Here is a 246,122-nt window from a genome sequence, read left to right as displayed (position 1 = left end):
GCTTAGAAGAGGGCAAGGATCACCTCTCTTGGCTTGGTGACAACACTTCTCCTAATGCAGCCCAGGACAGCATTGGCCTTCTTTACCACAAGTGCACATTGTTGGCTCACGTTCAGCTTTGTGTCCACCAGGATGCCCTCAGGTCCTCTTTTGCCAAGCTGCTTTCCAGCTTGTCAGCCCCCAGCATATACTAGTGCATGGCATTGTTCCTCCCCAGATGCAGGATTTTGAGCATCCTTTTGTTGAACTGCATGAGGAATCATATACTACAGTCTGAGGGAAGAAAACAAGAACTATGGAGTGAAGCAAATCAGAAAAGCGGAAGGAGGAACAGAACAGGAAGAGACAAAGACTGAGCAGTTTACTCCTTATAGAGCCAGGCAGCCTTGAAATAAACTTGCTTGAACTCATCACAGCTCAGATCCAACTAACAGAAGTGCCAGTTCACTTTGAAGCTGCCTGGCGCCTCTCAGGAGCTGAGAGAGGGAGAGGAGGTTGTTTTGGCATCTTCATCCCCCACAAGGTCAGTACAGCACTCGATATCTGAGCACACAGGATCCTTCTCCAAGACTAGTGTGACAGTACTGGTCAGCACCAGGCATGCACAGCAGGTGAGACTGGGGAATTGCAAGTACTGAGATTTTAAAGGCCACAAACAGCAGAGAAAAAATTTCAGTAGCATCAAAGTACATCTTTTAAAATCTTATCTGCATTTCCATGCTGCCCCCTTGCCATTTCAAAAGCCACCTTGAGCACAGGAAGAGTGCTGAATGGAGACTTTGCCCCTTGCTTTAGACATGGCCAGGGATACACGCTCAGCTTGCTTTATATTCCACAAACACAAGTTACACAAAGTCAAATCACTACCACGTTTCCTGTCTCTCCTTGTTAAATACCCTGGTGTATGCCAATCCTCCCCAGCCCCTGCCAGCCTGGCCTTTGCCTGTGTCTCCAGCTCACTGAGCGTGGCTTTAAACAACTTCATAACCAGTTTACTTCACTTCTCTTTTTTCTTTGACTGAAGAAGAATAACAAAAAGCAACTGAGACAGTCTCCAAGCTTTAAACCTGCAAACAAGACAGAAAAGAAAAAAAAAAAAAGCAGTCTGGATTCAACAGAAAATAAATCAAGTGACACTTCTCTGAACCACCTCTTCTACTCACACCATTGCATGCTCTGTCTGACTGTTCTTACCCACAGCAGAATGCACACCGTGAATGAAGGTACGAGTTATTTCAGTAGAAGGTTTGACTTTTGTGTTATTGGACAAAAGAGCTCATTTAAACATACTCCAGGGGAATGAGGAAGGCTATGAAATGGTAACCTGTTCTGCCTTCTATCGTGCTTAGCTGTCCAAGGAAAACCAAAGGAGGAGCGACACATTATAGACTAATGTGCAGACAAGGAAACACAGCACAGGTGAAAGAAGCGTCAGAGAGGAGGAGAAAAGCCCAAGCAGCAGAGCACCCTTTCACCGAGGGCTGGATTCGGCCTCCATTCGGAGGGAAGCTCTCGGGAGGCAGAGCAGCTTTGCCCCAGCCACCAGATGCTTTGTGAATGGTGCAGCCGGCAGCCGGAGCCCCCGCTCCGCTGGTATGGCCACCTGCGGCACCAGCGCGGGGGCAAGCAGAAAGCCATGCCCTCCTTGCAGCCACCCTCCTGCATATCCAGGGAGGCAAAACAACCAGATGAGCAGGTGGCAGCTCGTCCCTCTGCTCAGGAGGCACCTTCGCTCTGACAGGTCTGAGCCGCTGCGGCGTTCAGGCTCGGTCGCACTTACGAAGTGCGCTTTGAAAATAAAAGCCAGTCTATCTGAAGGCAAGAAATCGCGTCGCATGCAAACGGGGGATTCTGGAAACGTACAGGAGAAACAAGAGGCAATTTGCAAATCGTCCGAGCCGTCCCTCCCAGGCCACTCGCGCCGAAGGAGAGCCGCTGCACTGTCAGGCTTCGGGTCGCGCCCGCTCAGCAGGAACAGGAGGCCCCAGCCCCGCAGCGGGGCACGCCTGGGCCAGCCGGGGCCGGCGGCGAGGCCGCAGCCGCAGGACCCCGCCGGGGGCCGGGCGGGCCGGCGGCTGGTTCCCGGGCGGGCGGTTCCCCCTGGCGGCCCCGGCAGCGCGGCCGGCCCGCCCGCCCGCCCGGCCGCCTGCCCGCCCGGCCGCCTGCGCCAGGCCTCACGGCAGCGGCCCCGCCGGGCCCCGTAGGGTCAGAGCGCTCCCCCGCTCGCAGCCCTTCCCCACGGGCAGGCAGGGGCCGCGCACCCCCGCCGAGGGTCCCCCCCGCACGCTTGGCTGCCTGCCCCCCGGCTTGAGCAGCTTTCCTCCCGCACAGCCCCCGGCTCGCCCGCAGGGTCAGCTCCTGCGCAGCGTGGGCCCGCCTGGCTGACCAGCCCCACTCGTGGCGGTGCCCAGCACGGCGCACGGCGCACCTAGCACAGCTCCGTAGGCGTCTCCGCGGGCCCGGGCGGTGCGGTTGCACCTTTGGGTGGGGGTTAGCGCCTTGGGCCTTGGCACGAAGGGCCCGACGAGTCGGGGAACCGCTAGCGTGGGATCCCTCCCCTTCCCGGCAAGGTTGTCAGACCCCGTCTGTCTACTTGGGCTCCGCTTCACTAGGGCGTAATGACCAACGTCCAGCGACGTAGAGGCTTACTGCAGCTAGGTACACAGGCACATGCACGAAGAAGAGTTTCAGCGGAAGGTTGATTAACGTGCGCAGCAACAAAAGGGATCGTTACTAGGACGATAACCCGAGAGGAGCCACCCAGCAGGTTGAAGACTGTAGGTGGGAGCAGGGTGCAGAGCTGCGATACAGCTTTCCTCTAGGTTAATACCGCCGCAGCGTGAGGATCCTGCGACAGCCAGCCGCCAGGCACAAAGTGGGTTTCCTAGGAAGGAGAAGGGGCGTGATATTTGCTCCGTCTCATTGCTGCTTCAAGATTGACATAGTTTACTTCTCTCTAACCTTTTGTTAGCTGAATGAGACTCTAGGGCATTTCAGTTAAAGTTGATGGGCCTAGAGAGTTCAGCGATGTTGGTGAGACCTCCCAAGCAAAGCTCAGGAAGGACTGTCATTTGAAACAGTGTGCAGAAACACCTATGCAGTTTGAAAATGTACACAGGGAAAAAAAATTACAAATCACCAGAGATCATCTCCCCTGGTAACGTCTAATAGTACAGGCCTCAGCGACAGGGTAAAAGTTTATAGAGAAGCTGTTTCTTTTGTGGTATGTTACTGGTTTTATTTCAGGATTAAATTATAAAGAGTCCTGAGCAATACCAAGCATGTAGGGAATAGCAGCTCACGTCTCCATTTAAAGGAATGACGTTAATTATAATAACTATTTTTGATTTGGACTTAATTTGTGGTTACCAGACTAGAGGTTTCGTTCACCGTTGCTCTTCATCTCCTTTTGCTATTGCACAGTACTGTATAAAGCGGCCAAAACTTCCTCATTTCTAAAAGCCGTAACCCTGCTTATGCTGCACTGGTGTAAAGGACAAAGCCAGGCACAGGGCAGTGGAGAATTTTGCTCTGAAACTAAAGACTGGTACTGACTGCAATTTCATTCTAGGAAAGAAAAACTATTCACACTTCAACATATTTTAAGTCTTACTGTCTTCACATATTTTCTGTTAAATTCTACCAACAGGCTCCCTGGATCTGGTGGCATACTGAGCAGCAGGTTACAAATCATCAAGGTTTGTAGGGCAGTGGCCATGTAAGAAAGACAAACACATTCGCAAGAGCAGCAGCCCACGAATTTGAGTGCTCGTCTTCCCTCTTTGCTGGACTGCATCTGGACTACCCGGTTCTGAGCTGACTGCAGCAGTGGATGTACGATTACAGCCTATGAGGTGTACTCCATCAATAAGCACTGCCTAACTGCCTGAAACTCAGACAGCCACACACTCATGACGTAGTTTTTGGCCTTTTATGACTGGTCTCAACAGAGAGGCAGATGGAGAAGGAGGACACTAACGTAGAGAAGAAATCTATTAAAATACAGTAATGATGTAGAGGTGGGAAGGAGGAAGTGTGAAATTAATAGATGTCTTTGCTATGTTCCTGTCACAAGATCACACTATGGATGGGCAGAGAAAATGGGCTGAAGAGTTTTTCACATGACAAAGCCAAGTACTTGCAGGAAGTCCTAGTTCATGATCCCCTAGCCAGCTTTGAAAAAAAAAGAGGATTATAACAATAAAAAAAAAAATCTTTGGGAGCATCTGAGGTGTGATTCGGATGTAATATCGATGCAAATTGCAGGTACTAAGTAGAGAAGCTTTAAAGTCCCAGCTGAGACTGGAAAAAGTAGAAAAACAAACATGTATAAGCCACACAAATATGTGCACATAAACATAGAAAGGAAGTGTGACAAAGGAGCTTTTCTAGAGTTTGAAATTAACACATACAAGGGATATGTGATGGAGATCTTTTCTGAGCAAGAGGAGAACTCAGGAGCTGAAAGAACTCTTTCTAATTCCCCTGGTATTTTTCATGCTAAGGAGTTTTCTCTTTTGCATTGCCTAATCTTTGACTTATACACAAGTGCTTCAGTAGGTCCCTGTCAACTGTCCAATTCCATTCCTGTTACTGGGAAGGTGAATCTAGAACTGTAGCTTCATTTTTTTATTTTTTTTTTTTTTTTAATATAGGCAGTGCAAGAGCCACTTGAGCTACTTTGTGAAGTGGAAAGGAAAATTATGACACAGTTTCTGACTCCAGTGCTTCTGTCAACATCTCTTCTCCTTTTTTCTCTCCCATATGTTCTCTTTCACTGTCATACACTCAAAAAAGTCACCAAACCTGGAAATTTATTTTCTTTTCCAAGTTTTGTTGAATTCTAAAGGGCAGTAAAAAAAACAAACAACAACAACAAAAAAAAAAAACACCAAAAAAAAACCCCAAAACCCAAAGATTACTCCAAATCTTTCATAAGAAGTGTGAGGCCAGTTAGTGATATCTATGCTGCATTTCCAAGGAAATACACATTGGCAGTATGATCCCATTTCATTCCCTTCTGCTGTGGGATATATTGCTGTAAAGGAAATAGGACTTGGGTAATTACAAATATTTAAACACCCCAAAGTTTTAAATAATGGAGGGCTTAAGGTTCTTTAAGGAGTTGTACAAGCAATAGCACCACATTCAGCATGGTCATAACATGGTGCAAACCACATCCTCCTACTCAATAGCCGGGGAAAGCGTGGGTAGAATTTTTTTGGCCAGATAATACTCTTGACAATATTTAACATTCATTTGATGCAGAAATAACACAGGGACTCTTTCTACCTGCAGCATTTCACCATATATTCAGCAAATATGAAGTAAACTCCTTCTCTTGTTTCCCTATACCAACGTGTTTCTTTCTGTCACAATATGACATACCCAGAGAAATATCCTAGCACGGGAGGTCTCTTTGCTCAAACACATTTCCTGGAGTTTCATTGCTGCAAGACGCAAGAAGTTCAAGCGATATCATCAGCATTGCAGGAGATCACGGACATAAAATGAACTAGCTTACTTCCCTCATTTCAGAAGGTATCTGTCGAAGGCCCTAAGGTAAAATGGCACGCGTTAATGATCTAAAACAGGTAAGGACAGCAGCTTCCCCGGGCCCTGGGAAAGGAAATGAAGACTCATGGTGAGCCAGGCTGCAGAATGTGGCTTGAAGCACAGCCAAAAGCAGTAAAATCCACAACCCAGCACCTAGGGAGAGCAGCACCTTGCCAACAGGCCTCTCTCTGTTCAGCTGAGCTGGTATCTGGTGCTGCCTGCAACTGCAGGAGGACAACGCTGTCTCACAGGGACCTGCTGCCTCATAGGTCCGCAGGCAGGGAAAGGCCAGCCCTCACACACAGCCAAGGAAGCTGCAGGGCCGTATCCCTGCAGTACCTCCACTTATATACCTCCTGTATAGGCTGCTGTCATTAAGCTATGTTAAAGGTCTGGGCACTTTGAGACTTTTACGGGCCTTTTTTTAATGCAAGGAAATCCCCTGCTGACCAATTAGTACAGCTTGCCATTTGCTTCGCGTCATGCTGTGGGAAAAACGCAGAGGAGACCAGCATGAATATGGGCCCGTTGACTCTGGTCTTTGTTGACGGGAAGAGGCATGATAAGTATCCCTTCCCTCAGCAAAGCATTTTCTGGTCTGGATGTTTATACATTTAGTTGCTAAGTTACCTGAAATGTAAATACAAAATAATCTTTTACTAATACAGCAAGAGACTGTAAATTCTGCTACTGTTTCTCCCCTGCTCTCTTAGAGGTGTATTTCTACACAATCCAGCCTTGAACATCGGGAGCCTCGGAGGTTTTTTTCTACTTCTGTTGAACTGTCGTATTTAACACAATCCCCCTTCCTGTTTTGTCTGAGCTCTTCATTGTCTTTATAGTGATTAAAATAATTCATCTCCAAGAGAAACAAGAAAGTGCTGTTGTTCGCAGTTAGAGATGAATAATCAAAGCAGAGAGAAAAACTACTTGTCTGAGACCATGAAAGAAAAGAGCAGCAAAGAATTAAACCCAAGTATCCTCTCTTACTATGACGTTATCTTATTCTGTTCTTAGTCTTCATTGTAGCAATTTTAAAAGTCTGTAAAATGACAGAGTGAGAAAACAAGCAAGGGACCTCCTTTGACATAAAAGTGCAGGGTCTAAAGTAGAGATTTTCTGAAAGAATATACAGGTATTTATTATTTTTAGCTAGTCTCATTATTTTTAACCCCTACTGTTCAGAAGCTAAGGCTTCAGAAAATAGTACTTTTCAGAAAATAGAATCCTTTTAATTAATCCTTTAATTGGTAGGTGTGGTGTCCAGGTCCCCTGAGTTTTTCAACCATTTTAAGACCCAGGAACATCAGATTTCTTCTGTAGTCACAGAGTAAACCAAACAAAAACTGGGACTCAAACAGCTGGGATTTTAAGGTAAAACAAAACACACAAAAAACAGAGGCTGTAGTCAGCTTGTGTTGTCAGAGATATTGGAAACTGAAAAATGACTCACAGGAGGGAATTTTGTACAGAGTCAGGAGGAAAAATGTTGACCTTGTCTCTATGGAAGTCTAGAATCAGATTTCCACTCCGTCTGTTCAATGTTAGGCTAAGATAACTGCCCAGACTACCACTTGGTATCCCAAGGAAGGGGTGTGATCTTTCAGCCATGGTTAACTCACCGGCAAGGCCAGCTGCATGTGGATCTTACCCCCCCCCCCCCCCAACCCTGCACACATACTTTTTCTACTTACAGACCACTGATTGTGCATGATGCGAAACACAAGCCCCACGGGTTCCCCTGGCTCTCCCAAACCATGGGGATGTGATGAGAGCTTCAGAGCTGAGAGATGTTGTCACCACAGCTGTTCTTGCACACAACCTGGGAGCCACTGCTTAGCATTTGAAAGTATTTTGCAAGACCAGCCTTAGCACAGCTGCTGAAAATTCCCACTTTCTCCCTGAGCTTCTTGATCTTTAAGATGGGTCTTTGTGCTGGGTAGCCATTTTTCCATGTCATTGGACTCTGTGTGTTCCTACTGCCGTTCAAGAGCTGGCTGGAGCTACCGTTTCCTTTGGTTCAGAAAAGAAGTCCCCAACAGCTTTAACCTAAATAAATTCCAGTCTTCATTTAAAGTGAAACCTTGACCTTCTTAGTCCATTCTTCACCGTTTAGTTCCCTCCAGTTCTGCATGGTTTTCCGTTTCTAAACTAAGTCACAGACCCACATTCCAGGTCACATCAACTAAATCAACCTCACTTACTCAAGGTTTTTTCTACAACCATCTCCTTTAAGTTGTTAATGTTTTAGAGCTATCACCTGCTATTTGTCCATTGACTGCTCTGTTAGAAAGATATTTTTATTGTCACACCTGTGGCCTATGATTGCTAATGGTTTTCAGTCTCAATGACAGAGAAATTGAAATCTCCTGTGACACAAATCTCGGGAGTATTTCTCTCTGATAGCATTAAATAACTCTTTGTTTATATCCACATTCAACTCCCCAGACTAGCCCAGAAGGGCCTCCTATGACATCGTTTCCTACAATGACTTTGGTCATAACAAATCTACTTTATCCACATTATCACTCTTTTTTTATAATTTCTTAACATCTTTAAAATATTATTCTACTCCTCCACTACCTTTAACTATTATTTCTATCATTTCCATAGTGTATTTCCAACATGATTGCTCCTTGTCAGGTAATAATCACTGCTGCTATTCCACCTCGATGCAGTCAACATCATATTCAGTTTCATGCTCTGCACATCACCTGCAATACGCTTGCCTGGTGTGAGTACACAAGTGTGTCTGTTGTCTCCTATTGACCACATACTTTCTAGCCATGTAAAAGTAAATAATTTGACTATTGATAGTGCCAACCTCACTGCATCTGGTAGTGGTATTACTCTTTTTTTGCCCTTCTCCTTTTATTATAAAAACGACGGTAAGGATTTCACTAGTCTCCCAAACCCTTTTCCTCATTTCTTAGTTTAAAGCTCTTCTCATAAGCCTTGTTAAGTGGCATCCCAGGAAGGTATGTCCTCAGCATTTTCCATCATCAGATGAGTCCCCTTTGCATGGCTTTGCCTTTGAACCACAGTCCTTGTACCCACCAACTGTACTAATCTGCAGTAATTTTTCTGGCTTTCACACTTCCATTCAAGGACTGAAAATATTTTACCAAAGCTCACCTGAACATACTCTTCTTTGAGTATCATTCTGGCACAGTTTTTATTTGCTCCAGGTACTGACGTTTGTCATTCTTAACAGGGAAAAATCCACTGCTGATCCTTCTTATGACCTTCAGGATCTTTTTCAACCTTAACACCCTCTCTCGGGTCCTTTCTCCGCGCCACACTCCGTGAACCTCCCACTCACTAGTGACAACCTAACCAGTTTTTCCTCAACAAGGGTTCTTCACACTCCCAGATGTGCTCTTTTGGGGGCAGGTGAGAACCTCTGCGGTCTTCTCCCTGCTGTCCTTCAGCCTGGGCACATGTTGGTACAGCATCTCCTTTGGATCAGTTTGTCTGGGTACTTTTAGCCAGGCAAAAAGAGTAACACATACATAACTCTAAAGTGTAAAGAAATTATTTATCAGCTGAAATACATAAAAGACAGCTAGGGTCTTTTTTAACAGTTAGGCATAGCACTACTGTGCTCATGACACTGGTAAGGCATCCAAGGGCTTTTGCTGGCCAAGGAGAGGCAGGCAGCAGGGGCAGCATCATCCCCCACACCTCCATGGGACATATCCGCAGTGCTGCTGGGGTGTCCTCTGCCACCAGCTCTGTTGGCACTGGTGGCATTGACAACCTCACCAGTGTTTTCTGGCTGTCCAACTAGCCTGACCTATTTTGGTTTGTTTTGCTTTTTCCTTCAGGACTTGATACTTCTCCACGTTGATGTTCTCCCTCTTGAAACCTTGACCTACTACCTCTCTTTTACAGGAGCGAGCTGCTTTCCTCACATTTTCCAGTTATTTCTGCTTCTCTTCCTGCATGTCAAGTTGTTTTTTTTTTTTGCAAGGGAACATTCTTCAGCTCCACCACAGTAATCCCTCCCCGCCTCAGCACCTAATTACCAGATGCTGTGATGAAGGACCGTGTAGCCTCTTTTCCACCATATCATTGCTTCTCCACTGGCATTTTATAACACTGCCCCTACCTCCACGCATAGCCCACAGGGTTTCTGTCCCACTGCTCATAGTGGAAACACTTCATACATAAAACCCGTCCAGTACATGTGTCCTATACCTTCTGCCTCCGGTTTTTAATATCTCTGGGAGCCTGTTCATTTCCTTCAGTGCTCACTGAGCTGAACTTACTGTCCTCCATTCTGCAGCCTCCAGAAAAAATTCTTAAGGAAAAAAATGGCCGCAGCACAAACCCCACCACCCTATTCACCTTTTTATTGCTTTGCTTTCATGTCAGGTCACAGCTTCTTCAGGAGGCACATATGTAAATTAGTCACAGCTTCTTCAGGAGGCACATATGTAAATTACCAAGAAGTGGGTTTCAATCACCAGCATAAATTTTTTTTCACAGACCATAATTAAATTAGTGGGACTCATTGCTGCAGTTTATTTTGGACATTAAAACAAAAAATAGGTTAAGAGATTGGAGTCATCATGCAAGGCAGGTATATCGATGGCTATTAAAAGATGATTCAAATGCAACCTCCATCTCACAGAGTCCTACATCCTTGACTGTAAAAAGGTATGCAGGATTTTCAAAGTGCAAGAAAGCTGTACTTTTCTTTGTTTTTTCTCTTCGCTGCTGCTGGCCACTGTTCAAGATGGGATACAGCATTGAAGTTAAACCTTCTTTGAGCAGAGGTTTGGCACAGGTGACGTCCAGAAGGCCTCTTCAACACAATTTCTAGACTTTATTTATATTTTCTCTAACTTAATGTGGATGTTTGAGTTTTTTCTTACCATGAAGCAATAGCCTCCTAAGTAACTGAGAAATAAATTATTTTTGATCAAAGTAGCTACTTGTGAATGCTGAGCTATGAGGATCTAGCCTACTTAGTACAAACAATCTCAAGCTCCCTCCGTAAACCACAAACTGCAACTATAGCAGATGATATGAAATACAGCTGAAAAGAATCACTAAGCTACAGATGGTTTACTCTTGTCAGAGATGAAACCGAAATGAGCAAACCTAAATAGTACCTCAGAATGGTAACTTTCTGCCACTCTTAGCAAGACATGGGGACAGGGGTTGTTTGCTCTTATGTTTCACATGGCAGATAACATACATATACCAAAAATTAAACTAAACCAGAAGCTTTTATGCCTCTCCACCTATTGGCTTTTAGACTGCAACAAACAAGTAACATTTTTTTTATCAAAACAAAAATGCGGGAATCATGAAAAGGGGCTTGATCAACAGCCCTGTGGACAGAAACTGTCCTATGTATTGCCGAGATGAAAAGGACAGGTGAGTTTCCTCTTTGAAATAAAAATGTTGTTGTCTAGCATTGCAATTCTGAATCACCCTGTAAAATTTCATACAAAGGTAGAACAGTCCAGAGCCATCTCCAGGATGTCACTTCTCCTGTATTCCTAAACGAGAAACGAATTTCACAATGTCTGGGCCAGCTTGTTTCACAGCTGACTCCTTATTCGAACTACAAGGCAGTATAGGGGCATTCAAGTATCGGTTCAGAGCAACTGTAGTCAAATTCCACCAGGGCTGAAGGATAAAAGGGAAAAAAAAATCTGAAGACCCAGAAGGTAGTGTCTGTATATAAAAGGTGTCCTGAGTGTGAACTCCAGAGCTGGGACTGGTCTTGACATTGTATATAGTACATCTATTCTAAGAATTAGAATTTTTACTTTTTTTTTGAAAATATGCTAATTCTCATTTTCACTTAACCACAATGGTTTTCTAAGTACAAGCTGTTGTGCACTAACAGCAGAAATAGTGTGCCTTTTTTATATGTAACTACTGAAAAAGTCAAATGGGAGCCATGCATTTGCAAATAATTGTACAGATTAACATTACTTCATTGTCTGTGGTATTTCAGCATTTGTGAAGAAAACATGAAGCTTAGCTGGCAACAATGGCTCCTGTGTTTTGTTGCTGAGCAATCCAAGGTTAGTAGGTCACCAGAAAAATCGGTCTGTGATGCTTTTTCCTAGACAGAAAGAGACATAGGAGAAGCAGAGCTGATATTTGGTCCCATCTTTTCCATGCACTTTGTTTCTGGAATAATCAAGACAGCTCTTCAATACACGAGCACTGCAAATCGGCATTTTTTCAGTGCCTTCTTGGAGGTAATGCTCAAGTTATTTCTTGCATATAAAATAGATTTTAAAAAATCACACCGCAGGAAGAGCTTGTTTAATAAAAGCTGTGTTTATCTCATCAGCTGTGTAGCTCAGCAGGAGTGGTTTGAGAGAACCATGGGTTGGGAGATTTTATTTTGGGCTAATCACACTTTGATCCTGTGAACTGAATGCCCATTAGCAGCTGGAGAGCATTAGGTGCTTTAGCACTATCAGAAAAGACCTAGTATTTTCTGTATGCTGCTTGGCAACATGAACCCAGCAGAGTAAGCACAGACCATCGGGTGTTTCTTTTCAAAAGCACATTCCTGACCCAGGCTAACACTATGTGAATGCATGTGCCAGAAGATAACAGCTACAGAGGAACTGCAAGGATAGAACGTGTACGTCAGGTTTAGTGTTTAGTGGTTCGTACATACAGAGCTCAGGTCATATTTTTGCTTATTTGACAACCCATATTTGAAATGGGATTTTCTAAGAATAGAGGGACAACGACAGCTGCAGCTGAGCGCTAAAGGGTGTTTTGTGTTTAGCAAAACATATCTCCGTGCCTTAGCGTCTTCTTATTCTTTCTTCTTCCCTCCTCTCTACTGTACCCTAAGCTTTTTCCTGCATCACAGTTAACTCCAGTGAAGGCAACAATATCAATAGTTCCAACTAACAGCTGCAGCTGGGCAGTAATGAGCACCAGGGATTAAATTTTTTTGCCTTACACCAGACTAATATCAGGACAAGAGATCGGATTAAAATACTCAAAGGAACAAAAAAAATTCCAATGGTCTGAGATGCACTTTACAGTCATAGTCATATGTGATTTCCATTTCTGTAGCAGCAATTCAGATTCCTTTTCCTTAAGAAAGAAATTATGTGCAAACAGTATTCTAATAGAACACAACGATTCTGAGTAACACAAAAGGAAGACTTATTTCAGGTTATGGTTTCCACAGCAACTTTTAATTTTATCCCTCGTGTCTCTGTCTAATAAGGTCTTTCACAACATTTACACGTAAGGAGATGTTCTGTTGATGGGAAATTATTAAGAAAGTAATTTCTCAAAAAAATCCCATAACTTTTTCTGTATATAATCATAACTTCATACACAAAGAAATGTACATATGCATAAAGTTTTTGCACATATGTGTAAGGTTTTAGTTTTGCTAAATACAGCACCACGAAATAGGCGACCAGTGTTGATTACACAAAAATGACAATGATAAATGATGTCATAGTAGGTGCAGCTGGTAGAGGTTCAGAGCTGAAGGCAGACAGTGCTCATGAAGGTATCCTAGCTCTGCAGGCACTAACTTGCCTTATTAAGGAGGCAATTCTAACAATACTGCTGCTATGTAATTCTAATCTTCCTGATTTCAATATTTCAAGCACGTTGAAAATAAAGACAAGCAGCCAGGCCAGAGCTTTTCAGTACTTGGCTCACTTTTTTTTTTTTGCACAGAGCACTCCTCTCTTACACAAGAGATTAAGTCAGTGAAAGCAAGACATTTATCTACGAAACACATTGTTCTGCTTGTGGCCGCTTATTTCACACAGAAGCTGGGGGTGCATAGTCCAGAGATGATAACTAAAATATAGAAGGGATTTCAGTGGTTTTGTCCCGGGTTTCTCTTTCATATGCACAAATGGAAATCCAAAATATAAGCACAGCTAGGTAGAAGCACTATACTAATGCATATAACTCTTTGGGACTGTGGGAGCAGTCAGACAATAATCAGTCCAAATGCCCTTACCTTTGCTTCCTCATCAATACTTCTTGTCAGCTAAGAGAATAGAATGGGTGGAAAGAAAACTTTGAGAGCTCAGTACAGAGTGAGGAGAATGTCACTCTAGATGTCAGAATATCTGGAGATGTATCATCAGCACAGAATGCTTTAATAATGTAGGGTCTATGTTTACGGCATCATATTTCGTATTGTATCTGTGATAGTGAATCAGCCTTATGTGGTGCGTTGACCTTGGCTGGCCACCAGGTGTCCACCTAGGCGGTCTGTCACTCCCTCAACAGAAGGGGAGAAGATACACTGGAAAAGCTTGTGGGTCAAGGTAAGGACAGGGAGATCGCTCACCACTTACTGGCACGGGCAAAACAGACCTGACTTGAGGAAATTAATTTATTGCCAATTAATAACAGAGCAGGATAGTGAGAAATAAAAACAAAATTTAAAACACACTTCCCCATCCCCTCTTCTTCCCAGAGCTACCTCGTCCTCCCTATCTCCATCAGTGCAGGGATATGGGGAACAGGGTTCAGGGCGGGTTCATAACATTTTGCCTCTGCCACTCCTGCCTCAGACTGTTCCCCTGCTCCAGCATAGGTCCTTCCCGTGGGCTACAGTACCTGATGAACTCCTCCAGAACACGTCTCTGTTCTTCAGTGGTCCTTTCCACGAGGTGCAGTCCATCAGGAAAAGACTGCTCCAGTGTGGCTGCCCCACAGTGTCACATGTCCTGCCAGAAAACCTAGTTCTGCATGGGCTGTTCTCCGTAGCCAGAGCTCCTACCAGGAGCCTGCTCCAGCACAGGGTCCTCCACAGACTGCAGTGTGGATATGTATTCTGGCATGGTCCTCTGTGGACTGCAGGGATCCGACCTACTTCATCATGGTCCTCTGCATAGGTTGCTGGAGAATGTCTGCTCCAGCTCCTGGAGCACATCCCCTCCCTCCTTCTCCACTGATCTTGGTATCTACAGTGTTGTTTATGTCACATTTTTCTCGCTCCTCTTCCTCAGTGCTGCTCTACAGCGTTTCCTATCCTTTCTTAAATATTTGTCACAGAGGCTCTAGCGGTGTCACTGATGGCTCAACTTTGGCCATCCTGGAGCCAGCTGGAACTGACTCTGTCCAACATGGAGCACAGACCCTGTTTTTTTCTATCAGAAGCTATCTCTGCAGCCCCCCCCACTACCAAAACCTTGCCAGATAAATGCAAGACAACTAATTTGTTCCTTTAAATTTTTTTTCTTTTTAAAAGTTTCAGTAGTAAGAAAAAGTTGTAGTTTCTTTGATGTCCAAATATCCTCCTATTCTTACCTGAAAAATAAGATGGAAGTCCTGCTCAGCTGAGTCATACTCAGCTAAAGCAGGGACCATTTGTGTGGTGACTTGCGGCAGAGGATCCACAGGGGACATCACACACAGACAATGTGATCAAGTGAAGCCCATTTACTACAACTTTTAGCACAGTTATATATACCTTATGTGCTTGTGCACGCGCCTTATACAATACTCTAATTGGTCCAATACCCCAGTTTACGCGACACTATCTTATCCTCTATTGGCTGTGCAAGCTTCTTCATGAGGTGTCCAGCAGTTACTTATCTCATTCTTCGGCATCCAGGAGTTGTTTGTCAGGATCTTCTTATCTTCCTTTTCCCAGCGTACAAGGACACAGTGTCCTTTTCCGCTTCAGCACTTTGTAAACTTACGCTTCATTCCCAGCTAAAGGCTGGATTGCTCACACGCCCTCGCTCAGCCAAGAAATCCTCAACAGTGACTTAACATAGTTTGAAAAAATGCTCAGCTACAAGAAAAAAACCCTGATGGTGATTGGGAGGACACTGCACAACCCTAAACTTGCAGACACTGATTGCTAATCCTATCCTGCAGTGTATGCCATAACACCCAGGAATGCACCAGAGCAGCATGCACCTGTGTGCAACACTGAGCAGGCAAAGACAAAGCACTCTGGAAACAGGAGAGTCCTTACTTCAGAAGTCAGTGTTCAAGCAAAGGGCCACTGGCTTCCCAAGAGGAGTTGTGCACTCAGACAATGCCTCTGAAGGTGCTGAATCTTGCTTGTAAGGCGTAACAGTCTCTTACAATATTCCTCTCTGGTGTCCAAAGCACCAAAACTAAGACCTGGCAACAATGTGCTGGAATGAACCCTTAGTTTTGGATCTAGAAACTCTGGCACAGAGTCACAGAATAGCTGAAGCTTGGAGGCACCTCTTGAGACCATCTAGTCCTACCCCTTGGCCAGGCAGATAAAGCCCGTTGCTGACAGTTGTGTCCAGTCTGGTTTTGCGTATGTACATAGATACAGTCGCCATGACACCCTGTAGGAAGCTACAGGTGGTCCAACAGAAATGAAAGTCCACAATCTGTGTCATCTGTTGACACAAAACATTTCAGAACAAAACTGTCCTTCCCAGGCCATCCCGAACATACACTCATGTCCTTTGTCACAGGTAATCTGCTGTCCCTCTCTGTGTTCCACAGCAAGCCTATTTCAGCAGAACATGTTGCTGGACTTTTTATAGTAACCGAGTTGCCAGAATTGGGCCAGTATTGAGTATTTCCTGAAGCATCATTTGCAAAGTGACAAAATTATAACCTAGAAAAGCAAAGAGTGATTGCTTGACAGTCTACATTTGTGTTTTCCTTGTTGTGCTAAGATGCAGACAGTAGGATCTTCTTGGCAGAATGTTTTGTAGCACTTAAGTCTAAGAAAAAATTTCGAAAATATTACTCCTGATATAACATCAATCTAAACCCACAGAAACAAGGAACAAGAGCAGAAACTCCAAATACCCCATGGAGGTAAGCCAAAATCCCACTGAGAAGAAATACCTGAAAATTTCCATTGGAGCACAGGAGTCATATGGACATATGTGGGTTACATCAGAGAAGACAGATACTACCATGACTGTACCAGCCTAGGATTTGCTGCAAATTCCCAAATTCAATCTAGGCTGGTAGTTCTAGATAACTCAGGAGGAGGACGTCAGCCAACTTTTGAAGATTCATGAAGATACACTCCAACTCGAGCTAGTCCTGTGACTGTTCTGTAGCACTACAAACTCATCTAGGCAGTCCCTAAATTCTTGTCTTTACCTGCAAGAAAGATGCTTTTGTTTTGAGAGACAGACTGGTTCCCATTTCTTTTTCAAAGAGAACACAGAAGTATGGGAAGTTTTGTCTGAAGGAATACAGATGATAACAGACTTGAAAAGTTCTTGCAGAAGCTTGCTGGAACAAGATGCACAGGTCTGGGTACAACGTCTACGACTGTGAGGCAAATTACCAGTCAGGCGTCCGTGAAAGCTGCTCAGGCTTTTGAAGACTTTTTTTCACCAAGGATACAGAATGCAGGCAGTGAGACTTGGGTCAGATATCCCAAGCAGATCCCAATGAAAGGAATAATGTATTGCATTCCTTCTCATGCAGCAAAAGATTATTCCTTATCTCAGGCTATTCCAGAGTTCTCTACACAAGTCATCAGATGAAATACACTCAAGGCATAGGAGCCTGGATCAGTGCTAGAAAACAACACAAGCCTTCACAGAAAAATAAGAGAGCAGGAATCAGGAGTCAAAACAGAGGCCAATCAGACTAGCCCTTTCTGAACAAATAAGTCTATGCGGCTTCTCTGACTACTGTGTGCTAAACTCCAAACTGATTTGATAATATAGTCAAAATCACTAGAAAATACACAGAAAACCCAGCAGCAGATGTAGTGACAGATTCATACTGAGAAGAGACACAATCTGGATGAAGTGCAGTAAAAAGCCTCCATACGCTCTTTGTTTTGCAAAACCACGAGGAGTACGTGGTTACCTTCTTTCTGTGAAAATATTATTCCTTATAGGATTGATCAGGTAAAATGCCATCTACTTTCTACAGTGGAGCTAAGTCCACCATTTCTTGGTTATATACAATGTTATTAACAGTGTACAGCTAAGACATAGGCATGTAAAAAACAGGCAGGCCAGAGGCAATCCAATTTAGGCATGTAGAGATAATGGAAGCTTTAGACATTGATCTCTGCAAGTCCCACTCCTGTAAGTCAAATTGTCCTGAATGCCATAGAAGAGCATATCAGGAAATTAATCATTCTAACTTCAGAGCAGTGTTTGACTACTTTGCAACAAAGAAGGTATAAGCTGCTAGGCATCCGAGCTGTAAGAGTTACCAGAAGAAATGTAGCAGCACGTGTGTCCTTTGGTCCGCCATCCCCATTCGTTTCAGGGATCAGGCCCCAAGGTATGTGCTTCATGTTCACTATTTGCAAAGAGTTTTGCACCACGTCTGGGAGCAGTCTGCAGTGCACGCATTTGGCTTGGCTGCTGCCATAGTTTCTCCCGAGCAATGGTCTTCTCCTGGGAATTCCTCAAGTCCCTCCACTGGAAATTAAGTTACAGAACACAGAAAGACTTTGAATGCCCTGGGAGGAAGAAAAATCATATCAGAAGACTCATGAGGTTGATATTGTGAAAGCTGTTCATTCTCAGGAACTCAAAAGTTTTTCGGGGACCAGAGACGTTGTGTTGTTGCTCTGTTCTTAGTCATCTTCCTTAACTATCTGCAACTGGTCGATGCAAATGCTGCTGTGGTAATGGATTGTTGGTTTGACTTTATAGCCTCCTGGTATTTTATCTTTTGTGAAAGATAACTCTGCCCCTCAAAACACATACATGAAGCCCTGTACTAGCACAAGAAAAGATTATTAGCAACTGGAGGAGCTGTAACTCCAGCTTCTCAGGCTCCCCATTTGTCTTATACTTGTTTGAATCAGTGGAAACCACAGATGCTTTGTAGGTCTGAAATTCAACACAAACAGTTCATGAGCTAGTTTCATTCAGTTCCAAATATGCAAAAGTCTAAAGCTTTATTATATACTGGGAAATAGAGGGTAAACGGCTTTCTGAAAGAACGAGAAGTAGCTTCATAGAAGGAGCTCTCAAACCAGTTCAGAATAAGTTATACTACAACTGAAAATTTCAGCATTTGCCTAAAGATAAATAGCTTTGAAGGTTCCTCCACAGCAGTGCACATGTTTGTGGTGTATGCCTGTAGACTTCATCTAGGTATTAATACTTAGAATAGTACTACTATTAATGTCACAACAGAGCGGGGGTTTTTCCCAGGAAAAAAAAACCACCATACAGCAGGTGAGTATTTTTTCCAGCTTTTTTTAATCTTTAGTAGGTGTAGTTGAACAAAATAAGTGGGCATCTCCTCTCTTCTCAGAACTATTTAGCTTGTCAACACCATCGCATTTAGAGACCAGCTTAGTCCCGTGAAGTTATTACATGACCTAAATTGCATAACTGACATCTGTAGCTACCTCGCAGCCAGCCTCTTCAGAAATCACTGTAACAAAGTGTTGGGAATGGAGAGTAGGAGCAAAGGATGAAGGAGAACACCACCGCTGGCCGTAGCCTGTTCTTTTCCTTACAGAAAGAAATAATAAATTTGCTTGTCTACTGTATGTGAAAAAACTAGCCCAGGTACCTAACAGCTTGGCCTTGCTAGGTAAAAACCATCTGTGGCTCTCACCAATGCCAGCAGTCATATGGGGAGAATCACTGCTGATCATGAAGCCTTTAAAGCCTGAGAATTCCACGTCAGAATACCCAGGGGCAATTATATTGCAACTTGCAGAAACTAAGGAAAAGGATTTCTTTTTTAACTGTGATTAATTGTTTCCCTAACTGCACAGCTAGTGGGCCACCATGGCCATGCTCAGCAGCTTCTGCTTCTGGCCCCACAGAATCCCACTACACTTGTGGGTCAGTAAACTCAGGGGCTTCTCACTCACTCAATCTCAATACTGCAGTAACAAAATCTACCTGCAACAAAGATGCTTGTGACCGTAACTACTATAATGCCTACCTCGTGTACATACTGCACCTTGCTGTTTCCCAGGAAGAACCTCAGAACCAACAACCCGCAAACTCAATTACTGCCTTTACAGCTGTGCGTAATACAAGAAAAAGTGTTCCACACAGTACTCAAACGTGAACAGGAAAGAGCTAGTTTATGTGTGGACACTTAATTCAAAAACACTTCAGTAAGAATCGGTATGTGTCTCAGAACCACCTTTTTTCTTTTCTCATGAAAGCTTCCTGCCCGTATTTCAGCTGGAGGTATTAGCTTCCCACTCTGCAGCGAAATGTGAGGGAACTGCAGCACACATCCCGAACTGCATGTAAAAGAATGCTGGAAAGCTCAGATAATTCCCACTTTAAAGAGAACAGAAATACCAGAAGAACTAGTTTCTAGCAGAAATAAAATCGCAGATTTTTTCCTCCCTCACTCTTGACTCAACCCTACATGGTTTAGACAGTGCCAAGCAGGGGTAGAGATATAGGACTACCAGGCCTCTCTCTCCTTCAGCTGTTCGCTGCTTCTCTTTCACACCCAAAGGAACATAAGGTTTTCTGAAAACTACAGCTTCCTCCTCCCATGCTCAATCCACGGGAGTACGATACCAGGGGAAGTCTACGGAATGTCCTTATTCAGGTTTGTGCTGCCCGAATTGCCTGCCCTTTTTGTAGACCGGTGGTCTGCAGGCGGAAAATGTGACATGAAGTCAGATCAGCTATCACAAAAATTGATGCTGTAATGGCATTACGATCGTTGCTGGCAACACGTCTGCATTTTCTCATCTTCTCACGGGGGAAGTTCCCGAGGATAGGGTGGCACAGGAATGCATGCTGCAGGCTAGAAGATCATGCACATCAGGACTTCTGGCTCCTTATTCACTGTCCTAAGGTGCTGTGTGAAAAGTTGAGACAATGCCTTACAAAAGAAGCGAGACAAAGGGAAATAAGATCAGAACAGTCAACTAGCAGGAATTCTCCGGAATCAGAAAGCCTCCGGACAGCCTCCCACAAGGCCTTTGCTGCAGGTATTCACACCACAGACCGCAGCCTTTTTCACACCCCTTGCGCTCAGGCCTGCACAGACATGGACGAACTTAAATTACATCTAAAATATCTTAATTTGGTAAAAGAATCTGTGCTGTGGCAATGTGCGCACGCTGCTACATATAAAATTCAATACGTAAACATGCAATATCATGCGCAAACTTTTAGAGTGAAAAAGTAGCTATGGATGGTCAGCTTCACTAATGCTTCGCTGACGATATGCCATTTTCATGTAACCCTCTTAATAAAGTGGACCCTTTCAGTAGGGCATCTGCCAGGGTGCCACTCCCAAAAACTCCAGTTTGTGCAGGCAGATACAGCTATAGAGTCTTCCCACAAGCCGTTTTGAACAGGATGATTTTCCTTAGTGTGGCCATATATCACGTATAATGCTGCAGGCATCTTACCTGGGAGTCCCTGCAACAGAACAACGAAGAATGCATTCAAAGTCCAGATTCAATACATTGCAGTCCAGCAGCTCTGCTCAGCCAGGCCTCTGTACGTGTGCTACAAAACTTCTCCAAACTAGCTTTAGTGCAGTTAATAATGGCATAACGTACAGTGATCTCACTATGGATATAAGGGATCCTGGCTGAATGCATACTTCGCTGCTTAGCTTGAAAATCAGTTTTCACTCAAAAAAAGGCATTTCAATCCAGAAGTTTTGCACTAGAGTCTGTATTTCTTTAAATGTTCTAGAAATATGTATTTCACCACCTACTGAAATTTGTCTTTTTCTTGACCGTAAAGGGCAGCTCTGACATGGCTACCACAAAAACTTTTGGTCTTTCCTCTGAAATAGGAAAATGGCATTGACCTGGCAAAGAGCAAGAAACGGGCACTATCAGTTACTGAGCAGGTCCTCGGGAAAAACGCATCTGTGGCTACAATATAGTCAAAGTCAGGGAGACGTCATCCCTCTGTTGTGAAAGAGGTTTTTTCATTTGGGAAAATTAACATTTCTTATTATGGAAAGGCACCTACCTCACAGAATGCCTACAGTCTTTACTCCGTAACAGAATGTATGTATACTTTAGAGACTGAAGTTTCTCTGTGTTCATGTTGCAGTTAGCACGGGTATACACTCATGCTCCCTCTCTCAATATAAAATATCTGATTTCTTATTACTTACAGTCCTGCGGCATCTTCTAGCGCCCAGCAAAAATAAAAACATCATTGTCCTTAATCACTTTTCAGCTGTTCCTTACACTTGCCAGGAGGTGGAAACATAGCTACAGCAATCTACAACGGAAGCATCGTGTTGATATGTAATTGTACAGCATGCTGCCTGCTGAAGAATAGTGCTAAAAATAACTCCAGTCTCAATTCGTGCACTGGAGCCCAAAACATATGATCCTATAATGCTCTTCCTGGCACCTGCATCAAATTATTTGGCTAGCACAGGCAAGAAGAGCCTGGCCCCCAGCAAATTGTCTCAGGCTATTTTAACAAATGTACAGAACAGCCTATTGGCACCTCTTTTTCAAAGATAAAAAAATCAATTCTTGTTCCTGTATTTGTACTCTGAGTACGAGAACTTTGATGTGCAAGTCAACAAAAAAACCACAGAAATTCTGGGGGAAAAAATGTTTACCACAACATTGCCTGTTTCAGACTAGTGTTAAGAGGCAGGAGAGCTTCTTTACCTCTGAATATAGATTTTCCTTTTCCCTGGAAAAACACAGCTGTCTTTTAGAAATATCTCTAAGTACCCGACCAGCAAGTGGAGCTTGGCATGCTGCTGGGAAGGAGAAAACCAAGAGTGCTTCGCTTGCCATCCATTTTCCAAACAGCTAGGTGCCTTGAAAGATCCTTTTGTTTCGTTTGCTTGGGATTTATTACTTTCCCCATCACTTAATACCTTAGAAGAAGATATGGAAGAAAACCATGGCAGGATTTCTGGTTGTTACACATTGTCCACTGCTTGGGTATGCTGTGGTCTTCTTGTTGGTGGGGAGGACAGAAAAAATTGTGAGAGTGAAAATAGCAATTAGAGATTTATCTGCACTTTTCTACACTGCAAGGAAACTCCTGTGTAGTCTGTACTTGCAAGAAGTTGGAGTTGGTTGTATGTCTGTTTGCTTTCTGTGTTATTTCAAATGTAACATCTACTCTTCATTTTTTGTTATCTTTCAGCTCCTTGTGGGCTTTCTAGAAAGTTCCTCATACACTTTCTGGTGCCAACCTTTCAGTTATGGATCACATACCCAGGACCAGGAGATTTTATTGGCTTTTACCAGCTAAGGCCAGCTTAGCTAAAATTTCCTCTCTTAGATGACCCAGTAATTTTCAGACAGTTAAAAGACTCAGAAGAGGTTTCATTTTCAGAGTGTTCACAAAACCCCCCATTAATTCAGTTGGTCATTTAGCAGCATAGCAGTTAATGTAAGGGGAATAATCACAGCTGCAAACTCACAGCCTCTGCCACTCATTAAAGCAATCAAAATCTTTGCTATTAGCACAACGTAGTTCAGTGTCCCAGACACCTTTACAGAAAATGTATCCTCTCCTAGCCGCAAAGCCATTAGTTTCCACAGTATCCTATGTATTTCCTGCTTTAGGAACCTACCTACTCAGGAAAGAAAAAAGCTTTCAGCTCTTGTCTGTTTATACTATATCAAAAGATAAAACCTGTGACAGATTTTTAACTATTGAAATCCTGATATTTTCATCCTACTTTGTTTAACTAAAAAAAAAGGAAACATGGCAGAAATACAGAGCATAAAAAAGTGTCGTGAGGCTGCTTTGAGCAATCACTTTCACTTATACATATGCATGATAATGAAAGAAACATTTCAAATAAAGAAAATTCCAGGATTTCTCTTAGTGGTATGCAAATCATATTCAGAAGGCAGGAGAAAAAGTGAAGTTCAGTTTCACCGAAATAATCTGTTACACATGAAAAAGGCTATATTCATAAGGAAAAACATATAGAGAAAATAAGCAAGGCAGATTAATGGAGTTCACAGCAAGATAAAAACATATTCTGTATTTGCAACACAGGTTCCAAAATTTCAGAGTACCTACCAAGTTTTCCCAGAACCAAATCAGCTTTGTAAATGAGATGCTGGGAAAGCCAGTTCCTCATCAAATCTGTGAAAACGGATATATCCTTTAGGTTGTCTGGAAGTGGTCCTTCACCACTTTGGACAGAAGTGCAGCAGGACACAGGTGTGCACCAGGTGCACTGGATTTCTGATAGTCCTGCTCGTAATGCCTACTAGATTCTTGTCTTTCCCCTGATCATATGGCAGGACTGCATTTTTGGATGCAGTGATCCATGATGACCAAAAGACACCCTTTTACCGTCCCACTCTAACTGACTTTAAGACCTAGTTTGCTGAGTTCCCTTTTGTAGAATAGCACTTCAATGAGTATACATTATACATTGGCTTCTATAAATGAAAAATGGCATGTCATTTTTACTTTCTTATAGCTAGAAAAAAAAATTAAAAAAATTAAAACGGAGGAGTTCTATACTGAATTAAAACATAAGGCTTTTTTCGATATAGTGATCACTATTTTTATTAATTATGCTGTGAAGCAATTTAGAACTAAATCTGAGAGAACACAAAGACCTTACTAGTTTTGTACCTCAAGATAGACATATTCTGTTACTGTAGAGAGAATAGGTCCAGGTACCAGGTAGTGAAAAGATGTACCTTCTTTTTTTTCATTTTTTAAAAATCAAAATACTAACATGAATAACGTCACTCAAATAAGGAAAAAGCAAGAAAACCTTGAGAAATCAACACTCCACTCTTATCTAAGCTGATTAAATATGTAACTTTACAGTATCACAGTGAATCAACAGACTAACATAGTCAAGTGATGAACAAACAGATTATCACCACTCACAAAGTTAACCCTAGGAGAATTTAAGACAATGACAACATCCTTCAGCTTCAGTTACCTTATTTAATATACATGACTACCTGATTTAAGTGGTCATTATCCACTTTTTCCTTACATCTTACTGTAACTAAACAGAATTAGAGAGGGTTCTTATTCTATCATCATCTTCTTCAAAAAGACACAGTGGGCTTTAAAGAAGGTGCGGCAGTTAAATCACAGAGCAGCAGATTAAAATACAACCATTAACACAAGAGAAGCTGACTCAGTGACAAGTTGTGGTTTAAGTTTGCAAAATCATTAATGGACTCTGTTAGGAATCTGTCACGTACACAGACAAATGAAGTACAAGAGACAAAAGTACTATGCTCCCCCACAAAGGCAAAACAACAAGCACAAGAAAGTAGAATAAACTACTTCTGGTTAACTTCTTCGGATCTTATCACTGGCTCTATTGACTCAAATATTGTGGAGCTCACTGCCACACAGACTTATTCCATTCAGGCTTATCCTGGCTTCTCCAATGGCATAAATCTTTAAATTCTTCCTCCTCTGGATGGCCTGCCCAAGGAAATACCTTAATGTACCTTCAGCCGTGTTTGTGGATAACAAAATTTTTCTTTTCCCTTCTCTGGTCTTCTTGAGAACACATCCTGCTTGCTCCAGCTCTGAACGCATTTCAGGATCACTTAGTTTTTTAGGCCCAGGTATAGTCATGTCACTCACGAGCTTCAAGACAGGCAATAAGCTAAAATGTAGGTGGGTATTTCCTAGAAACTTTGACTGGCATTGTCCAGCTGAAATCAGACACACAAGCTCTGCTGTCACTAAAACCAGCTTTACAATTACAATCAAGCAGATTTTTATGGAGATTTATTTTGTCCTTAGTACTTAGGTATGGTTTTCTGGTAGAGTCTGTTCCTTGTTTGGGATAAATATAAGCTCATAAGCAGCTCTACTGGCTTTTACACAGTATTAAAATAATTTCTTTTCATACCGATTTTTTTTCTCATATTAAAGTGTTCTTGGGTTCAGGTAGCATCTAGATTTATATTCCTCCCAAATCTTATAACAATGGTGTTCAGTAGTTACATAGGAAAATGGCTGCATGCTGCAGTGCCAAGGATAGCAGTAGCTATTTCCTTTTTGTGATGACAGATAACAAGACTTTCAAAGTGACAAGAAGTAATAAAAAGCAGGCATTATTCCTCCCCCCGTTTCTAGTAAGAGTTCTATAATCATCATGTAAGCATCATCAGAGCAGAACAGAATAGTTCCCCAACACAAAAGCAAATATAAAGTGACCAAGAAGCCTTCAGGACTTTCCATTATGATGACTGATTTCAGAAACAGAGGTAAATGAATGCCATTCCAATTTAAATCTGCTGCAAGAAGCAACAAGAGTAGATGTACCCAGTAAGAAATTTTAAGCAAAAGTTAGGTCCTTGGCATACAGGCAAGGACTCAAAATAATTCTGAAACATCATTTATATTTACTGAGGCTAATGCACCTTACCCGTCCAGACAACAGTTCAGTATCTTTAGTATCTTTACTGATAAAGTGAAATTAAATACTCAGTAATGTAGATGTTAATACAGCAATCGGGGACATTTCCTGGATAGATTACAGACTTGGAGGGGTGGGATGAGATGGGCCACAGGCAGCAGGAAGAGGAATGGAAGATGGGAAGAGATGCAGATTCATGCTTGCTGTCATCAAAGCCTTGGTACCGGATACTTCTGTCTCACAGAGCTGTATTTTTTGAGGAAGAGTACATGTTTTCTGTAGTGATTGTATAAGAATCTCTTCCTCATGCACCTGAAGAAAATAGTGAAGTAGACCTACTAATAATTATTTATACATTTCAAAAGCTTAAAAGAAAGGGAACACTGTCTACTGTCAAATTCAGAGATTCATCTCCAGATGGTAAAAGATGTTCATGCAACTAAGATCTAACTGGCAAGGTTCTTTCATAGATCAGAAAAAAACCAGTTTTATAAATTACATACACAAGGAAAAAGAAAGCTTCACCTGCTGAATGGAAAAAGCCAGACTACTAGATTTATAACTACTTTTTATGACTCGGCATCTTGCACGTCCAAAGAATATTGAATGATACAGGAAATAAAAGGCAGAACAAAAGAAATCCATGTGCAGAAAATGCCCGACAGAAGGAGCTGGAAAGAAAAGTCTTCCCTCATGTTATGAGTGCCAGTGGGAATACAAGAATTCCAAAGGCATTGCCATTTCAGCAGCATTAATCAAACCAAGTTCAGTTGCTGTTATCCAAACAGTCTTGAATACAGCCTGATTGCTATGCGTGCATGTGAATATATGTACACATGCATACAGCCATTTGCTATGAACAAATACGTAGGTCCACCAAAAAGTCTACTTAAGTAACATAATTCCTTATTTTTAAGACCTTTGAAATTTTGCTTCAACAAAAATTTCCAGTTTTTAACATTGATTTCAGCCTAACATGACAGCAAAAGGATCTGCAGAGACAACCCTCACAGTTAACTCAGTAAAAAAAAATTCACGATCAATAGAGAATATTTGTTGAATAGCTAAACAAGAAACATTGTTTATAGTATATATTCTCCAGTAAAAAGGTCACTAGGGAAGACAATTCAATATTTAAAGTACAAAGATCAAAGCCTGGGAGAAGAAGACTGCTACTGTAATTCTTTAGTTGACAGCTCCAGAGGATAATAGAATACCTTTCTTTGCTGCAAACACAGGTACAGCAAACAGAATATTTCCCCACGCGCTGTGCTGGTTTTGGCTGGGATAGAGTTAATTCTCTTCATAACAGCTAGTATGGGGGTATGTTTTGGATCTGTGTTGAAAACAGTGTTGATAACGCCAAGATGTTTTCGTCACTGCTGAGCAGTGCTTACACAGAGCCAAGGCCTTTTCTGCCTCTCACCCCACCCCACCAGCGAGGAGGCTGGGGGGGCACAAGGAGTTGGGAGGGGACAGAGCCGGGACAGCTGACCCCGACTGACCCAAGGGATATTCCAGACCATAGGACGTCATGCTCAGCATACAAAGCTGGGGGAAGAAGAAAGAAGTGGGGCTGTTCGGACTGATGGTGTTTTGTCTTCCCAAGTCACCGTTACACGTGATGAAGCCCTGCTTTCCTGGAGATGGCTGAACACCTGCCTGCCCATGGGAAGTGCTGAATGAATTCCTTCTTTTGCTTTGCTTGTGCACGCGGCTTTTGCTTTACCTATTAAACTGACTGTATCTCAACCCATGAGTTCTCTCAGTTTTACCCTTCTGATTCTCACCCCCATCCCACTGTGAGAGACGTGAGTGAGCAGCTGCATGGGGCTCACACCAGCTGGGGTTAAAGCATGACATCCCATTTTTTAGGAAGAGATAAGCCCAAAATGCTAGAAGGACGGTATTCCCTTCTTCTGCAAGTCTACAAACCAGCAGGATTCCAATGTTATTCCTCTTTGCATCCCCTTTTTCCCCTGACTCTCTTTGCCATATCAGGAGCGTGTGGTCACCAGAAGAGAAAGAAAAAATTACCACTTGGCTATGTGCAGGATGACTGATGAACATTCATTTGGTAGCTCAAAATGGACTTTGCCTCATGATTGAGGAGGACTTCAGTGAACCAAATATTCGTATTACCAAATCACGTGGTGCTTTATATAATACTTACCAATCTAAAGAGGAAAAACTGTCACTGGTGAAATAAGGGGCAAAGGGAAAGGGCTGTACTGATCTTGAACAGCTTAAATACAAGAACAAATAAAATATGCCTTCTAAAATATGAAGGACACCTTAAAACACACCAAAGCTGTGATTCACAATCCCTGTCAGACTTAGCTGCGGAATGAGAGGCTTAGCTGAAGCGGCCACTCCCTCCCTCGGATGGGAACAACAGATTCTTCAGGGAGCATATCTTTACCTGACAAAGGTTGCGAATCACAGCTTTCAGCCATCGCAGTTAGCCTGGCATATCAATATAAATTGAAAGTGATGTTTCCTGTTGTTAATACTGTGGGTCGCGGTGGCTTAGATAAGGTGTACCACCTTTCCATAACTCAGCTGCAAGGGCATCATTTTACGCAGGGAGTAAGGGATCGCTTTACAATTGTCCCAGCTAGAGTCAGCAGATGACACAAATAAGTCTGTATTCTGCCAATGTGCTGCATTTGAAAATGAATTTTCATGAACTAGTTTGTTACGAATCCAAGAAAAGGATGGCACTGCAAGGAGACTGGTGAGCTTGTGGTCAGCAAGTATGCAGCAAGCAATGTAGGTCTTTTACACTATTTAGCACTATTTAGATCAATCATTAGTTCAATTTTTAAGGAATGTACATGCTCCTAGGCGAGAAAGTTCAGCTGTGGTCACTATAGTCACTGTCATAAAGATTTAAGAGAGGGACTATTTTTACAGAAAAATATCTCTATAAACCTTTTGTCAATAGAACAATGCTGGCACTGATACATATCATTTGAGCACAACTTTATATTCAGAACCAAACATAGGAGCTGTACTCATTAAAATTTAAGGTTGGACTTCTTGTACAATTGTGTTAATAACAAAAGGCACCTTTTAATTAGCTGACCTCTGTAACTTTACAGTAGTAATATAAACATTAAAGATCTACTTCACCAATCTTTCATTAACAGCTGTTTTCCACTCCTCTCATTGAGTGGAACAGCCATGAAAGCGATTTCTTCACCGTCTCTTAACACAACCTTGGTGATTCACAATTTAAAAAACAAAAAACACTTAAACTTAGAAGTGATCCACAGGCTAGGTATATCTTTTTTTTTTCTCTCTCTCTTTTTTTTTTAAATCTCAGACATAAATCTGTATAAACTCTTCAGATGTGAGTGATTAAGTTAAATAAGGGCCATCATCCTGGCACCCATGGGCACAAACCCCTCTTATGGTTGTGTCCAAAACAGGGCCAGGAAGTGATATGGGCCACATACTTCCTGGCAAAGAGGGAGACTTTAGTAAATACCACTTACTGAACCTACACCCTGACACAATACCAACTGCGCCAGGTTTGGCTCTCTCCACTCTTCAGCACTGTGCCAGCACTGTGAGACTCTGGAACAAGCCATGTGTATCCCCCAGCTTCAGGCTACTAGAATGTGTGTGGCACACCTCATGTTATTTCTAGTGCTGAGTAGGAGAAATACCATACACCCTCTCCATTGCCACTTGCCAGCACAGCAATTCACACTTCCTTGAATTTAGGCAGCTCTTCAGCTTGTTATGAAGGCTGTGTGGATAAGGATGCTAAGGCACATTCTGTTATGTGCTCAAGTCAAGTTCTTTGAAAGCATTCCAGAAGATCAAAAGAAGGTGCCTCAGAAAGACAATACCAAAACATGTCTAGAGTCGGTGTTAAATTCCAGGTGACCTGCTGGAAGCACTAGGAAGTGAGAAGTTTTTGCTTTGGGGGAAGGAGGCTAGGACTTGCCAAAACATGTGAATTAACTAAAGGCAGAGATCCTAGCAAGTACCAAAGTTAAGAACACAGGTGCTTCTCTCCATTTACCAACAAGCTGAGGAAGCCGTGTGATCACTTACAACCACCAGAAAATGGTTATTTCTGATAATTTTTTGGTAACATGGGTGATAGGACATATTGAAAGCTGCCTTTGATGTATTCTTAATCAGTTTTCATTGCAAAGACAATCCCACAAATGGGCTTTCCTTTTCCCAAGGCAGAGCAACCCACACCACCTTTCCCAGGCACTTACCTATATGTACTGCAGGGATCTCATCTCCTCCCACAGTACGTAGGGTCTTTGTTTGGGCAGAACCAGGACAGTTAATAGAGCATCTGGTGTTAACCAGCCAAATGACTTCTATTAACCTTACATCCCACTGCTTCCATTCTCCAGCGCCCTATGCTCTCAGAATAGTCCTTAACAATCCATTGTATTGCTCAATCTTTCCAGAGGCTTGTGGATGATAGGGTACATGATGCGCCAAATCAATGCTATGTTTCTTGGCCAGGAGTGTATGAGGTTATTTCAGAAATGAGTTGTACTGACTCAATTCTTTCTGGAGTATCATGACACAGAACTTGACATTCAAGGCTCAGGATGGCATTTCAAGCACTGCCATGGTTTACAGGGTATGTCTCCACTCACCCAGTAGATGCTTCCACCATGGCAAACGCATAGCGCTTGCCTTGACAGGTTTAGAGCCGTGGTCCAGTATAGCCAATTTGCCAGGCCTCACCATATTGATACCCCAGCCACCTACCTCCAGGGAGACTTCACTCACATGGGTGTCCTGCTTTCAGCAGGGATAGAGTTAATTGTCTTCCTAGTAGCTGGTACAGTGCTATGTTTTGGGTTCAGTATGAGAAGAATGTTGATAACACTGATGTTTTCAGTTGTTGCTCAGTAGTGTTTAGTCTAAAGTCAAGGATTTTTCAGCTTCTGATGCCCAGCCAGCGAGAAAGCTGGAGGGGCACAAGAAGTTGGCACGGGACACAGCCAGGGCAGCTGACCCAAACTGGCCAACGGTGTATTCCATACCATGGGACGTCACATCTAGGATATAAACTGGGGGGGAGTGGGGGCAGGGGGAGTCACTGCTCAGGGACTAACTGGGTGTTGGTTGGTGGGTGCTGAGCAATTACATTGTGTATCACTTGTAACCAATCCTTTTATTATTACTATTGTCATTTTATTAGTGTTCTCATTATTAGTTTCTTCTTTTCTATTCTATTAAACCGTTCTTATCTCAACCCACGAGTTTTACTTCTTTTCCTGATTCTCTCCACCATCCCACTGGGTGGGAAGTGAGTGAGCGAGCGGCTGCGTGGTGCTTAGTTGCTGACTGGGGTTAAACCACGACAATAGGTCACTTGATTGCAATGTATGTTTCACACGTATGATAACCTCAACAGTCAGGGCCACCCCTCAACAACAAGCCCATTTTTTTATTGTATCTCTCCCAGTTACTGTTATCTTGAATTCTTCAAGTTTTTCATCCTATTTTCTCTCCCTGTCCTCTGGAGTAGGGAAGTAAAAGCAGCGCAGTGGGCATCTAGCTACTAGCTAATGTTAACCCATCACAGTCCCTTTTTTTGGCATCCAGCATGGGCTGCACAGATTTGAACCTCTTGATCTGCAGTCAAATGCTGCTGGCCCAGGTCAATCCACAATCCAAATGTGCTGCCTTTAAAACATTTCTTGCAGCTGGAGAAGGCTGTTGCCCAGAGCAAAGATCAGGCTTGCCTCCGATGACTTGCTTGACTAAATTTTTGAGTATAATTATCAGTAGAACAAAATTCAAAGCTGCTGAGAAATGCATGTGATTAGCATTTATGCAGGCCAGGACAAGACAGCCTATCAAGGTGTTGAACATATTCAGTGAAACTTGGTTAAATAAATCATCTTTTAAATCAACCTTTGCCCAAGCAAAGTCCAGTCTTACTTATAGGTACAGCCACAGGAGGGGCAGCAAAAGACAATTCCTGTGCAGGCTGCTCCACACAAACACAGGTAAGAAATTCCTTTTTTGCTAATCCTCTTCCCTCAGAAAATGCCTTTTTATGATCCCATTAATTTTGCATGTAAAACTTTCATGGATTAAGAAGAGTAGTATGCAGTGTACTGTAACCTTCCCTCCATTTCTAAATAAAGCCTACTGTTTCTTCAGTTTTGTGTGCCACTGGTTTTGCATGTTAATGTCAGGAAGTACCACTGATTCCCAGTGTTTGTCAAGAAAAACTGCTTTAAGTTGTAGTTGTGATCAATACAGTCTGATGTGTTCCAAACAATGTCCAAAAAAATAGGGCAGTCCATCCCTATATGGAGTTAGTACCAGTGCAACTAGACAGAGACTCAAAAAAGCACAAGGCACCTGACAAAGTGAAGCATGATCTGCAGGCTTCCTACACCTGCATGCTGAAATTCCCCATATTTTCCAGCTTCAGTGACATCTGTGCCAAACCCCCACCACACATCCATACTGTTCTATATGCTGCCCAGCTAACCTCACCAACGCACTTTTAGCTTCAATAGCAAATGGTCTGTAGCATGGGTAGCCATAGAGGCTATTGAACAGTAGCCTGCTGTCATGGAAGAATTTGACTCCCAGCTACTTCTAAAAAAAGGGAAAAGGAAAAAGGCCAGCTCCCACATACATTAGTCACACAGGTGATATAAAGAGAACTAAAACACAAAGTTGCAAAGAATTCTTTACACAGAAACAGATTAATTTTCTTAGGATTTATTAGGCTGTGATTAGTGGCTAATCTCTACAACACAGCTTCGATCTTTTGACAGACTGTTAAAGAATTCTCAATCATGGGTTTCTCTAGGCTTGCTTTACTAACAACTCAGAGTTGGGCCACCACCGCAGTGAATGGCAACCCTCCAAAAATTTCTCAGTCTTGTGTATCTTTTTACCACCCATTATCCCAGTCCAAAGTCTTTGTAATTTTCCAGTTGATCTCAGTTCCCATGTCGATGTCCTTCATCAGCATCTTGTCTCATCAATTCTTCTCTTGTTCCATCCGGTCATCATCCTGTGGGTTTCAAAGTCCGTCTTGGGTCAGTCATCTTCTCATCCCCTTTACCTTGAAGTCTCATACCTACACAATTCTGAGAAAACCTCTCTGGTTGTTCCATTAACTATTTCACACTTATCTTTGTAAGTTCTATGTATTTTAATCACTCCCCAGCTAAGCACCTGTATCTTGCCGATTCTTCATCTTTTGTTCGATCTGTCTCTACTGATTAGCTTGGCTGGGTTTTAATCTGGTCCTGGATTGGGGCTATACCAGGGAGCAGACTGAGAACACTGTTCATGGCCTGTTGAGCAGCTCTGTTGCCATTAATAACCTTAACCCATTCTATATTCATTTCTAACAGTCTTAATAGTTCTCAATTTTCTAAAATCTTCTACAGTTCCCCCCTTTTATTTTTATTCTACTCAATTGCATACCTGCAATTGTAATAACTACAATGGTTCCAGGCAGTATCTCTAATCTTATTCATCATGCTCGTATAACAAGCGATACAACCTTGTACTAAAACTAATCCACACACAAAAATCACAATAATGACAATCAGTATCACAATCCCCCTTTTCAACCATGTTGCTATGCTTGGAAACCATGACATGAGCCAAGAAAAGATTTCTGCAAATCCCCATGATGTATCATCTTTCGCTATTTGTTGCATACTTGAACATATTTCCCATATTTTATGCACGTTGGTCAGCAATTCTCCAGTATGGTCTACATACATACAACAACTAACATTTAACACCATACATACTCCTCCTAGTGATGCCAAAAGAATATCTAATGCCATATGGTTTTGAAGAGTCAACTTAGGTAACTCATGAAACTATTTTTGTAAAGTTAATAACCCATGAGCAGCATAATTGACTAACTTCTCAATTTCACCAGAAACATTCAAAATCACCTTTTCCAATTCACTTACACCTAGTCTTGGCATGAACCAATGGATAAAAGACTGAAATTTAGTGGATCTGTCTATTTCTGGTTTGTCAAGTACATGATAAAAATGTTCTATGCCAAACAGGCCTTCAGGTTTTTTTGGCCATATTTCTAAATCCGTGGACAACAGTCCCAATGTACAAGAGCTTCGTATGCCCTCTGTCCACACAACCAAAAGACCCCCAAAGAAGTTGCTGCAACCCAACTCAATTCAGTTGCTGACTTAATCATTATAATAGTGTTACATTTAGTCTAATTACTTACAAACGTATGATTTTTTTACATAAATTCTTCTTATTAATGTCAGGTGGATAACACCTCTGGATATATTGTGTAGGGAGAGAATCAGCACCTGTAGGTAAACTAATATCCCATACATGTTCCTCATGAGCATCAGCGAAGGTGGTATTTTGCCAGTATTTTTCCCAATTTTTATTTCTTGGGATAGGTACCCTTACCAACCGAGTTCTGTGACCTACTGAGTTTGGTAAGGTAACACAAAGCCAGCAATCAGACAGATTTACATTATGTGAGATCGATTGCATTATAGACACATGTATTGTCTTTTCAATGATTTTCCCAATTTATGTCTGGCAGGCTCCTAGGTTTTCCTAGTTTTCATTCAAAATTTGGTATTGATCAATATTCAAAAGATCTTTTCAAAACTCAATCATAAATTTCCTGCTTGTTAGGTTCACCTTGTACACCTAATATCAAAACCTGATATTCAATCAAAAAGGCATGATTCAGAGATAAATCATAACACCACCAATCATTGTTCATCTAACCCGTTTCCTTATGTTGTCCATGTCCAATCATCCATAGGTCATGACTGATACACCAGGTTCTTTTCCCTGTTCTTGGCTCACGTATTTGTAAAAGATAAGCACAAGAAATTCATCATTTTGGTTCACAACAAGGTTTGAAATTCCAAGGACCTTCAAGATTAGAGCAAACCATTACAAAAAAATTTGCAGTTTGCATTATATTTTCAGGAACTTCACATCTAATTTTGTGTTCCTGGAAACAACAACACTTCTATTATTTCTAATTTGAGTTCCCTTAACTCTACCAAAGTTTTGGTATATGGGATTTCCATAACTTCTCACAGTTCGTTCAGTTTCAAGTTCTCGGTAATGCAATATAAAATTAGACCACAAGATGTCAGTAAAAAAACAAAAATTGAGTCAATACCAAGATTGCTGTCGAGATGTTAATTTTTCCGAAGTATCTTTACATGTGAATGATGGATCCAGGCTTCTTTTCCTTGTATCTTTATGGCATTAAAAAAAGGTTAATATTATAAGATAAGGTCCTTCTCAATTTGGTTCAAACCTGTTCTTCCTTTTAAATTTTTTAATATAAACCACATCTCCAGGTTGAATGTCATGCACCTATACTTCTGGAGAAAATCCTCGGTACCTCAGTATGCATGATTTCTCAACTTAGTAAATGAATGTTGTAAGTATAGTAAATGTTGGGTCACTTGTTCACCTCCATCCAATAAGCTTGTCTTAGCTGGGACTTAGCTGCTATTATCCTCCCAAATAGAATTTCAGCAGGTGAAACTCCTATTGGTTGCCTTGGTGTATTCCTAATATCCCAAAGAACTAAATGTAAAGCTTCTGGCCATTTCAATCCTGTTTATACACTTTCACAATTTTTTCTTTTATTGTCCTGTTCATCCTTCCTATCTGCCCTGAGGATTCCAGGTGATAGGGTGTACGAAATTGAGCTTTAGTGTTTAAAAAAAATTATATATCTGCAAAAGAATTTGCAGCTGAGGAATGTGCTCCTCGATCTGAATCAATCACTTCTGGTACCCCATATCTTGGTATGATTTCTTTAATCAAAGTTTTCACTACTGCTTTTGAATCACTTTCCCTTGTCAGGAAGGCTTCTACCCATCCAGACAGCTGATCAACTATCACCAGGATAGAGGTAAAACTTAATGCCTTGGGCATTTTAGCATAGTCTATTTGTAATTTCTGAAAAGGGTATGTATCCAAAGGTCTTTTCCCAGATGGGGTTTTAATTCAGAGAGTTGCATATTCTTTACACAACCAGCAACTTTGACAAATCCTTTTACTTGCTGCATAAACTCCTGGTGCTGCCCACAATCTCTGAATCTTCAAGGCAATACTGGTCCCCCATGCATCTTATTGTGGTACCATTCCGTGATCAGTAATAAATGCCTTTTGGGAAGTAACGGTTTACCTCCTAATGTCCAGATTCCTTCGCTTTGATCTCCTTCAAGTTTTTCCCATAGTTTTTTCTTATCTTCTGGGAGATCATCATATAATTTTCCCATCTCAAGGAGTTCACCTTCTGAGTACTCCAACTTCAATGCCATCAATAATAAGATCTGTTTTGCTGCTGCCTTAGCTGCTTGATCTGCTAGGGCATTTCCCTTTGTGATTCTGTCTGTCTTGTTTGTGTGGGTCTTTATATATATCACGGCTATTTTAGAAGGTAACTTGATCGCTTCCAACAATGCTTTAATTTCTGCCCCGTGTGCAACGTTTTTTCCTGCGGAGGTGAGAAATCCTCCTTCTTTCCATAGAACACCTGTTGCACAACAGACTCTAAAAGCATATTTAGAATCAGTGTAAAGATTTACACACATTCCGACTGCATACCTTGCTGCTCCAGTAAGGGTGATAATTTCTACTCCTTGAGTACCTAGAGAAGGTGATAAAGGTTCAGCCAATAATACCTGTGTTTCTGTGGTAACAGCATATCCAGTTCGCTTCAATCCACCCTCATAATATGATGCTCTATCTGTAAATAAGTTCAGATCTGGGTTATCTAAAGGTTCATCTCTCAAGTCGTTCCACGGTTTGCTGGTTGAGTATATAATGTGAGTACAGTTATGTACATCCTTTTCACCATCTGTTGGCAGTGGCATTAAAGTAGTTGGATTCAAAGTATTACATCTCTCTATTTTCAGGTTATCAGTAAGTAACAAAATCAATTCATAACGATGTGCCCTTTGTGGAGATGGTGCCTTTTCTGCATATTGTTTTAACAGAAGTTCAACTTCATGGGGTACGCAGACAGTGAGTGGGTGTCTCAGAATCAGGTTTCAAGTTCGCTCCACTAACGCAGCTGCTGCTGCCACCGCTCTTATACAGAATGGTGTGCCTCTTATCACAGGAACTAAAATATGAGAGTAATAGGCTACTGGTCTTTCATGTGGTCCTAAAGTTTGTACTACAACAGCATTTGTAATTCCCTTCATTTCAACACAATACAATTTAAATGGTTTAGTGTGATCTGGTATCCCTGAGGCTGGTGCCTTTAATAAGGCCCCTTTTGAAATCCTAAAAGCTTTCTCCCTTTCAGGTCCCCATTTTATAGGTTCCACTTCTTCATTTCTAGTAGCTTCATGTAGGGGTTTTAGTAGTTCACTATAACCCAGAATCCAAGATCTACAAAATCCCACTTGTCCTAAAAATCCCTTTAATTGTTTTTTTTTTTTTTCAATTGGTCCCGGCAGCTCTTGTATTACTCTTATCCGATTTGGGTCCACTTCTCCTTCCCTAGGTTTCAATATGAATCCCGAGTACTTTACCTGCTGTAGACAAAGCTGTAGTTTGGATAGAGATGCTCGGTGTCTCTTCCTTCCTAGTTGAATATAGAGATATTCTGTGTCTTTCATGCACTCCTGCTGTGTGTGACTAGCCCAACATATTGGACCAATACTGAATTGCTTGGAAAACTTAAATCTCTCAGATCTTTTTTCAATATTTGAGAAAAAATTGTTGGAGAACTAGTAAACCCTTGCGGTAGCCGCATCCAAGTTAACTGTTTCCCTTGCCATGTAAAAGCAAATATTAGCTGACTTTCTTCTGTAATAGGAATACTAAAAAATGCTCCTGTTAGATCTAAAACAGTATAATACTGTGCCCGTGCAGGTATCTGAGTAAGTATTAACTTTGGATCAGGAACAATATGGTGCAATGATACTACATGCTCATTTACAGCTCGGAGATCTTGTACAAATCTATACTCTGCATCTCCATCTTTATCTAATCGATGCTTATTTACAGGCAAGATAGGGGTATTGTATGGGCCTTCATATTCTTTCAAGATACCCTTTTTCAAAAAAGAATCAATTTGTTTTGAAATACTAGGTATAGTTTCATTAGCAATTGGGTATTGTCTCATAGAAGGGGGTAACCCTCCCTTTGTTTTTATTACTACAGGTTCTGCAGAAAGGAACAATCCCACATCTTCCCCTGAGGGGCTACAGAGTGTTTGGGGTACCATCTCAAGTCCTCGTGGAATATTTTCGGTCAATTCTTTTTCATTTGAAATATGTGCAATTTCAGATCCAATAAAATATAATTTCATTCCACTAGGAGCTAGAGATATCCGAGTACCAAATTCCTGCAAAAGGTCACGTCCCAGTAATGAAACAGGTGAACTGGGAGATATTATAAGTCTTCCCCGTGCCAATTTTCTGGCCAAAATGACGACAAGTAAAGGGACAGAGAGGTACTTCAGTTCTTCTCCCACAACTCCTTTAATTATCACTTTTTCCCCAGAAATCTGAGGAATATTGTCATTTAATAATGCCAATGTAGCTCCCGTATCCACCAAAAAGGTAAAAAAAATTCCATTTACCTTTGCAGTAATCTGTCCATACTCCATTCCATCAAGAGGGTCAGTCATCCCAATCACCTTGGATTCCTCAATATCATTGAGAATGTGGTTGTGGTGGCTGTGCTGGAACAGATCGTTGTCCTGCTGCCACAGGTTGCAGTGGACAATCTTGCTGTGTGTGCCCTATATTTCCGCAATAAAAACACATTGAAGCATTTATGTTCATACCTTGAAGTTGTGCAGCAGGAGGAGGTAGTCGTCCCTGACCACCTCGTCCTGCTCTAAAATTCCCATGGGGGGAATCCCTGTCCTCTTCCCCTGGGGTTATAATTTTGAGTAATTGCAGCTGCCAGCAAACTGATTCCCCATTCTTTCTCCTTCCATTCTTATTTGCTTTCTTCCTTCTGCTTTTCTTCTTCTCTCTTTTGCCTTTCCTCATCTCTACCATCGTAAACAAAAGTTGCAATGCTAAGAATTTTTGGTAGGGTTTCCCCCTGCCAACCAGGCATGTGCTTCTTAAAATATTTATTGATATTCAGAGCTGATTGTTCCACAGATAAACTGATTGGTAATGGCTCTTGAAAATTATCTTCTGTCATTCCCCCATATTTTAAGAGCACCGCCTTTAATCATGCCCAATCATCACTAGGATGTTCATCCGATTTTTTCCTGCATTCCATAACTTTTGTCCAATTAGTCACTTTTTCTCCACACTGTCGTACAGCTTCTATAAGTTGCTGCACAGCAGTCTGGTAAATTCTCAATCCTTCTGTAGTGGTCAGATTACAATTTGGGTCCTGGTCTGGCCAAGGGATTAACCCTTGTCCTCTTTGGGCTCTCCCTCTTTCTTTTAGGAATATTTTTTCTCTTTCTTCAGGCTGAAATAGTTCTCACAATAAAGTTTTCATATCGTTCCAATTATGCCTATAATCTGTTACTATGCCAGATAACAACTGTGCACATTTTTCTGCAGCATGTCTCAGCCTGGGCATGTTACTCTTCCAGGAAACTAGATCTCCTTGTTTCCAAGATTCACGTCTCTACTGCAGTAACTGCAGGGACATCAGGAGGAGCTCCTGGTCCAGTTCTTGGATTCAGAATGTATTCAACCCTCATTAGATACATTCCTGCAGAGACAAGGTCAGTTTCCTAGCTATCGGAGCAGAGGGATGTGAGCTTGCCCTCCTTTTTAATAATTTTGGTCTTCGTTGTGCCCGGTTGTACCATATATACCAGTAGTCAATAGCCTGACTATCCATATCTTCCAGAATCATTTAGGAACTTTTGTTTATGAGGCTTAAAAGTTCCTTTTGTAGGCCACACATCTGCTGGTCCTCTTCCTCTATCATAAGTCAGGGGTGGCCATCCCTCCTGGCACAAAGTAATCAGCTTTCGCTTTTGCAGTATTTGTGCCAGGGGTATCTTTTTCCAATTTTCTAGTACCTCAGCAAGGGATGCCCCCCTTTGAATGCTGGGTACATTTCCCATTTTCTCCTATGACCAAGTTTAAACACAAAAGTACTCCCAGTATATCTGGAATCACCTGTTCCCAAGTGTCAATAGGTGAACTCACCTGATACTTTTGCTGGCTTTTGAGTATTGGTTACAGGTCTGCCCAAAGAGAGTCCTGGTCTCCTTCCTCTTGTGTTCTAGAGTCCCATTTGGGGTGCCAATTCTGTTCAAGAATTCTCAATCATGGGTTTCTCTAGGCTTGCTTTACTAACAACTCAGAGTTGGGCCACCACCGCAGTGAATGGCAACCCTCCAAAAATTTCTCAGTCTTGTGTACCTTTTTACCACCCATTATCCCAGTCCAAAGTCTTTGTAATTTTCCAGTTGATCTCAGTTCCCATGTCGATGTCCTTCATCAGCATCTTGTCTCATCAATTTTTCTCTTGTTCCATCCGGTCATCATCCTGTGGGTTTCAAAGTCCGTCTTGGGTCAGTCATCTTCTCATCCCCTTTACCTTGAAGTCTCATACCTACACAATTCTGAGAAAACCTCTCTGGTTGTTCCATTAACTATTTCACACTTATCTTTGTAAGTTCTATGTATTTTAATCACTCCCCAGCTAAGCACCTGTATCTTGCCGATTCTTCATCTTTTGTTTGATCTGTCTCTACTGATTAGCTTGGCTGGGTTTTAATCTGGTCCTGGATAGGGGCTATACCAGGGAGCAGACTGAGAACACTGTTCATGGCCTGTTGAGCAGCTCTGTTGCCATTAATAACCTTAACCCATTCTATAGTCCTAAATTTTCTAAAATCTTCTACACAGACTTCTGTCTGTAGAGAGAAGCAGAAAAAAATCTTTCCAGTAAAACGCAAATCAAGTTTGCCAATTACTTGGACTTTCCAACTGGGGGAAGTTGCCTTCACTCATCTTGTTCCTCTATGATCATGGATCTTTGGTAGGAGTTCCTAAGACAACTATCTTCCCTGGTCACAACTACTGCTTACTTTCATTATGTAGAATTCCTGCTAATGATATGCATCACCCAAACCAGAGTTTCATTACATAATAAAAGCATAGAAGAGTTTAGGTTGGAAGAGTCTTCTGGAGGTCGCCTGGTCCAATGCCCCATACAAAACAGGGCCAGCTTAGATCAGGTTGCTCAGGGCCCCATCCAGCTATGTATCTCCAAGGATAGAGATTCCACAGCCTCTGTGGGCACTTGTTCTAGTATCTGACAGCCCCAAGATGAAAAGCTGTCCGTATGGCTGTCCAATTGGAATTTTCCTTGCTGCAGCTTGTGTCTGTTGCCTCTCATCCTACCGCTGTTAACTTCCACGAAGAGTCTGGCTCTGTGTTCTCTACACAATCCAGTTAGGCAGTTGAAGACATAAGATCTTCCCCTTACTTTCTCTTCCCAAGACTGAACAGACCCAGCTCTCTCTGCCGCCTTAAACATTATGATGTGCTCCAAAACCTAAATCACCTCAGTGGACTAGCTCCAATATGTCAATTATTTGGGGAGCTCAAAACTGGAGACAGGTCTCACAAGTGCCAAAGAGAGGGGAATAATCCCTTCTATTGACCTGCTGGCTACATTCTGATACCACCCAGTATACAGTTGACTTTCTTCACTGCAAAGGTGCACCACTGATTCACGTTCAGCTTGGGCACTTGAGTGCTGTCCAGCAACACTGCCTTCTGGCCAGCCAGCAGTCAGCCTGTATTGTTGTGCATGCCCTAGATACAGATATTTTTTTTTTTTTTTTTTTTTTTTTTTTTTTTGGTGAACTTCATGATGTTCCTGCCAGCCCATTTCTCCAGCCTGCTGAGGTCCCACTAAATAGCAACCCTAACCTCCAGCCTATTGACTGCTCCCCCTCAGTTTAGTATCACCTACCAGCTTGTTGAGGACGTATTCTGTCTCACTGTCTGTATCATAAAGATGTTAAACAGTATCTGCCCAGTACCAACTCTAAAGAATGCCACTAATAACCAGCCAACGACTGGATTATATACTACTGATCAAACCCCTCTGAATCTAGTGGCCCAGCCAATTTTCTGCATTATCTAGTAGTCTGCTTATGCAGTACATTTGTCACCAAATTGGCTACACTAACTGTACTAGAGACTGTGTCAAAGTTATTGCAAAAGTTAAAGTGAACAGCATCCACTGCTCTAAATTAAATTACCTCTCCTGCAAGTGATGACCTGATGGCACATTCACATTTTCAGTAGGTGTATGCCTGAATACTCCACGCTTTTGTTAGACCTCATAATACCTGCATTCATATCTTACCCAAGTCTCACATACAATGATATACAAAAGTGAAATAGTTCTGTTAGCTCCTTTTCATAACAGATTCAGATTGTTTAATTAGGATTCAGAGGCAGAGGACAACATGGACAGCTCCAAGAACTTTGACTCTACTAGTAACTTCTAAAGGACACAGAAATAAAGCAAGGGCACCATTTTGTATGACAACTGAGATATAAAGATAACAAAACCAGCTAGAAGAAAAAAAGCTTTTTAAGTGGAGACAAGGGTCTTCCTAGTTCCTTTGTAGTCCTTGCTTTCCACCCTCCAATGCAAACCCTGCACTCATTAACAATAACACTCCAGTTACAATGTCTTTTCCTGAAACTTAATTTTTTTTTTTTTTGCTAAAATAACTAAGAACAGAAAAGCCTGGTTAGGACAATGAGGTCCTTCCTTGATCCCACCTGCTCGTCCATCTGCACAGGTTGCCCAGAAAAGTTGTAAAATCTCCATCCTTGGAGATATTAAAAAGGCTGAGAGTTGCACTGTTCAGCCCGGAGAAGCTAAGGCTTAGGGGAAACTTACCAACATATAAAAATATCTGAAGGGAGTGTGCAAAGAAGATGGAACCAGGCTCTTTTCAGTGGTGCCCAGTAAAAGGACAAGAGGCAACAGGCACAAACTGAAGCACAGGAGATTCCTTCTGAACATCAGGAGGCATTTAGTTACTGTGAGGGTGACCAAGCAGTGGCACAGGTTGCCCAGAGGTGTAAAGGAGCCTCCCTCCTTGGAGATATTCAAAAGCCATCTGGACTTGTTCCTGGGGAACCGGCTCTAGGTGGCCCTGCTTGAGCTGGGAGGTTGGACCACATGCCCTCCAGAAGTCCCTTCCAACCTTGACCATTCTGCGATTCTGTGAAATCCCATTTTGTCACGTAACTTTCCTGTAGTGTTCCAGTATTTTTGTGCTGCCATTGCTTTTCCTCTGTAAGACTTGATTTTGGTATTAAATCCTCACCTCAATTTTCACTATGTTATCCCAGGCAGACAACTTCTTTCTTCCAGTTCTGCATCTTGCTTAACTTCATTTGAGATAGGGAGACAAGAAAAGCAAGGATGGAGAGGGAAAAGGGATTGGTGTCTTCTCCCTAGTTTTGTTAACTAGCTTCAACTTTGCACAGCTGGATTTCCCGGGAAACAAAAACCCAATAATTTTGGAGCAAACTGTCTCAATATGTATTTAGAGGGAACATATCTAGGTAACCTTAGTGTTTTTACTCACACATATGTTTTCCATCCTGTCTGATACAGATGACTTCTGTTCTCCAGCCCCGAGAATGTACAGTGACCAAAAAGCCCCAAAAGAGCTATGGATTCTACCTGCGTATTGAGAAAGACACAGCAGGGCATCTCATCCGGAATGTGGAAAAGAACAGTCCAGCTGAAAAGGCTGGCTTGAAGGATGGAGACAGAGTCCTCAGGGTTAATGGTGTGTTTGTAGACAAGGAGGAACATGCACAGGTACATTTCTCTTTAGTCTGGGATCCACATCACTCCCCATCACCTAGACCGACTGCCACTATGTGAAGCTTTCTCTTCCAGTTTTTATGGCATCTTCAGCTAGGAAATCCAAGAGTTAACTGCTCTGAGTGTCTCCCTGCATCATTTATTACCCACCATGGGCACGAAATGTCTTTGAGGTGCCTCCATAGTGCATAAGCAGAGGGATGAGACAACAAAAACAATAGACAGTGCAACCCTTCCTGGGGAGAGCTTTTAGGTCAATTGCTCTAGGACCTGCTTGCCATTTCACCTTGTCCACTACAGGTGGTGGAGATTGTAAAAAACAGCGGGAATTCTGTTGTACTTCTTGTTCTGGATGACGCATCCTATCAGAAGGCAGAAAAGGAGGGAGTGAACTTGGAAGAGCTGGGCCAAAATGTGTCAACAGGACAGCAGCAGGAGCAGCAGTCCCCACTGCCCATGGCCAATGGAGCAACCACTGCAGTTCCACAACCCCGGCTCTGCTACCTAGTGAAGGACGAGAAAGGCTATGGCTTCTCCCTGAAAACCACAGAAGGTGAGAGCCTGGGGAGAATCGATACTCTGTGAGTGTATGTGTGTATCTATCTATCTATCTATCTATATCTATGGCAGCAGGGACAGAGGCAACCACTGTTAACATGTGGAGCCAATGGGGACACACAAACTGCTCTTGCTGACATAAAGAGAGAAGCAGCAAGATGAGTTCAGATCCATCTCTAGTCCATTTCTGTACAGCATATGCAGTGCACTCTTTTCTGAGGACCACTTTTCTTATGGGGTGAAGATTAAAAAAAAAAAAAAAAAGACAGACATAAAAAGAATAAGTTATTTTCTGCTAGTTATTTAAGCCCACTTACCAAAACCAAATTTGCAGTCCCTGCTCAAATACCAGATATACACTCAAGGTGCTACATTAAGTCCTGTTCCATACCTCCAAGTCACCTCAGGAATCAGCACACAAAGTTCGACAGCTGTAATAAACACTTTTCCTGATTTGTGAGTTATTTCATTTAGAAACCAAGGCATTTTGAACCTCCTCCACACATGCCTTTCTTCCAAGGCCAGTCAACACAATAGGGAAGTCTTCTGGAAAGGATCACCTCTAAAGAGGGTATTTTGGAATGCAATATAACTGAAAGACCAAACATGGAAGCCTTCTAAACACAGGAAATGATGAAATGTAGAAAACAACAATAAAAGCAGGTCATCACTTCAAACTGGGAGGGAAGGGGGGTGGGAGTCAAATCCCTTTCAGCTATCTTAATCAGCCCCCTTGGCATTCTTGGTAGAGACATAAAAGACTGTTTGAGCTGCAGATAGTGAACAAATGCCTTCCTCCCCCACAGAAGTGATTTTTCCAGAATAAGAGATAGAGGTGTGTCTATGTGGAAGGCTTGTGGTGCCACTGTAATCTGCACATAAGCAGAGACCAAGAGTCTGTAAGGACATCAGTGCCAAGTTTCCTTAACCATTAAATTCAGGCATATTTCAGTGACTTACACTGTGTAACGTAATGAGTTTTCATTTATTTTAGGACAGAAGGGGTTGTTCATAGTAGAGCTTTCATCACGAGGAGCAGCTGCAAAGGCTGGTGTCCAAAATAATGATCGCCTGATTGAAATCAATGGAAAAAATGTGGAAAATGACACACATGAGGAAGTGGTAGAAAAGGTATTTGTTTGTATACTGATTCATCTTCTGTTCTGGCCCACTTTCACAGCAACCTATCAATCAGGGTTACTGAGGAGACAGGTCTGGCTGATTTGAATGCTTCACAGTAAATCTTTGAAGCTAGTGCTCATGTATCATCAACATGGCAGAGTACCCCTCTGCTTTCGCTCTGTTGTCAAGCAGCCTCTTGAACCGACTCTGAATACTGCAATCAAGACAGGCCAAAGAATTTTAAATAACAGAAGTATACTGCTGCCAGGAACCCGATTAAATAAATCATGCTCTGTTCCTAGAAGTCCTGGAAATACTCCCAATGGTAAAAGGGCAAGTCATCAAATGTGGTTTTCAGGGCAGGAAGAGGGGGAACTCTCCAATGATACAGTTAGCGTAGAACAGGGAAAATTCATTATTTTAGACAGTAGTTCCTTTCTTCCGTTAAGAAGTCCAAAACTAATGAAAATTACTGTGCAAGTAATTTCACTACCTGGCCTCAGCTGCATAGAACACTGCTAATGAGGCTTCCAGCTTTCCGCTATTGGCACTGCTAAAACACAGCTGGAGTTGAAGAGATTTCAGAGAGCTATGAGACAGGCAGTACATACTCTGGCATTCCAGCACCACAATTCAGTGCATGCTACTAAACATGGAATGGTGCAACACTTGTGTTTTGTTGAGCTGCTGTAACAGCAGCAGAGTGACATTGGTTAAGATGAGTAAAGAGGGCACCCATTAGACTGGAAAAGAGTAAAAGAAGTATGGACTTGGAGAAGTTGAACAGACAAAAAACCTCCCACAACCTCAGAATCAGTGATACAGGGAGATGGAAGAGGACCAAGAGTGACAGAAGCTTGACGCTTGTCACTGTAATCTAAAATAGTGGTATAGATGGCATAGTATGTCTATATTGTAGAGTTCCACATCTAGATAAGGCAAGCACTACCTACTGAGGCTCACAGGATTCTACTGGCACTGTACGCCACCCTCATGGCACACTACAGCTAATTCCCTAGAGGTCAGGAATACAGTGTAAAATACAGAAAATTTCCTCAGATATATGCTGGATCTTACATGCCCAAGATCTTGTCACGGTCCAAATTTCTGACTGGAGTGGTCAAGGGGAGAAATCCACTTACAGCAGCACAGCCTACACTTTACGGCTCATTCATCAGCAGCACCCACACACCACTGTGTCAGTACACCAGTTCCCAAAGTATCTACAATTCCCACATGTTGTTGAAGGGGTGACATCTAAGACTGTACATGTACTATCACAGGTGAAGAAGTCTGAAAATCATGTTATGTTTCTACTTTCAAATGAAGAAACAGACCACTATTACACAAGCCAGAAGATGGTACTTAGCAAAGAGAGCGCCAGCCTAAGATTGCTTCCCCTCAAACCACGACTTATTGAGATCCAGAAGGGGAAAGATGGTTATGGCTTTTATCTACGGATGGAACAAAATACTGGTGGTAAGAACCAAGTTAACACACAGCCCATGACATTTGCTATACAGTTTATTCCTGTACAAGGTTTGCAGACCTCATTCTCTTTGACTTCTTACTGGTCATCTAGAAGTCTACATCTACAGATGTGTTGTAAACAGGTCTACATTAGGAAAATGGTCTCAACCTGAAGTGCAATTCTGACAATTGGCCTTTGCCATGCATTTTGATGTCTTTAAACTTACCAAGCATATGCCTTCACATCAATCTTTTTTCCCTCCTGATCTTAGATCATGTAATCAAGGATGTTGATTCTGGAAGCCCAGCAGCTGAGGCAGGTCTCAAAGACAATGATATCTTAGTAGCTGTCAATGGCGAGCAAGTGGATGGTCTGGATCATGAAAGCGTAGTGGGAAAAATTAAGCAGTCTGAGGCAAAAACCACACTGTTGGTAGTGGATAAGGAGACTGATGCCATGTATAAACTGGTAAGAAAATGCAAACTACTGCTAAGAACTGATAATTTATCATTATTAAGAGACAAATGCAGCAATGAAACAGTTAGTCTGTTCTGACAGACACTTCTTCAACTTGCAAGAAATGTCTAAAATACACCCGTATTTCAGCAACTCTCCTTTCACTTATACAGCAAGTCACTAAACACCCAAATTTTTGGCCTCTTCCAGATTTTTATAGGCACTGTTGCAACAATTCTAAGTTTAAACACACCACAAGAAAGGTTAGAAGTTTAAGACAGCAAATTCCAAGCTACGCAGCTGCATAACCAATTATGAACAAAACAAGTAACAAAATTCCCTTCTCACATAGATCAACACTGTAGTTTTCCACTCAGCCAGAAATTAATAGTAAAGAGTTCTTCATTGCAGCTCAAGTCTGAGTCATTAAAAAGGTTTCAAACAAAACATGCTGAGCATGAAAGCCTAATACAGATTTCAGAACAGAAGTTTTTATGTTAACAACGTTTTATTTGTCACTTTTTCAGGCTCAAATTTCCCCCTTCTCATACTACTACAAAGCACAAGATCCAGCTCCAGCTAAAACAGAGGAAAGAGTGGAGTTGCACACTGAGCAGAAAATGAACCACAAGCCAAGAATCTGCAAGATGGTGAAAGGGCCTAGTGGATTTGGCTTCAGTTTAAACATGATCAAGAACAAGCCTGGACTGTTCATCAGTGAGGTACTAATGTAGAATGAGGAACAAGGAAAAGCTCAAGTAGTCTGTTGGACAGCTTCCTCCCTTCCATCCTACAAATACATTCAAGAAAAGCCACAAAAGACAAGTCTTCTCCAGCACCCTCAGATAAGAGCTGTAATTGTTAAAGTCAGACTGACATTGTAGGACCAAGATAAAAAAATAAGCACCAGAAAACATTCCTCATTCTGTTACACATCTAAAGGGAAGGGGAATCCAGCTTTTGCATAATTTTTACTTTTATTCATGAGGCTGGCAAGCTAAAAATGGTATTTTAAATAGATTTTTTTGACTGTAGAACATCCTAAATGTAAGAGAGACACGTTTGCCCCACTCTACCCCCCTTCTCTGAATTCTACAGCTAGCAAAAGTCAAACCTCTACTGTCTCAAATTACATCTGTGCCTTTAGCTTTCTGGAGAGGAGAGGTTCCACTCATTACTAAGGAATCTGTGAAAAGTAGTAAGTTAAAGTTAATGGACAGGGACCTGCAAATAAGAAAATTAGTTTTCCACCTTTCTTCATGATTCTACCATGCCATATTTCTCTAATGAAAGTCTACCAAAACCAAGATGCTCCTTAAATCTCAAACTGATGGGTTCCATGTTTATTACATCCAGGCCTACTGCCTCTCCCAATTAATTTCTGCCCCACAAATCTCCCCTTCTCCATGCTTATTTTGCTGTCTTGTAAGGAAAGCAGTAACACAATAGTCTAGCTACCTATCAGTTACCACAGTTTGAACTTGCCTTTGCAGGTACAAAACCATGGGCCAGCTGACACAGCAGGTGTAGAAAATAACAACTTTTTGGTGGAAGTGAATGGTGTGAATGTGATCAATGAATCCTATGACAAAGTGGTGGCAAGAATCCAAGATAGTGGTGACAGCCTGACACTACTGGTGTGCAGCAAAGATGCTTACAAATACTTCCAGGGCCAGAACATTCCCATCACAGTCTCTATGGCAGATCCAGCCCATGACACTTCTGAACCTCCTGCTTATATAGAAAGCAATCCGTCAAAGCCAGAGAGACACTCACTTGAACCAAGGGAAAGGGTGAGTAATACTGTATTAAATAGATGCTGAGGGATCATCTAGGGGATAGAAAAAGAACTTTTTTCAGCTAGTATGTATTTCTGAGCTAGGATTATTAACTTGAGCCTGGATTTTTACAAGTCATTCCAGGTTATTAAAAAGGAAGCCATGGTCTGATTATCATAAACAACTCTTCCTTTCCCCACACATAATACAGGTGAGTATCTTTAATGCAAGATTAAATCACAGAAAGGATGCACATACAAGCGATTTTATGGAACAAGATAATCCAAATATGGTAATCCTTAACGAAGATGGGAAACGGGCAACACAATCCTGAAAGTGCAGGGAAAAAAAGTGCTTAAATACAACAAAAAGTATAAACCATTTCTGGGGAAATCAGGTGAATATTTCAAAACAGATCATTTTGTAGAAAAAAGAGCAACTGATAGGTTATGATGACATTTTCTAGGAAATGTGCAGATTTGAAATCATTTTACTTACTTCATGCCATTAGAAATAATCTGAAGCATGACAGAAGTCAGAAAAGCAGGAAGGTATTTCGTCTTGAAACAGTGATTTTGAACCCTCTGTGTGGTCAGCCTTAAATATTAAAATGCTTCTTTTCTGATCATACAAAAGAGACAGCAAGGAAGAATAAGACCAACACTGTCTCCTATTCATTTTTCATTAGCCTTGCCTGCAAACGTCCAGCTGCAAGTTTTTTCAAAAGTTTCTTAATCACCAAGCTGCATTTCCCAGATGCAAAGTTAGCACCACTTTTGTGTGCAAATTCAGCAGCTATGGGAACTAAACAATAGGAAACCTCTATTGAACAAATTTCTCTCTAAATGTATTTAACCAAAAAGTGCTTCAACAACAGAAGTCACATTTGTTGGTTCATTCTGCCATTCAAACAAGTACGTAATTAGTGCAGATGAAAATAGGAATCCTTCATAACACTGCAGACTATCAAGCATGTTTACAAACTAAAAGTAATCAGAACATTTTTGTTACTCCTCTGCAGGCAAGCTCATCCTCCTCTTCACAATCAGCTGCCTCTACAAGAGCAGACAGTGACAACAACGATGACACAAAGTTGTGAGGAGACAAACTATGCCAAGAACAAAAAAGAAACCTTCCAAATCCTCTTTCGTCATTCATTCTTTGCTACTACACCTCCCAGAACTTTACTATTCCTAGTGAGTGCCATACTTGTAAAGGACTGCAATCTCTTGCTGAAATGCAGCTGCCCGAAATAAACACTTCAGTGTAACTTGCATTCATTTAACACGCTGCAATTGTACTTCATTGGCTTTCCACCTGGTAAAGCAGGCAGTTAGTCACTGCTGTAAAGGCTTAAATAACTAGAAGTATATAATTAAGTATAGTGCAGCAGAAGGCAGAAACATTTTATAGATTCATAAACATCTTAGCCTTTTAAGGATAAGCTCTTAATGAAGAGCAACTGATTTCTCCTCATCTCCCAGAAGAGGCAGTTCTCCCCCTAATCCCAGTCCATCAATTCAATCTCTGTGGCAACTCTTCTATGCTATACTAACAGCAGTACAACTGCTGTGAAACAGCATAAGCCAACATACCCTGTGCATTACATGCCTTTCTCCTGCTAACATTGCAGAAATTTCTTTCAAACATTAAGCTAACTTTGTAATTCATAACTCAAGACGTTTAAGCACTACTGTTCTCTCCTGAATACAGTTGTGGATCATGGTATTTAGAATGGTGTACATAATTTGGTTATGCAGGTTTGTCTAACTCCAAGTCAACACCACACTGTCTTGAATGTGAGATATATGGCTCTGTAATACTGCTGTTGCATACTTTGCCTCCTTGCACGCTGAAGACAACACAAAAATAAATTGTTTAAAGTGGCTATTTTTTCCCCACCCAGGTCTTACTCTTACCATCTATGATTCATGTTCCAGAACAATTTTAAAACAAAGCCTAGGAGAGGCTATGGGAAGCTACAAGTTTAAGTCACATGAATGAAATTTATGCCTTGAATTACATCAAGAAGGGGAAATGGGCTACTGTAGAAGAATACACAGGTTGTGGGGAACACCAAATTTACAGCATATAAGGTAAACAAATTTGTAACATATAAGGCAAACAATGCATAGCTGTGGTCTTTGACTTCACAATGAACTCTAGCAGAGAGGAATCCAAAACCTCAGTTCCGTTTATGCAGGGAGAGAAAAAAAAAAGTTGAGACTCAGCAACAGAAAGTTAATCTCCAGCTCCTAAGGACAGTAAGTACTAGTGATACACACTAGCATACACTCCATACAGAAATGGAGTGAAATTCTCTCCACTTCACTTCTGCCAGGCAGCATATCCTAGCCGCTTTCTAGCTTGCTTCCAGCCAAATCTTTGGGGCTGACAAAAAAACAACTGTGATGCTTGCATGGAACATTACAAAAGCTTATTTAATTCCACAGACTCAAACATTCAACTCCAGAATTACCATCTTCTGAATCCCAGTTATGAGGTGATTTTCAACAGACAAATCACATTTTCTTGGTGCCTTCTCTTCTAAAAGTAAGACATCTTACCTCAGACAGCCTACTACTCAAGTTCCAATGCCCCTACGTATTGGTGTGCCAAGGAGTGACCTTATAACTTGGCAATAAACTATCTCACATTCAATATGTGCATCGCCTTTCCTTCAAGCTGTGGCACCTTAACAAAATAAGCTGCAGAGCTTGATAATGACATGTGTGGAAGTTCAAAGAGCCAGTTACACTGCTGGAACAGACAGAATAGTCCTGGCTGTCTTTGTGTTTTGCAGTCCACAGGAGTTGCAGCAGTGCAGTTGAAAGGACAGAGAGCAGTGTGTGACTGTAGTCCATCCTTATAGTGCCATATGCTTTTCTGGGGCTTGTTTGTGTGCTAAATAGAGAAAAAGGATACTGGACAGTGCACTAACTAGGAATATCACATCAAACCAACGATGATAGAAGTTGAACTGGAGCTCTCCCAGGACTTCTGTAATAATAGTGCGGTACTCTAGAGGCATACTCATACGGATCAGGAGCACTGATGACACAAAGTACATACCCTGTAAATTAAAAAAGAGAAAGTAGTTAATGTTTCACAACTGGCTAGGTGGCTAACGTGGGTCAGCATACAAAGATTTTATTTGTGTACATGTATACATACACAAATATGTATGCATGCATAAATGTATATAGGTGTGCCCATGGTTCTACATACTCACCATTATCTGTGCTAAAAGCAGAACAATAACATTGGAGGACTTGCTGCTGGAAATGGCATAGAAGAACTGGGGGGGGAAAAAAAGCACTGGAAATAAGCAGTCAGATAAGTCTGATGTGCCTTAGGACAGCACAAAAGGTACATACCATTCAATGCTTCTTCATTGAAAAAAACAATAAAAAGCACACTTTCTGGAGGGGTGTCTGCACCCTACTTTCAGAAACCTGCAGTCTTAGTCTTAAACATGAAGCTCCCTAAGCCAGTGGCACCACATGGTAAAAGTCATATAACGATATATATTGAAGTTTAAGCTTAGATACCAAAAGCCAGGTCAAGACAATGAGTCACATGTCTCTTCAGTTAATGCCTTTCGAGTCCTACCAACAGCTCAAATTAAGCAATCTAAATTCTTTTAATCACCATCTCATCAACCTTACTAATAAGCCCTAGCTACAGCATCATTTTGAACCCTTGCTTACATTTAACATCTCATTTAGCATCTATATCTCTTCCCCACAGTAAGAACAATAGAGACTGAGTGGGGAAATAAACTGCAGAAGGTATTTTTCCTTTCTCCCTCCCTCTGCAAGTATTTATACTCAGATATTTAAAACACAAATGCATATTGAGAGTTCATACAGTATTTGTCCCATCTAAAGTTAAAGATCTGATAATAGCTTTCCTGGTTCAAAACCACATTAGGAGTCCTGACTCTTACCTTTGTAAGTGTGATTAACAATCCTCTGATAGAGGTAACAATGATTATTCCAACAAGAATAAAGGAAATGTGCTGAGACCAGAATTTCACCTGTATCAACAAGAAGAATACAGTTAAATCTCTAACGTTAACTCCATTTACACTACATTGTATAGCTGCCAATTCTTCAGGGTCTTTGTATTTCCTAATTGTACACATATCCATTGTGGACAGGCTTATATAACAGACATTTTCACAAATAAATTAGCAGTTGTTTACTCCAAACACATGAGAAATCACAAAGAACCCCGTATTCACAGGGATATATTTAAAAAGTGTAAATGACAAAACACCTATGTGCACATGCAAACATAATTACTCTGTAGATAAATGTATTAATCTAAGCAAGTTGACTAAGGTGTTTTCATTTGCCCCAAATAAACAAGCAACTCGCTACCTCTCTGGCAAGACCACATTACCATCCCAGCATAAAATCAACGCAAAAGCAAAGTTCATGGTGCGTTTTCCCTTCCTACTCAATAAGTCAGAAGTCAAAGACACATTCTCATAGCTTTATCACCCTCTCCCATTCAGCAGTAGGATTTTATTTTTATAAGACTGGAATTGCTGAAAAGGCTATAAGAATTAATAAAGTCTCACATCAAACTGGATTCCCAGATAATTTACAGTGATCTCAATTCCTCTTGTGACTGGATCAGTCTTCCCCACACGGTCAAATACAATATTGATGGTTGCCTGCAAGAGGGAGATGGATTTACTTTCAAAGAAGAAAACAAAAGCATACTTCATTGTCACATGTGAGACGCATGCATGACTCTTACTTTGTATCACCTAGGAAAGGGGCAGGGGCAGTCAGATTGTCTAAGAAGGTGCAAAATGCACACATATAAGAATTGCTTGTCTAATGCTTTAAACAAAAAGACAGATCCAGAGCTTTATTTCAACCAAGGACCAGTTTCTTTCAGAATTTCCAGAAGCGGGATTTTAAGGAAACTGAAGCATTAATTGATGAACTGCACGTGTAGCATAATCTATGCAGGGTGTGACAATTGCTTATGTCCACATAAAACACAATAAAACATTTACATACCATGAAGATTTTCCAGACACAATAGATGGAGAAAAAATAACCCAAAAAATTAAAGTATTTTCCCTGGAAAGTTTTTGAGTACTCTATTCTCTCCTGGAAATACAAAAGGAGGGATGGGGAACAGAACACACAAAAAAATATATCATTTCCACAATCATCCACAACACATAATTTTAATGGAGCACCAGTAGTAGTAAACACAGCTTTATCCCTCTACACCTCTTAATTCAAAAGTTTCTGAACTCAAACGTTTTAATTCAAAAGTTTCTGAATGGCTTTAGAGACATGGGGCATAGTCCAGTATGTCTCTGAACTGGAAGGAAACTGCCATCTAGAACCCAAATTAAAGAAGCAGATCCTCACTCCACCACATTGCAACATTTCCACATTTACCTGCTGAACAGCTTTCAATTTCTTATAACATACATTCTCTTTCAAACTACTCTGGCCTCCCAACACCCACCTGGGCAGTTACTTTGCTATGTACCTTTGTTGCATGCAAGTCAGCAGTCTCCAGAAAAAGCTGCCGACTCAGCTCTTCTAGGGCATCCACTTCTTGCTGGATAAGGGACAGGTCTGGCAAACCAGCATAGTCAAGGCTAGATTACATCACTAATTCTTAATTAAAACCAAAACATTCTCCACCTTCAGCTCAAGGGCCACATCTAACAGTTTGATCACTTTTTTGACCCAGATCAGTTTTTTGATTCAGTCTTAATGCTCCTTGTTAATACTGCACCAAAAAAAATCTCAAGGATACACATACTGCACACTACTCCATTTTAAGAAGGCAGGCAGTACACAGTATTTAGGCAGTCATGCAACAAGCTCTTTATTCCTCTGTCTGAAGAACACATTGCAGAATAGAACCAGAGCTCTGGAAGACTGCTGCTTCACTTTGATCAGTGTCCCTTGTCACTGAAGTGCATCTCTCAATATGACACTCTCACATCATCTTCATAAACAAAACTGCTGAGTAAGATTAGTGATTATTATGAAGAGATTAGTGATTATTATGAAGAGTCTTGTCAAATAGCCAAATTCTGATTTTAACAGCTAGTGGGAAAGGAGAAGAAGAGCCCTCAGCCTTAAATATGCAAAATGTACACTTTAGGTAGTCTAGCAGAAATTGTTGGTAGGCAACTGTAGAGAAATACAGACCCTTGTAATTCCCAACCGATTCCTTCTACCCCTTTCACGTGGGCAGAACAACTTCTGTTCAACTGTTCCTATCCATCTTTTTTGTCACATTGCTATAGCATCAGTGGCCAGCCTATATATATATATATATATATATATATATATATATTTATTTATTTCACGAGAACAATTTATTTGGTCAACTAGTTGCTTCCTGCCCTTCTTTTTCTCCCAGCTTTCCAACATGGCCAGAAAGTCAACTATAGGCTAGGTAAATTGTTCCAGCACCTCAGCCAACCCCATTGTTTTGCTCAAGTACGTCACAGGCTCTCCATCCCAGAAGAGCACAGTTCAAGTTACGAGAAAAATACACATGCAGGTCAGTCATATGAGCAGAGGATACATCAGAATAGAAAGATGCCTCCCATGTCAGTGATGTGATGATGGGGTAGACATCTGCAGTGCGACACCATAAGTGTGCACATCTGTCCTGCAATCTGCTGTACACCTCAACCATGCTGATGCAACAGCACATTTATAGGGCAGGACAGCAGCATGCAACTCCCCACTGTGTCATAGTAAAACTATGTGTCCAACCCCTGGGCAAAAGGTCAGACAGTACTGTGCTACAGAGCAAACTTCCCAGGAGACACTAAGCCTTTTGCTCAGACTGCTGAAACATGTTGAAACACAAATGCTTTGTAACTGGCCCAGCTAACTAACACTCTTTCTTTCAAAACAGAAGAAAGCTGGAGCCACCTCCTGAGGCAGATGCCAGCATGCAGATGAAGGATACTTTCACTGCCTGCAACAGATGTTGTAACACTTTTTATCATTCCCCAGAAGCCCGTGGGTTTGTTATGCACTTCTCCTCTCTGGAACATTGTCCGATGAGCCACTGCTATCCTGAAAGAACAGGAAACAAGTCCTTAAGACTAAAGTATTTTTACTAAAAAATCAAATTTAAAAAAAACCAAAGTACCTTAGAAGTCACTGTTAAACAAAACTTGCTGCAAACAGATTCCTCTTTCCCCCCCTCCCCCCGCAAGCACCAATCTTGTTTCATAACATTATCTTGATTAGCTCCAGAGTAGAGCCCAGATCTAATCAAGCAAGATTCAATAAGACACTTCCCAAAACTTCCATTCAGGATCCTATTTCAAACCTTAAAGGGATTTAAACTCAATTAAAAATAAAAATTCAAATTCAAATGGATTTCTAAGCCGTATCATTAGTCACTTTCCCTTCCCCAAACACAAGACTGCTATCTCAGGTTCAGGAATCAAAAGACTTCTCATGCTCCTCTCTCCCCTTGAACACCTCTCCTTTATCACTGCACGTCTGCCTCTTCCACAGAACTGTGAGCACTGGATGGTGTACAGCAGATTCTCTGATATGCTGTCATTCACTACTGGGCTGCATGACAAGCTGTTATGAAGCAGAAACACATAAATCCATTATTGGACTGAACCACCGGACGCTTCAGGTGATCTGAACATGACTCCTAAAGCTAATACCAACACTACAGCAGCAGCTGCATATTGTCCCTCACACTCCCATGTGCACCACAGCATAATCCCCATGAGCAGTGCCAGCTTCTGGCCTCATTCCCCTACATTTCTCCCCATTCAAATTTGTGAGCCAGTTATCCACTCCTAAGCTGAAAACTATTCATAGGATTGTCAAGGCAACCCATGAATTGACAGTGTTTAGGCCCTTTCTTGTAGCTGCAGCCAGTATTGCTACGTTTGGCACTGAGCCCTCTTCAAGGTTGTTGATAAGCAGTGTAACGAAAAAAAAAATCACTCCTCCTTCACATCCAGCAAAAGAAACACTCTTGGGGCACCACACATAACACACATAAAAGCACATCTGGCCACAGACTACAAATAACAGAGATCTTAGAACGATTCAATACATCCTGATAGCTGGCAAATAAAAGAACTGCATTTTCAACCCTTGCTTTCTTCCCAGTACCCAATTCACACATTCCATCCCAAACAATCCACAGCATTGCAGCAAGAATGCAGCTATGTCAAGGTGAAGCGCGAGGCTGTAAGTATACAAAGGCAAATCTTTTCTTCTGAGAGCTGACAGGGATCTCTGTACCCACACAGAAGTGAGGAGTTCTGGAGACCTCATAGAAAGGATCCACAGGCAAAAACCACACACTTTGCCTGTGTAGATATGTGATATACCTACATCAGATAGGCTGATGTGACCCTAACATGAACCAAAACGAAGCAATAGTGTCACAGAATCTAGGCATTTCAAACCTGAGGCTTAGTTATGTCATACCTGCAAGGATGAATATGAAGAACCTGCCAATCTTAGAGGCAAATTTCCATAAGGAATACACTCAGGAAGGAGAAAACAATAATTCCTGTGCAAAAAGCATCAGGGAAAACAACCTTCAACAACCATCTCCTACTGACAAGGGAGCCAGTGTGAATAAGGGTTGTATGAGAAGAAATGCCAAGATCAGCAAAGAAAACAAAGAAGCTTTATGTTCTATTGCCTTATAACCCTTGTGATAAGTTCTGAGTTATCAGTAGTACTGAAAAGGTGGCCAGCAAGTAACTGACAATTTATGGAATTATAGCGTTTACCCTACACTGTAAAATACTGATATTCCCGCTATTCTGCCAAGTGATTTGGATTGCATTTAGACTGATACAAATCTAACTTTTTAAGCTCTGCTTTACATGAGCAAATAGTCCAATTATGCAAGCCACTGCTCCCTGTCAAAGCAAAAAGAGAACAAAATCTACAGAACTTGAGCTTCTGCTATTTCTTGCACATTTCTGAGACTACGTAGGGGTTTTTTGGGTTTTGGCGGGGCGGGGGGGGTGTTAAAAACACGAATACATGAACTTCAGTATAATTCCCAAGTGATTATCTCACTTTACGTGGCTCTTAATGGCTAGAAAGTTGCTATATTAAGATTTCCTGGCCATAGGAAGGCAAGAAACTGTTAGTCAGTTACAAGTCCCAAGCATCCTTACTTTTACCCCAACATCACTCTCCCTGGACCACAGGACCAGAAATGCTATACAAAACAAAAGAGCACAGAGTCAGAAGCAGCACTACACAGTTTCTTTTAACTCCAAAGCCAGTATTTTAGTATGCTTCTACTCAATTAAATCAATTAAACCTGAGTACTCACCACTCACCATCTCACACGACCACAAATATGGAGTTAACGTTTGTTCACCACTTAACATTTTCAAAGGGGAAGAAAAAAGTTATGCTTTAACTACACTTTCATATGCTAATACTTATTAGCAGATACACACACTGGTGACTAATTCAGCAAGGTTAGACTACCTAAAAGCTCCCTTGTCATACATTAAAAGGTTCCATTAAAACATTAGCGCACCAAAAGTAAAGTTTGGGGTACTGCTGTGAGAATTCAGTGTCAGACAGCCAAACCTTTCAAGTGACTATGGTAATTGTATTTATTCTGCACAATTAGTAAGGCATGCAATATGTAATTTGTAACAGCAGACAAAAATCTTTCCAGTGTAAATGAAATTACATTGTTTCCAAAAGTAGGTTTTTTGCTTAGGGTACCTGGAATAAACTAAACCAACAAAAGCAGAGTTCTGACACATGCTTGTGCACTACACTGCATTCACATTAGCAATGTTTTGCAATTCTGCAAAACTTAGCTAACGTAAACCTTGCCATTTGCAAGAATATAGCGGTGTCCACACCAGCTCACTAGCCTGCTTCAGCTTTGACCAGGAAACAGCAGATCCACAAAGCAGGAGAGTGCTCGATATGTATGAACCAATTTCTGTACTGACACCACCAGTAAGAGAGCCAGCTGCAGTGGCGTAAGGGTCACTTATCAGGAGAGAAAGGTGCCCATCTTACAGACTAGTCAAGGCGCCATCAGACAGTATCAATTTGTCTTGGAAGCGTAACCTGTGCCACTGCAGTAAGAAAGGGTACTATTTAGAGCATATGTCTGGGAAAAAAACAAAGTTGTGTATCAGGCCAGAATGAAACACCACACAGCTCAACCCAATTCAGCCGCCTGTTTCACTGGAACATGTAGCCCTGAGAAGACTAATAATTCTGGTAATTTCAAGAACCATCTTGCACCATATCAACTGAAAATCCTTTAAATAAATCATTTCATGCTACTGCTGCCTTCTCACCGTTTTTTCTTGCTAACGATCATGTCCATAGTCTGAAGGAGTCGTCGCTCCAAAGCCAGAATATCTGCATCTGTCACATTCCTGCAAAATGAAGACACCCAGTTAGGCCTACTATCCTGTTTCGGTGGAAATATGTACATGCCCATGGAACAAAGAAAAGAGAAGCCTGCATAAGGAGAATACGCTTCAGCAATGGAAATTGTTCTAGCATCTAGACATGGCAATAGCTAGATTCAGAAAAAAGTTATGAAAAAACTTGAATCAATGCCACAGGAAAAGCAGAATAATCTCAAAAATTTAGACAAAATATTTCACAAGGCTGCAGTTACCTTAGAAAGTAGGACATGTAAGTGTATGGACAGTTGACAGCCCCAAATCCTGACAGCAAAGCCATGAGTGTCACCCCAATCACACCCACGCGGCTGATGAGCTGTTCTATAGACAGGATTCCTGAGAGAGGAAAAACACAGCATTAGTAACCTTCCTCTTTTCACTTCGGTCCACACTTGGTGCTTTCACAACATAACACACATACAGAGCTGCTTTATGGATCCAACTCCCTTCCTACTGCAATGACCAGAGGTAATATGAAGTACAGACAGGGACTATGAAAAGAAAGAGGTAGGAAGTCTCCCTCAGAAAGCATGCTACCATGCTTAGAAACAGGGATGGGAAACTCTAGCTACGAAGAAGCTTAAGACAGACCTGGAGAGGACAAAGAGTTAATATTTTGGTTCTAAATTAATAAAGCATTAGTGATTGCACTTTGCTAAGGTGGGAACACAGATCATCCACCAGACACTATAAAGGAGGCATCTTCCACAAAGCCACTTCTGCAATAACCAGGATTGGAGTTACCAAACCAGTTAGTCCTGGAAAACTGGCCCAAAAACATCTGAACCATAGAGAGGAAGCCCTATCCTGTCAACTGTTATTAGAAGTGACCCTTCCAGATCAGACGCAATTTGTGCTTGTAGGACAGCAGAATTGCGACAGCATGGGAAGCTTATGCTGCTCTTGGTTGTTCAGTATTCATCTTGTGGAAGCACACACGTTGTTGAGGTGACCACCAACCAGGCATTCCACCTGAGCACCAAGTAGACTCTAAAACATATATTCATGTAATACAGCATGAACATCAAGCCTGTGCTGTAACCAACACCAAGCACTGAAGTTGCTTTTATTCCTCCCAGTCATTAACCACAGACCTCAACCTGCCTTCTCAGGATACAGTGCCATGTGCTACTAGCATCAGTCGCTTTTTAGGGAGCTAGTTATAGAGCAGCTGCCACACACAGCACATTTGGAGCTTACATGATCGCAAAGCTGAGATGGCCAAGCGCCAAGCCACATTTCACACTTCAGAGAAGGGGAATAAATGATGAAAACAAGGCAAAAAGACTTCACAAAGGGAGACCGAGACACCCAGTCATGTGCAGCTGCACAGAGATTTACACGAGCTACAGAATGTGCTACAATACACTGGCCTTTTGCCCCACACACTGTCAGACAGCAGCAGTTAAAACAGAGGTGCCTTCAAAATGACATGACATTCCACTGGTTAAAGCAATGCTTCCCCATAACACACACAGCAACCCTACTCTTGTGATCAGGTCAGATAAAATGAATGTTTTATCATCTCAGATGAAGTTAAGTTTTACTAGAATACTAGTACACAATTGAGTAAAGCATAACTTTCCTTCTACTATGAGCTCCCAAACTCAGGTCTATCAAACAAGCTGCAGACCAGCCAGGGCTCCTGACTTGGAGCCCTTAATTGATGGTGCATTTCCCAGCTGCAGCACACTGCCATCACCATCTCCAGGCAAGGCACCCCCTGACACAGGATGCCAGTGTAGGTACTTAAAGAGGCCCCACTGGTCAGCACAATTCCCCGTCTGCAGCACACCACTTGTACATGCAGGTGAGCAGGGTGGGGCACACTGAGAAAGACACTACAGGTAATGTACTGCAGCATGAGGGGCTCATTAAGCATGGTCTCCTGCCACATATCCCTCCACAACAGGGTCCCACCTCTCTGAATTAGGCCACCACCACACGACAAAGCCCTGCAGCAGCTTTGTCCGTACATGCAGGGCAGCAGCACCCCAGTAGTACTGCAGGGGAAAAAAAACCCTAGAATCCTTTGCTCTAACTTTATATCTACAGCTGGTAGGATAAGGCACTGTGGAGGTATCATCCTGTGAAGCAGAAGTTAAATAGAGAAAACACCCCACTACCAGTTCTGGAAATCTGCAGTTGTTATGCAACTTCACATAACCTTTTCAGTGATCTGAAGAGGATTACCTAAACCCCATAGCTAAGTTCCCATTGGGTTATTATATTCTGCCTTCTCAAGCACCTTCTGCAACTCAAAGTGGATACATGTTTCTCTTGGCAATGAAACACTAGGCAGAGGGATCTGCACTATATACTAGCTGCTGTATTTCAGTGAAGTTTTAGGATCACAGATGAAAGGATGAGCAGACCCTACAGCAGTTGGTATCCTTCAGTTTTTCTCTTACAGATTAGTACAAAGTAGCTTCCTAGAGCACAGAAAGATTAAGCTGACCGTTATCTATGCAGACAGACATATTCACCAATTTGAGCGAAACCAACTGAATTTCACCTGTTGAGAACAACATACATACAAACAATTTTCCAGTGCAGAGGATAAGGGCAACATAACTTACACGGGAAACCGAGGTGACGAATAGTCTGGTTCTATAGTGTTATTATCCTTTGGTACACTTAAGTGCCTGAAGGATTCAGTACAGTTAGGCACATGCTAACACGTGGACCCAAAGTAGCCCAAGTGCACACAGTATCTTCACACTTCACTCTCAGTTCCATGACTCCGGTGCAGAGATACCCAAGCTAATTCTGCACATAAATAGCTCTGGCATCCAGCAGGACTTAGCAACTCACGTTCTAGTACCATGGAACTGTACTGCCTCTGGGCTCAGGCGGTGTACAAATCTGTACTGAAGCTAGCTAGACATGTTGCTGGCTACAGTCTATATTGCTCTAGTGTTTAGGCACCCTGCCATGTTTTGTCAACTGGACAGCCACCTATGCTAAAGTGATTTGATTTCAGTCACAAGAAACAATAATCTGACTGAAAAAAGTCAGATGAAGGATCGGTTGTTGATTTTCTTCTTAAATAAATTAGCTTTAGTCTCCACAAGAAAATAAACAAGTGAATAAAAATTGTGATCAACTATTTGCAGAGATGAAGTTTTTTGTGTCCTCAAAAAGTACACTGTGTTCTTACTTAGTCTAGGTTCAGTTAGGACTCATTCACTTCCCTAAAGTTTTCCTGTGGTACTGCAAGAAAACTAATGCAAATAATTCAGATGTATCCACCCATTTCTGTCAGTCTGACAACCTTCAGATTGCAGATTTCAAATCAGAGTGGCAAGAACTACTTTCTAGAGACCCAACTGCAGAGCTGAGACAACATAATAGTAGCTCCAAGATAAAAGTGAGATAACAAAGCCTATTTTCAGGAGGGAATTAATCAGCAAGAATATGAAACTCACCGTGTTTTGGGCTGAGGATAGGAAATGGATCCCCCAGCTTCCAGAAGAAATACATGAATGTCAACCAGAGAACACACGCAAAAAGCAGTTTCTGCCTGTGCACTAATGGAGAGGAAAAAAACAAGTATTTTAAAGACATTCTTCCTCTAGGGCTTCTTCAAGCTTGCAAAATTGCTACCTTGGTCCAAAGGCTGCTTTGAGCACAGGTGGCCAAAACAGGTGTCAACTAACAGAGCTACAGCTAGCAGTATGCACCCCTTCACTTCCTACTGAACCAGCTATTTGAGAGACATAGCAAGAGCTAATGCAGCAATATACTACTTTGGCTTTTCCCCACAGATGTATGACGAGGGCTGCACTATGAACAGGGGAAAACTTAGCTGCACCTTTCTTGTGTGACCCTGAACATGAAACTTGAAAACCTCATTTTCATGCCAAAACTACACATTTTTTACTTCCAACCTACATGTCTAAGCTTAATACAAAAGAGCGATGAATATCAATAGCTCAAGGGTACGTGGCCATTAGCACATGGAAGAGGCCTCATTCCGACAGTAGTAAGCAAAAAAAGCAAGAGTAATTTATTGAGCTTCTCTGCCGCATTTCTTTTACCCTCTAGCAGAACAACACAGCCTTGCCAAGGGTTCCAGGGTTTGGCTGCAAGCTTAAAATTGTAAAGGAACAAATTCCAGTAACATTACTCTAAAGTGCGCAACTTTGTTGAAACCCATGAAGAAAACCTGCATTTGTTGGGGTCAGGTAAAGCATCTCCTAACTGCTCAATAAACAGTTCATGCTGAAGTTCCAAAGAGAAGTTATCTAGCCAGAACAAAGCCTGTGGAAGGAGGGAGCTACAGGGATAGTGACCAACACCTCTCTCTCTCAGAAAAGGTATTTCTCATTCCTATGCATAATCTCAAGTTAGCAGCCCCACTGCCATAAACCAAATACTCACATAATCTGATATTGCTCACAACAAAGTAACCAATGTAGAAGGGTACCATAAAGACTAGGATGAGCAAAATGACACACAGGTTCAGCTTCCAGTGAAAATATCGAGAGCTGAAATAAAGCCAAATACTGATTAGCACGCTATCATAATATAACAAACTTCTCAAAGACAATCACATGTCAATGCAATCCTTTCAACTACATCAAGCACTGGATAATATTGGCCTAGCATATAGAATACTCTGAATTTCGTTTGGTGTTTGGGTAGGGGAGGGGGGGTTGTTTGGTTTGGGTTTTTGTTTTGTTTTTTACTACAGAACTCAAGAATGTGCACTTCAAAATCAACAACTATCTGGGCTACTTTATCAAATACTGTATTTCTACAGTGACAAATGCCAGCTGCAGCATCATTCATTTGACTTACTGCTCATCTAGTTGAACAGTAAATCAAAACTAAGTATAAGCAGTAATTAATTTTGTGATGAGTGGCTGGGTCAAAAAAAGGGCTCATTCAAATTGAAAAGATTAAAAATATTAACATTCAGAATTCAACATGTTTCACTTCAAAGTGAGTTGTCTCATTTGCAAGATGTCGCAAAGCAAGAATTTAAAAATACACATATATACCAAAATCATCAATCCTCCTCTGACCAAAGGAGATTAGACCAATGCAGATGAGATTCATCTTGGCTGAACTGACTCTTCATTTAGCTTGAATAGAAAAATACAAGTCCTGTTCCCAATATTTACTTATATCTTCTTTATGCCTTGGGGAATGAGAAATTACTAGGATCCTTGTCACTTTTTTCCTAGCTAATTCAGAGGCAAACATTTTCATCTATATTGATGTCCAGCCCTTTATTGACACTTATAAAAGCATTCTCCTCAGTGATCTCTCTGGCTGCAAGCTCTACAGATTAATAACATACAATCAGAACTAACATTACCTTTTATCAGTTTTGTACTTCTTGCCTTTCAACTCCTTTGACTGCTCTCTTATACAAGTATGACGAGAGAGAATAAACAGGAAACCCAGCTAGCCTCTACAGGTTACTGCTCTACCTTCTCTTTCCTAGTGACTTCTGAAGTAGACAGTTTTTAACATCCTCTTTATGTAGAAGTCCTCACCCTATGTCAAGGGAGGATGCGCCTTTGATTCACAAATACCGTATTATTACAGAAGTAGTTTTCACTCCACAATCAGCTTCACATCTTATTCACTGCTCTGACCACCACAGAAAAGCTAGCACTTATAGTTTCTATAGTCTTTAACATCTGAAAAGTGCTCTTCAGCACACTCTGAAGCTTCACAATACTCCCATAAAAGAAATCGTTTCTTTTAACTTCACAAATGGAGAAAGTCAAAGACTAATGCCTTGCCCCAAGGACCTAGACCACACTAATAGCAATTGCATGGAAAATTGGGAGCTTATGGCTTCTAGTCTCATGTTCTGTTAAATAAACAAATGTTGCTGCTCAAACACCTCCATTGAGTTGACAATATTCTCACACAACTTCCCCAATCCAAGACTAATCCATTAATTTAGAAGTTGGATCGAAGATGCTGCAGAACACAAGGCAGGCTAGTCCTTGAGTGAGGTCCCAGACTCACCTGCTGTTCAGCACTCCCAAAATCTCAAAGATGATGAGTTCAAACATGGTACAAGAGAAGGCAAAAGTCACAGAGAAGATCACCTGGACCACATACTGTCGCACCTGCAATGGAGAAAATGAACCAGAGACATCAGGCATTTCCATTCCTAAAATGGCAACCTGATATCCCTCAGGTAATAAAAACAAATCACAAGGTATGATGGCACACAACTGGGTGTCTTGCTTCAAGGCACCTTACCCTTTATCTAAACAGGAAGAAACCAAAAGCCTGTTAGAAACCAGAGGGCGAACTCCTACATTGCTCGGTATTACACTGATTGCAGCTATTCGCACATTTAACAGAGATGCCTTACACAGAAGGCATGTCAAGCATGCAGTGCTCTGCATCAACTTCACTAATGATAGGCCCTTGCTAACAGAGCTCTTTGATCTTAACCTTAGATTTAAAAGTAAGATCCACATCAGAAAAATTTCTGGGGTCTGAATTTGGCTCACACTTAAGCCATCTGTGACCTAGACTGTATTCTCTCATATCTCTAGGGATAAGAGAATGCAGCAGTTTTATCCCATCCAATCCTCACAAACAATTCAGCCACAGTGAACACACCTCACTGAGTTTAAAGTTAACCACTGAATTTGATTTTGCCTCAAAAATTTTACAATTACATAAGGCAGGCTTACTCAAGCAAAAGGCAAAACAGTTTCCTATTACCCCTGCACCTCCTCCATGTTGGGGTTTTTTTTTTATTTATTTAACCGTAGCCAATATGGAAACTTTCACTGGCCCCAGAGAACCCATTTCCTCAGCCATCTAGGGGTCTTTCAAGTTGAAGCACAAGAGGAAATTAGAAAGTAACTGTAGAGACAATTAAAAACAAGATAAAAGGGCTTAAAGAGAAGAAAACAGCCAAATGCAGTTTTTAAAATATTTCTATAATTGGGAGTAGTTTTTAAGAAATAGACCTGTAATGAAAAGTCCCTTCTTACCTCATAATCCTTGAAGAGCTTACGCATGAAGAATAGCCACCCAAATCCAAAGAACAGCACCTGCAGAAAAGATGAAGCACTTAACATTTGTATCCAGCAGCTTGCAAAATACAAAGCTACCTCACTACTGATTGTAGATGAAACGAATGGAAGGAAAAGAGCTGGGCCAAAGTGCCCAAGATCCACAAAAGGTTAAAACTTGCTGCAGTACCACGAAGAGAAGAATATTTTAAATATTGAAGTGTAGCAGACACAGAAGGCTATGACCTTACAGAAGATCCAGTCAAGACAGCTCAGTTCTGTATCCCCAAGTTCTCAGAATTCCTTGGTTCCTAGCCTGCCAGAATCCTTTGCATTGTTGTTTCTTGTTTCACTCTTCTAATCTACAGAATTAAAGTTTATAGTTTTTACAGAAAACACAGTAATGGAGGCAAGGTAAACACCTGAATGTCTGCAACATATACATCTTCTAGAAATTAGTAAATTTTATTAAAATATCTGCTGTTTCTTTAAGACTGGAAATGCATTTGATTTTTCTGAAGCGGTCTTTACACTGAATCTGGTTACACACTAACACAAGGATGAAAGGTGTTAAAAGCACCTCTAAGGTAAGGGAAATGGCAGTGCTGAATGCCCCAAACCACAATCTGGAGTTGCAGAAAGCCACATGGGCAAGGCAGGTGAAGCAGGACAAGCCAATAATGCTTTGCATTTCAATTGCTCTCAGAGCACTTTACAAAATTTAGTTAAGTTTCAACACACACCTGAAGAGACAAACTTAATATCACAGCTATTTTGCAGATAACTTAAATGAAATAAATAATTAAGCAACGTGGTCAAAAGTGTAACTACCCATCTTCAGGCAGTAAAAGGAGACCGTGTTGTCAGGCCTTCCATGGGTAGCCCTGTCTATTCCTCAGAAGACTAAAACAAGTGCAATGATTTAATAGAACCCAAGCAAAAAAGAGAATTCAGAAGATACTTAGTATTTTTTTATAAAGGTAGCTATGACCAAAGCAAAGAGAAAAATCAGTATATGTCAGAAACCATGGGACAAAGATAGTATTTCTTCTCAGAGCACATGGAAAAAGCTAGAGCATTCTGTCCCCCCTGTGGAGATGTGAAACCTTCAAAGACAAAAATGCAGGAATCATTGTGGATGATTCCACTGTGCATCAGGAGTAACTGGATCCCAGCAGTGACAAAGGTAACAGACTAACATGATTTACAGGCAAGGAATACCTGGAACGCTGGGCAAGGAAGATCAAACATATTTGCCTTGAAAGGAGAACCACAATAGGAACGAGGTCTAGTGATTGGTAACAGCTGGCAACACTTGTTTGAGGAGGACTTCAGACTTTAAAGTAATTGATAGCAAAAAAAAAAAAAAAAAAAGGTAAGACATTCCATAAGCCTCCTATCTACAGGTAATAAGTTAAAGAAGTGTGATAAGCAAGTGATATTTACATAAAGTAATTTCACATTTAACAGTGGGAAGGAGGAAAAAGGTAGAGACAAACTCTTCAAAAGAAATAAGTAAATAAAGAGATGAGGAGATAAGTACAATAATAACAGAGGAAATTATATATGAAGACTAGAATTCCCATGTGTTAGGGACTCTACAAAAGCACAGAAAAACATTACGTTAACAGTTCACACTCTAAGGTACCGCAGGTGAATGTGACATGTTAAGTCAGAGAATTCTTGAGCATTTGACAATTACCTGCAGCAACTTAAGATAAAATTGATACTTTTGATGATGAGAAGATGCAAAGCTGCCATCACAAATGAAAGAAAAGCAATTAGATTAGTTAGATCTTAGAATGCAAAGCAAATAATGGGAAAGTTTTTGTTCTGGGTGAATTGTTAACAGTGAAGAAGCATGTTAGGAGCAAGAATCAAAGCATTATCAAGTAGGAGGACATTGTACTTCTAAGAAACAGCCAAAAGCTGTCCTGAAAACTACAGAGTTGTGCATTAAAGTCTATATAAGACAACCAACTGCTGCTGAGAGGGGAAAGGTTCTCTTTCCTCAGCTCATCCCGCCTCACTACATAACAAAAATTTCACACCAGCTCAGAAGCTTATCAGATCCCTCTGGGATCCAATTAAACTCATTTAACCAAATACTGAAGAGAGCACAAATAAGAGAGTAGGACTATGTAGCAAAGTGGAAGTGAAGAGGGAGCAAAACCTTCCCCTTCTGGCAGAAACAAACAGCTGGACCACCTCAGTTGCCAGAGAGGCAGACAGGAAGAAAGGGTATTTAAATGCTTACTGAGGAGGGAGCAGGGTAGCAAGCAGGAAAGGAAGGTCAAAGAGAACACAATGACACAATAAATTACTAGCAAAGGAGGCTAATGAAGAAGGAGGCAGTATTTCCTCCCACAAAACAATAGGACAGTTTCACATATGTTAAGACCACAACCCACTTCATAATGATGAAGATGGGATGACACGAAAAGGTTTAAAGGGCTCCTAGGTGAATTCAGCTGGTGTAAAACAAAGACTAATTGAAAGATGACTTCGATGGCAGCAGAAAGAAAAAGCTGAAGGAAGTGCTGAATCTGACGGATCAATGGAGAAGGAAGCATTCAAGATAAAACAGTGGCGTCTTTTTAAATTCCTTAAAGCAGATAATAAAAAAAATCTTCCAAAGTTGTAAACAAGCAAACTCCTCGGGGCAAACCAGGGGTAGAAGACACAAATAGAATAGCACAGATTAGAATATTTCAGTTGGAATGGACCTACAACAATCACCTGGTCCAGCTGCCTGTGACCAGCCTTCCTGAAGAATATCAGAAACAAAGTAAGTACGAAATAGAGAATAGCAAGATGAAGTTCTCTGTTTCAACTGAAGAAAATTTAAATTTATAGAAGTGAGGCAGCATTACAAGAAAAGCACCATTCCCTCCAACCTTATTTACTGAACCTTTTTACGCATAATACTCTAACTTGACAATTGCACGAGAGCAACGGTCACCGTGACGTGTAAGGAAGCAGTCTAAATTCGCATGCAGCTTATCTTCTCCTGCAATGGGAGGGTAGGGTACAGAAAAGGGCGGGCAGCCATCAGGTGACAAACCGGCGGCCTAACACCCCTACGCTCGCAGCGACGAGGGGGTTTTTTCCACCTTCGCTGCCGAGCGGCGGGCGGCGTCGGACGCGTCCAGGCACGGAGCCGTTCCCCCCGCTCGGCAGGCGAGGACGAGGGGGCCCGAGCAGCGGGGCGAGTACCGCGGGAGGCAGCTGGGCGGCGCGGCACGGCAGGGCAGGCCGTTGCCGTTGCCGTTGCCGTTGCCGCCGCCGCTCCGGGACCGCCCCTCCGCAGCCCGCCCCGGGGCTGCACGCGCCTCGCGCGCCGGGAGGTGCGCATGCGCGCGCCCCCAGGCACCGCCCGCCCAGGCACTCCCAACGGCCGCTTCCGGGGCGGACGGCGGGTTGAGCCAGGCTGCGGCGAGACCCACCTCGCCCCCTCCCCACCCCCACCCCCACCCCTCCGGGGCGGCGCCGCGCCGCGCAGTAGCGGGGTACCTGGGAGGTGACCATAATGCTGGAGTCGATGAGGAAGCTCATGGCGGCCGCCGCCGCTCGCCCCACTTCCGGCTCCGCGCGCGCCCCGGCGGCTGCAACACGCAGGCGCGCGGTCGCCTTCCTCAGCCCGGCTCACCTCCCTCCCCGCGGCGGGGCGGGGCCGGCGCGAGGGGCGGGGCGGGGCGGGGGGGAGAAGCCCCGCCCCGGGGCGGGGCCAGCCGCGGCAGGAGGCGGGGGGGGGGGGCGCGCTGCCCCCAGTGCCCCCTTCCCGCTGCCGCGAGGGACGGGGTCTCGCCCCAGCGGGAGAACCGCGGGTGGGCCCGGTGGCTGGGATTTGCCGCCGCTCCGCTGGCAGCCTGCTGAGCGGGCGGCTCTGGGGGAAACCCGGCCCCTTTTCCCGAGCCCTCTCGAAAGTCTGACCGCAGAGGGAGGCCGAGGGAAGGGGACCCGCTGCCGGCCGGGGAAGGCGGTGGCCGGCTGGAGGTGCAAGCGCCGTTCCGCCATCTTACCTCCGCTCTGACTCCCGTGCGAGAGTCGAGCGGCAGCGGAGCGTGGCGCGCCACGACTGCGCCAGGCCCGTCTTCCCACCTCGGGGGAGATGGGTCTCCCGCGTGGGGCCCTCTCCGTCCTCCCTCGGCGGCGGGAGCCGGGCTGGGGATGCGGGTCAGGCCTGGCAATTATAATGTATCGAGGAGCCGGGCCAGAGGGGAAGTAATAGTTCAAACAGGGAATTTCCTGATGCCTGTCGGTGTGAGGTCCGATCCTTCATGTCACAGTCATGTCCCCGCTTGAACTTAATGGTGTCGGTATCTTTTTTTTTTTCCTCCTAAAAACACACCTAACCCTTGCCGCTCAAAACTCTGTATTTGGAATAACATACGGGAAGAGAAAGAATCAAGCGGGGCTAGCTGGGAGTTTGACAAAGCACAGAGCCCCTGCTGATTGAAAATCAGGAACCTTTATTCATTACAACTCATTTCACTAGGAAAACAAATCTATGTTTGGTTGCGCCGAGTCACCGGATTAGTCCCACAGTCTCTTTGATTGTTTGGCTTTCTGTCTTGCTGTCAGTCACCTTGGTTTGAAATTTGTCTCTTTGTCTACAGCATTGCAAAGAGAAAGAGACATTTCAGCTTTCACAGGGAAATGAACTGAGGGAGCAGATTATCATGTCTGACCTGAGGCCTCTTTTTTTACAGCTTCTGGTCTTGCTGCCAATTAATGCAGAGCTGAGATCAGGACTTCCCTGTTCTTCCTTTCTGTATCTGTTACTTAGAAACTGATCTTTCCTAAAGCGGTGAGATTCCCGAGTTTGGAGGGGTTTGTGGTTGTCTTGTTCTGTATTGGTAGGTTGTGGGGCAAGATTAGTTGTGGGTTGCTTTTTAAAGACAGAAGTTAACCGGAAATCCTTTAAAAAATAAATTATACAAAGCCAAATTCTGCTCTTGTTTACACCTTGGCAACTCCACTCACTTCAACACAAGGTTAAAAAACAAGGCAGAGTTTGGGCATAAAGCTCTTTAAAATTTCTTCTTTGCATGTGTTTATAAATAGGCTTGAAACATGCCTCTGCTTAGCTGTAAATTACTGATTCCTGAGCCTGGGGAGAAACACACAGGGAAGAAGGTAATTCCTACTGGAAAAACTCAGATCCACCCCCTAGTCCCAGGACTTCTCCTTCAGGGAAGACAAAAAGTGTAAAAAGAAAATGGGAAATTTATTCCGTGTTGTTCCTCCTTAGATAGCTGCTGATGTGCATGTGTGGGGAGAAGGATCCGTGGCACTCCACAGGTACAAAGACAACTTCTCAGTTGTGAGAGGCGGGTAGTTTCATTAAACAGAATATAGGTGGAGGTGGCCAGAGAGGAGAGGCAGCACACAAGGAAGAAGGGCTGGTCAGTACGTTGGCAGGTTTCCGCTCAGTTCCATATTTCATTCTTCCCCACATTAAAGTGTGAATGTGGCTATTTTATGTTCAGTTTGTAGAGGGAACTGAAGTCAAGCCTTTCAAGTAAAGTGGAAAGGTGAAGCATATTGAATTAAGGCAGTTTGTTGGCCAAGGGTATATTTAGAAATAGCACAGGGTTCCAGAAAGTGCTACAGGACACTTTCATGACGAATAGGCTTAGCTGGCAGCTAGCCATCCATTATCTTTTCTCTCCAAAGGTTTTCATGAACAGGAGCTCTGAAGCTGGGAGTAATCCGACATCATTCTGATGAGTTCAGATGATGATGTTCACTGGCAATAGATGAATTCCTTTATGGAGTTGTCTATGACTTTTCTTTGAACTAACATATATGTATTGAGAAACTTACCTGACCATTTTTGTCCCAGTAATTCTTCATATGCTTAGGTAGAAGGATTTGGGGAAAAAAGCTTTACCCATGCTATTTCTGGTTCTCAATTCTACCCAGTAAATAGAGGAACCAGTGCATAAAAGTTCAATTAAATTACTTTAAAGTTGCTGACCTTCTTAAAATCCAGAAATACCAGATTTGGTAACAGGCTGGGTTTAATTCACGTCTCATGTTGGCTTGCCTTATCCTTACTATGAGGTACTCGGCCCATGAGATTGCAGGCTTCTTTGCTTCGGCCTTTGCCTGCAGCCTGCCTATAATCCAGGATTTTTTGGTATGCTCATTTGTAACTGTGTTTCCTTATCCCAATCATCCTTCAATCCAGCTCTCCCCTGAGCTTCAGGGAAACACCATAGGAGCCAACTTTTCTGTTTAATGTTTCCCCACAAATTTGTTGCTGTGTTGACTTAAAAAGTTTTTCAGTAGGCTGCTCCATGACTTTTCCAAGCAATACAGACTTTCCTCCTTGGAAACCAATAAATGGCCTGTTTTGCTTTTACTGTGTCAGGCTGGATCTAGCAAGGCGAAGGCCAACAGCCTTTGGGTTTTTTTGAAAAATGTTCTGTCAGTAGCTCTGTAATCACCATTTCTATTCAGTTCTGCTTCATCCCAGATCAGCAAGCTTTAAAATACCCAGGTTTTTGTTGGCAGAACATTAAAATGCCATCCTCTGCACTTTCAGATGGATTTAAAGGCACACTTGACACTGAAATTAAAGGGAGCTGGAAAGACCTAAGCCCCTTATATTTCCATGATTTTCTCTGTTGACAAGCATACTCTTTTTAATTTTATTTTGTTTGTAATCTTCTTTCCAAACCAGTTACACAACACATAGTTCTGGCCTCAAGCAGCTTTTCTAGCTTCCAAACATCAGTTGACTGTGTTTGTGCATCGGCCTCTGCTGCAATGCCCACTTAGTTGGTGTTGTCTGCTGGGACAGCCTAAGCAAATTCTACCAGAGCACCCCAGAGAGGCAGAAAGTGCCCCACACCCATTGTTCCACATGCAGTGGCTGCACTGCGTTTTCAACTTCCCATGGGATAGATAGTTCAGGTTGGAAGGAACGAGCTGGTCCAGCCTTCAGCTCAATGCAGGGCCAACATCAAAGTCAGACCTGGGTGCTCAATGCTTTTCCCAGTCAGGCTTCATCCTCCAAGGATGGAGATCCTACCACGTCTCTGGGCACCTGTTTTAGTGCTGAACCACTCTCCAGTTGAACAATTTTTTTCCTAGTCAGAATTTTTTAGTCAAAATTTTCCTTGCTGTTTTTTGTGATCATTGCTCCTGATCCTTTGCTGTGCACCTCTGTCAAGAGTCTGGCTCCATCTTCCCTGTAACTCCCCATTAAGTACCTGAAGACAGCAGTTAGACTTCCCCACCCCCTTAGCCACCTTCTCTCTAGGTTGGACAAATCTTCAGTGTCTCTTTGTACATCAAGCTGCTGAGAGAAAAACTTGAATTGTTGACAGAGACATGAGTCTTGCTCGTTCTACTGAAATAGGTGCATGCCAAGCTAGTTGCAAGTAAAGGACTGTGTGCCAGGCTACATCTTGGCAAGTCAATACACATTTATTTGCCAGGGTTACTACTCAACTGTATAAGCACATTTGGTGTTGGCAAAAACCCTTTCCCGAGCCATGTTAAAAGGCGTAGCATACACAGAGCCTAAGAAATGGTAGCATCATTCTGTTGGGGAAAAAAAATTATTCCAATACTTAGACAAGTCCCCTGATTTTGGTATGTTTATCCAACCCTGGCCCTTGGGAAATCTGGCATCACATACCATTTTATCACAACTGCCTCAGGCTTATAGGAAGGCTTTAGTCTAGCTCTCGTAGCTGTTCCTGTCTTTACTAAACAAAACTATGCCTAGGCTAGGATTACTTTCAGTTGTCAGCCTGAAAAGCCATTTTCTATACAAAACAGCAAACTGCCACTTTTTTTCGGCATTGTGTGACATGGCCACTCTTTAAATGTAAAACTGCACAGTCAGTGAGTTACTGAGTGGCAGGAGAGACTGGGCTTTCCTCCCTCAGTAAGTAGACTTCATGCCCACACAGACCTAGAGAGCAGAGATTCCCCCGAAATGTCTCCACTCCTACAGGAGGAGGAATCTGTACTTCATTGTGTTTCAGCACTCAGGGATCGTTGGTATCTATCGCACTTAGAGGAAAGAATCAGTATAACATGATAATTTGTGGGTTTACATTCACGAAGAGGGGCTTTTTTTCTGCGTGCTATAAGCAATTGTAAACTCTTTCATGGAGACTCTGGAAAATTTACTTGGAGTTTGCACTGAGTGGTTTAAAACAGAAGCCCAGCAATATTGTGCATTATACAACCCTCTCCCACATGCCTTGCAAAGCCCTTAAAATTGTTAGAGCTCCACCAACCTGCACCCCCCTCCAGCAAATGTCTTATTTAAGCATAAATGCTGCCCCAGAATGGATGCTGGGGATGGAGAAGGGGGGTCCATGTAACCACACTGTCACTGCTGCTTCATACGGCCAGGCCAAGGCTAAGGTGGGAGGGAGAGGTGAGGGATCAATGGAGTCTTTCTTACTCATGGCAAATCCACATCTGCGTTGATGTTGTCAGTGCAATGCAGTGTTCACATTTTCAAACTAATGCCCGCCTGGTCGAGGAGTTACGTATTACCCAAGTTAGCCATTCTGCCAGGAAAGAACAAGGATACCATGCATTTCAGCAGTGCTTTTCATCAGATCATTCCTACTTACTTTACAAACAGAATTAAAGAAGCCTCACAACATCCCTGTGAGGTAGGTGGAAATTCTTACACCCATTTTACAGGTGGAGAAAACAGGCACTGAGAGGTAAAGTGATTATCACAGCAAGTCAGAAGCAGAGCTGGAAGTAAATCTAAGATTATTATCCTAGGTCCACTGCTCTAGACACTAGAGAACACCAACTCCCACATGCTATTGTAAGCTAAGACACTACCTTTCTCTTCTACTTTTACCTCCTTTGGTGATTTTGACACTTGCATCTTAATGCTCCTTGCAGAGAGCCAGTTATTTATTTGCACAGAGAGCCAAGGGGGTACACACACCTTTAAATGATCCAGGCATGGCTCTAATTGTTCAATGACTTCCCCCTTCCCAAGAAAATAATTTTCCCTGTTCTTTATGGTTTGCGTACTTATTTTTCAAGTAGAATCATATACTGAATCCACAGCTCTGAGGCTGTTACGCAACTTCACTGGCAATTTCTTGAATAAATGCTTAAATTTGTCTCATTGAGAAGGAATAAAACACATTCATATGATATCACATCCAGAAATAGCAATAATCCTTTGCTCATCTGTAGGGCCTTCCATCCAAGGACCTCCCATTCTATTACTAACACAATGTATCGAGCCTCACATCATCTTTGTGAGGTAGAGAATTATTCCCAATTGTACAAGAAGGAAGAATGACTTGCTGACAGTCCCACAGTGATTTCATTGCAGAGATGAGGCTGAATGCCAGAAGGCCAGACTGTTAGTTCCCTGCTCAGTTTGCCGAGGAGGGCTGTCTTGATGCCGTGGCTCATACTTGGTGCTGATTTTCTAGCAGTCTGGCAGGGTACTTGAAAAGCAGCTTGAAAAAAAAAATCAACAAGCAGGTGACTGGATACAGGAGGAAAATGCTGGTTTGTTTCATTGTGCTGTTATGACCCGGAGGAAGAAACCACCTTTCCTGTGGCAGCTGTGAAAGAACTACAGGGTGTCCATTGAGTTCACTGCATATAGTGCATTTTACTGAAGCACTCCAGTGAAAAAGAATGACATACTCAACATCTGATGATTAAAGACTGGACCGCCCAGCAGCCATAGTGTGGACCATATACCTGTGATGAATAAGTACTCATCTGAATTAGTCCAGAGACCTAATGAATGTATGCATGTCAGAGATCAGGAACAGGGATGGTTATTAAAATACTTTGTATGTAAAAGGACTTGTCAAGTAATTAGAATTAAACAAGTGTGGGGGTGATTCATCGAGTCTGTTGGTATCTGGAAGGATCAGGTGCTCTGAAGATAGAAGATATCTCATACTGAACAGTTACAGATATATTTATTTTTTTTTTACCTATAGGCAAGTGCGTTTCCTACCCCTTTTGACGAGTGGGCTGGTTTATGCTTAGAACCATTAAAAACTCTCTTCTACCTTTCTGTGAAGAAAATAAAAAGTAATAGATCCCATCTCATATAAGTGTAGTGATTTTGCTGTTCATCTGAATTTTTGCCCTTGCTTGAATTCTGGTAGAATACTGGGCACAGTGGGCCCTTTTCTTGCTGAAAAACATTCTCTTTCCTCAGTTGCCTTTCATTTGTGTTAACTGTTCTCCTGTTTCCACGTCAAGAGAGTAGATAAATGGTAGCCTCCAGATTCTCTCTCTGCATGTTCCTTCGCATGTGTTGCTTTGTCATATTCCTTCCCAAAACTGAGGAGGTACCTTCCAGTCTTCCTTCACAAGGGAGGACAACCTAACAGCCTTTGGCCAGGGAGCAAAGATTTTGACCTCAGGTGGCAAACCTTGGGAAAATATGCAAGCCCAAGAGGAGCAAAAGGATTAATATTAAAAAAATAATAATAAAAAAAAAAAATACGTGGCACCGCTGTGATGCTGAAGAATCCCAATGCACCCTACAAACTTTCTACATATGTATAGCTTATTCCACTTAGCAGTGAAGTCTAGCCACCTTTGCACTCATACAGGGCAGCTGCATAACAAGGCAGGGGAACTCCACCAAACAGGTTAGATCAGCAAATGACAGAACTGACTGTACTGGTGGCTGCATGGGCTGGGATGCAGCAGGACTGGAGGTATGAGCCCAAGCCTACCCAGAGCTCTTTCAGACACCCATTTGACTTCAATGGGCTTGGAGTCAGCCCTACTACAATGGGAGACCACAGAGGGTCTTTTCTAGCTAATGGCGGGATGAGTTTTATGCATTATGCCAAAGACTTTTTTTTTCCTGACCTGGATTAGAGCCTGCCCTGGGAACAATGGGATGGGCTGCAGCCCAGCAGAAAGAATTTGCTGAGCTGGCAGGGTCTGAGGTTTGCAGAGCAGAGCAGATGAGAGTGCATACCTGCACTTTTCTGGCATGAGGCTCAGTTTTGGGGGGACACAGCTGTTAACCTGAAGTTTTTTGAATGCATTGCTGCACTGTCTCAGCCGAAAGATGCTGCTGTAGTCCTAAAATTAGAAATCCACGGGGATTTAAACATTTGCAAGCACATGCTTTTCTGCCTTTTGTAACAAAAAAAGATTTTGCTGAGGCTCTGGGAGTTCTCTACAGACCTGTTGGCACAAAAGGTCTAAATCATATTTTTGAAGGCCTTGTTTTACTCGAGACTTTGGCATTTAATAGAGATGTAAACCACTGGATGGCTCCCATCTGTCAAATTAAAAACAAAGGATGTCAAAAGACTATTATGATATCAGACTTTTCAAACTTGAACAACAGTTTTGTATTTAGAGGTTTAAATAGTCACGTAGTTACCTAGACCCCAGGTTTAGGTACACAGGTGCCTTCAGGACTCTGTACCTGAGATTTGCTGAGTGCCTGTAAGTTTGGGAGCTCCAGGAACTGAGCACATGTCAGGATCATGCCATGAAGGCTTGTGTTTGGTTTCATGCTCTGGCTGCTGTAGCTGTTTCCTCCTTTCACAGAAGCCTTCCCACGCTTGCTTTGCTAAATTGAGTTGCAGATCTTTAAATCACAAGACTACAAGTAAAAAATAGCACTTGAATTTATTCTTTCCAGTGCTCTGAAATAGGCTCGGGGCTGGATGACCCTCTTGGGAACAAATAATCCATCTGTGGGCATCTGCTAAATCCTAGTAGAGAGCTACTGTTAACCTTGCCCACTGTCAATGTCACTTGAAGAGCAGAAATATTTTTGACATAAAGGAAAATATTTTTACCTAACTCAGATTTGCATTCACAGAGAAACTGGGGACATTTTGACCCTTATTTTCTGAATAGAGAGGGGAAATAGTGCTTACTATTTTAGTCTGTTGATGCTAAGCACAGAATTCACTTTGTGAATTAAATAACTGCAATTCCGTGCCAACAGCAAAGGGGAGATCTGCTCAGCATGCCATAGGTGGAAACAGAAAAAGAAATACTAGATACAGTTGTTGATCAGTCATCCCCCTTGCTGGCTGCAGAGACAGATCGTCCCCATGTTCCTAGAGAAATGTGGAACACAAAGCTTCCAGTAAATACGTTCACAGTGGTGACATTTGGGTTTCACTGCCACGTTAGGTTTGAAAAGACATCAGTTATGTGTACAATGTAGCTATTACTGTAAGGAGTTAGCTGGCATGTGGAAACAGGGAAAATGTTCCTTTTTAAATGGACATACAGGGCAAATAAGGCACAGTTACCATGATAGTACCTTTCCAGTTGAGAATCTCAAGAGGAAATAATATTCAAATGGCCATTTTAGCACTTTGCTTAAAAATATCTTTTGATTTCTTTCTCTATCTCTCCTTTTCTCTTCAACCTTTTCCTTCTCATGTGCTCCCCATATCCTGCACCTTCATACAGTCAAATCATCTGACCTGGCCCGGCTACTGGCTTTACTTAGCCTGCTGAGGGGTCTCATATCAGTGGTGAGTTCAGCAGGTGCTGAAGGCCCTTCCACTTCATCGCTCACCACCTCCTCCACTGCTTTCTTCACCCCTGGCTCTCCCTGAGGTCCCAGCTGCTCCTCTTCTTGTTCCGCCTCTGCTCTTACCTTCTCCTCTTCCGGTTCCTTCGCTTGTGCATACGATGGTAGCCTCTCATCAAATGCCCTAGAGAGATCTTCCAATGGTCCCATCCCAATCTTCTCCTCAAACTCATTGAAGGCTGATGGAAGGGGACTGGGCTCAACCCCTACTTCTGCGAGAGGGAAATAGTGGGACACTGGCTTCTCTTCTTCCAGCAACTTGTAGCCTTTGGTCTTTGGGATGGAGGGGACTGTGATGGCATGGAGAGGCTTCTCTGGGACCTCCCCCAGCTGTTCCTCCACCGGTCTTCTCAGAGCCCTCCGGATCCTTTTGAGGATCAAGTGACTGATCTCCACCAGGTTGAGGAAGAGGGACACGGACGCCACCACCAGCATGAACATAATAAAGATGGTCTTCTCCGTGGGTCTGGAGACAAAACAGTCCACAAGATTGGGACAGGGCCACCGCCCACAGCGGTAAAGGGGGAGAATTCGGAAGCCGTAAAGGAAGTACTGACCTACTATGAATCCCACCTCAAAGAGGGTTTTGAAAATGATGTGGAAGATATAGGTTCTCAGGAGGGTGCCCTCCAGGCGAAACTTCTTGGTCCCGTCAGGGTTGTTGCCTTTGTTTTGATTTGGAGCCAGGGGCAGCTTCTCTTCATCCACCTCAGCTTGCTGACGCCTCTCAGCTTCCTCCCTCTCCCTCCTCTTCTCCTCCATGCGGACATGGTGCACGGCATGCCCAAAGTACATGAGTGAAGGTGTGGATACAAAGATGATCTGCAGGACCCAGAGCCGGATGTGGGAGATGGGGAAGGCCTCATCATAGCAGACATTCTCGCAACCAGGTTGCTGGGTGTTGCACACAAAGTCTGACTGTTCATCTCCCCATACTAGCTCGGCAGCTGTTCCCAGGATCAGGATGCGGAAAATGAAGAGCACTGTGAGCCAAACTCTCCCGATGACAGTGGATTGCTCGTTCACCTGCTCTAAAATGTTCCCCAAGAAACTCCAGTCACCCATTTCTTACTGTCTAAGGAAAGAAAAAAGAAAGAGAATGACCACAAATTATGCTAAATTTAAAAGATTTCAGGTTTTCCCACTGATGTCTTTTGTTGCTTTCAACCAGTAAGTATTTCCCTAATATGCTTTGAGAACAGAAAAAAGGTTGCTTGCTTGCTTATTTGCCTGATCACAATGATTTATTAGCAAGAGAAGGGCTGGAAAGCCAGAGCAAACTGCTTGCTAAATTCTTTCTTCCCTGGCTCTAAATGGGCAATTACTTTGCAGCCGGGGAGGGGGGATTTATTTAACTCCTTGTCCAGCTGAGAGTCTTCTGTGGTGCCTTGTAGGCTCAGTTGCATGAGTCTGCTTAAATTTTGTACACGTACAAACACTCACCAGCAGTACAGTAGAACAGATTTATCAGCGTGCAGCTGCAGTGGTTAGAAAAGGGAGTGAAGCTTTCAAGCACCCAAGCTCTTCTGCACACATGGGTCAAAAAGATCTTGAATTGGTGCCCATCTTGCACCTATACAAACCTGAATGCTCTCTAAGGTTGCATATATTAATTCTACATTAGAAATCACTCTGTTAGGTAAGAATAGCAATTACAACACCATTATTACTTCAGTAATACTGTATAAGCTTAATAACTACCATATATACTAGTTTTGCTATATAGTATGCATGATATACAGTATAATGATTTGGTGTTCTTTGGGCTATTCTTTGTATCCTCTTCTGAAGTCAGTTGCCACACTGACTTTGGAACCAACCTGGAGAAAAACACAAAGCTCTATAACTGGGACCTAAAATACTGTTTTCTCTCTCTAAAATGTCAGTGCTATATCAGGCTAACACAGAACTGGAAGCCAGCTGCAGGAAAGCTAAGAAAGTAGTACATTTTCAAGTAATGTAAGTCAAACTTCACATCTGTCATTGTTTTTGCATGATAAGAAATTATTCCTAGGCCAGGACTTCATCCTGCGTATCCTCAACTTCCTACTATATAATTTTAGGCAAGGGAATATCTATGAATGAGGGAAATAAAGAGCAAACTTGTTTGGATGGGCTGATTTAACATGCCACAGCAGTCTGAAGTCTTTGAGGAATGCAGAATATTACAGTGATCCAGAAAGACCAACTTGTGGACCATGACAAGTGAAGCAGGGAATAGCTGGTCACAGGGATCTAGAAGATCATCTCTTAGATACTACCTCCATCTATAGTTTCCTAAATGCAGACATACATAGACAAGTGCTGGGAAAAAGAATGTACAATCAACTGCATGGAAAACTGAGTATCTAAACTTCCCTCCTCCTTCAGATGCCACTGGGATATATTTGTAATGCCATATATTACAACACACCATTGCATACCAGGCAGTTTCAACTACTGTGTGTACGTATTCACACATAGAAAACCACACAAAATATTGAGATTTCTATGGCCCCGGGGAGTTACACAAATTTTCAACAACAGCAAAAAAATCCTTCTGATGTCATTTTTCTAAACCAAGATGGACTAATTTTCCTTGCCTTCAAACCTTGTAAAATTTTAACTCCAGACACCCATGTTAGAAACCGAAGAACAGAACACAGTCCTTCAGCTTGCACAAACACCTTGCATGCATAAGCGGCAAACGTAATTTAATTGCTACTTTCTCAGTCATTAAAGTTGTGTAAAAGAGTGTGTTAATGTCAGCACTTACATTAACAAATCTAGCAGAAGATTATGCTGTTTACATACATTATCTAAACTGATTTAAACATTCTCTTTCTGCAAATTCACAGAGCAAAGTACACCCAACAGTTACCAGTCATGTGCAACTCTGTAAAAAACATGACTACACACAATATAAACTTCATTGTCCCCCAGGCACCGTGGTTAACTCCATCCTTTTCTTTCATTGTGAGCTACGCTGATAGCCACAGCTACCATTTGAACATTTCCACTGCAGCATGCAAGAGCGGCATTCAAGATGTTATAAACCTTATCACACGGAAAACTCACTGTACAAGAGAAGGAAAAATGTTTCCTGTCTAACTCCATCAAATGTCTCGCTTCAGCTTGCTACATTTGGCTAAACTTTTCCTGAGATCACTTCCGAACTAGTCATGTTTTTCAAAACTCTGCCACGACCATCCTATTTTCTCCATGTGAAGTGGTTCAAGATTGCTCAGTCAGTTCAACTGCAAGGAACAGTTTTGGGTGGACTGAAGATAAGTGGTACAACCAGTTCAAATGTTTAGGATTCCACCTGCAAGCAGTCACCCCTCAAGTCTCAAGAAAGGTGCAAGCGATGAATTTAGGCAGTCACCTTTTCCGTTAAATTGCCTGTCATAAAGAAAGAGCAGAAGACTGCCTAAGCCCACTCAGAGTCAACAGACTCGTGTTCTTAACTCGCTTGTTGCAAACCCCCAACCCACACTTCCAGACATTGCAACCTGAGCACACTACCAGCAAAAAAGACTGTATAGGTTAAGGACGTTGAGCAAGCAACTTGCCGCTGTGAAAGGCTCCACCGAAGAAATGTGTCCCCCTCCTCTCTTGGCACTCTGCAGGGAAGAGTGAACTTTTGTCTCTCTTCTTCCCTACCCTAAAAGTCCCAATCTTGTCGCACGACTGAGCAGATATGACTGAATTGGCTCTGATGGTGGGTTTTAGTTGCCCTGCAATATTTAAGCTCTGAGCCAGACGGCTTTATGAAGTGAGTGACAGTTAGTGACATGGGGAACAATAGGGAGAAAAAAATAGAGAAAGAGAGGCAGAGACACAGAGAGGAGAATCCACTGAACATGAAAAGCAGAGGGGGGAGAGGAACAGGCGACAGGCAGTGAAAAACCTAATACATGCATAAATGGGAGTTTGCACAGTTAAGCAGGGACTAAAGCATCTCTGCAATTCTGCTATGGTTCAGCACAGCTCTGTGTGCGTCCCCACTTGCTAGTCTTTAGGTGTTGTCGTGTGACAGGTGACAAGGGAGTGCCAACATCTCTGATAGTGGCAGAATTAATTGAATTAATTTGTTACCCTACGCCCAGCTCTGACAGCCAAGTCGCATTGCTGATTTCCAGCACAGGCGTCACTGAGGTACAGGGTCTGTATTTGGCATCGTCAGATACTTTGGACTGCTCTTTAACATCTTTTACCTGGAAAAAGAAGCAGTATGGGAAAATGAGATCAACAGTCAATATTAATCAAGGCTGAGAAATACCAATTTTACAACCTCGCCTTTCAGTTTCTTAGTTCTGCTTAGCTTTTCTTCCAAATGCATCTTGCACATGCATCAAAAATGTCTAAACCAAACTGTTTTGTTAAGGAGTGTAGCTGAATTCCAGCAGCCCAGCAAACAGGAATGTTACCCCAGGGGCACTCACCTACCCCCAGCCATCTGCAAAAATGCTGGAGAGCCCACAGAAGAGAAAAATCACAGGCTCAATAATGCATCCACAAGTACAACTAACTGCCCTGTGAGTTTTGATTATAAGCCAAAGGATATAACTTTATTCTGAGATGTTATTTTTGTAGTCTTTCCATATGAATTGCTCAGAATGTGCTCTTGGTGCTCAGCTCTGAAGAAAAAGAGGATTACTGGAAGCAAGATCTGCTAAGCAATGATACACCAGGCTCATAAAGTGATGAAGCAGCAAGTAGCTCTCCTCTCTCTTTATGCATACTCAACACTGAATTTAATTCCCCAGAATGGCATTGGGAGACGCTCTGTCTCTAGAAATGCTGTTGTTTGAATGAGATGATATAATAAGAGGGCCACAAAATTTTGTACCTTCAAAAGATGCCTCTCTTCGGTGTTTCTGGGCATTTGTGCCCATGTAAGTTCCGAGCCTCATTTCAGCAGTTGTCTTCGCAAACAGCTTTTAAGCTGAGTTGCATAGCCCCAAAGGACAAAGCACAACTAGAGAGAGATATGAAGTTTTTCAAACTGGATTTCAGAAGAGCTAAAGGATAAGTGAGAGTTGGAAAAGAATCATATTTTTCGAGAGTGATCAGTTCGGAGACGCAAAAGAAAAACATTCTCTATGCAGGCAGTTGGAATGAAGGTCACATTCTGAACACCTTAATAAATCACTCTCTTAATAGAGAAGTAGTAGAGGTCTATACATGACATTTTTTCAGCCTGTGCTACATAGTCTTCCTGGAGAGAGGACACACAGGGGAGACGGCACAAGTTCCAAGAATGTGAAGTGAGTAAGACAAGGCACAATTTGATCAAAAAGAGGAATAAGGACAGTAGGAAAGAGTAAGGAATACTTTTGTTGCTTTGTTTTGCTATATGCTACTGAGATAAACTAGGATTAATACATGAGTGACTGGTCATCACTGCCATCCTCATCCTTTCTCTGGGAAACAGTAAGAGAGGGAGAAATAAATGATACCACCAGCAGCTAACACCTTTAAAGAGTGCCTGCAAGCTGGTGCATCACAGAAGCCAGATAGTTCAGATGTTAAACCACCCATCCCTTTTCAGACTGAAACTGTCTTTTTGGAAAACTCAGCTCTGGCTGAATGTGCATATCCTTTTCTGGGCCTTATCTCTCTAATATAATGAGCCAAACCCCAAATCTGGTATGTAACTACATGGCTGTAGTCCATCTCTAAATTACATCCAGCTACTGTCAGAGACATTTCCCATTAACCTTCTATCGGCCATTTGCAAACACTATCCAAATATCAAACACTGTCTGGCAAGTTGCAGAACGGCTTGCAAGATGTAGCTGATGCAGAAATTATATTCAAGTCACTGATCATTTGGTATATGTTACCTTAATCTGAATGATCAGGGTGACTTTCTTTGCTATCACTAGGGTGCAGAGCCTTTAACATGGGGCACACTGACTTTGCTGGACATTTTGGGTTTGGGGAAAACCACACAGTCCCTTCAACTGGATGCCTTTTTAAAAGGCACCACTGAGCTCTGGGACAGATTCTCCAGCTCACTAGGGCCTTCTCTCCCCAAAGAAAATGGCTGCAGAAAATGGCCTAAATGAAGTTGAAGATGGCCAGTGAGGAATTCCTCTTGTACTGGGCTACCCAGGGAAGTGGTTGTTTGAGATGGGGATGAAGAGGAGAGGGCAGAGCACGAGAAGAGCAAGAAGGGGACTTGATTCTCTCAGGCGTCAGAGTAACGCTGGAAGTCAGGGCTGCCTTTGTAATATGAAAGCAATGGCTGTGAAAGAAAGGAGACCATAAAGCCAAAGCTCTAGAAGACTGGACCTCACACGCAGCATGCTTCATTCGCCGAGTCTGCAAAAGAACTGCAACACTGACAGTGCCAGACTGGAAATGGTGAACACTTCTAACCTGTGTACCTGGCCCAGCATTTATGCTCTCATTAGGCAACCTGTAGAAGTGCTGAGTACTTCCATCTCCAAAAACCAGCGCTAGAAACAGTAGCAGCTAATGAGAGTAACACTGTTACTCAGAATGACTTTTTCTTGCCTTCAGGACTTTTCTTGCCTTCAAAGAAACATAGACATTTCCTGCACTTTTAAAATGTTATTTTCTTTGGAAAGAAGTTTGCTTCATTGCTGACTTCTCATCCTCTAGCTGCTTTGAGGCTGGTGACTGAGCTCCTGTCTCTGGCACCACTGAAACTGTGAAGTCTCCACTGCAACTCAGCCTTTTGCTCAAAGACTGCAAGGTCACTTGGGGAATGTGGGATTTTTCATTCCAGATGGATTTCCAACACAGACATGATGTCAGGACAAGGCAGGGCCATGCTATTGAACAGCTCTGTTCATGCATGATAGCAGATTGTGCAATTATATAGTGCACAACCCTGGATAACGATACCTCTCCCTCAAACAAAGTTATCTTCTCCTGATCTGCTTAGCTAGAAAGTGGCACATGCTTCCTGTTCTTCTGCTGAACACACAAACCTTTTGCTCATGGCTGAAGCTGAACACTAAATATATTCAACCTGCCTACAAGAAGGTGGGAGCTTTACCCGACACTCCTGTTCGCTAGACGCTACCCAACTTAGCAGACACCTGCTTTCTAATAACACGTGTCTGTCCATCCTAGAGCCAAAGCGATCTATTGGTCTGACCACTAGGACCAGTGTCCCAGATTTCATCTTCTCTCTGCCACCTACTGGTCTCAGAAATCATTTAAATGTAGCTAGCCCTGGGCAAATCTTTAGGCAGAACTTGCTATGTCCCTACAAGACTGGTAAATGTCACTGTCCACATTTTAAGGGCACAGCTCTGAGATTTTTCCAGGACTCTCTTCAGAGCCCTCCAGGCACTGGGGGATATAAATTGTTGGGGAATATATTTTGCTGGGAAAGGGCAAACAAACGATAAAGAAAAGAGAGGAAGGAACATATAAAGCATCAAGAAGGAGGGAAATTGGAGAAGTATGTAAGTAACAGGAAGGTTTGGGCAAGAACACAGGAGAAAAGGTGAAGGCAGGGTTGGATTGTGCTGAGCCTCAAGTGGAGGATAAATACTTATGGGAAACATGTTTTTAATTTAAGGGATAGAACAAAACTAGACAATGAATAAAGATAAGCAGGGCAAAAGTGGAATGTCTTTCAATATCTATTTAAGTTAAACGCACTTCTTCTCTGACAATTACTGTTAGAAGAGGATCTGGGGAATTACAGGCCAGTCAGCCTAACTGTGATACCTAGAAAGATACTGGAACCAATTATGAAACAATCAATTTATAAGTAGCTGAAAGACAATAAGGTGATAAGAAACAACCAGCAGGGAATTTTGAAGAACAAATCCTGTCAAACGAGGCTAATTTCCCTCTTTGACTAACGGGTCTGGTAGATGAGGAGGAAACGGTAGTTGTAAAATACCTTGACTTTAGTGAGCATTTAGAAAATGTCTAGATTGCAGGTTCCCGGAGCAGCAAACAAAGTCACCATGCAGAGGCTACACAGGTTGAAGTACCATAATCAAAGGTAATTATCAGGGCTTCACTTTTCCAGCTGGGAGGATCATATCCCTGAAGTTCTGCCTCCAGGACTGTTCAGTATTTCCTTGTGTGTTTTGGTCAACAGACTAGAGGAGAAAACCAAAAGGATGACAGATGGGGCAGGGGGGGCAGCAGTCCTTCCTGAAGGCAGGGGGGGCTGGGGTGATCAGAATTTGAGAGGAATGTGAGACACTGGAAAGCAGGGCTTCCCTCTGCAAAGGTGACTGTACCAAGATACAATTCCGGAAAGGTGACTGCACAGACACCAAATACGCTGATCCAAACTAGATCGTAACCATTTCAGCAGCAGTGCAGCAAAGAAAGAGCTGGGGTGGGACTGACTATGAGTCTGTTAAGTGACATTCCCATAGAAAAAGACAAATCTCATTCTGAGATTCTTTAAGGGGAGTTTTGTGTGTAAGGCAAAGAAAGCAATTATTATGTGCATTTACTTGATACTGCTGAGCTCTCAGCAGGAACAGTGTGTCCGGTTCCAGGCACTACATTTTACAGGAGATGTAGACAATTTGGAGAGAGTCCAAAAAAGAACAACAAAATGATAAGACATGCAAAAAAACATGACTTATAAGGAATGAATAAAATAACTGAGTTTGTTTTCTCTAGGAAAAGAACAACAGGAGGGGAGGCATGATAACAGTCTTCCAGCACATAAACATTTGTTATAATGGGTGGAGAGACTAAGCAGTTGTCCTCTACATTCACCAGAAGTTAAAGAAGAAATAATCAGCTTAATGTGCAATAAAAATGATATAGCTAAACATTAGAAAAACACTTTGCAATGGTAAGAATAGCAAAGCACTACACCACACTGCTTGGGGAGGCTCACAGGAGGTTTTTATGAAGAGGTAAACAAACATCTGTTAAGGATGATCTTACCTCATAAGCAGGAAAACAATCTGGGGGGAGAGGGAAGCTTCCTGAGGTCTTTGGCTGTACAGGTTTATGTAGGGCCACAGACCTAGAGAAATCTCAGAGAAATATTTTCAGTTTGGTTTCGGGTTTTTTTTAAAGTATCTTGCTACCAATGCTGAAAACTCAGCCTGGACATCCCAGGTTATCTACACCACTCGGTGCAATGCTGAGCTGGGGAGATACCAGCTCAGGTTTGGGAGCAGGTTGGCTGTGTCAGCAAAGCATTCCACCTGAATTAATTCTCTCTTCTGGAGTGGGGCTAATTAGCTGGGGCAGCGTGAAGAACAGTGGTGCTATGCTGCTTCCCATGCTGGTGCTAGGTCACCCCAGGCTACCAGAGGTATCTCCACACGGCCCTGCAAGGAAGGCTGTCCTCGGGGAAGCTTCGGGAGGGTCACTGCTCTGTTCTTTAACTTCACCGATGGCTCTGAATGTGGTGCGGATTTAGAGGTGTTTGCTCACCGTAACCGCATTTCAACCAATTTGCTCTCTTTACTGTGGTAACCGTAAGATTTAATGCCATAGCTTATTTAGAGTGTTTCATCTGGACGTTGAGGCTAAACATGAAAAAGGGTGCGAGCGACCCATGGCACTTCCAGTAAGAACCTCTGTTCTCGCTCAGTTCAGCGCTGACCTTTTCCAGAGGTGCTGGTTTTATCTGAGGGCAGGAGGAATAAAACCCACCCACCTTGTCCCAGTACAGTTGCCGGAGGACATCAGCAAAGCAGAAACAAGGAGCAGCCTCTGCAAAGCGGTCCCTCGGGCTCCTGCAGCCTAAACCACTAGCGGGCGGTGTTCTCTCATTCATGCACCGTACAGCACCGGGGGGGCCGAGGGATGCTATGAACGAGAAAAGAGAAGGCACAGTGTGTCTGGCATTACCTTTCTCTTCCCTCATCCTTCCTTTCTTAAACTTCTTCTGCAGATACAAAACCAAGGCAAAGCAAACACAGGAAAGTTGCGGTGATGCAGTAATACCTATTGTGAATACGATTTTTTTATAGTGCTTTTATAATGGTTAAATAGATGGCGTTAAACTGACGTGAAGATCACTTTTATGTCACTGATTGTACTTATAGAATCAGTGTAAACTTTGTTGACAAAGCACTCTTTTTGCTAATATAATCTGTATTTTCAGTTGACTCTGCATCCCTTTTCCAGCAAATATTTCTCACGTATACCAGCTGACCTGCACGATTCTCCTTTTAATAACGGCATGGTTAATAATAAAAACTGCACTAAACTTACAAAGCATGTGTAAAGCAAAGGAGATGAACTCTCACACGGCAAAGGTAGGTGCTATGGTACCGCAGCAGCAGCACAAACAGGGCTAGGAAAAGAATACTGGTTTAGACACATGATTTCGTGGATCAGCATGATTTCACTTAAAACTTAACCAGGCTATCTCTAGAAATGCAGACCTTTACAACAGTGTCCTGGTTAGAAATTCTAAGTTCTCATGCCAGTGCAGGTGCTATTTCTGAAAAAGTGCACTGGGAAAGGGCCCAGAGCTTGTAGGAAAGGTGTAGCACATGCATTATGGAGCTATCATACACAAAATGCCTTTCCTAGGTCCCCATAGAGCCTCGTCTTACCTGGCCCTTTCTCTGCCCCCTGCCTAGAACCTACTGCCTGGTCAGATGTGGAGGTGGAGCACATCAGCTGAAGGACATCACTGAGAAGATCTAAGACTATACGCATGCTGCATACTTAGGTGGTCCATAGACACAAATTTCTTTCTGCATATGGTCTAGATCATGGCCCTTCCACCACTATTGAGATCCTCCTCAGAGAAATGGATTAACTGCTATCAGGAGTTGTGAGGTATCAGACCAGTTAGGGAACATGTTGCTTACAGCCAATCTAGACTATGTAAAGTGGATCCAGGGAAAGCAGTGACAAGCACCTGGTAATACTTCTGGTAATAATTAATTGCTCCAGGCCTGCCAGTAACAGAGGGTCTAATAATATTTCCCAGTCTCTTGAGGGCATCTCCATATGTTTGTTTTATCAAGACTTTTTATGCAATCTCTTAACATCCTTAGGCACGAGGAGCTGGAAAGAACAAAGCTTCTGAAAGACCCGAACAAGTGGGTATGTCTGGAAATGTCCTGTGTTACCTCACTGTGCATCAGGATTGTTGCCTTCCAGTTTCTGATGCGGGCTCATTCCCCACTCCTTTCTCCTTTCTTCTGGGCTCTTCTAACACCACCAAGGCCTGCCTTGCTGAGTGGTAGGCTCAGGGCTCTCAGGAGCATTGTCACCACCCACTCTCCACCTTTATCTCCCTGCCTTCATTTCCACACCGTGGAATGATGCGGTGGAGGTGTGCTGTGCACATGAGATGTGGAGGCGGCCTGGGAGAGCTCATAAGCAGGACAGGGGAGCGATGGGCATGGCAAAACAGGCCATTATCTCTTCCTCCAGTCCCGAGAGATGTGCATACCTGCCGTGCACTTTGGCTGACCTCAGCTTCCCATTTCCCGCAGCAGAGCATGTTCCCAGCCTCTCTGGGGAGGACATCCGTGGGGACGGTTCCTGTTTCCCTGCCCTTTCAGTCATTTGCCTTCCTGAGCCTGATATGATTGTTTCTTTGGGCACAGTGTAAAAGATGCCAGCAAGGAACGGAAGCCTCTCATGCCTCAGCGATTTATCAAGAAGAAAAGGAGGTTATTGAACTTGGAAGCTGTTGAGCCAGTCGTTCTCTTTTCCTGATCAAGGAGATAACCCGTCTATAGATAAATCATCCATCCAAAGATCTTCAGCATTCCCTAAGACAACCTGGCCTCAAACTAATAAACAGCTGGGTGGAAGGAGGCAGGGATTATCTGTGTACAGACCTGCCAGAAAACATAGGTGGTAGGGCTGAAGGGCTTCCAGTTTGGAGAGACCTGTTGGGGTTTTTTCTTCATTATTTCCAGCAAACTTCAATCCCTTGAAGTCCTGTTACTGCTCAGTTAATATGATATTCTTAACAGCAATATGGTTTAAAGCATTATCAGGATCTTTGTAAGAGAAGCATTAAGACACTTTGGGGGTCCCCTATCCTGTGTCCTGGCAAAACTTTCAGCAGCTACTTCTGTGGCAAGTCCCACCTTGGCATAGCAACTGTTGATTACTCTTCCACATGTCCTGCCCTACGAGGCCCCATTCTTTTCTGACTGATAAACACCATCATAATGAATGCAGCTATTACTACAGATAGTTCCTCCGCAAAATACAGGCGTGTATTTTAATGGCCTGTGTCTCTCCAGTCCATGAAGCTCTGAAGTGAGGACATGAACTCTAATATTTCTGTTGGCCGCCCTGCTTGGGCCCACGGTGCAGAAGGTTTGGTGGGTTTCTAATCCCTCTGCTGCATATCAGCTCCACTGAGCAGTGCTGGGTGTATTCAGCTGCAGCCCTTGCTCTTCCTTTCAGAAACATGCCCTCCTTTACAGAAGCATGATACAGAAGTTAAGTCCATTCCAATGCATCCTCTTTAGCTGTATACAGTTGTGGCATCCCTTTCCATTTTATATTCATCAAGGCTTTGCCTGCCCAGGAGACCACAACTATAACACATTGGAAAAGATGCTGGGATGCTTTGTACAACTGAATGTTAAAATCAATGGCTGTAGCCCTAAGAAACACTGAGTGGGCAGAAGTGGGGTAAAAAGAAAACGTTTTACCTGCTCGCTTGTTTGTGATTTTGAATCGTAATTTCCTAGTTAACAATATTCAATATTTGTGACTCAATGTTCTAGTAGATGGATTGATGATTTAGTTCTGCAAATAGCTAAGCAACACTGGAATATGGGAGCACTGGTTATTCAAGCACTAATCAAAGAAAAAACAAACATAAGTTATTGTTTAGTTTAACACATGCTGATATTGCTGACTCAAAAACAGCCTTAGGGGTTTTTAAATGTTCTAAACAGCTTCCTCATTTTGTAAATCTTAAATCCAAAATGAACAAAACCTGTATTTCACCTTATCCAGATGGGTAAAGTGATGGTAGAAATGAGACGGTGGTAGCAGGTTTACTGATCCCCAGTTAACTGCACTGTTATAAGAAAGCAGACCAAGGTCCACAGTGGTAATGCAAAGCTTTAAAAGACATGATGCTTAAAAAGTCCTGTTTCCCAGCCCTGAGTATAATTCTGTGCTAAATCAACACAAAGAAAGGATTTACATAAGAAAATATAAATAATCATTGGGAACTGCTTAAAATTTTATTACTAGGCACCAAAAATACACAAGTCCCCAGTAAAGAAAGAATAGTGTAATTGAAAAAACACAACCAGATTTAAAATGGAAATGCGGGTGGCTTTAAGTAAGTAAAGCACATATAACAGTAAGAGAGGAGAAGCTGAATATAAATTAGACGATAGGACTTATAAAAATGTGATGATGGAAGTGAAAGAAAAAAAAAGACTTACAAAGCTATTTTTTTAAAAAGTAAATTAAGAACAAAATGAGTCCTAATCATGGTATTGATCTGTTATCAGATGGAAATGTTAGATTATTCAATAATAATGCAGACAAGAAAAATTAAATCAATACATACTTCTATCCTGCTGCTGGGAAAAAAGAAAGTAGATGATGAAGACATTGTTGATGACATGTCTATTATCATCATATCCCAGAGGAATTAAACACCACCTACTAAAATCAGGTATTTTAAATCAGCAGGAGTGGATACCTTGCACTGAAACTTACTTTTTTTTTTTTTTTTTTTTTTAATAAGCTGCATAGGATGTCTCTGCACTATTTCTGTTGATTTTCTGTACTTCTTGGTGCAATGGGTAAGTCCTGGAGAAGAAGAAAACCCATATTCTGGCATTTTGTAAAGACTATGTAGAAGGGCATATCCCGTAACTGTAACTACTCACAGGTAACTACAGCCTGTGGTAGGATCTCAGGCCTGAACTAAATAATGAAGTGGCTAACACAGAACAAAGGGAATAAAAGGTGGGAAATATAACTAGGGGCAATCAAGATTGTTTTATAGAAAATTCACCCCACTGAACTGTGTTAATACTTTTCTCTGAGGAAATTGCACATACCATTGTTAAATATAACAAAGCTGGTACAACATACTTAAGATCCTGGAAGGCAGTTTCTCTTCTATCACTTGGCAATTTGAGTAAAGAACTTGCTTGACGGAAAAACAAGATAGCAGTCGTTAAACGGACTATAAATGACCTATCAGACTGGTCCCAAAATACAATCGAGAACTAGAAGTGATTGTTTTGTTTATAGCTTGTTTGTACCAAGATCCTGGAGGGGTTTTGGCCTCATGATATTTTTAGTCAATAACCTGGAAGTAAACAGCAAACATTTTGCAAATGTCAGTAAGTCCAGGAGAGGGACAAATCATGAAAAAGGGGACTGCTGATCTAGATCACCCCTGATGGCACAGTGAGCTGGGCAAACACAGAAAGGGTTTGCTTTAGCACAAGGAAGGTCATGTCTTGGACATCCACAAGGAGATCAGCTGTAGCTCTGCTATGGGGAACTTCGTCCCGGGAAGCAGTGCCTCTGCGGAATACTCTTGAGCTAAGGGTAGCTGCACTGCATACAAGCTCGCAGTGCAACTTTGTGCTTGATAGGGCTACGTGATCCTTGGATGTACACATAGAGGCAAGGCGTGTACATATATCACCTCAGTCCTGCCTGGTTTATTATGCAATTTTCGTGACAGTCCTCTGCTGTCAAAATCTCCCCATTATGTGTTCTCCATGACCCCTAATTCAGCAAATTAGAAAAAGAGTACTTATTTTCTGATTCAAAAGTCAGCTTGCTTTAATGACTACCTGCCAGCCTGAATGAAGAAGGTAACCCTCAGGACTGCCTTCTCACCTTGTACTGATCATATGAGATCTTAGACCTATACACAGGCTGCTAATATGTAATTTTTAGGGCTTAAATCTGCTCATCTCTAGTCCAGCTCCCAAAAATAATTTATGATCTGTAGCCCAGAAAGCAGTGTCAGAAAGTTCCTGTCCATGTACAGCATCATCCTGAGGATTCTTGCTCATGCATTTCAGAAGCTAGTCCCATCTATAAGCAATGTCTCATCTCTCAGTCCTGGAAAGATAGTGCCTGTCTTTGCTATCCATATAAGGGAAGCAGTTTGAAGGACACAGGCAAGACCATGTGAGAAGCGAATGTGAAGCAAGAAGACTAGAATTACTGCAAAGCAGAATGAGAATAGCAAAGAACACTCAGCAGAAAACAAAGCAATAAAGACATTGCCAATCCACATGTGCCAAAGGACAGCTCACAGACAACTTGAACGTAGAGCCTGCCTCCTTCGAGCTTAATACAGATGATGCCCCACAAAGCACCTAAGTGCATTTGTATCAAAGGGTATCACGCATCAGCACTTGAGCTGCCCATAGCAGACTCATATCTGTCCAGCATGAAGGTGCCAGCAACCTCCTGTTTGTTACTGTACTGTTTCAAGTCTATTTATTGGAGTACAAATGCCAATCCTGGCAAGCTGTCAGTAAACCTACAAAGACTTATGAACAACCAGGCACCAATCATGTACCCAGAACAGACCCCCAAAAATACAGAGACTCCTGCAAATTCTCTTGGATGCTATTTGCTGTATACATTGTCATACCTGTCGAAAGCCATATGACTGTCCTAAGAGTAGATTTTAATTTAGCTGGAAGTTGACATTTGCATTAACAGGTCTCCCTGATGCCAAAGGCTTTAGTCACTCATGAACCTCAGGTGTCAAAGGTTGGAACCACTTCATTTCCTGCAAACTAGTCCAGTGCTGTTACACTCTTTGAATGTATTGCCTATCCTGCCAAATCATGGAAAACCTGGAACTGTCCTAGAAAACATCTGTCCTGGGAAAAGCAAAGGCTGCCAAGAAATTAAGGAAAGGATATTGATTTCTTCTTTTCAAGAAAGGATGCCTGGGCTTGCCTGGGCAAAAAGGCAAGCAAGGGGCAATAAAAGTCTTATTCATGGAACAATACAACAAAATAAATAATGTAAGCTTTCTGCTAGTGCAGGGAAGAGGGCAGGCTCAGGCTGGGACTTCTAGCAGCAGCATTTAATCTAGCTTGTGTCCCTTAGAGAAAAGATAAAACTTCTGTAGACTGCCATGGAGGGAGATCTGTGAAAATGCTAAGTGCTTCTGATGATCCAGGCCTGACTCTCCCTTTTAGGCAAGATATTTAACAGTGACAAAAGTAAAGGTGACTGTACACAGACCACACATCCCTGACCCATGGAAACCGCTGCCACAGACTGGTTCTGAGCCCCAAAGGACTACGTTTGTCCAAGGACTGCATTTATCCAAGAGTACTCATGGTTTCGGCAGCTATGTATTTGTTACAGAAAGGGGAATGGGCTTCTTGGGAAGGATTTCTATCCGAGCAGTAAAGTCTTCATGCAGCTGGGACTTTTTGAGTCATTAACTAACTCAGCTGTTTTGCACAGCAATAAACCCTAGATAAGGAAACAGCCAAGAGCAGCACAGATTGCCAGAGAGGGGTGGGGTAGAGGAGAGGTCCTGATTCAGTTCCTGACAAAACCCTTCACTTTTACTCCCCACAACTACATCCCCACTTCAGTAGCACAGCTCATCCATGAGCAGAGGCAGTCCTGGTACCACTGGAAAGAAACCCAGGGAAGAGGGTCATGGCGTGTTTCTGGCAAAAGCCATCAAAGCTAAAAGCTATAAGAACTGGAGAAAGTCTCCTGGGGCCTGACTGTGAGAGCACAGCCGTCCTGGCCATGTGCTGGCTTGCAGTGATAACATTGTGCGCTGAGGTTGGCACATAATCCAGGTGCAGTCACAAGAGGAAAAGCTTCCCACCCGGCGCAGCCTCAGTGGTCACATCCACAGCTCCTTGCCTGCTTACCGCCCCTTGCCACACTCCACCCAGCTAGCCCTCCTGCGCCGCAGGGGACACACTGCCCTGCCTGGCTTTCTTCTACTGTGTTGGGATAGGGCTGGCTCATAAGTGGCCATTGTGTTTCCCAGAAAGTCCTGTTACAGCAAGTATCTACTCACACCAGCTGTGCGCTAAGGCTCAGAGCCCCTGCCGGCCCCTATTAATATTGCCCCTACCTCCACCCGCGTCAGTGCTCATCTTTCTAGTGCTGTTCTCTGAAGTTTCTAATGGTATGTTGCAACACTGACCATTCCACATGCACGCTCTTGGCCTCTGCCAAAGTTTAAGTCTGTGGGGAATAAGTTAAGAAATGAAGCAAAACCCTGGCATCATGGGAATATAGTTTTTCCACAAAAAAATTAAAATGCCCATTGAGGAAGGAGAGGGAAAAAACTCATTCTTGTTTGCCTCAGAAATATAGGAGAATAACTGTTCAAGGTTTAAAGTTTGAAATATATTCAAAGCCATAGATGATGGTATGCAAAGGAACGCCTTGGCTTGGCTGGAGGAGAATTAAAGCAACACTGATAAATGACGATTAATACCTCATCACTGAGCACCTCAGTGGACACTAATGAAGCCTCATTTGCTTTAGGATATCACTGCAGCATAATCCAATAAAAAGGTGAAGCAAACACTCTGAGTTCAGGCGAGCGGCCTGCATCTAGCTCATGCCCTTTTCTCCCAGTGAAGACAGTGCCTGGTTGCTCCCGCTGAGGACTCGGGCTTCTCCCACCTTGTACAGCCAGACCCATGGGTGCCACCATGGGCAGTTGAACAGTGCTCTGGGATGAAGGGCTGGTGACAGGGTAGAGGTGGTGGCAGCTTCTCTTTGAAATGTTGGAGCCCACCTCCACCACCCTCAGTGGTCTTTCAGTGGTGGAGGTGGCTGCCGATGTCATGGAGTGGGAACAGAGTAGATGGTTACATAGGAAACAGGAATGAAGGGGGAGCAATGCTGCTTACTGGAGCAATAGCATGCATTCAAAACTTAAAGAGGAAGAGTGATGTGGTTTGGCTGTTTGCACAGGTCAGGGTGAAAAGGAGTAATGCCTTGGGTTGAGAGGAGATGCCTTCTGTTCTTGCCCTGAGGTCTCAACTGTCAAACCCATAGCTGCCAACAGTGAGCCAACCTCTGACTGTAATTTCAGAATGATCGTCTAGACCCACACCTTCAAAAACTTGGGTCAGAAGACTTGGTAGAAATCCTTTCCATCTGCAAGGGCCTACTTTCTGACAAGAATCCAGTCACAATGTAAAAGCCTCCTTGTGGAGGATACTCCACAACCCTCAGTGAGTTAGTTTTCTAATGGTTAATTACAGACAATGTTAAAAAAATAGTGCTTTTTCTCATATGACTTCCCCCCACCCCAGTTTCAAATTCTGGGGTTTGGATCTTATTACACTTTAGTCTGCTAAATTTGTTCCCCATGTAAGTATATATAGACACTGAAAAAAGTTAGCCTTCAGCTTTCTGTTTTTCCTTTAACTTCTTTCACTGGAAGGCATACTTCCAATTCTTTTACACCCTCAGGCATTGTCCCTGAAACCTCTCCCATCCAGGAACCACCAACAAAAGCACTAAATAGAGTACATGGGAAGTGACTGTGTTAGTGCTAAATGACACATGCTCAGCCTCTCCTAGAGCTATTAACCTTGAAGTTAGTTACGGAAAGCTGCATGAGTTCCCCCAGCTACAGCATCATCCTGGAATTTTGTTGTCAGCCAGTGAGCTGCACCAGCCCCCACTTCTTCCCTGTCACTGCTTCCCAAGACAAACTTGCCAGCTGATAAGCATAGCCTGTATTCCTTATTCTTTGACATGTGACTTACAGCAGCTAATGTTATGCTTGGCCCCATCTTTCTGAGTGATCCAGACTACTGCAGTAATGTATTATTTTTTTTGCTAGCTTACTGATTTTTGAGTCATTCCTACTGACCTATTACTATTTTGCTGTCTTTCAGATGATTGATAGCAGAGTTCAATAGTATACAGCCACAAATTACTAACTTTACAACGCTTATTACCCCTTACAATTATACACCTCTATCCATTTGGAGGACCAGCAAGTTTCCTGTGAAGTTCTAATGTCTGCATTGCACCAAACAGCAACAACAAAACTTTTTAAAAGCACTATACCAGCACTATCTATTCCTGGCTCAGTCTACCTTGTGTAATTTGATTTGAAGTGCTTTAAGGTAAAGTTACCATTTGATACGTGTTTCAGTAGGGCCTAACACAAGTGGGCCCCAATGAAGAAACAGTAGTCTTCCTCTCTGGCTGGGACAAAAGCAAGCTTACGCACATGCTTAACTTCATGCTGTGTCAGAGGAGCTAGTCTCAATGCACACTAAAATACAGGCTTTCTGTTTTTGCAGGACTGGGCACCAAGAAGATGCATAGCATGCAACAGGGAAGGTGAAAGTTAGATAGTCAAAGCTTTTCTTTATACTGTTGTAAATACAAACCTTTTCTCACATCTTCTTTTCAGTTGTTAAATACAAAAATATGGGATCGCATTCCCATGTCTGGTTGCCTCAGGGGCAGTACACAAATTACACAAGTTGCAAATAAGCAAATGTATGGATTCCCTGACTTCCAAGGGATTTCTGAAGATTAACTACTTAACCCCTAATTATACTGTGTCATGGTTCAACCCCAGCCAGCAACTAAGTACCATGCAGCCGCTCACTCACTCCCCCCCCCATCCAGTGGGACAGGGGAAAAAATCAGGAAAAAGAAGTAAAACTCGTGGGTTGAGATAAGAACGGTTTAATAGAACAGAAAAGAAGAAACTAATAATTATAATGATAACACTAATAAAATGACAACAGTAGTAATAGAAGGATTGGAATGTACAAATGATGCGCAGGGCAATTGCTCACCACCCGCTGACTGACACCCCGCCAGTCCTCAAGCGGTGATTCCCTGCCCCCCCACTTCCCAGTTCCTATACTAGATGGGACGTCCCATGGTATGGAATACACCGTTGGCCAGTTTGGGTCAGGTGTCCTGGCTGTGTCCTGTGCCAACTTCTTGTGCCCTGGCTGGGCATGAGAAGCTGAAAAAATCCTTGACTTTAGACTAAACACTACTGAGCAACAATTGAAAACATCAGTGTGTTATCAACATTCTTTGCATACTGAACTCAAAACATAGCACTGTACCAGCTACTAGGCAGACAGTTAACTCTATCCCAGCTGAAACCAGGACATACTGACACTGGCTGGCTAATGAATGATGTGAGACAACACCGTTGGCTGCTAAGATTCATGATGAAAAAGGTAGGTTATTCCATCCCAGTGTGGAGAAGGGCTCATGGGTCTGGCATCTTACTGTGCACATTTCCCATCCGGGACAGAGCCCCAGTACTCTGTATTTACAGGAATGTCTGATCTTTCCCATTTTATTGTAGGATCACTGTATGAGAAGGTATGAAATCCAATGGCTTTGGTCAGTGTAAACAAAGGGTCCAAGTGACACAGATCCTTCCTGGAGAGGCACTTTCCCCCACTGTCATACCTGACTAATGTGAGAACAACCAACATCCTAGAAGATTTCACTTTAGTTATGAGGGACGCTTTGGTTTCTTCCATCATCCAAGCGGTTTGTGCATCCATGTCAGACCACACACCAGAGACGAAGCTAGCACACTCCAGGCTGCTCAGGTTTGGTGTTTCTGACTAGGAGCAGAGGTGTGGTTATAGGGTGAAACAGTAGTCATTGCTGTTAGGAAACACCAACGCATGCAACATGCTACTGGATATTAAACTTCTAGTAACCATCACTTTAATCTCTTGACTAGGACCAGGAAATACAGAGCAGTGTTGTACAAGCACTTCCAAGCATCAACACCCTGCATACTCTGCACCCCAAGGTATAGCTGTGGCCTATGGTGACAGACCCATGAAGATTTTTAATGCAAAGAGCCTACGTGCCAAGAACAGCTTCAGAGACCCAAGCTGTGGTACCATTGCATTCAAGCTAGCAGGAGCGGTGGGGATAAACAGAGCATCCACAACTACTGCATATGGCACTTGCCCTGTGTGCCGCAAAGTAAAATAGCAAATACATTCCTTTGGTCATATCTTCCTTCACATTACTTTTGGGAATACAGGTGATCCAGACCTGCTAGAGCCACAGCCCCCCGAGATGAATTCAGGATCATTATCTAGGGCATAAATTCTGTTTTCATTGAATTTGGAGAGAGCAGCAGGACTTGGGGACCCATCAGTTGTGTACTTGCCTCCACAGAGGCCCTTAGACTAGCGAGCCAAAAAAAATGCAGTATTTATGGAGTGTATTCAATAGTTGGGACACTTCTCCATTGTACAAAACACTGCCAATACTTCCCCTCCCCCCCCCCTTCCCTAATTATTTTCTTCCTCTTTTCATCTTTCTTTCTGTTTTTGACTCCTTCCCTTTTCTGTCTCCCTCTGCTTCAGCTTGACTGGGCTTTCATTTATTCTTTACCCCATGACTCTATCTTCGATACCGTCTTGAATGATCCACACCAGTAGCACTGGGCACTCCTGTCCCGCCTGACTGATGGGCTTCATCCCCCTCACAAAAGCATATCCCAGTAGTATTAGGCCTGTATGGAAAAGCAGACATCTTCTGATTACGGTTAGATCCTTATTGCTTCATATAGGAAGAGCCTGTTTATAGCTTGGAGCCTGCAAAGGCTTGTGGAATTTGAAATGCTTTCTCCTTCCATTTTGAGGGCAAGCAGCTGAAGAGACCAGGAATCCTGCCTCCCCTTACAAATATCTTGGCTTTCCAGATACTGACCTTACCTTTAGATCCCATAGCTCAGCAAATGTGCTATCATATATCCCAATGTTTATCCAGCCTATGCAATCTGATAGGCCACCTATATTGAAGGGGGTGATTAACGTCTAAGAATGGATGGGAGGTGACTTTCCACCCAGCCATGATATATTTTTGGAAGGGCAAGGCAAAGTCAGAAGGGCTTACTAAACTCTTTGATCATTTAAGCTTCTGGTTACCAAATAACCACCAGTATCCTTTCTATAAACCCATTTATTCTTAGCCACATGAATCCCCATCCCCATTTCTGCAACATTAGCATCTACTCCTAAGCTACATCTTTCCTCCCAGCTACACCATCATCCCTCAGCAGTTCCAGTAACCCATTCCCCAAGCGCTCTCCTCTTCCTGACTGAAGACACATCATGCATCTTGCTTGCTGCACCTTTCTCTCACCCTCCATAGCGTTATAATCACTTGACAGGAGCAACCAGTAGGCCACAGTTTGAAAACTGCTAGTTCTAAGCCCCCCACAAAACAACAGTAAGAAAGTCTACTTAATTCATGCATTTCTCATAGCTTCTCTCATTCCTCTATTAGTTGTTACAGTCACATCTGCTATGACTAACTAGCCTCATTTTTAGCAAAGCACAGCAGAAGCTAGAGAAATCTAAGTCTGGTAGAATTACAATACCAGAAGCACTCCCCCACTTTCATTACCTCCACGTCCTGCTTTTTATTTTCTCTATTCCCTTTTTCTTCTCCTCCTTTCTCTTTTGCTGGCATGGTTAACTATTACACTAGGTCTGCAGCAAATGTGAGCTGGTTAGTGCTGAGTGCAGGAGCAGCTCAGCTAGAAGTTCACATCCCCTTACTGCTGCACACTGAACAAAGAGTGGAGGTGGCTGGCGCTGGGTGCCTCAGAAGAGCACCAGCAAATACCAGCACCCTTAAGGGACACCACATAGGATGTCCATGGGAAAACACTGACCAAGGGCACGGCTTCAGGAAGACATGGATATCTCACACCTATCTGTAGAGGGGGTGTCCATCTCAAAACAGGACTCACCACCTTGCTGCCTTCCCCAGTCTAAGTACACAATACAAGGGTTTTTTGTCAAAAAGCACTCCAGAAAAAAAAAAAAAAGAAGAAAAAAAAAAGATAGTAAGCCAGGCTGGTGGTGACATGGCCCAGTAAGCCACTAATTAGGACATTTTACTAGAATATAGAAAAAAAAAAAAGAAGTCAAGTTCAACACTTTCTCCATTTTGCCTCAAGTGTTCTGAGCAAGTGGCTCTGCCCATCAGGCTGGAGCACATTCTAGGATGAAATTCATTCAAATCTGATAAGGAAGGTCCTTAAAATTTCAAAGAACAATAACCAGATGGCTAGATAAAGTGCAAATGTAAGTCTTGGTCTTACATGGGCAGATTACCAGAGGGACATAAAGGAAGCACAGTCCCACTTTTTCCCACCATGACAGCTTAGCCTAACATTACATACACTTCATTTCATATGCTCTGCTGATCCACCAAGCAAACTTCAACATCATAGCTGCCTCCATCTCTACAGATAGCGGATTTCAGAGGTGAGGAGGCTAGGTGCTGTTTCCCATCCTCCAAGAAGGAAGTTAAATCTGGTCATTTACCTCCTGGTCTCAGACACTGGCCACAACACTTACCTTCTCCACCAGCTCTTCGTTGTGCACCAATTGATCTGGTATGCCTTCTGGGAAAACCTGTACGAGATCAGGCCCTGACAGAGAGATAGGCAGAGGGACAGCTTGCTTATGGATCCCAGTGAACTGAAGCAAGAACTAGATACCAAGTTCCTCAGGCTGTTACCAAATGCAGACTATGGGGACACTACTGACAGGTACCACAGACTTCCAGGGTGAGGTGGCATCAGCAGTGTAGGGAATTTAAGTAGGGGTCTCAAGAGCTAACAGTGGGTGCCAGGTGGCACACTGGTACAGAAATACCTTAAAAATATCCAGCTGCCTAACTCCTAGGTGGGCAGATAATCAGTATTCATTTCAAGAGGAATCAGGTATTTACTATCTTCAAGGTGTTTTGCTCCTGATTGTGCCTAGTACGGACAGGGTCAAGGGAAAAAACCCAAAACATTGAAGTGCAGAAAAAGAAATTTTGAAGGCTTGGAAAGAGGCATAAAGGTGAGCAAATGATGCAGAAAGAGTCAGTAAGTGGTTAAACATCACTCAGGAAGATGGCGAGTGTGAGGGGATAGCAGGCAACCATGAAATGGGTACATACAGAGTCTACGTGTAGAGGCTGAAACCTGATGGAGAAGCCACAGAAGGAATATGAAGCTGAGGAAAAACAAGGGTAAGGCAGCAGGACCTGGGAGGCAGGAGGCTGGGGACTGCAAGCAGCACTGCAGTAACTGAGGACAAATAAGCTCATCGCTTAGACAGTGGAGGCAAAAAGTCAGAGTTTAGAGGAAAAGCTGGTGAGACTTGACAGGCCCATATGGAAGACAGCTTGGATACAGTAAAATGTGCAGTAACGTGGATGTCACTGTTGGGGAGAACAGCGGAAGTGCTGGGGCTGATGAAGAGAGGTGGTGTTGGGAAAAGGCCTGGGTTTCCCACACATAGAGTTCCAGATGTTGGTAGGGGATGATGGAAGACTGGAGAAATGGGGAGACGCTGAAACAAAGAGATGGTAGTACAAGATGTTGGACAGAAACAAGAGAAAGAGAGCAAAGGGGGAGAACAGTTCAAAAGCACAGGAAAGATCAAAGCTGGTGGGAAAAAAATAAGAGACTCCTAAAAGTGGCTGGGACAGCACTAGATGTTCCTGTGAGAACAACTTTGGGATTATGATATTGAAAATAAACTTCAAGGTATCCAAGCAAGAATTGGAGAGGAAGAACTTGGCAAAGATAATGTGCATACAGGGAATGTGGAAGGAGTTTGTTCCATTCTGCAAGTTTGCAGCATGTGGAAGTGATTACAGGGACAATTACAAGAATAGTGCTATATAAGAGATACAGGATAATAACATTCAATGAATAACATAGTACGGAGTAGAGCTGTAGCCCAAGAAGAAAAAAAATGTGCTGAGAGCTGCATAAAGCTATTTTCTGAATAAGGTGGAAAAGTAAAACAGCAAGTCAAACTGAAACTTTTCATTGATTTCACTGGAAGTTTCTGTTGTTAATGATAATTCCTCACTCTAAAGCAGCCCCTTGTTTCACCTTTCATCGGTTAAAATAGTTGGATCTGTGAAGCTGAAATCAAATTTTCAGCCATGAAAAAAGTGAAGGACTTTGGCCCCAAGTTCTCTGATAAAACCTTCAAAAGTTTTTCTCCAGCAAGGAATTTTAGCATCATGACTTTTCTCTCCAATTCAGGAAGAAGGACACTGTGTCTAGGATCCTTTCTTTAAAACAAACAAACAAAAAAGCATTCTTAAACATCCAAATTTCTCACTCAGAAGGAAAATTCTTTTTTTCCAGCCAGTTCCATGACAGGTTTCATTGTTCTCCTTCAGTGGCAAGATACTGTAAAAGAGTTTGGCACCAGTTATAGGTTCCAAAAATGACATACCTGCTCAGTAGTTGTGTATCATTTTATATTCAGGGGTCCTTAGTTCAAACCCATAAAGAGGACTCTCTGAAATGTATCACTGCAAGTTGCTTGCCTGTAAAAAAAAATAAAATTAAAAGTAGCTTAAAAAACTGCTATGAGCCTACAGGTAGCAGTTATGGGTTGAAAAATGATGCCTTCTTTTAGCGATAATTAAGATTTGTACAAGAACTACTTAGGCACTTAATAACCCAAGAGAGAGAAATAAGTTATTTCTGGGAAAAAAAGAAAGACAACAAAAAACCCTGTGCATTCCTTCCCATTATCATAACTCTGTTGTTTATAGCTCTGGGTACTAACATACTGCAGTCACTTCAGAGAGCTTACATTTCCAACTCCACTAGGTACTGAAAAGTAGCAGCTATCCCAGCTTCTGCAAACCCCACTCTAACACAAAATTCATGTGCTGCTGTGTCAGTCACATTGGCACACCTGGTGCTCCGTAAACCTAGGAGATTATTCCACCCTCGCCTTGTCCCAGGTTAGGGCCATTTCTTTGTTACCTTGCTCTGGACAAGAGTCCCATGCTGGTTGCTGGCTGCAGGCAGTTCAGCCTCCCATACTCTGCAACGTTTTCTGCAGAGCTGCTCAGGAGATTACACCGGCGATGGCATTTTATCAGTGCTGCTATGAGGTGAGCGCGGACACGATAAGGAAGTGTTAAAAGTCAACGAGGTGCCATTGACAAGGATTGAAGCTGGGCTCGCGCTTCCCCACCGATCATGTGTGCGCTGATGCTGTGCAGTCCAGTCGCCTTCTCACCAGCTGCTGCTTTGGCAGGCGGCACCTTTCACCCTCTCTTTTCGGTACGCAGCCTCCTATCTAGCCACCCAGCTCGTCTCTGCTGGAAGCTGTCGCAGCATCAGGCCTGCAGGGAACAAATCTTTTCTTATTAAATCCCCACGGGTTCCCTAGTGAAGCATTAAAAAGATTTTTCATTGCTCAAACATGCTGATGGAGGGGTAGTCTGGTTGCTTCAGGTCCTCCCCACCATTCCTTCCCAGAGAGGAAAGCTCTGCTCTCTGAAATGACTGCTTTCCCAGGCAAGCATTCGCACATGCTGCCTGGAGCAGAGCAGAGCCCCCAGCAGCATGGCTGGCATGAGCCCCACAGAGATTAGCCGCCTGCAGAGGCAAGCCCCAAGGCTTGGGAAACCTGCTGTGACTAACAGCTTGATTAGGACCTAAGTCTTTTTCCACCAAGTTTTCAGGGGCAGGTGAAGAAGTTCATGAGAAATTTCTTTCTTTTGTGCAGCCACAGTCCCCGAGCTGGAACCGTACAAGCAGCCAGCAAGCTGTAGGCTTAACCACATCACAGGGCAATACACACTGTTAGAGCCAAAACATCCTGGCTCCGTCCTTGCCGTGGTGACCATTAACTCCACATAGCAACAGCAAAGATAGCCTAAGTGGCCACAGACTGATCAGTGTTTCAAGACAACCTGAAGCTCAGGAATCTCTTCCGCAGCCTACATAACAAGGATCCACACAGGTACCAAGGACACCAAGGATGCTCCCACTGCCTGAGCTACCATAGCTGAGGCCCAGTGGCTCAAGCAGCACTACTCTGGGGAAGCAATCAAATCACCAGAGCACCACTAACAGGCTCTGACACACAGCAAACCCCCACAACCATTGCAATGAGCTAAAGGACTCCATTATATTCCCATGGGGCACGTGTGGTTGTCACAACTGCCCCCTTTCCCAGCTGGTGCCAATGAAGCCCTTACCAGCAGCCTCAGCACAGGAGCTCAGGTCTAAAATAAATTCTCATTTCACCTCCAGAGAGGCCCTGCCTGCGTGAGGTTAAGATGCACTAAGGATTTAAACAGGCAAGCTGCATCTTGCCAGTCCTCTGGCACCCTGAATTTACATTCAGAGACAGAAGAGAGAGACGCTTCTTCTTGGTGTGTGCTTGCTGGAAAACACCTTCTGAGATATCCATGCTTTCTGTTTCCTAGTCGTCATAAAGATGCCAGGGGCAAGAAGATTCTCTCTACTCCTTCAAATTCAATACAAAACCACGTTCCACCGATGCAAGCAGTAGGCGTTACAGGCAGAGCCCCCTGCTCGTTCCCAGGGGAGCTGGCACGTAGGGTTTGGTGCTGAGAGCATGGTGTTGGGGCCAGGCCAGCCCTCACCACGCCATACCATGCTTACGTTGGCAAGCACCGCTTCCCATATTGTGCAAAACAGATCTGAGGCTCCCAGGAGACTTAAGGACCCAGTAATATCGTTAAAAGGAGGATGTTTCTTTCCCAGCAGAAACAGATTTCCAGTACAGGAATTCCATTTAAGGCCACTTAGCTGTGGATGTTGCCCTGTTTATATTTGCACAGGGGAAAAGGCTGTGACAGTATCTGAAATGTGTATCACTGTAGGGATATCTGAAAGCAACAGTCACAGGCTATGTGCAGTAAAGGCCCCACTCAGATACCTAGTAGATGCTGTTTCAGCTTCATCTGAAATGGTTTCTCCGTTGCCTGTAATTTCTATTTCTCCCTCCACCTCCACCCCTCAGGATGAAGGCTTTGTCCAAAGACAGGATTGTGCCTCTGCCAAGTACCGCGCTGGGAAACTCGGGGGTTTGTCCTGCTTTGGATTCTTCTCTTTTACATTATTTTTCAAACACAACCCTGCCCCCAGCCAGGGAAAAAAATGCAATCCCTGAACAAAAAGGTGCTGGAGAACAATGGGCAGGAGGGGCCCACAGAGATGGGCAGGTATACATGAGGAAGGACAGGTGGATATCACGGGGGCCTTCACGCCAGCACCTCCTCAGTGGCTCTGAGCAGCCACAGCTGCTCTAGCCTACAAGCGAGGGGAGCGTGGGCAGCTGCCACGTTCCCCCGGTGCCCTCTCCACGGGGGACACAAAGGCTGGGCGCTCCGTCCTCCCTGTCTCTGGACAGGAGCATCCCTCCCCCTGCGATCCTGCCACCGACTGGCGTTCCTCCCTTGCCTGATGGTGCCCGCGAAACGAGCCTTTGCCACACGCACGAACTTCCTCCCTCCTTTTGCCGCTAGAAACACAGTTTTTTCCCAGAACTTCAGCACTTTTGGAAAGGAAAAGAAAAAACAGATCTGAGGGGAAAAAAAAATTGAATTTTGAGAACAGTTTCCTTTGCCCAACATCCTCTGGTACAGTGGGCCCTGTTGCTGGGCTGGGTGTCCCCCCCCCTGGGTTTACAGGCCTCAGCAGCGCTCGCATGGTGTCCCCCCGCTCAGGGAGCCACGTTTGGCAGACCACAGCACCCACTGCCCTGGGGCACGGCTGTCCTCAACCTGGCTCCTGACGGGCACCCTCGGGTCCTGATTCCTCTGTGACACCAGTCCTCAAGCATTTTGTTGAGGGACCTACCAAGCTCCTCATGGACCTGGCAAGTAGCTCATGGATGGTCATTCGATGTCTGCTCCCAGCCCCCAGCAAGAGCGGCAAGTTTGCCGGTCTGGCAGGCTTCCCCCCAGCATTTTCACAAGCAGTCACCTTACCTTCTTTGAGCTTCAGGGAGTTCAGTTCGGGGTGAAGGGTAGGTCAGCTCTTATCTCACACCTACACGTGCAGATGTAACCCTTACCAGTTCCCTTTCCAGCTCTGAGAGTTCCTGCCTGGCGGCACAGTGAAGGCCACACTTTCCCCATCTGCTGAGGCCTTTTAGCAGGAGACGAGCAGTGCCAAAGAGCCACAAAGATTTCCTAGGGACCCCCCAGCCTTGAGGAAAGTCCTGGGGGCATCTCTGACCCTTCTCCTCTGCAGCCTTTGATGCAGGGCTCATGGCTAGGGGAAGGAGCAGAGCCACAGCCCTCCTTGGTCCAGGCTGGTGAGAGCAGCCCTGGGGTGATGCTCAGGGATGACAGGAGCTGAATGAAACCTACACACAGGACTCTGCAGGCCCTGTGAGATTCGGAGATTGCAGAAAGCCACCCTGGCCCCCTCCTCGTTCTAGAAAATGTTTTTAGTGCAGCTGAGGTGGATTCAAGAGTTTGAGCTACAGTATTTTGCAGTTTGTTTAAGTAAAGACTGCTTTTGTCAAATTCCAAATGTCTGTTTGCACACAGACTGTCCTAGCATCCTGCCAAGGGCTCCAAACATTCATCTATGGAGAGATTTTTCTGGGAACCTGTGCCTGCATCCTTGCCTTGCCTTCTGACCATTTTAAGACTAATCACATAAATATGAGCCCACATGGAAATTTAGGTGTGAAAGATTGCATTCTCCAAAGCCTTGCAGTTGTATGTGACTTAGGAACCCCTGCTCAGACCACCGCTACCTTGTCCTAACCACAGAAGATCACACTCAGCTCAAAGTCCAAACTAGCAAATTGTATCTAACTTGGTTTCAGGACAATCCCTCAGTGCTGGAGGCTACCACAGGACAAAGACACCAAAAATGACTGGGGGTGGGTGGGAAGGGAACAGTGGAGCAGGCAGACGCAGTCGGTCCCGTGTGTTTTCTTTTCTTAAAGATAAAAACTTACCCCAGTCAAATGAAAAATCAGGAACAATGCAGGAATTTTAAAAGGGCCCAAGCTGCCACCTGACTCAGCGTCTAGGCAGGATATCAATTAGCGAGGCTATTCTTTATTCCTCTGCTATTGTTTAAGACTGGCCTCCCTCATGACAGCAACAGGCGTGGGAACACAGCAGCTTTGGTGTTAAAAAGCGCTTTTATCACTAGGCTGAGTAGAGGGGTCTCTGCGAACCAGAGATGGTGTATCTGATAGTCAAGAAAATGCATTCAAACCAAAAGCCTTATGCTGAGATCTCTAAGGACCTGCTAACAACTCTGAAGAACAACACCACAATGCAGCACATCCCCAGTCCAGCATTTCTTGAGTTGTATTCAGGCTCTGGTGAGTTCAAACAGGTACAGAAAGAAAATATCTCTGCCTGCTAAAAATTCTTGGATTTTTCCTTTGCCCCCAGTAGCTGCTATGATGGCTGCTCCTATAGACATACCCACCCTGGTTTTAAACAAGCCAGACTGGATTCTGTAAACAGTGTGGCACAGGACAGAGAATAGGCTCACCACCCGTGTCCTTATCCTTCCTCTTGAGCAGGTTTTGCTGGCCAGGTTGGGCACCAGCCTGCAATAGCTACCACAATAATGTCAGTAGGCGAGGGCATCTCCTCCTTACTCAACAGAACCAAACAACTGTAGGGTGGCATGCATCGTTGTGACTCAAATTATCCAGGTGCCTGCAGCCTACCAACAAGCCAACACAAGTCCCTACCAAATGAACTGTCACAGTTATATAGATTCCTGGTAGCTCCAGGCAGGAAAAAAGCAAAATCTTTGGTTTCCTGGTAATTCTTGATGCATTAAAAAACAACACATTTCAGTACTTGAACACATCTGATTTGGCTTAGTAGGGGGCAAACAGTGACCACCAACCAGGCTTTCAGCCAGCCAGAATATTTCTGGCTCCCTTCAGGGCTGTACAGCTGGCTCCTGATTCTATATTTGCTGTAGGTTTGTTCATTTGCAACAGAATCTCACATGTAACAACCATATATATATATACGTATGGAGGTCTTTGTTTTCACCTACCCTTAAGATAAAATAAAAAAATGAAACTCCTTCAGGCACTGACTGGATAAACACCAACATATTAATTCACTTCAAAGACACCCCAAATGAAAGCACACAGTGCACTGGAGAGTGGCTCTCCAGACATAGGGCATGCTCTCTGTAGACACTAGATATTTATTCCAGCATCTAGAAACACTCTGCAATATTACTTCATGTGTCTCACTGTGTGAGAATATGCAGTTTAGTAATAGTGTGACTGCACCAACTTTTTTGCAGGATAACATGTTTCAGTTTCATTCTTTCCATGCATTTTCCACCTTCCCAAAGTTTAAAAGCAGTTTAACATCCTTGTCGGCAACATGGACAGTGGGACTGAGTGCACCCTCACCAAGTTTGCCGACGACACCAAGCTGTGTGGTGCGGTCGACATGCTGGAGGGAAGGGATGCCATCCAGGGGGACCTTGACAGGCTTGAGAGGTGGGCCCATGCAAATCTCATGAAGTTCAACAAGGCCAAGTGCAAAGTCTTGCACATGGGTCAGGGCAATCCCAAGCACAAATACAGGCTGGGCAATGAGTGGATTGAGAGCAGGCCTGCAGAGAAGGACTTGGGGGTATTAGCAGATGAAAAACTGAGTAAGAGCCAGCAATGTGCTCTTGCAGCCCAGAAAGCCAATTGCATCCTGGACAGCAGTAAAAGAAGTGTGGCCAGCAGGTCAAGGGAGTTGATTCTCCCCCACTACTCCACTCTTTTGAGACCCCACCTGGAGTACTGTGTTCAGCTCTGGGGCCCCCAGTATAAGAAAGAACCTATTGGAGTAGGTCCAGAGGAGGACCACAAAGACGATCAGGGGGCTGAAGCACCTCTCCTGTGAAGACAGGCTGAGAGAGTTGAGGTTGTTTAGCCTGGAGAAGAGAAGGCACCAGGGAGACCTCATAGTGGCCTTGCAGTACTTAAAGGAGGCCTACAGGAAAGATGGGGAGGGAGTGTTTATCAGGGAGTGTAGTGATAGGATGAGGGGTAGTGGTTTTAAACTGTAAGAGAGTAGATTTAGATTAGATGTTAGGAAGAAATTCTTTACTGTGAGGGTGGTGAGACACTGAAACAGGTTGCCCAGAGAAGTTGTGGATGCCCCCTCCCTGGAAGTGTTCAAGGGCAGGTTGGATGGGGCTTTGAGCAACCTGGTCTAGTGGAAGGTGTCCCTGCCCATGGCAGGGGGCTTGGAACTACGTGATCTTTAAGGTCCCTTTCAACCCAAACCATTCTACGATTCCATTCTATAAATAGGACTCAGACAAGATTCTCCTCCTCTTGTCTATGACAAATGGACAACCAAGCTAAACTTAGATGGTTTTTTTAATAGGTGATAGCCCTGCTTCTGCAAGAACCATGTTAGCACACAAATACTGTTTTTTCAAAGATGAGGGACATCTTATCTCAGGACTGGTTATTTATACTGCATCCATGCCAGCTTGTACGCAGTGCCTAGCACAGAGCAAGCCAGGCAACAGACTGGGAAGCTGAGGCCCAGAGCCTGGCTCACTCTGACCATACAGGCACCATAGACGCAACAGGCTGGAGCCACTTGGCTCTGCAAAAACAAACCCTACACGTCAATCCAGAGTTAAACAAAGTAGCTACTGCATCAGCTCACAAGCTTAGCAAAGATGTCAGTTATGTCCTTTTCCACGTATTTGGGCAGTCAGGAGTTGAGGAATCCGTCATCTTACCCATTGCTCCACAGCCCAAAAAGCAATCCACTAAATGCAGCAGGTTGCAATTTAAAGGAGAGCTCCTCTCTCTTTGAGCTCAGTGGCATGGTCTACATGCTACAACCCCCCACAGGACTCAGGGCATGGTGTCTCACAGAGCAGGAGAAATGGCTTTTCAGGACTGTCTTAGAAATCCCCTGGCACATGAAAAGAAAGATGTCAATCTATGAAGCACTTCAACAATTGTTCCGTAACTGGAACAGGAACTTGCAGGCAAGGATAGTCTATATGAAACCTGTGGACAAAGTATCCTCTGCCAAGGGAGTCCCCAATCAGGGCACAATCTTCCAGAAGGAAGAAAACAAATCCAGAATGTAGGTATCCATTTTTTAGGAGTCTTTCTTGTTGAGAAAAGCTGGCCATGAAAATAAGTGTTGATACACTTTGCTAACTGAGAAAACTCAGGCAACCGAAACAAAAAAGCTACTCTGACAGACCTGCACCTAGAAAAGCAAATAACATGTGTTTTTAAACATAGATGACTCTTCCTCAGTGAGCAATCTAACCCCCCAAATTAGGAATGTTATTGATGCCTTGGGGCTTATGTGCTGATGTGTAATATTACTCACCAGATGCATACATAGGTAGATAGATACATTTGTGCTAGTCATGAATTTGGTCGTGTTCTTGTCCCTATCCACGTCACTACCATATATTTTAATATGCTTTGGGACATAACCCTTTTTTTTTTCCTGTGTTAGACTGGCAACCCATTTCAGTAATTTCCGTTTTTTTTACTTTTTCATGATCTATAACAAAGACTCAAACCAAGGCCACTTGGACTCCTTAATAGCTTCATCTAAGGAATTTTTGAAAAATAAGATTAGTAATTTCTCCTTTTACTACTTTTCTTGATATGCTGAAGAAATCCTGTACACTGATACGATTTACCTGTATAGAAGCTGCTGCACTGACCTCAACATGCTACAGACCATCTGCTCCCAGCAACTTATAATCATAGCATAATTCAGATGCGAAGGGACATCAGGAGGTTTGAAATTCTTGCTCTTTAACTTCAGCTGAGACCAGCCTTCCTTTTTGACCCTAGTTTCCCCAGCAGTTCATCTTTACTACGAGTACGAGACAGACTAGGAGTCTAGCCTGGATTGTGGCAAAGCTGAGGAGTGTTATAGCTCGAAGGGCAGCCTATTATCAGATAGAGCAATTTGGAGGCTGCTCCATGTAACACAAGCAGCCTCAAGCAGTCCCAGAGCTCAGAGGGCTTTAAGACAGCTTAAGGTATGCAAGTGGTGGGTTTTCTCTGCTATGTCCACATTCTCCTTCACTGCAGCTTACAAACCTCTCCAGAATGAATTTCTCCATATTAACCACACTTACTATGTGACCACCTGTTCCAACAACTGGAAATGCTGCAGGGCATTTCTGACCATCACCAGCTGGGTTCAGCAACTTGGACGGGAGATAACAGCAGAAGACTAAAGGAAGCAGGAGGCCCAGATAATTTCCATCTTTGGAGATCTCTGGCCATTACCAAGCCCAGATAATATTAATGTTGGCATCACATTAAGTTTCTTCAGCTCCATCTTCTTTTTTCATAGCTGAACCATCTCACAGCTTTGTTGCCCTTGGAAACAAAAAGTGAGCTCCCATCCAGTTCAGCACCAAGCAGACTGCCTGCACAAAGCAGGCCAGATACCACTCCACAGATCACCATTGACCTCTGTGTGGATTCCTGTAATGCTGGTCTATTTGCTTACACAGCTGCAGGCTACTATTTCACATCAATTCGGTAGCTGAAAGATAATCTTGTGTTATTCCTGTGCTGGAGTTTCTGTGTGGGTCCACTTTTCAGAGTGGAAAATAATTCTTTTTAACTGTATGAAGTGATTTCTGAAGGTATCTTTTTAAATGTAAGGATGATCACAGTTCTGAGCAGAGGACAAAAAATGGAAAGGATTGTTCGGGTGGAAGGAAAGTTTTGCCCCCTTGACTGGAAAGAATTTGACTGGAAGACTGGCTTGGATTTGCCCAGACCTATGAGATAGGAATGGGAGAAGAACTCCTCTCAAAGGTTTTCGGGATGGGGCTGTAGGGAGCACAAAAGACAGCACCTCCTGTGACCAGTATGGGCAGCCACAGGAGCTCCAGGAGAAACATTTAAGTCAGGTTTAGATTTATCCTGGATTGTGGTGCTTGGGGAGTTCTCCAGCTCTTAGGAATCCAGTGGCATTAAAGCACCAGCAACTACTCTCAAGGCAGCGTTCCTCATGTTTTCCAAACAATTTGGGAACTGCAAATCAGTGCAGATTTCTCAGCTCAGTAATTGTGATGTTGCCTCAGCATTTTTCTATCGCTATACTTCAAAGCCCTTTAGATTTTCTCCCCAAATGCAGCCATCCATCCCCCTCCAACAAATCTCAGACCTCACTGATTATTACCAATAGAATTATTGATGTTAGAAATGCTGATGCAGGAAGATGAGGCTATTTAAGAGTGTTTTACCAGATGTTAGTTGAGTGATACTGCATCATTTCATGCAGTACATCGCAAAACCTCTTTCTTCCCTGCTGTGTTAAATTGTTACTTTCCCTGAGAGAGAACATGGTTCTTCACAAAGCTGGCCTGAGAGAAAAGTGGGGAAAGAGTGTGGGAACAGCAAACAACATCAAGGCTTCCCATTTCCCTATTCTCTGCTTCTTGTGAGCAATCTTGCATGGCTTTTAACCACTGCAATTCATATTCTGAAGTGCTTTTTCAGTGGGAACATCCTGTGGTGTCCCTGGTTTGGTGACAACACTCCTAAATACTGAGTGCATTGTCAAAAATTCAGTCTTGGGTTCTTCTTGGTCTGAAAGAACCAATTTACTTTTCTCCTTCAACAGACATAGGATAATTATAGGAAGCCCCCACATCATACCATGTGGGTATCACATGCAAAAACCATCTATCCTACTAATGTGCATTGCTTAGGCATCTCTGTTTCTCATACACACAGAAAGCCAAAACCCATCATCCCCAACCAGGAAAAAAAAATTGCTTATTATTTTAATAGCTATTTTCGTCACATCTCAATTGGGGGTAGGGGCTAGTTTTTAAGGAAAATAAATTTCAGTTTTCTCACCAAGAAGCCAAAATCCGTATTTGAATACAGAACTGCAAGATTCAGCTCAAAACCAATGAATTTATAGCTACTTCAACTTGTTTCAATCAAGTTTAAATATCTCTTCCTTTTCCACCATCTTAAGGAAAACAATAAAGATCAGCAAACAAACACAATCCTGTCTGACATCACTTACCGGCCAGATTTTATCAGCAGCTTTCTGCAGGAGCTCATACAGGGGTCTTAACACAGTGCAAGCCCACTTCGATATCATCTGTCAATCACCGAATCAGAGAGATGAAAAAACCAGCAACCCACAAATGAAACATCTCGGTACAGGCTAGCAACTTTGAGTGTAGTTTCCTGCTAGGTGTGCCATGATCACACTTCATCTTTGCCTCTGCTAGCGTTAAAAACAAGAAGCTACAGCGTGCAAAGGACCCAGTGAGAATGCAGTGCCTGGATTTATACAGAGCAGTCGGCAGTTAGGAGCGGAGCGCATCGCACTCTGTATGAGGAGCAAGGGGAGAGAATTTAAATGGAATTAAATGGGAACTTAGGTGGGGAAAGGCCTATGTTAGGCCACTGGCAGGGCTTCAGCGCTCAGAGAATTTCCTAGCCTCCTCCCCACTCCTCATAGCTTTAAACCTGAGCACTGCTTGTGGCCACCTGGAGAGCCAGCGTGGCTCTCTGCATGGCCTCGGCTGGCTGCTGCGGAGAAGCCAGGGCACTCACGTCCTTGCCTTTGAGGCTGTAGGTGACTCAGGCCCACACCTGTTTCCTCTGCAGGCTGTCACCTCTTCTGGGCAGGGGGGGCTGCCAGAAAAAGTCGGGCAGACGGCGTTTACAACAGGAAACCCAGGTGTCCAGAAACACAGTTAAGGAGATTTGAATTGGCAGATTGCTTCACCCTTCCAGCAAGCGAAACTGGATAAAAACCTTTTCCAAGCTTTCCTCTAATAAATACTCAGGACACGAGGCTGACGAGTATAGGTGCCTAATGCATCCCTGTGAGCCTATTTGCCTTTATGCAGCCACACAGAAGGTGCAGCATGAAGGGGCAGGGCTGCCTGCTTCCCTCGCACCGCTCGAGTCGACCTCATGGCACACTTTGGAAAGGGAAGCGCCTCGGAAGGCACCTTCCCTGCGTGCTGTGCACCACAACGTTGCTGGGAGTTAGTCTAGTTTGTGAGCTCTTGCCAACAAAAGAAATATAATTTTATTCTATGCACGTGTGTGCCCATGCACACACACGCTTAGCATGTGGATATTTGGTCTTCTAATATAAAATGTACCCTTCTAATCTGCTTGGGCCTGCAGTGTCCTACTGCCTCCTCCATTTGCTGTAATTTGCACTGTTCACAGAAGGCTTCAGAATCCAGCCAACACACATCACAAAATTGGTAGGAAGAACCGTTACTCGTAAATTTGTGCAATTAAGTTCTTAATTTTACCCAGGAGGTCATGTCTTGAAATGCTTTCAGACCATCACAGAAGAGAACAAGCTGGCTGGGAGCAATAAGCACCATCTGAGAATCCTCCCCTAACTCAGGCTGTTTACTTTTCAGTTTCACTCACCACCCTCCAAGTACATGTCTCTTTTTCCTCGAATCCTTTTACTGTTTCTTCCTTTGAAGTTGACTTTCAAGGAAAGCTCTAGAGATCTTGGCCTTCAGAGCAGATTCAAGTCCTGATTTCTCTTCCCCCTGTGAAGAATGAACAGTACAGGCTGATGTGGTTCTACCCCACAGCAAAACTAGCTGGCTTTTGATGAGATGTGTGCCTGAGATTCTTTCCACACTGGCAACATTGCTTAAGCAGCCTTTTTCTAAAGCCTCAAGCTTTAGAGCTGGGAGATCTCACAGCAGCGCAGCTACTTAACCCCACCACGGGACAGCACGTCCCAGGAACTGGGTGCTGGCACGGGCAACCACACCACGCGGCAGCATGTCGCAGCCTTCTGGGGTGAGAGGGTCCCCCAGCATCCATGTGTCCAGCTGGCTAGTAACCTCTGTCATCCCAGAAGTTTCTGAGCAACCATGTCGGCTCCTGGTAGAAAAGACAGGAGCTTCAACAATCTACAACCTTTTCTGATCTATGACATTTGTACGCAGAGGGACCTTTACGCGCACGAATGGCCCCAAGCCGTAACTATATCAAGTTACTCACATGACCAAGTCTTTGCAGGATCCCAGCCTCAGGGACTACTGAGAGTCCAGCAGTCCTGAGCAACTGACAAAAAGACTCTCACAGCATACATTTGGGGTTGAAACACTACTTACTAGAACAAAGTGCAAACTAAGTTATACCCGTCCAGATGACACAGATTCCAAATAAGTGCAAATAAAATATTTTCCATTGCCAGAACACCATCATGTGATTTACATGTGGCATCCCTTACAGCAGAGGCGATTGAGAAGTACATCGACTAGCTGCTGTCTGCCTCAGAATTCCCCCAGCAAAGCTGGCCTAGCTGGCAATGTAGGGTGCTTAACTTCCAGGCTATTAAATCTCATTGAAATCAATGCAACTCAAGAATGTACTTAAAATTAAGTAAACGCCTACGGACTGTAATGAACCAGGATGCTGCACTCCTCTGTGTGCTTCTTTGGCTGATTTGTTTACCGAGGTAATCTCTCGGACAGAAATTAGAGAAACCTTCTAAAAGCTGTAAGAATACCTTAAATAAATGCAAGATTGTTGCATTTACGTTAAAACTACCAAGTGTAAGACCCAGTTTCTTAGTCCCTTCCTGAGATCATGCACTCACTTTGACCCTCTTATAAGCGTCTAACCGGGATAAATTCAAAGGAACATATAAACCAAGATCTTCTACCACTTGCCGATACAAGATGCATTATTGCCCTAGGCCTCGGAGAAAACTGTAGCTTTGCATTCACACTTTTAGTTAAGCTAATGAGGAGAAGAAGGAAGAGAATTTTTGAGGTGGGCTCTTCTTCCTTTCATCTGAAAAGTGGTTACTGAGTTGTTCAAAGCTTGTGTGCATAGCTCTGCGAGCTCAGTACCTCTCAGCGCCTGAGTTTCTAGAGACTACTACTGCACCGTTGAAAGGAGAGGTGAGTTCTTCCTATATGCTCCCTGGAAGCAGGTTACACACTCGGTTAGCAGAGAGCCCTCTGAAAAAGGGACATGGCTTTGCATTAAGCAGAGTTTTAAATGCTTCTCAGTTACTTGTTTTATTTTCTTCTTGTTTCCTTGCAAATGATGAAACTCCTTAGAAAGGCTCAGGCAGCACAGACACTTTCTGCTTGTGAGTCTAATAGCTTGGCTGTCCATTCTCCTCACCAGCAGCATGCCAGCATGTTTTCAGTGACTTAACGGCACTGCTACTTTGGGGTAGCTGAATGGGGAAGCAGACTGCAGCTGCTTCTAAAGGATATAAATATTTTTTACAGTCGGGGGGCTCCAGCAGTCCAACAGGATCAGGGACACCTGGGCTCTATTCCTGGCTCTTCTGCAGACCTACCATATTGTTTTGCTCCTTTCAGTAGCTCTAAATGAAGAACTTTTCCTGCCAAATTTGTAATCTTAGGTGTGAGGCTTCCATGTGAAAATTCAAGCCACTGTAAGGAATTTGGGCTGATGGGGCTAGCCTATGAATGCAAGCCCTGGCTTGCAAAATCCCATGAAATCCCATGAAAGCCATTGCACTGGTGAACACCACAAATGGCTCACAGGCCAACCTTGCACCATTTACCATTTAGCCATCTGCTCCTTTCAGATATTATTTTATGGCTTTCCTTTGTTTCCACTGAGGGCTAAACAGGAACGAAATTTTGAGTCTTGTCGCTAGCCCTTTTAAATAAATAGCTCTGCCATTGCTCTAATAAGTTTGACAAGTTGGTCCCAGGCCCTGGCCAGGAAGCTAATAAACTTCAAGTTGCTTTTCTATTGTTTTCCTAAAACAATTTGACTTCCTTTCTGATAGCCTCAAATTCCTTCAATAAAAATAGAGTAGCTGGGAGCCAGAGGAAGAGCTGAACTTGAGCCAAGTTGTGCTTACAATGCTGCCTGCGTAAGATCACATTTTTATCCTGATCCATGAAGACTCTTTAAAAGAATACCAGGCAGACAGCTGCCAGTGCATGTCAGGAACAGCTCGGGAGCTAGTCTCCCCCAGCATCGGTCCTCCAGGCTTGAGGGAACCTCCAGCCGGTGAGCCAGTGTCAGACCATAGCAGGAGGCTGAGCTCCTGGGAGCTGACTGGGGTTTGCTTACCCTATCCAGAGTGTTCTCCCTCAGACACGGATCTCTTCTGGGAGCCGAACGCTGACAGAGAGGTGGGCTCCAGCAAGACCAAGGGGCTGTGCTAAAGCTCACCCTTCAGTCAACTTCACCTGCTCCTCCCTCTACCTGTGCAGTCTCAGCAAAAAGAGGTAAAGGTCTGTTCTTTCTTTTCTTCTCACTTTGGGAAACATATACATGTATATATGTATACACACATATTTTTGTAAAGCAGCAATTCATCTAGCTGGAAGTTTACAGGACAAGATGAATGTCTGGTGGCTAAGCAGGTGAGGACTCTGCTTGAAAATGACTTGCTGATCCTTTGGACAAATCCTTTATGCCCCCTGTGGTTTGGTTCCTCCACCTGTAAAGCAAGTAGAGTGTTTATAGGAGCTGTAATTACATTATAATTTGCAAAGCACTTCTCAACTACTCAGAGATGCTGCAGAGTTGAAAAGTGGAAGCAGTAGCTGTGAGAGTGCTGTGCTTTATTTCCAGTAAAATAAAGCTGACAGCTAAGCATTTACTTTGGGATAGATGGTCATTTCTCCTCAGTGAGATGAAAACCTCTTCCAGTTTTTCTTGCTGAAAACTTTACTGGCAAGTGAGACTGACACACAGTGACATTTCATGCTTTGCTGTTTCTTGGTTCCTCTTTTCTCACTCTGTGCTGGTTTGGTACTCTGGCCTGGGAAGGGGAAAACATCCATCTATAATGGAATAATTTGGGATTTTTTACTAAATAAAAACCTGTGACTATAAAACTGTCCCCCCTCATTCAGGGGCCCACTGTCACATGCTAATCCTGTTCCCTTGGTCCCAGCCTGTCCTTGGGAATTTGCCTCCTGCTGGAGGATGTCTTCAAGCTGTCTCCAGAGGTCTAATGTATAACAGAGAACTTCCCCCTCCCTCCTTCTCTTTCAATCATATCCACACATGGGGATTTTAGATAAAATGTTTCACCGGGAAGGTACCATCCATTGGTGCTTTAGAGAAGGTACTAGAAGTGCCTGTCCAGGATGGGACAATATGACAAATCAGAATAAGTGCAGTGATGTGGCCAGGCATCAGGGATGAAATACATATGAGAAGTTTCCATCTCAACTGTTGTTGGGTGGTGGTTTTTTCTGAAATTTCCCAATGCAACAAATCTGGTATCCTCCCCAAGCACAAAGTCCTCGGTAATGGCAGGAAAGTACAAGACATTTTCCCTTCAGACAGTCTCTTGAAGTTCTCAGATCTCAGGAGAGCATCTACCCGCATTTGAAACAGCCTTCCAGCAAAGCCAGATGCTCCAAGAACATCTGTTTTATGTGAAGAAGCTCTTTCATATGTGAGCTCTCATCTATATTACTGCATATTTGCAGACCTTCTCTACGCATTGAGTTAGCTTGCTTTTTTTGTTTGCTTAAATCCCTGACACAGAATGAATCCTCCATTAAATATCCATGGGATCAACGCCGAAAAACTCATCACACAAACTCTATTCAGGATTTACCTGGCTTCTATGTGAAAGGGAGCAGCTCTGATAAGGCAATAAGGCAAGTACAGGAAATGGAATGAAAAAGGGACCTCTTAGCTTATCAGGTTCAATCCCTTTGAATAACAGGCAAGTACAAAACAAATGGCCTTTTCTAAACTTACTAAGGTCTGTCCTAAATCTCATTAGGCTTCCGCCCTCACTTGTGCTACTAGAATGCTGTTCCAGCACCTCCTTCCCTGCTCTGTTGCTTAGAAACCTTCTGATTTCCAACCTAAATTCATTCACAGCCAATTTATATCTATTTATTCTTGTGCCACATTGTCCTTTAGCTTATGTAGCTCTCCTCTCTCCCTAGCACTTACTTTCCCAACCCCCAATTCCTAGAAGTATTTATAGGCAGCAAATTTTTCCTCTCTTAACCTTTGTTCTGCCAGACTAAGTAACTAAGCTCCCTTATAGTATTCACCCTGCAGGCACATCGCACCATGTTTTAATTACTTTGGGTAGCTGCACTAGCATGAAGTTCAGTGCAAAATAATTAATGCAGAAAACTCAGACTGGTACCGCATCTATTTTCAAATCAGCTCAAACATCTCCCTGCAGTCACTTCTGTGACTGATAAATAAACATACTCTTGGCCAAGAGACACCCTCTGTCCCTCTGATCACCCCGTTGCCTTTCTTTGCACCTGTTCCAGGCTGAATATCTTTCTTGAACGTGGGTGAGCAGCACTGCACACACTATTCTGGAGGGGTCTCGAGTCCTCTTGGACGGCATTAATCTCACTCGCTGCAACTGGAAATACTGCTACGTCCTGAAAGCTCACTTGCCTTTTTCACCCCCACATAGCATTGCTGGTTCCTCCTCCTTTGGTGACCTTCACCCAGGACTTTCCCCATCTCAGTCCTGCCAACTAGGAACTCCCAGTTGCTAAAAGATATTCCTGTTACTCTCTGAGCAACAAGGTCCTAGCATATGACTTTGCACTCTCTCATTTAACCTCACCTCGATCACTCCAGTCACAAAAAGCCTCCAGGTCTCCTAGTGCTGGAATCCACCTCTGTCCTGACAATGCCTCCCAGCTTTGTTCATCAGCAGATTTCATTAGCATTTCTACTTTCAGTGCCAAGGTAATTAACACAAATATTTAAAAAGATCAGTCCTAAGAGCAATCTTTGAGCAGCCTCACAGATAACTTCCCTTCAACCTATTAGGGAACTGTTGTCTCAATTCTGTCAGTCTCTTACCCACTTGAGGATTTCTCTAATAATCCCTGCCTTCTTCAGCTGAATCTTCTCCACTACTCTGCTTCTCCTGGGACACCATATCTATGCCTTACTGAAGTCCAGGTAGACAAGGTCTGCTATGTTTCTTTTACCTAGAGGGTGGGGAATCTTACCCCAAGAAAGCTATTTACCTTTGATCAAAAGATGGTACGTGTTGCCCTATTTTTCCCTTACCTCCTGGCTTTATTTCTCCTTTCCTTCAAAATCTGTTCCACAGCATCATAAACTGCTGAGATCTGCAAGCTGCACATGGCAAGCTGTCAGCTGTTCTCCTCATTCCCACTGTCTGGGGGAGCATTCTCTTCCACTTGCTCTCCTCACTCAAGTCTACAAGTTTTGCATAGCAGTCTCTTGGGGAGGGGAGGAAAAATCCTTCTTCCCAGCTTACCAGCAGGCAAAACAGCTATTTCTCTAGCTGTGGAGCTGAAGAAACTGCCACGACACCTCTGTTTTCCCTTGAAGAGGGTGCAGTAGAGAAGAGAAGGGACGACACATTGAGGTGCTGGCTGAGATATCCATACAACACCTCTACCCACCTTTCTGTCTTTTGCCTCCCTGTCTGCCTTCACCCATTTCCTTTCTGTGCATCAACATCCAAATAGTTACCACCACCACCAAAAAGAGCTCATAACGGTTACCTCACATGCATGATGCATATATTTGACAGAAACCTTCTCCCCTCCCTCATTCATTCAACAGAACTAGACTGTATCTGCTGGATTCAGAGATTAACTCTCTGGGAGAATGAGTATGCCACACAGGAACAATACTGGGATAGGAAACACAAAGGGGTGAGCAGGGAGAATCAGACCTGATCGCCCTGAGTGTACAGCAAAGTGTCAGCCACGCAGGGAGGGGACTACATTTCAGACAGCTCACTTGCAGGACCTGCCTCTCTATAGCACGTGAGAAAAACTTGACAAGCCTTAGCTATCTATCCCAAAGCCATCTGTGAGCTGGATCTGTATTATTAACACCTTTTTTTGGACACTTCTATAACGAAGTCCTTGACAATTTCACTGGCATAAAATCAACAGGACTTTACATAATAATGCTTTATGGAAATTACTCCAGAAAAACAAAAGCACACAGTGATATTCTCCTTCCCTTGAAATTCCATCAGAGCTATACAACTGCCAGGCAGGAGAGGGAGAAACAACTCCAGAAACATTCTTGTTTAATTTCAAGTCACAGAAAGCCTTTCAATGAAGTTAGAAATGAAGTGGCAAATGACTATGGATTTCTCCATACCAGGAGTTTACTGAGCTGCCATGGGAATTTACTGTGCACTGTATGTCCTGCACTAACCATCAGTGAGGATTCAGCCCTCTTGAAAAGGAGTTGCACTTTTAATTTCAGAGTGAGTGTGTCCACCCACACAGGGCAAGCCTCCAGAGGTAGCCTCTGCACAGCACTGTCCCCCGTGTAGGCTGGCTTTCAATTTTGTGACTAAAGGGGATACTAAATTAGGGGGAGAACAATGATTAGAAGAGTTGCCAGCCCTGTGTTTTAGTCTCTGGACTGCTTTTGCTTCATGATCTACACTAGCTGCTGCATAGGGACCACTGAGCAATTATGTTCTGGATGGGAGAAATCTAGCCCAGGAAGGATTGCTGGAGGGACACCCGCCAAAGCTTGTGCACAGCAAGCCAGTTCTCAGGTAGCAGAGTCTTCCGTGCAAATCTCACTCTCCTGACACTGGGTCTTTGAGACTAGCCTTTATCAAAGCCAAAAGCCATCTCTGACTGACCTTCCTCTCTGGGGCCTGCCTGATGTGCAGGAATCAGAGGCTCGACTTGACGCGTACATGAAATACAAGACCTCCAGACACTTGATGTGCCAAAAGCATTTTTTAGAAAGGCCCAAATGCTCATGTGCCAGACTGCGTGTGCAGGGAGGTGGTGGTGCAGGGTGTCTCAAAAAACACCTCTCCTGGCAGGCAGGTTATACTCTATTTATCAGTAAAGGAGCCTGTAAAACCCTCCCGGGAAGCATCAAGTGCCCTATGGGACAAGGCTGAAGCTGTGCTGGGCATGTGGTCCAAGCCAGCAGACCAAGTCCTATGTTATTTGAAGAGGTGGAAGACCCTGCTCCACATGAACTCTGCTTTGCCAGATTAAGCTTGAACAAGTCAGAAAAATGTCTTTCATCGACATCTTGCACGGAAAAAGCTTCCCAGGGTCTGGCTGGTGTAACTGTGGGGCAACCCTGTCTCTTCTCGTTTGAGAAAGGCTTAGACCGTGGCATGTTATCTGGGGGAGGAGGTGCAAGGAACAGCAGTAGCGGCAACTGGAAGGGACAGCACGAAGCCGGCAGCGAGTGCATCCTGTCCGCATGGGGAGGGTGGCATGGGGAGAGGCTGAGAATGGAGAAGGAGGAATGAGATCCATGGTCTTTAAAGGAAAAACAACAGGAAACTAGGTTTGAAAATAGAAAGATTAAGCTGGAGGGGGTGGGAGAGACAAGAAAAGTAGGTGAAGAAAGAAGAGGGGGAAAGGCAGAGAGGCAGTGGAGAAGACAAAGTGACACAGAAAGGGGGTGGAGAAAAAGAGAGGAAGAGAGAGAGAACCATATTAAAGGAATAAAACCAAGCAACTGAGAAGAACAAGGAGTCCAACTCAACTGCAGAAAGGAAAAGTGCTAAAGCAAAGGAGACAGAAGACAAAATACTCGAAATAAGGTAAGTAACCATGAGGGGAAAATAACAGAACTGCAGAAGCATTGATGGCAGCTCAAGCTGTCACACTCAAGGGGAAAAGAGCATGAGGGGAGAGAAGGACTTGGTGAGGCAGGAAAAGAAGGATGGCCAAAAATAACTTAAGAAATTTACTTTTTCTTTCAATTTCTCTCCAAAACATTCCCACTAGTATCAAGATGGGCTTGGGACATTTTAAAAATTAAACTCTTTTTGCTACAGGCAGCTACAGAAATGACAAGGAAGCCTCCCTGCAATGAACACGGATACCGATAGATTTCAATGTACAGGAAAGCAGGATAAGAGCCCCAAGTATCCTCAGACAGTATAATGTGCAAATTGCAGTTTCTGTCAGATCCCATTTCAGCATGCTGTCAGGCTGCTCAGGGGAGGGTGGTGAAGGGAACTCTTACCTATGAGAGGCTCTCAGGGTATAAACACTTTATCAAGTGTTTCCGTGAACCGCCTATATACTCCGAAGTGCACAGGATGGTTTCAAAATATTGCAGTTTCTTTTCCTTGAGAGTATTGCATCCTGGCTGGTCTGTGACATGGAGCCTGGGAATGTAACTCAAATGTAGAGAAGCGCCTTGCTCGTATCTCCCAGTCACCCGTACTGTGCACGCTGCAGGGGGAATGCCTTTCTTCTCCATCCCAACACTGCCCAGGGCAGCCTCAGCAGAGAGGCACACAGACCTAGAGGGACAAACGCCCTCTCCCACTAGCAGCTGCTGCTTCTTTTTATTTGCCTTCCTAACTTTTCCCCCCTTTTTGTACTTGGAGTAATTATTCAATTACATTTCCATTATTTAATACTTCTAGCATTGCCAACACATATTTCAAACAGTAGTCCAGCTTGAAACACAGTACCCCTATACATCCACCTGGAAAGAAGCAACGAAATGACTGTAAAGGTTGCTGCTATTTGCCACCTCTGATCTGTGGTGACTCCTTTGATTTCCTAAAGGGTCATTTTACTGGCCATTTCTCGTGTCTAATGAGCTTTGTGGCACTCTGACTTTAACAGCTCAGGTAAACTGAGGCAGTGCTTCTGTCCCAGAAGTACTGTAAAAACCATCAGAGAATCGCATAAGTAGCACTTCTGGACAAACTCCAGCTAAAAGAGTCACAAGCTGAATGAGCCTTAATTGTTGAACTCTTCCTCCGTGCTAATAAACCTGTCAAAATACCTCAGAGAAGCAGTATGTGTAAGAGTTTTTCCCTACTGCTGCCTATGTGATTCTCTCTTTAAGGCTAAAGAACTTAATGCATGTAATATATGTATGCATATATGTGTGCAGCTAGGAGCAGGTTAAACCATTATTCAGAAGCCTCTTAGTATTCAGTATTTGCACCAGAAGCCAAACAATTTGCTGGTCTTTTCAAAATCTACTCTGAGAAGACCGCAGAAGATTTCTAACTTTCTTCCCCCTTTCCTTGGGAGCAGAACAGTAGTTTAGGAGAATTCCTGAGGCTTCAGGGTTTAAAATACTCATCAGGCTCCGGTCACTTGGGAACTATGTTAAGTATTCCTGCTACTAAAACTATTCAGGGTTGTTGATTTTTTCCACTCAATGATATATATTATCACAATACTTTAGTATTTCGGACTTTTGCATGAAAAATTTAAATCTTGCCAGAAAATACAGACCTTCATACCCTAGCCTCTCTTCTCTTTTTGACCTTCAGACAGATTTCACACATTCTGCACGTTTGCCCTTGTTTTCTAACTTATCTCGCAGCACTGAAAACAGACAAGAAGGAATGAGTAATTCAGCACTATACATTGTCATTAGGGAGCACATTTCAGAGACTGCTCTACACCTTGGGTGCTGTTGTATGAGGCACAAGGACAGAGGCTTAAAATTAGAAGTAGTTCCCAGGAGCCACCAGAGAAACTTCAACCTTTGGGCTAAGAATTCACAAAGAGGGGAAAAAAATGATTTTTATTGCTGTTGATAAGCAACAGAGAGATCTCTATGAACAATACTCTAGCATGCCAGCTCTTTCCTGAAACAAAGAAATATTCATGCCACACAGCATGTAATGAATATAGAGATGCATGCTTCTAAATCTCTCTAGTGTATCTTTAAAGAAGAGCCAGTGGTTTTTAATGTAAGAACTAAGGGATTTACACTTACATTTCTGTCTTTCTTCATTATCTTTGTCATTTCGGACATGCCTTGAGAATGGTTGAGAATTTCCATACAAACTCCTCTCCCTTAGAAGCAGAAAAGCTGACAGATGCCTTGGCCAGGGCACAGGGTCACTCGGGAAGTGAAGCCAGTCCGGTGAGGGTGACTGCTGCAGAGCTCCAGGGTCTTCAGCTGCACTTGGATGTCTGGTAAAGAAGGGAGGGAATAGAAAAAGTGTCTCCAATTTAAAGTCAGATAAAGCTATCCAAGAAGACTGAGGTTAATTATTGCTTCTTACTCCACTTTCTTCTGTCATGAAGGGGCAAATTAAACCACGTTTCTTCACAAATGGCCCCTCAGTGGCATCTCTCATCTTCTGGATGTCTGACTTTTAGATGTGGTCCAACTGGTGGAAGTGATAAACTCTCCCACTCCAGCGTTAACCAGACAGAGCTCTGCTTTGAACATACTTTATATAGTGCTAAGTACACTGAAAAAAAAAAACCAGATTAGCAACATCTCCAAACAGCTTCCAAAATTAATGGGCACTTTTTACCTTAATCTCTCACTGCCTTAGTTCCTCAGCTGTAGAGCTGATCTAATACCATCTCCTCACCTCCAGGTGGTAATGAAAATAAGTAAATTAATAATTGTGAAGCAATCAGATACCGTTGTGATGAAAGCCATAGGAAAACCCATGAGGAAACTAATAATTCTGTCTTTAGAACTGGACTTGAATAATGTACTGTAAATGAGGCACAGGCCACCCACTGAACAATGACGAGAAAACAAAACATTGAATAGCTGCTGCTCAAGAAAGCCCCAGCGAGGCTGGCACAGAATAAGGCAGGCATCCTGTGCAAAGAATGAGGTGACAATGTGAGGATGTGGTTAAAGACTCATAGCTATGAGGCACAGGCACAAAGAGATTGAATTAAGATGACTGAGAACAGTAATTCTAGCGTTTCCTAACTCCCTACTGCTGGGTTTTGCAAATTTAATATTGGTTGATTTCAAGGGCGGGGGGGGGGGGGGGGGGGGCGGAGGGGAGGAATGTGCATATATAGGTACATACACTGAGTATATAAAATAATCCACTCACAAGTTATCACCAGACTTTGCAATGAATGAGAAATTAAATACCTGAGGCAAGGATACAGCAATGAGGCTGGAGCATGAAGAGAATCCTATGGATTTTTTGAAAGAAAGAAGAAATGAGATTTGACAAGGTAGTACTAAGTGGGAAGTAGATAGTTACTGAAAATTTCCCCTTCCTAAAGCTGAAAGCATTAACAGTCTGGGTGCTGTAGAGAGTTAAGTGGTCAAAACTGCCAAAAAGCTGAAGCAAGGCTCGGGACAGGGGAAAGCTCGACTGTGTGAGAGCAACGGGAAAGTGATAGGCAGGGAGACACTGGGGGGAGAAGAGGGAAGAAAGGATGGGAAAAGTCTGAATGAGAGCCCTCTCCTTCTCCCAGTACCTCTCCAGTCTGTTTTATTTCAACACTGTAACAAGTTGCATCTCATGCAGTCTATGAACCAGCCTAAAATCACGCGGACAGGTGTTTTTTTTCTGCTATATTGGGCCCAACGTGGCGCCTGTCATCACCTCCACGTCTCCTTATACCAGCCTCCTCCACTGGCTAAGCAGTGCCTAAGGTCAGTTTCTCTCAGCAGAGCTCAGAAACTGCTTTACTACAGCAGTCCCCAAATTTCCTCGTATGTTTCTGTTTTCCGGAGTTCCCTCTGCCCTGTTTGGCTGTCCTCTCTCCTGTATACAGTACTGCCCAGTTTAGCATCAGCTGCAAATTCATGTAAGTTAGCTTCTCCCTGGAAAGATAAAGAAACTGTAAAGAGCATCAAGCTCTGTAATCCTGAACAGGATGCTCTTCATCCTGTTAGTTAAGGAGTAAGCTGAGTAATATCCATTAGCCTCTTTGAAGCATTTACATCAGAGAGAAAACTGATGTTTTTTTCTAGCAAAAAGCACACGTGAGCCTTCATTTAGCTTATCCCAAGTCCAGTTTTGTTGTGCTCTCTAAGCAACTGTGTTTCTCTAAGGCACAGAGATAATCCCAAGAGAATTAGAGGGTGCTCCTTCCATGCAGAATGTAAGCCTGCATACCACGATCACATAACTGTTTGATGCAGGCTTTTCAAACACAGTGGGACAAATTCATTGCTCAGCTTGACTCATCTGAATTCAAGGTCTTTTCTGTTCTTGGTCTCCTGCATCTACATCAGGCAGAGCTTGGCCCTAATGTCTGGATATATGAAAGTACAATTTGACCATGGCCAAGGAGGAGAGAAAAATAGCATTAGATGGGCTGGATAGACAAATAATAAAAATCCAGCTAACTGGGAGTCTGCAGCTTCCACCATCACTTCAGATTAAAATATTCTACAGAGTACTGTCTTCCGTGTGTGTAACACATTCCTGATGTACACACGTGGAGGTGTTGAGTGATTTCCCTCTGTCTGGGTGTCTGTGTGCGTCAGGATGGGTGTGAGTTCAGGAGGTGACAGGTCATTCAACTCCCTTATCTTCTCACCCACTTTCTTTTTTGTGAACTCTGAGATTTTCCACATTTGGAGAGGAGGGGAAAAGCATACCTCATGAAGGAATAGCAAGCTGTCTGCAACTGCAAGCAGGGCCAGTGGTCTGGATACAAGCATGGCCCTTCCAGAAATTGCAGTGAACTCAGGAGGAGCAGAGACATGAGAAACATTTGATGTCTGTCTTCTAGGACAGGAGCTGTTAACATGGAGCCCTGCCTCTTCCATGAGACTTTAGCACTGGAGTCAAAGTCACTCTCCCTGATACTGATTCAGCACAGGACTTTGAACCCAAGCAACTAGAAAGGAACCTATGCAAACACGTCAGACTTTTTTTTAATAAGGCGTAAAGAAGTACCAAAGTACAAAACTATTTAGTCCCGATCCATGCACAGATGAGAATTACAAATTTGGCTAAAGAACTGGCCTGTTTCAGGCAGAAACTTACCACAAGTACATGCATGCACATATGAAGCCAGAGGGATAGTGCTTGGAAAACAATGCCTAATGAGTCACTGCTTGTCTATTGTATACACGTATGAAGGAGCCAATGTCATTAAACAGTGAACAAAAAGATACATGCTGAGGTGGGCTTTAGCATTGATCTATGTCGCAAAGCTCTGAAAAGCCTCTGGAATTCAAAGCATCACACCCACGCTGTACAGTGCATTTCTAACTTTATTCATCTTTTAATGTTGTAAGCCATGTGCCCCCAAAATGCTTCCTGACCAGGTCCTGGCAACAAAGGAGCACTGTAGATGTACACTGAAAAGGCTGGTTCTTCTTTTTGGGCACTGACCGCAGCTGCGGGCTCTGCCAGCAATAACAAGATGTTGACCTCCTAGAAAAGCACCAAAAAAACCCCCCCAAACCCACACCTCTGGTTCTGCCAGGTGTACCTGCTGTCGAAGGGTAGCACGAGGGGGATTTCTTTCAGGTGACCACAACAGTATTGTCCCAGGGCACAGGAGAGAAGGGCTGCAGTCTGTAGAACCAGATCTTCTTGCGCTATAGAAGCAGCTTTGTGTCGCTATCACCAAGTCTAAGAGGACAGAAAAAAGGACACAAGTTTGCAGGTCACAACCCTGAGCTCTGTCCCTGGACTGCCTCTGCCACAGTGACCTTGAACAAGCAGTCTGCCCTTTCTGTACCCCAGTGATCACCATCTGCAAGATAAAGATGACAGCATCTGCACTGCGTGGGATGCTGCGAGGCTGGACTACTGTTAATGGGGGGCTGGAGATCCTTAAGTGAAGGTATAGCTGTAGAGCAAAGCAGCATTAACTGACCTCCAGCACAGAGCTGAAAGTGTCCTTCCCAAGTGTCTACAGTGTGAGCAGCCAGTTTTGCAGTGCGGGGACCACTCAGGTCTGGCTGCAGTCTGACAATTGTCAACACAGGGGAAAAGGTCTCTGCCCACATACCCCCCATGGCAGCTATCTGTTGTGCCACATGCTGGCCTGGACCTGCCGTGAGGTGACACAGCTGGAGGAAGGAAGGCCACAAGCAATTCCTAGGCACTGACCATGCCACAGCTGGCCACTGCACAGGGCTGTCACATCTCATGTGCCCAGTACCTAGAAGAGACATCTGCCTCCCCATTCGGTAGTTCAGAAGGGATGGACTTTTTGCACGGCCTCCACCCACAGTCCCATGTCCGGTGCGTAAGCCTCTTCAAAACATCTTGAGCCCCAGCCTTCCGGTTCTCTGGGACATCTGATTAACTGTCGTATACATACACTTGTATCCAACTGAGCAAATCACATGCAGATTGGGCAAAAATACAAGGGCTTTGACTTTGTTACTTTCCTCCTGCCTGGGAACCGTGCTTTGGAGGAGCTTTCCTTGGAGACCCTCTCTGTGCACCCCTGGGACCTGCCAAGGGGAAGAGGTGAGCTCAGCAAGGGAGAGCAGAAACAGTGTTATAATCAGGTGCTCCACTTTATTTTAGAAACATCCTGCAGAGATGGCGACCTCCTGTCACTTTCCTTGTGGGAAAAGTTAGTGTGAAGTGTCAAGCTCAGCTATTTATATCACTGCTGATAGTCTCGCCTGTCTTCTAAAGAGGGGAAAACTTTCTTCCTAACAACCCCTAGGGAAATAAATTCATATAAAGATGATGATTGCACAGGAACAGCCCTTCTGGCTCTCTGGCGTGAATTTCCTAGCTGTTCCTCAAAGCCCTGGCTAGTTCAACCAGAAGGAGTGCGCCAGCTGGAGCAAGAAGCTGTGGTGTGAAACACTTGCCTGTCCTTCAGGCCATGCAGCATCACCAAGCGGATGGGCAAAACTGCTCCGAGAGCAATGGACACTTCCCCTCCCACAGAAGAAGGTAGTGCAAAAAAGGAATGGCGGAGAGCAGCCCGTGACTGCCAGCCGGGCATACCAGCAGGTGCCATCCCCGCTGGGGTATTTTTATCACGGAATTTGGCAGTCACAAGGCAGCCCGGAGCTGAGTGAACTCCACGCCTGGCCTGCGGTGTGATATTCGGTTTTCCCCAGCTTTAGTAGCGTTTCAGGTGATGATTAAGCCAGGACGGCCACGTCGCTGGGTTTGTGCCAGGCTCCGCTGCTCTTTGTCACATACGCGTTTCCCGGTGCCAAGATCCCATGACTGCGCACAGCTCCTTTGTTGATCCAGCAGAAAGCTGTCAGCCAAAAGCACTGCTGGGCAGCGGCCCAGCCTACAACTCTGCATGAAGATGCATGACTCTGCTGTCAAGACAGTCTTCTATCAGGTGCTGAGGCCCTGCAAAGATACCCAGAGGTGTCTTTTGCTGAGTCACACCAGAGTGAGACAAGATTTGTCCGACTGAGTCCAAACTAGGGATATAAAAGGCCACAGATGCTCACACACCGAGAGCTCAAAGCATACGAGGACAACAGTAGTCTGGGAATGAGGAAAGGGAACTATATGGAAAAATCCCAAGAATAGTAAAGCCCTGAGGAGAAAGGCTAGGTCAGAGGCAGTCCTGCATAGCCAGGAAAAGCTGTCAGGGGGTGACAACAATCCTTTGCTTGCTGGCAGCAGAGAGCTAGATGCTCTCTTCTGTTGTTCTAGAAGACTGCTGGTGTGGCATCGCAATAACTCGCTAATAACTAAAAAGCATCTAAGCCAAAAACACTGCTGTGTTTTTGGAAAAAACAAAAGAAGAAAAAAAGAAGAAAAAACAAACAAACAAACAAACAAACACCAAAAACAAAAGAAGAAAAACCAAGAGAGACTCCTCTTGGTTTCCAAAACCCGTTATCCTGTGGCCACCTACGCCCTTGCAGTAGCCACCTCGCCTCTCTATAGGGCTGTAGCAAGATGATCAGGAGGTGTCTTGGGGCAGCCCCTCCTTTAAACAGCCTGTGAAGGGGAGCAGCCAGCAGGGAAGGGCAGGGAAAATGGCCCTATTATCTAGTCTAAGCCTCACGGCTGCCAGCCTTGGATCCTTCTGGTTTACATCCTCTTGGAAAATTTTGTGCATGTGTGAGGCAGGTGAATTACTGTTATTCTCGCATCCATTACCATCTTTTGTTTCTGGACTCCTCTTGTACTTACAGTTGCTTTACTTTGTGTTCTGTACACACCGATTTTTACAATTTGCGAGTGTCTAGGTTTAGTAGTCTTCCCTAGGGAAAACAAGCCATAGTAAAACCCCAAACTACCCGCCCATGGTAGAACTGATGGGAAGAGGTATTCAGTTTGTGATGGCACATACCCATGGCAGAAAGAAAAACTCAGCCTTTGGCACAGCCAGGGAGAATTGTGTTCATTTTTACCCTAACAAGCAAGGTGAATTAAGAAAATGCATCTGTCAGCTAACAACAGCAGGAGCAATAGGGGCACCTGCAAACAACATAAACTCACCTGGAAAAATGAGGACACCCACCATTGTTCGTGCTGTCTTGGAAGGAATATCTCACTCTTACAGTTGTGATACAGTATATTGACACAGGATGTACCTGTAGGTAGCTGGTTGCCTTGTCTGCTCTCTAGGAAAAAAAAAAAAAATTAAACCCCCTGATTTCAGTGCAACAGTCTGTAAATATTTCCCATCACTGATTTATCTGCCTGTATTTAATCCCCTGGTGCTCACAGAATGAAGCCATATGCTAATTTCTCCAGAGTGCAGTAACTGCACTAAAGCCATTTCAGAAGGTAAGACAGACCCACACATTCACCAGTTTTTACCAGTCCAGACAAGAGGAGTCAGAAAGACTAGGTGATTTTCTGTGTTACTGCTCCTCCAGTTCTGGGCTGGCAGCAGATGAAAGCTTCTGCATACGCCAGGCAGCCACCAGGATCCACACCAGCACGACTGCAGCATACCTGCCAAAGCAGGGAAGAGCCAAAGCCCATCCTTTGCTTCCCGGTATGCCCCTTCTCCTTCCTCACACGGCTTCCGACAGGCGGAGGGGGCAGCAAGTGGTCACCTCCCTGCCTCCTTACACGGGCAATCCTCACCTTTCTGCACGGCAGCCCTCAGCAGCACCAGGAGTTTAAGGATTCAACCTGCGATCTTTGTCCCATCCATCCTTGCAGATGGACACCGCATATAAACAAGTGATAGCATAAATCATCATGCGCTGCTACATTAAATTAGATCACTCACATAACCAGAGGGAGGGATATTGTTCCCCCAACAAGTCTATCTCTCTGTTCTCCAGCTTTTGCTCACAGGAAACCTACACAATATTGCTGCAGTAAATTTTCAGCTTTTAACAGTGTCTGCTCTCCACAGACATTCTTTGTACAGTAAAAATAATTGGCTCTTAAAGACAAGACAAGGGACAATAAAGAAGGGGAGTTAACAATGTGGTCCCTACGGCTTTTGGGATTTACCTTGTCTAGTGCTTTTAATATTTCATTATGATGATGATGAAGTTCTTCATTTGTTTATTAAAAGGATATTTTAAAAAAGAGCAACTGTGGGAGAATATTATCTCCGAGGTAATACTGCACACTTTATAGCACCTAGCCCTTAACTCATGCACAAGGGAGAGCTTTGCAGTGCCCTGGGAAGGTAAGCATGGTGAATATAACTGGATGAAGTGATTGCTCAAGCACTCCCACAGAGCCCCACAAAAGATGGATTAAACCCATCGTTCTCTTTTTATCCATGAGGTTAAGTGACTTGGCCAGAAACAGTCTGTCAGGAGCAGGCTCTCCGACATCTTCACTGCAATCTTACTATCAGCCCGCCAAACCCTTCCTCTCACCTACCAAATGGCACTTCCCAGGAGCTGCTGGTCCTTGGGAGGCATTTCAAAGGAGGCTTTTTTTCTTTGTCTGTGTCATTTGAACTGTGAATTTTGTTTCAGAGCTTAAGAAAAAGAGGAGGAAGCGAGATCCACCATGTAGATTTTGCAGCAGTTCCCTCTCAGAGAGGCATGACGGCGGCAGCAGATTAGGTTTACAGGACTGGCACAGCTCACCAAAAGTCTTAACATTCCCCAAACCATTTGCAACTTGTAAATGAAACACTTGCAACTGGCAACACTGCAAAACCTATGGGCAAGGGGCGGGTGGGCAACAGGAAGGTTTTCTCTGTATTTCTTTCAGTAATGGCATCGAGCTCAGAAACGAAGTCCAGAGCTGCGAGCACTTCACGTTCCAGGGCACAGGTATTGCACAAAGGCAACATATGAAAGCGCCGAGGCACTGCTCAGACCAAGCTGTAGACTCCAGTCTTATCTCCCAGGGGATCAGCCCATTAAGGATTCCCGAGAGCACAGTTTGCAGACAGATGACTGCTGCTTTAACGACACAGTCCACAGAGGATGCAATATGCAGACCGCAGTGAAAGGACTTTCTGAACCAGGAATAAATCTGGCTCACCCTCAAAGTTTTGGCAGCCCTTTTAACAGGTTGTAGTTGGGTTATGCAAAATAGATCACTTTATTTTTCAGTAGCTGAATAAAAAAACCCACAAACAAACCCAAAGCATTGTTTTCAGTGGATGTGAAACAAAGTTTTCAGCAAACCAGACCTCATTCATTTCAGGTCAAATGAAAACATTTCCTTTCACACAAACCACACAAATCATTTCACTCCATGCATTCCCAGTTGGGCATTTCCTAACCCTCCTTAGAATCACTCTTGTCTATTTTCTCCCACAGAGGCTGTGTCCAATTCTCCCTTCAACACTCCTCACCCCTCCTGGTGAGCAGAAATGGGGGACTGGAGTTTCCTGGGAGAGTTCCTCGAGGAGGTCCACAAACACTCGACAGTGGTGGGGAAAGTCTGGTTGACCGTGCTCTTCATCTTCCGGATGCTGGTGCTGGGTACAGCAGCTGAGTCCTCCTGGGGGGACGAGCAGTCTGACTTCATGTGCGACACTCAGCAGCCTGGCTGTGAGAATGTCTGCTATGACAAGGCTTTCCCCATCTCCCATGTCCGGTTTTGGGTCCTCCAGATCATCTTTGTCTCCACCCCATCTCTAGTATACATGGGCCATGCAATGCACACCGTGCGCATGGAGGAGAAGAGGAAGATGAAGGAGGCAGAAATAGAAGCCCGTGAGATGAAAAACAACGGTGACACATACTACCAGCAGAAGTGCCCCGTGGCAGAGAAGGCTGAGCTGTCTTGCTGGGATGAATCAGGAGGCAAAATCATACTCAGGGGCAGTCTGCTGAACACCTACGTCTACAGCATTTTGATTCGCACTGCCATGGAAGTGGCCTTCATTGTGGGACAGTACATCTTGTACGGGATCTTCCTGGAGACCCTGTATATCTGCCAGCGGGCACCTTGCCCCCACCCTGTCAACTGCTACGTTTCCCGTCCCACAGAGAAGAACGTGTTCATCGTCTTCATGCTGGCTGTGGCAGTGCTCTCCCTATTCCTCAGTCTGGCTGAGTTGTACCACTTGGGCTGGAAGAAAGCCAAAGAGAGGTGCTCCCGGTCTTACAAACCCAGTCCCACCACAGCCCCCGGCAGATTGGAGTCTGCCCCGCAAGTGGAAAGGGCCCAGATGTACACACCTCCACCAGATTTTAACCAGTGCTTGTCAAGTCCCAACGGGAAGTTCATCAGCCCCTTCAGCAACAAGACAGCCTCCCAGCAGAACACCGCCAACTTCGCCACCGAGAGAGTCCATGGCCAGGAGGATGCTGCTGGTGAAGGGCCCTTCATTAAGTCCAGCTACGTGGAGAGTCCAGAGGTGACCAACGAATGTGCGGCACCCGCCTTCCCCGAGAACTACTTCAATGAGAAACGCCGGTTCAGCAAGACCAGCCGTGCCAGCAGCAAGGCAAGGTCAGATGATTTGTCTGTGTGACCTGTCTCCAGGAGGGATGAGGAGAAGGAGCAGTCTTAGCACTTAGTAAAACTTCTGCAAAGCGGACTCCAGTCTCTTGCCACTAGGCTCTCTCTGTTCTAACACACTCTTGCTCCTTTTCAGTGAACATCATTGTTATATTGCAGACAGCACCTCTCACAGCTTAAGGCAGGGACAGCCACTGGGGGACACGCATGGAAGAGAAGCACCAATCTTGAGATGTGAAGCTCTCGGCCATATTTTCATCATGGGACCCACAGAGGTTGGAGACTCACCATCTTTAGCCTGGTAGAGCACAGGCCAGCAGACTCCTGAGGCTGCCCAGCAGGTATTCGCCGCGACACCGTATTCAACAGACTGACTGGACCTCAACCCCCTTGCATCTTCTTTGATGCCTATTCAACATCCTCTACATCAGCTTGGCAATTATACTGAGCTGAAGCTTCTCTCACTGGCAGGGAGCAGAAACACACCAGTAGGCTTTCTGAAAGACTTTCTCATCTGCTTTGTTCTCGCTCTTTCTAACTGTCCCTTTCTCTACCTGAGCCCAGATATTTTATACCAGTTTACCTATAAAATAAACCCTACTTGAATTTTTTGACACTGTGTATAGAACTCTTCCCCACAAATAAGGACGTCCATGGTCCCCCATGCACAGCTGCCTCGCGTCCAACATTGGAATCCCTTCCTCATTCCTAAGTCAGCGCTGAAGACTGGCCCCAGGGATATCGCTTAGACGACCAGTTGATGAAGACTAGGGAATTTTCCCAAGATACTTATGTCATCAATTCTAAGCAAGACATCCATTAACAGAAATAGAGACTCTCCTGTGAGAACAGATATCTTACTTGTAAAAGAGACAAACTATCATGTGGAAACAAAGTGGGTTTCCCTTTTTAAACTCGTCTTTCAAGCAACCTGAATGCTGCTGAAAGGGTGCTGCCAGCAGCCCCCTTGAGAGAAAACCATTCTCTGTTTATCTGCAGAAGAAGTACGGCCTGTGTCTTCTTCTCACTAACCCACCAAAACACTTCAGCATCTTTTGCAAGGAGCAGGAGTCCTCTCCGGGTCCTGCACAACATTCAGCTCTTGGCTGCTCTCTCAAGCCTACCAGCCAGTGCAAGCCAAGATATTTGTCCTCGCAGCAAGTCCCTGTTCTGCCATCAGGTCATCTTCATCTCCACTCCATCCCTAGCACATATGGCATAAGAAACCACCCGTGGACCAGCTCCTTCCACCACTGTAGCCTCTCAGAGAAACCATTGGGCCCAAGACTGCAGTCTGGTGGCTGAGGTCTGTAGGCAGCTCCCACTCTAGATATGTTTTCTCAGTGCAGGGCTGACATCCCTCTTTTAAAGAGGTTTGCTAAACAGAGCTAAGCTGCTCCCCGTTGTTTACCCTGCGCTGCCTTTTTGGACACAGGCCACAGCTTCCCAATATTGGACTGCATGAGCGAATGGCCGGGGACCAGCTGATGAGGGGACTGAGCCATTCCCTTTCTTAGGGACACTGAAAGGGATTGTGAATCCTTGCTCCTGATACATAGGTAGCTTTGGTACAGTTCCCTGTACATATACATACATATTCACACACACAGAGGGGGAAAACCATTTTTTTGTTCGTAAGGTGGTTTATATACATGTATTTCTTAATAGTTAATTGTGCCTAGGTTTCTCCTAATAAAGTTCTAACTCCATCTCTCCTTGCTGATGTTTATCCTCTCACGTGGCTGAGAAAGAGCTGCTAGCATCGATCAGGCTGCCTGCCAGCCTCTGCTGCTCAGAGATCACAAAAATTCCCATCGCCCAGAGTGGCAGGGATGAGGGGAGGGCTTGGCCAGGGGGATAAATAATAAACATTGGGAAATGATTGATTGACTGGCTAACAGAAACCCCCTCCAGCTCCCCTGCCTGCCTCTGAAGTACCAAGGAAGACTGGGAAGAGCTGGCCAGAGAGCAGAGCTTCCATCCTCTTGCAATGGAAACGCTCCCTCCTTGCATCCCCTAGCACACCTCTGCACCCAGAGAAGCCACCTGCGAAGTGAGGCCAGGTCAGCAGGAAAAGGGTAGCACAACCTCTCCCCTGAGCATCTGATGGCTTGTCCATGCAGTAACAGGGCCCTGAAAGGCTTTTTAAGAGGCAAGGTCTTGAGAGACACTGAGAATCCACTGCTAACAAACTCTGCAAAGAGTTCCTGGGGGTGCTCAACTCTCTTAAGACGTAGTTGCCCAGCCCAAAGAAAACCCTTTCTTCCCCCAGCTGATGCCTCTCTTCTAAACTTCATCCCTTGCTCCCACTTTCTGATTTTCACAGGCTCCCTCCTTCTGACCTTGGATCCCCCTCTCCACCCAAAGGAAGTGCCCTTCCTTCCTTTCTCCACACAATCTCCCATCCCATGGGACTCTGCAGGCTGGGAAGCTGGAGACCAGTAAAGTACTGGGTCCCAGCAAGGAGCCTGAGAGGGGGCATAAAGAATGAAACCAGAATTCGATGAGGACACCGGGACAAAGACCTTGAACTGTGTTAGAAACTGCAGGGACCCTTTAAGATTAAAGGAGCCTTGGTTTGGGGCGTTTCAGCCCAGAAAGGAGGATGCCACCCGAGCACCCACAGCCACACAATGCAGCAAGGAGGCAGGATTAGTTCTGCAGGCCTGGGGTTTTTAACTGGCATGTGCACAGCCCCGAGCGTGCCTATCCCCTAGGGTGTCACCTTGCTGGGAGACATACACAATGAGTAGGTCAGGATCACTCCCCTTGGAAAACTTGGCTATCGAGTGATATTACTGTTTCATAGGGCCACTCAAGCACTAACCCAGGCCTTGTTTAATAAACTATTCTTGGTTTATCACAAGCAATAGCCCAAACTTTAAAACCTCTGAGCTACAGTCTCTGCTGGAAAGCAAGGTATAGCCGAAAAAATGAGGATAAAGATCTCCTCTATGCTGTTTCAGACCTCTACAATCCCAGCATGTTCACAGGTGGTGTTTTGGTGATCTTTGAGACCACAGGAGTACAACCATCCCAGCTCTCTGTCTCCCAGCCTAGAAAATACATGTATCAAAGCAGATAATCTCCCTCCGCCACTCATTTCTTAATGCCTCCCTGGTTCTCTATTCCAGGTAAAACAAGCGGGGAATATTTGATGGATAGATGTTTGCACTGGCTGACGGACCATAAACTTGTGATTCTTTGGAATCCACTGTCAAGGCCGGCCAGGCTATCATACCACAGTAGGAGCACATTACTCCAACCAGCAAGCAGAGAGGCTGGCCTGTCATTTCAGACAGATTTTGTATTTATTGCTTTGTACCAGATGGATGGATGAACAATCTTATAGTTGTGACCTAAATCAACATTATATATTAAATTCAGCCCTTGGATAGGCACTCAATCTTTAAATGGCAGCGTTACAGAGACAATGCTCAGGGAGGGGGGCGGGGGGGGGGGGGGGGGCAGGAAGAAAATGTGAGAGCTTTTCATTCTGCTCTTGTCCCTGTTTTCTCCAGCATCTTTCCTGCTGGGGTCTGCCCAGCTTTTCAAAACTGTGAATTTTCCAGTGACAGCTGGAACCAACATTTAACAGAAATACCGTCCCCAGTCATCTCCTTGCCCAGCACACCTCAAGCCGTTTCAGCATCACCTCCTCTAACTGGTGTCTGAAGGAGCCAGAAGTCGGTTTTGATGTACAGCCCTGTGCTGATCAGCTGCAGAGCCTAAGAGAGGAGAACAGGGAAACGTGTGTTTCAACAGGCTCTTAAAACAGAAATATTTAATCCTATAAAAGGAAAAGCTATATTTAAAAATATATAGAATGCCAAAACTAACAAAGTAATGAATCAAGACAAGGTCATGCCTCTAAGTCCCTCTCCCCACACAGCACAGTGGGACAGCTGAGCAGGCTAAGAGACAAATGAGGGAGAAATTCGGAGAGAGGTACTTAAAAGTAATGGCTGATCTAGCGCACGTGGGTCAAGCAGGTTGTTTCCTCCTTCAGAATATGTGAGCAAAGCAATACTGAAGCAAACTCAAAGCTGGTAACATTTCAGACTGTTAAAAGGGAACAGGTAAAAAGATGCCAGACTACACAATCTCCCCTCAAACACTTTTCCATGAGATATCACTGAGGCCAAGGAACTACGAAGATCCAAAACCAAAAGAATAAAAGCACTGTGTGTTCATAGGAAGGAGAACATCCTTGACGGGACTGCAAATGACCAAAATACGAAGAAGGCAGAAATTCATAATTCAAAAAGTCAGCGTAGCGTAGCAGAGAGCCCGCCCGACTGTTGACCGCCAGCATCAGCAGGAGCTGTGGAGAAGCAGCTCTCCCACCAGCGCTGCTGCTGCCTCCCGGGACGTCTGGGACTAACACAGGCAGGAGGGGAACGGCTGTCCCCAGGGGACCCCCCTCTGTCGCTGCTCCCCTGGGAGGGTCTCAGCAGCAACGCAGTCTGGCCAAAAGGATGCCCAGGTTCTTTATGAGCCTGGGCTCAGCAGGCTCCAACTGCCCCAAGGGATTTTGGCACCTCCTCCCAGCAGGGGTTACAGGAGGGGATCCTGTAACAGGGCTGATGCCAGGTTTTGCCCACATCTGTGAATAAAGCACAAAATTTTGGTGATTAGGTTACCAGCTGCAGCAGAGGTGCAGATGGATTGAGAATGAGGATGGGGAGTGGCAGCTTCTTAAGATACAATTTTTAGGGGGGAAAACTGTGACTTAGAAGCGCAAAATTAATAGCTTTGCTTTTGCCTTAAGTGTTCATTGCTTGTATGGTGTAGATGATTAAAGATCTTTCTGGGGAGCACAGGAATTGCAATACCATATATATATATATATATATATATATACACACACACACATATAAAAAATATTGTCATGAAAACGTGATGACAGAAAAAGAAAGAAGATCAAATCAGCTTATAACATTCACTCTAGCCAAATAATGCAGAACTGCTTCATTTTTCCTCCAGTGAACATTGGTTTACATTTTTTAAAATTAATTTGCTGAGACCATATTCACATACCACCACTGGTTTCCCACAGACATTTGAGCAATTGAGTTTGACGGGCAACAGAGTTCTCAGAAAGCAAATGTCAGTCATGGAAACTAAATTTTAAATTCATATGGGCCAATATCCACCCCAGAGGCAGCTTTGTGTTCCTCCAGCCACCGGGAAGCACAAACGATATCGCATAACCAGTCCTGCCAATCACAAACCAAACAACGCACCTCCACCAAAGAGTACGTGCAATAAATACACACCAAAACATGTTTTAAAGACAGTTATGTATTAGATCAGTAATGGCAAACATGCGAGAGAAGCGTGATGTACTGGCTGGTGGAAATGGTGGTTACTTCAAACGCATTTTTAGGTCCCTTCCACCGGTCCCCAGGCGTTACCCAAGACATGGCTGGGAATCCTCAATGCCCACACAGGAATCCCACAGAAGGATGCATGTGGATAAGGGGCACAGAAGACCCTGCTTTCTCAGCTGCTCAACCCTCAGAGAGTTTCGTCACCCCCTCGCAAGCCCCTACACTTCCCGAGCACAAATGGAGCAAGAGCACCGTGAAGGCACTCCGACACTGGCATAAAACACACTCCTCTGTCCTCTAACGCAGTTTGCCGTGCCGGGCTTCATAGCCTACCTATTAACACAAACCCACCAGTCTCTGGATGAATAAAAGCAATCATACCACCTTTGCTGGCAAAAGGTATTCCCCCAGAACAAGTCAGGAAGCAAAACTCAGAAAAGCTGCAATATCTACATATTCCTTCAAAATTATTTCTGGACCGAGGCCTGTAGGACTGATACATTAAGCCACTTTCTTCCCTCAAGGTGGCTACATCTCATTAGCAGATTAGGCACTTTTTTCTTTTTTCATTTCTGTAGTACAAACTCCATTTGGCTGGCCTGGGACAAGGTCCTGCAGGGCAACAGCCCCTGCTGCAGCGTTTGTGGGAGCAATACCAAGGCCCCTGCAGACCGCTGTTATTTTCTGAGAGGACATCTCCATCTCTCGGGGCTGGATTGCAGCAAGAAGGTGTTCAGGGATTACTCAGAGCTGGGTTTTGTGACTCACTATTCATGTGCAGGAGCTCCTCTTTATCGTAAGGTTAATTTAGATGGAAAGGGGTAAGACAGAAGGGGCAAAGCTAGTGATCAAAATGAACTTAAAGACACATGAGAGAGTTAAATTTTCTTGTTTGTGTTGGACATGAACCTAACCTTAAAAAGGCACGTTGGTGATGGTCAGCTATATGACAATATAAAGAAAGCAAAAGAAACACTGAGTGATTTTTCTAGAAACTGGATACGGGCTGGTAGGACATGACATTTTTAATGGCAGCCCCAGCAAAACCCAACACTCTGATATTCAGCTACATGCAGGGTTGCACTAGAAATCACGTTAGCCACCAGCTCCTTCCCTTAAAAGGAATCAGATTAGCAGGGAGAGGCAAGCCTGAGGTCAGAAACTTGCTGCTATTTGTTTGGGTTTGTTTTTTAACTAAATGCCGTGCCAGCTCTTCAGCCTGGGAACAAAGTTTGAGGTTGAAAAGTGCTCCTGACAGAACCAGCTTGATGGGTGCCAGGCTACAGACAAGACGTTTCAGAGAGAAGTGCCTAAAATTAGCCATTGCTAAATCACGTAGTCCAGTGAAGCTGTGTTCAGTTCCCACCTTGCTTTTCTCCCACTTCAGCCCAGATTTAAGAAAGCACTTTGGTACACATGTATAGCAGAAATTGCCATCACCTTTGCTGCATAACATGAACTGTCAACCCAAAAGCACATGTGGTTTGTAACTGATATTCCACTGACTTTTTTTCAATTCATTTTCCCCTTACAGATCACGAGGACTCTTTTCTTACCTTTTTTCCCTCCGAAATGAGGCTTTGGATTACTTTTTCCCCCCTCTGCGGTCTTGTATTTTCTTAGGATACAATTATACTTTCCTCTCCATATTTCTAGTTTCTCCAGATTCCTTTCATCTCTGCCATTTCCAGAGAAATGTGAAATTTGAGGACTTTCTGAGAAGTTCATTGAAGTGCCCAGCTCTAGATCAACAATAAAGACATTCCTTAAATGAAAGAGAACTCAAAACAATCTTCACTGATTCCTGATGGGTATCTCTGACCACACACGCACATCACAGGTCCCAGCACAGTGAAGTACCTGAGAGCTTGAGGAGATCCTCAGGAGCACACACGCTGAGATGCCTTAGCCCTTTTCCTCTCCCAGTACATACCTGGGGGGAAGGTGAACAGCACACCGCCTATGGTGCAAATAGCCTGTAGTTTTTCAAAGTGCTCCTCCCCACAAGTCAAATCAGGGCTGCCACCACCCCTTTGTGTATTTCTAAGCAAGCAGCAAGGCTGTGGCACACGCACAGACATGTGTCACATCACAGCATCACACATACATACCATCTCAGACCCAGAAACACAAATATGGCTGGGCCTGGCTGCACCACACTCGCACACAGTGCCAGCTCCAATGTTACCTCCAGCACCTCTGCACCATAGACTGGCCTGCAATGGGAGGCTACAGCTTGCTCTACTTCACTTACCAAGACAAAGTTAGGAAGCATTTTATTCCTGATACACAAATACTTGCAATGGGGACAACATTTCTGACAACCAATTGCTCTTCTAACAGAAGCACTCTTACTGTAAGAACTAATATTTTAATTAACAATTGGACAGCACAGCACAGGGATAAGGAAATTTCTAATTACTGCAATGGGGTTTAAAAAGGTATGCACTGGTACTAATAGACGTTACTGACCCCATTGGAAATTATTGGTGAAGGTCCTCGGTCCTCTCCCCTTCACTAAGCAGGCAGTCAGACCAGTCACCCCAGCATTAAAACCTACAAATCTGTGAAAAATTCACTGCAGTCGACACACTGCAGTTCGTAATTATTATTTTTTGTCCACAGTGCTGCTGTTTGTTTCAATCCATTTAGCAATATTCATTAGCTCCCCACTTCAAATTAGGGTAATTGAGAGTAAGAGAACATGTAATAAAGCTTTTTACTAAGGGAGATGTGCCCCATTCCCTTCTCTGATTCATTTGTTGACTGTTGACTTGCAGTCATGTTTTACTAGGAATCTTTCTTCAGAAATGCCAAATGCGTCATGAAAAACATTGTGCTGTCCCTTTCTTATGATCTCGCTATCACTGAAGATTTTAAATCATATGTTTCTCTTCCCATTTATTCTATTATCTGAAAAGGGAAGGATGTTAAACTCTGATGCCAAGACTCTTTTGCCTCTGACCCTTTTACATGGTTGAAACCACAGACACTAAAGCCCTAGAAAAACTCATGTGTGTCAACAATCCTTAAAATAAATACTAAAAAACAGTCTTACGACAAAACCGATGTTAACCATACCATTGTCTGGGATACTTCAAATTCTTCCTCTCAAGGAATCTCAGTCACTCGCATTAAATGACTCCTGATTGAGACATGAGAACTGGCAGCAGTGTAAATACCCACAGAGCGCTGGCTGGTACAGCTGACAGCCAGATGGGATCAGAACAGCAACAACAGATAACACTGAGTCTGGACAGGCAGCTCAGCCACCAGCCTGAAACTTTGGAGAGTGCCCTCAGGTTCCTGCTCCAACAAGTTTTATATATGACAAGAGGCAAGTCACCCAAGCCTTTCTTTGCCTGAAATTCCCATCTGGAAAATTAATATAGTGGCCCTTGCCTCCTGCTATAAGGAGGTGCTGAGATCCTACAGGAATGCAATGCCCCAAGATAGACAAGAGATGGGCAGGGGAACCAGAATTTAAAAAAACCCTTCGCATCCAAAGGAAAGTCAGTTGCAGAGGAAGACAAATCAGAATAAAGAAGTTTAAACGCTGTGTCTGGAGCTACAGTAAAACAGATATGGCACTGTGCGTACCCATGCAACAGGCACAAAAGCAACACAGGACTACTTCCATTTTGTAGTAGCAGTTTTTTTATAACCATGAGGGTCCAGAGCTGTCAGGCAAGACCTGAAGGAAAAGTCATATCTGTCATTCAAACAGCTACTAATATAGTTTGAAGAACAGCTGAGCTCTTGCATATACAAAGCCTTCTGCATGCACTTCACTACCTCACAGCCTTCCTGGTAAGGCAGGGAATAAGTGTTATTCCCATCTGCCAAAAGATAATCTGAGTTTGAATGGCCTACTGAACGCTGCATGAGAAATTACACTGACTTTGATTCAGCTCAAGTTCCCAATGCTCCCTCCACAATTCTCATTGTGTGTCAGGACCCAGTTTCAAGTTCATTACCTTCATGTTTTGAATTAGCACCTACCATCTGCATACAAATGTACAACTTGCAGCTAACATTTCAACAGCTTTCAAAAACTGTGAAAACTCTCAGAAGAGATGCAGCTCAGTCCTTCCAGCACTGTTGCATGACTCGGGTTCCTTCGTGCCGTTCTCTGTTTTGCCATGGATTTGCGGCATCACCAGGACACATCATTAAATCTCCTCACAACACCATCTCTCCTGGGTGTGGACTAGAAATCACCATGATGTGTGCATGACTTCACTGGGGAGCAATACAGATTAACAACTGTGAGCTGCTTTGCACTGCATGGGTGGAAGACACTACAGACTTACAAACCATAAAGTTAACAAGGGATCACTATGTATTTCTTCATTAAAATTATCGGCTGCTGATTTGTCCTGGTTTTCTCTTTCTGATTGCACATAATAGCAATATACGTGTCCTTTGTTTATGAGTGTAAAAAAAACCCACATGGTATGTCTCATGTCTCTGCTAGTTCTTGATATGAGAAGCATTCACCCTATAATTCTGCAACTGGTATCACCCCAGATCTGGAGACTGCCCAGCCTCTGCCATAATTCTGCTGGTTTTGTGCTTCCTCATAGCTGGTGGTGGGGAGCTGAATCCTGTTGGCTCCCTACTGATTTACACCATCCAGTGTCTGTGTCAGTCTGATATGCAAAATAGTTTTTCCATTTGACGATATGAAACATATTAGAGAGATCTGCCACACATTTGCAATTAGGCACTGAAGAAATAAAGTGACAAGACTCAACATCTGCTTTGAAAAAGCTCTGGTTTAGGCCAACAAAACTGTTTTTCACAAACCTGTGGGGAAAAAAGCAGTTTTTTTAAAAAGGGGGGTTTTTTTCCCAGGATACAAGAGCTACAGGACCAAGAATAGAAGGATGAGTTACAAGCCTTTCAAAGCAGAGATTTATCATGGAAATTCTGACAACCATCAATGTGAGCAATGCCGCCAGGCACCACTCGCAATCCACAGCATCTTTCAAACCTGTCGGGGGTTTTTAGAAAGGGCTAAAAATAAATGCAGAAATGCAGCAATATATACACACACACACATATATATTATTGTTCAAAAAAGAACAGGTGGTCCTGCCAGCAGTGTAAACACAGAGAACTCTTAAAAACAGCTAACAAATGCCCACCTAAGCAGCCTTTCCTAGCCATACAAGCGGCACATTCAGACCTCTCCTTGAGTTCTCCCGGTCTGCAAGCCATAATCATCTGGGATCCTGACTCTCTGTCATGACAAGGCCTGAGGACTTCCAAGTGTCTTGATCTCCTTCACCCGATGTATTCACACAATTCCACCCTCCTGACCTCCCACGGATTATTGCCCTTCTGAAAATAACACACATGGAACAGCTGGTGGGGCCAGAAATGTCTCAAATGTAAATAGCACAGGTCCCCAAGATGAGGTTTATGTCCTCCCTTCTAGCTCCCCACCACTTGATCTGACCCTGTGAGAGACCGAAAGAGTTCATGTCTCAAACATTGTGGTGGGGCAAGTTCTGCTTGAAGACAAACCCTGCACAGCAAGGAGCCAAGATGAAAAGCCCATCAGCTCAGACATCAGCAACAGGAGGGGGGGCGTGCTGGAGGGTGCGCAGCTCCCTGTTCTGATACAAAGATCAAAGGATGGTTACGTCTGCAGGGAAGGACAAGTTACTCCCCAAACAACCCCCAAGCCCAAAGGCTCATGAACTGCTCATTAACCTGGCAAGTTCGGGTGCCCACTGAAAGGAGGGGCAAGAATGATAAAAGGACACAAACTGAAGCCCCGGGTGCACAAGCCCACCGGGACTGGACCCCTCGGCTGACTGGACCAATGCTGGACCTGGGACCAGTGAAATCTTTCTCTCTTCCTTTTTCTCTCTGTCTTCTTCCCTGTTTCCTTTTCCACAATCCCTACACCTCATCTGTTTCAAGACATAAACCGATGACCAAGTCTGAGACTAAGAGTGGATCCAGCCGCCCCTAGACCCTTCTCTGAGGAGGAGTCTGGAAAGCAAGGGGGTCTGCTCTGAACCTCCTGACTCAACGGGAGGGCTCTCCTTATTCCCTGAATCAATGCATATGGTTACACGGTTTATAGAAGTAGTCTTATGCCAATTCCTGTTGTGAGAAACCCTGCCACCTACTACCGCACCTCCCTAGTTCAGTTTGCTCCTGTCATGAATAAAATCTTTAACTGATCGTTTGGTGTCGTTTCACCTTAATTTAGCCTGAGGGAATTTCAGATTAAACCTGACTCCCTGGTCTGTCCAGTCTGGGTCGTGACAGACCCCTATCCTCATACAACAAAGAGGAGTATATACTGAAGGGGAAAGCATCAGGGCACTATGGACAGCCCAGAAGGACTCAAAGAGCAAGCCCAGATGGCTGCATGTTGAAACCCATCAGGTCTACCACCTGCAGGAGTCTCAAAATTTATCCTAAGCCTGCAGCACAATAAAAGGGTAACATTTTACCCCAGATTCCAGTTATGTCCCCCCAGCCCACCATAGGAAGAAGACTGAGGTCTCAGTTTGTATCACACACATAAATCCTACCACTTGGCCACTTCTGTGTGGGTATGAAAGCATAACGAAACAACTTTGCTGGGAACCCACTGCAAGGCCTGTTTTGGGGTTGTGTGGTGGGGTTTTTGGTAGCAGGGGAGGGGCTCCTGTGCGAAGCTGCCAGAAGTTTCCACGGCTCTAAGTCAGACCCACCTCTGGCCAAGGCTGAGCCCATCAGTGACGGTGGTCGCACCTCTGGGAGAACAGATTTAATAAGGGAAAAACCTGCAGCGGGAGGAGGTAGAGAAAACCAGGAGTGGAGTTGAGCCAGGAAGGAGGGAGGGGTGGGGAGAAGGTGTTTTAAGACTTAGTTTTACTTCTCATTATCCTTGTTTTGATTTGATGTGTAACAAATTAAATTGATTTTGTTTCTTCCCCAAGTTGAGCCTGTCTTGCCCGTGACTGTAAGCGGTGAGTGATCCCTCTCTGTCCTTGTCTCGACCCACGAGTGTTTCTTTGCATTTTCTCCTCCTCATCCCAGTGGGGCCGGTGGGGAGGAGTGAGCGAGCAGCTTCGTAGTGCTTTGTTACTGGCTGGGCTGAAACCACAACAGGGCTCAACATGATCTCTCTGTAGCCCTCCTCCCCTGAGCACTTAGAAAAAAGCAACTGTAATTTACACTTGCACCATCTCCTTTAATTTCATACCATCCCAAACCACTTGGTGTAATATATATTCACAAAAAGCAAAGGAGGTGGTAGAGCTTAAAAGTGCCAAATGGTTAAATGCTGCCACAGGGGAGCACATCTGCCACTGTGTCAGAGCAGGGAGCCCCAGGATGCAGCATCTCAGCTGTGGTGAAAGACTGGCAGCTCTCCCACCACACCCAGACAGCTCCACCACGCAGACACGGAGAGTCCACCTGACATGGCTGGGAACGGCTTATCCAGCTTGCTTCTGGAGGCTCCTACTTATTTCAGCCTTCATTTACACAGGAAAAACACTCTTTCAAAGTTGAAAACCGGCCTGCTGTTATCCCAGAGAGGCGCATAATTGAGTCGGCATGATGCCGCAGACTACCAAACGCAGCAGATGGCTGTAGGCATCATCCAGTTTAGGATGACAAAGTTGGAACAAAAGAAAAACAGAAGGCAGGGAGCGCATCTTCTGTGCTAGGTTACAGGGCAGGGGATGAACCTTTACACAACTGGTATGGCGCCCAGCACACAGCCAGCTTCCAACTCTCCCGCTGCCACACTGACAATGACCAAATGCCCAGGCCTGTAATTTAAAAGGAAAAGAGAGGGAAAATCGTGTGGTCCCAGCCAAAGGAGAAATGAAACAACTGACTGTCTGATGCCCTGTTTCTAAAATCCACTGAAGAAAATCTCCGAAAATGTCCTCATGATACCAATCCTAAATGCCACGACTCTGACTTTCAGGACTGTCCCACATAACCTGCAGGAATTCAGAAATGAAATTATAAGCTGCAAGTAATGACACCCACCATTTCACTGCTGGAAGGTAAACTGCTGATGTGAAAGCATGCAGAAAAGGAGATGAGATGCATAGATGTGTACACTGTACCATCAGTCATGCCTCATGGGGAGGGCTTGGTCTGCGGTGGCATTTAGGAGTTTATTTTTGCCGATTCCACCCCAAAGGATCACAGAAATTAGGAGTGGAAACATTCCTTCCATTTCCCCAGGCGCCTTGCTCACAAAGCAGCTGGCTACAAAGTTCACAACGACAGACAGACTGGAGTAGACAAGAGTGATACAGCACCACAGGAAGCAATACAGCACACTTGAACAATTTATAAATAAAATTTCTGCTCTTTGTGAATGCAATACAGTTTACATGCCCAGACTGACTAGTTTATAATAGCCACTGTGGTCACTGATCCTTGCAGGACACAGAGACATCATCATTAGCTCTACAGTTGGGAATGGCAAAAGCTCTTTCGGCCGCAGGGTAAAGCAGGCTGTGATTCTGAACATGTGTACTGCATGTATTCTTGCCCATGTTGCAAGAGTGGAGACCTACCAGTTACAACACCTGAGACTCCAGTAGCCATAGTCACTTCAAGGGACCAGAGCAAAAGCACCTGAACGGTAGTCAGGGAGCCAGTCATGGGAACATTTTGGGGTGGAAGGGGCATTTGGAAGGGTAGGAAAACACTTTGTGCTAGAGCAGAGCAGCAGATACTCCACCAATAAGTGGCTCTGGCAAGCCAAGTACCTGGCCATTAAGACATATTCCACGCATTCCGCACAGTTCACAAGAGCGGGACAGGTCATGCTTGGCGTGAGCTGCTCATGACTCGCTTTTGGCAGTCACACCAGCCTGGTTATGCTTCCAGCAGCCAACATCACTGCCAGGTTCCCAGCACAGCTGCAGTCTGTGTTGCGTAGAGTCGTGGTAGAAAGTTTCCAGCGTGCTCCCCTTGCTGAGCAAAAAGCACTTGGGAAGGAAACAAAGAAGCCAAGGCAATATAAATCTATTTTTCTGACCCCTACCATTCAGAGGAAGAAAAACCACTTACCTAGGGGGTGTCCAAATGCTATTTCTGTCTCTACTGTGCAGACATTTTAAGGTAAAACCCTGATTTACACCACGAAGAGCTATAGCCCTTTGCTCAGGGAGAAGGTGTTCGCCTAATCCAAGAAACAATGAAACACTGGAACTCGCCAGGCTAAATTGTTTCTTTGGTGGGTATTTTTTAAACGCTATTTAATTTCAATCGATGTCATGGAACAAAAATCTAATCATGATAGCCGGTCGCATACCTTATCAATGTATCAGCCACACAATGACTGCGTGGCTTGGTCAAATTACGAAACTCACTGACTCAGTTTCCTCTTCAAGAAAATGAGGATATAAATGCAGACTTACCATACAGGAGTGTTCTGAGGTGCGATACATGCATGAAGCACTACCAAAAGGCAAATGACAGCAACAGTAATATTTCACAAAGGTAGTAATCATTGTAATTTAGTTAAATTCTAGCCAGGTGGAAATTTGCACACTGTTTTCAGAGTGGAAGGTCTCCTGAAACTTGCTTGTTCATTAGAGTTCATTAACTTCCCTCTGTGGAACAAAACTCACCCATTGGATTAGCCTTCTGCTTCTCATCTGGTCACAAAAAGCAACAGAAGGGTAAAAATAACAGGTCCTTTGAAAATGCTTCTGTAAAGATGATGCATCTTAGAATAAATTTCTACACAGTTGGACAAAGGAAAAAAAAGGACAACACCATTTGCTAAAAAATTGACAGCCGCCTGCTATTTTGGAGAGCTCTCCTCTAATTGCACGCACCTGCTGTGGCATGGTATATTCTAAAATATATCTCAACAGTAATGCTGCTTGGCAGCAGCCAAGTCCCCCCAGGAGGGACCCTGCGGTCCCAGTCTTCACAACTTCACAGGAACTGTTTTTTTTTTTTCCAGGGTAACATTTGAATAGAAATTCAAATAAATTCACTGTGAGCCTCTTTCCTTGTTCCACCTCTGCACGTTTCTATCACATCACCTCTCACTCTCTTCCTCCCTCCCCTTAACTACGTTTTCCTATTCCCTCTCCCACCAGCATCCTTGGCCCCCTCACGCTCCCACAACACAAGATTTAGGCTGGATTCCTCCATTTGTTATTTTCTTGGCTTCTGAAATATTTTTGCCTTCTCTCTCTGCTCTTGTCATGCCTCTGTGTTTCACATGCTCTAAGCTCAAAAAACTGAGGTAACCCTTTCAGAACAGCACTGCTTTGAGAGACACGAGGAGATCACCAAATCGCCCCCATCTGCACGTCCCTGGTAGCTGGGTCAACCTCTCACCACCTGCAGCAGCTCCTCCCTCTAGCCTTGGTGCCGGTCACCATCCTCTTCCTCCTATTGCTCCTTCACCCTTGTCCCTTGTTCTGCTCTCTGCATGCACCAGCTGCCTGTCACTCCTCTGGTGCCTCCTGCCACCACCCCTCCAACCAGAGGTCCTGTGAGCTCTGCTTGAATCAACGCTGGGTACTGCTCATAGGAGACAGATGAAGGAAGGCATCCTCAGAATTGACACTCGAGGAACTTGGTTTCTACACCAGGTCTTCCTCCCAACACAAGGCAAATTATTCGGTTGTCTTTGCCACAGATGTCTGTCTGTAACGTGGTATTTCTATTCCAGAATGGTTAGAGGATGCTTGCCTTTAAAGTCTGACAAGCACAGAGCCACTCTGGTGACACGGGTCATAGATGAGTTTCCAGCGGGTCCCCCTGGCAGCAGGTGATCCAGGGTCTGCCAAGCGGACATTTACAGGCACGTGCATTCAGCCTGCACTGAGCTTCTTTCCCAGCCTAGATATCAGCATGGCACCCGTGCCACGTGCATCCACACCGGGCTTCTCTTTCTTTCAGGGGCAGCCTCATGGGAAACAATCTTCTCTCTCTTTCCAGGATTTCTTTAATTGCCTGCAGCGAAAAAAATGGAAAGCAGGACAACTGGGAACCAGGGAGAAGTAGATGGGATAGGAGGGTATGCTGGGGATGGGGACACTGTGTCATCTCATCCTCACTGTCCCAGCTGGCCCCAGGCAGCACGGACAGCCTGCAGGCTGCCAGCACCCACTGGAGGTGCTGAGTTTTGAATTCAATGGGGCCAAGCAAAGGGTCTCTGCTGGTGTAGGGAGCTGCTGATGCCAGGCCAGCAACCGTGATGTCAGTCCTAGTGTTAAGTGTTAGGTATGGCTTTCTGGTGTTCACGCTCTGCATTACCCATGGCGTGCCATTGACAATAGACCAAAGGAAACGCAGCAGGAAGCATACAGACACCAGAAAGTTCAGAGTCCAGGCAGGCAACAGACCTCCAAGTTTCAGACCAAGCAGAAAATCAAAATCTTAGAAACAGAGGCAAGACCCTCCCCAGAAGAAGGAATGCTCTGGAGTAGGGCAGCAACAAAGCACAGAAGGGACTCCTTTACCCTTGTAAGAAACCATAGGCGTTTTATGAGGCCCCAGAGACACCAAAGCCTCACCGCAGCAATCTCCACTTGGTAGGTTTCCTGAAGACCTCATTTACTGTAGACACGCTCTCTGGCCCAGTCTTCATGGCATTTTTCTGGTGCGCTACCTTTCAAAGACCACGATCTACCAGTTCCAGCGTTTCAGGGAGCGCTCCAGCTCCCAGCAGACAGCGCCCGCTTCCACGTGGGAAAATTGGAAAGAGGGAGATAGTGAGTGCAGTGTAGTCAGGTCTGCAATTGTACATGGACAAGTTAAAGAACTGATCTTAACAGACAGTAAAATAACTGTCAGCTTCCATCAACATCCCAAATTTCTGTAAAACTTGCCCTGATCTCCTTGGAAATTTTTATAAATGGTGACACCGTGAAAGAGTAAAGAGAAATGGGGGGAAGACAGAGGACAACAGTAACCAGCAAAAGGAGGGCGCCAAGGACCATCAGCCCAAGTAGGAAGAAAGGGGGGGCGTAAAAGAGGTCCTGGGTAAAGTAGAGATCGAAACCTACAGGAAAAGAAGTACTGGAACCTGGAACATATATAAAGGAGGCAGGCTGTCAGACAAGGGGGAGCACAGGAATCCCTAATAAGTCCAAGTCAAGCAGATGTGGTCTAAGGAACAAGCAAACTGCTTATTCCCTGATAAAAATATTACTTATGCCAGAGTGACATCACCACCAAGTCTTGAACCAGAAGGTTCATAGGAACCAAGGAGACAGGATTGCTTTATGATGCCCAATAAAGGCTTCACGAATGCACAGCTCTCTAGCTTTCACATACGTCAAAGTTATTAGCTACCATGGTAAAAGGATGCTGAATAGCAATGAAGTGTTAATTTGTACAGACTCACCGGTCCACGTCACTGCCAGGAAACAAGAAGAAACGGTTTGAAGAGACGAGGAGCGGAACGTGCCCCTCCAGGCACTGGGTTCACATTCGCCCTGGGACAGCTTTGCCGAGTGCTGCCGGGGGATGCCAAGAGGCAGCTCCAATGTTACAGACAACCCTGAGCCCCTCCAGGTAAAACCAGGTTACCTACGTGGCGGGGGCCATGCCTTCACCCGCCTCACTGCTGCAGCTCGTCTCCTGGGCCAGCAACGCCAGCGCTGCGTCAGCTCCCGAAGCTGTGGTGGGAATGAGAGACCAGATACGACTCGGTCAATGCCCACTGCTCCCTTCCCAGGGTGCCCAAACTGGAAAAAGACCTCGTTTAGCAAACACACGGTGGAGAAAGCCCTCACTTAAACAAGAACAACAAACGAATTGCCATTGCCACATTTAGCCCCAACTGCAAACCTTCGCTGGTGAGGTAAACGGGGTGACCGAGTACGGGTGGGGAACGGAACAAGCTACATGGGTAAGGAGCGGAGCTGGGCCCTCCCTCAGCAAAACGTCGCCATTAACACGCGAACCGGAGGGAACTCCGAGAAGGAAGTTTCTCCGGCTGCTCACGCCGCATCCACACGGGCCCACTAAAGACCGAAGCGCTGCGCACAGGTGACCGGTCCCATACGAGATCCGAGCCGAATGCAACATCCCCCCCTCCCCAAAGCTTCCTTCCTCCAAGCGGGCCGTTAACAGGAGGGCGCAAGCAACCAGACGGGGAGGAACTCGGGGACTCTCTCCCTCCTCGCAGGCTCTTCCCTCCCTACTAGATTCCATCCACCGATAAGCACCGGGGCGGGCTCCTCCGCCCGAACACACCACCCCCGACGCCAAGCCTGCCTTCGGGGGGGGGGAAAGTTGGAAGGGGGGGGGGGGGAAACCCCAGCCCAGAAGGCTTTCTGCCTCCCGGGAAGCCGCACGCTTGCAGCCAGACAGTCAGCCCGCAGGGAGCGCCCACCGGGCCGCTTCCCTACGGAAAAAAGAACGAATAAAGACAGAGAGAAGCGGCGGCGGGGCTGCCTGCGGGCTGACAGCGCTGCCCACCCCGACGAGGCGGCGACCCCCGCTGCCTCAGCGGGGGCGGGGGCAGCGGCGACACCCACCTGTCCCGGCGGGGCGGGGCCGGGCCGGGCCGCCCCGCCCCTCCCCGGCCCCGCCCCTCCCCGGGGCCGCGCCCAGCGCCGCGCGCCTGCTCACGGCGGCTTCCCCCGTCAGGCGCGGCGCCCTCTGGGAGCTGTAGTCCGCCGCCGGGCCCTTGCCGCTCTCCGGAGCCAGCGGGGGGACTCCGCTTCCCGTCGGCCCCCGCGCCCTCGGCCGCCGCCGCCGCCATGGGCTGGGGGACGCGCCTGGGCCTCCTGGGCGGCCTGGCCCTGTGGGCGCAGCGGCGGCGGGCAGCGGCGGCCGCCCCGGGGCGGCGGGACCTGGAGCTGAAGCTGGTGCAGGTGGTCTTCCGGCACGGGGCGCGCACCCCGCTGCGGCCCCTCCCGGGGGCAGCGCCGGTGAGCAACGGGACGGGCGCGGGCGGCGGCAGCCCGCGGGGGCTGGGGCCGGTGGCCCGGGGCCGAGGCCGCCGGCGGTAACACAAGCTGCTGCTGCTCCCGGGGACTTTGCTTTTTAACGCCTGGTGCTGAGCCGTTCCCCCGCAGCACTGCGCGTTACAGGAGGTACTCGGCAAACGCGCGCTTGCTCGCCTCGATGTTGCTGCGACTGATCGTCTCCCCACAGCTGCCAACGAGGCAGCCTCTTGCGCTGGCAGATACTAGCTCTGCTAGTTTGCTAAAGAAGCTTTTCAGTGAGTAACAAATAGCAGCAACAGAGCTTTCCTACGGATTCTGCTCCTGTAAGGGGAGGAAAGCAAGTGCTGCGTTTCACACACATCCTCTGTGCGTGATGCTCAGCAGATCAGCAAAGCCAAGATGTAGCACTGCTGTCATTTCTGTACGTGCTGTATGAAGAGATCAGTTCTCTTTGGCTCCTTGTTGGGGTATTGGCAAGGCAGCACGCAGTAACAGCTCAGCACTGGTTTAAGGCTCTTGAAAGTCCTCATTTTCCACTGAAGCACTGTTTGTTTGTATGTTTGGAAACAGGTGGAATGGCGTTCCACTCTTCTAGATGTGCCTGCTCAGACTAAGTTTGATTACATGGTGACTGACCTAAATGGAGGACCTCGGCCTCCCTCACCCTATGAGGAGCAATACAAAAAGACCACATTCAAGGTGAGGCTGTATTTCGTGGTGGTTTCACGTTCCCTATGTAGACTTCTTTATTTCCGTATTCCACTGGAGACCCTTCCTTTTCTTTGCACTTAGGGTGGTGCAATTGCAGGACAGCTGACAACAGTAGGGATGCAGCAGATGTTTGCCCTGGGGCAAAGGCTGAGGAGAAGCTATGTGGAAGAAGCCAACTTTCTCTCACCAACATTTAAGCCTGCTGAGGTCTTGTGAGTCTCTCGCTTCCCTCTCAGATCTGCCCTTGCTTCGTCCCTCCTAACAAGCAGCCCTGTGCAAGGGAAACTTTCTGACCAGCATACCCTTTCCCACCCTATAGCGGACCGGCTGGTCCCTGGGCCTTCATCTTTGCTCAGCCTGCACAGCCCTGTGCTAGAACTCACTCATGACACAAAGCATCCAATTCCCCAGCAGTCCTGAGAGTGATATAAGGGACAGATTCATCTCACCTAGGTTTAGCCATTGACAGTGCTATTATGCACCTTTATGGTGAGTGAAGAGAAACAGGTATTTCTGGAGCACAATTTAACTCACTGTAGATTAAATAAGCTAAAGTTCAGTGAGATGAAGCACACCCCTGCTGCTCATATCAGTAATGCTGGGAGTGTCTGGTTTAGGATGAGAGAAAAATTACGCTAGAGAAGTGCCAACTTTTTTATCTCCACTGTCTCTGAAGGGAAGTTAAAGGGCAGTTCAGATAATAGGTGTCTATTTAAGATAGCTATAGCAAGGCAAGATGAATCCCACCACAGGTTTCCGAAGCCACAGTGAAAGCAGAACCTTCAGTTCCAGCAAGTCCTCCCCAGCTGCAGCCACATCCACATGACAGAAAAAGTGCTACCTCACAAACTGCCTTCTCTCTTTCAGCATCCGTTCCACGAATATTTTCCGGAATCTGGAGTCCACACGGTGCCTGCTAGCTGGGCTGTACCAACAACAGAAAGAAGGTTGGGGAGACTTCTGACCAGTGCCTTTCCTTTCTCAGTCTTCCCTAGACACGCACACCTCGCACATCTCAACTCTCCCTGGCTTCTGGTTGTTACTTCTTCCCTGGTTCTTTGCGCCTGGCCCTCTTCCCCATGCTCTCCTGGTTCTACGTGTTGTCAACTTGTCACTTGCTCCCTCTCTTTGTGTAGCTTTCTGCTGGTGCTCAGCTTGGATCTGTTGCCATGAATGCTGCAATTTCAGACCTACTGAGGAGGTTAGCATTAACCCACTTCAGAATCAAGAGGGCAAAAAGTTTCAGGTCCAATGTTTACAAGATACACCTCTGAGAAACTTTTTTCAGATGTGCATCAGGTGATACAAGTATCTTGGCCAAAATCCTTTAAAAAGTTCAGTATCTGGAGTAACTTTCAGTGTATCCTACAGTTGACGACTACTTGTATGTCCTAGAAAAAGGCTCCGAGTTCTGAAGATCTCAGCTCTGCTCCCTCCCTGTTTAGTTCCAGGAACAAATAGTAGAAGTGACTTGCTAGAGCTTCTTACAGCTCACGACAGGAACTAATTTTTGGCACATACAAACACTACAAAAAAAGAATACACAACTAGAAAGCTTTACAAGGTGCACAGCAGACATCCCTGTGGAATTAAATGCTGTGTGCAGAGAAACAAGCACAGTGGCTTGTGTTACAGGTGATAGCTGGGGGGGGGGGAATTGCTAGTTAACAACAATGGACTTGGGCACAAGGACTGTGGGAGTGATTAAAGCAGTCTAAAGACACACAGGTGCACTAGTGATCACAGAAGCTTCCTTCTCGTTCCACAGGATCTGTTGTCATTGTCACTGATGAAGCAAGCTCTGAAATCCTCTACCCCAATTACCACAACTGCCAGCGTCTGAAATGCTTGAGCAGGTAATTGCCAGCCATACCTCCCCATATGATTTCACTGCTGTTTTATTTTAGCAGTAGTAATTTAAAACAGAACATTTTCTTCCCATTTCCCAATTTCTTCCCCTGCCACTTACTGTTCTTTTGGAATGGTTATCTAGTTGTATAAAATACTTGGTGAGCAGAGTCATATACCAAGCAGTAGCACCAGAAGAAAAAAAAAAAATATAGAAACTTTTTCTTGAAAGACCAATTTAATTTAGCCCATGTCTAGCAAACACTCATTACTAGCTAATGTACAGCTATTCTGCGGCATTGCTGCAGGGCAGAATTAATGTCATCTACATCCCTTAACAAGCCTTTCAAGTGTGAACATATTGGGCCTCCTTTTTATATTCAGTTTCTGGTTTGGGGGTTATTACAACATTCCTGTCACATTTATACCTTGAAGAAACCAAAATATACTCAGCCTTGACACATTTAACAAAGACTAATGAAGCAAAATAAGGAACATCCTACATAGAAAGAACACTCATGTTTGCACAGTCAAGTACTCTAAATGCCTATGCCAGGTTGGGCATGGGGTGGAAACTGAACAAGAGAGGCAAATGTATTACAGTTTGGTTGGATCATACATTAGCATATTTTTGTCCAAAATTCAAGAGTTGTCAGAATTCACTTGCAAAAGCTCATTATATAATGCTTGACTCTGCAGGGAAAGGATTGCTCTTGACAGTGGTGAGGTGACAGCCCATAGAAGCAGTACATTCAGCCTCCTTTAGTAACATCAACTGTCCAAAAAGGGAGTAACCTGCAAGTTCTTCTGCTCCCTCCCCCTCAGCCCACCAAATGAGCACATTTTGTGACCACATCAAGGTGGAAATTTTTTTTTTAAGCTGCAGTAAGAAGCACTGCCTCAGCTTACAGGCTACCTAACCTAGAACTTCCAGCATATTTGATTTCAAACAGAAACTAGAGCTGTTCCTAAAAAAATAAAAGGCAAGCTTAAAAAACTTTTTCCACCTCCTCCCCAACAGATCAGGGTCAGAGAAGACAAAACCTATGCAAAATATTTTGCTTGAAGTACATAGCCAGCATGGATATTCTCAGCTAAACTTTTCAAAATAAAATTTTAAACAGTGTAAAGAGACAAATGGCTTCTAACAAAGTGAGAGGTGAGTTTAAGCTGCAAGTGAGTATCTAGGTGTTTCCCTTTTCCCACACCATACAGCAACCAGTTCAAAGTTTCTACCCTTTTTTCTTTCATGAGGCAGGTAAAGGCTTCTCCCTGAAGACACAGACTTGTGCTGTTCCAGTATGACCAGATCTGTTAACTGATACACAGCCCTTGCTTATGGGAACCAGTTCTGAGGTGTTCACACCTCATCTTAATTTTTTCCCTCACCTCTGTGAGTGCAGATAGCCAGCTCTGAGCCTTGACATCTAGACACAGTGTCCGTCCACTCTGCAACTTAGACTCCCAATACCAAGAATCCCTCAGTATCCTGTGGTGCGTCTCTTCTACCCCTCAGTGATGTAAGACAACTCCACTGGGCTGGGATCATGAAAAAAAACAACCAAAAGACAGGAAGTCTGATGTGTGAAAAGTGTTTGGGTTGTTTTCTTAATTCCCTGACAGGCGTAAGTTGAAGAATGCTCTGCAAGAGCCAGGTATCTCTGATGACTTGAAAACAATTAAGGAGAAGATGGGTATTGATGGCGATAAGTCTGTGGACTTTTTTCTCCTCCTTGATAACATTCTTGCTGAGCAGGTGAGCTGAGCGGTTCTGTTGCACTGTCACAGAAAGAAACATCCCTTTACCATGCATATGGAGGAAATCACGGAGCGCCAACACCCACTGATACCAGTGGATACCCTAGTACCTTTCTGTGCAATCCAGAAAGTTTATAGAAATAGCATGGCCTTTTTAAAAAAACAAGATGTGGAGTCAGCCTTGCTCTAGGATTGATGAAGACTCATCTCATGTATTTATGTTCTTACCTTGAAATCCAGTATCTCTTTTAAGGGTAATGAAGTACAGCTAAGAGAGCAGTTGGGCCTTGCTTACCCCATTACAAAGTGCCTTCCCTCCTTTGGCAGTCAGCACATGAGAGTCATCTTAATCCGGGTTCCAGCATACTACCCGTGAGCCAGATTGCTTCTGTTACTGCGAGGGAGCTGGGTGTATTTGTACCCCTCTTAGTACCTCTTTTTTGCTGGAGCTAAAGGTAATTGGTCTGGCCGTCAGTGGAATAGCTCAAGGCATGATACTCCCTTCACACAGAAATGTATCCTCAAGAAGAAACATCCCTCGTTTTGGTGGATGGTGCAAGTCTGTATATTTAAAACCTCCTAGAACTCCTCACATGAACACCATAGTAGAATACTGTAGCACAAATGCTGTTTCATGAACAGCTGTTTTCTGTGGGCAGTCATTCATGTGTCTTCAGGCTGTGTTCAGAAAGGGTCAAACCCTATTGTTATGCTACATCTTCTCCTTCCAGGTGCACAATTTGCCAAGCTGTCCTGTGCTGAAGAACTTTCAGCAGACAGTTGAGCGTCGATCTGTTGACTCGCTGCTTTTCCTTCTGGAAGATGGTTCAAGGTGATTACCTGTATCCATACCTCCAGCCTTAGGGGTTGTCAGGTTTACCCAGGGTGGATGAGCTGCACCAGCTTACTGCAGCAGGTGGACGTCCTTTCTGATCTGCTGCATGCCCCCACCAGAGGCTACTGCTCCCTCATGAGGTTTGTGCCTTAGCCATCTCAGTCCAGTGCCTTGAGTCAGGGACATGAGCTAGGAAAAAAAGAAGTCCACACTGAGGAGGCCAAGATGTGGGCTTACATCCTGTTTTGCTGACAGTCACGGAGAGAGTTAGCCACTGAGGTAGGCAATGAATGCCTCAGTTGCCAACGCCTGTTTAACCTGTGTCAAAGGCAAAAGCAGAAAAGAATAGGAGATGCTTCCAGCCTGAACCCTGAGGCTGCACAGGTGAGGCTGCCCTTGCAGATGCACGACTACAATCTGAATTCCAACCTGGGAAGTTTATCCCAGGGATGGCACCTGCACAACTGGGCTGAGAAGTGTTGGTGCTAGTGGAAAAGGTGATGCCAGGCCCTGCACACATGTAACTACTTGCAAAAGAATCTGCTGCTACATGCAGTTAATTGCCTCCTCCACAATTATTTGTAAAGGTGTCTGAGTTGCTAGCCTAGCAGCTGTTTTCCTTTCAGATCCATTTGCAGCTGCCATATTCACCAGCTCTTCTCAGGTGGTGGTATAGGACTGCCTTTTCTGTTAGGGCAGTTGTCCTCAGCCTTTTCCTTAACTTGTGTTAGGGATCTCAGGTACTGAAAGACTGATTTCCCCCACTCCCACAACACCCACAGTCACACTCATCCTCCATTTCCACTGATGTATTCATTAGGTAGAGGGAGTTTCTTCACACCATAAGATGTCTAAAGGTCTCCTCTTTGTTCAATACAGGGATAAAAACTAATTTTTAAACACAGCTGCCACCTTCTCAAATCCCACCCCTCCCCTTCCCAAAGGGCCCAATCACTTCGGTTGCTGTTTTGCAGTCAACTGCAGTCATCTTCCCTAGCTGAAAAGCATGCATTCAAAAATCACAACACAGGGAACAAAATAGCATAGAAAACATCAAGGAGTTTCTAGATTTCCCTTAATGTGGGCCATACCTCATGAGACTGCTTGTTAACACCCACACACACACATTCTGCAATCACATTAAAATCTGTGGTGACCATGCAAGTGCCAAGTGCCAAAATAAAAAGTGACCATAGGAATTACATTTAATAGTTCTTGGCTACACCCAATATATGTTATCAATTTGTAAGAGAAATGCAGGTTCCCAGGTGTTTGTTCCAAATTATTCAGTCTGAAAGTTTAAAACCTAGTAGATTTATTTCTGTTTCTTTTATAGAGAAGTTCTTCAGATGAGTGTTGGTCTCCTTTTCTATACCTTACAGAAGAACATTACAGAAGCAGTAGATCCCTCATCTCCAGCTGAAAAGGCCAGGTACAGGGCAGATCTCTTAATTGTTACAAATTCTGGCTTGCTGTTAGTGTGAAAAGCTGGTTCAGAAAGATGTTGAATGTGTGGGGCAAAGAGAATGAGTGCTCCTCTGCTAGAAAAAGCATGAGTGCTACTGGCTATCTATGGAGGAGCACAGCCAACATTTTAGGTTTGGGGTTTTTTTCCCTTTTTATCAGAAAACTCATTCTCTATGCTTCTCATGACGTTACCCTTATTCCTGTCCTGGTGGCACTGGGCACCTTTGATCACAAGTGGCCGCCTTATGCTGCAGATGTGACCCTGGAACTGTATGAGCACCAGCAGTCCAAAGAGTGGTTTGTTCGCATGTCTTACCATGGAGAGGTAAGCCCCTTGTACAAATCCTGGGCTTTTGGTTTTGCCATGCATGCGTGTAAAGCTGTGAAGCAAGACTTGTTCCGAGCATGCCATCAAGCCAGATAACAGAGTAAGACACTTACAGCACATCCACGGTAGCCAAGATATCTGGCTATTGATCTAGTGTGAGTTTAGGCAAAGACTTTGAACTTCTGCCTCTCTGTGTCTTTGCCTCGACTAGCATATTTTCCTGCCACAGAATGCATCAGTATCAGCAAAAAAGGGCTTTGGCAATGCACGAGATCTGTGATTTTGTCTCTTTGCCTCTGCAGGAGCAAGTGGTGAAAGGATGTAGAGCAGGTCTCTGCCCACTCAAAGAATTTCTAGAAGTTCTTTCACAGTACTCAGTAAGTCCAGAGAAGTACAATAACCTGTGCTCACAAATGGAGGAGAATCAGCAAACTGCCTCATGATTAAGTTGTCTTAAATTAAAATTAGTTTATTGTCACAATCTTTGACTATTTTTCTTTATATTCCTGCCAGCCTTCTGTATTCTAAAGGTATTTTAGATGAGGGGACTTTTTCCTACCAGACACAGGGTGGCACAGTGTCACTTTTCAGTGTTAGCAGCAAGATGAAAGAAGCTGTGTAACAGAATGGCTTGAGTTCACTTCGGAGGTAGCCACACAAAAGCACAGAGAGGCTGAAAATGGCAAGGGAGAGAAGAGACCTTTTTGAATTGCCCTGCTGCTTCAGGAATATGAGAGAAAACATACCTGTTCCTCATATGCTGGGACTGTGGGATGAAGCCCAAGCTTCCTCTGTGCTACCAGACTTGAGAGCTTTGACATAACAATTGCTTTTATGTATGGTGAACTGCAGAAGCTGCTGTGCCTTTCCCTTTCTTTTGTCATGTTGGAGGGTTGCTCTGCAGAGAGATGAACCTCCCAAATTGCATAGCATTTAGCTACCCCATCTTCTTGAGGGCATTTCTGTGCACACAAAACCTCTCCAAAGGGACAGAAAGCCTCCAAACCTCTTCACTGTACTCCTGTAATTATGGAAATTCTGCTGTGAACATGCAAAACAACCACAGTGGGCCAAGTACAAGAACATGCACTCTTAGTGAACTCTGCTTAATGTGCTTTAAAAAAAGGAAGTCTGGGGAGCTGCTATGCTGGGCAGCGTTGCATCCGTTTTGTACTTGCTTAAACAGGAATACACCAGCATAGCCAACAGAAGTACTTCTAGCTGAGATGATGACACTTTTTCCTGTAAGACAGTACTCAGGATCACTATTGTTGCCAAAATCCCCATTTTTCAATCAGTAAATAAAACTTGGATCCTGACCTACTTTCTTTGGGATATGTAAAGGCTAAAGTAGGGGGACGACTTATTAAAATGGCCCTGCAGTTTTGGTTCTGCATTACCCCTTACCACTTAGCAAAAACAGACTGCAGTGATGTTAATGTAAGTCATTGACAGATATGTGACTGGAGGCACTACAGTACCTTCTCCCTGAGAAGCGTGGGCTGGATTTACCTCTACTCTTTCATTAGCCTGCCCCCACCACAATTACATGTTGACACCATGCACAGTGAACAGAATGATTTGAATACTAAATACATTGCTGGAGGTCTCACTGAACTGCTATTAGAAGCTGTCAAAAAAGCAAACAAACCATTGTTATTTTCCATCAAGTTTTTATACAGCCTAAAACCATGCTGCCATTATATAAAAATCAATGGCCTACCCTTGCTTAAGAACAGTGTGTTCTGCTCTAATCGAGCTCTCAATGCACAGTGTAAAGTATTTGGAGAACAGCGATGGAAACATTAGGCATACGATTGCAAGTTATTTGTGAGGCATGGACTGCTTGGGAAAGGGGTATCAGGGAACAGTATCGGAATCTTTGGCCATACCAGTAGACAAAGGGGGAATTCACATACCTTCTCCTAAACAAGAGCTAGGAGCATCTCCCAGCAAAACTGACCAGCAACCAGGTTAAAAATTGCAACACAGTCAAGACCCACAGAACTTGGCAGCATGAGCTGTCCTAGTGCACCTAAGATTGTTAAAGGGCACTGTATTCACACTGTTCAAATAATCATATCACTCTAAGCAGGGTAACATACATTCAGTAACAGCAGAAGACCTCAGAAAAACAGGCCAGCTTCTTAGCAGTGGCTAGGAAGAAGCCTCCCCTGGGAACAGGTTACATCATAACTGTCTTACAGGGCTTCTGCAGTGCCCTCTGTGCCCCGCTCCGGACTTACCATTCCCCCTTGGTGCAGAAGTGGTTGGGCTATCCATTGGTCTCATCCCACTGAGCGACTCCATGGTAGTTGTGGCCCACAGTATGAAGGAGGAGTTATTTCTGACCTCAACCAGTGTAAATAATGATTGCAGAAGAGGATTGGTGGGGCAGTGGAAGAGTTTTAAGGCTAAAGGACACAGGTAAGTGGGAAGTGCTGAACTGCAAACACAACATGGAAGAGCTGTGGCATTTCTGAAAACATGGCATAAAAATTTCCAGAAATCAACAACTTCCCAAGGAACCAGTGCATTTACATGAATAGGCTGGCTCTTTGCAAGAAACGGGAAAGACACAAAATCCCAGGGGACAGAAAAAGAAACCCAAAAACTTTCTTACCCTAGGCTGTTAATATGAGAACTGCTGACATGAGCAGCTAACAAGTTCAACCTCAAGTTCCCTCAAACTTGAGCTGGAGCTGCTAACCCAAATTAGTCTGCCTCCCTTGCTGTTTTAGTCCAATGTAGTCAATGCAGGTTGCTCAACTTAAGCCTAAAAGACTTTTTTTTTTTCCATTTTGCATTGCAAACCTATCCTTGTATAGTATGTTTCATTTAAGGCAATGTTAGTATAGTACATAATTGGCAGGAAAGATGTTAAGTTTAGGGGTTTGTTTTCTCCTCATGTAAAACATCTTTTAAAGTTTCCAGTATCCCAGACAAAACAGCATCACTTTTCTTCCCTGCCTCATGCTCTGACTCAAACAAAATCAATCATAAGCTTAAAACCTGAGCATGTAATGAGTCATGAAGACCTACATCTCTCAGCACAAAAGGTTTGCTGGTTGAAAATCAAAAGGAGATCAAGAGGATAGTGAGCTTGGTATATTTGTCAGTAAACCCAACATCATCAAGCTAGCAGTCTGGGTCTTTTTAAGGCCTGAAGAACACTCTGCTTAAGGTTAAAGCGCATTATCAGGAAAGAACATGATAAAGCTAGGTGTTACATATCTACCACAACAAACAGCATTAACAGAAATAATTGGAAACTACATGGACTGGCTAAAAACAGAAAGATCTTCCAATTAGAGGTCACCTTGCCAGAAAGATGACACAGCAGACATACAAGACAACTTACCTTTTTTAGGTTAAGAATTACTACCAATTGATACAGTCAAGTGTGCTATACTAAATACAGGCCTATATCAAACATGGATCAGTTCTGCTCGAGAAGTATCAAAATAGGGAACACGTTTCAGCCAACAGCCTGCCAAGGCTACACAAGGAAAGCATTCACCATCATGAGTGCAGAAGAGCATGACCAATGAAACATAGCCTTTTCTGCCACCAGAATGAAAACCAGCACAGTAGATGGTCAGCATACCCAGCACCACAAAATTAAGCCATGTCTAGCATATTTGCAATAGCCCCAACACTGGCACAACAAATGCTGTGTCCAACAGTCTAGGAAGTGTGTTTAGGATTCACACTTGCCCTCGGAAGAGTCAGGCACCCACATCTACTCTAAGTCAGGATACATGGATTGTACCAGAAGCACCACCAGCATTCAAATCCCAACCAAGACTGATGCAGATTAGATCTCCGCATACTGATCTGTCTTCTGAAATGTTACCCATCAGATACCACTAGGAAGGGTCAGGACTAAACTCATAAGGCTGACTTGTCATGTTCTTTGGTAGATTAGCTAGCCCATGATACAGGTACAAAGCTTGAGTTTATTTGGACAGTGCTTAAAACTGCCAGTGTACTTCACAGATGACCTGTTTGCAACAGTCTACTACTTTAAAACAAACAGATTTCAAATATTTTAAACTTTTGATTTAGCAGGCGCATTACTTTGCGTTTCAGAAGTTCACCATCTGCTGGGTTTACCTTTTAAGTCTCTCCGCACTCCGGCTGCGCAGCCATCTGGGATGAGATAATTTGAACAGCAGACTGTTTCCTCCCATGTTACTAGAGAGGAAGAGCAGCCAAGCATGTATGAATAAAGTCTATTTCATTCTTTCAAACAAAGGTGGAGGAGGATTTGAAGGTTTTTTAAAAAAAAAAAAAGAGGGGGAGGGGAAGAAAACTAAAAATGGCAACCCCCACTTCCCATCTTCAACTGCACCATGACTACCAGAGCTGAGTCACAGTTACTATTGATTATAAATAAGCAGGAAAGAACAGAGCCTGACTTAGAGATCCCAAGGTGAATTTGCAAAGCTGGCAGCTAGAAAGCTTTTTCATTGCAAAGCAAAAAGGGGAGAAGTAGAATCAGAGCAAAACAAAGAAGTTCAGTCTACATCTATTGAGTCATTTCTCTGACCAGAGCCAGCCAAGGCATTAGCATCTCTTGGCCATCAGCTGCTGCAAACCAGGCAATGTCACTGAGGTTAAGTGCACCTATGCGGACACAGGAGAATCCACATCTTCTGCATTTTCTGTAGGAAAAAATCTTGTTAAGATACCAAATGCCAGCATCTTCAGTTAGACAGACACAGAAGGAACTTTAATTATCCAGCATCTTTAAAATGTATCATTTCACTACCAAGTGGCTTTGAAACAGTGAATCTCCTATGCTAATTTTTCTAGAATAAGTTGCAGTCACCTGAAATCCTTTACTATTCAAAAAAAACCTCAACAGGCATAGGAGGCACCGAGAAAGGATGTTAAAAAAAAACAAAACCTCAAACCCTCCAGGTTATTTCTTTGTCAGTAAAGAAGTTTGCTTTGTTCAACATGGTAAAAACAGTCAGGAGTCATGGCAGAAGTGGCAACACTTAAAAAGGTTGCACTGTGACAATTCCCATGCAAGATCCTCAAAAGGGAGCTCTGCAACCATTTAAAGAAGAGGTAACTCCGCTCTACAGAAATAACACATACTGTGTCATTGTCAGCTCTTTCCAAAATCTTGACAAGCCCGTGCTTCAGGCATGCTGCTTGTCTTGTTAGAGGGAAGCACCACAACATACATCCTACACTTTGTCAAAAGAGTAATTCTCACCCAAAATCATTGTAAATTTGCATGACAGCACAAAGGTGAATTTGGAAGCAGGCAACAGAAGGCTCTGAGGCTTGCGTGCCTCCAACGGTGCATGGCTTCACTCATTTTGTAACACTAGCAATGAAACTTCTTTGGTAAGCCAGCCACCGACAGCAATTCTTTATCCACCTGTTAAGGACCAGTTAACTCTGAAAAACTCTCACGCACAAGTGTATTAAAGATACTCATTCTCCACATGAAGTTTCACACTAATAGCCAGCCCTTTGAGGAAACTACTCATTGAAATAATCTCAAGTAACAGTAAGTGGAAGGAAGAACAGAGATAACACACTCCATATACAGTGCTGGGGGACCAGAAAGCAGACAGCCACAGAGCCCACACCCTGCCCTACAGATCCCATCTGGTTCATCCCGGTCTTCTCCAGGAGCGGGGCTCAACTCCTAATCTGTGCTTCAGCATCCAGTCTTTCACTCCTCATAGACAAAACCATAAAACCTTCTTGCTGAAATTCTCTCAAAAGGCAAGTTTGAAAAGACAGGGGATTAGGAAGCAATCGATGAAAACTGCAGCAAAGCAACAATTTACCCAGCAGGGTTGTCGTGATAAAAATCTGCTCACTGACGATTTCTCTCTTACCTTTATTTAAGTTCATCTTTTCCCCACTATCTCAGCCTCTGAGTGCTGGCAGTCAGAGACCCTACCCAATCCAAAGCCCCCAGGGGGACACAACTCCAGGGCCCCACACAGCATTGGACTCCGGCACTCAGCAGACAGACACCGCTGCTTAGGGAAAGTTTAAAACCACGTACCTTGTACTGCTGCAATCACCAGGAAGATGTGACAGAGACAAGTTTCATCTATTCCTTGACCCTCAACAAATTGAGGAAGAAAGACTGTAACTATCGTCCCTGGGGCATTCTGAAATAAGACCTCACTCGAGGAAAACCAAGCTCAGTTCAGGATTAAACAAACAGAAGTGCCTTGCAAGAAGCATGCAGCTGCCTATGGACCAGACTTTTAGGAGCTGCCAAAGCTTACCCCCATCTGGCCTCTAGGCTGGCTGTGATCATGTGGAAGAGCAAAAGTCATCTGGCCAGCTGTCTGATGTACATAGAAACACAGGACTGGATAAAGAAGACAGTTCATTTTTGTAAGAAACAATATATTTTATTTTTCTGACACCACAGCCCTGGCGAGTGGTTTTGTACCAAATTTAATGGAGGTTACACAGAACGTTTTACGCTGGGGAGGAAAAAAAAAAAAAAAAAAACCACAAAAAAAATCCTGGGTAACTTTTAGTGTCTGTTCCACTCCCACATTAATAAAATCACTTGGGGTTTCTAAGAAAAGGAGAATAGGAAACAGTGAGAGAGACTACTGTAGGATGTAACAGTGTCCAAGTCCAGCCCCTTCCTAAAAGTGGGAAGAGTCCCCACGTGAGGAGAGGCTCTCCTAGATTTACTCCCCAAAATAACACAATGTATTGCAGCTGCCATAGGAGAAGACAGAAGGGGGACGGAGAGAGAGAGAGAGAGAGAGAGAAGCCTATTTAATAAGAGTGGGAGGGAGAGACAGAAGGTGCTGGACAGCACGCCATAATTTGAAAAATATGTCCTTAACTTATTATTTATTTCTTTTAAAAGATTCCCCTCACTGAACTTAAGTTCCTTTTTGTGCTTTTCATTAATACTCTGCTCTGAGGTCGTAGTTTGGTTTTTCTATACATTGGAGTTGAAGGAAAATAGTCCGAAGTTCTGAAGATGGATTCTCCACCTAAAGTAAACAGCCTAGAATCCCATTCTCCTCTCACCCCAAAGACTAAAGTCTCTGCTAAAATCCCTTTTACAATATAGTACAGTACACAAAAAACCCCAAAAAATAACCGAGAGTCCTGGGAGAAGCCAGTCCAAAGGACGTAAACATACAGAGAATGGTGCAACTTGTGACAAATGGCAATTCTCAAAATACAGCTACAGATTCTCAAAGCAGGTGCCGTCACAGGATACCCAAGTCCACAAAAATAATTTTTAAAAAATAAATCTTAAAAAAAAAACCAACCTGTTAAAATGAATAATTTTTTTTTTCAGGTAATTCCATACATTCGAGATTTCCCAAAGCGTCCTCTGGTCTCTTTTCACCTATTGCATGGCCAAACTGTACTCCTGAAGCTCCCAAAAAAGCCCTCAGGACTTGGAATCTCATCTTGACAAGGATCAGAACATCCAGTCTTATGGTAGCAGCTTAAAACATCATGTTCCCTGGGTTTCCAGGGCCTTGGCTAAATCCTCCCATGCCAACGTCAGCAGCCATACCTCGGGGCCTCATCTGGGGGGGAATCATGATGTTTTGTTGGGGTCCCATCATGCCCTGCATTGACATCATCATACCAGGTGACCCTACAGGGCCCGGGTGGCTGTACAGCCCTGCAGGGGCTCGGTCCTTGCCTGGGATCATGCCCACGGCGGCCACAGGGTTACTCATTAGCGTGGGCTGGCCAGGCATCGCTGTTTGTGCTGGTGACATCATGCGGTGGTGCGGCCCCATCATACCTTGCTGCAGGAAGGCAGGTGGTCTCATCGGGTTATGACCTGGCATGGATGGAGCCGTCCCAAGAGGGATATCCGGAGTTCCCACTGGCCCGGGGCCCCCCATGCCAGGCAATGTTAGTCCCATCCTTGGGGTCTGCTCTCCTATCATCCCCTGCATGTGGGAGAACCCAGGCCCAGGACCCTGCGGCTGCTTGCGGCCTGGCACCTCCCCACGAGGGAAATACTGTAGTGTCTGGCTAGGCTTCTCCGACGGGATAATCCTGGACAGGTCAAACTCAGGTATTCCTGTGGCTCCAGGACGGATCACCTCCTGCAGCTCTGGATCAGTGAAAACCGAAGGCATATTGTTTCCGAGAACAGTGAAGGAGTCTGGACCGCCAGGGCCTCCAGTCTTGCAAAGTGCTGGATCTGTCGAACTTTGGGGCAGGTTGGTAGGACGCCCCAGAGGTCCTTCTCCGTGGAAGCCCATTCCCGCTGGGAAGTTACCTTGTCCACCGCTGGGCCCGTTGTGTGGAAATGGCACCTGCTGCGGAGGGGACTGTACGGGAGGGAACCCCTGTGGGAAGCCCAGGCGTCCTTGAGGTACCATTGGAGACTCCTGGGAACCATGCCCCATCATTGGGTTGTGTGACATCAGGCCGGGTCCCACGGGGACCCCATGAGGAGGTATATTGGGTCCCATAGCATTTGGAGAGGGCATCTGGTTGTTATGGGAAAGAGGCTGGGTCATTCCCATTGGGCTAAGGGTTGGCATTGGACCCACTGGGTTTGGACCTGAAATTCGAGGATTCTGAGAATTAATGCCCATTCCTAGGGAAGAAATAAGGAATCGCATTTAGATAACAGCCAATAATAATAAAGCTATCAGAGAGCGTTCTGCAGGTTACCAAGTCTGCACACACACAAAAAAAATTTCATGCTAGTAAAAAAAACATCAGTAGTGGCTCTGGAAAATGTTATTTTAATCAGAAAACGGATGCCACCTGCACAGCTGCCTCCCTAGGCTTGTCACCGCCGTATCAAAAAGTGACTAAAGCCCGCTCTCTAAGTAGGATCTCAGTCCAACCCACACCTTTCCTACTTTTCTGGCAGTCTAGATGACACAGGCAGTAACAAACACATCTGTGACAGATTATCAGCATATGGACACTTGTCCACTGGGAAGTGACTGAATCTCCTTTCAGAACGCAAGAGGGGATAAATCAGGAACCCCTCGTAAGACTAGGAGGCAGCGATCAATGAGGTTAATGAGCTGTCATCATTAACTTACTCAATTAGCCAGCTTCCCCAGGTATATTCAGCCACTCTGATCATTACTGCGTGAAACAGACAGCAAAGCTACAGGTAAACTCACGGAGAATTCATTACCAATTGCCACTGTCATGAAACATCCACTCATCCCCTCTTTCAACTATGTTAATTCAATTGGGTAGAGGGGCTACAGCCTACTGTTGTATTAAATATGTACCCATGAACATTAAGCTATCAGCAGGCATTGGAGTTAGATAAACATGCTCATCCACAAGACAGACCAAAAGGATATTTTTATTTTACTTTTCCTTTAACTCTCTCAGGTAGAGACCAGGACACTTTCCTTCAGTCCTAGCTGAGGTTGCCTGCCATTACACATTTCCTATATGAAAAGATGTATGTTTTGACAAAGCACTCTAACATGTCTTCTTTAACAAAGGCAATCCACAAAACCCAGGAAAAGACCAGAGCATTCAGTCTAAAAAAAAAAAAAAAAACAACAAAAAAAACCCCACAAACAAACAAACCACAAAAAACCCAAACAACCTGTGAAGCTTCTATGACACTGCCTTAGGACAGGAGAAGAATGGTTTCCTCTGGATAACACGTTGTAGGTCTGACCCTTATTCTCATGAGCAGCCTTCACTCACACAAGTAATTCCAGTCTGCCTGAGTGGAAATCTCTCCCATACGTAAGGGTTTTCCAGATTAGACACTTTCTGGACAGAAAAAAACTGGTTGCAAGAATTTCTATCCCCTCATTTCAGAGAACTGCAACTGTCTTCCTCAAAAACAACCCATTGCTGTACATTCTTCAAGGTTTTTCCCTCTCACCATCTTCATTTGATGAAGCTTCCATAAAAATCACCCTCACTGTATTGCCTAATAGTTTGGGCTTATATTTCTTTTTCTTACCTGGTACGCTGTTCATAGGTGGCAAGTTTGGGGAACGTGCTGGAGGGGAGTCATCATCTGAGCTGGCCACAGTTTTGATGGCATCATGATAGAGCGGTGTAGAGCTGGGCATGGCAAATTTGGACATCCTGGACATCATAATGGAGAGGGGATTCTGGGAGAGGGTCGGCTCTGGTGGCATTGTGTAAGGACTGCTAGAGGGAAGATTTCCAGGGAGAGTCACAGGAGCAGACTGGCTGACTGTGGAAGGAGGTGGACCACCTTAGGAAAAAAAGAGAGAGAGAGAAAGAGAGAGACTAATTTTTTTTCCTTCTTATTTTTCTCCTTAAATCTCACCCTTTTCTCCTAGAAAGCTCAAAACCTAGAAATCCTTTTTATTGCAAGAGACCATCTGACTAACGCAGTCAATGCCAGTGAAAGGTAACCAGAAAAATAAGCCTATTGGTTAAGATGGTTAACATTTGTTATCCTGCATTCTGCACTTCTACTGGAACTATCTTGAGCCTCTACAAATCCACATGAAGAATTCTCAGGTAAATCTGAAAATCCTACTATTCAACTTCCGTACACTGAAGATAGACTTAGGTACCAGGTCTAGCCATAAAAATAAAAATCTATAGTCAATTAATTGTTCTTGCACCCACCAAATGTCAACTGTAACTCCTTTCCCTTTTTCTTTAGGAAGCAAACAAGCACAAAAGGCACAGGCAGCAGAATGAAAGCTGTAGCAGATATTATGCTGAGACATGCGAGCAGATTTCTGACTAGCTGCTGATACAGCTACAAGTAAAACTCCCTGTTTATGTTTCATTTCAGGTTTTATGTACACATATTTACTGCTCATTCCAGTTAAGGAAGTGTTCTCTGCACCTATTAGAATCACAGAATCATTTAGGTTGGAAAAAGACCTTCAAGATCGAGTTCAACCATCATCTGTGCCCATTAAACCATGTTCTCGAGTGCCTTGTCTACACGCTTTTTGAACACCTCCAGGGATGGTGACTCAACCAATTCCCTGGGCAGCATATTCCAATGTTTGATAACCCTCAGTAAAGAAATATTTCCTAATATCCAACCTAAACCTCCCCTGCTGCAGCTTGAGGCCATTTCCTCTCATCCTATCTCCAGTCACCTGACAGAAGAGACCAGCACCCACCTCACTACAACCCCCTTCAGGTAGTTGTAGAGAGCGATAAGGTCTCCCCTCAGCCTCCTTTCCTCCAGACTAAACAGCCCCAGTTCCCTCAGCTGCTCCTCATAAGACTTGTGCTCCAGGCCCCTCACCAACTTGGTTGCCCTCCTCCAGACACGCTCCAGCACCTCCATGTCTTTCCTGTAGCGAGGGGCCCAAAACTGAACACAGGGCTCGAGGTGCGGCCTCACCAGTGCTGAGTACAGGGGAACAATCACCTCCCTGCTCCTGCTGGCCACACCATTTCTGATACAGGCCAGGATGCCGTTGGCCTTCTTGGCCACCTGGGCACACTGCTGGCTCATATCCAGCCGGCTGTCAACCAGCACCCCCAGGTCTTTCTCTGCTGGGCAGCTTTCCAGCTTAACATCATCCTTTGCTCTCCCAAAACTAGAAACAACTGTACTACCAATCTCCTTTGTTCTTCACCAATGGATTTCATGCCACCCAGACCACATGTGAAGGAAGGATGCTAAACCGAAGTTGTACTGTCACTGAAAATTCACTGCACATTCCTCTGCCCCCCCGCCCAGAAAAAGGAAAGGAGAATAGAGAATACAAAAATCCTGTGATGCCAAAACATTTATGCTTTGGAAGAGCTGCGTGTAAATGCATTCGTTAAGCACAACCTTAAGCACGGACTAAAGCAATTGGTTCTGACTTGTCAGTACTTGGGCTCAGGCCGGGCACGGCCTCAGCAGCCACGACGGACACCAACATCCAGGCTCTCCTCCCGAGCACAGAGACTCGGCCAGCAATCCCGACAGCTGGTGCGAGGTGCGACCCTCCCCGCCACCGCCGGTCCCCCGGCCCCGGCCGGCACGTCCCGGCCACCGCGCTGTTTCCCGCAGCAGCACTAGAGGGCAACGTGGGCAAACGGCTCCTCTGCGGCCAGACCTTCCCGGGAGCGGAGGGGCGAACAGGCTCCGGGGTGAGCTCCGGGAGGCTTTGGGAGCAGGAAGGAGAGGGCAGAGGCGTACCACCAACAGCCCGGAGACGTTCGGGAGCAGAGAGGGCAGTGCCAGCATCTGCACCCCGGGGTCCCAGCCATGGCACAGCTCCAGCACGCTACTGAACGCTACATACGGTGGTGTTTAGCTCTCTCCAAAATGGTTGAGGCCTGAACAAATGTTAGCACTCCTCCCTGCCCGTGGTGGTAAACCTAGAAAGCACTAACCATGCCTGAACCATACCCAGATACAGAACTGGCTAACTATGCTCAGTACGTCTTTGCAGGAGCCTTTTATCTCAAAGCGTTTTCATAACATCAGTGGGATCTTCTCCACAAAGCTATAATCACCAGGACCTATGGCTGAACAGCCAAAAACCCCTCTGAGGAGAGCGCTCTCCCATCAACACCCCACATCTTTTCACACCTCTTGGCCCCACCCTTTTACTTTCATGTCCTCTGAGTGACCAGCCCTCATCTTGACACATGGGAGGTGTGGTGCAAACCCACAAATACAGCAGGAGGAAGAAAAGCGCTTGTGCTCCACTAGCATAGCCACCCACCAGACCCTCGGCACAGCCTCCCTCACACAGGCAAAGTGCTGTCTAGCTTCTGCCACTCTGCAAGAAACCTCCTCCCTCTCCTTGCTGCACACCTCAGGGTAATGCGATGCAAACCAAAGAGCCAAAAGTGGCTAGCAGAGGCGGCACTCACCCGACTCCACGTTCCCCAGCATGGCTGGAGAAGACATGGTGAGAGATGCCTTGTGGTTCGGGGGAATCCCAGGGCTCTGCAAAGGAGGCTTTGGAGATGAAGTCCATCCAGGAGAAGGTGCGGGGAGAGACGGAGACTTGAGGTGGACAGGAGAAGCAGCAGCAGACCCCAAGACAGGGGGAGACTTAATGGAGGCAGCAGCAGCTGCGGCAGTGGGGCCTGCAAGCATTCCTGCCAGCTGGGAGGGCGTCTGAGGGGACTTGAGGTTCCCCGAGGGAGACCCCATCATGGGAGACTGGACCTGGCGCATCGTGGGGGATTTCAGGGGGTTGATCCCTGGCGAATGCACCTGACCAGCTGCAGAGATATCCAAGGGCTTGCGGCCGAGGCTGCGCTGCGCAGGGGGAGCAGTGTTGAGGCTATTAGGGTTACTGGTGGGATTGAGAGGTAGTGGCGGCATGTGGCTGAGCCGGTTGTTAGTCCTTTGGTCAGGCCCAATCTGTTCTCTGAGATTTCGGAGACCGACTCCTGGGCCCTGAGACATGGGAAGGAAAGGCCTGGGACCCATGCCATACTCTTGCTGCGGATGCTCCCCAAATGGCAGTGGCACCATTTTCTGCTGAGAGGAGAGCATCTCCGAGACACCAGGGCGCAGTTTCATCATCTCTTCCGGCCCAACTCCTGCATCCCTCAGCTTCTGAGGGACCAGGGGTGGGTTGGAGCCCATGCTGACGTTCATGCCCATGTCCCCCTTCATGCTGCCAGGGCCCATCCCAAACTCCAGCTCTCTGCTAGAGGCTATTTGTGGGGGTATTCCTTTCGGGAAGTCCCCCCTGGAAGGGCTCATTGGCCCTTCCACTGGCATGCGAGGGAAGATGGGGTTGTTCCCAGGCTCCATGTGTCTCTGGGAGGGCATCATTCTGTTTATCTCCATGCCAGGCCTGATGCCTTCCATGTTCAGGCCAGGAGGGAGGCCCATCTGTTTCTCAGCCAGCTGCTGCTGATAGAGCTCTTCGGGCAGGCCCTGTGGATTGGGGAACCGCTCCCCTCGGCCAGGGCCACTGAAGACACCCTGGCCAGGAGGGAAGTTTCGGCCATCTGGGATTTTTGGCACATCATCTGGCCAACTAACTCCTGTAAGCCCAGGCCGGGAGGCAGGATTTGGGACGCTGGGGCCCTCCATATCAGGGTTCATCATTCCTGCAAAACCAGGCAGGCGCATCTGGCTCCCAGGCATGTTGGGATGAGGGGCCATGCCCCTGGGGGGCAGAGAGTGCGACATGTTCATGCCTTCAGGGAAGGGCTCTGGACCCCCAGGTCCCCAGCCCTCTCCAGGGGTCATCTGGTAGGGAGGGGGAGGGCCTCGGACCACCCCACGAGGCCCGTGCTGATGGACCATCATGTCCTGCAGTGAACACTGCTGCACAACCACCTGCTCTTGCTTTCTTCTCTTCTCCTCATAAAATTCCTGCTGCAGCTTGAGCCAGGCCACCTGCTCAGGAGTCATGTGGTCCAGGTGGTCTGGGCCTATGGGTCCTGACTGAGAGTTCATTGGTGGTGGCCCCATTTCATCTGGGGAAAAAGGCATGTCCCTGTGTCCTTGAGGGCCAAATGGAGCCCCTCCATCTGTCCGAGACCCTGACCCTTTGCCTAAACTTTGGGATTGAGCCATCATGGCCTGTATTGGCCCTTCAGGTTTCTTTTGGGGACCATCCAGCACCCCAGCATTTGAGGGTGGCCCCCCACTTTGCCCTCCCGCAAACTCTTTCTCATCAGGGAAGAGCATGCGCTGTATGTCTCTCAGGGTCTGCAATGAGCGCTCTCGATGCTCCAGCTGCTCCTGTGACAGTCCATCTGGATTCTCACCCAAATTGGATGGGTCCCCACCAGACACCTGCTGGGGAGGACCTTTGGGGTCTGCAGCAGAGCTATTGCTACCTTGGGAAACTGGGCTAACTGCTCGATTATTGGGGGTCGAACTCTGCCCAAATCCTTCTGTCTGCAATGGGGTAGAGTTGGCAGGGCTGCCCACAGACATGACTTTGCTTTCCACGCTGGGACTGTCCTGATCTATGGGACACGGGGGGCCAGTGGATTTGGATACCGGTGCAGACACGGGTGGAGTCGGCTGCATTTTAGCATTCTGGGGAGGGTTCTGATCCTGGGCAGTGGGGGGCTGGGGCTGCGGCAGGGGCTTGGGTTCAGTCCGAAGGGCAGTGATCTGGGGGTTCTGCAAGAGAAAGCCACACACCATCACTCACTTTTCTTACAGCCATGTCAAATAAGCAGCAGTGCAAATGAAACGTCCTGTCTCAACCCCATCAGCCCACACTTTGCAAGGAAGGGTAGCCCTCATGCAGCAATTACAGAGCAGCATTTTGGCCATGCAGAAACCTATTTTGCTCAAGCATTACAGCAGGTACCCCTTGCTTCTGTGCTAGCTCTGCATGAGCAATAGGTTGGAAATACACTACCCAAATGTTGCAAGACTTAAGCTCTTCTTTGGATGATCCAAGACATTTGCAGAAGGCAACAACAACTGTCTTTCTCTTTTCCACCCTAAAACTTATTTCAGAGTGTAAATAACCACCCATCTCTCTGAACCACACACAGACAAGCACATTTACCATTTCCCTTCCCACCCACATGCAGGTATTCCCTACCAAGGGTACAGTGTTTCGTTCCGCCTTGCTGTTTGAGATGTTCTGAATATGAAAGGACACGATGGTTTCCACCTGTCCTTTCAGCACAGCTTCTGCAGCCCTGCAAAGACAGACAGACGCACATATCCAGTTGAAGCTACGAACCAATTTTTCTTAACAACCCTCCCTTCTATCCTTCAGCTGGCAGAAGGGAGAAAGTCTTAACCACACATATTTCACTCTAGATGAGTAGCAAAAGAAAAATGCTTACACCTACAAGCTCATCAGCATTCAGGGTTCATGTCTCAGTTTAAGCCATCCTGGCTGCTACTCACTGCATGGATTGCAAAACAGCATCTACCAGCATTTGAAAAAAAAAAAAAAAAAAACCCCAAGACCAAACCCAAAAACATCCAACACACATACCTTGGAGGAATAAATAATCACTTCTCAGAGGGCAAGAGGTAGTGACATTCTCCACTCCAGCCCCTTCAGCATCCCCAAAACAAGTAATGACTTTTTGCTACAAGAACACACTTGATGGGAGAAAGTACACTTGAGAATCTTTTTAAAAGGGAGCACAAATATAAGCCCTGCTCCCTGAAGACATTCAAGCATCTACCTACTTGTTGGCCATTTCAGTAGAAAAGACGTAAACCACTTTGGATGGAGTCTTCTGCCCACTTGCTGGCTCCAAAGCAGCAGTCAGGCCATGGGAAGGTGTGGAAGACCTCGGGGCTGAAGCATTTGAAGAAGTCATGGAGTGTGGTGTGTGCTGAGACTCCTGGGATTTCACATGATCAGCAGAATTGCAGTCTGGAAAGGGAGAAAGAAGAAAAGGGGGGGATCTCTACCTTGGGAGCTCTTTGGAAACCCATTTCTGGAAACTGATCAGAGATTTTCCTTCTCTGAAATTTCCCACTTCTCTCTCAAGCACTACTAAAGGCATTTCTTCTATTACATCATGCATCTTCCCTCTAACGCCATGCTGCCCTTCAGGCACCACTGGGAGAAAGCTCATCTTGTCCCTTTCCAAGGCAAGTGGCAGTTCCAAGAGCTGATCCGTTTGAATTCTCTAGAGGCCACACAGAGTAGCAGGAAAATGACACACTACAATGAACAAATATAAATATGTCTGCACCCAAGGAGAACACCCTGTGCAAAACTTTACTTTTTTTTTCTTCCTTCAGCCACCTTAGCCAGGTGACCTAGTAAAATGGACAACAAAGAAAAGATGGACAACTGCACATATAGTCTGTTTTGTACTACCTCACAGAGGCAATGTTGGAGCCAGGAAGAGAACACAGAAATCCCAGCTCTCGGGTTTGTGTTACCAGTCAGGGTGCTATGGGTTATGTATCTGTGTTGACAAAACAGGCTTGCATATTGTTTAAAACCTCAGTTACAACAGAGCAGTTCCTGAAAGGCCAAAGGCCAAAAGGAAACCAACAGATTGCATTTATACTTTCAAATCATCTGGGGAAGTTTCAGAGTTACAAAGAAACTTTCCCACCAGAGTCAGGTCTGCACTTTAACTGAGCATGAACAGAGCATTTAGCGATACCAGCTATGACAACCTCTCCTCTTCACCTGCTCTCAAGACCTTTAGACTTCACTAGCTGGAACTTACAGAACCCCAGACAAATAAATGTTTCGCTAACACTTGCATAGCAATTCTCCATCTCACAGAGGACTCAGACTAATTGGCTACACTTGCGCACAAATCCTAGCAAACATACCTTTGATTTCAGGGTCATCATTAGGAGTCCCAGCTTCCCTCTGTTCAAAGGAATCTGCCGAAATGCTCCTCTCTCTCTTCCCCTTCCCCTTGGCACCATTTCCAGCCCCGTTCTTCAGTCCCATGCTCCCACCTGGGCCAGGGAGCACTTTGGGGGCGTGACCTCCACTTTTGGGGTCACAGGGAGAGGGCTGGGATTGGCTGGTGGAGCCCCCTTGTTTTCCCTGGTTGGAAAATTTGGAATCCAGCTGGGGGTTGCCAGATGGGGACATCACTGTAGGGGGACGGACCATCACCTCCTGCTTTGATTTGGGGCTGCTGGGGACAGAGAAAAAAAAAAGAAAAAGAAAAAAGTGACAAATCACACCGTTGATTCATTCAACCCTGTAGGAACAGATTAGAGAGAAGCAGAAATAACCACTGCCACCTTTGCAAGCTAAGACAATTGCTGACAAATAAAAAAATGCCTGCAAGCTTAGAGTCATGCAGTTGCTTTTTTGAACATGCCCTGAAAGGGTTATTATCCAAGATGGGATCTCATTGCTAAAGAAGGTACCCGGGCAAGCTACAGACCTGCCAGATCCCAGGAACTGCTGTCACATGAGGACCTACCTCTGGGGCTTCTGTCAATAAAGACAACGGTTTCTATGTGCACAGAGAAGCGCCTCACACCAAGACCAGCTCAGAGTAAACAAACAAGGCACAATAAAGTTCACCTCACCACTCTCCTGGACCCCAACTATACACTACAGCTCTAATCAGAGCAGACACCCCCCACCCCCTCCCTTGCACCTCCCTATCCAGTTCTACAGGGAACACAAGGAAAACCCAGCATTACTGCAGCATTCATCATACATTGGGGCGAGCTGCCAGGAAAACACAAACCTCTGACCGTGAAAACAATTAAACCAGCTACAACCTGCCTCCGAATAAGGAACGAGAAGGATACCATCTCCCTGCGCACTCCTGCAAAATGGGGCAGATGAAGCTTCTTTCATTTGCCAAAGGAAATTCAGAGTCTTTCTTTCCCTCTTCCATTCAGCAAATTACATCCAAAAAATATTTTGCTCCTCTGGGTTTTACAGACATATTAGCCACCCCTTTCTTTCTCTTCACCCTCCAGTTACTCTGTTGCTATCGGATCTTCTGCATTGTGTTTTCCCATCATCACTACCACTTCCAGCACACAGTGCTTGCTAGGATCCTCACTGTGGGACTCACACAAGCTGTTTCCTGCTTTGGACAGACATCTGACCCAGAGGCATTCCCTCTGAATTACTCTTAAGCTCCAGATGACCTCTAGGAGTAAATAATCAAACTTGAGAATGCTGTCAATCAGACCATCTTAAAACCCTGAACACTGCTTTCCTTCCATATTTTCCCCTTCCAAATTAGCAGAGGAGAGATGCTGACCTGCTGCACTGGCAGGTGAATGATGCAGAGGATCTCAGTGCACAGCTGATCAGTTCTCCAGACCGTTCAGGCCAATAATACAGAGGAAGCATTTTGTGTGAAAGTACAGAGAGACCTTCTGCTGCCCAACTACACCTCAGGGAAACAGATAATTAGGAGAGGGAGAAGAAAGAAACAAAAACCAGATAGAAACAGCATGTTTACTCTCCTACAGCCTATTCAAACACCTGATGGGAGGGAGAAGGGCGCAAGGAATGGAGAATCCACACCTCACAGGTTTACAGCTTTCAGCTCACCCTAAGCCTAGCAAACATGGAGGCTCATCAGCACTGTACAGCCAGCACTCAGGTACTCGGCGGGTCTGATGGGAGCACAAAGGAGGACCAGCAAGTCACATGCACCAGTCCTTGGCTAATCCTGCAGCAAAGCAGGGACAGCATCATGCACCAATCCAGAGCAGCTGACTGCAGGCTCTTCTCCTTACCTCTGCGTGTTGCCTGATGGGGAGTTCCTCACTTTGGGGTTACTGGAATGCATTGACAGAAATCCTGAGCTCACAGTCTCACACGCACGCAGATGGACTCTCGTCAAGTTCCTCTGGGGAGTGTGCCGCCAGAGGCAGCGTCAAAGCACTTTCTGCCACCTGCTTCTCTCAATGCTGGCTGTCTGCTTGCCTTTTTTCTCTTTGCTCCTCTCTGGTTTTGCACTGGGCGCTTCCCTCCTGCAGCTCCAGCATTCTCTAGACGTTTGCCTCCTGCTGCCCAGGGGAAGTCTCGCATCTCCAGGGCACACTGTTAAAACCACCCCACAAGAAGAGAACAGAAAACCAGTGAGGAACTTTCCAAGCAGATGTGTCTGGTGTAAAGCAGTAAATGGCAATTCTTCCCCCATTACTGAGAAGACACAGGAGAAGAGCTTTCAGATGGCTCAGTACAGCTGTGTATTTCAAACCAGAGGCAGCCCTGACTGGCCACTCAGTTTACAGGCAGTGAGGCCATCTTCCCTTCATCCAAAGCAAATCACTCTGGAGTCAACAAAACAGGGAAGCCCCTCCCTCATATCTGGACACTTTGATTCCGCATCTGTGTTCAGCTTGAAGACACCTCACAGCAAGTCAGTAGTAAGCCAAAATTACAAATCCCCAACATGACTTAGCTATCCAGAATTCCCCTGTGAGTGGCTGTAATCTGATATTTCTTAAGAACATAAACTCTGCTCAAATCTTGTGTCTCCTTGGTCCAATATAACTAGACATATGTTCAATCATGTGTGCTAAGGGTTGCACAAAGGGAGGAACATAAAATCAAATAAAATGCCTTCCTGACCACCTGTAAGCAACCAGCTATGCTGTGATTACTCCAGAAATACCAGAGGTTAGTCACTCATTATAACTATTAGAAATGCCAAAAGATCACTAGAGAACTACCCCTCTAAATTTGCTCAGCAACACTATTCAGACTATTGAGGCTTAAAAAAAAAAAACCAAAAAAAAACCACCAAAGAAACAACAACAAAACCACCCGACCCAAAAAATAAGCATTTTTTCAGCTTCTTTCTAAGAAACAATATGCATGACGCAGGCAATAAGGCACATAAAACTGTTTCTGGAGGAGGAAACTATTGAACATTACTGTTTACATCCTTTGGGCTAAATTATTTTGGAACAAATTTCTGTCTTGTTTATGTTTCAACAAAATCTCTCCTGTTCATCTCACCTACTCAGATGCAAATCCACTTAATTTAGAATCTAACCAAGATTTATTGTTAATGTATTAAGCATTGCTAGTTAAATATTACTCAAAATGTAAATATTCCTGGTATTCCTTCTCAGCACCCAAAGAAACAGTTTCCTCCTGTGTATATCAAATGAAACAAAATAAACCTCAGACAGAGTGTCTTGAATTTTGGGAAGAAACTCCTGTTCAAACTGCATTTAGAAAACAAAAATTGGTTTGCTTATGCACTGACACCAGCGGGTTAAGAAACACAGGCACTGTATGACCACCTCTGGCCAAGAAGAGTTATCAGTAACTTTTAGTATTGAACAACATGATTTTCCAGTTCCCCAAATTTATCTTGTTGTGAGGTTGTGCCGTTACACTTTTTAGTGACTTTGCACTGCTGTACTTTAACATAATAGTGCTCCACATTGCCATTGTTCCATGAAGCTCTGCATCACCTCCAAAAATTCTCCTCTCTACCATATTCCTCCTTCAGAAGCCAGATAAATAATTTTGTTCCCTGTTCTCTCGTTCCCTATTTGTGCTGCACAAACCCATTAATGAAGGGAATGTTTCTTCAATAAAGTTCTCATTTTTAATGCCTCCTATCAGGCACAATCAGATGAAATCCAGTCTGTGCCATAGACTCCACAGGATCCACATGCCTTTCTGGGGCTATCAGCTGGTTATCCCACTGATTTTGAGAACAATGTTGGAGTTACTCTATTACTATTGTTACTACTATCATGCTGTAATTGGAGCTGGTGCTGTACAGATACATTAAAGACAAGAGACAACATCTTCACAAGTATGTAAATTGTACCATCTTTGCGTGCAAATTTGGCTCCTATGTCTGTTAAGAGATTTATGCATCTGTAAAAGTCAGTGGAACTCAGTGATACTTTGGGGTCCTCATTTAACGTGAAGGTGCGACTGAAAATACAGTGAATTTCAGGTAAAAGAAAAAAGTAATAACAGCATTAATGTGAGCAGACTTCAATGCTAAAAGCAGAACATAGATGCCTGTGTGATGAACTTAAGCATTCTAGTTGTTTCACCCTCCAGTTTCCTACTTCTGATATTTACGGATTATCATGTTACTTTTTATTACAAGATGAGAATTTTCTCAGACTCCCTGTCTTGCACAGTGCAATGAGAAAACGTGAAGAACAGAATCAGGAACACACTGCCTGCGCAATATTTCTGATGTCACCAAATTTTCAGGTTCTTCACAGGGAAGAAAAAAAACCCTCCAAATCTTTAACCCTACTTTATTATACATGTATGTATCTTCCATCTATTAGAATCTATGTGCTCTGCAAGGGAACTGTATTTTCCAATCTCAGTTTAAATTTCTTCTTACCAGAGAGAGAGCTATAAAGTATACATCAATATATTCAGTGGTGGAACAATGGCAACTCAACTTCCTCCAATTCTCATTTCTGCACACTGGGAACGTACCATCTTTTATAATGTGAAATGGAATGCCTCATGATTTTTCTAAATGCACTTCCAACATACATATGTCTGGGAATCTAGGGCTCAATAATAGAAAAGCTCTAGAGAAATGCATTTTTGCAGCTGGAGTCTACCTGTCATAGCAAAGCCTTTATCATTGCTCTAAAACTAGAGGTAGGGTCACTGACAGCGAATGGTCAAGCCACTTTTCAAGACATTTTGGCAAGCTACATCCAAGGCTGTATTTTCAGGGTTGCTTTAAGGTATGCCAGGCAATGGCTGCAGGGAAAAGGATCATTCAACTAGCTACTCATTCTCATCAGATCAGGGAAAGATCTGAATGGGAACTAACCCAAGAGAAACAGCAGAAATCTCTGTTCAGCTGGATTAGTCCCCTGATCTGGTTGATCATGCAACCACATCAGTGCCACTGCAAGCTCAAAGGAGGAGGTGAGAACAGGCGAAAAGTAGCCTCACCCCACCTGGTTGCAGCTTACAATTTAGATGGCTTAAAATTACTTCAAACCTCAATTGCAGAGACAAAAGAGATAGACCTGCATTTGTGGAGATATGATAGGTCCTCGCCTTTCCAACAAGTAGCTTACCAAGACCCCTGGTGTCACGACACTGCAGTATTCATTGTGGAGGCCATGAGTTGCAAACCACTCGTCTCACAAGAAAAGATCACCTGGAAAAAGAAGAGACAGGAAGAGTTTCACCAACAAGAATGCACAGCCAAGCCATTCGTCCCTCCCATGCATCCAGCCACAGAAGCAGAGGAATCAAAACTTGCTCTGAACCACTGACAAGGGGAAGCGCTGCTCAGACTGGCAAGATTTGTCAGCACTGAAAAAGCCACTATCAGACTGGAAGAGTCTGAAGATGTGTGTTGCACATGGAGGGGAAATAGGTCAGACCTGCTTTAGAACTCCCACATTTGAGCTAGCTGGATTCCCATGAGCTCACCCGTGTTTAGAGAAGCTGGCACAAAGCTTGGATGTGTAACCTCCCCTTCTCTGCACCCATCTCTCTTCAAAGGCTCACCTTCCCCTCACTACGTGCCCAGCAACATCTGCCAAACCCCTGTGCTTCGTATATGTAGCCTCCTCCACAGCCAGACAACGTATAAATAAAAACATTGAGCATCAGGTAAAGCCAGGCAATCACATCTAGGGGAAAACCAGGCAGGTTTTAGAAGGAAGAAGCACTATCTACTGTCTGCCAGCTCCTAATTCACATCATCATGCTACACTACAGGGAGAAGGGAATCCAACTGCAAACCTTCCCAAGTAAGACATACTGCAAGTTTGCTCAGGATAGAGGGGTTAGCCCCACCTTGCACTATGGTTATCTCCCATAAGGCCAAAAGAGTTTACAGCCCAAAAACCAATCAGACACACTTTCAGTAATGGAGACAACCCTGCATAAATTAACATTCACTCACATGTTAAAGCAAGTTTAAGTGCCAAAAAGTTCAGTAATACAAGGAAACGCAGGCTCTTCAGAATGGCTTAATGGTAAATTTGAGGTCAGTAAAGACAGAGCAGCTACCTGCCAGCTTCTCCCTCACCCACTGTGAAAACTGAGGAGGCTACAAGAACAGTATGAATCCAGACAACATTGACACTGTTGGGGCCTGCTTGGTCTCTCAGAGCACTCTCAGCTATTTACACAGCATGGGCAGCCTTGCAGTTAAACTACAACTGCAAAATAAATCACTACCAGAGGTTTTTTGTGTGATCCCAATGCATTCTGCTGACCAGATCTCCCAACAAGAACACAGGAGCTGTTGCGAGGCTCAATTAGTTACGCGTTGTGAAACCCTGTGCATATTCTCTTCCCTCCAACATTCTCCAACTATTATCTACTGCAGCTTCCCCTTAATAATGTAGCAATGCGCTGCCATGTAATCCACTTCAACAAAATCAAACTACAAAGCTAGTCCCAAACAATGCAGCTACATTCTCCACCCAGTCCAGCCAAATCAAACAATGAAATCATCAACATGATAGACCATCCTTATCTAGCCAAGTCACACCTGCAGAGAGAAGCTGAAACAGACACCTATCGCAACAAGCTGCTTCATCCAGTAAAACCTACCACAGCAGCACAATCATCCCTGAATCCAATTATCCAGTTATATCTCCTCTCCCCTCTCCCCAACCCCACCCAACGAAACAATACAGGCTAAACCATGCCAGTGCCAATACTGACACACCTCTATCAAAGAAGCAACAGAAATCACCTTTTCTCTTGAAAGGGAAAACGTGAACACCAGCACACATCAGGATGGAGTGAATCTATCACAGCAAACAGTTGGAGCTCTACTGCTTGAAACATTCAAGTCCAACTCAGCAAAGCACCGGAGCAGGGCAGCCTTACAGACCACAGCTCAGGACTGCAAAAGGGACACAAATGATCAGACACGATCAATCTTTGAGGCTACACAGACAGTTACTGCAATGTAATTCCATCCCCCAGTTTACCATCTCTGCTGCTCACCTGCACTGTCTTAGCCCACAGTCAGTACAAGACAGCTTGCTTCACAGTGAATTTAAGAGCAAAAGGGTGAGAGCATGTACATAAGCAGCTACCACAGAGTAACTAACAAGACACAAATGCACATCTTAGTTTACCTTTTGGTAAAGTATTCATGAACCATCCCTGTACTTCTATGAACTAGCTACCACATTATTGTACTGCAAACAGAATGAAAAAAAACCAAAATCATCTAAACTAGCTTATTGCTACTTTATGCCCTTAAACTGCAGAAGCTTGATAGTGACAAGTGGTCAGGTACTTGGAGGTGTACAGCATTATGGCTGCTTCAGCAGGAACAGCTGCAGTTATCACTGATTCACTTCAGTCTTTTCTCCCTCTTTGAGAAGGAGAATGTGGAGAGATGAAATAAAGGCATACCAAATAGATAAAAGTATCAAACTTGTGGCCTTACTGTGACACGAAGCATTAAAGCCAAGAAACCTCTTTCTCTGTGTACAAGAAAGAGCACACTTCTTTTTTCCCTGTGGCCTTTGAGACTGTCAGTCTGTGCCGGACTGAGGGCGGCGAGAGCCTAAAATCAGCATGGAAAAAGAAAAAAAAGGCTAGAGACCTGCTGCTACAGAAAACAAATGATAACTTTGAACACAAGTTGAGCCAGCACCCTGAATTGTAGCTGTGACAGTGGAGTGGGCAAGAAAGGGGGGCAAGGGGGTGGGGGAGAGAAGGGGAGAGAGAGAGAGGAGTAAGAGACTGGTCTGGGAAGAACAGCAGCTTCAGGAGGGACCAAGAACAGCAGCACCAGCAGCAGGATCTGTTTGAACAACCACTCATCCTGACAGCCACCAGGAAGCAAACCTCTGCATGTGCATCCACCAGTGGATTCCCTGCATGACCAGAGAGGTGGGGTAAGGCAATGAATCAACCGACGCGCTCCTTCAGTGCAATTTTACTGGGAAGGGCACATCTTGTTTCTCCGACCCTCATTCAGCCACATAAGAGGGAGAACAGCTGCACTGGCAAAAGGTGACTCCATGACACCCAAGACACCCCAAGAGCTACCACTGGTTTTCACCATGTGCTGCGCTTCCCAGTTTTGTTAAACATTTTCTTATTTTGCACACTTGCAGCTGAAGTGCACGTGTTACTTTTTAATAAGCTGCTGCTTAATAAAGTACTTGATTACACACCTCATTGATAAAGAGTGCAACTGGGAAACAAGGAGGACGCAGGAAGTGTTATTCAATGCTTTTATTGAACCAGATGACTCCCTTAAGATCATATAAAAGTAAAAGCAAATAGATGAATTGACATGAGTATTCTACACCCCACACATCTCCCCATGACACTTGAGGATACGGGGACACAGGACACTCTTCAGTCCCTGGAACCAGTCCCCATTTCTAGATATGGCCCCTACTAAGGACTTTTAACTACACCTTTAAATCTGCCACTACCTCTTAGCAAAAGCTGTCGTCTTCATCCTTTCTCATGAATGCATAAAGCATGTGCTTGTAACACAACTAGTATTGGACCCACCAGCATTCAAACAGGTTTGTCAAAATGCTGCTTTACGTTCTGTACACCAAGTGCATGCTGGACCCAGGCAATCAACTTCAACCAGCTGAAGTCTATCCAACTCTATTTCTTCCAGCCATCACTAGCACTTGCAACCCAGCTGAAAACTAACTCTAGATACAATGTGATTAATTTTCAGGGGACAAGCTTCCTGTTTCAGCCAACCAGGTGGCCACATGCTCACTGGCCCTGGCACAAAGGAGGCAGCAGTGATTGATAGCACAGGCATGGAAAGACTTACACACTTGCATCCTTCTCCTGCCAGGTCCCTCTGTTCTTTTTCTTAAACAAGGGCAGAAAATACATCGGGTACCCAAAGAATTGCTGGGGCTAAAGACACAGTATCAATACGCACGTCATCTGGACACAATTCTGGTTGTCCAAGCAAGTCATCAGTAGATGGCCTGACTACCTACTGTCCCAGCTCTTTCCATTGCAGGGTTTGTAGACTTCATCCTTTAATCAAACTAAACAGTTATCACACAATAGACTTTCATTCAGATGATTTGCTCATGTGCTCCATCTGCCAGAAAGGCAGTGGCCACTTGCACCAGGGTCACCTCATATGGTACCTGGACCGTATTCTACGCAAAACAGCTGCTGATTTGGGGGAAATACCATGTTCTGTCATTCCCTAGTAAGCCACAAATCCCATTTACTTATAAATCGTTTTCTCAACATGAAGAGCTAACTTGTTACTACTAAGCTGATTAGACAGCAACTCACAGCCAGTCACCAATTTCTAGCTGGTCTTAACTTATCCTGAAACAATATGGACTCTTCTTTGTTTATGTCTTGGCAGTAAAAAACAACGTCATATGCAAAGTCCTCAGTTTCCTAAAGCCAAGAATTTATCCTTATGCATGTCAGAGAAATCACTGCTAATCCCAAGTCTGCACAGCATTACATCTTTGCTCATGGTCTTGTACCAGACGTGACTCTCAATCAAAAGAAGAATCAAGAACTTGTCACCTAAACTCATTTTGCTACTGTAATGTGGGGACTACACAATCTTCACCAGGCTCATTACAGCCTCCACAGAGAATATAACTCCTCTTGTACACATGGTATGTATGCATCTCTCTGTTAACCTCTAAAACACAGGCAGGTTATTGCCTGCAACTACCTCCATGCCTTGAAGCACAAAGAAAGGGGCTGAGCAAAGATAGGCTCGCTTAAACTTAACACCTTGATGACCTACAAGCACACCAACATGGAAAGAGCAGGCAAGACTCTATGCCATTACAAGGAAGAGTAGCTCAGATTAATTTAAGAATTTAGGACCACAGGATAAACCTCCCAGAAACTGTAACAATATACTTAATCATCCCCATGCAAATTCAGTATGTGTGGTCATATAAATGCAGCTCTGCTGAGCCTACCTATGCCTGCCCATTCACAGATCTTGAGAAAGACAGTGCAGATACTCTTTTCTCTTTTCCTCTCCACCTCCTATCACCACACACGGACACTTCCCAAAGAAACAGTCTCTCCTGAAGTCCACTCAAAACAGGGACAACCACAAAAAGTCCCTTTTGCTCTCCATTCTTAAAAAGTGTAGCCAAGACAATCACTAACAAAGCACAATACAAACCCAAAGGCTCAGAGAATAAAGCTTTTTATGACATTTCTCATGTAACCATCCCCTGCTCTCAGGCAATGGTATCTCCACCAACTATTCTCTTCCTTTCTCCTTCTGACAAGCACATGGATAAGCAACAGTAGCCATGATGTAAAGCCTGTTTAATTATTCTTTTTAGGTATTTACAGAAAACATTCTAAAGTAATCTTTTGCAACAGGCATGTTGTTCACCATGCTCATAACCATCACTTTTAAGAGCTGTAATACTAACTTTTTGTCAAAAAGACAACACATCCGTTAAACTTTATTTTTAGTGCCTTGAACACTTCAGTGTGTCTTTAATACAATGGGGATGAACAGCTGTCCTAGACAGTTTCTGGTTTTGTGCAACTCTCTCCACAACTTCTTCCCCAAAGTAAGGGAGAAGACAGACATGGACATTGGTGAGCAGATTCAAGGTGTACACAGTCAGACACCTGAAGTCCTTTTCAATTTCCAGCTGCTATTATGTAAAAAAAAAAAAAAAAAAAAAGAAAGAAAATTGAACTACTTGGTCCACCTGGGACTAGGACAACCTCTTGGTAAATTCCGACACAGTTCCAGAAACCCAAAGCCTAAGCTACAACTATCGACTTCTGTACAGGAATGCTATGAATGCTTCCCGTCACTGCTAACACCATTTCAGCTTTGCCACCATGTATTGGCTTTGTGTGGCAAGGTTTTGGTAGTGGGGGGTGGTTACAGGGGTGGCTTCTGTAAGAAGCTGCTGGAAGCTTCTCCTGTGTCTGACAGAGCCAACACCAGCCGGCTCTAAGACGGACCTGCCGCCAGCCAAGGCCAAGCCCATCAGTGACAGTGGTAGCGCCTCTGTGATAACATTTTTAAGAAGGAAAAAAAAGTTGCTGGGACAGACAGAAACAGCAGTCAGAGAGAGAGTGAGAACATGTAAGAGAAGCAACCCTGCGGACACCAAGGTCAGTGCAGAAGGAGGGGGAGGAGATGCTCCAGGCGCTGGAGCAGACATTCCCCTGCAGCCTGTGGTGAAGACCATGGTGAGGCAGGCTGTGTCCCTGCAGCCCAGGGAGGTCCACGGTGGAGCAGATATCCACCTGCAGCCTGTGGACAACCCCACACCGGAGCAGGTGGATGCCCCAAGGAGGCTGTGACCCCGTGGGAAGCCCGTGCTGCAGCAGGCTCCTGGCAGGACCTGCGGATCTGTGGAGAGAGGAACCCATGGAGCAGGTTTTCTGGCAGGACTTGTGACCCTACGGGGGACCCACACTGGAGCAGCGTGCTCCTGAAGGACTGCACGCCATGGAAGGGACCCATGCTGGAGCAGTTAATGAAGAACTGCAGCCCGTGGGAAGGACCCACGCTGGAGAAGTTCATGGAGGACTGTCTCCCGTGGGAGGGACCCCACGCTGGAGCAGGGGAAGAGTGTGATAAGTCCTGCCCCTGAGGAGGATGAAGCAGCAGAAATAACGTGTGATGAACTGACCACAAACCCCATTCCTCATCCCCCTGCACTGCTGGGGGGGGGGGGGTAGGTAGAGAATTTGGGAGTGAAATTGTGCCCAGGAAGAAGGGACCGGTGAGGGAAGGTGTTCTGAGATTTGGTTTTATTTCTCATTACCCTACTCTGGTTGACTGGTAATAAATTAATTTTCCCCAAGCTGAGTCTGGTTTGTCCATGATGGTAATTGGTAGAGTGATCTCTCCTGTCCTTATCTCAACCCACAAGTCCTTTGTTTTATTTTTCTCTCCCTTGTCCAGCAAAGGAGGGGTGACTGATAGAATGGCTTTGGTGGGCACCTGGCGTCCAGCCAGGGTCAACCCACCATACACCACTAGTGGCATTTGCAGGTGCAGGTTGGCCACACTGCTGCCAGGGCATTAGGCACGCTATCGTGTAACCGTAGCGCGCCATGACGTCACGCTGACCTCAGCTCAGCCTCAGTATACTCCAGCACAGCTGCCAACATCAGTTCAGCTCCACCTGTTAGCAATGCTGAGAGCAGTCTATGTACAACTGGAGTTTTAAGCACTTTACGTGGAGCATCATTTACCTTAGCAGCAGCCTGTCTGCTCTAGAGTTCCAACTATTGTTAACACTGATAAAGATCAAAAGCTCTAGCAATAAGGGACTTTTCAAGAAATGTTTTAACAGTATTTCCCTAATATATGACAGGCTGCTGCAGCTTACTACATCATGTTAGCAGTTAACAGCCCCAGCATCAGTCAGCATTACATGCAGGACTCCATTGGAAAACACTAGAGCTTTCCATGGGCTGCTTTCATAGCTTTGCTTTCTGTCAAAACTTCATCTACTTTTCAGGAAGTAGGTAATATGTTCGGAGCCAGAGGTGATCTCTTTTCCCTTATTTCTCTGGGTTTACTTTTTCTAAAATTTAAATAGGGACATCAGCATGAACAACCATAGCTAAAAGATGCCTGTATCAAGCTAGCCAGCAGCCCATTCTTCAGAAACTAAACTGTGGAGAGGGGGGAGTGGGGGGAAAAAAAAAAAAGGATATAGAAATAATGGATGGGAAGACAGGACCAAGGAGACACCAGTTTGTTCTTCAACATGTAGCAACACCACACTATTTAAACAGAAGGAAGGCTTGGGAGAAATAAGCCACCTATCATCAGTTCAGCACAGAAAAAACCAAGCACTTTTTCTTTTCATTTCAGCATCCCTTCACTAGGCTTCCAGAATGAAAGATAAGAAACAGTCCTCAGGCATAACTCCTCAGGCTGCAATCTTGTCAGTTTTCATAAGCTAACTGGGGCTGGGTTGGGTCAGTATAGGACAGACCTCCTCGAAGGAAAACCCAGTGCTACAGCAAGCAGTAATTCCCCACTATGCTGCAAGGGGACATCACACACGATGCCTGTCAGAATTCCTGGGGGCAACCCATACACCTTCCTTCAAGTTAACCTTCATCTTAACAGGTGTCTGGTCTCTCTCTCATCCCAAATGAGCAGATTTTCAAGGCTCCCCCAAGCATCACTACCTTCCAGCACTGCCCGCGAGACCAGGCTTCGTTCAGGACTCTCACCACCAGCCATCCCTCTGCTCTCCTCCCTTACACAAGCCCTCCTGCTGTTTTATAGTACCAGGCGCTCACACCTGGGGAGCTCAGCACTGCAAAGCAGGCATTCCCACAGGGGCAGAGCTGAAGAATTACTATATCCCATGCAGCTGTCTGCTGGCTAAGATGCATGTCAAGGGGTCTGTGTTCCTGGTGCATTGAACCTCTCATTTCTTTACATTTAGACCCACATTAGGCATGTTAGATGTAACACAGCCTTTAGCAACACAGTGCAGTGCTTCTGTATACTGGTTTCCTAGTCATTAAATGTGCGATCTTCAACAGAGCAATGACTCTTCTAAGGAGTAAGGCACTTCAAAGAACTCCAGCAAGCAAAGACTGCATGTACACAGTACTCCATGATGCTACATGATCATATCAAAGCTGCTGGGATGAAAAACTGACATTTGATAAATAACATGAGGTCACCTAAAAGATCTCAAAACACTGCATGTAAAAATGTTATTTTGACAAGAAATTAAGCAATTGTATAATCAGGTCTATTATCAAATCTACTGCTTTGACATGATCTTATAAAAGTATGAAGAGCATGCAATTCCAATTGCCGCTGGATCCTCCCTCACTCAACACAAGATGTACGCATTTAATATTCTTCTAGTTAGCCACGCATGTACAGCAAAGCCTAATGTACTTCAAAGTATTTACTGTACTGTATAAACAGAGCGCTATTTTCAAAGACTCATAACTGTCAAATCAAAGCTAGCTTTCACAAGAACATTCAGAAGCATTTCTGCTGGATGGTAGCTATTTGCCTGACAGTTTCAACTTTCTATCCCAACCACAAGAAGGTTAATTTTTTTTTATTTATTTTTTTTTTTCTTAAGAGACAGAAGAAAGCATTTTCTTGCTAACAAGCTGTCAAGCCATGTTGGCCTTAAGTTCTTTACTCCCTTCTCATACATACATATAAAATGTGGTGGGAAACTTCAATTCCACTAACAAAAGTTCCAGGAAGACTTTCTCCATACACAAGACCGCCCAAACTCTGCATTGTAACAGCTCTCACTGTAGAAGCTGTGGCTGCTCACCTCGACGGGCTATGGCTTTGTTCTATATTACACTGCAAATACATTCCTAATCAATCCTCAAACAAAACCAGATTGGTACATAGATAAAATACTGCCATTTCACAGGCAGTGGAACAGCAATAAAGACACCTGAACAAGTCAGTTTAGCAAAATGCAGAGAGCATAGCTCTGAGTAACCTGAAAAAGGGTCTACTGCTTGCTCTTAGCCAGTGTTTTTATCAGTGAACCACTAAACCAGAATTTTCCTTCAGGTTTTGCATAATTCTATACATACTGCAAAGGTGGCAAAGATGGCTTCGTGCAACATACCCAAGCAGACTTACAGATTTAAAGCAATTTGTAGAGTGTAACATGGTCGAGTAGATAAATCACAGGCATATTAAGAACCAGGTTCAGTTCTCAAGTTTGCCATCAAATCCAAGCTAACCTGGTTTTAAAAGAACCCATGGGCCCCAGCCACCCTACTGATAAGGTAAAACAGATATCTGCATCCTTTGTTCAGAAGGCACAGAGAACAACAACAGACACATGGAGACCATCCGGAGACAAGATGGGTCAGCGATTTAAAGCTCCCTTGCTCTGCTACTATGCAGTCAGCCCCACCAGAAAGCTCGGTAGCAAGAATACAGTGGCACTGCTTTCTTAAGAGGCCAAACAGCCATGAAAACAGGACAACCAGCTCAGAATAATTGCAAATGCTAGGAGTTGAGCAGGCAGCTGTATGGCTATCCCTGCCTGAATCACAACTGCTCCAAACTCAATACAGAAAGCAGCAAGCTCTCCCTCAATTCTATATGCAGTTAAACTATTGTGTATCATACACTCTTTTTGCCATAGATTGTAATACTAAGGAGCACTTAAAATCAGTATTGTTTTCAAGACTACAGCACCCAATTTTCTGTGAACTCTCAGAGGACGTTGCTCCACCACCTCTCAGTCCTGCTTTGTTGAAAAAAATTATGTCACTGGTAAAGCATACTTTCCATTTTCCTTCCTTCAAAAGGATTTCATTGATTCTGCCTGGGCTTTAAAAACAAACCAACAAGCCAACCACCTTACAGTTCCACTTTTCATCTCCCTTCCCTATTCCACAAGCTCCTTCTCAGAGGGCAAACAAGGAAAAGCTCACCTCTACTTTTAAGTCTGTCTGCAAAAAAAAAAGGGGGGGATCTTGGAGCATATCTGTCTACTCTAAAGAAATATCATCCATTCTTCAGATACCATAAACTGCAATTTCATAACAGTCTTTAAAATAAATTCAATGAGTGTTGTCAAAGTAGATCAAAAACAGAGCACTGAGATCTGACTCTGCTAAAGAGCAGGTTAACAACAACCCACGGAAATGGGAGTAGAACAAATGTAAGTAGTCAGGTAGCAGCAGTTCACTTTGCAATAGCCACAGTTTGGTGGCTCAGACCAGATTTCAGGATGGGTCATCAGGATCTAACCAGAAGCCTATGCAGTTTAATGGCACATCTCACACACTGGTCTCAATCAAGTTTCCAGAGAAGTGTGCAAGAACCCCGCAGCAAACCCAGGCACAACAAGCTATTCCCTCCCTCTATTTCCCAATATAGAAGTACATCTGTTAGAGCAGGGGAAAAAAAAAAAAAAAAAATCAAGGTTTAGACCATAGGCTTAATACCTCTTGCAAAATTTCTACTGTCACTGATTATGGTAATTGAATATTCTTCATATTTCTACAGACATCTGATCCTTTTTCACTCTTGTTGAATTCTTGCTCCTGATGATTCTCACAGCATGAGTTTCACTGTTTAATTGCAACCATACTAAATAGACTATCATCAATTTACACTACATGTTCTGTATCATCAGAGTCTTGAAGCAGCAGAAACTTTTCCATAGCTAAATCACCATACTCTGCTTTTTGCCCTGTTTAAAGCTTCTTAAAGAAGGTTTCTCTTTTTATACATTCAATATATGTTCAGAGATGAGAAACATTTTTGGCAAAAAGAACAAGGTAAGCTGAAGGAACTGTTCTCAAGCAAGGGAAGCTGTAACAAATAGGTGTAAATAACATTTAGCAAGTTTAGCAGACTCTTAGGGGTCTAGTCAGATGAGCATTCCTTTTGGCAGCAACACCAGCTTAAAAAACTGCTGCTACCAATATTTACTTCCACCCCTGCACCACATTGTCTGATGTACCCATACAACCATTTGTGTGACCAAACAGTGAACCAGTTTGGCAAACTGATGCAGGCTAAGAAACATTTTTTTGCCAGGCTACTTACAATCCAGATCAGTTCCTCAATCCGTTTCAGCATACAGCTGCTCCAACAGCAGTACCAGCACACACAGAGGGGTGGTGCAGAGGCAAAATGGGCAAGCACCAAGGACCCCTCAAAAGCGAACTCTAGCACCAAAAGAAATGCTCATAGGCATACTAACAGTGTCTAGGCATATAGGTACAGGTATGGTCACAAAGTACAACTCCACTTCTTCAAAAATATAAATTAAAGTCAACATTGGAACAGTTCATTTGGATTCAGCACACATTAAAATGTCACCTTATGTTTTGCTATTATTGTTAACTAGCATTTGTAAGTCCACATACTCTTAAAGGCAACTCTTCAGAAATTTCCTAACAGATGGGGTTTTTGCTCGAGTTCTTCAAGATTATCTGGAATTCCTAATTACGAATAAGGTTCCTCTTCTTCTGCACTTGTATAGTCCCTACCACAAAGGGGGTTCAGCACCAAAATAATCAAACTTTTAAAACAGAAAAAAACCTAACAGACAAATAACGGTATAGGCGGAAAGCTATTTTAAATACAATAGGCAGACGAGTACTCAGACAAAAATTCTGCAATGAAATCTCCTTCCATTCACAAATTTCTCTGAAAACCTGAGTTAACACCTTCATTTTGCCAGCATGAAGACTAGAGGGACTCTGGCAGAGCTTGTAAGCAGGAAATCCAAGCCCACAGCAAATCTTGCTGGGTTAAAGGACTTCGTATCTACGCAAACAGACCACAGACCTTATGGAGGCACAGAGATTTCTGTGAAGTCCAAGGCCATGCAAACTAGATAGAAGGATTTTATGAAGGCTGCCTGCATCACTCTGAAGAAATTCTGGTAAACTTCTAGAAAGGGGAAGAGATCAAACCCTGCTAGGTAACACAGCTGACATTTAAGATGAGAATTAGTTTGAATACACACTTGAGTGTAAATCGCTCCACAGGATAAAGTTGTTGTGGGGTTTGGTTGTTGGGGTTTTTTCCATTGAATTTATAAAAGAACAACAAAATTCCTAAGCTATAGGCACAGTTTGTAAGGCAACAGAATTGACACAGCATGTCAGGAACTCAAGAGGAAAAAATCTAGAAAGAAACACATAGAAATAAGTATGGAAAGTCAACATATTAGAGAGTAGCAAGCCTTTGAATACCTAGGAAATATGCATCAAAAGTACTCCATTCTTACCCACCTCATACATACAAACTCTTCAGAAAAGCTGTTGTATATGAGTATTTTAGCCTTGTGGCTTATAGTTGCCTTAGTTTCTATATTTGGATATTTAGTGACAAATGCAGTTTCTCTGGCTGTGGACTAACCCTAACTGAAAACAATCCAAGTACATGAACTGTAAAGATGAAATGCAAGATGGGGGGGGGGAACATAGGGAAGAAAGAGTCCACACCCTTTGTATTCATAACATACAGAAGAGATCTACAAAGTTGCTAGTTGTATGACCAGAAACCTATTTTCTTTCACATTAAAATTCAGGTCCTGCCTAGCTTAGAAGACTGTGTTGACTAATAAAGAAATTTACTGATCACAAGAGGAAAGCAAAACACCTCCCCAAAACCAAACAAAAAAAACCCTGAAAATACACCTATACACACCCCTTGCCCACAAAAAGATGGTTACAACAGTACCGTCATAGTCCAACTACTTCCCTCACACTAGACAGGATCACGGTTTCTCCCAAAACATCTCTATTGCATCTATGAGCTAAATAATTTGTATTGGGAAAATATACTGGGGAGTCAGCAACAGAACTTTTACCAAACATTGCCAAAACCAAGTACATACACACAAAACACATCCCCAAAAGAATTTCTAACGTTAACCTGACCAAAGATGAGCAGCTGAATGGGAGGGGGGCTTAGACAAAAACTTGTTTAGGGTGGGGTCTTTTTTGTTTGGTTTTGTTCACACTTATTTAACATCAATGATTGATTAACATTTTGGATAAAGGAGGTCTTTGTTAGTGATTCAGCATCTCCACCCCTTCAATTAAGGTGTTAAGAGTTCACAACAGTGCAGTGAGACCCAAGATCCCCAGACCCCTCTCCGCAAGAAAAACCCAACCCAAAAACCAGATCAACAAAAAAAACCACACCCACCCCACTGGGAAAGTTCCAAAATCCCAAAACTGACATCGTTGCTAACCCGAAGTTAAAAAAAGAAAGCTGCCTTTCTTTTGTTGTTTGAGGAGAGGCCAGCAAGGGAGACAAGGAAAGAATACGAGCCCTTTAGCCATTTTTATGCTCCAAGTAAGAAAAAAAGGACACATTCATTAAAAATAATCTCTTTGGAGATCACTATTAAAAAAACAAAACAAAACAAAAAAACCCACCACACAACAGAGCCATCATGCCAACTTGTCCAAAATGGCTATAAAATCCCTCCAAAGCAACTCCTGTGATTCCCACGAGAAAGCAGATAGGTCTGCTATGGGATATGGGCATGTGCCCTTCTGCTAGCACAGCTCTGCAAGCATAGGATGAACAAAAAACAACTGTGTGTTAGCCTTTATTTCACTTCACCAGTTCAACACCTGTAACACCCCACTGTAGACAGCAATCAGGCATTACAGCCCTAATATAAAGTAGAAGAGAGGTAAACAAAAAAGAAGACAGCAATAAAGCTGTTTAGGTATGTTAATTCTTTCTTTCCATATCCTGTGATTTTTTTATTATTTGATTTCACGTAATGCCTTCCCTAGCTTTCCAACACTTGTTTTTGTAATATTTTGAGCAATCACTGACCAAATATTATCTTCCAATAAAACAGAAGAAAAAAAAAATCTACTTTTTTTTTCCCCTCCTGCTTTTAAAGTTTGATACATTTAAGGATGCTCCAGAGCATCCTATGATGTCTGTGTGGGCTTTTCACAGAGAAATCAAGGACAAAATACTTTCAAGGAAAATAAAAATGTTACTAGAACCCCTCAAAACTGGAAGAACCATCTCTCCCCCTTCCTCCAACTGTATTTTGACAGTAGAGCAACTAGTCATCAACAGGGAGGCTTAATGAGACAAACTTGACTTGGCACAACTGTTTCTTCTCTGCCCCAAAGTCAGCGAGGCTAATGCCCAAACTAAAGAGATGTGAATTTACAAGGTAAGAGCTGCAAAAAACTTGATACTCCTCTCCCAGTGAGATTGATGGTTATTTCCGGACCAGTTTCAGAGTCCAAGTTAGGTTTGGCATCTGGAGAGTAAAAGCATCTTCCCTTTCACATTGGTGGTCTTTGAACTGTTCCACAACCAGCTCCCTACTGCCACTTATTATTTCATACTTACTTTCTTTGCTGCATGACAATTGCCTGATTTGTCATTTTGTTTACTATTAAACCACTAACCACATAATCATCCCACCTTAATATTTTATACTGAAACAACAACCCACAATTGACTGTCACATCGGATTCTTCCCATCTGTGTCCTCATGCTTTGTCTACCCTCCCAGAGTAACATCCACCTTCCACATCTCAAATATTCAATTGGCGGAGGCCTTTTTAGTCCCATCATCCTGTCACCTACACAGTTGCCTCAGGGACAGAAAGTTGGACAACACAGAAATACAGGGTGCTCTCTCTCATCCTAGAATTGGAGCCTTGCTGCTTGCATGCATCCACCCGTCCCATCATTTCCCTAAGCATTTAGGGTCTCCAGTGTTGGGTTTTTTTCCCCCCCATCATCCAACCCTTAACCTCATGAACTTGCGGTATTGTTTACAGGTTTAGCCTCTCCCATCTCACTGACAGCCTCCCATATGCCCCTTTGCAGTAGGCCGGGGCACCGACTCACTGTCATGCGCGGACACACAGTGCCTCTTCTCTACCTAGCAGAAACACTTCCAAATAAATGCATTTCCCCTCCCTTGTCAGATACTGCTCTTCCCCATGATCCTTATATACAAGATCCCCTCCTACACTCTTACTATCCCACAAAATCCTCTTGCACAACTATCCCACATACCAGTTTGACACTACACGCTTCGCTTCCCTGGATTCCGGCTCCCCTGAAGTATCTACACTGTTTCCCAGCTCTGGACCCCTACAATTCCCTTTACAGCCACGTGCACCACCTCCCTCGTGCTGAAAGCACTTCCTACCCCATATTCTGGCTCCCAATGCTTCTGGCTACCACAACCCCACTCCCATATCCCTTTCTCCCAGTCACTCAAGTCCCAGCTCCTCACATCCTCCAATCACTACATCCATCCCCTCGTGTATCAACTTATTTCTCCCCAGCATACCTCATACTCCACAGTTCTTTGTCCACCTTTCCACATCCCTTCCTGCAGACAGCGTATTTCAGTTCTTCCTGCAACACAGCCCCCCATCCCTTCCTCACAGCACATCCCAGATCCCACTTACCATCTCCCACCTCCTCATTGCATGCTTCACCTCGTACTCCACTCCCTACATCCCTACTGTAGACAGCTCCACCGCAGAGTCCATGCACCCAGCTAGCTCTCACCCCACTTGCACCCGCTTCTTTCTCCTAGGACAGCCTGGACCCCCAATCCCAGCAGCCCAGCCCTGGTCTTGCAGCCCCTCTTATCCTACGTCCCGACCCTCACTGGGATTAAAAACTCAGAACTACCTCTGTAACCCACCCAACACCATCCTCTCCATACAGCACAGCCCCTAGGGCACCCCAAGCACATCAGTGCACCTCAGCGCAGCGCAGAGCACTCCACGCACCTACTCACACAGCCCAGCCTCCAGAGCATCCTAGCGCTGCAGCCCACCACACCCCACACCCCTCCACACGGCACAGCCACGTGGGCACCCAGTGCCCCCAGCACAACCTAGGGCACCCCACACAGCACCGCCACATGGCCACCCCATACACCCCAGTGCGACCTAGAGCAGTCCACACATCCCCCCCCCCACGCAGCAGAAGCCCTAGGGCACCTCCTGCACCACAGAGCATCCCACACACGTGTAGCACGGCTCTTAGGGCATCCCGTGCGCCACAACGCAACCCAGGACAGCACGCACACCTGTCAAGGCAGCACAACCCCTACGGCATCCCCTGCAAGCCAGAGCAACACATACACCCCTCCATACAGCACAGCCCCCAGGCCATCTGCTGCACCACAATGCAATGCAAAGCACTCCATATGCCCCTCCACACAGCACAACCTCCGCGGCATCCCGTGCACCCCAAAGCATCCCACGCCCCCCCTCCACAGAGCGCAGACCCCGGGGCACCCCCTGCGCCCCACACACACCCCCCCCCCCCCTCCACAAAGCGCAGACCCCGGGGCATCCCCTGCACCGCGGAGCGCCCCCCGGCCCTTCATCCGAGGCACCCCCAGCGCACCCCCCGCACGGCAGGGCACCCCCCGCGGCCCTCCACCGAGCGCAGCCCCGGGGCACCCCACGCACCGCGGGGCATCCCGCACCCCCCGCCACGCAGGACACCCCGCGGGCACCCCACGCCCCTCCACGCAGCGCGGCGGAGCCCCCGGGACACGCCGCGGAGCCGAGCGGAGCCCCGGGCGCCCGGGGGCGGCCGGCAGAGCCGCCGGGGCGCCGCCGTCCCGGGGGCAGCGCTCCCCTCGGCCGTCCGCGGCGCCCCCACCCCGCGGCGCCCCCCCGGCCGCCCGCCATCCCCCGGCCTCCCCCAACTCTCAAACTTTGGGCGGGCGGCGGCGGCGGCGGCGGCCGGTGCCGGTGGTCGCCCGGTGCCCGCCGCGCCGCCTCCCCCTCACTCACCGCCGGGCCGTGGGGGAGGGGCGGGGGCCGAGGCTCCTCTCAGCCCCGGGCGGGAGGGGGCGGCGCAGCGTCTCCCCCCGGCGACGGCGGGTCCTTCCCCCTCCCGCAAACACACACAGGCTCCATTGTCCGCCAGCGCCTCCCCCCCCCCCCTCCTTCCCGCACACATGGTACCGCCCATGGCAGCCCCTCTCGCCCGCTCCCCCCGCCCGCCCCCCCCCCCCCTTTTTCCCCACACCATCCGTCCCCCCCCCCTCCCCCCTCCCGCCGCGTCCCGCAACCCGGAGAGAGGAATGGTACCGCCCGTCGCGCGCGCCCCGCCCCGGGAATGGTACTGTCCCCTACTCACTCCGCCGGCGGGACCGCCTCTTACTCCCCGTTCCGGGCAGTGGTCTCGCCCGGCCCCCCGCCCCGCCCCTCCCCTCCCCAGCGAGAGGGCGGAGACTGTACCCCTTCCCCCTCGCACACGCTCTCCTCCCGCCTTCGCCTACACGGTGGTAGCAGCCGGGCTCTTAAAGGGACAGGCCAGCCGCGGCGAGCGCCCCGCGGGAAGCGCCACCCACCCCTCTCCGCTCGCCGCGGCACCGCCCCCACCATTAACATAGCCTGGCCCCCGCCTCGGGGCGGCCCCACTCCCTCCTCCCCTTTTAAAGAGACAGGGCGCCCAGGGCGCTTCTTAAAGGGGCCGGCCCTCCCGCGCACCCCCACCCCCCCCCCCCCCGACTCTCCTCCGCGGAGTCGAGCGCCGACAGTACACACACACACACACACACACAGGGGGCGGGGCCGCGGCGGCGGCGGCGGGGGGGGGCTCCGCGTGCCCCGGTGCCCGCAGCCGCGGGGGAGGCGCCCGGTGAGCCGGGGAGGGGCGGGCGCGGGCCCCCGTCAGCGCGGGGCGAGGGATCCGGCGCCCCCCGCCCTGCCCCGCCCGGCAGCGCGCGAGCACCTCGCGCTCCCCTGAGGCGGCGCGCGGGACCCGCCCCCTAACGGCACCCCTAACGGAAACGGCGCGGGCCCCGCGGGGAGGAGGGGGGGGGGGGGCGCCCGCCCGCCGCCCAGCCCGGAGGCCTCGCACGGCCCCCGGGGGAGGCGCACGCCGGGGCCGGGGCGGAGGGGGGCTGTGCGGGAAGGCGTCCGCCCGGCCCGGAGCGGGTGCCCTGGCAGCCCTCCTCGGCACGGTCCTGCCCAGCGCCGCCTCGGCTTGCCGGGGTGGCTTGCGCCATGGCACCTTCGCCGGGCGCCGCCTCGGCCTCGCGGCAGGTGCCAGCCGCCCGTGGAGGGGCTTTACGCACTGGGAAGCCGAGGGGGGGGGGGGGAGGCACCGGGCGTCGCAACCAGCCGCGGGCCCAGTCCTCATCCCGAAAGGGGCACAGCTGGCGGGCCGGCAGGCAGGAACGTTGTGGAGCAGCACGTTTGCTCAGCCCGCTGGCACCAAGCGTGGAATTTCCCTTCCACATATTTATGATGAAGGAAGGGGACGGCTGGCCATCCATTGGCAAGGCAGGAAGAAAGCAGGAGGGAACTTCTGGAGGAGAAGCACATTTCTCCTACCTGGTGGCTGAGCAACTTGACTGCCCACCAGCCGCCAGCGGGTTGATGGAGCCGCTCTGAGAGATCTGAGGGCCTTTTCTGATGGGAGAAAGCACTGGGTTAAGCAGCAGCTTGCAACCAAACAGGGAGGAACCAGACAGTAACGACAAACAGACACAACCTATCAACTCCTAAATATGCTCAAGGGCCCTATCCTGAACAAATGCTCCATGTCTGGGGGATGAAACGTCAATGTAGTTCGAAACCGGCTGGCAGTTAAGGGTTTTGAAAATTTGTAGCAATCCCCCACCCTTTTCAGTCTGCGACTTACTCTGTGGAAAGAGCGCTTTCAACATCCACTAATCCTTCTCCTTCACCTCCACAAAATGTTCTTAAAATGGGCGATCTTGTGGGTTGTAAGCAAGAGCTTTCCAAACCACTGGTGGCACACAGATGCACAGAACCGCTGCAGTCTAATGAGAGAAAGCAGGCTGATCATTTTTGCATATCCGCGATGCCTGAATAACCTGTTTTGCCAATACAACATAAGTGAAGAGAAATGCAGTGTTCTCTCTTTATCCTCAAATGACCCACTCTACCCTGCCCAACTCCCACTTTCAAGTAACCCAATTCTTTGGAAGAAGACCCTTTCAGCACTGCTCATTCACACTGGGCCTGGGCATTGCTTAGGCAGATAAACCACCTCCTCTCTCTGCTCAGCCCTCAATCCCTAAGGGGCTTTTCCTCTTTTTCAACCCTCTTCTCCCTCCCTTGTGGTGCCTACTTGGTAACATCGTTAAAGAACTCTTTACAGCTTCCTGAGCAGTGCAACAGTAGCTAATTCACACCTCTTACCCCAGATAGATACTCTTCCTTGAGGGGGATACTTCTTAACAGCTGTTTTTCAATCCCTTTGCTTTGCAGACCAGACCCCCTGAACTTTCAGTCCATGGATGCCTCTTGCTTGCTTCACTCTGTTACCTCTTCCAGACAAGTGCCTCGGGCTACAAGTTCCCAGGATCCACAACCCAAAGGTGGAAACCGTTGGTCTCTGGTCAGTCTTTTTCAACTCATCCATCGAGGCTAGCCCTACCTGTACCTTTCCACAGATCACAGCAGCACCTTCTAAAGCTGAAGTGTTGGTGAAACCTGACTGATAAGCTCCACTTGAACCACCACCTTTGTTGCCATCAGTTCAGCCCGCTCCCTTACCTGACGAATAAACCTTCTCTATTTTTACGTTGATATGGGTCCTTCTTTGATGCAACACCTACAACTCCCTCTCTCCTTTTTGCATCCTACACCAGGGAGGGCTTAGTGGACTGAGCACAAGAGAGGCTGCAACAGCAGTAGCTGTACAGAGTAGACCAGCCAGGCAGCAAATCATGGCGTAAGGAACAGATGCTCACGGTGCTTTCGACAGAAGACCCAGTCCCACTCTCACCGACGTCAGGGACCCATCGCAGTTCATTTAAAAGGAAGTTTGTTTCCCCTGGGCAGTAGAGGCTGGGATTTTTCTAAGGAGCCTAAGGAAGCCAAGCACCCAACTTCCGTTTCCTGAAGGTACCTTTGAAAATCCTACCCTGTGCTTCAACGCTGACACATACAACAGCAGCGATAAAATACGTGGTGTTAGTGGACTGCCTTTTTTTTCTCCTCCCTCCTCTGACCCGGTACTTCGCTGTCTTGTCCCTTGAGGAGTTAGACCAGGGAAAAGGAGCATAAAATGCTACTAGTTCGCAGATGCTGTGGTTCCTCCAACTCCCCTCCCATCCCCCCGACCCCATCCCCCCACATTTCAAACAGTTATAAATGACTGTGCAACTCTGCAGGCAGCAGTCTCAAATAACCACACCAAGCCTCTCCCCTCCAACGGCTTTATGTCTCTTCCTTCCTCTCTTTGGGGCTCCGGATAGCAACTATCAAGGTGTTTTGCTTCACTCTCAAGAGTTAAGTTGCTACTTCACCCACCACCTTTGGGAATCTGCCACAGCAAACTGCCACTAGCAGTGAATTCCCAAGGCAAGGATTCTCAGCTGAGAAATCCCTCCTGCTGTCCTTGAAGGGTTTTACCATGGGAACTGACAACAACAGGCTCCCAAATGATCTTAACTGAGATGACAGGTCGTGAGGAAGGATTTCAGGTAGCAGAGCCCCTGAGTATGGGACCACCACTGCGAACCTCAAGAAAGCATCCCCCCGTATTGGGGCCTTGCCCTCCCTGGTCCAAGCTCATAAAAGCTGCCCCAGAGAAGCCAGCTGTCCCAGCTCTTTAGAGCACTCTGGCAAATCCAAGAACATCTTGGAAACATTACAGCTCTCACCACACTGTGTACACACTCCTCACAACTCCCTGGCTGCAGCAGGGACAGAAGATCAGCTTTTCTGTTCAAAAGCAGGGTCCTCTTCCATCAGAGCAAACCAAGCCTAAGGAAAGTTGCTTATAGGAGCTCCAGTTCTGCAGAACAGACAGATCAGACAAGATAGGCCAGCCAGCAAAATACATTTGCATTACACTTCCTATATATGGTTCAGAGCATGGCACACCCCAATCATGGTTTTTATTCTCTTGAAGGGCCCAGCCCTGCAAACACTTAATTTTACATGTGTAAGTAGAGTCCCACTGAAACACAATGGAGCTACTCATGCAAATAATGTTAAGAGCGTGTAGGGCTGTGGCTCTGTTTCACTATTCCATCTGCAGCAGACCCAGTTTAAGAGGATCCTGCGGTGCTCTCTCAGAGTTATTGCCGCTCACTTGTGCCAGTTAAACTATTTATGTAGCCACACTCATAGGTGAGCTGTTTAAATGATCCAATGTTTTTTTTAAAAGCCCTAATAAGAACAAATCCTTAATGCCAGACCAGCTCCAATGTGGATTTCATCCCCACAAGCAGCTGAACTGGCACAACTGGAGAAGGAGGAAACATCTGAGGAACAGGAACTTTTGAAGATGGGATTCTGGGGAGGCGAAATGGCGACATGGAACCTTAGCGTGTGAAGGCTGGAGGCATTGCTCTCTTCTGAAGTTACACCCTGCTCCTGACCATCCACTCTCTGAAGCAGAGCCTCTTCCTCAACCGCACAGTCATTCCAACATGAAAAAAGTTTCACCTCAAATGCAACAGCAGATTGAACTTTTCAGTTATTAATGCTTAAAAAACTTCCCTCAAGAAAATCTGTCACCATTAAGAAGAATCTGCCAACAGTCACTATACTCAGGATGAGGGATGTGACCTCCTCCTTGCAGGTAAAGGATGTAGTCACCAGGCACATCTGTAGCCTGTACACTGCTTCTGCAGTCAAAAGGATCCCTTGCTACTAGCTTTGACATAGCACGTTTGGGCCATGCAAAGTGTTCCCTACAATTTTTTTCAGTTTATGGGCTATTTTACCTCTTGCAACTCTGTGCTGAAATTGCATCACATATTTCCTGTCTGCTGAGGCAAGATGCCCCTCATTCAGTGTGATTATAACCTTCCAGCAAGGAAGCTCCACTAACTCCTTAAGAGCTTTGCTCTCTATACTGTCTCCTGACTTCTGCATTCATGTACACCTGCACAAAGTGGGTGTAAAACGCTATCACTGATGGACGTGAAGAACACATCACTGGGAGGATGTTTTGCTTTGTTTGTTTGCTTTAGGTTGGGGGGGGGGGGTTGCCCTCTTTTTGCTCTGGTGTAAATGATCAGAGGAGCTGCAGGATGAGAGAGAGATCAGGCTCTATGAAATATTTTTCTTAGGAGCTTTGAGTTTTACTTGACCACATGCTCTAATGAGCCTTCTCGAAAGGAAACAACCCATTTCTGTAAGGAATCCAGGTGATTACGGTTCGCATACCACTGTGGTCTCTCTGCATGGGCACAGGGGAGCTGCCTTCATGAGTCTTGCTGCAGCAGGATGAAGTCTAAAACTGGACAGTGTGAAAGAGATAGGAAAGGACCACAGGGAAGGGTAGTTTAACATCCACTGTTAACTTGGGGGAAAAAAACCCTTCTTTCAGAAAGTCTTTTATGTAAATCATTCCTAAAAGATTAGCAAATCAGGCCTGGGGGAGGGGGAGAGATTGTTGTGGCTTTCTTTCTAGTTCAGTGTCTTTTGGTATTAGGCATTACCCTGAGTCTCCCCCATTGTGCTGAACCTCAGTCCTGCAAACACCAGAGAACATTCGTAACTTGGTTCAGGTGAACAGTCCCTCTGCACCCTGACTTGCATGGGACTTCACAGACCCATAGAGGAGGGAAATGCATATGTATCCATATCAATGTCAGTATCCATATACACACACACAGACTCACATATACCTCCCCCACAAAACACACATAGACACACCCCTACCTCTGTCCCTAGTGTTGGCATAAGACCACTTATACCAATTACTACTGCCTCACCGGCTGCACAGTACGCAGAGCTCTGTTAGGAAGGAGGCTGGCTGATGGATCTGACCAGCACTGGCTGCACAACATCACCCTATGGCAACACTATACAGATGATGGCAAATTGAGCTGGGCAAGAAAGGCCTTGCTCTCACTTTTCCTATCTACACTCAAAAGAGAGAAACAGTTGATCTTGTGTTTTCCTATTCGCACATGAATATCCAAACAATCTGAGCCTTAATCGAGTTCCATGCTGGAGCACGGAACTATGGTTAAAATGGAGCTACGGTTAAAATACTTTTCTGGATCTCCAGAGAGCCTTCTATTTCATCTGCCCCCCCTTCAAGACATTATCCCACATCAAAACTCTGACGCGATGAACAAATCCCACGTATTATAACATTCCAATTGCGGGAAGCTCTTGCCCTATTTAGAAAGTCATCTTTCAAGTCAACAAGCAGGTACGAGGCAAATACCACGCAGCCATAGAGATAAATGCTCATCTTTATCTCCTATGATTAATAAAAAGGGAGAAGGAGGAGAGAAGAGATACTGAATCAGAAGGGAAATCAGGTAAACAGAATCTGGGGAAATATGCTCATGCAACACATGAAAAATATGAATTCATACTAAACAAAGGTGCAAAATTTTGACATACGGGAGACTCCAAAATCAATTTTTTTGCCCAGGAACACTGCTCCATTACACTGTCCCCATGTTTTACAGGGAACTACTAACACACACTGAGTGCTGTGGTGCCACCAGGAGAATTTGGCTGTGGAATTGCCTGACCCTTGAGCATTTTAAGATTCTCAGCCATGACTTTACACTCCCCTTTGTATGTGTATGACCATCTTTGACTTCAATGAAAAAAGACACGGCAGCAGCTCAGAAAATTGCCAAACTCACCTCCCACTTCCATTCAGCCACCTGGTGAGCCTAGTCCAAGACAGCAAATCCCCTTGCACAGCCACACAGCTACGTTCTCTGTAATGCCTGCCCCACAGTACCCTGGCATGCACGTGTGCACTTTCATGGTGTAAAACCAACCAAACAAAATTTCATACCCAAAGGAATATTTCTGAGAAAGCCATGACCAAGCTGAAGAAAGCATCTTTCATTAGGACCATCCTTCTCATGGGATAAATAGAAGGAGGCTAAGTCTGCCCTCAGACAGACAGACAGACAGAAGTCATCTGTTGCCAACACATACAACAGTTCTCTTGGCATAACAGGCTTTTTGTGCCTTCCAGTGCTGCTTCTCCAGCATCCAGCTGCTCAGGGTACCGGCCTGCTGTACAACAGGGCAGCAGTGCAGACGGGTGACACTCACAGACTACAGCTGCCCCCCCAGACAGCGCACAGGTGTTTGAGGCTAAAATTTTGCTCTTGTCTCTCCTGCAAGGCTACAATAAAATAAAAATAACTTCAGCATGATTTCCCCTCTAGATTGCACACAAAGAAGAAACCAAGCCCCCACTGTACTGCAGACTGGCCCATTAAAGCGAATGGTTAAATTCTTGCTATGAAAAAGTAGGCGTTGTTGTCTGTTTTGTGAGGCAGAAATCAATATTCCCACCTCCTCTCCTTCTGTTATTTCACCTTGAGATACTCATGCTCAGATAGATGAGATCTGAATCTTACTCACTGTTACTGCAACTTTCCTCTCTCCAGCATTTCACAGGGTCACAGATGTTCTTGGAGTCCTAACCCGCCTGTAATTTACCACTCAGCTCCCTAAACTGACCACCACTGGTGACTGAAGTAGTGACTGATTTTCCTTCCAAATCACACCACTGTGACTATTTCTAACTATTTATCTACATCCTTTATCTTAGTCATTTTGCTCCCTGTGTCCTCCAATAACTACCCTCTCTCTGCCACAGCCTTTCTTCTCTGGACCCCTATAATTCACTCCCTGGTGCTAGCCTCTTCCATACTGTGGCCATCTCATATAAACGGTGTTTTACTGTGAAATGCTCCTTCTGCTTTCTGTCTCCCTTTAGTCTAACTGTGGGGGATAGCCTGGTTATGAATTGGGGGGGGGGGGGGGGCTGGGGAAAAACCTGGGTGACTGATGCTCAGCCCAGGTGAGCCTGAAGCAATGTTGGCTGGGGAGAGACTAGCAGGGTAAGATAAGCTAGCACTATACCTCAACAGCTGCTCCTTTGACTAGGTTTCCCTTCGGCAGTTCAGATTCAGGGGCCTGGACTGATTCCCACAGATCAGGTAGCAATAATGCCAAGCTGACTGGGCTGTTCTGATGAGTCCTCTTGGATGCAGCTCTGTCTACTATCATGCCTGCCTCTGTCACCTAAGGATTAGACAACTGCAATATGCTCTGTTTGGCACCATGCTTTAAATCCATTCATAAACTGAAGGCAGTGCAGAATTCAGCACTCTGTTAGATAAGCCGTGTCTCTCACCCACAATCAATCTCATGTTTGTGCTCCATTTTTATGCCATCTGACCACTGGTTTCCATACAGATTTTAACATGTTCCTGTTGACCTCCAGTGCCTCACATACCAGAACCCTTTCCACCTAAGAAATCACCTCTTATATTTCCTAGAAGCTGTAGAAAAGGCATCAGGTATTCTTGCACAGGTACCTGTGAGTGTAGAGTTGAGGGTTGTTCAGTCTTTAATTTGCCATTGTTTGCTGGTGACAGTCTGATGAAATTGCTTGAGTTATAATGAAGACAGTTTTCATTATCTGTCATTTAAAATGTCAAGGGAGCTTAGACTGAATGGATAGGTGCTACCTGTTGTTTCAAATAGCTTTTGATGAAGAAAATACATTTCAAAAGTACCAGTCACTGATTTACAGGTGCTGCACAAAGATTACATAAAACAGTGAGATTCCTCCAAAGAAAACAAGCAGACTCCCCCCTTGCTCTCTAGTTTAGACATCGGCTTATCATCAGTGTGGTGCTGACTTTCTTCTGCAGTAATCATCAGCGGCTTTCGGATCTGCAAGATCCTAGATGATAGAGGACAATACCAAGAAAAACAGGAGTCTTCATTATTAGAGGGCACTTGAGAGTTTTGGCTTAGCTACATAAATGCTTCACTCTCATTCTTTTGCATTTTTACTTGTGCACTTTTATGGTGCAAACTCTGGACCACTTTATAGCAACAGATGTCATGACTGGACATACTTCTGTGCAAACATTTTGCTAGTCCCTCTCTGCTGAAGGTGTTGGCCTCTCACAGCTGAACTGCAATAACAGACTGCATGAATGTTCCTAGTCCATCTGAGCACAAAATCTGCCAGCTTATTTTAAATCATATCTGTTTATTCCCTAGCATGAATACATCTGCTTACAATACCTGCCTTGCAGTTCCTGAGAGACCCCTAGGACAGCATGTTTCTTTTCTATCTATATCCTTATATTTTAGAGCATCCATTTAACTTGTGAGATGGTGCTGTATAGGGGACCTGCCTTGGTAACGCAGCTCTGATGGGATACACTCCCTGTGTCTTGGCTTGCTTACAGGATGGGCTCTTCCTACGCCCAACCTGTACCTTTTGCCTGTCCTTTCTGTCAAACCAAGACAAAATGAATGCCAGCAGTCCAGCCAGCATGGGAGGAATGCAGGTAATACTCTGGCTACAGTGTCTTTAAGAACCACTTGCATTTTTGGCAATTGCTTTTATATGAGTATCCAGCATCAAAAGCTGTAGCATGAAATCTCTTGTAAATTTTTAAATGCTGAAGAACAGGTACCTTCCACTTAAGAATCTGATAACAAAGATTGCTGCTGCTTTGTCCAGTAACACAACTTCAGCCTGTCTGGGTCCCATGCAAGTCAGCTGGCTTCCTCATCCAGGTTCCTATTCCCCCCATGTGCAGAGACTGCAGTGTCCCCTGTGGCTTCCCAGCTCTTGGTGGTGTATGTGATGTTCAAAACTAAGATTTGATGGTAATGAGGAAGGAGAGAAGGACTGAGCCTTAGGATGGTGGACTCTGAAATTCACAGATGTGTGGAAGAAATAAGAGTTGTTCTGAGACCTGATCATTTCCATGTCTTGTTTCTATTAGGACAATGTTTCCCAGGCACTTATTTGAGCCATCCTCACAAAGCATCTCTGAAAGAAAAGGGTTTATGTTCCTGGCAACACATTCCAAAAAAACACGTCCCCAGCTCCCTGCTGCCATAAGCAAGCACAACTCCAATGATTTCAATAAAGCTGCACTTTCTGTGGCCCTAAGGCTATAACACTACAGTAAACAAAGCCAAATACCATAAGCCAGATGCTATAAGGTCTGAATCCAAGTCTTCAATGTCATACACACATGATCCACCAAAAGGCAGCTGAACCCACACCTTCAGCTGGCTGTCACAGAGCTCTTTCACCCACCCGCAGAACGTGAATCATAAGGCCTCATCCTGATGCAGGGCAATGACTGGTGGACCTCAACCTGCTCCTCACAGGCACTTCCCCTTGAAAGGGCAGCAGCACCCCACTCCTCTAGGCTCTGTGCTGCATCAGCACTCCCAGCCTCCCTGCTGAGTCCTCTGCCCTCTCCAAAAAGAAACCCCGCACCCCGCTCTAATGGCCATAAGGATGAGTTCGAGCAATAAAATACAGATACCACAACCAAATGACCTTACAACTTCAGCTGCTTACCACTCCAGTTTCTTCGCTTCCCCATCATACAGCTTGTTTTCCCTTTACATCTAAAACATCCAAACACCACTCACTCTAAGCAAGGGACAGCTCAAGGCTGTTGCCCGACTAGGTTTGGGATCCACTGGCACGTGCTGAAAGCAGACCCACAGTTCAGTTAGATGCCAGCATACATCCTGGAGTAAGGAGGACGTAATGCTGGCTAGTTGCTCATGACTGAGTGAACACAGCAAATGAATGGTCTCTCCAGCTTCAGAAGTGGTCCCTGAAGGCCAGCAGTAAGGGACTTTGGCTTGATAGTATAGTCTGGGGAACATACTGCACACAGATCCAGTGAGTAATGTTGAAAATCCATAGGCAAAGGAAATGTTTTAAAACAGAGGAGGAAAATCTACTTGAAATCAATACCGTGAAGGTCTCTAAAAGGAAACACTCTGCAAAAAAGGACACATTTGCCACATATAAATCTTTAATGATATCTTGTAGTTCTAACAAAGCCTTTTTAAAACAACAACAAAAAAACCCCAACCAGATACTGTAATACACCTGATAGAGCAATAATCCTCACATGGCAAAATATGATTTTCACACCTGGTAAATGAAATTACTCTGCTGCATCCCGAGGCCAGGGTTAGGGGCTAAGGTGAGCTGTTAATGGAAGGTTAGAGACCACATAACGGCTCTTCAGGGAGCACCTTTCAGATGCTCTTTTCATGTACAGTAACACACAGTGATCAGAAGGCACTGGCGGCACATACTAAAGTCACTGTCACTGACAGTGGTTCTAACTGTGGAGTCACCAGTTGATAGCTCAGGTTCACATGGCTGGCTTACATGCCAGCCATCCTCAGACTCAGGATAAGGCTCACTCTCTTGCAAGAGCAATCCTGTATTCTTTCATCTCCCTCCCAGCATACTTTCTCCAGCACACCAGGGTTAACCACTCACTCTCTCCTCGCAGATGAAGAGTGAAGCTATAGAGCCGAGACAACAAACTTTTCGACCGCATACAGCTAAAGCCTCTGAGCCATTAAAAGAAAAGCACACAGTGAAAATCAAGGAAAATACTGATCACAGGCCATGCTGGTAGGAACCCAATGGCATTCAGAATCCGCCTTGTATCAGCACGTGAGACTGCTAGATCCAGGCAGGATGGCTATGCAGTTTGCCAATCACTCAGGAACAAGAGAGAAGTGAGACCTGCAGGGAGCCAGCAGGCCCCGGAGGTATGGATATTTACAACAAAAAGTCTGAGTGGAATCAGTAAGAGGAAGACACATGGAGTAATACACTACATGCTCTAGCACCAAACAAAACACGTGGCTTAACAAGACACTTTAGAATATCTGGCTCCATAAATTAGACTGCGATTCCCAGTTCTTTAGCTCCCAGCTCCTGCTGATTTCTGTGGATAAAGGGGTTGTTTGTCACTCCCAAGATCAGATGCTAGATCAAATGCTTTTCAATAAGTACACATATGAGTATGTTCCTAGGGAAGAACGAGCTAGAGCTAAGCCTTCAAATGAGCACAAGGAGAACCTCCTGCCCACAGACAGGAAAGTGGTAACCTCCTTCACTTCCTTTGTGGCTTTAACCTAAACCACAGCTCCTCCCTTTGGGTTAGGAGTCTCTTCCACTCATTCAGATGTTTGTCAGCTCGTCTCTCTCTAATACCCAGCATCCGTTGCTGCCACATAGGAAAAAAAAAAGCTCTCTTCTTTTTTCCTCTCTCCCACACCCCTTTTGCAGTTTCTTTCCTAAACAAGAATGGCTTCAATGCATGGCAAAGCAAGTCTAAACTACAGCTCTTCAGGCACAGAAATTAGCAATTGCAACATGGAGCAGGGAGAAAGGAGACGCTGGCATGCAGGCTACCTCAACGTTTGGGAACACTGGCAGTGAGGAAACGTTGCTGCCAGCAGGAACAGTGATGCCAAACCAACTCACAGGGCTTTTCCATGAGTGCGAGCACTCCTTCACAGCCCTGGACACAACATCCTTCCTTCTGCCCCAAAGAGCTTCAGAGCACAGGCGAAGCGCTGAAGCGAGGGGCAGAAGCAGGCGAGTGCAGGGAAGAGCCATGCTGCCACACAGGAGGCCCTTTGGCCGTGTATAGGGAGGTGAGAAGAACTGGTCCCATCATCCCTAGTGTGGGGTGTCAGTTAGGGAGAGGCAGTGGCTCCCCCCTCACTGAGATCCCATCATCTGCTGAAGGGAGGTCTAACAATGTGAGAGACAGTGGCTCCCACCCAAACCCCTCCTGGTCCAAAGGCTTAACCTTATGACACCCAGGTGATATTGGGGTTTTTTAGAGACAGTTGGACTTTGTGAAAGATTTGAGCAGTACTGCACAGGCATTTTTTTCTACTTACAACTGCCTATACCAGGTAGGCAGAGAGGTACTCAGGGGGCAACCTCTCCCACCGCTCCCACTGCAAGGCACCAGGCAGCCACACACAGTGTAGAGTGATGCAGTCGCTCCCCTGTCAGCCCCCACTCCCAGGACCACTCGGGACTATGTACGGTGAAAGGGAATGCTTTTTATTCCTTCAAGATTTTCAGAGATTTCAAATCATTGTTCTATATCTGATCAGAGGAAAAAGAATAGTTTTCAAAACTTATAGCTAGAAACTATGACCAAATTAATTAAATGCAAGATTTCATTTTACCTTCTTGAAGCACTTCATTTTGACAGCTTCAAAACTTGTCTCCATTTTTTTCAAGATGGGACATGAAACTGGAATCAACTTTTCCCAAAAATAGCAACAGTTTTGGCAAATCAGCAATTTTCTAAGAAAAATGTATCACTGGAGAAAAATCCTAACAAAACCTAGTTCTATTATTTCCTCCCAGCATCACACAGGAATATGCCTCCGTGGTGTAATTCAGCCTTAAGTTTCATAGCAACTCTGATTCAGACATATTGCACACAGATATTAGAATATGCCTTTGACATCATGAGAGCAATGCAAAATAGTGTATATACAATATGGCCAAGCAATGCTGCTATGGAAACCCTTGCTTTGAATTCCTGTATATGGGGTGTTTAAATTCTTATCCCTAATATTGCTTTAACAGAATTTTGTGTATTTTACTTCCTCGCTCAAGTCATCTCCCTCCTTCTGGACTCTCCTCGTTGGAAATGAAAGATGTTTTTGTGGGTGAAGCAGAAGGTGATGAGATCTGCACCACATTCCTGGTGCTGCTATACACACCAGCTCCATGAGATACAGCAAGAGAAGTAACTGATTTGCGCCTCAGTTTCTGCAGCTGTAAAATGGAAATAAGCTGACGTTTTACTTCGGGTATAACTCAAACATGCTTTGAAATCCTTTGTGACAGCCAGAAGATACATGCATCCTTATTCCTATTTGTTACTTTCCGTAGGCGAGGAGTTACTGTCCTCTACAGACCTATGCTGATGATCTCTCTATATTGAAGAACCAAATCAGGAAGTACAGTCGCCCACTCATGTAGCGAACAGATAAGTAATAAAGCAGTACACTTGCCAACTCCTAAGGAGGTGGTTTCTTAAAAAGACATAGGAAGCTTTCATGTTTTGAAGCTGACTAATTTCAGAAAGTTCCCGTTTCACTCTCTTTTTCTTAAACTTCTTCAAAAAACATCTGTTTACCTGCTCTTCTGAAGCGTCTTCTGCTAGGGAGGGTCAGACTGGCTAGACTAAAGGTAACAATGCTGGAAGAAAAGACACTTTAACTGTCCATCTCCTCCATTTCCAACGTGCTCCTGGTGACCCTAGTGGTACTTTTCAGGTCTCCCTCTGACAAGGAGAGGATGCTGCATCCAGCAACGGCCATCTGAAACTCTACTGAGTCTTTCGGGGTATAGCACATCCCAGACACATGGCACCACCTCCTGCAAAATTTGAGCAGAACATGCAATCTAATAATGATCACTCAGCAGCCAAACTCACCCGTGCAATCCAGTGATCGCAAATGCAGATTAAGTTACTTGCATTTGTCTGATGGTGTAATTGCCAGACTGCACATTCAAATGAGTATTTGTTTAACTGTGTGATATACAGATAGAGCTTATGCACTTGAGGCCAAATTCACCCCTGTTGTAATTTCCCTAACTCCAGTAGCAATTACTCAAAGGATTAATTTGGCCCACAGTGTTTCCTAGTATATGTGATTCATCATTTCTCTCCTATAACAAAGAATAATATGCTGTTTCAATCAGTGGTGATGTCCTGGCCTCCTTGAGGCTGCCGGACTCCCTGTTTAATCAGACATAAAACAAATCACTTGCAGAGGCAGAGGCGTATAAGCATGCTTTAATTACAATATTGTAACACCAATTAGAGATCTATCTAATCGAGGACTCAGTACTTCCTACTCGGGTATTACTCCCATGTTGGGATAATTACTGCTAATTAAGCTTGGAACTAATTAGGCCAAATGATCTCATTTATACCAACATAGATGACTTCTAGGAGTTCACACACACACAAAAAAAATCCAAGTGTGATTTTATCATTCCTGGACTCATCAGTACTTTGATTTTGAAATGGACTGTCCCTCCCCAATAGATAAGCCCTGTTAAAACTCAAGTCCCAGATCTCAGATCATCTCAGATTCTCCTAAGGTAGAGAAACACTCTCTGAAGGTGTTGGTTGGTTGGCCCAAGTCATCTTCTGCTCTAATAGACACAGTGGATTAACAGAGCTGTGTCCCATCATGGTGTGGTTCATTCAAAACCTACAGGCTGCTCTCACACAGTTATGGTTACAACTTCTCAGTGCACTTAGCACTACCTAAACCACCACAACCGCTGCACAGAATAAGGTTTGCTGTAGGGTGCTGTGCAGTGTTAAGACTCGCAATAACTTAAAAAAACAACTTCTTAAACACCTATAGCCATAGGCACTTGTTGCATGACTTGCATCAATGCTGCGTATAATTAGAAATTGCATCCCACCACTGTTTAGTAAGGGTGGCTCAGCTGTGCTGTATGTGATGGCTGAGGGAAGAGGCTGACTCTAGCTAATGGAGTTCCTGGCAAAGCCCATCTGTGCTACAAGACTCCCCATGTACACAGTCTGACTCTATCTAACAAAGTTGGCTTTACACTGCAGTCAGAAAAATAAGCTGTGTTTATGTTGCTGCTTCTCCTCCTCCCCTCCAATCCCAAAATTTCTGCACCAGCTCAATGCTGAGATTCTCAGGTAGAAGAGACACCAAGGCAACTACCATTTTGACCTGCCCGTGGCTTATGGAAACAGTCACAGGCAGTTCAGTAGGGTTAGTTAGTACAGTAATGTTGACATGGCTGAACTGGTGGGTTAAACAAAGCTTAAAAACAAAACCTTTGAGCACTGCATTTTTGTCTGGGTATTTTGAGGGACTACAAGTTGGTCAGCATTTCAACAGTTGCTTCTCACCCAAAGATGGTTTGCACCAGTAGCGTGATTTCCTCCTGCAGTATTTGCTGACTTCAGTTTCATGACAGTGAAAGAAGAATGCCACCTACCAAAATACCAGTCCCGCCTTTCAAAGTGACTGGACATCTTTCAAATGCAAGGAAGGACAAGTATCCAAGAACTGGCTGGGAGCACCCATCCTGCCACCCATCTGTCTGCACTACAAACTTTACAAACCTACATGACCTCCTGTCCCTGGGTAGTCAGTGTACCTCAACACCTCTGCTTAGCCTGTCACATCTGCTGAGGCTGCAAACTGGTGGGTCTGTGCTATCAGACAGTACAAGTGAGGCAAGAATGGTTCAGTCACATTCACTGAACAGGCCATCTCTTTCTGTACACCCCTTCTTCCAACTCCTCCCTCAAATTCAAGCCTTCCAGGATCTGCTTCAAGGTGCGGCATGTAGTAAAACCTGCATTCTCTTTACTTTTGGCTTTCTTTCACCAGCTGCCTTTATTACTCCTAAAGCTTCCTCCTAAACACTTAGTTTTCTCATGCTTTCTCATACTTCAGGCTGGAATCCTGAAGCCACTGAACCCAGGAACTCACCATTGTCTCCAGGTCTTCTTCCAGCCTGCCCCTTTATCCTCACAGAGATTATTGTTCCCTGGTGAGTCACAGATACCCCCTGCTTCTCCCCTCCAAATGCCTCCTGAACAATCTTCTCTTTTCCAAAGCCTGTCAAAACTGAGCCCAGCAGGATTCCCTATTCCAACCTGACCTGGTTACAATACCTCCTGGAACTGATCCTCCAGCTGTCTGTGAAATTTCTGGAGAAGTGCCACTTCTTTATGCAGTACCATTAGCAGAAGATTAATAAATAATGCACAGGAATAACACAATCCCCAATAAACAATGTACTACTTCTCCTGTTTTCTTAAGTGAGCAACATGGATCCTAAATCTGATCTCCTCCCCCAGTTGTTACCCAATCTTCATCTCAGCTACCAAACTCTCTCCTCCCTCCCCTGGCAAGCCTGCCATTCCTTTCTTCCCAGCTGCCAAGGCCTTCACTGCTACCTCCTCCAGCCCAAATACACTAGCAGACACGAATGCAAGCATCCATACACATATCAGGTGGCATGTTGAAAATGCACATGCTTCCACGCACTGCAATACAGTAGCCCACAGCCCACTGAACCATATTTATTTAGGTATCTGCTGGAACCCCTGCAGGAAGAGGTGGGTTGGAGGAGATCTTCTAAAGCAAACAAGATCACTGAACCCAAAGACTGAGCAAGACAGCAGTAGATGTATGATCAGGGCAGTTTTCAGCAGAAGCACACAATGGGCCCAGGGGGCCTCTCTGAATGGCATCTTTAGCGTTAAAAGGGAGGAATTCAGGAGCTTTAGATCAGAAGTGCATCCCTAGCGGACATTAGCTCTAATAAATAAGATGCTTTATACTGACAGAGTGCCAGAAACCTCCTCACATCCTCCCCAAGCTCTGCATACAGGCGTCTCTTCAGTTGCCAGGTTTGAATGGCAGAAACCAAACAAACAAGCTCCACTACGTAACAGAGGAGGGAAGGGAAGCAACGTCCTGGTGGAGGAACATCAAGTCACAACCACTAGAGAAAGCACCATGAATTCTCTAATTTGGGACTACAATAAGTCCTTCAGGATATGGACCATCTCTTTCCAGTGTCTGAACAGTGCACTGCACAACAGGACCCCAGCCCCATATCAGCACTTCACTATGCAGTGTACAAATATTTACTGTCACCATCTCAGATGGACCTCCCCAGGGGCATCTGCAGGGGATGATGGAGGTTTGAGTCAGTAACCTAAGACCCAGACCTGGGGAGCTCACTGTGAGTCACAGTTCAGTATGTCCTCCTTCCAGACAGGTTCCCTCAGTTATTTTCAGACAGTCACAGACAGATTTGAGGGTTTTAACATGTTTTTTTCAGAGCAAATCCCATACTCTTATCCAGGGTCTGCCTACATGCAGAGGTCCAGTTGGTGGCCAGCCCTGTGTGGCCCTATATGGTCAACCCTGTATGTGAAAAGAAGAGGCAGAAAGTGCAAGGAAACAGATATGGGCCAGAAATAACCAAATTCTCGTTCTCCCAGAGTGCTAGCCACAGGAAAACATCCAGGGTCCCAGCAGCAAGATGGCAGGAGAGTGGGGACACTGGCCCTGTCTCCTCCCATCCTGAATATCCGAGTTGGTACCAGCTGCATTTCCAAAAGGAAAGCAAAGGGGCTGCTGCTTACTGCAGGCAGCTGCCAGGTTTGTATCCTCAATCCTCCCAAGAGCCTTGGCTCAGGCTCCTGTTGCGTAAGGCAGGGACGCATCCCTAAGTCTGAGGTTTAGAAACAAGATGTATTTATTTGTTATTATTTTCAGTTATCTGAGTGCAGTAAAGGTCAGAACACTTACCTCCTGGGGTTGGTTCCTGCTCCCACTCATGTGATTCAAAGCCAATGGAATGATTTTTTCCGTACTTCTCAGACAGAAAAAATCCAGTGGGAACGAAACCTGATACAGGGCATTTTCTAAAGAGGATCTGTGGGAAACGAGGATCCACCGCAATGGGAGGAAGGGGAGGCTTGTGGGCATTCCTGGGTACCTCCTCCCCAGTCCCCATTAGACACAATGAAACATGAATAAAGATGGGTGGGGAGGCCAGAGCTTTTTACCCAAGTTTTAACCTAAGCTGATCTCAAGGACGGGAGTGGACAGTATCACCTACGTGATACTCCCGGAGCCGCATTTTGGGTGACAAGACTCAAGGACACAACTGCATGTCCTGTGCCCTGTACACAGGCTGCTCCATAATCTCCAAGATTAATTTATGCAAAACACGGGAAGACGTGCTTTTTCCTTTTGCAGTGAATGACTTCATTAACCTTTCAGGAGCTTGCCAATAGTGCAGTAGAAGCAATGGGAAAATCACTCTTCTGGGGGAAGGGGACTTCTGCTGTGTTGCTAACAGCACATACCTAGGAGAGGCCAAAGACACCAGCAAACAATGGACCCTGATCTAGTAGTACTCTGCCTTTCCCCTCTGCTCTCCCGGTCTCTGCCCTGCTCTTGCAACGGTCCTTCTCCCTTAGCTGCTGACAGCTCATGGCCCTGTGACCAGAGAGCCAAGCAAGCCAGACGGGAAGGCTAACGAGGCAGAGGAACACAATTTTGGAAAGAGTCTGGAGAGAGACCTAGCCCAGAGGCAGAGAGTGAGGGAAAGAGCAGGTAAAACAGGTGAAGCAGGTAGGGAGAGGGAGAGAAACGCATGTGGGAAAAATGGGAAAAGGTGTATGGCACCTTGCATGGAGCACAAGGGATACCATCTCAGCATGCTCAGGAAGTGTCGGTCTGTTACAGAGACAGAAGGGAGAAATCAGGAACTGTCTGCTTAGGAGAACTGAGGCTCATGACTTTTATGAGCCTGGGACCGATGAGCATGATACCTGCCCTGGCAGGGGCAAAAGTGGTGCTACCCAGAAATGGAGGTAAACTCCACTGGAGGCCAGAAAGTTGCCATGCCCTGTTCTGCAGGACACTGGATAAAGTTTAACGCACACCCATCTGTGTGACCTCTTCGTGCCTTGCTGTCAGGAACACCTGATGAGCCCGGATTTGGTCAGTTCTCCCACCAGCCCAGCTGCAGACAGCTCTCCCTGCCCTGGGCAAAGGACTTCTCCACACCACGTGTCCCCATTGTGGGAGGCAAAAGAGTCCATGAAGGGATATCCAAAAAAACACCACCTTCCAACTCTCGCTGCTGGCCAGGATCCTTGCAGCCAAAATCCTGTTCCTGCAGGGAGGTAGTTAAATATGCTGCATCCACTCTGGCTGACTTGGAGGAAACTCTATCCCACATCAGATAGCAGGATAGCCTCTGCATGGGATCAGGTGGCTCTCTCGGGCAGCTGGGAGAGGGGTTCTCCCTAACACAGTGACCCTGCTGTTCTTGTCCTGTCGAAAGAGTAATTCTGTTCCCCCGCTAAGCACAGTTAGGAAGAGAGCACAGTTATCCTGACCTGCTGGGCACTGGCTTGCGGGCTCAGTGCAACTCTCCAACAAGATGCAGAGGCCTCCCCAGGCCTTTGGCGCTGGTCCTCTCCTTTCTCCGTCACTGCTTTCCCTGGCAGAGCACAGGACCCTGAACTCAGCCAGGAGTGACGCAGCAGGACAGTCACCTTCCTCTTGACAACCACAGATGTCTCCAAGCAGCCAGGCAGAACACAACCCACGATTTCAAAGCAGAGTGCCTAGAGTCAGGGGGAAGTTGGGGGAATGGGAGGACAATGGGCCAGGACCAGAACAAGTCACAAGGCCACATCCAAGGAGGTAAGGTGACGTCAGAAGACCAAACTTGAGACTACAGACTTCATCGGGCTCCCAGGCAGAAATAAAGTACTCGGACCTTGAAGAGACAGCCGTGCTGCAGCTCAGAACAAGACCTGAGGCAGCCCCATCCAAAGCCAGTGGCACACAAGCAGAGGGAGTCTCACTCACCTTGTTCCATCAGAGGGCAACCTCCACCCTGCCTGGCTGGCAGCCGGGCCATGGCCACGGCCGGCTGGGGGCTGTCTGGCCGATCCCACGCCCTGTCCTTCTCGCTTGGGCCCTGGCCGGCTGGCCGCGGCTGGGCTGCAGGGACACATGGCCAGGGACAACAAAACGGGGTCCATGGCAGAGGGCCACATAAGGGAGGAATATGGGGGAGAAACCAGAGAGAGGCGATAGGAAGAGTGTGCGGTGCATGAATAGTGGGGGAGGGTAGAAGATACAGGGTGAGAGAAGAAAATGACATGAACAGAAGGAAGGGAGCTGCAAATAGAAGGGGATGTGGAAACAGCAGAGAGAGACAGATTGCAAGAGCGATGGAAGTAGAGGAGACCTAAAGGGACAGAATATAATAAGAACTCTTAAAATGAAGGGAAAAGGGGGCAGGGAGAGAGGAGAGGAGAGGAGAGGAGAGGAGAGGAGAGGAGAGGAGAGGAGAGGAGAGGAGAGAGGAGAGAGGAGAGAGGAGAGAGGAGAGGAGAGAGGAGAGAGGAGAGAGGAGAGACGAGAGAGGAGAGAAGGATTTGCAGTGTCCCAGAGAAGGAAGACAAAAACCCTGCATGTTTTTTTCCTTAGCTTTCAAAGGTTTTGTGGAAGCAGAGTTAAGAGTTGTCATCTTCATTTTAAGAAGCGAGGACCTAAGGCACAGAGACTGAGGGAGGCAGTGAATGAGTAAGATGGCACGAAGGAGCTTAGCTCAGCTCCCTACTTAGAGTCTTCCATCAAAGATATAGGTGAAGAACAGTCTTGACTTTCTTCTCCTGAGCACACCAGAGAGAGCCCACTACCCAAAGATGGTAGGAACAGGGCCTGCCAGAAGAAAATGAGATAACCCAAAGTAACATAGGAAAAAGAGCAGCACCTGCTCTTTTTCGCCAGTGCCAAAGTCTCTGAAGATCTGGATTTAGATGTATTCAGAGTAAATTAACCTGGAACACACCAAAACAAGCAGTGTCTGAGTGCTTACGTGGAGAATTACCCGCAGGGAGAAGATGTTGCAGTATGGGTTCAGGTCTTGCCAACCCTACCAGCTTACAGCCAGCTGCAAGGAAAACAGAGAAGAGGAGCGTGCGGGAGGCTGCGTGACGGAGACTCTGCTCCTGCAATGCTAACATCTTCCATTTGCAGCTTTTTTTTTTTAGGTGTCTAATATTTATCCAGTTTAATTTGTACCACCTTTATGTTTCAACTGCCACTATGGAAAACAGGCTTTTTGTGCGTACCAACACCAAGCCCCCAATGCCACATATGCCCAAGCCAAATATAGTTTGTAAGAGCCCTGAATAAACCAAATACCTGGTGCCTGCTTGCACTCCCATATTCACATGAGCAAACAGAGCTTCCCAGTTACTCACTGCACACAGGCATCCAAAGGATCCAGTATTTTCCTAACCTCAGACAACACTACTTTATGGCTTGCTAGCACAGGAATTGTCTAGGATTCCCTCATCAATGAGCGACGAAGGTCTCTCTGCTTTAAACTGATGTTAATGGCAGGTTGTGTACCTTGTTTGTTTATTGCTGAGGAGGAACGTTTGTCGTGGCTGTCAAGTTTATAAAAATATTTCCATGACTTCAGACAGCTTGGCATTTTTACATGCAGCTGAGAGAGTGGGTGAATGTACAGATGAAAAATTGAAGAAACATTAGTAAGGCAGGAAAGAGAGTATCTCCTAGCACCACCAGGACGGCTTAGAAAGGCCAGGGAGGTCAGCGACATTTCTGAATAAAATGCATTTTTTTCCCCTGGGGGTTTCTGAAGAGCTGGCAGTAATTAAACAATACAACACCTTTCTGGAGTAGATAAGTCAGCTGAGGCCATCTGAGGTTAAAGGACTTGCCCGTGATCACACACAGAAAATCAGTGGCAGAGACGAGAATTAAACCCAACAGACTTAGCTTCCATTACCCAAGTCCTACACACCTGGCTGATGTCCAGACCAAAGGACGGGAGCTGGGCCGACTGCGGACCTGACTGCAAGTGCAGGTCCTCCAAGACAGTATAGCAATCAGGTGAAAAGCTGAGCGGCAGGCATCCACCCTAACTTAAAGATGGTAATTGTGAAAACAAGTGACAGAAGGCTGGGAAGCAGTGCCTAGTTACGAACTGTGGTGCCAAGTGGATTAAATATACATCGATAGATTCAATTACAAAGAGCAGCACGCAAAATGGAAGTGACTGCAGTCAAGGATCCAGGATGGCAAGAAATAACCCCAATATATAATCACAGTTTTTCAGTTGGAAGAAATCTGTGCCTCCAGACTTTGTGGAGAAGGTGCAGCCTTCCATCTCCAGGGGGACTGTCCCAGGCAGTGAGTGGGCAGTGACACCCAAGCCCCAAGGGCTAGTGAGAAGCCTGCAGGACTCAGGTTTAGTGGGCTGAGAGAGATCCGTATCACCTAATGCTGAGCGGCCCTTTGTTATCGCTGTCACCAGAGAAACCAGAGAGTGAAGTGGTGGAGAAAGTGAGCTATTCCCCTGTCCTCCTCATCGTTCCCAGCCACCCCCACCGCACCAGGGCAGGGCTGAGACGCACCCGCCGAGGGAGGAGGAGGAGGAAACCTGCTCCACACTTCAGGGGTCGGCACTGCCCTGGGCAGGAGTATCCAAAGACACCCTCAATGGTGTCAATATTCAGCCCCACGTCCATCTGTGCCCAAATGCATATCCTGTTTTGGGGAACCCTGAAAGTACCAGATTTGGCAGAAGACAAGGCCAGATCCTAACACCACTGACCAACTCAATGGTTCAATACTCCTTGTCTGTAGCGGGAACAGAAGCTCCCCTCTTCGCTCTCCTTCTTCACTCATGCATTTCCCCAGAATTTCAGAGAGTTATAAAATTATCATTGCACCCCCCCAACTTCATCCTGCGCTTACCACGACACGTGTACTGCCTTGATCACTAGTAATGATTTAATTTCCTCCGTCCTCTTGAAGCAAAAATAGCAAGGATAATCATTCAGCACTCCATACACACAGCTGCCACCTGAAAAATGCAGGTGAACACAGTTAAATGGAAAGGCAAGTACAATTTCAGACCATTTTTTGTACCTGGAGAACTAGACCAGCAGTATTTTGCATGCAAGATTACGGGTCTGTGTGTAGTTGCATTTTCACATTCCATTACTGCAATTGCACATGGCCAGTTACGTGCCTTAGCAGCAGCTTACAAAAGCAATTGCTGCTAAACATACAAAATCCAGCCCCCAGATGCACACACGCAAGACTGAAATACTGGTCCTTATTTTTCTGCTACAGAAAAACCATGCCTTTGGTAGCTGCCTGCCCCCTGCACAAACACCACACCAGCATATTTCCTTGCACTTACATTTGTATGTTGATCCACATATTTGAGCCTTGCAATAACCTAAAATGTATACAGCATTTTGCAATTAGAAGTGTCCCCAAAATGAAAAAAAGACCCCAGTTTTTGCATAAAAAAGTCTTCTCCCAGCAAGCAACTGTAACCACCTCTCCAGCTAGAATGCACTGTCTGTTTAAGGCTTCAGAGAAACACAGCGCTAACCCTTTAAGACAGTAAGAGATGAATACTTTTTTTCATTTAAACTATAGGGGAGTTTTACCTAGATAGACTGCAATTTCCTGAGCTCGAGTCTGGCAAAGTGCCCAGGGCTAAGACCACCCCACCCCACCCCCACCCCACCCCACCCCACCCCCCCGCTTCTTTTGGCAAAAATTACCATGGCGTCTTTAATAGTCAGAAGTAGTTTTTAGGGTTGTTTTTACAAAAGATGCCGAGACAAAACTCAGTTGTAAGCAAGCCCGGGTACTGCAGAATTTCTTCCAAGAACTAAACTGATGCACGATGTCCTAAGCGTACTATCCCCAAATACCCTACCGAAGGATGGTTCAGTACTGAGTCAGAGGGAAGCGGACTGAATCACAAATAGCCATTCCTGCAAACTGCTCTCCACACACACACACACACACACAGAATTTACAATCCAAGCAGTGACCAGGTTGTGGTTAGCTTGGGAAAGCTGATGAGATCACAGTCTGGGGAGATACAGCCTCAGCCAGCCTCAAGTTTTTGTTAATCGGCTCCTTGTTTTGCATGGAGACGCGGACAGCAGTTGTTATACCAGGTTTACCATATGTTTATAATATTGTTGTTATGGGAATACATGTACAGTCCGTGTCACTGGCAAGTTGCGCTCTTTTCTGTTGGAAGGACAAAACAGAATTCACTGTCCAACAGAGCGCCGAGTGTGCGCGTACTAGCAAAATTTATCATAGCACGAGTCACGCTCAGTGCAAAACCACATGCTTTGTTCATACGATGGTGTGCGAGCCCACCGTAGTGTCTGCACAGGAGCACACGGCACTTCACAACCGTATGCAAGCAATTTCCTGTGCTGCTCCTTCCCTGGGAGGCGGGCAAGTGTTACCCCCATTTTACAGATTTCAGCAGGAAGACCAATCCAAGCTTTAAAGCAATTTAAGGCTAAGGCTGCCCATCAACTCAGCATCAGGATCTCACCTTCTGCGAGATCTCCATGTCCGAGACCACTGTTTCTCAAACGGGACAAGTGAAGGATAAAACAGGGATGACGTCAACTCTGTTACGTACATAAGTCCACATCACGTAGCAGAAATATTTGCTTCCCTGTGTATCCCAAAACGGTGTTCAGGGCAATGAGTTTGCTTACAGGACACAGGAATAATGTGGGTTTGTGTGGAAGACTCATCAAAACTACGATGCCCGAGATGCCTGCACCCTTAGGCGTAGGGCAGGGAGTATCAGTGAGTGGTGCTCTCAGCTCCAGGGGCAGGAGCAATGTCGGTGGCTCAAATGGCTCTGCCACGCAGGAGCAGCGCCGAGTAACTGCTGAGAAGAAATCCTCTTGTCTGGCAGCCCCCCACACCACAAAATCCAGGCTGAAGGAGTGAAATACCTTTTGTTTACCGCCAGCCCCACCAACTCCCGAGCTGCCACTGAAGATCTCAGAGGCAAGAGCAGCTGACCAGAGCAACACACGACCAGTTCAAAGGAAAACCGATTTACCTGTTTAGTCTCCTTCTCCTTCAGCAAACAGTGTAAGAAATGGCCAGCTCCCCTCCCCGCCTCCCCGCCCCAGCCCTGACACGTTGCCATTTTCTGCCCCCGTCTCCATGCAGCTAGTCACATCCCATGCCGTAGTTGAGGAGCAGCGTGCAGGGTTTAATTGTGCACGCGTTCTCCGGGGAAGGGCGGCGTGGGATGCAACCGACTGTCCACAAAGGAGTGGAGGCAGGAGGCCAAGGCTGGTTACTGGCCTCGAGTCACACTTGCTGATAGGCAAATCAAGGATTTTAAAGCGCATAGCTGATCAGATCAGCAGCTTGTCCTAGAAGGAGAAAAGTGACATAAAATATGCACAAGCCTTCCTTCTGTCCTGACAGCAGGTTGAGTTTTCAGATGATGTGGAAACAGCAGCCTGCTCTCCTCCCCCCAACATGGTCTCCTCTTGCGCCTTTGCTGCAGTGCTGCCGTCTTGTTCCCGACTCCGGAGATTCCTCTCCCTCCCCAGCCTTCATGACGAGGCTCAGGCTCTGGCCAGGGGGCTCCACGCCACTGTTTTTATGCCCGCTCAGCCCTTGGCCTTTCTTCTCAGCATGCCAAGCGGGGGCTCATTAGTGTTCCCTGTTGTTAAGCTTTTGTGGCTCAAGCCCATCCAGCACCAAGCTGGAACAGAAAGGGAATCAAATCCCCCCGGGGGGGTTGTGTGCAAAACTCCCCCAGGCTGCCAGCCCAGCTGGAATTCAAACAGGTGATCTTGGAGAGGAAAGGTGGAGCATGCACGCGTGTGATCTGCGTGTGCGGGAGCAGCGTGCGAGCTCTGTCTGTGACAAGCAGGCGCTGCTTCAGCTTCTTCCCAAAGAGAGCAACTTCGAGTATGTTTGACCTGAGATCAATCCTCTGCATGTGTATGTGCATAACATTTTTATGGCGTCGCTTGTGCATGCGATGTCTCTGGTATGTGTCTGCTCCGTCACGGGAATGCTGCCGTGAACGGAAAAGCTAAAACATGGCACATACTGGTTTTAAGTCTTAGCTGCCTCACATTGTAATTTGTGCTATTGCAAAGCTGGCTGTCAAATACTACTGCTACCAGGCTGATAGAATAAGCTATTATGTAAACTGAGGAAAACACAAGAATTGGGCCGTGTCTGTGCAGGAACCACGCTTACAACATGTGCGCATGGCCCCTCAGGAGGAAGAATGTGCTACACAAGCAGGTGTGTTTGCACAAACTTGCTGTTTCTGTGCATGCGGAGGGGCTGGGTGCATGGGAGCGTTAGTGATAAAGCTTTATTTCATTCCCACACATTTTCACAAGGGATGGATATTTTGTCCTTGCTGTTGCCAGATTCCAACATAATCAAGAAACTTACGAAGACATTTTAACAGGTCTCCCTACCAGAGAAAACACCTATGGAAAAGGCAAGCCACACGCTCTCCCCCCATCTCAACTGCAATCCTTGCCCAAGTCATTATTCACCCCTTGAGCTGGCTACAAAGATCTCTTCCCCCTACCAACTGCCCCAAACTCTGCCGAGTCAGCAAACTCAACCTCCGTTTTCTTCCATGCCGAGAAGTCCTGCTACATCACATTCAGCTTAGCTACACTCCATCCTTGCTTGTGCCCCGATTCAGTTCAAAATGCCCCCTCTTTTTAAAGCCCTCCAAGGAGACGGTCCAAGGTCTTCCTTGGACATCCTTCCTCCCTGCTCCCCCATCTGTCTACATCCTCTCTCCAAAGATTTTCCACCCAGCATCAGACCCGTCGGTGCTGGAGATGCCTCCTCCTCCCCAGGTCCAGCTGCTTGGAACCGGCATTTTTTCTCCCTACCTCACTGCCTGACAAGTCTCCTTTCAAACATGATCTGATAGTTCTCCCCCTCCTGTGACGACAAACCTCGGAGTCTTTCTCCCTGCTTCTCACATACCTCCATCACTGGACTCTCTCACTGTAAAGCGTGCGGGATAAACATATAATGGAAAACATTAGAGCAAATCATGGGGTTTTGCTTTGATTCTTTTTCTGCTTATTTATTTATTTTTTGAAGGGAGGTAACAAGTCAGAGAAGCTGGCTGAGATTTCTGCTGTACATTTTTTTTGCAGCAGCAAGATCCTCCATCTTCCTTGCTGGATTGAATAGGGTCTCAGGACAATTTAGACTCCCTCCCCCATCTCCCATTCCTGCTCATATTCTTCAACACATGATGCTCTCCTCCCAGCCTTGACTGGGAAAGCACGTATCCTCACTCTCTCCCGCTCTTTCGGCTCCTGCCTCGCATAGGTTGTGTCAGGACATTAGGATGACGAACATTTGCGCAGCTCAGATTCTTGTAGGCTGTTTTTTAACAAAACAACTAGAATCAATGAAACCTAAATGACGGCAGATGACAAACTTAAAAGACCCCGCGAGGATGCACCTAGCGTACTGGGAGGCTTTCTGCGTCTCACACCAAAAAGGGAAAAATAACCCTCCAAATTTAACCAAACCCAGCGCCGATGCTGTAATGAGGCCGGGCGTGAGGATCGGGGTTTCTCTCCCTTCTGCCTTTTATGTTTTTTTCCGCTCTTGCACATTATCACCTCACCAACAGTAGGTTAACAGCCACAAAACCTCCAGCAAGCAAGCAAGCAAGCAAGCAAGCAAGCAGGCTTCACATTGTTGCTCTCACGCCGAGCTAGATATTTACTTGCTGATAAACGGCGATTGCAAATACGTCTCATTTAATCTCCCGACATCCAGGAGGGAAAAAAAAACATCTCCCATCCCCGCGGCAGACTTCCCGGGTCTGCCCGGCTCCGGGGGCGGACGGAGGGATGGAGGAGCCACAAAAGACCCCGGCTCTCCACCCTCCCTCGGGCCGCCCGCCGCCCCCGCGGGGGCTTCAGCCCGGCGCAGGGCCGCGGGGAGTCCGGCCGCCCCCGGCCCTCCCCGCCACCCCCCCCACCCCCCCCACCCCCGCCCCAAACCCGCCGGGACCGAAGCCAACAGGTGGAAAGCGCTTTTTGTCCCTTCCGCGCTCGGTCCCAGCTCTCTCCCCCCGCTCCCGTCCCGGGATCCTCCCCCCGCGGCCGCCGCCGTCCCTCCCAGCGCGCCGCCGCCGACGGGGGGAAACTGAGGCACGGCGCCGGGGGGACGGCGGCCGACCGACCGCTCCAAAACTTTCCGCGCCACCCCCCCGCCGGGCCGGGCCGGGCCGGGCCGGGCCGGGCCGGGCCGGGGGAGGCGGGCAGCCTGCCGGGGCGGACTGCGGCACCCGCAGCCGCCTGCCCGCATCCACACATGCCGGCGCGCACACGCCGCCCCCCGCTACTGGCAGCCGGGCCGGGCCGCGCCGCGCCGCGCCGAGCCGAGCCGGGGGAGCCGGCGGCGAGGAGGCGGCCCCGGGGGCGGCGGCGCCAGCCATCGGCCCCCCGCCGGCAGCGCGGCGCGCAGGCTGCCCCGGGGCGGCGGGGCCGAGCCGGGCCGAGGCGAGGCGAGGCGAGGCGAGGCGAGGCGGGGCGGGCGGCGGGGCCGGCGCTTACCTGCCTCAGGCGGCGAAGGCGCGGGGCGGCATGTCGGGGGGCGGCGGCGGGGAGCGGGACCCTGCCGGCGGCGCGGCCTGCGCTCGCCGGGCGCTAGGGCAGCATCAAGGCAACTTAGGGGGAACCCTTGCGGGGCCTATTGTCTGCGCGGGGCGGCGGGGCGGCGGGGCGGCCTCCCCCCGCGGGCGCCGCGGCGCTTGGTACGGCCCAGGCATTCATGCCAAGCGGCTTTCACACATGGAGGCTTGTCTCCAGCGGCTGCTGACAAGCCACAAACAAGACGTCCCCCTCCCTCCTCCTCCTCCTCCTCCTCCTCCTCCTGCTCCCGCCTGCCTCCTCCTGCCTGCCTGCCTGCCTGCCTCCTCCCTCCTCCTCCTCCTCCTCCGGCCTCCTCCATGTGAACTCCAACTCCGGTGACAGGCGGGCGGGCCGGGCCTCGCCGCCGCCTCTCCTCGCACCCGCAGCCGGCGGGGCGCGGGGGCAGGGAGGAGGCCGCCTCCCCGGGAAAATGGCAGGCGCCGGCCCCGCTTTTCCCCCGCCGAGCCGACCCCGGGCCTCGCCGCGGGGGGAGGGCGGCGTTTCTAGCCTCCCTCAGCCGGCATGCCGGCCTCCAGCAGAAACGCGAGGGGTAAACCTGCGAAGTAAATAATACGGGTCCGCCGCATCCCTCCCTCGCAAGCGCCGCCGCTGACTGTGTCTTCCAGCGCTCCGGCTCCGCGAGGGCCGTTATCGACAGAGGAGCCGGCGGAGAATTTGCCCGATTCCTCCAAGGTCGTGCAAATAACCGCGCACGCCGAACGCTGGAGAGCCGGCCTCGGGGTCAACTTAATCTTGCGGCCGCGAGCCCGCTTCACGGCAACATGGTGGCAGGAGGCAGGGGAGAAGGCCGTGGAGAGGAATCGCAAAAAACCCAGCCCTCGTGGGCCCCCGAAAATTCTTGCAGCCTCTCAGCACTGTGAACAGCGGGGGCAAGGGAGCTTAGTTCTCCAGGGGGAAGGAAAGTCTGGGTGTCTCCAGGCATGGCCGGCTCTGACGGCCCAAGGCACCCAAAAAGGGTCTCACCCAGCAGTGGGGCCACGTTGGGTCCGGGCTCGCAGAGATTTGGGCAAAGTTTTTTCGGTGACTTCAGCTGAGAGAGTTCCCTGGATATTCAGGCTCGTACGCCCTCCGTCCAGCAAAAGCTAAACCAAAACGCAGCCAGCGTGAATCATTAAACTCTGTGCTGCCTTACATATGGGTTCAGCAGGGTTCAGTCGGCCCAGAAAGCAAACCACATGACCGACTGTCATACGTTTCATAACAAAACCACAAAACTGAATCTCAAAAAACACATTCCTGTCCAGGGACAACAAAAGTTTTTTTCTGTGAGTCTCAGCGGAAAAGGTCTGCGGAGCCCAGAAGAGTGTTGCGCAAGCATCAGCTGGTTAAATTTAATAAAAATAATTATAATAATCATAATAATCACCACTTGGATAGCTTTTTTCGTCCAATGATCTCAAAGACATTTTACTAACCCAGGCAAGTATTTTTATCTAAATTTAACAAGTAGTAAAACAGATTCAGGCAGATGAAGTGACCTACCCAAGGTCATCTCCTGAACCTGTAGCAGAAGGGAGAATGCACATTTCTGAACTCAAGTGCTCAAAAGAAAAGCCACTTCCCAAAAGTAGAGCTCCTACAATCCCCCCCAAAACTCAAAAGTTTTATACGAGTCAGGGTTTGACTGTGAGAAATTTTAACCAGGTCTAATCTGTAGCTTGGATACTAGGACAGAGGCAAAAGAGGTGCTTCCCAGGAAAAAGAAGTAAATAGAGGTCAAGCAGGGGAGGAAGGCTGCAACGAAGAATGGCTGGGGAGAAAGGAGAAGGGGAAGAGCAAAGCCAGGAGAGAAGGCTGGAAAATTAGTGACACTCTTATAAATTTCCCAGCTGGAAGAGCAGGGTAGTGCCAAGAGATCTAGGTGACAGGACTGAATGCAACGAGGAGAATATAAAAAGGTGGAAGAACGTACAGTCTAGAATTTGACAGGCAGGACAAACAAATCAAACCGTTTGTGGTCAGGCATTTGTGAGTTGGTAGAGCACGCTCTCACCAAAGCCTTGGGCAAAGGTGTCAGTGCTGGAAGCTGGCACTGCAGGTCCTCAGAAGAGGATGACTGCCACACTCAACCCGTTGAAAGCAAAGCCAGATTATACACAGAATGGTCATCACGTCCAGCTTCATCTCCAGCAGTCTCTGCAACGGGATGCAGGGCAGCAGCTGTGCCTACTGGTGCACAGTGGTCTGCAGCAAGGCTCTGGCACATCTCCTGAGCCTAACATCCAGCTCAAGATTTCTGAGTCTTTTAAAGGAGAATAAAAGCCTCTTTGTATTGTCACAGGTTGAAGCCTGATCATTTTAAGCACCCACATTCTGCTAATGGGGAAAGACAACCCAGGGCTAAACTTACCTTCTTTGGGAATGGCTGTGCCAGATAGATAGCCTTTCTCCACTGGTCCAAGTGTCACTCTTTCAGGTCGTTTTTGAACCTCGATGAAGATGACTTGGTCTTCTTTTCCAGTCCCTGGACTTCCTAATGCCTAATCAGCTCTGGGTGAGGCCATATCTTCTTGCAGCTGATGAGAGCTGCTGCTCTTGGCAGGGTGGATTTTCCCTATTCCTTCATTTCCATAACGTTTCTCTTCTGTTTACTTTCCCATTGCTCTCCTCATGGCCCCAATTCAGGACAGCATGTAAGCACATGTTTAATCTCATTGATCTCATGGCACTCCATGTACGAAAGAAAACATGGGTCCCTTTGCCCAGTGCCTGTTTATGAATTTTATGTTAAAGAAACATGAGGTAAAAGTCAGAACAGGTCGCCCAAGAGTGGTCTGGAGCGTGGGCTTGCCCCTCCTCTCTGCCGAAACCCCAAACAGCCAGGCTGGCGATTCCTGCAGATGCGTCCTCTGTGGTGTGTGTGTGTGCCCAGGGAAGCCACAACTCTTTTAAGAAAATCAAAGCGCCTTTGGCAGAAGAGGTGAGCATGCCCTCTCTCCCCGAAACAGCCAGCAGCTCAGGAGCTGGAGCACGTCCATGGGAGATGCAGACAGGAAAGCCCTGGGGCAGAGGAGGTAGTGCAGGCTGGGTCTTCCATATCCTCCACCGGTGCTTTAACCCCTTTGGACACGGCAACTTAAAAAGAAGTGTCATCCTCTCTAGGGGCTTGCACAGGCCCCATCCTGGAGGTTGGTGTTACTTTAGGCAAAGAGGCGTTTCGTGTCCGGTTCCTCCTGCTGCTGCTGTTGTGCTTAGCCTTGTCAAGCGGGAGGCTTTCCCAGATAGGTGCGGACCAGAGCTGCTGAAGCCATGGGGCCTCACTGTCAAATCTGGTGGGTCTGAGGGGTCGGGGCATCCCCAGCAGCAGGCATGAGCTGAACAAAGGTTTGCAGGATCATAATTTGCACTCAGCTGTCTCAAGTTCACCTGTGTCCTGCTTTAAGAGACTAAGAGCTTCCTTTTATTTGGCTTATCATCTGTCAAGTAGGAATTACAATGCCCCTTTCTTGCACTTCTATTAATTTAGACTATATGGCGGGGGATTTGGGGGGGGGGGGGGGAGCGGGGAAATAACACCTTTTCCCTATGTGCATGTACAATGTCTTATATAACAGGACCCCGACCCCAGTTATATTGTTTAGGTGGCTGCTGTAAAACAAGTAGCATGTAATCTCATAGTCTAGCCTCCATATGAATACACCTAAGTTTCCTTGCCTAGTGCACTGAAACATTCAGCTGTTCCCTCCTCTACAAATACATCAAGAATGTGTGTAAAAAAAACCCCTATGTTTGTCCTGTTTCGCAAGCAGGAATACATACACCTGCACCATATAGATGTTCTGCACATGCAGGGTAGACCAGACACCTTTAGAGCGCGCTGGGCATACTGTACATACGCAGATCATCTGCACAGCATATGCACAGCAGGTCTGACAATTTTTGGATTCGTTAGACACAGTGCATGCATGCTATACAGTTCACCTCCCCAGCGTGCAGTCAACCTATCCGGAATTTCTGGACGTTCAGCAGCCCAGCTATCTGAAAGGCCTGGTGGGCATGTGGAAATTCTGGATAAATGTACGCAGTCTTGAGATTTCATCCCAACAAAATTCCCAGGTGGAGAAGACGAGAAGTCCAGGGAAATATGCACACATGGAAGCTCACAATGCTGAAAAAGAAGGGTTGGTTCATCTGTACCGGTGCAGCAATCATCCATATCTCTTCTGATCTATGCTGCTCTGCCTTGCCTAGTACTTACTCTCCTCAGTCAAGTGGCCAGGCTGTTCTGAAAGCTGGGATGTTTGTGTCTACTCTGCTACTCTGAACTTGCATGGCTCTCTGGTTGCCTGTACACACGCATCCTGTCTCATAATGTGTAGAGGCTGGTTGTGGTTGCTGCCTGTCCCTCTGTCCCTTGGAGTAGATGTTCTGAAATGCTGTGCTTGGTCACATTTTGCAGCACTTTGGAGAGTCTTTTGCTCAGCCCCATTAGTTTTTCCCATTGTCAATACAGTCCATCTGATTCCATTGCCGTAGGTGCTTCATTCCCGGTCAGAACTCAGATAAAATACTCTTAAGAAAATCTCGGGAATCCCATTATTGCCAATTTGCAAGCCATCTGTTACTTTTCTTGAAGTCCCTGATCTTGGATTCGTAGGCTTATGCAAGAATCCCAGCCCTCACTAAAAAAGGAAAAGTAACTTTTCTAGCTCATGAAAGGCTCCGCCACTGGAATACCAGAAAAGGACCCTGAAGTGATCAGGCATGTATTTTCAGGCCAGATTTCTGAGCTCATGCCCTGATTTGCAGGTCCTGCCTCTCAGTGTTGCTTTCTGGGGGTGCCAGTGCGCTGTTTGGCTGGTTTTAGGCCTTTCTGCTGGAGGCAGAGGATGCGCCGTGGAGTGTGGGGAGAGGAGGAGAAGGACGGCTCTGGAGCGGTGCACTAGAGAGGTATCCTGAAGTCTTCCCAGCCGGAGGGAGGACTGTTCCTCTCCCAGTTGCATTGTTTTATGGTGGTGTCATGCAATGAGATGGTGCCGGTTGTGGTTGTAACCAGCAGGCGGAGCTGAGCTGAATAAACAAGAGCGAGCTATTCATAGCCATGAAGAGGGCAGAGCACTCCTCTCCTAGCAACACAACAAGAAGAAGAGCAGAAGAGCTCTGCCCAACTGGTGAAGAAATGTGTGCACAAAATGTTGATGTTCCTCCCTTCCTGAGCAGTTCCCGCTCCATCACTGTGTGATGCCTGGAGACCTCTCACCTGCCCCGCTCCCTCGCTCCAAACCCTCTGATCTCAGTGACACGCTCGTGCAGGTGGTGGCGAGGTCTGTTTTCTGGGGTTTGATCAGTGAAAACGTCCTCTTCTGGTTTAAAAAGCCAAACAGATGAGAGGTGAAAGGCAGGGTGCAAACCTGCGCCGTGGGCTGCAGCAGCCAGAAGCTTCTCACAAGCCTAGGAGGAGCTGGGACACACGCTGCCCTGCTGCCTGTCCCGGGGCGGGTGCTGGACCAGCCTTGGTCCAGAGTACCCACAACCAGCTGGAGGGCTGCTGCGTCGTGTCATTTCTCTGATCACTTCCCCTTATCGGAAGGCCAGTTACATCAACACCTGCACATAGGGCCTGGTTGGTTTTTTTTTTTTTGGGGGGGGGGGGGGAAGGAAATCCTAGGGCATGGCTCTGGAAGCTCTGGGTGCAGGTATGTGATAAGGCCCACGGCAGGGGAATAATACCAGGTAAATGTGCAGGGATGTGCAAAGGAAGCTAGCACACCCAGCCGTTTGAAAAATTAGGCATGTAGTAGCAAGGTACGGACAAGTGTTCCACACACCTGTAACACTGCCAGTAAATCAAGCGAAAGCATTTGTCAGCTTGTCATTAGGAGAGTAATGAGGTAAGTACAACAGAATTTAGGGCAAGCAAAGAGGCCAGCATCCATCTGCAGGAGGTATCGCCAGAGACAAAGAAGAGTCAAAGTTTAAAAGAAAACATGTAGACCCCAAGCAGAGGGAACCCAGTCCCTAATGAAGAGCATCTCTTGCTCTGACCTCTGCATGGTGCAGACATACAGTCGTACCTCTGGGAAAGACCAAGCCTGCCTTCGTCCTGCTACTGCCATGTAACGATGGACACAGACTCCTCAGCCTTCAGGACTACGCACTTCTGATTTCACCAGTCCATATGTGTAACAAATGCCCCCAAATCAACATACAGGTATTTTGATCTCTGGCACACCACAATAAGCAGATTGTTGACAGACATCGTAGTTTTCCAGCAAGTTTTCAATGTGTGAATTTAATAAATTGTTGGGAACAAAAAAGGGGAGGAGGGGGTAATCATAGGCACAATTACAACGTCTATCTGAAAGCTGCATGCTAGGCTTCCAGATCTCTCCCAAAACATGCCACCACTTGAACGCCAGGAGTAATTATCTTTTATGGAGTTTGGCGAGGAGAGAGAGCCTTGACTCAGTTTGCCATTTGGTTACAAACTATTTGCTAAATAGCAGGAGGATGATCAAGCCCAGGAATCCTGGTTTCCGCTCCTAGCTATAGGACCTAGAGGTTAAAATAGCAGAGGGGCCAACTGAGTCACATAGATTTAGCTTATCCAGATGAAAGGCAGAGTAGCTGAAGGGGTAAGAGAACTGTACTCTAGTGTCAAATGAATGCCATACTGTGCAGCTTTTTTGTTTATTTTTGCATTGCAGGAGGGTTAAGCATGCAAGGGGTCACAGACCAAAGCCTTGGCCAACAAATAAGGTTAGGAAATGCCCTAAAATGTAAGTGAAATAGCAGTAGGGGAAAGCCAGCGGTGTAAGGTGTGTTTCCTCAGTGCAGCCTCACTGAGTCTGCAGGAAATTCAGCCTGGGACTCTCACTTACCTGTGTACCTGATTCAGCTGAAAAATCAAAAGCCCAGTACAGCTAAGAGTACCTGATAGAACCAATGATAAGACAAGAGAGAGCAAAGGAAAAGGAACAATTGATTTAATGCCTTCTTCATTTGTATTTAAATAAAAAAAAGATGCCAATAGAAGGCTCTAGGCACCTTACCACACAATTAACACAACCAAAGAGAAACCAAACTATGCACCACTCCCAAGCAGCATGAAATGATTATCCAGAATGTGCTGTCACCTCCCAGAGGAAAAAAAAGACTCGCTCCAGCCCTCCCAGACTCTCTCTCCAAAGGGTGCCATTTGCAACACACTTGCCCTGTGGGCTTCTGCTGGGAAAGAGGGACAGCATGCCACTGAGAGCTGCTGCTGCCCTGCCAGGGATCCCCCTGCACCCTCTGCCTGCCCCTGGACCGAGGAGACGGGCAAGACTCCTAGTGCCTAGCCCATCGGAAGGGGATACAACTTGCTGCTCTTTTTTCTCTGGTAGGGCTTAGCAGGAAAATGTTGGCTCGCCCAAGACCCTGTTAACACTGAAGAATATTGTCGGCCCTGGCATAACAAGCTGAAAAACTTCTGTGTCCTAACGAAAAAAAGAAAAGGGAAGAAAAAAAGTGATTTCACTGGCAGTGATTTCACTAGCAGGACTGTTACAAGCTCCAAGCTCATAATGTTGCTAGTGTTTCCCCCCACCACCATGCAGTTTGAATTGTTTCTGTTTTCCATTAGCATCTCTTGCCCAATGCTGCAGCTGCACCACCCCCCCCCCGCCTCTTCCCACCGGTGGGGCTGGAGCTGGAGCTGACAGTGCTCCCGCTCCCAAGCCCGCAGCTCAGCGGGGACAGCCGGCCGGCCGCCTTCCTCCTGCCCGCACCCAGCACTTGCAGCGGGCCACCAGCACCGGCGCAGATGCACGCAAGGCAGGGGCACGCTGGCGGTTGGGGCAGGGCTGCGTACCTTTCAGGTGTGGTGCCCGGGTGCTTGCAGCGTGCCAGCCGCTCGTCCGGCACAGCAGCAGTTACACGGCGGGCAGAGGTCCGTGCTTGGGCTCAGGTGGATGAACCTCGATCGCAGCTGGTAACCAGCGACCGATTTTCCAGCAATCGTGCCCGAGCGCTAAGCCAATTGCTCTCAGAGCTGGGGCAGAGTGCTCCCAAATCACCTGCGAGCGAACGGTTTGTGCTGTAGGAAGGTCCCTCATGTCCCCTCTCGTCAGCCCAAATGATGCCCAGCCAACCTTTCACCCAGGAGCCCCTGAGATGGTGTGGTGCTGCAGGGCGAGCTCAGGGGCAGGCATCGGGCCAGGACAACAGAGCAGGGACTGGGATGAGGCAAAAGAATGGCATGTACATGTGCGCGTGATGGTCCAAAGAAACCTAGCAAAGCTGGGGCATACAGCTAGGACGAGAGTAAGAGCGCACAGAGGCTGGGTGCCACGAGTGGGGACAGTAGGGGAATTAAAACGTCAAACTACTAACTGGTGTTTTATTGCTGATTTTTTCCTGCTCAAATATCTGTTGCTATTAGCAAGCAATTTAACAACGACAGTTGCTGGAAAAAAACTCTGCTGCAGTAATGGTTCTCTGCTGTTGTTAGCCTGAGCTACCTGCTCCAGATTCAGCATGAGCTGGTGTCTAGACCATCTAGGTGACTGCAGAGCTGCTGGGGGCAGGCCTAGACTGGCATAAGGCACAGTGCTGAGCACTGCCAGGTCAAAGAAAGAGCCTACCTGTGTGGGCATAGTAAGGACCAGTGCAGTAGCTGGTTCTCCAGACCTCTGGCAGCCTTTAAGTCATATGCAAGCTGGGTACAGGAGACTGACATCACCTCCAGCCTTGGTAGCCTGGCAGAACTTGAAAGCACAAGTGGTCTTGAACCACAGATAGTGGTTTTGCTAGGTTAATCCTTACGTCTCCTCAGCTCTGGCTCTGCCCTTGTAGTTGACCTCCAACCATCTGCTCTGACAAACATGTAAAGTCCTGCAGAATGAAATTGCAAAGAGGAGGCTTTCAACACTCCAGTTACTTCCATTTGTCTTTGGGTTCTCTACAGGTTCACAGTCACCAACCACAGCAATAACCGGGGTGATCCTTATGAAGCAAGGCGGGGGGGTGCCAAACCAGAGGCAGGTCCAAAGATACTTGGGAATCACAGCTGGATACATCTCTACAGCTATGGGGATGACACCTGGTGACAAGGCAATCCTTACGAAAGCTACACCTCACACATCTGGCAGCCGATGCCCTGAAGAGCCAATCTGCATGGTCCTGCAGTGTTTGCCACCTCGGTGACACTGACACGTATGCAGTACAGAGTTAGCTCTGCTCCTGCTAACTCTGTACCAGGACATACATGCATAGTAGAGCTGGTGGGACATGAGTAGGCTTGGGTCCAGTACTAGTCCTGCTTCCACAGTTCAGCAGTATGCCTTCTGTAACAAGACTTACCCTTATTATTTTGTGCACAGCTTCAAAAAGGTACCATGGCTCCATGGGATCAAGGCCAGGGCTTTGAAGTCTACAGGGCATCATAGTGCCGCAGGGGCATAGTGTCTTGGGTCTTCACTGGCACAGACATCCTTGTACCACCTTTTGTGTCATGGTGTCAAGATATTTGCAATATTCGGGGGGAGCAAAAGGAGGAACGGGTGACATCAGGAGATTTGTTTCTGATGGGGGAATCCAGAGGGCTCATTCCAAAGTGATCTCAGGTACACTTTGTCACCTGCCCCAGTGCCAAGTATGCCTCAGCACACACACTCACATACTCCCAGCCTGGCAGTCATCGTCATGCATGCCCTCAGTGAGCACTGCCTGGCTCTGAGCCTTCTCCTTGAGTTTCGGTCAACCGCCAGAAAAGCTCCCACTCTGTTGTCCCTGGTGGCCAGAGCTCACATTCAGCAAGCACAGCCCAGGAATCCTGTGGGAAGGCATGCTTAAGTTGAGGAGCTGAATATATCTCCTCCCTTATCCAGCAATTATTTTGCTTCCTCTCCTCGTTCTAGGTTCCCAGCCTAAATGCCTCTGCTTCCTTGCACGCTGGATGCGGTCCCAGCAGTGCTCAGCCCTGCATGTCAGCTGGAAGTGCATGCAGCCGCAACATCAGGCATGATCCCTGATCCCAAACACCACCAGCTGTCACCGCCTTGACCCGCTGGGACTCGGTGGAAGGGGCTTTTTCTAGTTTGCGTGTTCTGGCAACCCCAAGCCTCAGAAACCCAACCGAGCTGTGCACTACTCAGCAAGTCCCAGCCCTAACAGCTGTCCCAGCAAGGAGAAGCTGCAGTTACTGTGCTGCCTGCTCAGGGGCAGGCGGCGGGCAGGAGGGGGTGACCCTCCTGTGTGTCAGGGAAGCTCCTGGCAGTCTCTCAGCAAGCCCCGGGGCAGCGGGCTCGCCCCATCCACGTGCTGCCAGCGACGGCCGCACAGGTGCCCAGTGGAGCTCCCCAGGGAGCTCCAGTCACATGCATGGAGGAGAGAGTGAGCCAGGGCGAGTAGCGTGGACATACCGACCTCCGTGGGAGGATGCATGGAGGGAAAACTCTCCTAGCCTTGAAATTGTATGGGCGACCTCGTCTGGCTCCCAATGTACTCTAAACACTGGCGGGTTGATGTCAAAACTATGCTGCTTAGGGCAGAAGAACCTGGTCCACTTCCAAGGTATTTCTGCAGGAATCTCTTCACTGGCTCCAGGGACAAGTGGGCTTGGGCCTGAGGGAAGGAGAAGAGACGGGGTGCGGTGCCACCGTGGAGGAATCCACCTGCCCTTGTCAAATCCGTGAGGCCGTTCTCCTGGAGGCAGAGATAGCAAAGGGAGAAAATCCAGAAAGGGACAAACTGACATCTGGAGCTATCTGGCTGCATAACTCTTTGTCTCTCTGGAATTTATTGTTTGTACAACAGCAGTGATTAGTGCCCCCGCCAATGTCAAGGCCTCCCTGTACAAGGCACTGAATAGGCGTAATGAGAAACAGCTCCTGCCCTGAGCAGCTCGACTGAAGAAGAGAGCGAGGGCACGGGGAAGGGGGACAGGGATGGGAAACGGCTCACAGTGGCAGGGGCAGGGGGAAGAGCTGGGATCATAGACACGGGTCTCTCTGCCTCCCTTCTCTCCCTCTCCCCCAGCCCAGCGCCCTCGGCAATGAAGCCACACTGACACTCCTCCACAGCTCCGTGCGGCTGCAGAGTTAATTAGTTAGGTCTGTGCATTAGTTAATTTCCAGGAGCGGTTCTTTCATTACAAACACCACGCAGCAGGCATTTTACATCTACAGCTATAAGAGCAGCCTCTAAGCCCACAACCCTTTTTCAAGAGTAAAAATAGAAAACAGTCACAGTAGATGGAAAGAGAATCAGGAATAAGGCAAGGGCGGAGAAAGATGGAAGCACTACAAGTTCTGCAGAAGAATGGAGGCTTCAAAAATACCCAATTATCTCCAGAGCCTGAGTGTGCCACATGCTTGTTTCGGCACAGCAAGATGGTAAATAGGGTGGCTCAGGGCTACACGAAGCCCTCTCTAACAGTTATTTGGATTCGAGCACCTTGGACTCATTACGAAATAATTAGGGAGCCCATCCTCACCCAGAAGTCACATCTTTCCACGTTGACTTAAGCCGAACGAGGCCCTTGCATTTCTGTTGCCACCAGGGTCCAGAGGACCAGCAGCACGGGGTCTCTGCCACGGCTCGGGGCCCCAGAGGTGAGGAGCGGGCAAGGCAGAGGAAGGCAGCTGCGGGCAGGGGCGGTGGAGAGGGGCAACAACTGCAGCCCCCAAGACCCCCTACGGAGGAGTGATGGGGAATACCGGGGCAAATACATCCTTGGGGAAGGACTCCTTCAGGGGGTGAGAGGCTGCAGGAGGAACACTCAGAGAAGAGGGCAGGTCCACCCGTAAGCACAGCTGTGCTGGACCAGGTCAAAGCTCCTGGCAGCCCAGTAGCCTGCCTCCAACTGCTGTGAGCAGGAGATGCTGGAGGACAAGCAAGTACAGGGTTGGGCAAGCAGCCTTCCCACTGCCTGTCCTCCCAGCCTGAGCTGCGGCTGCTTGCCTGCAACAGGGAGGTGGGCGCCTGCGGTGGTGGGCGCGCAGCCTGTTCATGCAGGGCACCGGGTGAACGTGAGCGGGGCTGAAGTGCTGCGAAAGGGAGCGTTGCTGCGCAGTCGTGGCATACAACAGGCATGGAGTGACGGTGAGTCCGGTGGGAGGGTGTTTTCAAGGCGGGGAGCTGGGGAGGGATGGCTAAGGCAGGGGCAAGTGTTGGGCAGTGGGGAAGAGGGAGATGGAGAAGATATTTTAGAAAATAATGGAAGGGAGAGATTAGGAATGGAGAAAAAGCAGATCAATAGATCTCTAGAAGATAACGCAGTAGGGAAGGAAGAGGCTTTGGTGACAGGTGGTGGTGGAAGAACAAAGAAGAATAAAAGAGGCGGTGTGAGAAAGAGAGCACGGATGGAGTCAGGCTGAAATGAGAGACTGAAATAATGGCAGGGAGAGCACCCCTCAGACATCCTTCAGAAAGGAAGTGACAAAGAGAAAAAAAAAAGGGAAAAAACCCCATAAAATACGAGGGAAAGAAGTGGATATCGTTTTATCATTGAGCGTAAGGTGACGCTGGCATGCAGGAACCCAGTGACTGAAAACCACGGGCAGAACGGCGAAATTCCCCAACACGTGCCTGCACACCGCAGACACAAACGAGGGGATGCAAAGACTGTGTGTTAAATTGGGGTCATCCCCAGAAGAATGGCCCACCGCCTTTTCTACTGTGTGTTTCTGTGCTGGGTCTAGAGCTCAGGCACCGATCCACCCCAGGCAAGAAACCCTGTGTCGGCGCTTCCCTGGCTCTGCAGCCTGCTGGGGTGGGGATGCTGCTGCCCTGCGTCTGAGGATGCCAGCCGCAGAAGCACAGGTATCCTGCCTGCAGGGAGCCGGGGCACTGAAAACATCGGACTGCTTTGAACAGTGAGGAGCTTCATCTCCTCACCTTGGGTGCTCTGCCTTTCGCCTACACCGAAGGCTTAAAACAGCTGCAGGGAGATGACGTGAACGCCACTCAGGGTCTGCCTGGGCTCCCCAGGATAAGGGCAAGGCTGGCCTCAACGCATAAAGAGAGGAATCCAAACACCACGTGTCTGTGGTCCCTGCTCCAATGCTCTTGAGAGGGCACTAAAATCAATTTTCCCCTATAACTTCCTTTTTAATATTGCTAGCTGTTTGGGCTGGAAAATGTGACTCAGGAAGAGTCTGTGGACATCTCGCTGAGCAGAGAGGAGAGCAGCGAACATCAGAGAAGAGAAATCACATCCCTTGTCATACAGACACCACCCAGGAGGACCAGCCTGCTGCTGCTCTGGAGGAGGGCTTGGGCAGAGGAGGGTTTGTATGCTCTGCCACATGCAGTGGGTTTCTTCACTGAGGGGATCAAACGCATCATTTACAGCTGCAATTATCAAAGCCAATCTTTCGGTTTCATTGGTCAAACTGAGGACATCTCCCAAGTGCTTGTACTGCTAAAATAAGATCTTGTTCACTGGAGATTATGCAGAGCCATCTCTTTCCAGGCATATTTTGTTAGCAAGGGATTAACTAGGAATGTTGACATTTAAGTTGTTGTCACTGCTTATTTGAGGCTGAGCGTACATTAATTACAGGGGAGTACAGCTCCCAGTCTCAAAGCTCCTTTTCACCAGGAGGGACACAGGGCTGGGCATCACCCAAGCACGAGAGGGGCCAGACCTACAGGCTGCTCCAGCAGGGCTTTCAGTGGGGCAGATCAGGGGACAAGGGGAGCGAGCCCTGTTCTAGAGAGGCAGCCTCAGCTAACGCCATATTAAGGCGGATGGGGCAGTGTACGCTGATCACAGCCACTGTCATTCCAGGTACCCTGCAGACACATGCAGGCAGCATCTTTTCATATTTAAGGAACTGGGCAATTACTTGAGGTTCTTTGATTGCAGAACCGTATCTGGCTCCAAAAGAAAAGGGGGGAAAAAAAGAAAAAGAGAAAGGATGATGCCACTTGAGTGATTTTGTATGTCCTCTTGGTGCTCGAACGGCAGGTAACATTCAGGGGGGGTACTCTCCTTTCCCTCTGAAAGGTCCTCCCGTCAGGATCCAGCTCGGGCATCTCAGATGACTCTGAACTAAACCGGCTCAAAATATCAGCACCAACCATCCATCAAATCTCAATTCACGCTGGATTTCAAATCTTGTTATGACCCAAAAAGGCAGAGGCTGAAATTCACAGTTTTGTTATTGTCCTGGTATTTCCAGCACGAATGCATTCAAAACACGGCGAGAGAAATGGAGCCTCGGCACACGGACATATGGCAGGAACAGAAAAAGCTGCTCCGGTGCAATTGTTCAGCTCCATTTCATGGAGAGAGCTGCACAGAGGGAGGGCTGCGTGGCGGGGAGAGAAACAGCGAAACACGCCAGGCTACACAGAGCTGACAGAGGGAGCGGGGGGGGGGGGGGGGAACGGAGAGGCAGGCGGCGAGGACAGCGGGAGACGAACGCAGCTCACGGGGAGAGGCAGCCACAACGGCGGCCCCCCCAACGACGAAAATAGGGGGGGGGGGGAAGGGGCAAAAAAGGACGAAAAAGGGAGGAGGGGAGGGAGGAAGGAGGGAAAGGGGGGGGAGGGAGGCAAAAAGGGGGCCGGGGGGAGGCCAGGTGCGCCCCCCGCCCCACAGGGCCGCCCGCGGGCAGCACCAGCCCGCCTCACGACGCCCGCCCCGCCCCCGCCGCGGCGCTGGGGGCGGGGCCGCGCCTGCCCCCTGCCGGCCCCGCGGGCGGCGGGACGGGGCGCCCCCTGTAGGGCTGCGGGGCGCGGCACGGCCGGGCGGCACCGCCGAGACCCCCGCCGTCCCGGGGAGCCCCCACCGTCCCGGGGAGCCCCCGTCCCCGTCCCCGTCCCGCCCACGGACCTGGGACGAGCTCCCCCCCCCCCTTCCCACCAGCGGGAGAGCCGTGGCGAGCGGCCCCGCTGCTTTCTGCCTTCTCTCTCGCCCCGTAGCTCGTCCCGCCGAGCTGCCTCACCTGCGTCTTCTGACCCCTCCAGGCCGAGGGCTGGCGCCTCTTCTGCAGCAGCGGCCGCGGGAGGAGCTCCCGCTGC

The 246,122-nt window shown here is 45.6% G+C and overlaps 6 protein-coding genes and 1 long non-coding RNA gene across 31 annotated transcripts; 3 read left to right on the top strand and 4 right to left on the bottom strand.

Moving 5' to 3' along the window:
* Nucleotides 1-32,550: 32,550 nt before the first annotated feature.
* On the bottom strand, nucleotides 32,551-43,476 carry LOC126048918 (uncharacterized). 8 transcript variants are annotated; one of them, XR_007509039.1, is made up of 5 exons: nucleotides 43,394-43,476; nucleotides 43,130-43,193; nucleotides 39,972-40,684; nucleotides 38,420-38,581; nucleotides 32,551-32,851 (listed from the first exon to the last, which is right to left on the bottom strand). It is a non-coding gene; the product is annotated as an uncharacterized LOC126048918 (long non-coding RNA). The 8 variants fall into 8 exon arrangements; XR_007509038.1 differs by having other exon boundaries at nucleotides 39,972-40,314; nucleotides 43,130-43,405; XR_007509033.1 differs by having other exon boundaries at nucleotides 43,130-43,404.
* Nucleotides 43,423-50,122, top strand: PDZK1 (PDZ domain containing 1). The gene is made up of 8 exons (XM_049824462.1): nucleotides 43,423-43,632; nucleotides 43,939-44,191; nucleotides 45,191-45,327; nucleotides 46,602-46,797; nucleotides 47,061-47,257; nucleotides 47,773-47,967; nucleotides 48,739-49,038; nucleotides 50,045-50,122. The coding sequence occupies exons 1-8, from the start codon at nucleotides 43,423-43,425 to the stop codon at nucleotides 50,120-50,122; spliced, it is 1,566 nt and encodes a 521-aa protein (XP_049680419.1).
* GPR89B (G protein-coupled receptor 89B) lies at nucleotides 49,011-70,114 on the bottom strand. Of its 4 annotated transcripts, none has more exons than XM_049824458.1 (14): nucleotides 69,997-70,114; nucleotides 66,463-66,522; nucleotides 65,474-65,577; nucleotides 63,866-63,972; nucleotides 62,911-63,012; nucleotides 59,698-59,818; nucleotides 59,369-59,449; nucleotides 55,999-56,108; nucleotides 54,550-54,638; nucleotides 54,063-54,155; nucleotides 53,612-53,707; nucleotides 52,973-53,062; nucleotides 52,256-52,321; nucleotides 49,011-52,096 (listed from the first exon to the last, which is right to left on the bottom strand). In XM_049824458.1, the coding sequence occupies exons 1-14, from the start codon at nucleotides 70,036-70,038 to the stop codon at nucleotides 51,890-51,892; spliced, it is 1,368 nt and encodes a 455-aa protein (XP_049680415.1). In that variant the 5' UTR covers nucleotides 70,039-70,114; the 3' UTR covers nucleotides 49,011-51,889. The 4 variants fall into 4 exon arrangements, with proteins under 4 accessions (XP_049680415.1, XP_049680416.1, XP_049680417.1 ...); XM_049824459.1 differs by lacking the exon at nucleotides 69,997-70,114 and adding an exon at nucleotides 69,395-69,755; XM_049824460.1 differs by lacking the exon at nucleotides 52,256-52,321.
* Nucleotides 70,115-70,245: 131 nt separating this feature from the next.
* Nucleotides 70,246-155,079, bottom strand: GJA8 (gap junction protein alpha 8). 5 transcript variants are annotated; one of them, XM_049824537.1, is made up of 16 exons: nucleotides 153,965-155,079; nucleotides 150,357-152,568; nucleotides 145,612-145,851; nucleotides 143,166-143,351; nucleotides 139,911-140,004; nucleotides 132,875-132,999; nucleotides 129,918-131,767; nucleotides 126,764-126,955; nucleotides 126,472-126,671; nucleotides 116,197-116,324; nucleotides 114,815-114,892; nucleotides 104,757-105,121; nucleotides 104,215-104,308; nucleotides 79,109-80,117; nucleotides 77,453-77,559; nucleotides 70,246-75,026 (listed from the first exon to the last, which is right to left on the bottom strand). In XM_049824537.1, exons 14-16 carry the CDS (start codon nucleotides 80,105-80,107, stop codon nucleotides 75,002-75,004), a joined length of 1,131 nt encoding a protein of 376 aa, XP_049680494.1. In that variant the 5' UTR covers nucleotides 80,108-80,117; nucleotides 104,215-104,308; nucleotides 104,757-105,121; nucleotides 114,815-114,892; nucleotides 116,197-116,324; nucleotides 126,472-126,671; nucleotides 126,764-126,955; nucleotides 129,918-131,767; nucleotides 132,875-132,999; nucleotides 139,911-140,004; nucleotides 143,166-143,351; nucleotides 145,612-145,851; nucleotides 150,357-152,568; nucleotides 153,965-155,079; the 3' UTR covers nucleotides 70,246-75,001. The 5 variants fall into 5 exon arrangements, 4 of the variants coding, with proteins under 4 accessions (XP_049680494.1, XP_049680495.1, XP_049680496.1 ...); XM_049824539.1 differs by lacking the exon at nucleotides 70,246-75,026 and adding an exon at nucleotides 77,665-77,761 and having other exon boundaries at nucleotides 77,487-77,559; XM_049824538.1 differs by lacking the exon at nucleotides 70,246-75,026 and having other exon boundaries at nucleotides 77,469-77,761.
* On the top strand, nucleotides 123,968-137,985 carry GJA5 (gap junction protein alpha 5). Its single transcript, XM_049824540.1, has 2 exons — nucleotides 123,968-124,315; nucleotides 135,127-137,985. The coding sequence occupies exon 2, from the start codon at nucleotides 135,180-135,182 to the stop codon at nucleotides 136,287-136,289; it is 1,110 nt and encodes a 369-aa protein (XP_049680497.1). The 5' UTR covers nucleotides 123,968-124,315; nucleotides 135,127-135,179; the 3' UTR covers nucleotides 136,290-137,985.
* Nucleotides 155,080-155,318: 239 nt separating the features above from the next.
* On the top strand, nucleotides 155,319-162,944 carry ACP6 (acid phosphatase 6, lysophosphatidic). The gene is made up of 10 exons (XM_049824445.1): nucleotides 155,319-155,498; nucleotides 156,087-156,215; nucleotides 156,309-156,439; nucleotides 157,095-157,174; nucleotides 157,996-158,083; nucleotides 159,699-159,831; nucleotides 160,565-160,665; nucleotides 162,005-162,100; nucleotides 162,295-162,460; nucleotides 162,766-162,944. The coding sequence occupies exons 1-10, from the start codon at nucleotides 155,328-155,330 to the stop codon at nucleotides 162,904-162,906; spliced, it is 1,236 nt and encodes a 411-aa protein (XP_049680402.1). The 5' UTR covers nucleotides 155,319-155,327; the 3' UTR covers nucleotides 162,907-162,944.
* A 1,244-nt stretch (nucleotides 162,945-164,188) lies between these two features.
* Nucleotides 164,189-231,299, bottom strand: BCL9 (BCL9 transcription coactivator). 11 transcript variants are annotated; one of them, XM_049824435.1, is made up of 10 exons: nucleotides 186,739-190,614; nucleotides 186,482-186,634; nucleotides 184,842-184,924; nucleotides 181,542-181,848; nucleotides 179,646-179,962; nucleotides 178,533-178,722; nucleotides 177,928-178,027; nucleotides 175,265-177,494; nucleotides 172,410-172,670; nucleotides 164,189-171,053 (listed from the first exon to the last, which is right to left on the bottom strand). In XM_049824435.1, the coding sequence occupies exons 4-10, from the start codon at nucleotides 181,592-181,594 to the stop codon at nucleotides 169,936-169,938; spliced, it is 4,269 nt and encodes a 1,422-aa protein (XP_049680392.1). In that variant the 5' UTR covers nucleotides 181,595-181,848; nucleotides 184,842-184,924; nucleotides 186,482-186,634; nucleotides 186,739-190,614; the 3' UTR covers nucleotides 164,189-169,935. The 11 variants fall into 11 exon arrangements, with proteins under 11 accessions (XP_049680392.1, XP_049680391.1, XP_049680398.1 ...); XM_049824434.1 differs by lacking the exons at nucleotides 186,482-186,634; nucleotides 186,739-190,614 and adding an exon at nucleotides 231,072-231,299; XM_049824441.1 differs by lacking the exons at nucleotides 186,482-186,634; nucleotides 186,739-190,614 and adding an exon at nucleotides 202,512-202,548.
* Nucleotides 231,300-246,122: the final 14,823 nt, after the last annotated feature.

This window comes from Accipiter gentilis, chromosome 21, assembly GCF_929443795.1.
Source record: "Accipiter gentilis chromosome 21, bAccGen1.1, whole genome shotgun sequence".
In the NCBI taxonomy this organism is placed as follows: domain Eukaryota; kingdom Metazoa; phylum Chordata; class Aves; order Accipitriformes; family Accipitridae; genus Astur; species Astur gentilis.
This window is presented reverse-complemented; position numbering and strand designations above follow the sequence as displayed.

What these genes read in the sequence shown, in the direction of transcription:
- GJA8 (XM_049824536.1), bottom strand. Translation starts at nt 80,107, where the DNA reads ATGGGTGACTGGAGTTTCTTGGGGAACATTTTAGAGCAGGTGAACGAG.
- GPR89B (XM_049824458.1), bottom strand. Translation starts at nt 70,038, where the DNA reads ATGAGCTTCCTCATCGACTCCAGCATTATGGTCACCTCCCAG. An exon ending in TTGGGAGTGCTGAACAGCAG is followed by an intron (nt 63,973 to 65,473) that starts GTGAGTCTGGGA and finishes GCTTTATTTCAG; the next exon opens with CTCTCGATATTTTCACTGGA. An exon ending in TGCTTTTAGCACAGATAATG is followed by an intron (nt 52,097 to 52,255) that starts GTGAGTATGTAG and finishes TTTAATTTACAG; the next exon opens with GGTATGTACTTTGTGTCATC.
- PDZK1 (XM_049824462.1), top strand. Translation starts at nt 43,423, where the DNA reads ATGACTTCTGTTCTCCAGCCCCGAGAATGTACAGTGACCAAAAAGCCC. An exon ending in ATGAGGAAGTGGTAGAAAAG is followed by an intron (nt 45,328 to 46,601) that starts GTATTTGTTTGT and finishes GTACTATCACAG; the next exon opens with GTGAAGAAGTCTGAAAATCA. An exon ending in GATGGAACAAAATACTGGTG is followed by an intron (nt 46,798 to 47,060) that starts GTAAGAACCAAG and finishes TCCTGATCTTAG; the next exon opens with ATCATGTAATCAAGGATGTT.
- BCL9 (XM_049824434.1), bottom strand. Translation starts at nt 181,594, where the DNA reads ATGCATTCCAGTAACCCCAAAGTGAGGAACTCCCCATCAGGCAACACG. An exon ending in AACGAAACACTGTACCCTTG is followed by an intron (nt 177,495 to 177,927) that starts GTAGGGAATACC and finishes TTTCTCTTGCAG; the next exon opens with AACCCCCAGATCACTGCCCT. An exon ending in ACCTATGAACAGCGTACCAG is followed by an intron (nt 171,054 to 172,409) that starts GTAAGAAAAAGA and finishes TTTCTTCCCTAG; the next exon opens with GAATGGGCATTAATTCTCAG.
- GJA5 (XM_049824540.1), top strand. Translation starts at nt 135,180, where the DNA reads ATGGGGGACTGGAGTTTCCTGGGAGAGTTCCTCGAGGAGGTCCACAAA.
- ACP6 (XM_049824445.1), top strand. Translation starts at nt 155,328, where the DNA reads ATGGGCTGGGGGACGCGCCTGGGCCTCCTGGGCGGCCTGGCCCTGTGG. An exon ending in ACAAAAAGACCACATTCAAG is followed by an intron (nt 156,216 to 156,308) that starts GTGAGGCTGTAT and finishes CTTTGCACTTAG; the next exon opens with GGTGGTGCAATTGCAGGACA. An exon ending in GCATGTCTTACCATGGAGAG is followed by an intron (nt 162,461 to 162,765) that starts GTAAGCCCCTTG and finishes TTGCCTCTGCAG; the next exon opens with GAGCAAGTGGTGAAAGGATG.